Genomic DNA, 267,168 nt, shown 5'->3' with positions numbered 1-267,168 from the left:
AAAATTATGGTGCTGTCTCTGCAAGTTATTTACTTTCACACTTTAAACCTGTGAAGGAAGCAAATGAATTCAGGACAGCACTTGTTGAACATTGTTATGCCCACCTTTGTAGTACCAAAATGCTTATCCCACTTTAGATGTTTATGTTCTACTCCCCTTCTAGCAACATTTGATAACAATGGTCTGCAATTATACACCCCAAACAAAAAGTTGACAGTTGACAGTTTTCTGTGAAATATACAATGGTCATTTCAGGTATCAGGAAGTATTTCCAATTATGAGGCCGCCGCACGTGTGAATATGTGCACATTCATTTAAAATGAGCCTTTGAAAGCATTTCTATTAAGAAAGCATTTTATCACTGACAGCCCCCAGAACATTTTTACACTTTTAATGTCAGCGCCGCCTGTTGCCATGACAACGTCACTGAACATGGGTGACTCATTCAGTTATAGTTCTGCTTTATAGTTGAGATGAACAGGAGCAATCGCAGTTACTAGCTATAATACTGTATATAACACTTCACTTAGTATTACATTTCGGATTAGGTGGCTTGCACTTAGTAGCTTGCATTGCTTTTCAGTTTCGATTTTTTTTTTCTCGTAACACAATTGAAATTTAGCAGTATTGAATAAATAAACTGTATTGGAGTTTAGAATGTGCTTTACCTCTCCAAACAGACTATCAAATAGGTTCAAACGGAGTCTATAATTAACAATAATATACAGTAATTATATATAATTAAATGTTAATAATTAAACAATAATTAATGGAGCAAAAAACAACATTAATGCATTTGCATCTTCAGCCGTCATCTGTACAAATTTGTATCAAATTTGTACAGATGACGGCTGAAGAAACCTTCTCATCGATGGACCACTCCTGTACGACTGAGAGCTTACACAGACGTATTAATGCATTTGAAAATTACATTATCCGCCTTCATATGAACATGCTCAGCGTAAATTTACGTTAATTTTAATGAAGTCCCGGAATTTGAACTGAAAATTTCACACTGGCTTTTTAAAATGTTGCTGCCAGTAAGTGAAGCTTGAATACAAACCCGATGTTTATAGATCTTTAAAAAGCTGTCAGGTACTAAATTAGTTCATAAACGTTTGATGTCGGATGCTTTATTAGACTTCATAAAAAAACTCCTGCATTTGAACTCCTTTTCTCTTGAGTTTCACGGGCCACCGGTGTCGTGGTGAGCTTATGTGAAGAAATGTTTCTTGCTAGAAGGTGGGGTTGCATAATGATGATTGTTTTCCCCAAACCTATATGGACATAGTGCCCTATAAAGCCCATGTTTTTAATTAAAGCTGCTCTCCACGACCTCTTTGTCACATCAGCTGTGATTTAAAGCCTATTACGGTGGCTTATATGTATCAGCGAGGTTTACTCTGCAATAAGGAGGGGTCACGGGCTGGAATTTATGACATCACTCAACCAAAAACGGGCTGCCTGTAAATAGCCCACCTCAACCACCAAGTCAAACAGGCCCGTGCACGGTGATTGTGATGTTGCTTTGCTGTCCAATACATGACGAAAGAAAGCAGTTTGAAAGTTACCTCACCCTAATCCAACTGTTTATGGCTCATAATTTTCCACTGACTGTAAAAAATACTCAGCATTTTAATTCTCTCTAGTGCCCTAAACGGGGTTCTACGTCTATAGCAACAATTCACACCAAGGATTACCGAATTGTGGTGCTGAATGCACCCACCTCAGTCAGGATGTTATAGGCTGATTGACACTGATGTTCTTCAGAGAACTGTTACGCTGCAAAATAACAATTGAATTGTCCAGGACCAAATAGGTAAGAGTAAAGTGTATGTTACAAACCTTTGAGGGTTCTTACCAGGCTAAAAAAAAACATTCCATAAATAACTGCCTCAAAGCCCCTCACCACCTTCAAGGCTCTCTATAGCCCAATTCCCTTCTGTTTCATGTAGTGTGCCTCAAGGCTGTCTGTATTTCCTCCCCTGTTTTACACACATTAAAAAAGAAGAAAAAAAACATCATCTGTCATCTTATGGAAATTCATCTATCAATTTTCTACATCACAACTATATCGTACAAATGCCATCCACTACTTCATTTGTTGCCCAGTAATAAATCACCATGGCCTATAAATCCTTCCTCCAAAAATGGAGCTGCTGTGGCTCCCAGACGTGTCAAAAGTACTCACACTGTGTAGTTAAGTCATACTAAGAATAGAACAAAAGTTTTTTTTTCTCTACTAAAAAAGTAATTTGTAAATACATTTTATATTTTAAAATGCTGGAGCTCTTAAATGGGGCTACATAGTTGTCTGATGGGGCCTTGAAGCCCCCTCTTCCACCATGACTGAGTAGAAGTACAAATCCATCCATCCATCCATTTTCCAGACAGCTTTATCAGCATGTGGTGATGTGGGAAGAAGGAAAAAATGGAGCCCATCCCAGCTGTCTTTGGAAACCAGGTGGGGGACACCCTGAATTGGTTGCCAGCCAATCGCAAGGCACACAAAGACAAACAACCAATCACTCTCACACCAAGGGACAATTTAGAGTGTTCAATCAGCTTGCCATGCATGTTTTTGGAATGTGGGAGGAAACTGGGGGACCCGGACAAAACCCACGCGGGCCCGGGGAGAACATGCAAACTTCACACAGGGAGTTCGGACCGGGTCTAGAATCACAACCTTGGCACTGTGAAGCCGGCGTGTGAACCACTTGATACCGGGCCGCCAAGTACAAATCCCCGGTTAAAAAAAAATAAGTTAAAGTAAAGTCCTAATGTGATTCCTTTATCATTTTTGTTGTTGTACAACACCGTTTTTTAAATAAGATTATACAGAAAATGCACACAAAACACTTTCCCTGGTCAATAAGGCAATGAATAGAGAAACTTTCGCAGTTTTGTTTTGTCTCAGACTAACTGTATTTCCTGCATATTTCAGGTTTGTAGCCAGGGATTTGAAATGAATTGGTGGATTCTCAAATCACTGTGATGTTGAGGGCAAGGAAAATCATGTCTATGAAATATTATGTTGCTAGTCTAACTTTAAATGATAAAACGAACGTTTCCCCAAATACAGTACTGTATTTTTTCATTTTGCTAATGACCACCCAAATGTAAACTGATCCCAATTCAGTCCGATGGCGGAACATTCCGTTTTTCTGCAACTCAGTTAATTCTGATCACACAACATGGGTGGAAGTTCGTAGGCATAAAATAGAAAGTGGTTTAATATTTGCGCCAGAAAGTCACGCTGTTGATGTTTCAGATGAATTCCACGCGTCTGGTTTATATTCACCGTGACCACGTGAGAGTTGCCGTGGTTGTGGTCATAATTAAAAAAAGAAGTACTGTGCCTTTAAAAACAAACTGCTCCTTGTTTCCAGTCCGAACCGTCCGCCGGGTGCGCTCAAACTGACACGTACGACTGTGGCGGGGACTCAGGCCCGGCGGACAAACAAAGCACTTCGTGACAACCGAACGTCTGCTCAAAGTACTCTGTGGGACTTTTAGTGACAGCCAAAGGAGTTGAAAGTTTTTCAATGGGTTGTCCGCGCAAGACCAACAGTGACTGACAGAGTGAGTTCGCGAGCGAGGCGGGCAAACGGCGAGAGGAAAGAGGAGGAGGTGAAAGAGGAGGAGGGGGGCATTGCCCACCGGCTATCTGAGCTGGGATCGACTAGCTGAAAAGAAGACAACGCAGACAGACGGCGGCTTGTTCGCGACAAAGTTGACAGACGCAACGACGTTCGGAGGAGGAGTCTGAACCGAAACTTGGAAATACAAATGTGGATATAACGGAGAAAAGTTTTAACCTGAGTGTACATTCGTTTTCCCCTGTCAAGACCGCAAGCTGACCGACTGTACATTTAAACTTCACTTTGGAGGGCGAACTTTTTCCCCTGGACTTTTTACATTATCTAAACTTTTTGACTTGATTACACAGCATCTCCAAAATGGATAAATACGAGGATTTAGGATTGGAGGCAAGTAAGTTTATTGAAGACTTAAACATGTATGAAGCATCTCGAGATGGTTTATTTCGAACAAAGAAGGATGCAGGGAATAATCCTGATTTTGAGGAGACTAGAAGAGTTTTTGCTTCAAAAATGACAAAAATACACATGCAGAAACAACAAGAGGAAATGGCAAGAAACAACCAGGCCTTAAGGATGAATGGGGGTTTCAACAACGCATATTACATGAAAGACCGACCTCCCATCAACAGCTCCAGGCCGCAAGGTGAAAATGCTGCAAAACCTCCAATACTGTCTGGTCCTGTATCTTCTGGCGGTCATTCTTCACAGTTTGATAGTCAGAAGAATCACACAGCCATTCCGCCTGAGCCTCTCGTCAGCAGGGCATACAGCTTCGGAAACAATTCTGCTAATAAGGAGCGCTCAGACTTACATTTGTACCAGAACACCCCCCCTGCGGCCCCCGTCCCAGGAAATGCTTTTCACAGTGCACCCATGCACACTCCTCATCTGGCTCCATGTGCCTCATCCAGGGAGTCTTACAATCCTCAATCTTTGTCTGAGAGCAGTGTTGCATTCCCACAACAGCGTCAGTCTGCATCTCCAACCATAATTAGTCCTCCACCATTGCAGAACCCGGATGTCCCCTTCCTATCTAACAAGAGTCCAACTTCTTTATCTTTTGCGAAAGAAAAAACAGACCTCATTCCCTCACTGCCTCTCAGTGCCTTCACAGGAGGAGCCAATTTACCTTCCATACACACTGCAGCTCACGATGCACCATCTTCTCCAACTTCATCCTTAAGTCAGAATGGGCCAGTGGTGGCTTCCTCTCAGGTGTCTTCTGATGCACCTCAAACAAAAGTCCAGGTCGCTTCTATCTCCAAAAGCTTCAGCCATAGTCAAGATCAGAGTCAGATACCTAGCTTTGGGAAGGCCATTGGTGCTGAAGCTTCTTCCTTTAAGCCTGTAGAGCCGCCACCGCCACACAGCTCGTCAGCTGCTGAAGTAAAATTAGAGGACTTCACAAATCGTCTGGAAAAGGAGATGAGTTCTCAACCAAAAGCTGACTACTTTGGTAAGATAGCAAAACCAATACTCATCCATCAAATTCATCATTTTCCAAAGATAACATTGCCCACTCAGAAATTTGGAGCATGATCAACCGAAGTTGCTTTCATTTCTTGTTCTCACACACGCACAGACACACACACACACACACACACACACACACACACACACACACACACACACACACACACACACACACACACACACACACACACACACACACACACACACACACACACACACACACACACACACACACACACACACACACACACACACACAATTATCATGCTTGTCATCAATCATGTCATTACAATCATTTCACTTTACTAAACTTTAAGGGTATCCTGGTACTCATCTATCACACTTTAATATTTTTCTCTGCAGATAAAATGCCTTCAGCTATTTAGGCAGACATCAAAGATAACACATTTTCTTTTTATTTTACTTTTTGCAATCCAGAGATTATCCTTTTTTTCAAATCAGTTTTAGAAACGATTGGACCAAGGGTGTCAAACTCATGTTTTGCAGTGGGCCACATTGTAGTCACGGTTTCCTCTTGGGGGGGCGTTATGAATTTGGGGAAGCCATTAGAATTAATGAATAACTAGTTTACAAATTTGAAGTGCAAAATAATGACTGTCATTGTGGTTTACATATGCCAATTTGACATTTTGGTTCGGACCTTAGCAAACATCATGGAATTTCTCAAGTTTGATTTGCCTTCACGGGCTAAATAAAATGATGTGTCGGGCCAGATTTGCCCCCCGGACCTTGACTTTGACACCTGGGGATTAGATGCTCACTTCGCAGATGCAGTCCCCTAAAAATGGAACAAATCGAAAGTTGTTCTATGAATCTAACGGTTTTACTTCCACATCAATAAATAACTTGTGTCTTGAGTGAGGAATGCTTCATCTAGTATTGACTTGGTCGTCACAGTGTAATGTTGCTGCTTTAAAGAAATCACATTATTTATGTAGGCCATGGCACTTACTGTATGGTAGATGACTTAAACTACTGCTCATTGTTCATTGGTGGAGCAATTTAGTTTGCTATCCTGCTAAAACATGCTATGCTTAACTAGCAATGAATAAAACGCCGCCAGCAATACAGCGCAATTCCAATAAATACAAAGCTATCCGATTTCAACTCAGAATTGAATCACGTGTGACTGTAGCCCTTTGTTTCCAGTGTCCATCATTTGCTGCTGTGTCACGCTCTTTGACATCTATCGCAGACATGGGCAAACTACGGCCTTTTTAATCCGGCCTGCCGAACTTGTCCAAATTGTAGTAAAAACAGTGTCTGAATGTCATGACAAAAAGTTAGCGGACACCAGGGCATGCAGCCATGAAGCTGCCTGCCCCATTTTTCACAACTTGAAACACAATAAGACGAGTACAGTGAGACCTCAACTTACGAACACCTTAGTATTACGAACGTCAAATTTATGAAAATTAAACCTTATTAACGCGGGCCAGGAGCATTTGGAGGGAGTGTTTGGGCTGGAAATACTAAACCTAAAGAATTAAAGGACAACCGACGCCTCCGGACAAGTTATGCCCATAATTTGTAGAATCACTTCAAATGACTTCGACTGAGCGTATTTTACAAAGATTCCACAGCATATAGCTATAGTTTACGTTTTAAGACTTGCGCTGAATATTCATGAAGTCTTGTTTTCGAGTTGATGACGATCCCCATGTGACGTCACGTTTGGAACGCCCCTGACCGAGAAAGCGACACACGATGCATTTTGCGGTACTTTGTTTGGTCTGAAAACTTCGTGTTGATCTGTGTTGATGGCAAAATTAGAAGGAAAACACATAAATAACGCGATGGTGAATTGTTGTGTGTTACACCAAGACAACTATTTGATATTCGCTGACACAAATTCCCAGCAGACAAATCAGCCCATTTCCAACAGAGCTTAGGCGCCATCTTCTGCATTTTCTGAGTGCTACATTGCTGTCATTGACGGCTCGAATTGATATGGGAGGACTCCTTTAATCAATTGCAAACATTTATGCTTTCCTCTTCAGAACTATTTGAATCATATTCATAACTGGATGAGTAACAAGAAAGCATCTTCTCCAAATCTGAAGCCATTGTTTTGATTCTCGATAAGGCAAGACAAGACTTCTTGGCGTGACGTCACGAATAAGGGGGTGGGACCATCTGAAACTGGCCATTTCCGGATTCATTTTGAAGTCATTTTTTTTGGTGTCTTTCATTTGATAACAAATATCAGCCTGCGTGTTTTGGGTATGTTAGATGCTATAAAACGTTTTTCTGATGTCAGTAGGAAACAAAAAAAAAAAAAAAATGGTGCCGGTTGTCCTTTAAATGTAGTGTGTACAAACCTCATAGCACAGTAAGAACACTACAACCCAATTTATTAACTGTCTTTCAAATGTGAAAAATATCCCTGATCAGTTAATAAATTTTGTCTCAAGGAATATGCAAGATATGGCGTTTACATACTATTTGGAAATAGATTAAAATAACATACGCCCTGTGATTTAACAAGATTGCATCTGTTGTTAATAAGTTTCAATCAACGGTACAAAGTTAAAGAAATCAACATTTATTGAAAAATGGAATCACATCAACATTCAAAACATATCATTACGCAACGAAATATTCAAGCTCAATGATACCTACTTGTGTTAAATTCTGCAAAATCATAGATGGATTGTCTAGACCGAGCGCTCTACAAACTCTCCACTGACGCCCTCGCCTTCACGCGCAAACAGTACACGTGTACCGTCGCCAAGCACACAGACATAGGCTACCTGCAGTTGAAATTTGCATACTCGACACGGCAGCCAATCAGAAGCCTCCTTTTTTCTTCCGGACATTCGCAAGAGTTATAAGGTCGTGCATTTGCATATCATTTTCCAAAATAGATGCACAGAACCTCAGTCCAGAAGAAAGATTCAAAAGAAGCTAACAACATATGTGATGCTACAAAACGTAAATTTACATTAAACCGTGACTGTAAAGTGTACGTGAGAGTTATGAAAGGGGCTTAGTGGCTTGTAGCGAGGAATGCAAACATTGCATTGTGCACCATGATGACAAATGACTACTGCAGCACAATCTACAGCCATGGACAATTACTGTAAATTAAACTGGGAATGATAATGTGATGCTTCAGTTTTGTAAGACCTTACAAGTCAGAAAGCAACAGGTGTCAATTAAGAGCCATCAATGACCATCACAAATGTAAATAAAGTGACTTTATTATACAGTGCAGTGTATTTCTTTCATTACAATACAATAGTACATTTATTATACATAGGCTAAGGTAGGTTGTGTGTAGTTTTAAGGCTTATTTAGTTGAAAAGTATATTTTATGGAAACCCGGGAACGTATTATTCCCATGGTTTCCTGTGGGAATTTTTGTTGAGATACACACTTCGCCTTACACACTCTGTCCGGGAACCAATTAAGTTCGTAAATTGAGGTCTCATTGTAATAGCAAAAAAAAAGTAGCAAAGTATCGAGTTTATTTTGCTTAATTTACGGTAAATATCCAAGGCTGTAGATTTTGCCCCAGTCATTTGTCATCACGGTGCACAATGCAATGTTTGAGTTGCGTTGTCTGCTACAAGCCACAAAGCACCTTTCACAACTCTCAAGTAGACTTTACAGTCACGGTTTAATGTAAATTTACGTTTTGTGCAAAGTATAAAGGATTTTTTTTAAATCAAGGATGTACCTACCACATTTGTTCCCTTGTTTAATTTACGGTAAATATCCCTTGCTGGAGATTTGGCTCCAGTTGTCGTTTGTATGCAATGCATGCGTTGCATCGTCTGCTACAAGCGACTAAGCGCCTTTCAAAACTCTCAAGTACGTTTACGTTTTGTAGCGTCACAACTATTGTTAGCTCCTTTTGAATCTTTCTTCTGGGGCTGAGGTACTGTGCATCTACTGTGGAAAATGATATGCAAATGCACGACCTTATAACGCTCAGGAAAGTCCGAAGCACGAAGCAGTCTTCTGGTTGACTGCCGTGCCGTGTATTCAAATTTCAACTGCAGGTAGCCTATGTCTGTGTGCTTAGCAACGATACACGTGTACTGTTTGCGCATGAAGGCGAGGGTGTCTGTGGCGAGTTTGTAGAGCGCACGGTCAGGACAATCCAGCCATGATTTTGCAGAGTTTAACACAAGTAGATATTATTGACCTTGAGTATTTCGTTGTGTAATAATGTGTTTTGAATGTTGAAAGTTATTCCATTTTTCAATAAATGTTGATTTCTTTAACTTTGTACCTTTGATTGAAACTTATTAACAACAGATGCAATCTTGTTAAATCACAGGGCGTATGCTATTTAATCTATTTCCATTTCCTCCTCCCAGTATCTGCAAAATAGAATGTAAATGCCATATCTTGCATATTTCTTGTGACATTTCTTAACTGATAAGGGCTATTTTTCACATTTGAAAGACAGTTAATAAATTGGGTTGTAGTGTTCTTACTATGCTCTGAGGTTTTCACACACTACATTTAATGCTTTAGTGTATCTGGCCCAAACACACCCTCCAAATGCCCCTGGCCGGGCCCCTTTTTAGAACCCATTGTGACCCGCAAGTCAAAAAGTTGTCCCACCCCTGATTTATCGTCACCCGCCCTACTTTCCTCGCGATTGAAACACAAACCACATCAGGGTTTACCTAAACCAAATTGTGAGGTGAACTCAAATGCCACGCTAGTTTATTTTTAGACAAGAGTCACACATTTGCGTTGGATTTCTTCGTAGTCCATTACTGGCTGACCAAATTGATTTTTTTGCGTGAGTCCTAATTTCAGTGACAAATTCACTGGCAAGACACTTGGCAGGGTTGTCCATCATCCACGAAGTCGGCCAGATGTGTTTTTTACGATGAAAACCTTTTGCTCATGTGCTCTCTCACTGTTTGCATATTAGGTCATTGTTGAGGTAAAATATCTATTTAGTGACACAACCGTGGGCCCAAATTGATATTATCAAAAGTCAAAGTCAGCTTTAGTGTCAAATATGCTAATATGCATGACATACAGCACAGATGAAATTACTGCCTCTTGGATCCAGCATGCAAGGCACTTATAATGACTTTACAAACTTTACAAACATAATAAACATGAAAACGCCAATTTGCCAGATATCATGCAGGAAATTGTTGGGCACTTTGTTTTCTTCCACTCTTCCATACATTCACTCTTGCTTGCTCGCCTGCAGGAACAGCCTAGTGAGATGTTACGGTTGTACCTCTCAGTACCCGCATGTGCGCATACTGATGTGCAAGAGAAGATGTTTTGGCGTACGTCACTGTCAAAACAAGACGCACAAATGGCTGAGCATGTGAATATGACAAATGTGTGGGAGAGCAATGCTGTTTGCAGCCCACCGGAGGAAATGCTTTTTCAAGTAGTGCATCTATTTTTTCTTCTTCCCACATCACCACACAGAGTCCCACACCCTGCACTAGGACACAGCTCATCTTCTGAGTCATGCTCTGTTGCAACGTCAGTAATGTGTAGGCTGATCATAAAACAAGTTATTTTCCACACATTTTGCAAAAAAATCCATTTATTTTTGAATGGATCGCAAAGGCATTGTGGAAAATCATGTGCTTGTCCTCTCTGGAGTAGAGGAGGATGATATTTCCCAATATTGTAGATGCAAAAATAATACAATAAATCTGAATTACTGAAATAGTCCTGCCCAAGCCAATCCGGTGAGCCGTACACTAACAGAACTGCGGATGGAATTACTGGCAAAATGAGGCCAGAAAAGGAATATCTGGAGAATGAGTGCAGGGCACTTTTGAAATGACTTGCAGCTCTTAAAAGGAAGGCCTTTCGAGCGGTGGCAGTGGTGCAGCTGAACTGACAAAGATACAAACGCAAACATGGGTGGCTGGGTGCTTCTTTGTCGAGAGAGAAATGTGTCTAATAGCAAAATAAGTGGCCTGTCATCCTGTTGTTGCATCTGCCCTTTTCTTTCAACTTTCCCCACACATGACCACAAATTTAGTTGAGTTTTCAGTTGCATGAAACTGGAGGATTGATTTATCCCATCCTGCCTGCTGTTGAGTGGAACGCTTCCCAGAGATTCTTGGCTTCAATCCCGGCAAGATTTTGGAGGGCCTGTGATTGTGATCCCCTCCCAGGCTTCTTCTCACCGTGTCTGATGAATGTAGTCCAAGCCTGGTAATTTTATGATTGTTTTTACTATGCCAGGTTTTCACGTGTTTGTTACTTAGCAGATTTATGCAACTACTGCATATATAGCCAAAATGGAACTGTATAGTGCCACTTAGCAGTTTTTTTGACAACGATACTAGTGCAGCGTGTTCTACCGGAAACAAATTCCTTGTGTGTCCTACATACTTGGCAATAAAGATGATTCTGATTCTGATTCTGATCTTCTTGCCGCAAAACATTGGGATGGCCCAAGGAAGACAGTTCGTCCAACAAATGTACTGTAAACTCTGTTAACAGCCCTGTTACCTTTACTATGTTGGTCAATGTCACTCTATTCACTTTTCTTCAATGTTTTAGATTATAATATGACATATGGAGGTTCACTGCATACAGAGAAGATGATGGCCTGAGCTGAGGGTTGGGAATTTTAAATGCGCGAGGTGGCCACAATTTTTCATCAGGGCTACTGGAGACGACACAGAGCCAAATACTATATGTGACAAAAATGCTATCTCAAATATAGACAGAATATGTCCCGTTAACTCATTTACTGCCATTCCCGAATTTATAAAGGGCTGGTCAGACCTCTGGCAATGTTTTTCCCTTCCACGGGGGGGCAGCATTTGCCTTTTGTACAGCCGTTCCCACTTGCACCTCATATTACTCCAGACCCATATAACATAGGAATTATTATTATTTTTTCTGATGAAAGAAGAGAGTCTAAGGTTTATTACGCTGCATTGGATGATTATGTAGTCCTAAAACTCAATATTCTGTGGGTGCAGGAATTTCAGTGAAAATGACAAAAACCCTGGCACTGGAGTGAATACATTTTTGCATGTCTGGCAGTGAACGAGTTCATGTATTTTATTTGTCTGTAATTTGTCTTTCATTGTATGATTTCAGGATTCTCTATCTCGACCCAACCAGAAATGGTTTGATGCAAAAAAGCAGAATAACCACATTTTGTACCTTTCTTATTCTTGGGTTAATGTTTTGCTCCCCCTCCTCCTTTTGAAGCCCGCCGCCTGTCGTATGAATAATCTCACTGTTTTGGAACACGGGACACTTGCCAAAAGTACATATGTAGTGGTGTAGCCTGAGAGGAGGTCAACAGCATTAAATCTCTACTTTTAATATGTGGTTGTATTTGTGTGGACTTTGGATTTGAAGTTAAGTCTACTTAAAGAAGTCATGACCTTCAATCACTGTCTAAAGGTGTATGGGATTTACTGTAGTGACATCACTGAACCCTCTCACTGTTCGATCTTTGTTCAGTTCAGCCAACATTTTATGATTGAAAACCTTCATCAGCTCACAGTTTGTGGTCAGGAAACTGTATAATCATCATCTAAACAAAATGGCTTACATAAGAACAACATTCCTCTGCGTTCCAATAATATCTCAGTTATCTCAATCTTTTTTCGAGCCCTTGGGGACGAGTGCGCTAAGAAAGACCGCACTGAAATGTAGGATTTCCAAACACAGTATATATTTTATTTTAACATTTATTTGTGCGCTTAAAAACTACTAAATGCGAGTGTGTGTTTTGAGTAGAGGCTCACGTGTCATTTGCGTTGGATGCTGTGGAAACAGAAGTTTCTTTGTGTTTGTGTTTCTGTGTGTGTGTGTGTGTGTGTGTGTGTGTGTGTGTGTGTGTGTGTGTGTGTGTGTGTGTGTGTGTGTGTGTGTGTGTGTGTGTCTGTGTCTGTGTTTCTGTGTGTGTGTCAGATGAGGACCAGGGGAAGGTTGCTGGCCTGCATGGGCTGGCCAGTCACCAGAGAGTTTTTCTATAAAAACACCTACTCAGAAATAACTGCATACCCACCCAGTGCAAGAGACTGACTTTCTTACTGTTGTTACATTGTGTTGATTGTTCACCGAAAGCATTTGTGAACCATGCACCATTGAGTATTTGTCCCATTGTTATTCCATTGTTTCTGCTGTTTTATCACATCATAAGATACATTACAGACTTAACTCATTCACTGCCAGACATGCAAAGAATGTGTCCACTCCAGTGCCAGGGTTTTAATTAATTCCCAAGTTATATGGGTCTGGAGTACTATGAGATGCAAATGGGGGCGGCTGTACAAAAGGCAAATGCTGCACCTTGTGGAAGGGGAAAACCAGCTGTCTAACCAGTGCTTTATTGGCACCTCCCACTCCCCCCAAGAAAAACCAAAACCTGAACAAATTCGGGAATGGCACTCCACGTAATATTTTCAATTCCCGAATAAATTTGAGGATGGCAGTGAATGAGTTAGAGCAGGGGTGTCAAACTCATTTTTCAAGTCAAGAATAATGACTGGTATTGTGGACTTTGGCATTCCACTTGACACGCTAGATTTGCTTTTGCTTGCCGAATAAAATGATGTGGTGGGCCAGATTTAGTCCTTGCCTAAGCTTTGACTTTGACATCTGTGACTTAAAGGACAACCGACGTCTCCGGACAAGTTGTGTCCATAATTTGTGAAATGGCTTCAAATGACTTCTACTGAGTGTATTTTACAAAGATACCACCGCATATAGCTATATTTTACATTTTAAGACTCGCGCTGAATATTCCGGAAGTCTTGTTTTTGAGTTGGTGACGGGTCCTCACCCTACGTCACTGAAGGAACGCCCCTGACCGAAGAAAGGACACATTGTGGCAGTCCTTCCATCACGTCAATGCATTTTGCTGTACTTGTTTGGTCTGAAAACTTTGTGTTGCAAAAGAGGCAGAAGAGGGCGACAAAGCTCCGTGTAAGGAATTAATCAGCCTGTGGTAACGGCCTGATTAATTCCTTACACGGAGCTTTGTCGCCATTTTCTGCCTCTTTTTTAGTGCTACATTTCCCCTTCCCTATTGCCTCAAAATTAATCAAAAGGAATTAATCAGCCTGTGGAAACGGCCTGATTAATTCCTTACACGGAGCTTTGTCGCCATTTTCTGCCTCTTTTTTAGTGCTACATTTCCCTCCCTATTGCCTCAAAATGGCACGGAATAAATTCTTTAATCGATTGCAAACATGTATGCTTTCCTCTTTAGAACTATTTGAATCATATTCATAATTGGATGAGTAACAAGAAAGCATATTCACCGAATCTGAAGCCATTGACTTGATTCTCCAGCAAGGTTTCTTCAGCCGTCATCTGTACTTCTTTGAAGGTGTCGGACGTTTCGTTTCTTATCCAAGAAACTTTGTCTTTGTTCTTGGATAAAAAGCGAAACGTCCAACACCTTCAAAGAAGTATAGATGACGGCTGAAGAAATCTTTTCATCGATGGACCACTCACTCCTGTACGACTGAGAGCTTACACAGACATTCTCCAGCAAGGCAAGACGTCTTGGGGTGATGCCACAAACAACCTTCTGGGTTCTGCGGGACCTTCTGAAATTGGCTACTTCCGGGTTAATTTTTTTTGCAGATTTTGTACAGTTTAAGTCATTTTTATTGGTGTTTTGCATTTGACTAAAAATATCATCCTGTGTGTTTTGGGTATTTTAGATGCTATAAAACGTTTTTCTGATGTCAGTTAGGAAACAAAAAAGTTATGTCCGTTGTCCTTTAAAGTGTAACAAGTCAAGGGTTAAGATGAAAACTAATATATGTGTGTTTTAAAACCAGGAGTAGGAATTGTTCCGAGCAGTAGCTTGTTGGCAGGTTTCAATGTATACTGTAGCTACACACACGCACACACACTCGCGCGCGCGCACGCACACACACACACACACACACACACACACGCACGCACGCACGCACGCACGCACACACACACACACACACACACACACACACACACACACACACACACACACACACACACACACACACACACACACACACACACACACAGATGGAAACAGTCCATGTGTCTGCTTGGCCTGCTGTCAATCATTTTCATCTTCCATTTTTAATATTTTTCATTTTCGTTGCGCGTATGATCCAAGTGCATCTTGCCCTCCCACAGCCCAATCCACCCACCACACAGCCACTGGCAGGGAGTCCTCTGAAAGGAGACAGTCTTAGATATTTATCAATGTTTCATTAACGGACTTCTTGGTCTCTGAGCCAAATCAAATAAGCAAAACGGTATATTTCTTTTTTGGCATGACACAGCATGCTAACTAGCTTCCTGTACTAAATTGAATGGTTCCCCTCTCCCGGAGTCTTTGTTGCTTCTGCCTTTTTTAATACGGATCAGCGATTTTACACTAGTCTTTGCCAAGTGCTTGAATGAACAGTATGTGTAAGTACTAGGAACAGCAAACTTACTGAGCATGCCAGGGTCATTATATAAATTACATTCTGCAGTAATTTGTTGGGACAAACTGTTTCAATGTGTGTTTCTCAGGAGTCTGCGTTAAGTGCAACAAGGCTGTGTTTGGAGCCAACCAGGCGTGTCAGGCAATGGGTAGCCTCTACCATGACAACTGCTTCACCTGCAGTGCCTGCAGTAAGTATACACACACCCACATACACACCCACACACATACACACACACACACACACATATAGCAACACTAAAACCTTGTCCAAAGTGGGGTTGAGAATATTTCATCCATCACATACCTTTCATAGCTTGCTCAGTGTGCAGGGCTACGGAAGTTTGGTACCCCCCGGAAAAAAAAGCATGTCGGCGAGTGAGGAATGCAGGCATTTGGCCCCTCAGGAGGCTGAGCTTCAGGAGTACACTGGGTGCTGTTATTTTAGCTAGACACAACAAGAATACAGTGCTGAACCTGTGTGGTGATTTTGCTTTATATCGTGTAAACAGTACATACGTACCATATACTATATGTGGCCTGAGACTCAAATGAAACTGTCCTTAATATGCCAACTCCAGACTTGATAAAGACCCAGACCGGTTATGTTGATTAATTTATTGTTTCAACGGTGGGAATTTATTGTTGCTTTATTCTAACTGGAAGATTGTTTTGTCAGTTTCCAGCTTATGTTGCATGCGCACATTACATATAGTGTATGGATTGTTAGTTAATTAAGTCATTCATTCAAAGCAGCTTTGTAAGTAAGTGAGTGAGTGAGTGAGTGAGTGAGTGAGTGAGTGAGTGAGTGAGTGAGTGAGTGAGTGAGTGAGTGAGTGAGTGAGTGAGTGAGTGAGTGAAGGCGAGGAAAAAAGTCTGCCGGGGAAAAATCAGGGGAAACAACATACTCTTAAAATGTCTAGTTCATGTTTACATTTATAATAAATAAACACCTTTTGTTAGTCCTTAAAATTTCTATGTGAAAATCAACCATGAATAAATAACATTGTAAAGCTATTTTGTCTTATTCACTTTTACTTGACAGCGATTGATTAATTGTACTGAATCATAACGCATATATAAGTTTTTCCAGGCTCTAGCTTGAAGACATTTTTCTGCACTGGACCTTTTTAACTTTTAATTGCAGATCCCTGCTCTAGTGGGATGGGAAAATCATGCAGAAGCTGGTCACTAAATTGCTTTTATTTCTGAATAGGATTACATAAGAGAATTTCTAAAAGGCCTTAATGAGAAAATGTCCTTGCATTTTGTTCTTTCAATCATCTCATTTACATTTTTATGAACATGCCGCTCAGTATGGTCCTTTTCCAGCACTTAGCCCTACCTTCTGACTTTAATAAAGCTGTTATCCTTTCGCAAAGCTCAGAGCATTCCTGATAGGACTGACTGGGATAAAAATGCAGGAAAGAGAAGGAGAGGAACAACTCTTAATCTTTGTATACAAATGTTTGGAAGAAGAGTATTACATGTATGTATATACCCTCAGACAGTGAAAATGAAAGAAAATTGATTACAAGTGTGGAAAGCGCCTCCTCCATAGAATTGTCCAGCAAGGGAATTGCAAAGACCGTTTGGAAGATCTGGTGTTCAACATTGAAAGATGGCACATTGAAGTTATTTATTGTATTTTTTTACAAAAAAAAATCTATTTAGTTTGCCTGAAATGATCATTTTGTGTCAATGTTTACTCTGAAGCATACTTGGCCACAAATTGTCACGTTTTGCAAGGTGGTGATGGCAGGTGCGGATCCCAAAAAGCAGGCAGGAGGGAGCAGGAGGTTGTGTTTCACAAATTGTATTAAAATTAAGTCAACAGGAACAAAATCTATCACGTCGCTTGAGGCTAAAAGGCAGGACTCGAGTGACGGGGGAAGGTGAGAAGGTTGGATCCGAAATACATGGCGAGACAGGTGTTGAGGAGCAAGAGTCTTTACTGAGACATGCGAGCAAAAAATAACAAACAGGGGATGGCGAGTGATGACAACAAAATAATGGCAGACCTGACGGCAACGTGATGGAGAGGGTAACTTCCAGAATACTCCAATGGAGACGGTAGTGTGCGATCGGCAAATATAGTCAGAAGGTACAATCAAATGAATGACAAACAGCTGTGGGAACCCAGGTGAGTAATGATGGGAGGGGCCGTCTCCAGGGAGAGGTGACAGGAGGGGCGGGGCGCGCCCAGGACGGCAACGAAATGTGACAAAATCTAAGAAGTTATAATCATTTGAACAGAAAAATACAAAGTATCAAAATAAAACCAAGTGTAAAAGTCCGCCAAGGTTAAACAAACACATGCACAGCATACAATGCATACAATTGCATACAAAGCAAAGCATACAACAAACAATGACCCGACCACGAATGGTTGTGCCGGGTGTCCTTTTGAGTGTCACTGATTGAGAACGACCAGCACCTGCGAGGCAGCAGGCAGGGGTGACAGCATGACCCAACCAACCATCGGATTCTGAGGTACAACGGACCGGTCTCATTTCCACTCTGTGCCTGACAGTGCAACGTCCACGTTAGCCCATGCCTCGTCGACTTTGAATTTCGTCACTCGATGAGCCGTAACGTCCACGTCAACGTCCGGCCAACACCTCCTTCCAGGTGGCCGTCCAGGGTGACAATGGGTGTCTGGCAGTGCACCCCACGTCCAGCCACGCTGTCATTGTGCATGTTGAATTGAGTCGCATCCACGACAAGTCGTGCAACGTCCGCGTCAACGTCTGTCCCAGACCCCACTCACCGCTGGATCCCGGAGCTGCTACGGACTGGTCTTGTTTCCCCGGCGTCCGGCAGTTCGCGTCCACGTTAGCCCACGCCGCGTCGAGTTTGAATTGAGTCACTCGACGAGCCGCAACGTCCACGCCAACGTCCGATCGAGACCCGTTCCCATACGGCCGTCCGGGGTGCCACTCTACGCCTGGCAGTACAACGTCCACGTTGCGCCATGCATCGTCACATGATCGTGCGAGAAGGGTCGCACACACGTCCACGACGATCCGTGCCGCGTCTCGTCCACCCCAGGCTGAGTCCCATTCCCATCTGGCCGCCGCCCATCATATGCTGGAGAGGCAACGGTTGCCGTCTCCACCATCGTTTCCTGGCGAGTTGGACCTTTTGGGAGACTGTTGGGACTTCTGGAAGCAGTCCCTTGAAGGGGGGGTACTGTCATGATCTGGTTGGAGACCAACGGGTGGCGCTGTCGTCCCCGCCTGCACCTGCACAGGTGCTGGTCGTCCCGATCAGTGGCGGAATGCCACGTTCGGATTGGCGACCCATGGGTAATGCTGTCAGCCCTGCCTGCTGCCTCGCAGGTGCTGGTCGTTCCCAATCAGTGACACTCAAAAGGACACCTGGCACAACCATTCGTGGTCGGGTCATTGTTTGTTGTATGCTTTGTATGCATTGTATGCTGTGCATGTGTTTGTTTAACCTTGGCTGACTTTTACACTTGGTTTTATTTTGATACTTTGTATTTTTCTGTTCAAATGATTTTAACGTTTTAGATTTTGTTCCTGTTGACTTTATTTTAATACAATTTGTGAAACACAACCTCCTGCTCCCTCCTGCCTGCATTTTGGGATCCACACCCGCCATCACCACCTCGCAAAACCGTGACACAAATAAGAATAGACAAACAAACAAAGAAATCCCATGTCATGTCCGGGGTTGCGTAAATGTTTATATCCCAGTAGCTCTATTCTCTGGAGCTCCATAACAGACAAGTGAGGAAAATCCTGATATAGAAGAGGTCCACATCAGTTTCTTCATCCACAACATAGCTTCAGTTACTTTGTGATGATTCTTTTTGTTGTTGTTTTGTTCTTTAATACAGCATGAAGTAGGACACTTAACATATCAGCACCTTCAGTACTTCAATAATAAGCACAATTTAAAAAAAAAGTGCATACATTCATAACACATCTGATCTTGAATTTTACTGAACGATTTTAAAACAGGCTAGGACAGGGGTGGGCAAACTTTTTGACTCGCGGGCCGCATTGGGTTCTAAAATTTGACAGAGGGGCCGGGCCAGGAGCATTTGGAGGGAGTGTTTGGGCCGGAAATACTAAACCTAAAGCATTAAAGGACAACCGACGCCACCGGACAAGTTATGTCCATAATTTATAATATCACTTCAAATGACTTCGACTGAGCATATTTTACAAAGATTCCACAGCATATAGCTATAGTTTACGTTTTAAGACTTGCGCTGAATATTCATGAAGTCTTGTTTTCGAGTTGATGACGATCCCCATGTGACGTCACGTTTGGACTGCCCCTGACCGAGAAAGCGACACACACTGCATTTTGGGTACTTTGTTTGGTCTGAAAACTTCGTGTTGATGGCAAAATTAGAAGGAAAACACATAAATAACGCCATGGTGAATCGTTGTGTGTTGCACCAAGACAACTATTTGATATTCGCTGACACAAATTCCCAGCTGACAAATCAACCCATTTCCAACGGAGCTTGGGCACAATCTTCTGCATTTTTTGGGTGCTACATTGCTGTCATTGACGGCTCGAATTGATATGGGAGGACTCCTTGAATCAATTGCAGACATTTATGCTTTCCTTTTCAGAACTATTTGAATCATATTCATAACTGGATGAGTAACAAGAAAGCATCTTCTCTGAATCTGAAGCCATTGTTTTGATTCTCGAGCAAGGCAAGACGTCTTGGCGTAACGTCACGAACAAGGGTGTGGGACCTTCTGAAACTGGCCATTTCCGGATTCATTTTGAAGTCATTTTTATTGGTGTTTTTCATTTAACTAAAAATATCAGCCTGCCTGATTTGGGTATTTTAGATGCTATAAAACGTTTTTCTGATGTCAGTGGGAAACAAAAAAAATGGTGCCGGTTGTCCTTCAAATGTAGTGTGTACAAACCTCATAGCACAGTAAGAATACTACAACCCAATTTAGTAACTGTCTTTCAAATGTGAAAAATATCCCTGATTAGTTAATAAATTCGTCTCAAGGAATATGGCGTTTACATACTATTTCGCAGATACTTGGAGGAGGAAATGGAAATAGATTAAAATAACATATGCACTGTGATTTATCAAGATTGAGTCTGTTTTTAATAAGTTTTCATTGAAGGGGCAAAGTTAAAGAAATCAATATTTATTGAAAAATGGAATCACTTTCAACATTCAAAACACATTATTACATAACGAAATATTCAAGCTCAATAATACCTACTTGTGTTATATTCCGCCAAATCATAGATGGTTTGTCCTGACTGCGCGCTCAACAAACTCTCCACTGACGCTCTCGCCTTCATGCGCAAACAGTACACGTGTACCGTCGCCGAGCACACAGACGTAGGCTACCTGCAGTTGAAATTTGCATACTCGGCACGGCAGACAATCAGAAGCCTGCTTCTCTCTTCCGGACTTTCGCAAGCGTTATAAAGTCGTGCAATTGCACGTCATTTTCCAAAATAGATGCACAGAACCTCAGCCCAGAAGAAAGATTCAAAAGAAGCTAACAACATATGTGACGCTACAAAACGTAAATTTACATTAAACCGTGACTGTAAAGTGTACGTGAGACTTATGAAAGGGCTTAGTGGTTCGTAGGAAGCAATGCAAACGTTGCATTGTGCTCCACAATGACAATCGATTACTGCAGCAAAATTTACGGCCATGCACATTTACCATAAATTAAGCACGGTAGCATTTGTAGTAGGTACATTCTTGATTTTAAAAAAACTTTATTTTGTGACAATGTTTTTAATGTGATTTGTTGTTTCATTGTTTTGTAAGTTGTGAAAAATGGGGCAGGCAACTTTTTACTTACCTGCCCTGTTGTCTGCTAACTTTTTGTCATGAGTTTCAGACACTGTTTTTACTATACTTTGGGCACGTTCGGCGGGCCGGATTAAAAAGCCTAACGGGCCGTATGTGGCCCGCGGGCCGTAGTTTGCCCATGTCTGGGCTAGGATGCAATTCTTAAAGGAAAAGTCAAATCACAATTGTTTTGTCTAAGCCACCCTGCTCGTCTTAACATAACGTTCTGTAATATCCTATTTGTCGAATGTGATTGGGGCAGAATGTAAGGGAACTACCATTTTGCCTATTGCCGCTTGCTGTCAATTGAAACTGACATCACAGTGACAGTGAAAGCAGGGCTAGGGAAGTTTGGTTCCTTGAGAGCCATATCTTGCCTGATTTGCAGCTTTCTCTACTCCAATGCACCTCATTCAATTGATCATGATTGTTTCAGGTTTCTACAAAGCTTGCTGATTGTTTGAATCAGGTACATTGCATTAGGTAGGGTCCTAAATTCCCTTCCCCTGGACCAAGGGCTTAGGTAAAGACCACCACAACATCGGTCATGTAACATGTAGTTCATGCACGCTTGGTAGTGAATTATGCGTTCAGGAGCAGCTTGGAAATTTATGTACAAAATTAATTTAATTGTTTTAACAATGGCAGTAAAATGGTGTGTGTATAGGAGGTTCATCAAAACATGTGTCTCATGGTTTCCCATTCAAAAGCATTTGGGGATTTTCTTTATATGTTATTTAGGCAAACCCAAAATATTCTTCAAAAACACACAAACAAAACATTCAATATGTGCTTTCCAAAGAAAAGGGTTCGGAGTGAATGGGGGTGAATATAATTATTTTAATTGTAAAAATAAAGAAAAACAAATATGCATATATTTTAAAAATAGTGATTAGGAACAGAAAAGAAAATCTACAAATCCACAAGTGTCAAACAGCAAGCTTATGGTTCAACCGTACTGTCATAGGGCCCACAGACAGACTTTTAACAAATAAGCACGTCCCTGTTGTCCAGATTGTCCTGGTAAGATGAAGAATAAAGAGTCAGGGGTCTAGCCCAACTCTTATTGGTTGATAAAATGTGCTAAATAAACACCCCCCTCTCCTGTTGCTTCCCCACTTCCACACCTTGCATTGCCAAAAAATGTAAAGAATGTTCCCCCTTCCTGTGGGACCTGCACATGAGTAGCCATCTGAAGGCCACGTGCATGATTTGCTGTTTCTGAGTCAGATTCAGCCTGCAGAAGTGTGGATTTAGATTGGAGAAAAGTACTATACAGACCATATTTCGAGAGACGACATGAAGTACACCGGATCATTTTGGGTTTTTGATCTGTTGAGAGGAATGCAATGCATCCTCTTTCTCCGCGCACCTGTCCAGTAATTTGATTTGGTGATTATCTTCCCGCATATTGGACAAAGATGTGTACCTTGTCTGCCTGCACCTTGCTATGTGCCCCAACTACACTATACTGTATAATACATGATTAAAGACACCAGCACACCATTTGATTTGGCTACCGGAAGTTGGGCTGGATAGACTGAATATTGCAAGGGGTTAGTTGTGTGATCAAATGTACATATGACTTTTTGCAGGTCGAAGACTCAGAGGAAAGGCGTTCTACTATGTTGGTGGAAGGGTTTTTTGTGAAGAAGACTTCCTGGTGAGTTCAATGCACAATTAGCTGCAACTTCACCAAGCGCCAAGCCCAAAAGTATTGTTTTCATAGCAGTTGGTCAATATATTGAGTGCCCTTACAGAAATTGGCATATGTTTACAGGACAGGACTTTTTACTTTTGCAGGACTTGAAATCAAAATATAACCATAACAACATCGAACCTAATCCTACAAGATATCAGCTTCATTTACTATCGGCCATGTAGACTGCTAAATGCTAGGACTCACCTCAAATGATCTTTTTTAAATTGCCAGACTAATATTTCAGTCCCATATTAAAATTACACTTTTGAAGGGTTGTGAGGATGTCAGGAACTTGAGAAGCTGGCCAATCTTACTGGGCCTTAGGGAATGTTGGGAGGGTTTTTATGTATTGTTACTGGTCTAGTAAAACGGCGAAATAAGAGCTATTCCGAGCAGACGTTATACATTAACCACACTCACTATTTTTTCCTCTTTGTCTTGGAAACACTGACTGTCTTGTCTTTTTGTAAAGTACTCAGGTTTCCAGCAGTCAGCCGACAAGTGCAATGCATGTAGTCACCTGATCATGGACATGGTAAGTGTTTGTGGTGTTTCTCATTCTTCATCAAGCCAAAGCACTCATTTTACATGAGAGAAACTTCACGCTCCACCACCAAACAAATCATGTCACCAAACAAAAAGTATGAATGTAGAATTACTCACTCAGTGTGAAATCTGTGCCTGATGGCTATGCATTTCAGTAGTATTTTCGCTCATTGACTGAAATAGCATTTATTTCATATTAAACAAATTAAATGACATTTCAGATTGATTTTCTCTCACGGTAAACTTTTATTTGACACACTGGTTGGAAATCACTGCTTTATATCGCATACATTTACTGGAATGCATTCGTATGGTGCTGAAAATGGTGCAAACAAATAGAAATATTAATCTGCTACATCCTGGACTAATTTTGTTTCTCTACTATTTTTCCCCCTTCCAGATCCTACAGGCTCTAGGGAGGTCGTACCACCCGGGCTGCTTCCGTTGCGTTATCTGTAATGAGAGTCTCGACGGTGTGCCCTTTACCGTGGACACCGAAAATAAGATCTACTGCGTTAAAGACTACCACAGGTGGGTATCACTCTTTCTGCGAACAGGATTGACCTGGCATACATTTTGATGTCTGTGGGGAAAAATCATGCTTTAAGGGACTAAAATGAAGACCCTATCTGACATGCTAAGCAAAAGATAATCTCAAGCATCTGCAGAGAACAGATGACTCGAGTGTTTAATTTACATTCTCCGGTATTTCCAACAAAATGCGTCAACTGTTGTCCTTCAATGAACATATTGCCTGCCTCATGCATTCATGATTTAATAACCACCCTCACTCGTTCCAGAAGCCATGCCTGCTATAATCAGTTGCAAAGCACAACTCCGTGCTCCATTATAATTATAGAAAAAATGACTCTCAGATGTGGTCAATATGACTCAATGCAATTATTCCATGATTCACAGGTGTTTTTTTAAACTTTGAAGCCAGCTAATAATAGGTAGAAATGTTCTTGCACAAAATAAAATGTAGAGACTATCAAATCCGAAGTCATGCTTTGTAGTCATTCTTACCCTAACCGTATATTGTTCAGCTGTACAAATTGTTTCTGAAGCCAGCCAATAGCTGGCTACCACAGTCCTGACCGCTGTTGGAAGGCTGCTTGCAACAACATGTACGCAGCTCAGCAGAGTCTGACAGGCCCTAAGTGCTCTTGCCACGGTCGGAGTGCAGAGTTGACCCATAGTCACACACCAAGATATTGTTTGTTTTAACTCCCCACTTCTCACCATGCGCTCACGTATAAACTTTTATTTTATTTTTAAAATCGGATCATTCTTTCTGGATCATGTTTGTGAGCGAGACATGACATCTGCAGAGCTGGCATCTGCTCAGTCAGACAAAGATTCTCAATCTAATCTGAATGAAGATCCAAAAGCGGCTCCACTTGAAAGGCTGGGAGAGACATCAAGCATGGAATGAAAGCTCTGGAGTTACAGTGGCTATGTTTAGCACTGTTATACAAGTAAAGCAAATCGTCTGTGTAAGCTCTCAGTCGTACAGGAGTGGTCCATCGAATGACTTTACAATCGGGTTGGGACAGATGTAACCCCAGCAGCAGTCTCAGTGGTGAGGACGAGACTGCTGGCGGACGTTTCTCTGCATGAAAGAACCAAACTTAAACCGGATCACATATTCCAATTATTGAAAATCTGCCTTAATACTACATATTTTCAATTTCGGGAGAAATTATATAAACAAATTCATGGTTGTGCTATGGGCTCACCAGTTTCACCCATAGTGGCTAATCTGTAGATGGAAGAGATGGAGAAACAGGCCCTCACATCCTTCCCGGGGACAAAACCTAGACACTGGTTTAGATATGTGGACGATACTTTTGTCATAATTAAAAAACAAGAAACCAATCCTTCACAGATCACCTCAACTCTGTAGACATCAACATTAAATTTACTCGTGAGGACATTAAAGAGAACCAACTAGCCTTCTTGGATTGAAGTAATGTAGTTTATTCAATACACTGTAAGAATGAACATTGTAAAGAGCAGTACATTGGGGAGACTCAACAAATTCTCAAAACAGACTTTATCAACATCGCAGGGATAATACTAGTGGGCCTCAATCGGCAGTAAAAGCTAGCAACCACTCATTTGACGACAATGAGGTTAAAATCCAGCGAAAGAACATAGATGGTTTGAAAGGGGGGTAAAAGAAGCGATTCTCATAAAACAACTAAATCCTTTATTAAACTGGTCTGGTGGGGTGAGGTTCAATTTTGATCGTTCATACAATAGCCTGCTTAAGCAAAACAGGTTAGGCAACATAATAAATCGTAATGCTGATGAGGTGATACCGATGGGAGTTGGGCAAATAGGCCAGTCGTTAGTCAGGAATGTAGGAACAATCAGTCGGGCCACAGGGAGTGGTCCTCTTTTCCCCCCAACCTGAGAGTAGGGACCTATCATAGCTGTGTCCGGCGCTGCCATGCCCGGACATTAGGGATATATAAATAGGGCCAATACGACCAGTCAGACTTTAGTTTGCTGACGAAGCCTCTTGGATAGGAGGCGAAACGTCCGACACCTTCAAAAAGTACAGATGACGGCTGAAGAAACCTTCTCATCAAGTAAAGCAAGTCTATTTAAGGTGTTTTTTCATGACTCCCTTTTCTAGGGTCCTGGCTCCCAAATGTGCCTCCTGTAAACAGCCCATCCTGCCATCTGAGGTAAACATGTCTGACTACAAACGTTTAGCTCAGGGGTCGGGAACCTATGGCTCGCGAGCCATATATGGCTCTTTTGATGATTGCATATGGCTCGCCGATAAAACTAAATACATAGTCGTTTTTTTCGCCGTTCATTTCCCGTTGGGGCTGCAGTTGGTGGAAAGCGCAATTTTGATTGGATGACACTGACCTAGAATGGCCGAAAGCGCCATTTTGATTGGATGATAGTGGCCGTCATGTTGAAACAGGTAAACTCCCCTTTAAATGAGCCCAACTAGTGCACTTCAGCGTGAATGCACCGGAGCATTTGAGGAGAGAAAATGTTCTGATTTAATTTGCAATGAAACAATACCATCGATGAAACAGTCGAATGTCAGTGACATTTTAACAAGCCCCTTGTTAACGTTAGCATCAACATACTTCTGCGAGAAGTAGATTGCAGATAGCAAGTGTGGAAGCTTATGAGCCGTGTGCAGGCAAGCTAGCAGTAACTTCGCCTCTGGCCCGGCAAATTGAATTTCATTCCGATCGTTTGCCTGGATTTTTACCAATCACGAGGAACGGAAAACCATTCATGTTAACGGTGAGTACTATCACAAAGTTATTTTAAATAATACATTCTGATATTTTGTTGAAAAGTGGCCGCGCGTGCGTGTGTGTGTGTGTGCGCGCACGCGAGCGTTTGGATGTGCGCGCGCGCGTGCGTGTGGCTCTCACTGAAAAACATTTCTAAATATTTTACTTTTATGGCTCTCTTAGTCAAAAAGGTTCCCGACCCCTGGTTAGCTTGTGTCCTTTATTGGGGTCGGGTGACTTGTTATAGACCTAAGTCACATGCAGCGACAGCAAATGTTTTCACACTTGAGATTGAAATAGATTAAGTGGATATCCTTGTCACATATGTCGTGGCAAGAATAAAAGAACATATTCAGTATGTTTTGTTTAAATTATTGATATCCAGTAAAATCAGATTCACAATGTGCATTTATCCCCCGACACCCCAAAAAAGATCATATAAGTCTCATGGTCTCAAGAGCAATCAATATCTCACAGTGAATGACTTCAACTTTCTCTATGTATGTGTGTGTGTGCGTGTGCGTGTGCGTGTGTGTGTGTGTGTGTGTGTGTGTGTGCGTGTGCGTGCGTGCGTGCGTATGTATGTATGTAGAAAGTTTTTAAAACGTAATAAGACAAACTAAAGGTGTCATAATAAAGATTCTGGTCCACTCAAGTACAGTTACTTTTTTGTGATTCATTGTTACACTACAAAGTACAATAAACACCAGTTTGAGCTCCAAGGTGATGAAGTTCAGTTGAGGTGTCCTCTGAGTAAATGGGCTTCATTTGTGTCAATGTCTCAGCAGGGCTCTGATGAGACTGTCCGTGTCGTTTCCATGGACAAAGACTATCATGTGGAATGCTATCACTGCGAGGTGGGTAATGACACTCTGCCAAGACTGCAACGTGGATTCTCTGCTCACACAAAAACAAAACAGGCCCTCTAAATCTGTGGTCTCCAATGTTTATTTGTGGATCGAAGCCGTTGAGACAAGTACGTACATGCTCTTCACGGACTAGTGACCATTTTTAATATTGCTTTTAAATGGCCAGTTTTAAAGCACTGATATTGACAACAAAACTAATCATAATGTAATTAAATGTCTTTTTTTTCTTCAACTTATACAGTAAGTGCTACGGCGTTAGCATGATGGCTACTGGCAAATGGGTCTGATCAAAAGAGGGGATGATTGATTGCTGCTTTCTTTCGGTGGCTACCGGCTGGCTATTAACGAATAAACTGCTCATGTTTATGTGGGAGGACTGCAAACCCTTTTTTAATTAATGCTTTACACTAGATGACTTGGATGCTATTTCCAATTATTCAACAAGTTTATTGTATCTTGTTGTTTTTGACTACATATCATGCACAACAGCTCCTGCAGTGCGGTCTGAAAATAACTAAATAAAATAACTAATAATTAAACGAAAATTGCTGGCCACTCTGGAAGTCATGGCTGCCCATGAACTCCGCGTTTAGCTGTACATTATCTCATCTCATCTTCCGTACCGCTTATTCCAATTAGGGTCGCGGGGGTTGCTGGAGCCTATTTCAGCTGTCTTCGGGCACGAGGCGGGGGACACCCCGAATTGGTTGCCAGCCAATCACAGGGCACACAAAGACATACAACAGTCACTCTCACACCTAGGGGCAATTTGGAGTGGTCAATCTGCCTGCCATGCATGTTTTTTGGAGTGTGGGAGGAAACCGGAGGACCCGGAGAAAACCCACACGGGTCCGGGGAGAACATGCAAACTCCACACAGGGAGGCCAGACCGGGACGCGAACCGGCGACCTCTGCACTGTGAAGCCGGTGTGCTAACCACTCGACTACCGGGTTATTTAAATTGTTATTTTTAACTTACTGTTTATTTGTTTTTTGTTTTCATTTATTGAGAGATTTTGCTTATTTCAACTTTCAAATCTATGTAAGAAGGGGGAGCTCATATTGGCTACTATTGTGAACAACATTTGTAGAAGAGATACTGATGCTTCATGGGGATATGTCTCATCATTGAGGACCGCTTGTTCCTTTCAGGACTGTAAGATGGAGCTGAATGATGAAGAGGGTCACCGCTGCTACCCTCTGAATGGCCACCTTCTCTGCCACTCGTGCCACTTGAAGCACATTGAGCCAGGCAGCTCCTCTTCCTTGGCTACCAGCGCCTCCTATTAACGCCACTATGGGTGGAGAGTGACACATGGTGGACATTCTGGGGGAGAACTCTCATCGTGGCGCTTGATCGCAATTCTTGTTGAGGGTTTGTTGGATGTTTCACTTCATGTGTTGATGAAACCTTATGAATCAGCGCTATTATAATGAAGAAAAACAATACGTACTCTGGCACGTTTTTTTGCAAACAAAAAAAGTTTGGTGCTATAGCTACCACGTTTCACACTTCCGCTTTGGCTTCACGCATCTACTCTAACATTTAATACATCCTGATTTTAATACCACTGATCAGTGACGTGCGGTGAGATTCATGGCTGGTGAGGCACTGACGTCATCAATAGTCAGATTTACAAACATATGAACTCTACAGAGTAGTTTATTCACCATTTGATTGGCAACAGTTAACGTATTTTGTTTAAAATTTCATGTCAGCATTCTTTATATATACAAACTGTAGCATAGAAAAAAATAATTTAAAAAAAAACGTTTTTATCGTGTTGCCTTTAGTCCATGCGCCGCTCCTTCTGAAGAAAGGCATCGATAACTTCTTTGTAGAAGCCTTCCTTATCTTTCTTCAGTTTTAAAAGTCTCTCTGTCTCAACGGAGATCACTGCCAGTGAAGAAAGTCGTCCTTGATCAGTCCTGTTCCCACTGTATGTTTTCAGTCTTTTCAGTGCTGAGAATGACAATCTCGTCTACTTCTCCAGCAACAAATGGGGCTGCACCGATCTCCTTTTTAATGTCATTTCTAATGACATCACCAACTGCTTCAATTAAATTGTTCTGTATTCTGTTTCACAGGCTAGAAAATATAGTGGATGTCCCAAAATGACTCGCTAGCCTATCATCTTTGTGAGCGAAAGCATGTAATAGTTCAACATAGTTGCCACGATGAGCAGAGCCCTTACTTTCATCATTTCCACGAAATGCCAGCTGTTGTTTGGCAAGGAAGCAGGTGGCATTGATGAGATCTTTTAAACTCTCCCGGTTCTCCTTTACCTTAGCATTGTGGATGCTGATGTTGAGTCTTCGCTCATTTTTGATGAGGCTCCGTTGTAAAATTTTCAGGTCGCAATATCCCATTTGAGTCCAGACATTGTCACAAGTTGAGAACAGAAGGCAGGAAAAGCAGAAAAGGCGGTTTCTTGCTGGACATCCACACAGCCAGCCTTTTCGTGTGTACCAGTCCGCCTGAAAAGAGCTATTATTGTGTCCCGTTGTCTGAAGCAAACCTTTTAGCTCCGGTGTTGGTCTTCCTTTAATTATTACCTCCTGCTTCGATTGAAAGTCCAGTTTATAAAATTCTTTCAATTTAGATATGTAATCCTCCATTCTGAAAGTGAGGCCAAGCAACACGAAAAAATGACTGCAGGGTAACTGTTTACTGTAGCTTTCTGTCTCTAATTCTATTATTCTGCAGACGTGGAGTAAGAAGTATCTCTGGAATCACAAGCGCCCCCTGCCTGTCATGAGGCGGGAGAACTGTGTCCCTCACCTACGCACAGCGTTTTGATAAAAATAAAACAAAATAAACACTGTAGTAGTGTTTATAATGTACAATGACTCTACATTATATACACCAGCTAAACTGTAGAAATTTAGTTCATATACTAAACGTGTTTGAACGCTTTAATAGCGATATGCAGAAGGACAGCAATGCGGTCTCACTGCAGAGCAAGACAGCACAGTAAGCATAGTGATTGCGCAATCCATGGTGAGGATCAGCCGGCTGGTGCCTCACTGCTCGTCTCTACTTAGTATTTGAACGGTAAATGTGAAAATTCAGCGATTTAGAAAAAAATCCTAAAACGGTGAAGTTAAATGGACAAGAACTTTAAAGTACAAATCACTAAATACATATAACTGTTTAATTTATTTTTTCATTTGATATTTCCATGACAGCTTTTGTAACCGGCCTCAGGCCTAGGGGATACCTGAGTCGGTTCAAACGCTTCACAGGCAGGTAGCACTGTGAACGACGAGGAAAGACGACACGAGACAACCGTGTTAATCAGCTTCACACAACGGCATTTATGACCCTTACTCATCAAAACATCAATTCAGCAATTTCAATATCAGAATACATTCATGTGTAGATCTATACATTCAACATCTATACATTGTATATATCCTCCACATTCGCACATGCTTATGCACGTCTGCCCGCTCGTGTGTGTTGTACTGAGAACTACAATTGACATCCAAAAATCCAAATTCATCAAAGCCACAAAATATTCATCAAAGCCACAAAACAAGGTTTCATATCTAGCATCGCCCAATAAGTCCCCAATTACTTTAACATCTTGAGAATGTCTAACACTTATTATTTTGAATACCTGTGAACGACGAGGAAAGACGACACGAGACAACCGTGTTAATCAGCTTCACACAACGGCATTTATGACAACTGCGCATGCGTGAGCTGAGCCTACTTCGCCTTCCTCTGTTCCATTCACAGGCGGGTAGCGCCCTCTCCTGACTTGGTAGTCTAATCGACTAACATACAATAACAGAGGTCGTTTCTAACCCCTTACACTTTCCATGATGACAGGTGAGGCACTGCCTCCCCTGCCTCCACTGACTGCACGTCACTGCCACTGATGGACACGAAATGTGCCTGTCCACTTCTTTTCATGCTGTTTTAACTGAAAATGTGCAGTTAACGTGAGAGTCTCATAGTCTACCTCACAGGCGAAAGCAAGAGTGTACAAACTCGGTTGTCAAGGGCACTGCCCTGCTTCTTTTCCAGCACCTCCGGGATAAACGTGTGGTTTTTGAATAATTGGGATGGTTCAAATGCCGCTTCAGAGCTTGTTGATGAGCTGATCATCTGAGTCACATGTTTGCAGCCCAGAGAGCTGGAAAATAGGCATGACGGCGGCGCTCCAGGCTTGAAGATGGACATGCCTGGGCTAAAAGTTCAGGGTCAGGTCCTTCTCTTTTCCCTTGCATGTCCCTCCCGAGCTTGTGTGAGTGCGAGCATCAGTGCTTAAAAAAAATCTCACAATTGTCTGGTAACCTGTCCAGGATGGACTGTGACTCACCTCATACCAGCTAGCAAAAATGACTTATCTGTGCAAGTGACAATACATCACGACCAATGCTAAAATACAGCGGTAAAATAGGAATAAGTGTTTATGAAAAACAAGACACGCTTAGGTCATTTACTGTCTACAGTACTTTAAAATTATTCACAGTTCGGACATTTAGTTGCGACTGAGTCGCAGGGTACACATAGATGAGCCACCATCCGTGCTCAAACTCACACCTAGGAACAATTTTGAGTGTTCCATTCACCTGCCATATATGTTTTTCGAATGTACTGTAGGTGGAAACCGGAGTATATTTACTTGACGATTTTATTAAGATGAATTGCACGTAAAATTTAAATAAAACTAGACCTCAATGTTCCAAGCTCAATGAACAACCCTAAATTGCCCATAAGTTTGATTGCGATTGTGAAGGGTTACCCACAAGTGACTGACTGCCAGTCAAAGGTTTCTTTGTCTCAGTCATGTGATTGATTGGTCATGGTGGTCAGTCTGTTTTGTATATCATCCGGGTTAAATATTACCATTGGTTAAGAATATCTTCCCAGCACATCTGTTTGGGGACAGAATGCGTCAAACTGTTGATCTGTAGGGCTAAATGCAGACGTTACTGTCCTTCATATGCAATATTTTATCATGAAACAAACATGCGGTAAAACTACCCTGTAGGTGCAGTGAGGCAGTTTTTGTTTTACTTGTACAAAAGAAAGATGAACTCTGTGTTGTATCATGTAAGCAAAAATGCAGACGATAGCTTCAGCTTAGTAGAATAGTTTGAGTGACATGAACTCTGGAAAGCACTTAGAATCCAGTATGTTTTTTCGCAACTATAAAGGTTGAAATTTCTAATGTAATTTGCAAAAAAGTGTTAATTTTCAATGACATGTTTTTGGGCTGCCTATATGAATTCATCCTGGTGTCCTGTTTTTCATATATTGCACAAAAAAACTTGTTAATATTGGTTGGTTTGCAGTGTAGCAACTGTGAGGTTGCCTGAATTGCCATTTGCTGTTATTTTGGACCTTATTTCATCGATCATTGTAGTGTAAGATAAGAAAGCATTGATTTGTACATTTGTTGAGTGATTATATTTAATAAATTGGGTAAAACAAATGTTTATATATATACAGTAAAGTCTCGTTATATCGATATCGGATATATCGATAGTCCCGGTTATATCGATACTATTTCTATGCACGCACGGAGAAAATTACATGCAAACAGGGTCGGATATATCGATAGTCCCGGTTATATCGATATTTTTTCGGACTCCCTTGAATATCGATATAACGAGACTTTACTGTATATAGTGATGTCACGAGAGGCTGGGTTCTGGAGGGCAAATACATCCCCCTAAGATGGCTTCACCCAGAGAGAGTTTTGGCCCCATCTGGTGGAAGGCAGCAATTCAAACACCACACCTGCGGCTGATCACGGCTTGATTGGCAGGCAAGGCTTTTAAGGCGGAGAGCCTCTGAGTGTGGGCCCCCGGCGAGACAAGCGTTGTTGCTGTGCTCTGTGGAGAAACTGATTGCCGTGTGGAAGTCATTGCCAGTTGGGACAGGACACTGGATTCGGACCTTGCTAAAGGTGGCTAGGCTACATGAGGAGGACATCTATAGGGGTGAGGCCTAGAAACTCATGGAAAAGAACTCCGTCTTCAGTTTCACCTCAGAAGAGACTTTATTATGATTTAAATATTGGAAAAGACACTATTCTTGCCTTTGTTACTTGTGAATTCCCCCCTGAAGCCATTTATTAAAACCTTTGTATTCAAACCTGTCGCCCATTGCACTCCTTGTCCTGTCCCGCTGAGAGCTAGCCTCTCATGACATTACAATATATATAGGCGGCCCGGTAGTCAAGTGGTGAGCACGCCGGCTTCACAGTGCAGAGGTCGCCGGTTCGCGTCCCTCTGTGGAGTTTGCATGTTCTCCTCGGACCCGTGTGGGTTTTCTCTGGGTCCTCCGGTTTCATCCCACACTCCAAAAACATGCATGGCAGGCAGATTGACTACTCCAAATTGTCCCTAGGTGTGAATGTGAGAGTGACTGTTGTTCGTCTTTGTGTGCCCTGCGATTGGCTGGCAACCAATTCTGGGTGTCACCCGCCTCGTGCCCGAAGACAGCTGAGATAGGCTCCAGCACCCCCCCCCCCCCCCCCCCCCCGCGACCCTTAATTAGGAATAAGCGGTACGGAAAATGAGAGGATATACAGTAAAGTCTCGTTATATCGATATTCAAGGGAGTCCGAAAAAATATCGATATAACCGGGACTATCAATATATCCGACCCTGTTTGCATGTCATTTTCTCCGTGCGTGCATAGAAATAGTATCGATATAACCGGGACTATCAATATATCCGATATCGATATAACGAGACTTTACTGTATATATATATATATATATGTCTGGACCCCGCCCTACTTTTCTTGGTTAATTTCGAGTCTGTCATGAGTTCACATTCGCAAAGCTTTGACAACACATAGCAAAAGAGAAATGCTATAATGTGTGTATGGACGGTTTCCTGCGGTTTCCTCCTGGTTTTGCAGCAAAAATGGTGCCCATAATTGTACTGCCTTTTGTACTCCTATTTTACTCGACCTTTTTAACGTCTGTACCTGTATTTCTACTGAAAAACCGTGTCTACCTCTGACTGGACACGCAACCAATCATAGTTAACTTCCGGAATAGAAGAAAACCTAAATTGTGCGTTACCACGCACTCGCGGCCCACCGTCATCGTGGTCAATGACGTCATGTTGTACCGCCCCTTGCGGGGAATGTGTTTCGGAAGGCAAGCTTGCAGGCGTCCTGTGTGTTCACGCGTGCGTTGTGTCAGTTTGGACAGTCCTTGGGGGAAGCTGCATGCACAACGCTGCATGTACACATTCAACATTGAGGGAGGGGTTGACAGGACAGGACAGGACGGGACAAGACAAGGACGGAAGAGGCCTTGCAGGGCTGCGTGCAGGCAGCCATGAATGAGCGTGTGCACACGTTTTGGGAGGTTTTCGAGGAAAACTCTGCTGGTACAGCAGCCTCCTACACGCGGTGTTAGTCTCTTTACCGTCTCACACTTCCTGGGATGGAGTAACGTCGCGCACGCCGCAAGCCCTTTTTTTTAATGTAAGCAAAGGATCGCTGAGCAACTCACATCGCTCCCCATGGTTTTCGAAAGGTGAGCGAATCATGCAAATGTCGCCTGATAAACTGATGGTATCATCGCCCCATTGTTAATCAGCACCGCCCAGTTAATGCTAAACGCAGTGCTGACGTTTCTTGTCGGTTTCGGCAGAGAGATGGATGCCATCGCCAACAGCATGCAGAAGAAGGCTGCGGAGCTGGAGCGGCTGGCAGAGGTGCTCGTCACCGGGGAGCAGCTCAGGTCGGTCGGGCATGCTGTTCAAACTAGTTATTCGTCCTAAAAATGGATCTTAATCATATGCAGGCCTAATTGTGCAACGTAATGGACCTATGTTGGATTTGCCATCGTCAGGACCAAAAAATCCCCCTACTTTCTGCTTCATATTAGAAAACAGATGGCCGCTGCACCTTTTAAACACCTTATAAACTGAAAATAGGTTCGTTAGTTTTTTAATCCACACCATGTCCTTACCTTTGTATTTAAAGCCATTTTCAGCGAGCACTTTTTTGCAGTCACTGAAGACAAGTTTAATTCATACTTGTACATTTTGCAGTCTTTCTGCACTGAAGTACTTATAACTCGAGTTCAATAGACCATGAGGTCTACCTATAATTTTATTCGCATTATTGTATGTGTTATAATGATTGTAACTAATGCTTATTTTGAAAACCACTTAATCCGTTTTTATTCTCAAAATTAATCGCAGAATCAGATTTGTTTATTTAAGCAATGTAAAAGTGGATTTTTTTCAATTTTCTCATTTGGATTAAACACAAAGATAACCAATCTGCTTTCATTGAGGACCCCAGAAGTCTGAGATAATTTACTGTGTGTGTGAAATTGTAAAGATTCTGACCATTTTATGTGAAACAAGACCTGTAAATGATTATTTAATATATTTGTTGCTAAATTGTATAACTGATTAATCGTCAATTTATTTATCTTTAAAATGTTAAGAAATATTCATGTGAGTATAGTACTGGCCTGCAGACGAACCTTTTGCACCGTATTTTGGTAGGGACATCAGTGACTTGTGCTTGAGCCACATGCCTAGTTCACGGCATGCGAATGTGCCATATGGCACATAGTTGACTGCCTCCCGTTTTTCATTGAAAACAAATCAAGGCCTTTAAAACAAAATATTGGCTCCTACCAAAGATATGAGGTTTTCCAGCCCAAAAAATGCTTCTTTGTATTTTGGACTTCACATGCAGTCCCAAGCCTTTCACTGGTCATAAATACACTGATCTTGTTTGCTCTTTGTCTACATACTCTGAGGGTGAACCTACTAACCTCATAATGTCATATCAGGGACTGGCATTGCCTTGTCGTGTTAACATGTTCTGCCCTTTGAACCTCTCAGTGTTAATTAATGACCCTCATCACCGTTGCGTGGTGGTCCACGAATCCAGCTTTAAATATCGTCCCAAAGTGCAACCCATGGCACTGATCCTAGGAATTCCACCTAAGCTGCCGCCTTACCCATTGAATTACAACCTAATGGTTCTCCCAAATTAGTTTATTTACTATGGCACTGCTAACATTCATCGCCACACGAGAATAATGGCCTATGCCAGCACAAAGTTTCCACTGTCCTGTCACTGAGCACCAGTGTGTATCTTTGTATCCTGTGTGTGTCAGTGTCTGTGGCCCAGCTATCCATGTGACTGGGGTCAGTGAGCGGCGGGTTGGCCCCTTGATCATCCACATTCTGCAGTTCCGAAGTAAAAAGTGACCAACTTACGATCCAAAACATTGATGCTTTGTTGCAGTATTGATACGTAGCTTTGCAGCATGTTTCCGAGTACTTAAAGATGCTTAGCAATGATTTTGGGAGGGTTTTGAACAACCGAGAAAGTAATGGAGAAGTAGGACAATGTGGTCTCTGGAAGGTTGTGCAGTTTTGTATGCATATTTAAATGAGGATTTGATTAAAGTGTGTTAAAGGGATTTCTGCGATTAGCACTTCTGCCTTACATTCAAGTAGTATCAGGGTTGAATCTTGGCTTGGGCCCTCCAGACTCCATAGTTCCTTTTTTTAAACTGCTCTGTGAATTTGGTATACTCTCGTTATGCTCACACGGTGTCTCTCTTGGTATGAAATCCAGAGGACCAAGAACAAAACCCTGGGGAACGCCATTGGAGGGAAACAAGAGTCAGACTATGAATGACAATGTTTTTCTCAGTGATATAATATGAATGTAATGGATGACGACATTGCAACATATTTTCCACGGTGGTGTGGTTGTGAGCATGTTGCACACACTCAGTCTCAACTCTGCGATTTTCCTCACACATTATAAAAACATTCACGTTAGGTTTTTGAAGACTCTTAATTATCCATAGGTCTCTATTTTTTAGATCTGCGAGTATCAGAAAACTAGTCCTGCGTGTTAGCTACTTTTCATCCTATTTTACCTGGCATAGACTCCACCTAAGATCATAAAGGATGTTCTATTGAAAATGGATGGAAAGTTTGCGCCCAGTGAACCACAATATACAGTATAGCAGTGCGGTTTCACGGCGCCACAGCAATTCAAAGGCTATGGAGTATATTACATAGTAGCTCGGCATCCAGAACTAAGGGAAATAAATAATTTTGTAGAACTGGGAGGACTTTTCACAATGAAAATGCACAATTTGTCCCTGCCTCAACTGAACCAAACTGTACTGAGAACTGTAAACTGTACTTTTGTGTGTTATCATAGCATGAAAAAGCATGCTGTGTAATGATTGGCACACCCCTTTGTCAACCTCCACTCCCTGCTTTGACTTTCTGTCGTCTAAACTAGCCAAGAACTTGAGCATTAATAGACAAGAAGTTACTCCTTTTTTTTGGTTTCTTGCTGCCAAGGTTTTTATCGTTAACAGAAACATTTTACTTGCCATGTTTTCCTGTATATACGGCGCACCCAAAAGCCTTGATTTTCTTCAGAAGATAACCCTGCGACTTAAACGCCGGTGCACCCTATATGCAAAGTAATATTGAGCCACAACAGGTGTCGCAACTGCTGTCAGCAGCCACTGACTCCATTTCCCCCTGTAGAGGACTTAGTGTGAAATAATGCGCCTTATAATGTGGTGTGCCTTATACATGGAAAACCTATTGAAACAAGTAATTTATTAAAGGTATGTCTTATAGTCCGGTGCACAATGCACACTAACTATAATTAGTGAATACATTTAAAATGTCAGTTGTTTTTGTCTTACACAATGAATTGAATGCACTAGAACTTAGGGGTCCGTTTTTACATGGATGGCTGATGGCTTCCAGATACTGGACATTAGCTACTCAAGTGTGTGGGAGGCCACTATCTGCCATTTGTGACTGCTCTTTTGTGACGTATGTAATTTTTGCAACAGAGCAACACAGGAAGTTTGGAGGTGGGCATATAGTGCACCATCTCCCCATTATATTCGATGTATTCCTGTTTGCGGTGTAATAGCTCTGTCTGGAGAAACACTGGCATAAGAAGCTGTTGGCGTCCTCTTAAAAACCACACTGTCTAAATGTAGCGTTTATGAGCTTCTATGATGGAAATGTGCTCAGTAGTCTTGTGAGACCGCATTTACTATACATTTGATTTCATTTTGAATGTCTTGACCTCACGTCATCTATCCGGATGATTTAGCATTGAATTAAATGGCAAAGGAAAGGTGATGCCACACTGGGTGGAAGTCTCTTGGTGCCAGATTATTTGCTCATCTGAACTCGAGGCTGGCGAGCACGTGTGTTCCTCCCGCTAGGCATACTTGGACTGTAGTTATGAATTCTGCATGATGTTAGCCAGATGCTCACAGACTCACCGTGCAGGCGAATCCTTGGCTGAGACTTTGGTCCGTTATCTGACATTACTTAAGTTCAGCAAATGATGATCAAGACTGGGTGGAACTAGAATGAGCCAAAGAGCTTTACAGGTTTAATATATCCATCTGGTAAAGTTTACTTGTGTGCACAATATCTGGTGGGTGGGCTGCATCAAGTATTCCACAAAAAAGGGTTTCCAAGTATTCCAAAAAAGTACAATTGATCAAATATTCTCAATCAGAGTTCAGCATTTGTGGTTCTTCCAAACATTTCGCTGGATATTGTGCTGAGTCAAGAAGTGTTTTTTTTTTTTTTTTTTTTTTTTTTAATGAAACAAACAAAAACACACAAAACACTCTGGACAAGGATACAATGAAAATGTTAGGGGCCAAACTAAGATTCAGTTTTGATATCAAGTGCAGTGTTGCAAAATATGATTCTGTGGGCAGCAAATGGCCCAGAGGTCGTATGTTTCATTCTAAGCAAAAATGTAGTGGTGAACTAGACTCAGGTCGTTCAATCATTCAATCTTGTCTGGTGGCCAAAGTTCTGACTTACTCAACATGGAAAATAAAAAGGATCTATTTCTTCAACTCTGGCAAAATTATGATATATTTTCTCATTTGCTCAATGTACTTCAAAAGGCTGGACCTGGTGTCATATGGAAGCATGTCCAGTGGCAGCTTTTGTCAATGATTTTCCCTTCTGGGGAAAAAGTATTGTCACTTCATTGACGCTGTACTTCCCCCAATTCATTGGAGCATTAACTGCTGGGCCCATTTGAACATGTAGCATCGCTAATCAAATGAGGCATTTGAAGACTCTCTCGTTTTGCACTTCAGCGAATGATACAGAGTCGAATGACTTCCTTTTATGAGAAAGTAGATGAAACTTGAGCAAGGTTAACAGCTACCAATGGACCTTCCCAAACCATATGAGCCAGGGAGTGTAATTTGAAAACGGTACCACTTTGTTCTTTCTTTTTTCTGGTTGCTCCGGTGTTGCAAATTAATGAAGAAGAATGCGAACTGAGGCCATCTGTCTGGCTGCAGTTTAAGAGTGCCCTTAAAGTGCCCTGTCCCTTTCAGTTTGGAACACTTATACAGAGTGTGTTAAAACCACCAGCCGTATAATACAAAATGACTGCTTAGAAACAACAATCGTTTTACAAAAGCTCATCTTATTTTCCAGGTTGCGGCTCCACGAAGGGAAAGTCATAAAGGATCGACGTCATCACTTGCGAACGTACCCCAACTGCTTTGTGGGCAAAGAACTAATTGATTGGCTGATTGAACATAAGGAGGCCTCGGAGCGTGACACAGCCATCAAGATCATGCAGAAGCTTCTGGACCAAAGCATCATCCACCACGGTGAGGCTATAGTGCTATCAAATTGGGCGTGCCATCATTGTGGGCACATCAGCTGACTTCGTAGTTCGCATGTCTCTTTCATCGTCACTGCGGAGCTTTTACCTGGAATTTCCACAGTGCTCTACCCAAACCTTGTACCAAAAAAAATCTAGATGTCATGTTGTTTCTCTCCTTCTGTCATCTTGTGCTATTTTCTTTCTTTCTTGACATTTTCTGGGAACCGTCGTCCAACCCTCCCCCCACACAGTGATTCTTCATGCTCCTGAGACAATTTGGCTCCAGTTCACTCCCTTGATTCATTCGAACAGAGTGACTTGGTTGGAACCACTTTCCATTGTACTTTTGCAAACAAAACCCCCCCAAAACAGAATAAAACATCTTGCCCGTACAATTTAACTCATTCACTGCCAGACGATGTGTAAAAATGTGTCCCCTCCAGTGCCAGGGTTTTTGTCATTTTCACTCAAATTTCAGGATATTCAGGAATATTGAGTTTTAGAACTACATAAACATTCAATTCAGCGTAAGAAACATTAGACTTTCTTCTTTTATCAGAAGAAAAGAGTATTCCTAAATTATATGGGTCTGGAGTTATTATACATTTAATTTACAGTAATTTAATTACATTTAATTTTACATTTAATATACAATAACAAAATGCTTCCACTCCCGTGCCAGGGTTTTTGTCATTTTCACTCTAATTCCAGGACCCACAGAATATTGAATTTTAGGACTACATAAACATTAAATGTACAAATTTGAAGGTTTCGGACTATCGCCTCCTATCCAAGAGGCTTCGAAGCGTCAGCGAACTAAAGTCTGACTGGTCGTATCGGCCCTATTTATATATATTATATTTTATATATCCCTAATGTCAATGTCAGAATAGGGAATGAAACCAATAATTCTCAAGATACAAAAAGGAGAGGAGTAGCAATACCTTACATTGCAGGAGTTTCTGAAAAATTACAGAGTCCTTTGGCAACACAAAATTCCTACTTATTTCAAACCGATAAACACGTTAAGGCAAAAATTAGTGCATCCAAAAGATAGGCTACCAAATGAAAAACAAAGTAATGTAGTTTATTCCATACATTGTAAGAATGAAAATTGTAAAGAGCAGTACATTGGGGAGACTCAACAAATTCTCAAAAAAAGACTTTATCAACATCGCAGGGATAATATAAGTGGACCTCAATCGGCAGTACATTTGCACCTAAAAGCTAGCAACCACTCATTTGATGACAATGAGGTTAAAATCTTAGCGAAAGAACATAGATAGTTTGAAAGGGGGGTAAAAGAAGCGATTCTTGTAAAACAACAAAATCCTTCATTAAACCGGTCTGGTGGGGTGAGGTTCAATTTGGATCGTTCATACAATAGCCTGCTTAGGCAAAACAGGTTAGGCAACATTCGTAATGCTGATGAGGTGATACTGGTGGGAGTGGGGGAAATGGGCCAGTCGTTAGTCAGGAATGTAGGAACAATCAGTGGGGCCACAGAGAGTGGTCCTCTGCTCCCCCCAACCTGAGAGTAGGGACCTATCACAGCTGTGTCCGGCGCCACCATTGCTGGACATTAGGGATATATAAATAGGGCCGATACGACCAGTCAGACTTTAGTTCGCTGACGAAGCCTCTTGGATAGGAGGCGAAACGTCCAAAACCTTCAAATGTGTACAGATGACGGCTGAAGAAACCTTCTCATCGATGGACCACTCCTGTACGACTGAGAGCTTACACAGACATAAACATTAAATGCAGCGCAAGAAAACTTAGAATATCTTCTTTCATCAAAAAGAAAAAAAGAGTTCGTTCCTATGTTGTATTGATCTCTGGACTTATCTGAGCTTGAAATGGGGCGGCTGTATAAAAGGCAAATGCTGCCCCCTCGTGTAAGGGAAAAACATTGCCAGAGGTCTGACCATCGCTCTATCCCCCTCCTCACCTGCAAGAAAAAACATACCCGAACAAATTCAGGAATGGCGCTCCATGTCATGCTTTTCAATTCTCATTTGTGTTTTTGCAGTGTGCGACGAGCACCGGGAGTTCAAAGACATGAAGTTGTTCTACCGCTTCCGTAAGGATGATGGGACCTTTCCACTAGATAACGAAGCCAAAGTCTTCATGAGAGGGCAGAGGATTTATGATAAGTATGGCTCGAAAACACACGCAAAGTTTTCAATTTTTTTCCACTCTAACACTTGAAACGTGATTTCCCAAAGCGCAATTTTGTTGACACTGTGTTGAGCTCAATTATTTTAAAAGCTTTCCAGGCGCTGATGCAACATGCGCTTATTGAACTTCAATTATGAGTATTTGTCCAAACAGGGCAGGGAAAAAAGACACTCATATAACTGTTTTGATTATCTCCAGCTTTTTGTCCATGACGTTGATTTGTACACGCGATGGTCTGCAGTTCTTTCTCTATTGCTGCCGTTGCATCAACTCCATCGTAAAACACATTCCCGCATGCCACCGGCGCCTCGCCTGTTTCTATATCTGTCATCACACTCGCTCCGCTCTCAGCAAAATCCTTGTTTTCCTGTTTCTAGACAACACGCAAACAAATGCGCGCACTTCAGTTGCATAAGAGTCCAAACACAGACATCTGTCGTCTCCTCCCTCAAAGCTTTATGTAATCAAGCGCGGTGGAGCCCAGGATGCACAAACATTGACAGACGTGCTCCAACCATGGTCGGATTATGTGTGCCATCTTGGTTTTTTAACTTGTAAACCTAATTTGATACCAGGGGCAAAACCGTGGGCGGCTCGGTAGTCAAGTGGTTAGCACGCTGACTTCACAGTGCAGCAGAGGTCGTGAGTTCAAGACCCGGTTCAGCCTCCCTGTGTGGAGTTTGCATGTTCTCTCCGGGCCGGCGTGGATTTTGTCTGGGTACTCCGGTTTCCTCCCACGTTCCAAAAACATGCATGGCAAGCTAATTGAACACTCCAAATTGTCCCTAGGTGTGAGAGTGAATGGTTGTTTGTGTGCCCTGCGATTTCGCTGTCAACCAATTCACGGTGTCCCCCGCCTAGTGCCCGAAGACAGCTGGGATAGGCTCCAGCAACCCGTGCGACCCTAATGAGGATAAAGCGGTACGCAAAATGGATGGATGGATAGAACAAAACCGTGTCGTGGACAAAACAGGCATCGATATTATGCCCTCAGATCCTGCACTGCACTGGGTTATTTACCAAGACTTAATAATACATACTGAATATTTAGGTCACGACTGCTGATTGCTTGCTTGCTTTTACACCCCCTCTCCCCCAATATAAGACTAACCTATTCGAACCATGTACTGTTTGACTTGTATAACCGCCAGTGCCGTTTGTGAAACTGCTTTGCTTCCTCCGTTGAGCGAACACAAAATGTTGACTTAACATATTTAAGCAGGCTGAAAGACGACTGTGTACACAGTCACCTTTCACGGAACATTTCACCAACAATTTCTACACGCATGTTGGGCAGAGAGCCTCTTGTACTCCATCACAGTATGACATTTCAACAATTTGGGTGTTGACTTTCCATAAAGCCTCCTTAAATGTACCATTGAGAATAAACCGAACTGCAAATTGTTTTGACACACGAGCGAGGATAAGTTTTGACACTTTCCTTTAATGAACGCCTCCGAGAGGAGGCAGCAGGTAGAAAGTCCTCCTCATTTCTTTTCACAGAACTCAGACCGATGTACGCAAGTTACTTTAATTTCATCCGTGAGGATTCTGAAAGCAGTGCTTGCCGACCTTATCAAGAGAAAACAAAATCAATTTGACACTTAACAGAGGAATTCGCATCTGGAGCAAGCCTGTATGCTTAGTCATTATCAGTTACTGCCATGTACCTGGACATGATGACCTCCATGCACTCAATGTATCCAATCAAGTCAAGCTGTCAGTAAACCACACAAATAAGAAAATGCGCTGAATTAAACGTCCATCCATCCACTTTCAAATCCACATATCCTGACAACGGTCACCCGCGTACTTCAGCCTATCCCAGCATTCTTTGGCCGGGTTACACCCTGAACTGTTTACTCGCCAATCGTTTACTCGCTGTTTACAAACTGTTTACTCGCCACACATAGCTCACTCACACCTAGCAACAGTCTAGAAGGCCCAATCAACCTGTCATGCATGTCCTTGAAATGTGGGATGTAAATGGAGCACGCAAAGAAAACTCACCATGGGCACGGTGGCTCCTCAAAAGAAACATGACACAGAAAAACAAAACAGTAGAGGATATCCACAAGTTTGTGTTTTGTCAAACTGACGGAGATAATGTCATCATAGATGCACAAGAAATTACCACATATAATACTTTCAATGGATGCCGATACTGCATTTGGGTTTATCCCACAAATGCGGAAAGTGCTAAACTCTATTGCTAATCTACGCTGACATTGGATGAAAAAACCTTCTGGACTGTACATAAATATCTAACAATCAATAGAAAGACATGAAAGCGCTGCAGTAATTGAACCATGTCGGGAATGTGCAGACAGGCATCGAAGAGTTAACTACTATGTCGCTGTCAATACTGAAAAACAGCCCAAACCCACCAAAGCACATTAACAGCTGTTAAATTTCTACATTTTGTTAATCCCGCCACAATGTTGTGGTAGTCCATGTTCATGTAGCTGCAAACTTCAGAAACAATTCCCCTTCCTCTATTCTATGTTTGATTTCACAATAATAGAGAACACAGACGATATGAGAAATATTACTTTTTCCGAGACAAGTCGTCTGGACTTCTGTGATGTTTTGACCCTTAAAAAGAAAGTCAGCTGCGAGATGAAGTAACGTTGACAATTATCAGTTTTCAGCGGCTGAACATTAAGCATGATGTTGACTCACGACCAACAAGTGTGGACATGTCCTGGTTGAAAAGGTGACTCAACTGTGTGTGCCTCCGCGCTTCATTGTTTCACCGAGTAGGTGACAATTGTTGACTGACATGTGAGTTTTTTGTGTCGGTTAGGGACAGGCACAGTCAGCAGTTCTGCCTTGCGCATGTGTTTTTTCTTTTTGCTCATACATAGCCATACAAATGAGACACGCTTCAACGTTTTGTTCGACAATTTGCTTATCTGCTTTTTTTTCTATTGTGGTCCTTGTATAGTGTCAATCTTTTCATCGTTTCAAGAAATGTTTTGAATATTTGGCTTACCGTATGCTACACAACAGCGACAAAATATGAATTAGTTTAGCAGTTTTACACAACCTCAATCATGATATTGTCAAACCCATGGAGACGTTCACCATTACAAACATTCTATTTTTCTATTCAGTTACAGGTTTGCAGATATTTTATGTTCTTTTACTATGATCATTAATGTTATTTTAATTTTATATGTTTATTTTATTTTACCATATTTAACTCATTCACTGCCAGACATGCAAAAATGTGTCCACTCAAGCGCCAGGGTTTTTGTCATTGTCACTCGAATTCTAAGACCCACAGAATAATGAGTTTTAGGACTACATGAAGATTCAACACAGCGTAACAAACCTTAGACCAGGGGTCGGGAACCTATGGCTTGCGAGCCATATATGGCTCTTTTGATGATTGCATATGGCTCGCCGATAAATATTACATGTTATAATACATATTGTCGTTTTTTTCATCGTTCATTTCCCGTTGGGGCTGCAGTTGGCGGAAAGCGCAATTTTGATTGGATGACACTGACCTAGAATGGCCGAAAGCGCCATGTTGATTGGATGATAGTGGCCGTCATGTTGAAACAGGTAAACGCCCCTTTAAATGAGCCCAACTTGTGCACTTCAGCCTGAATGCACCGGAGCATTAGAGGAGAGAAAATGTTCTGATTCTAATTTGCAATGAAACAATACCATCGATGAAACAGTCGAATGTCAGTGACATTTTAACAAGCCCCATGTTAACGTTAGCATCGACATACTTCTGCGAGAAGTAAATTGCAGATAGCAAGTGTGGAAGCTTATGGGCCGTGTGCAGGCGAGCTAGCAGTAACTTCGCCTCTGGACCGGAAAATTGAATTTCATTCCGATCGTTTGCCTAGATTTTTACCAACCACGAGGAACGGAAAACCATTCATGTTAACGGTGAGTACTATCACAAAGTTATTTTAAATAATACATTCTGATATTTTTGTGGCCGCGCGTGTGTGTGCGTGTGCGCGCGCGTGCGTGTGGCTTTCGCTGAAAAACATTTCTAAATGTTTTACTTTTATGGCTCTCTTAGTCAAAAAGGTTCCCGAACCCTGCCTTAGACTGTCTTCTTTCATCAGAAAAAGTTAATTCCTAAATGATATGGGTCTGGAGTTATGTAAGCTTGAAATGAGGGCGGTTGTCCAAAATACAATGCAATACATACACATTGCGTTATATAGCGCTTTAACAACATCTGACGCTTTAACAAAGCCCTAACATGGAAAAAGGGTAATGCTGCCCCCTTCGAAAAAAAATCGGGAATGGCACTTTACGTCATACAGGTATTTTCAATTCCTGAATAAATTCGTGAATGGCAGTGAATGAGTTAATTCTAATTATGTATTTGTAATTAGTTCTATATTTATAATGTATTGGATTGGATTTGCGTTTATTAGTCTTGCAGTGGAGAAATTTACATTTCACAGCAGCAAAGTTGTGAAAGAAATGAAAGTAGAAAAACAAAATACATGAACTGCTGGAAAGGCAGCCACTCTCGCGGCATAAATATTATGTATTCTGCCTCCCACACATATACTACTATTATTCTCGGAATTGATAACAGATTTTCAATCTTAACCGAATAATGGTTTTAATCTGCAGCGCCGAAAGTTATTTAGATTATCAAGTCGGGAATGTGTCTGAGCCGCTCGTTTGGAAGGTGTTGCACGTGGACATTTTCCACAAAAAAATCTATCATACGAAATCAATACTACGTTTTTTCTTATACTATTGAATACTTCTGCATCTCAACATACTCACAAAATCCAACACATTGATTATTACATTTACTCAACCAATAATCGTTACACTATTGGAAATTGGAGGCAATTTTCAAGAATAATTGTCATGTGACTGTCTTGAAGTGTAAATAATTGTTGTTCCAGCTGCTGTACACAGTGGTCATAAGAGTAAATATAAGTACATTTTCTTTTCATGACCGTTCACTAAAAGTTCATTGGTGGTGTCCAGGTTGATGAACACAGAGAACAGCATCATACAGAGCAGGGAGGAGGAAGGCGGGAACTTTGAGCGGACGTTGGTGGCTTCCGAATTCATTGACTGGCTTCTGCAGGAAGGGGAGATGGCCACCAGGGAGGAGGCGGAGCAACTGGGGCGCCGCCTGCTTGAACACGGGATCATCCAGCATGGTGAGCAGGGAGGATGGCGTCACCTGATTGGAAGCCTTTAGTTAAATCAGAGATCATTTATTGTGTATGAGTCTGCCTTTGTAGTCATTTCTTTTACTTTGCTCCACTGGCTGGAACTCGACAAGAAATCCCAAAAGACTTTCACTCAAGCCCCCACATGTCGTTAAATTTGATTTGATGTGAATGTTGTGCATGATTCAATTAGACCTCATTGAGGAGCAGTCACATGGCTGCATTGTTTGTTTTTCACCTTCCACAATTGACATCAAATTCCTATTTGGAACATGACCTTGGAAACAACATCAGTGGACTGCTTTCAGTGTCTTACATGTGAGTAGCTTGCAGAGTGAATGAAGAAAAAGCAGACAAAGAACTCTTTTTGTTGGTGTGTGTCACAAGAATAGAGTTGAGGATCTCCACGGTGTTGGAATGTGCTGTGTTACACTGTGGAGACACACACACACACACACACACACACACACACACACACACACACACACACACACACACACACACACACACACACACACACACACACACACACACACACACACACACACACACACACACACACACACACACAGAAAAACACTGCAGCTTTGTGCGTCATGAGTCTTGGGTGTGAACCACTATGCTTGTCAATGCACCTTCTTATTGGATGTTTCAACTCTTTTCTTAGCTCTGTGTCTTTGTGTTGTCATATTATTTATTTCGTTTTTGTTTGTGTTTTTTTTAAACTTTGTTACTTCCGGGTTGAGTGAACTCTGGCGCGTGTGGCTGCCGCAGCTCACCCGCAGAAATAATATCCTGTGACTGTAAAGTGTCCTTGAGAGTTTTGAAAGGCGCTTAAAAATTAAATGTATTATTATTATTAGCATTTTATCATTCATTCAGAGGTGACTTGACAGGTCATTTGAGGAAAAATGTGCCCAAAGCAGCCCTAATGTGCGTCTAGGTGTATCCCTTTATCAATTAATTATGCACAAGATAGATTAGCATGTTATTTGCTCAGCTCACTTTTTTACATTTGCCGAAGTGTTTTTTTTCTTCTTCTTGAAGTCACGATATACTCAATAGATGAGTCATGAAACACATTTTAAATCAATGAATTAACGTCATTACATTTTAGGTCATTTTCTGTTTGGTCCCAAATCATCTGACTTTAATCAAAACCCGTCGCGGCTGTTTCATAAAGCTCTTTATCTTGTCATCGACTTGCCTAAAATTATGCTCCGGCTTTCTTTGCCCAGTCACAAACAAACATCACTTTGTGGACGGACCGCTCCTCTTCCAGTTCAGAATGAACTTTCGGCGGAGGCGACGGTTAATGGAGCTTCTCCAGGAGCGGGGTCGCTGCATTCCCGAGAGTCACGACAGCCCCTTCTGTCTCCGCAAGCAAAACTCGGACGGAGGCAACACCAGTTTTCTCTCAGGTAGTCTGTACTTGACCACACGCGCACACACACACACACACAGAGTCTGCCACCCAACACCTCGTTCGTTTTTTTCTCTCTTTCTTCTGCTCGACCGTAATTTTCTTTTTCGGTCCCATAATAGCAAAAGTACTCCACTCGATAACAAACCACGTCTGCACTCAACGAAAGCAGATGACAAAATTAGTCCGCCAGCCACCGTGGCGCTGTTCGACCGTGTGATTTGGTCTTCGTCCGCCGAAAACTTGTTCGTCTGCCAAGATGATATGCTTGCAAATTTAATGTTTGTGAGTGGAAAAGTTCGTGAGCTAAAGCGTTCGTAAGCTAATGCATCACTGTATTGCACATTTTTTTTGATAATTATTGACATATCTCAAACACAATTTAGGTACAGGCAAGTGTACGGTGGATGTTATTGTTCTGCTTTTTTCTTCTTCTTCTTCTTCTTCTTCTTCTTCTTCTTCTTATTATTATTATTATTATTTTGTTATATCTCTTTATGTGTGCGGCATCAACAGTGAGTCCAACGAAAGAGATCAAGATGGTAGTCGGAGTCCGCCGCAGTAGCATGAGCAGCAGCTGTGGCAGCAGTGGTTACTACAGCAGCAGTCCCACGCTCAGCAGTAGCCCACCAGTCCTGTGCAACCCCAAGTCCGGTGAGCCCGCCTGCCATTCTATATGCAATCTGCTATCCCAAAAAACAGCAGTGGTCACATTCTTCTGTCTGAGTCTTATGTCACTCAGGCTATTTCAAGTTAGATACATTCCAACTATGAATTGATACAGAAGACATTTTGTTCCAAATCTGCAATGTGAATCATCTGATGAGATAGAAAGCTTTAGCATGTGACCAGAAATGTATGAAGATGTTAGTGTGTGTATGTGTGTGTTTGAAATGTCTTTGATGGTCCCTTGGTAGGCACAAAATCCTTCAGCTACAAGTACACAACAAAAACAGGAAAATGAAACACACACACACACTCACACAAAGTGCACACTGTATATGTGTGTACAATACACCAGAGCCCATGGCACTATTCATGTAATAATAAAATGTTTTGTGGTTGGACAGTTCTGAAGAGACACGTGAGTCCAGAGGAGCTCCAGACACCAGGAGGACCTTTTCTCAAGAAGACATTTACTGTAGGCCAAACACAGACACGCATACCTGCACAAAAGGCTGTTGTAACATAGTGTCACACATTCAAACGCTGTTTTGAAAACACACAATGGTCACGTGTCCTTCAAGATAATGGCGAAGAGACGGCTACTTAATGCAACACACGTCCCTTGTCTATATTGTTTGTTGTCTTTTGGTCATGCATCATAACCACACTGCATGCGCATGATAATGTTCTTAGCACAGTTTGAAGCATCTTGTGATACTGCCATGGCAAACTTTGATTTGGCCTTCCGCAGATCGTCGGCGATGCTGTGGGCTGGGGCTTTGTCGTACGAGGTAACAAACCCTGTCACATCCAAGCGGTGGACCCCGGGGGTCCAGCAGCAGCTGCTGGCATGAAGGTGAGGGCGGTTAGTGCATCACACGCAACGCATACAAAACCTTGAGCTGAAATAAAAACAATCACGTTGACTTTTAATTTGGATGCGTTTAACATTGTCAGTAAAAGAAACAAAAGATGGAATGAATGGACAAAAGTAGTGTAGGAGGAAGACAGGATCGTGCCTCCCATGCTTGCACCACAGCTGGCGCATTGTGGTGTAAGCAGAGTGGCAGCAAGGAATGCTGGGAATGCATTGCACAATGACTGTAATGTGAATTGGCCAGTAAGCGACAGGTTGGCTGCAGACAACAGAAAAGCAGACAAACACATGACTGGGCTGACATTAGAACTCAGTGGCGGGCCATGAATTTCATCGCGAGGCCTTCAGTAGTGCTACGTCTTAATCAATTCAGACTGAAAAAAGTGTGGTGTGATTTACTACAAGTCCACTAGAGGCTACCATTGGCCAGGAAATAACTGACTGACCTTTCTTAATGATGTCCATTTTTTTCTTGAAAAGTCCGTCTTGAAAATGGCTTTAACAGTAAATCACCCACCAAATCCATTTCTTTTCCTCCTTCAGCAACAGTTAGAGCAACAGTTTGGTCGACACATTTGATGCGACACGGCCTCCAGATAGAATTCTGACCCGGAGAACAAATGATGGCTGAAATGTGATTGGTTAAATGGTTTAATGCGAAAACACACGTCTTGAAGCAGCGTAACAGGGGAAAAGTAATGAGTGGAAGCTGAAAGACAATTTGGAAGTTTTTAATAAGAATTAATGGACAAATATAACTAACCAATCATAGTTTTCCAAAACTGTGACGTTGACCAGCGATTTCAAGAAGGCTGAAAAGAAGAAGAAGGACAAATATAATTAACATCAGTCTGCGATTCGGATATTTTTAGGCCAGCTGTGAAGGCTTTGCAAGCCTTGTCGGTCCGGTAAAACTCATATTATGGTGGTGCTGAATGTTTGATGATTAAAGGATGAGCTCCTGTTGATTGTGTCTTCATTAAATAAAATGTATTGTTAATGCAAAATGTCAAGCCAAAGAAATAGTCTGATTTTTTTTTTTTTGCCCCAAAAAAAGAGGAAATGGGAAGAGTTACTAACCACTTTGCTGTAACTATACAGTATTCGTTCGCATTAGATATGTATGGCAAGGTTCACAAGCGTAGATAACGCATATTGTTATCTTAATGTAACATTAACTGCTTTCAACATGGACTGATAGTGTGACCTAAATGCAAACGGCAGTATTTCACACGGAAAAGAAAAGAAGTCAAAGCTTTTCCTGTATCGATGCTGAGTAATTACTCGTGTCATTTTCGAATGTTATCAGTCCAGAATGTGCTTGTCATTTGTTTGAGCAGTTGCCTTGCTCCTTCCTGCGTTCCACTTTCCATGACTCATTTGAGTTAACCTACTCCTTTGAGGGAAGGCCACGTTGCAAGGTGTAGATACAGGCGTCCACGTCAGAGGCACACAGTCACGGTGACCCCCAGGGAGTACACACACTATCGCCTATCACCTGCCCACCAGGCATACTTTCTGTTGTCCAAGTACCCAGAATAACACTCGCGATATGTTACATACGAAACCAAACCACATCCCAACCTATTGTTCTCTTATACGAGCCCCTTTTAAACAGTATTTGTGCAAATGAAGGAGCTATGTATAATTCAAAAAGTTGTACATATATTTCATAGCAGACAATTGTTCCAACCTGTTTTTAAAGCTTCATTTGTGTTTGTGTGCCATTCATAAACTCCCTTGGGGGTCCTTCATTTCCCCTTCCTTCCTCTCCTTCTCTGGCTGAAAAGGTGTGTTTGTTTCCTTGACACTTTTTAGAAGTTGTGTGTGAGTGTTTTTTTGGCTGTTGAATTATTGCAATCAGTCACCTGTTGCATTTGTTTCGATATTTTATCTAAGTTAACAGCTGCAGTAGTTTCACAGTGGCCACGTTAATAATTGTTCAACCTCCAAAGATTTGCATTTCTGAAAATAGCTTTGGTCAATGAACTATTTGCCGAGCAATCAATTCTATATTTGAGCAGAGTAAACGGGCACCTCAGCGAAAGCTTTCTGATTTGTCTTCTTCACCTGTGAAAGAAGAACAATGCATGGCAAAACTCAGCATGTCCTCTCAGCATGTGTCTTTTTTAGCCCTGAACATTTTCGCAGTCCTTCCTTTGAAGGATTTTCTTTTTCTCTTACCCCTACCCCGCCCCCAATACCCCTGCCCATTGGCATCCAGCCAAGAGCAACAAGCCCACGGTAGTGAGAGGAGGCCGCGATTGGGGGGTGTCAGTCAGTTAAGAGAAGCTGTAAAGCTTGTACTGACGAAGCAGGTTGAATAAACAGAGATGAGATGAGAATCTGCTCAGATCAGTGTGTGTGTGTGTGTGTGTGTGTGTGTGAGAGTGTATAGAAAAGTATCTCACTGTCTGTAAGGAAATAATCTGTTTTACATTAAGTTAAAACAAAAAAAAAAAAATCAATATTCACGTCATGTTGCAAGCGGCGTCTTCATCTTACTGACTGCATTGGGAGTTGCCGTGTGGTCACGGGATTTGTTGCAACCTGATTTGTTTATTGTTTCTCAAAACACAATAGAGTGCAATGGAAATGGAACCCCCCCACTCGAGGACATTCCATTGCAGTAACTATGTTCATTATTGTCAAAGTGAAAAATGTCACTGTTGCCTGCATCATAACTTTTATAGTTGTACAGGCAATGTTTTGACAGCAGCCGCTCAACAAATGTAACCAATAGAAAGAAAAAAGAATTGAGATTTTCTAATGAGAATAAATAGCTACACTATATGTAAATATCAAATGAAGCAAAAAACTTCCCCGACTCAAATTTTTTTAGTGACGTGATACAAAATGTATTATTATTATTGAAACCGGGATAGATGGAGGACACTGATTCGCTGTGGCGACCCCTGAAGGGAAAAGCCGAAAGGAAAAGAAGAAGAAGATTATTATTAAAACATGAGAGGCTCGCTGAAGGCAAGTCGGCTTTTTGAGTCGAACTTCCTGCGAAAGAAGACAGCTTTGCCACAGGAAAACAAAAAACAGATGATGAATTTACCATATCAACCTTTGTTGTGTAGGTTACGTCCTGCGAGGTTAATCTCGTCACAGAATCACTCTACGGAACAGGCCTTCCTTGATTTGTAGTTTTTCATTTTTATCTATCTATCTATCTATCTATCTATCTATCTATCTATCTATCTATCTATCTATCTATCTATCTATCTATCTATCTATCTATCTATCTATCTATCTATCTATCTATCTATCTATCTATCTATCTATCTATCGCTCTGTGTCTGTCTGTCAGTCTGTCTCTGTCTCTGTCTGTCTCTGTGTCTGTGTCTCTGTCTCTCTCTGTCTCTGTCTGTGTCTCTGTCTCTGTCTCTCTCTTTCTGTGTCTCTGTCTCTCTCTGTCTCTGTCTGTCTGTCTGTCTCTCTGTCTGTCTGTCTCTGTCTGTCTGTCTCTGCCTCTCTCTGTCTGTCTGTCTGCCTGTCTGTCTCTGCCTGTCTCTGTCTGTCTGTCTGTCTGTCTGTCTGTCTCTCTCTCTCTCTCTCTCTCTCTCTCTCTCTCTCTCTCTCTCTCTCTCTCTCTCTCTCTCTCTCTCTCTCTCTCTCTCTCTCTCTCTCTCTCTCTCTCTCTCTCTCTCTCTCTCTCTCTCTCTCTCTCTCTGTCTCTCTGTCTCTCTGTCTCTACCCACTCACACAACACACTTGAATTTGAAATTTTTGCTGAACTATCAGCTACAATCAAACTTCCTTTTTTTGGTGGAGCTCCTATGATGGTAAGATGATCTTTAATGGGGACAAAAAAAGTCCATCCGTGCACACTTAGACTTCTCACCAATGCTGATTTCACACCTCATACGTGTACAGTGAGGAGAATACCATCGCATTTTGCACACATGAGCAACTTTTACAGTAGATTCTGAGGATCTGATCTCAAAAGTTGTCATTGGTCTTTACATTAGCAACTTAGACTAATGACTAATCCTGTTTTATTTTGCAAAGTCATTTTTTTCCAACTTGACACACCAAATGGTTTTTGTTTGACAAAAAAAAATGTTTCTTTCTCAAATCTATCTGAAAAACCGCCATCAGAAACCGTTTACGAACCCATCTACCCGGAAAGTGCTCGGAAGAAAGTTCGTTCTGTCCGAGATACAGTAACACAGCAAGGAAGCAGGAAACCGCAACTCTAGCCAAATATCCAATGTACCGTATTTTCTGGTGTATAAGGCACATCCAAAAGCCTTCACTTTCTTCAAAAGATGACCCTGCACCTTATTCGCCGGTGCGCCTTAGATGGAAACAGGTCTCGCAACTACTGTCAGCAACCACAGACTTCCCCCAGTAGAAGAAGTGATGCGTAACGCCAGCCACTACTGGTACACCTCATAATGTGGTGTGCCTTATATTTGGAAAACATTTCTGTATTTATAGCTTATACTATTTGGAAAACTTTTTTTCATTCAATGAAGGTGGGCCGTATAGTCCGCTGCGCCTTAAACACGGAAAAAGTTTGAAAATACACCATTCACTGTGGTGTGCCTTATACTCCGGTGCGCCTCATACACCGGAAATATGGTACCTTAATAATCATTTGAAGGCCTGCTTTCCAATTTAGAGCATAATGTTTATGATTCATTTTTACATTTCACAAATGAAGACAAGCAAACACGAATAGAAGTGAGGAGAATAAAATGCTTCTTTTTGGGGACGTCAGCATTCATAGTTGTTCTCCTTTGTCTTTAGGTTTGCCAGTTTGTGGTATCTGTCAATGGCTTGAACGTCCTCGCTCAGGACTACAGAACTGTGAGCAACCTGATCCTGACTGGCCCCAGGACAATCGTCATGGAAGTCATGGAAGAGATGTGACTGTTTGAGTGCGTTGCTGTAAAGAAATGTGCATACGCCAGGTTCAGTGAAAACCACCTAGATGGAGAAATCAGGTGAACCCTTGCACCTGCTGTCCCGTTATTCTACTCTGAATCTTAAAGCACACAAACAAAAAGTCAGGAAAGATGCAGTCTCCTGGAGTCTACTCTTCTACATTTTAATTTAGAGGATGGACACTCCACATCTCACAGTAACAATTTTCAGATGCATGTGTGCGAAGTTACATCTACAAGAGATGAATTACCACCACCTTCAGTGACATTTTCTCTAGATAGTTCCCCAATTAGTCCGTGGCAGCTTTGGAGAACCAACGCTGCCCTCTGTTGCCGTGCACACACATACGTACATCGAGGTACAAAGTTGAATTAACAGGAAATGTGACATAGACGATACCCATGTGAAAGCTAGTTACAGTGTATGTAAGAAATTGAATCAAAGAAACTATGATTTAGTCAAATGCCTTCTTGTCTTTTATTCAGGCTGGTGTTGGATCAGCACGATAACTATAAGCTTAAAAAAAGCCCTGGGCATTATAGCTCACCTAATATTTTTGTTAAGTGCAGTGGTTCATAATGACACTGTAGGAAAATCAATCACTATGGCCTAATAGGACAGTTTGTAAAACACACTGTCGGCGTTGGTCAAAAGGTGACACAGTAAATGTGCAGATGAAATAGAATTCTTAACATTTTTGCAGTACTCACAAATGTAATGCAATATCAAATTATGCAAGACTCCAATAGGTTAGCACCAAAGAAAGTAACTAACTTCGTACTAACTTTTCTAATAAATTTCATATACTTCTAATATAAACATGGCAGTTTATCAATGAAGATGATTGGATGGGTTTTAACCAATTTGTCACGGGCTATATAACAGCCCCGATCAACATTGGTTAGTCAGGGTAAATACACAACTGAATGTCGCCGAAAGAGAATTATTTTTTTTTCCAACACGAAGCACTTAACCTTAGCCTAATTTAGAAATGCATGGTGTTTTTTAAAAGCTGCTACATCATTAATATGTTCAGCGTATGCAGCATAATGACTGTAAAAAAATGGCATTCCTGCATGATTTTTATTTTTTGTGACATAGCATTTGAGCCATTGTATTTCCAATGTAGCTCATTCACCGCCATTCACAAATTTATTCGCAAATATGATATACACCGCCATTCCCGAATTTGTTTGGGTTTGGTTGTTTTCATGCTTGGCTGCCGATGAAGCCCTGGCCTCTGGCAATGTTTTTTTTCCTTTTACACAAGAGGGCAGCGTTTCCTTTTTTCCCATGTTAGCGATTTGTTTCAGTTTCAGCTGTTTTTTTGTATTGTATTTTGTACAGCCGCCCTCATTTCAAGCTCATATAACTCCAGACCCATATAGGAATTAACTCTTTTTTTTCTGATGAAAGAAGAGAGTTTACGATTTCTAGTGCTTTATTGAATGTTTATATAGTCCTAAAACTCAATATTCTGTATATATATATATATGCATTAAAATATCAGTCCTTCTCAGTAGTGAAACTAGACTAGACTAGAGGCCCCCAAAATAGTTTGTGATTAGAGGTGACCTGTGATTTTTGTCAATCTTTGTGACTTCGTCAAGTGTCTTCTCAATTCGAAAGGCAATTGTAGACAACTCATCTAACAAGTACAGTGGGGAAGTATGATATTTCTCAACCACAGATGACTGCTGTTAATGTTTAGTTTGTTTTATTTTTCTTTTCAGAAGTTCACAGTTGTGTTATTTAAACATGGTCTTATGGCTTCTTTTACACATACGCATACTTTTTTTGCGGTTAAGATGCAGTTTTGATGTTTTTCGCACTACCTTTAACATGAAAACCTATTGAGAAAATGAAATGAATATTACCTTACATCTGATCTGTATGGTTTATGGCTGTGTCTGAGTTTTTAACTCATTCACTGCCATACGATGTGCAAAAATGTGTCCACTCCAGTGCCAGGGTGAGTGTCATTTTCACTGAACCCACAGAATATTGAGTTTTAGGACTAAATAAACATTCAATGCAGTGTAAGAAACCTTACACTCTCTTCATAATCAGAAAAAAAAAGTTAATTTTGAGCTTACTTTGTTGTAGAGTTATCTGCATTGAAAATGGGGGCGGCTATACAAGAGACAAATGCTGCCCTCTCGTGGGAGGGAATAACATTCCAAGAGGTCTTACCAAAGTTTCAAACGTACCTCCCCGCAACAAAAAACAACAAAACAACAAATTCGGGAATGGCGCTCCACGTCATGCTTTTTAATTCACGAATAGTAAATGAGTTAAGTGACATTCCCTTGACATTTCTGTCTGTAAAGTCTGACTCAGACTGATAAAAAAAGTTTTAGGCCTTTAAACTTCTTAAAACATCAACCTCTCGGTATAGAGATTGGAATCAGTCTTTTTGACCTTCCTGGGTGGAGTTTGCATGTTTTCTTCAGGTATTCCGAATTCCTCCCATATTCCAAAAACACGCATGAGGGGTTAATTGTAAACTCGAGATTGTGCTTGAGTGTGGTGGACCCCACGATTGGCTGGCAATCAGTTCAGGGTCTACCCCACCTACTCCAGCTTGCCCGCGACCGTCGTAAGGATAAGTGGTTTGGAAAATAGCTGGATTCGTTTTGCTACTCCTTACATGTGTGTTGCATACAAAAAAGGCATTTGATCATGCTGTGGTGGCTGTCGTGCTTTGTTTGAGAGGACAATCAGTGTTTTAACTCACTTGGGTTGATGGCCAAATGCATTTTTTGATGATGTTGACGTATACACATTCCAACTAGTATAAAAGGGACATTTTTGACATATACTTTGCAGTCAGAGTGACATTTAGGCTTTTTAAGTCAATATTAAGCTATATCTGTTTATGAATGAACTGTAGTATCAGTCAATGCAGATATTTTACTGAGAAAATGTTGAGTCTGAAATAAACGCATTTTGTGTGACTGGGAAAGTTGGTCAGACCCCAGTACATTTGGGATTTTGTGTCTAATTTCGCTTCTTTTACCACCTCTTGCACACGTCAAGAGCATTACAACTTTGAAAAGGACACTGGATGAGTTAATACAATATATTGAAACATAAAATGTGCATTTCTCTCATTTTAATGGTTCCAAATGTGGCTGTGTCAAAATTTTATTTTTGAAATGTCAGATTCTCCTATGATTGAAAGTAAAATAGAGTGGCCATCTTTAAATTCTGCAAGCATCCATGACTTTTTATTTATTTTTTTGAAAAAAAAAAAGTCACAATTAAATTGAGACGTTACATTTTCAATCTTCTACGCAAAGAAATTAGCTTAAAGGACAACCGACGTCACTTTTTTGTTTTTTAACTGACACCAGAAAAACGTTTTATAGCCTCTAAAATACCCAAAACACGCAGTATGATATTTTTATTAACATGCCAAATACCAATAAAAATGACTTGAAGTGTCCAAAATCTGCAAAAAATTGAGCTGCGAATTGGGCATTTTCAGAAAGTCCTACCCTCAGTTCGTGACATCACGCCAAGGCGTCTTGCATTGCTAGTGAATCAAAACAATGGCTTCAGATTCGGAGAATATGCTTTCTTGTTACACATCCAGTTATGAATATGATTCAAATAGTTCTGAAGAGGAAAGCATACATGTTTGCAATCAATTAAATAATTTATTTTTTGCCATTTTGAGGCAACATTGGGGGAAAAGCTCTCACCCAAAAAAAAGAGGCACAAAATGGCGACCTCCTGTGGCCACCTCCGTTTCCATAGGCTGATAAATTCCTTATATGGAGCTTGGACGCCCTCTTCTGGTCTCCTGGCGGCTTTTGGGTGCAACACGAGGTCCCCAGACCAAACAGGTACAGCAAAATACATTGACGTGATGGAAGGACCGCTATAATGCGTCTTTTTTCGGTCAAGGTCCTTTAGTGATGTCACGTATGGACTCGGCACAAACTCAAAACAAGACTTCCTGAATATTCAGCACAATTCTTAATACGTAAAATACAGCTATATGCGGTGGAATCTTTGTAAAATACGCTCAGTAGAAGTCATTTGAAGCCATTTTACAAATTATGGACACAACTTGTCCGGAGACGTCGGTTGTCCTTTAAGTCGACACTCGTAAGAAATATTGTGCCAAGTCTGTTCTCTTTGTCTTCTCTGTAATACCATAAAATATCAAAATAGCACAATATTGATTGTGCTATTTTGATGAAAATTGACAATGTTTATTTTATTTGTGAATTAATTATTTGACTTTAATTAACGTTGTTGATATATTACATATGTTGATATATAGACATATGCTACATAATCACGCTGTTCTCGCTGTTGGACGGGATTGAGGGGAAATCTTTCTTCGCACACCAATGACTTTCTTCTTATTTCTTTTTTTCCTCTCCACTTGTTTTTATTTATCTAGCTATCAAGCTGTCTATCTGTCTAGCTATCTGGCTATTTGTCTGGCTATCGAGCTACCTATCTATTTGCTATCTAGCTAGCTACCGAGTTATCTATTTGCTATAATTTTGCTATCTAGCTGGCTATCTATTAGCTATATCTAGCTATTAGCTAGCTTTCTATCTATTTGAGTTACTTCCGGGTTGAGTGAACGCTGCCGCGTGTGGCTGCCGCTGCTCACCCACAGAAAAACGTATCCTGTGACTGTAAAGTGACCTTGAGAGTTTTGAAAGGCACTTATAAATGAAATGTAGTATTATGATGATGATTATTATTATTGATTGGGTAATAGTCAATTTCTTTTCACTTCTCATACCAAATTGATAATGTCCTTCATTACAGTGGTGTTGCTGTCTGCACATCCAGCTCATATTGTCTTGACTTGGTTTAGTTATATATGTGTTATTGCAATATTCAAATAAGGATATGTAACGGAGTTGTGCACTAAGATTATTAAATTATGACGGAAGTGACGCAACGGCGCACAGTATGGCACGAAGTCCCCGCCCTTAGTCCTCAGAACTACTTGGACAAGTCCCATGGTGAGTCCCAATTCTCAGATGGTCTGGATTAACTTGCATTTTCATGACAATATCTTATTGTGTTTCCCCTTTTGTACTTTCTAGTGTATGTAATTAGTTCCCTGATTCCTTTAGAGTCCAGATTTTTTTTTCGTTATTTAATTCAAGTTTTGTCGAGTGGAACCTTAAAGCAGTTGTGCTTTTCTTTTTGCGCAGTTATTAACACGACGAAACCCATGCGACTTCACCTATCCCATTTGCCATACTGTGTCGCAGGTAATGATTGTTTCATTTCGTTTTTATTGTATAGTATCACAGATATACTACATGATAATTTGAGATTCACCATTCCAAATTTTCCCTTACATGTCAGTATTTCACTAATTTGATATCTTCGAACCTTATGAGTCCATATCGATTGTATTAGTGTAGGTTAGATTGTGCTACCTAATCAGATGAGGAATTTACCAAAACAAAAATATGAAACATCAGAATATCAAACTGCACCTAAATGAGGTCGGTAATCACCGTAGCACAAAGCTACCAGCAGGTTGCAGTGTTGTACTGAAAATTATGGGGTGTTTTCATCTCAGAAGATGCCTCTCTGTAGATAGGCCGCCTGGGAGAAGGGTCGGGATAATAAACGTTCAGTAGTCTAGTTCCGTCACTGATGGTGGTTCACCTGCCTGGCTCTTGTGCGGCAGTGCGTGATCGGGTAAATTGTCAACTAGATGTGCCCTGTAATTGGTTGACGACCGGCCAAAGGTTGACCTTGCCTCTCGACCAAAGTCAGCTGAAGAAGGCCCCAAACGGATGCAGACACTCACATATAAATGGCTGGATGAATGGCAGAGCATATGGTTGACTTCTTAAGCAAGAAAGCAAAACAACTGTCAAATTTTGTGAGCAAAACTTTCCCGCAATGACCAAGACCCAGCTCTAGAAGTTGATTGACTGAATGCCTTTGAACTGCAATTACAGTGTTGAGATTGTTTCCTGTCCACTACTTCCTGTGACGTACAGGACAAGTACCGGCACGCACAAATGTCACCTACTCAACACTTCTTTGCCTCTTGTGTGATTGCCACTTCGCTTGAATCACTTCCAGAAATGCAGACGCAGGTGTGAAGTGTTGTTTCCCAGCCCTTAATGACATCCAAGGTGATGGATGTTCTTGCATTGCACCATTGAAAACCTTATTGCAGTCATCCATATTGCTGGCTTGAAATATTGAGCATATTTTCTTCCCTCGGATATCACACAAAGACTTATATAATATCCTGTAAAATCCTAAACCATGATAAACATCAGTGTCAGCCTCCAATTGGGCATTCAAAGTATTTGTCGCAATGGGTTTGCTTTATTTAAAATTCACATTGTGATATTTCTTTGAGGATCAATAAATCCAATTTCATCATTTTCTGTTTTTTTCAATTAATATCCGCATAGGCCCAATTCTCAGATGCTACTGGAAGATTTATCCTCAGGCAACCTGACCACACACAAGGATTTGAGATGCAAACTATTGCCAGTGTTTGAAATAATGTCTGCCCGGAGGCCCGGGGCGTACAATTTTTACGTCGGGCGGACAACTTTCAAAACGTCTCGGACCGGGTGACCGACAACTTCTTCAACAAAAAAAATATTTTTTTTTTTAAATCAAGCATTTGTTTTATTCAATAAAGCAAGAGCTACAAGCAAACCGTTACAAGCCACGAAACTAACGTTCGTTTGGCAATTTGCATACTCGGCACGGCAGCCAATCAGAAGCCTGTTTCATACTATACCGTGACTGTAAAATGTACTTGGGAGTTTTGAAAGGCGCTTCGAAAGAGCAGTCCACGTGGCTTTTAGCAGACAACGCAAACATTGCATCGTGCATCTTGATGACAAACGAGAACTGAAGCAAAATCTTCAGCTCGAGATATTTACCATAAATTAAGCAGGGGTGCATTTGTGGTGGATACTTCCCTAATTTAAAAAAAAAATCATTTATACTTCGCAACAATGTTTTTTTTTGGCGATTAGTCATCTTATTGTGTTTCAAGTTGTGAAAAATGGGATAGGCAACATTATGGCTTGGCAGGCAACTTTTCAGAGATGTCTGCCCTGGTGTGCGCTAACTTTTTGTCATGAGTTTCAGACACTGCTATTGAACAGGCTTAACATTCTCGATTGCCAGTCCAACTATGCTGTGAGCAGGTCAAGTGGGAAGAAAAACGCTTAGAATGTCCAAACCACAGAAAAATCTGTTCAGGTTATCATTTCCTGACACATGAACATCCGTCGTCTTTGGTCATCTGATCACAAAGGCCTAATTGCTGCCATATAATTAATGCGCTTTTGACCCAGGGCGACACTGCCTTTGTTGCCGCTCTGACATCACAGCCAAAGGTGAAATTTTGGCATGCTGTGCCCGGTGCAATTGTACAGAACAGCATCATTTGAATAAACAAGGACAAATCCAGGTTTTAGCGGGTAAGCTAAAAAAGGGCACACTGTGTTTAGGTTTACATTGTGATTTCTGATGATACAATATATAGACGGTGTTTTCCGATCTCCTCATGATGCTCTCGTATCAGGTCATCAAATGATCCAAAATGTAGCCAAATTCATACTGCAGCCGTGGTTCCTTTGCCCTAGTACTGTATTTGAAAATATTAATATGAGATTTTGGTTGAATGATTTTAGATGAAACACCGCTAAGAGGACATAAATAAATCTATTCTATTTGTACATATACAGGCCGTAAGTCATTTGGGCAGCATTTGCCAATGATCATTTTCACATTCTGAGTTGATGTGCTACTGTAAAATGTTTGTATTTGAGAGTAACAGGCCTCTGTAAGCTCTCAGTCGTACAGGAATGGTCCATCGATGAAAAGGTTTCTTCAGCCGTCATCTGTACTTCTTTGAAGGTGTCGGATGTTTCGCTTCCCATCCAGGAAGCTTCGTCAGCAAACTAAAGTCTTACTGGTAGTTTTATATATATATATATATATATATATATATATATATATATATATATATATATATATATATATATATATATATATATCGGGCCAAAACTACCAGTAAGACTTTAGTTTGCTGACGAAGCTTCCTTTCTATATATATATCCCTACTGTCCCGACATAGCGATGCCGGACTCTGCTATGATAGGTCCCTGCTCTCAAATTGGGGGGAGCAGAGGACTAATCCCTGCGGCTCCACTGATAGCTTCTATTGTGCTGACTGACGACTGGCCTGATTGCCCAATTGGCCCTGGTGTCACCTCATCAGCATGACTAATCCTATGTTGCCTAAACAGTCTATTGTACGAACGATCCAAATTGAACCTCACCCCACCATTACGGTTAAGGGAAGGATTTTGCTGTTTTATGAAAATAGCTTCTTTTGCTCCCCTTTGAAACCATCTATTTTCTTTCGCTAAGATTTTAACCTCATTGTCATCAAATGAGTGGAATGTACTGCCGATTGAGGCCCACTAGTATTATCCCTGCGATGTTGATAGTCTTTTTTTGAGAATTGGTTTCGTCTCCCCTATGTATTGCTCTTTACAATTTTCATTTTTACAATGTATTGAATAAACTACATTACTTTGTTTTTCATTTGGCAGCCTATCTTTTGGATGCACTAACTTTTGTCTTAAAGTGTTTATCGGTTTGAAATAAGTAGGAATTTTGTGTTGCCAAAGGACTCTGTAGTTTTTCAGAGTAACAGTTACATCCACAAGACAAAATGACTGGCGGTGATGAGATTTTTTTTGAAATTGTTTATCCAAACAATTATCTGGGCAATCACGTATTCCTGTACATACTTAAAAAAAAGATCCAGCCGTGACTTGTCATGCTTACGTGGTCCTGCTTGTTCCCCCCCCCCCATTTGTCATACACATCCCGCTACACTTGCACAGTCATCACCATTTTGCCGTGTAGATCCAGGATGGAGCAAGTTATGCAACATTGGCGTCATGAAAGAAGCTCGAACACGCATGAGACAAGTTTAACTGTACAGTACTTCTTTTCCTTTCGCCTCTTCCCTTCAAGGGGTCGCCACAGCGAATCAGTGTCCTCCATCTTCAGAGGTTTGATTCGCATGTTTAACTGTACACAAAGATTAATTTTGGGATCATGTTTTCTTCCCCGTTTAAATAGCGTTCAAAACAACTGATGAGGCTATTTAGCCTTTTCAACGTGATCTGCACTCGTTTATAAGAACAGCGGAAGCATATCAGTAAACAGCCTCACTCACAAGAAAGGTTTGTCAAATAAATACAATAGTGTGGAGTGTACAAACAACAAAGAATGCTGTCTTACTTGCCACGGTCGAGTTAGTACATTAGCGAATAAGTAAAAAAAAAAACAATCCTACCGCTATAATGCATGTTCAAAACGGTGTCTCCAAGCGACCCCAGCTGTTCTTTCAGTCATGAAATAAAGCTTTAATTTCTATTATTTAAACAAAAACAATGCTATAATTCCTGGGTTGATAATTTGATCTGAAATATTGCTACAGAGAGTGACTGCCTCAAAAAATGTCTTTGCAGAAACAACAAAATATTTGCTTAAGATTCTGCAAAAATGATGGGAAAAAAATGAGAGAAAAATCGTTTCAAGACACACATTTTGGTTTCAACCAATTTTTGTGGTCCACGTAACCAACTTGTTTGACTGCTCTACCCCAACTCCCCCACCTCTGGTAAACCGCGTTTCCTGTCATATTCCAAAAACATGCAAGGAAGGCTGATTGGTAACTTAAAATTGACGCTTTGTGTGAGCACGAATAGTTGTTCATCTATGTGTGCCCTGTGATTGGCTGGCAATCGGTTCAGGGTGTCCCCCCACCTCCTGCAGCTGGGATAGGCCCTGCGACCCATGTCCTCACAAAGGTTGCAAGCGGTACCGAAAATTGATGGATAAGGCCACACCATGACAATTCACATTGGAAATGACCGTTTAGGCTGGAGATAACAAGGTGACTAATAATTGTGACCAGTCACACTAATCACAAGGCGGTGGCCACTTCAGGCCCTCATATTAACTTGTTGTGCTTGTTATTACCACCACAAATGAGTGTGTGTGTGGCTGAGTGATACATGTGCATTTCTATATATACTCTATGCAGGGTAGTCAAGTGATTAGCGCACAAACTTCGCAGTGCAGAGGTCGTGAGTTCAAGACCCGGTCCGGCCTCCCTGTGTGGAGTTTGTATGTTCTCCCTGGGCCCTTGTGGGTTTTCTCAGGGTCCTGCAATTTCCTCCCACGTTCCAAAAAATAGGCATGGCAGGCTGATTGAACACTCCAAATTGTCCCTACCTAGGTGTGATTGTGGATATTATTACATATTATATATATATATATATATATATATATATATATATATATATATAAAACGAAAAAAAACGCGTCTCACCCACCATGGGTGGTGTCTGTCCCCCATTTTTTTTTTTTTTTTTTTTTTAGCTCGGGTCCAGGAAGCTTGAGGGTTCTGCGCAGTATCCGTGCTGTTCCCAGCACTGCGCTTTTCTGGACCGAGATATTCAATGTTGTTCCCGGGATCTGTTGCAACCACTCGTCGAGTTTGGGGGTCACTGCCCCGAGCGCTCCGACCAACACAGGCACGACTGCCACCTTTACCTTCCAGGCTCTCTCCAGCTCCTCTCTGAGCCCTTGGTATTTCTCGATTTTCTCATGTTCCTTCTTTCTGATGTTTCCGTCACTCGGGACCGCTACATCCACGACAACGGCTTTCTTTTCCCCTTTATCTATGACCACGATATCTGGTTGGTTGGCCATTACCATCTTGTCGGTCTGTATCTGGAAGTCCCACAGGATCTTTGCTCGGTCATTCTCCACCACCTTGGGACCTTGGGAGGTGTTTCCCATTTTGACCTTGGGGTTTCCAGTCCATACTCCGCACAGATGTTTCGGTAGACTATGCCAGCCACCTGGTTATGGCGCTCCATGTAGGCTTTCCCTGCCAGCATCTTACACCCTGCAGTTATGTGTTGGATTGTCTCAGGTGCCTCTTTGCACAACCTACACCTTGGGTCTTGTCTGGTGTGGTATATCCCTGCCTCTATGGCTCTGGTGTTCAGGGCCTGCTCTTGGGCAGCCAGGATGAGTGCCTCTGTGCTGTCCTTTAGGCCAGCCCTCTCTAGCCACTGATAGGACTTCTTGAGATCAGCCACTCAGTTATGGTTCGGTGATACATCCCGTGTAGGGGCTTTTCCTCCCATGATTGTCCCTCTTCCAGCACCTCATCCTGTTTCCCATTGTCTGAGACATTCTCTGAGTACATCATCCGTTGGAGCCTTCTCTTTGATGTATTGTATGAGCTTGGATGTTTCATCCTGGACAGTGGCTCTCACACTCACTAGTCCCCGGCCCCCCCTTCTTACGGCTTGTGTACAGTCTCAGGGTGCTGGACTTGGGATGGAACCCTCCGTGCATGGTGAGGAGTTTTTGGGTCTTAACATCCGTGGTCTGAATCTCTTGGCAGAGCATAGCTGCTTATTGCCCGGGTCTTGTTCCTCCCATTGAGCTGGCTTCTCATATATATATATATATATATATATATATATATATATATATATATATATATATATATATATATATATAATATCTGATTTTGTTTCCCTTTTTGTACTGTCTAGTGCAGGGGTCGGGAACCTTTTTGACTAAGAGAGCCATAAAAGTAAAATATTTAGAAATGTTTTTCAGTGAGAGCCACACGCACGCGAGCGCGCGCGCGCACACGCGGCACGCGCACACACACACACGGTTGGGCGCGCACATACAAACGCGTGCATGCGTGCGCTTACACACACACACCCACGCGCGGCAGTATATTTATGCTAACGTTAACATGGGGCTTGTTAAAATGTCACTGACATTCGCCTGTTTCATCGATGGTATTGTTTCAGTGCAAATTAGAATCCGAACCTTTTCTCTCCTCAAAGGTGAATCCTCCGGTGCATTCAATCTTGTGTACTCGTTGGGCTCATTTAAAGGGCCGTTTACCTGTTTCAAAATGGCGGCCAGTATCATCCAATCAAAATGGCGCTTTCGGCCAACTGCAGCCCCAACAGGAAATGAACGGCGAAAAAAAACGAGAGTGTGTATTGAGTTTTATCGGCGAGCCATATGCAATCATCAAAAGAGCCATATATGGCTCGCGAGCCATAGGTTCCCGACCCCTGGTCTAGTGTTATCTAATTCGTTCCCTGATTCCTTTCAAGTCCAGATTACTTTTTGTCTCATTATTTAATTCAAGTTTTGTCGAACTTTGAAGCACATGTGCTTCATAGTGCTTTTCTGTTGCGCAGTTAATCACAAGACGAAACCCATGCGACTTCACCCATCCCTTTTGCCATACTGTGTTGCAGGTAATAATTGTTTCATTTTGTTTTTATTGTACAATATTTCGTTTCTTGTGTCGTGTTTTATTTGCACGTGAGGGTTCGTGGCGTGTTGGCGTGGACCGTCTCGAATGTGATGCGTTCAGGGACATCATGTAAATAACAATGTACTTGTGTTGTTTTCTCTTTTTCTGTGAATAACCACTATACCAGGGGTCCCCAAACCTTTTCCTATGAGGGCCACATAACGTTTCCCTTCTGTGATGGGGGGCCGGTGTTGGTTTGTAACAGAAAAAGTGTGACGATCGTAGGGGAGCTCAAAAAATGTGTTTTCCAGAAAGCCACACATAACCAAATAACCTTTTCCAGGTTCTTTACAGAAAAAAGTCAGGAAACAAATAATAACATTATTAATGAAATAAATAGTAACTAAATACTGCACTGGAACTCCACATCCAGTTTGGCTGAGTACTGGTAACCTAACAAAAGGAGTGTTTGAAACTTACCAAAATAAACAGGCTTGAAAGTCATACAGATTCAATATCCCCGGTTGCTTTCTAAAGTGTGACTTGGGTTTGAAATAAGCACGCTTGTAAAAATCCCATTGTTTGTTTTTGCAATTGCTCGAAAGTTTTATTTGGTCAAAATGTATAAAAATCATTTATTGTTCTACTAGAATATGAAAACCAGTATTATCTCATTCGGTGCCATTCCCGAATGTATTCGGGAATTGAAAAGTGTGATGCGGAGCGCCATTCCCCAATTTGTTCGGGTTTTGTTTTTTCTTGCAGGGGGTGCCGATAAAGCGCTGGTCAGACCTCTGCCAATGTTTTTCGCTTCCACAAGAGGCAGCAGTTGCCTTTTGTCTGTGTTACAGCTTCAACTGTCGTTAAAACGCTATATAAATCAATATGTATGTATTGTATTGTATTGTATTTTGGACAGCCGCCACCATTTCTAGCTCAGATACATCTATACCCATATAACATAGGAAGGAATTAAGTCTTTATACCTGATGAAAGAAGAGAGTCTAAATTTTCTAACGCTGTATTGAATGTATGTAGTCCTTAAACTCAATATTCTGTGGGTCCTGCAATTTGAGTAAAAATGACAAAAACCCTGGGACAGGTGTGGACAGGAGTGAACGTCTGGCAGTGAATGAGTTAAACAGTCATAATCCCAATCACATGAATTCACATTACACACATCTTAATTTTGAAGTTACTGTTACGTCTGAAAACACATTTATTTAATCCTTCAAATTTGGCAGGGTCATTAAAACACTGTGATCAGATTAACATTTATTTTCACTTAATAGGAACTTTAAGAATGTGATACATGATGAATGCTCAGGGAATACAAATTAGCAGAATGACAATTTATCATTCGGGACAAGTGTAAATGAGAAAATGGTGTGAGAAGAAGCTTAATGCTTCAAAACGTTGCATTGACTTTGAAGAAAAGAACATTTCTCTCAACAGTATTCAAAATCAAAGCAAATGCAATTGTCACACTTTATCATCCATTTTCAGCATTGACACGCAAATGCTGAGTTCATTATACAACAATTCCGATCCTGTCGTGATGTTTTAAGGCATATAGAAGCATTCAGTGTGTATTTGGATTGGCTTCTTATCCAAAGAGCTTCGTCAGCCAACTAAAGCCTCACGGGTAGTTTCGGCCCCCTCTACATATCCCTCGCGTCCAGACGCGGCGGCGCCGGACTCCGCTAAGCTCGGTCCCCTTTCTCATGTCGGGGGGTGGAGGACTACTCCCTGCGGCTCCGCCGATCGCTTCCGTCGTCCTCAGCCTAAGATTCTACCTGCATGAAACACCCCCGAGAGTTGTTCTACAGCAATTCAGGGTTCACACACTTTGCTGAACATCACAGATGGGCCACATGGAGCGGAGCAGAATGACCCGCTGCTCAACTCTACCGACTACGTGCCTAATGATTTTATTCATCGAAGCCTTGGGATGCGAAAGGACAGTGACGTTGAAGAGGTAGACAGAAGGATGGTGCGGAGGTGATAAAGAATAAGAGCATTAAAGGAGACAGTAGTTAATTAACAAGCAATGCTGTTTTTCATCCTCCTATTATAATACCACAAGTTTGACACATGACCCGCTACCTCTTCATTTCATTTAGTTTCTTCCTTTTTTTCGAAACAATTATATGCTGTTTTAATCAATATAGGCATGGGTTGCTCATTGCTCGTCTGGAGTGAACTTATAATGAGCACAGAATTGTGTACGACTTTGATTTTCTCCTTTATTTGTTCTTTAAGTCATTAAATGTACAAAAGGAACTGAACAATAATAAAGTTGAAAAAAAAAGTTTAATGCAGTTATTCACACCACGCCGAGTTGACTACCGGTAACTTATTCTATATATATATGTATATAAAATCATTGCCTCACCCCTCATGGGTGGTGTCTGTCCCCCATTTTTTTTTAGCTCGGGTCCTCTACCAGAGGCCAGGAAGCTTGAGGGTTCTGCGCAGTATCCATGCTGTTCCCAGCACCGCGCTTTTCTGGACCGAGATATCCGATGTTGTTCCCGGGATCTGTTGCAACCACTCGTCGAGTTTGGGGGTCACTGCCCCGAGCGCTCCGACCACCACAGGCACGACTGCCACCTTTACCTTCCAGGCTCTCTCCAGCTCCTCTCTGAGCCCTTGGTATTTCTCGATTTTCTCATGTTCCTTCTTTCTGATGTTTCCATCACTCGGGACCGCTACATCCACGACAACGGCTTTCCTATCCCCTTTATCTATGACCACGATATCTGGTTGGTTGGCCATTACCATCTTGTCAGTCTGTATCTGGAAGTCCCACAGGATCTTTGCTCGGTCATTCTCTACTACCTTGGGAGGTGTTTCCCATTTTGACCATTTTGTATGTTCTTCCTGGGCCCTTGTGGGTTTTCTCAGGGTCCTGCAATTTCCTCCCACGTTCCAAAAAATAGGCATGGCAGGCTGATTGAACACTCCAAATTGTCCCTACCTAGGTGTGATTGTGGATATTATTACATATTATATATATATATATATATATATATATATATATATATATATATATATATATATATATATATATATATATATATATATATATATATACGTATATATATATATAAAAGAAAAAAAAATCCGCGTCTCACCCACCATGGGTGGTGTCTGTCCCCCATTTTTTTTTTTTTTTTTTTTTAGCTCGGGTCCAGGAAGCTTGAGGGTTCTGCGCAGTATCCGTGCTGTTCCCAGCACTGCGCTTTTCTGGACCAAGATATTCAATGTTGTTCCCGGGATCTGTTGCAACCACTCGTCGAGTTTGGGGGTCACTGCCCCGAGCGCTCCGACCAACACAGGCACGACTGCCACCTTTACCTTCCAGGCTCTCTCCCGCTCCTCTCTGAGCCCTTGGTATTTCTCGATTTTCTCATGTTCCTTCTTTCTGATGTTTCCGTCACTCGGGACCGCTACATCCACGACAACGGCTTTCTTTTCCCCTTTATCTATGACCACGATATCTGGTTGGTTGGCCATTACCATCTTGTCGGTCTGTATCTGGAAGTCCCACAGGATCTTTGCTCGGTCATTCTCCACCACCTTGGGACCTTGGGAGGTGTTTCCCATTTTGACCTTGGGGTTTCCAGTCCATACTCCGCACAGATGTTTCGGTAGACTATGCCAGCCACCTGGTTATGGCGCTCCATGTAGGCTTTCCCTGCCAGCATCTTACACCCTGCAGTTATGTGTTGGATTGTCTCAGGTGCCTCTTTGCACAACCTACACCTTGGGTCTTGTCTGGTGTGGTATATCCCTGCCTCTATGGCTCTGGTGTTCAGGGCCTGCTCTTGGGCAGCCAGGATGAGTGCCTCTGTGCTGTCCTTTAGGCCAGCCCTCTCTAGCCACTGATAGGACTTCTTGAGATCAGCCACTCAGTTATGGTTCGGTGATACATCCCGTGTAGGGGCTTTTCCTCCCATGATTGTCCCTCTTCCAGCACCTCATCCTGTTTCCCATTGTCTGAGACATTCTCTGAGTACATCATCCGTTGGAGCCTTCTCTTTGATGTATTGTATGAGCTTGGATGTTTCATCCTGGACAGTGGCTCTCACACTCACTAGTCCCCGGCCCCCCCTTCTTACGGCTTGTGTACAGTCTCAGGGTGCTGGACTTGGGATGGAACCCTCCGTGCATGGTGAGGAGTTTTTGGGTCTTAACATCCGTGGTCTGAATCTCTTGGCAGAGCATAGCTGCTTATTGCCCGGGTCTTGTTCTTCCCATTGAGCTGGCTTCATATATATATATATATATATATATATATATATATATATATATATATATATATATATATATATATATATATATATATATATATAGTTGTATTGTCACTGACAATATCAATTTTATACCTTCAATTTGTATTTAGGTTTGCTTTGTGTATACAAACAACAGCTGAGGACAACTGGGAAAGGATGAGGTTGAGGTGAATAACAAGAAGAAAAATCATCATTATCCACTTTATTTCCATGTTTATGACATCTAAACAGTTGTTTTACATGAAATTGTGTGTGTGTTTGTGTGCGTGTGCGCATGTGTGACTGTGTGTGTGTGTGTGTGTGTGTGTGTGTGTGTGTGTGTGTGTGTGTGTGTGTGTGTGTGTTTGTGCGGTGCCTCAGGGACACACTTGTTGTGCGTGTAGCTATTTGGGCTTTCAAGCCATCCAGAAGGATATTTGACCGGACCAGCCTCAGTTTCCTTTGACTGTCTCCCGCCCGAGGGCGAACCACATAACATGGCAAGCGTTTAAAAAGGAGACATGTTGCATTGGATTGGATATGATGTAGCTTTATTCATCTCGCAGTGGAGAAATTTACATTTCACAGCAGCAAAACTTTTGTTCCAGCTTCAGCTGTTGCCTTTCCAGATTTTCACAGCTGGAAAGGCAGCCACTCTCGCGGCGCCATCTTGAAGTAAAAAACAAACAAAACTAAAACAGACTAAAAAAAAACTAAAAACCAAAACTAAAAAACAAATAACATGACAACACCTTGCACCTTTCATATTCGGCTTTTGCCTGGGAAAAAAAAGAAAGTGTGTGTGTGTGTGTGTGTGTGTGTGTGTGTGTGTGTGTGTGTGTGTGTGTGTGTGTGTGTGTGTGTGTGTGTGTGTGTGTGTGTGTGTGTGTGTGTGTGCGTGCGTGCGTGCGTGTGTTTTGTTGTTTTTCTTAAGTGTCACTGCAAGCTACAATAGAATAAATAGAATTTACCTCTGTCTCTCTCTCTCTCTCTCTCTCTCTCTCTCTCTCTCTCTCTCTCTCTCTCTCTCTCTCTCTCTCTCTCTCTCTCTCTCTCTCTCTCTCTCTCTCTCTCTCTTTCCTTCACCCAACACATTTCCAGTCAGTTTGTCCAGGCAGGACACTTCTTAGGCCTTATGCTAATTATTGGTAACTACAACTTGAGTTTTGTGCAGTGTTGCTTTTGATACCCTGTTCATTTTTGTCACGTTTCGGTTTGCGGCACTGTAGGGCCTCGCCTGCAGCTGCTGCTCAGGTGGTGGTCGTTTTAATCAGTGGCAGGTAAAAATACTCCCGGCACGACCATTCAGTCTCGGGTCATTGTTTGGTTCACACTGTCAGGCTGATATGTCTGCTGGGAACTGCTTTGTGTCAACTAGTATGAAATAGTAGTCTTGCTGCAACACATGCACAACGATTCATCATCGCATTATTTATGTGTTTTCCTTCTAATTTCACAATCAACACGGATCAACACGATGTTTTCAGACCAAACAAAGTACCCAAAATGCATTGTGTGTCGCTTTCTCGGTCAGGTGCATTCCAGACGTGACATCACGTCTGGAATCGTCACCAATTCGAAAACAAGACTTCCTGAATATTCAGCGCAAGTCTTAAAACGTAAAATATAGCTATATGCGGTGGAATCTTTGTAAAATATGCTCAGTCATTTCAAGTGATTTTACAAATTATGGACACAACTTGTCCGATGGTGTCGGTCGTTCTTTAAGTCTCAAAATGGAATTGAATACATATTTCCCCATGGAACTACAGTAATTGTGAATTACTGCTTTACATTAATCCAATTGTCATTATCTGTAAAATTCCAAACATAAGCAACTTCATGGTGACTTCATGGAACAGATTATTATACCTATCATTATTGCATTTAGTTTTTTTAATGAAATAAATGTCACGTTGGGCCGTTTCCAGGGTAAACCCATCGAAAATGCACACTTGCCTCTGGACCTCTTTTGAATTATGGATATGCACAAACGCAAGATATCAGTTCAACTAAGAACGCACTGTCTTTAACGTTTAATGCACTTGTGAATGCCAATCAGAATGTTCTCGCCTTGACCGGTGAAATTGAATGCAGTGACCGAGCTCACCCCCTGAGCGCAGATTCCGGATGTGATCCGGTCCACGGGGGTCGATTTGTGACCTCGGTCGGCTGCAACCTGCAGAACAAGTACGGGTGGTTCTTTTGCGCAGCTGCACTGCGTGGCTCCTCTGTACAACGGCTGTGCGAGGATGTGCTTTATATATACGTGAACGTGTATGTGTTGGGGGGGCAGGGGGTAGTGAGGGTTGGGACAGGAAGGTTTAGCCGTTGGGAGGAATGACTGAATGACGAGGAGAGAAACACCCACCCATCCACTCCCCGACTCCCGACCGAGCGAACGAGTCATATCCGTAGAGAAGGAAAGGTGAGGGAAACGAGGAGAAAAATCCATTCGGGACGCGGCTGCGGTCGTTTCGGATTTCTCTTTTTGGAAGAGCAAAGAGGACGCTTTAAATATATGACTGGAGAGGTATGAAATGCGATTTCATTCAGTGTGCATGTGCGTGACGGTGGGAGCGGCTCAGGTGCGTGTAGTTGCAGGTACCGTAATTTGGATCGGTTTGTCGCAAAAAATTAAAACAAAAGAACTTAAAGTCAGACAAAGTGCAATGTATAATAAATGTTCTCCATATGTATGAGAGAAAACGTGTTCCTATCTCGGGAAGCGCTGGAATCTGATCGGTATAGTGTGAGAAAGGGCTTGAGGCTCGTTTTATAGCTCCACGTGCCACAATCCAATCTTGACACAACTTTGTTACAAGTGGTGTTTTATTCATTGAGCTGCGGGAGAGCGGTGGTCGACGGGTGAGAAAGATTCCTGAGCCCTCCTCTTGCGTGCGTAATAATGAGCATCAGTCAAGAGGTGAGAGGCAGACGAGGTGAGGTGGAACAAAAAGTGCAGAAAAAAGAGGAGAAAAGATGGACAGTGGCACTCACACTGTGTTCCCTATTTGAGGTGTCATTCAAACTTGGGCTGTATTTTTCCTCCATCGTTTGCCCTTTGTTCATTTGTCACTTGTTACCAAAATGTCTTCAAATTGCCCAATTTTCTTCACCACATTTTAGATTCCCATTCTGGTGTAAAACAGAAACTGAAGTTAGGTTGAACTTATTCGCTCCCAGACAATGTGCAAAAATGTGTCCAATACAGTGCCAGGGTTTTTGTCATTTTCACTCAAATTCCAGGACCCACAGAATATTGAGTTTTAGGACTACATAAACATTCAATGCAGCATAAGATACCTTAGTCTCTATTCTTTCACCAGAAAAAAAAGTTAATTCCTAAATTATATTGGTTTTGTCACAATTTGCAAGGTGGTTGTGGTGGACCCGAAAAAAAGCAGGCAGGGGGAGGAGCCGGGTGTCTTTGACAAATTGTATTAAATAAAGTCAGCAGGAACAAAATCTCAAGCAACCATGTCATCAGAACAGAAAGGTCCGAAGTAGCAAACAAAACCATGAGGAACACATGACAAGATGTAACAAACCTGACAGGGTGAAACCAACAATTACCCGACACTGAATGGTCGTGCCGGGAGTCCTTGTAATTGCCACTAATTAAAATGACCATCACCTGTGCAACTGCAGGCAGCGCCCTAAAGTGCCTCCTATTGGTCGCAAACTGAAACATAACCAATCTGAAGTAATATGTGGTGCAAGTGGGAGCGGATGTGCAAAAGGCAAATGCTGCCCCCTCGTGGGAGGGAAAAAACATTGCCAGAGGTCTGACCAGCATTTTATCGGCACCCCCGACAAGAAAAAACAAAACCGAAACAAATTCGGAAATGGCAGCCAGAGTCTCATCTCATCTCATTTTCCGTACCGCTTATTCCTCATTAGGGTCGCGGGGGTTGCTGGAGCCTATCTCAGCTGTCTTCGGGCACAAGGCGGAGGAAACCCTGAATTGGTTGCCAGCCAATCGCAGGGCACACAAAGATATACAACAGTCACTCTCACACTCACACCTAGGGACAATTTGGAGTGGTCAATCTGCCTGCCATGCATGTTTTTGGAGTGTGGGAGGAAACTGGAGGACCCGGAGAAAACCCACGCGGGTCCGGGGAGAACATGCAAACTCCACACAGGGAGGCCGGACCGGGACGCGAACCGGCGACCTTTGCACTGTGAAGTCGGTGTGCTAACCACTCGACTACTGGGCCGCCCTCGGCAGCCAGAGTCATATTTTAAATTTCCGAATAATTTCGGGTATGGCAGTGGCATAACAGTTTAGTAAAAATATAAAAAAAGTAAAAAAAATAAAATCTTGCTTAAATTTACAGAGAAAGTACCTTCAGATGTTGAATTGATTCCCAGAGCCTTGTAAACAGGGCATTCCAAAATTCAGGTTCCAAAATTTCTCGGTTCCTCACCCTAACGTCGACGTCGTACATTAGTGGTTCTTAACCTTTTCAGATGTCGCGAACCCAACCAATTCATATGCACATTCACCGAACTCTTCATTAGTGAAAAATAAACATTAGATTCAAGATGTTCCTTCAGATTTGCGAATGAGAGACAGGAGTTGCTTCACTTGGAATGACAACTTATGCTGATCCAACCCTGAGTCCCATCACGTTCTATGATGCATGTGAATCCATGGTGGAAATTATCTTCTGACCAATTTTTTTTGTTTAGTTTTTTTCTCCATATTTGGGAAACATTATTAAAAAAATCACACCACGTCCAATCACGACGGTCATCAACTACATTTTCCATCGCACTGAATGGACAATCACTGTCATGTGATCATCTGCAGTCACTGATGGCCAAGCTGGCGGGCGTATCATAACTAATTGACATCTTGAGTCAGGGATGTCTGAATCTCCATGGCAGCCGTTCCGTTGAACCTCTGAGACCAATTCACCCAACCCCTGGGGTTGTATCAAAGCCAGGTTACGAGCCATTTCCCTCCATCATTCATTAGGTCGAGTAGTGCATGAATGAAAATTGTGCATGTATGAGTATCATCTTTTATGACGCTACCCTAGTGTTTGTGAAAGTTGAAAGGTCTCTTCTCCATATTCTAAAATCTGGTGGGATGTTTTATGAGTGGCGGGCCGTAAATTTCATCACTAGACCTTCAGTAGTGCTACGTCTGAATCAATCCAGACTGAAAAAATGTGGTGTGATTTACTATGAGTCCACTAGACGGTACCATTAGCCAGGAAATAACTGACCGACCTTAATTAATGATGTCCATTTTTTTCTTGAAATGTCTTTCTTGAAAATGGCTTTAACAGTAAATCTCCCAAAAAATCAATTTCTTCTCCTCCTTCAGCCATTGTGGGTTCACAAAACTGCTAATAAATCAACACAATATATTTGCTTATGCAGCTCGCGACTGATACGGTGTGCTAGCTCTGGCCAGTATGTTCTTGTCACAAGTGGCTTGTAATCAGAGCAGTTTATGCTCTGCAAAAACGTGCAAAAACTCTGACATTGACCAGCGCCTTTAAGAAGGCCAACTCAAAATCTGATTGGTTAGAGCAACAGTTGACCGACACATTTGATGCGACAGGGCCCGCAGAACTGATTGTGAAGGCATTCAGGTCGATTTCTGACTCTGGTAACAAACGATGGCTGAAATGTGATTTGTGAAATGCTTAAATATGGAAACACACATCTGGTAGCAGCACAACAGGGGAAAAGTAATGAAAGGAAGCTGAAAGGCGATTTTGAATGATTTCATAAGAATGCATGGACAAAATATAATTAACATCAGTCTGTGATTCAGATATTTTTAGGCCAGCAGAGAAGGCTTTGCAGGGCTTGACAGTCTGCCACAGCATTTAATAATGCATTTAATAATTTAATGTAAATTTCTCCACTGTGAGACTAATAAAAACGAAAGACTTGTTTTTATTGTTTGTGCATGTATGAGTATCATCTTTTATGACGCTACCCTAGTGTTTGTGAAAACAACACGACTCCAAATCACATTTTGTTCCCGAATGAAATACTTCTGTCATATTGACATCAGACCTAAAATGTGTTGATGAAGGTGAAAGACCATCGACTCTGTGTATGGTATGGTTCTCTTCTGTTCGCTATGAATCCAAATCTCTTCTTCGTCTTCAAAAATCTTCTTCCATTCTTTTCATTGACGCTTCTCCTCTCCTCCCACCAACAAAGTCCTTCACTGTTTCAGCCTCCTCCACGTGGGCGTGAATCTCAATTTCTGTTCTGTGACCATTCTCGACTGCCCAATAACTGCTGTGTAATTCTCTCCGAGTGGACGGTAGATGAGGTTAACTGATTCCAGATCTGCCCCTTGGGGCTGTGTCGTGGCAGGGTGGCTAGGTGGGTCTTCATGACCCCCGGAGCTTCCGGATAGCTGAATGACATTCCTCCAGTTTGTCACGGGGTCCTTTGTCTCAATCGGGATTTAATCTTTCGCTCAAATTCTCTTCATCTTCTTTCAGGTTCATGTCGCTGGTTGTGAGGATGTTTTCTCAGAGGTGTCTTTGGGGTCCATTGGTGTTAGTGGTTGCCATTTCCCAATTTTCCAGTAGAGGACAAGATCTAGGTAAGTTCTCCTAACTACTCTATCTTCTGCACTCACTGCTATGTCACTTTCAAAAACACTCCCCTACTTCTTCTATCCCCTCTAAGTTTTCTTTGCTTTTTGATCTCCATTCACCAACTCCTCTGTTTCCCCTAACTCCTTCTCAGTAAACTTTTTTTCATCACTTCTCCTTCTGTATTCTCTCTGATGGAAAGGCTCGGTACTATAAAATGACATGGCACGTGCGCTGATGCTATCATCTCTATCAGGCTACCATTTCAGCTCAGCGTCACGACACCGCTTGCCACCTGGTTGCAGATGCCGCCACGCTTCAAAGTGGTTTTTAATAAATGTGGTGTAAAAGCTCGCTGCAGGCTGGGGTGATTTGCTACGTGATGTGGCGCACAATTTACACTATATAACACTTCAGTGTGCCTTGCAATCAGCCACACCTCGGCAAACGGCATTAAATCAGGCGGTCTCATCACAAAAGACAAAGCCTCCTTTATTAGTTCATTCCATTTATAAGGCGCACTGTGTATAAGGCACATGGTCAGCGTTTGAAAATAAAGAAGGCTTTTGGGTGCGCCTTATAGTGTGGAAAATATTTCAGTAAGCTACTTTTGTTCTCTTTTACTTTTCAATCTTTTATTTTTAATGTGCACATGTGCATACTGCCCAAAAACCCAAAGAAGAGAGTGAAAATGACTCCAACTAATGCGGTTGCCCGGCATTTTGTTAACATGGTATCCCGCAAAAAAATCACTTTCAACACTGTCATACATATGTCATTGGATTGGATTGGATTTGCCTTTATTAGTCTCACAGTGGAGAAATTTACATTTCACAGCAGCAAAGTGATGAAAGGAATGAAAGTAGAAAAACAAAATACATGAGCTGCTGGAAAGGCAGCCACTCTCGGGGCGCCGTCTTGAAGTCAAAAGAACAAAAAAAAAACTAAATCACAAATAATATGACAGCATAGAGACAATATGACAAAACAAAGACACAGAGAGACATTCATTCGTCAGGACTTGCTGTACCCTCTTTGTGATGACATGAAGCAGTTCTAGATGAAAGATATTATTGTCAGATAGGCCTTTATGCATGACATACAGCACAGATAAAATTCCTGTTCTCTGGGACCCAGCATGCAAGGCACTTATAATGACTTTAACAAACATAAGCACGAAAACTGCAATTTCTCTTCTTATACATTAACCAACTTCATTATGTGAATACAGTGACCTCATGCTACTTTCCCCTAAAAGTTTTGCGCCTTTAGTGTTTCGCGTTTTTTCCTCCAAAATTAGTCACATTTATTCATTTAAAAATACAGTCTTATCGACAGCCATACTACGAAGGCATGTTTCATGGTTATGCATCAGTGGTTTCCCTGCATGCTGAACAAAGTGGTGGACGTGACTCGCATGCTTTGTTACATGTATGTACTGTACTGCACATGTCCACTCAAACAAGGTACATGATTGGTTCCCGGCGTGACTTTAACTGTTCAGAGCACAAGTGGATTTATTTTGTGAAGTGATTAGCTTTTCAACACAGCACGATAATAATAATAATAATAATAATAATAATAATAATAATAATAATAATAATACATTACATTTCATACATATGTCATATGTCAATGTCATACATAAATGAATATAATTTTTAAAGTCGCAATTAAATATAAATTGTCCACAGACATGGAACCCCTTCCTATATACTTCCTCTTTTAGAATTGGCAGTACTTCAACAGATTTGATTCAACTAATTAGCACATCAGAAAGACCTTTGGAGGCCTACAATCATCATAAACTATTGAATTCAGTGTCCTGGAGAATAGACGGCTCTACAACAGGCAGGGTATGGCTCTTGAGGAACGGAAGTTCCTTATGCCTGTCTTCAGCAAATATTCAGCCCGGCAACAGGTTAAATTAGACCTAAGGTTCAACTAAAATGCATGGACAGAAAGACAGAATAGAATTAATTTGTGGTGATTTTATTAATGTATTTTTTAATGTTACATTTACATTGTAAATGAATGCGGCTGATGTGGCGTAGCATCATTATCAACACATGTACAGTTACCTTACGGCAAAAGGGAGCATGATTTATGAATGTAAACATTATTCTGTCAAAGAGGGAGAGGGAGAAGAGAGAGAGAGAGAGAGAGAGGAGTGTGGGGAGAAAGAGAGAGAGTGAGAGGTAATGTGCAATTTAGGAAGTGCAGAAGGTTAAATGCTGTACTTATCTTGATCAAGATTAGGCAAATGAGCCAGTGGGAAATTTCAACATTTTGCTAAATGTGACTGTGACTGTGTGTGTGTGTGTGTGTGTGTGTGTGCGCGTGTGTGTGTTTGTGCGTGTGTGTGCGTGTGTGTGTGTGCATTTGCGTGTGTGTGTGCGTTTGCGTGCGTTTGCATGTGTGTGCGTTTGCGTGTGTGTGTGTGTGTGTGTGTGTAAGGTGAATGAGCGAGACAGGGAGAGAAATATTAATACATAATTAATAATAATAATAATACATTTTATTTAAAGCGCCTTTCAAAACACCCAAGGACACTTTACAATAAAAACAATAAAACAAAGCACATAACAATAAAACCATAAGTAAAATGATACATAATAAAATAGCAGATAGAACTATACATTGAAAGCAATTTTAAACAATGGGGTTTTGAGGTGAGCCTTGAAAATAGGGAGGGAGTCAATATTACGGATGTTGGGTGGAAGAGAATTCCAGAGTTTGGGAGCAGAGCGGCTGAAAGCTCTGCATCCCATCGTGGTGAGACGGGCAGAGGGCACATAGAGGTGAAGGGAGGATGAGGATCTGAGGGACCGAGAGGGAACAGAGATTTGAAGCAGGTCAGAAAGATAGGGAGGGGCAAGGTTATGGATGGCTTTGAATGTAAACAGAAGTATTTTGAATTTGATACAATGTTTAACAGGTAGCCAGTGGAGTTGCTGGAGGACTGGGGTGATGTGGTGAAAGGAGGGGGTTCTAGTGATGATCCGGGCTGAAGAATTTTGGACGAGTTGGAGTTTATGGAGAAATTTCTGATTGATACCGAAGAGAAGTGCGTTGCAATAATCGATGCGGGAGGTGACGAGACTGTGGATAAGGATAGCAGTGGTGTGAGGGGTGAGCGAGGGACGGAGACGGTTAAAATTGTGAACACGTGAATCCACAGGTACTGGATTGCAAGTATGCAGGATTCCACTCTGAAAATTCTTTAGCATTACTTAATTCTGCTGTCAAGTGGGGCATTTTGGATGTTAGCCTTCATTGGGCAGTTAAATTACCCGATTCAACAATAAATAAAGCTTCTCCCAAATGCCAAGATAATATATAAAACATAATAACATAATGTGTGTGGCATTGCACAGAGACACAGACATTTTGCATATTTAAGGAAAAATAGCAATGTAATATCTTGAAGTCATAATGATACACTCTGCCGCCTTTCGTGTTGGTTTTTGGTTATTATATAAAACATTTTAACCGATGAAAAACATCAGACATTTGGTAATTAGTGGTCAATAAATTCTATTGAAGCACACACAGGACACAATGCAGTTTTATGAGGTGAATACAGTAAAGTCTCGTTATATCGATATCGGATATATCGATAGTCCCGGTTATATCGATACTATTTCTATGCACGCACGGAGAAAATTACATGCAAACAGGGTCGGATATATCGATAGTCCCGGTTATATCGATATTTTTTCGGACTCCCTTGAATATCGATATAACGAGACTTTACTGTATTTGTTTTCTATATCTACATGGAAATTTGGAAGAATACGGTACATCAAAAGTTAGAAATAACTAACTACGGGGGTCAGAGTACCAAAGAATGACAATATACTCAGAACAAAACCCAAAACAACTGAAAAGCAACTATATTGGTACAAGTGTGTTAATGTTTTAAAAGGACAGACACAAGGCTCATGACTAACTTAACCCGTTTTTAAATTTTAAGCACAACTTCCTTGATTGATGAATGTCAATGAAACCAAGTTTGTCTGATTGGATTGGATTGGATTTGCCTTTATTAGTCTCGCAGTGGAGAAATTTACATTTCACAGCAGCAAAGTTATGAAAGAAATGAAAGTAGAAAAAGCAAAACACAGGAGCTGCTGGAAAGGCAGCCACTCTCGCGGCGCCGTCTTGAAGTCAAAAGAACAAAAAAAACTAAATAACAAATAACATGACAAAACAAAGACACAGAGAGTCATTCATTCTTAAGCACTTTCTGTACCCTATTTGTTACATAAAACCCTCTATGTTACATAAAGCAGTTCCAGATGAAACAGGAGAGGATCAAAGTGTCTCTTCACCCGTGGATCAGGGACATCATGGTGGAATGTGCACGTCAACTACAAGCTAAATGTTGAAAGCAAACACGCAGCTGTAGCATCCATTGACGAAAAGAGATTGTCTCACATCTCCTGTCCCCCATAAATCAGCTTCAATTCCACCCCGCGACAGTTCCATATCTCTCTTGGCAGTCCATCGAAGTCGAAGATGACATAGCTTCCATTGCTTTGTGGGGTATTGGACAGTGGTTATTGGCGCTGGCGTCGATGCCACTGTAGGTGACTATGAAGCCCGATTCTGGAGCCACAAATCCTGCCACATTCAGGACATGTGAGGCCAGGACCGGGCTGGCGAGACGGTACTGAAGCAGCACAAAGGTGTCTTTGCTCGTGCCGCACGATCCTCCTCTGGGTGCGCTTGTCTTCAGGTTGTGTCACCCCTTCGTGGCATAAGGAGCGCCACAGTGGCCTGTTTGCTGCAGCAGACTCCAGATCGCTGGGCTTGATGTTGCATTTCTTTAGAGTCTGTTTAAGCTGGTCTTTGTATCGCAGCTTAGGACCACTAGGCTTCCTATTCGCTGACAAGAGTTGTCCATAAAGCACCTGTCGAGGCAAGCGGCAGCTAGGCATCCGGATGACATGTCCAACCCACCGGAGTTGCCTCTTTGCCAGTATGGCCTCGATACTGGTGGAGGCAGTGCGTTGAAGGATGTCGGTGTGTGGAACACGATCCTGCCAGGTGATGCCAAGGATTCGTTGGAGGCACCTGATGTGGAATGCATCAAGGTGTCTCACATGGCGTCGATAGATGGTCCAGGCTTCTGCGCCATATAGCAGCGTGGACACACACACTGCTTGGTAGACTGCGACTTTTGTTGGAGTTCTTAAGTGGTTGTTTTCGAACACACGAGTACGCAATCTGCCAAAAGCTTTGGAGGCTTGATGGATGCGGGCCTGGACGTCATCATCAATTAGACAGGAGGGTGTTAGAATGCTGCCGAGGTAGCTGAATTGTTGGACAACCTTGAGGGGTGTGCCACTGAGGGTGAACGCTGGGGTTGGAGAACTCTCTTTTGCCATGACCTCTGTTTTGGTTACATTGATCACGAGACCGAGTGATCGGTAGACGGAGGACATGGTATCAAGGGCATTTTGCATGGCAGCTGGGCTGTGGGCCAGCAGAGCACAATCATCTGCATACTGTAGCTCGTGGATGCCGCTGATCAGGGTCTTGGTCTTGGCCTGTAGGCGTCTGATGTTGAACAGGTTACCATCCAGGCGGAATTGGATTTGTACGCCGCCACCTTCCTGGATGGACTTATGGAAGAGGAGCGTAGCTGCCATCAGGAACAGGTTGAATATAGCAGGGGCCAGTACACAGCCCTGCTTCACCCCGACTTCCACAGGGAACGGGGAAGATTGCTGGCCACCAACAAGTACAGTTGCTTGCATGCCGCTTCAGTAGTACAGAACCGTCTGCAGATTTAACTGGGACAATGTGTTGTCTTCGTGGGCCGTGCAGGGATTTTACAGCATCATAGAAGGCGTGTGTGTTGTTGTTGTCTGCATGCCTCTGGATTTCTTGGGCCTTGCTGAGCCACCACTTGTTCTCCATCATCCTCAGCTGTTTCTGTGTTTCACCACGGATGACCTTGTAGTGAGAGAGGAGAAGTGGAGAATGAGGGTTGGAGAGAAGTGTGGTATGGGCTTTGCGCTTGGCTTCCAGAAGCTCCTGTATGGCAGCTGAGCTGTTATCGAACCAGTCTTGATGACGTTTCTGAGTGAAGCCGATGGTCTCAGAGGCAGCTTGATGAATTGTTGTCCTTAATTTTTTCCACCTGCTTTCAACATCAAGGTCACCGTTACTGGTGTCGTTGTCCAGGCTGGCAAGTCCCTCTGCCAGCTTGTGGCGGTAGCTGGCTGCACATTCTGGGGACTCCAGGGCCCTGGTGTTAAGACGCCTTTGGGGTTGCTGTTTCTTATGAGGAGGTCGAATTCTCAGCTTGAGCCTGGACTTGATCAGTCGATGATCAGTCCAGCATTCAGCCCCACGCATGGCCCGCGTGATGCAGACATCATTTTGGTCTCGTTGCCTTGTGATGATGTAGTCCAGTAAGTGCCAATGTTTGGACCTGGGGTGCATCCATGATGTGATGTATTTCTTTTTCAGCTGAAAGATGGTGTTAGTTACAATCAACTGATGCTCAGAGCACAGAGTGAGGAGTCGGAGGCCATTGCAGTTTATTTTCCCCGTCCCGTGCCTTCCGATTACTTGTTTCCAGAGCCTGGCATCAGTACCTACTCGGGCATTGAAGTCACCCATCAGAACAACTTTATCAGAGGCAGGGATTTTGGATATGGTAGCATCCAGGGACTCGTAGAAGGCATCTTTGGTGTTATCGTCAGCATCCAAGGTGGGAGCATAGGCGCTGATTAAAGTTGCGAAACGACCTTTTACAAGGGGAATACGCCAGGTCATAAGCCGTTCATTGATGCCTTGGGGGGACTCAGGGATGTTACTGAGTAAGCTGCTTTTCACAGCAAAGCCAACTCCATGGAGTCTTCGCTCATTCTCTGGGAGACCCTTCCAGAAGAAGGTGTAACCTTCACCAACTTCTGTGACTGAATCCTCGCCTGAGAACCGAGTCTCACTGAGTGCGCCAATATCGATGTTGTACCTCCTCAGCTCATGTGCGATGAGGGCAGTTCGTCTTCGAGGTCTCTCCATCCCGTCTCGAGCATCGAGGAGGGTGCGAACATTACAGGAAGCCAGGTTCATAGTCATGGGTTTGATTATATTTCGTTTTCGACCGCAGAGGGGGGATGCCTTGGTGGCTGCGGTGGGCCACCCAGGTGTGGTGGAACAAGCAATGTTTAGGTCACCTTTTCTAGACCCTTCCCCTATAAGGGGTGAGCAGTGCGGACCCTGAATAGGGCTGCTCAGACGCGCAGGATGCTGCCAAAGGATAATGTTGCTCCATCCCATCTTCGCAACGACCATCAATCCTGTACCGCCCCTGTGTAGGAATCAAGCTAGAAGCTTCCAGTCACATCCATGACCTGCCCCCGTCACTTTATCCTATCGCCAGTGGACTTATATGATGGAAGCTGAAACCTGCGCTACTAGTGGATTTAGTGTGAGGGACGGGGCGCGCAATTCCTTCCCCCACATACTTGGCCGCACCCACTGTATTCCAGTGGCAAGAGTGAAGACTCGAGACGACCTTCAGGTGAGTGCGGTTGCAAGGGGCTGCCGGTGGTCCGCTCTGTTGGACTCCGCCTACGCCTATCCCCGGGTGCGGATTTGGGATCACTCTTTGTCTGGCCTCTACCCTCCGACGGCTTGGGTGACCCTGCCAGGAGTACAAGACTCCAGCCGACATAGCTCTCGGAGTCATGGAGACGCGCAAAGTGCCTCACCACGATAAGGTGGTGATCCCAGTCCATATACGCATCGGCGCTCTGCGCTGACGCTCCTTCCTTCTTATCTTACTACGCGATTCAAAACTACGTATGTTGGGAGCCACATATCGTCATGGTAAAAATAACTATATCCAAAAACATCGCAATATGCTGACTGAAAGATATTTATAAACATTATACTCTTCATTATTACTGTACTACCATTTATAATGTACTGTGTGGAAATATGAGGACGCGCTTGTAAAAAAAACAACTAAATAGCTCAAAATATATAGAGCCCACGAATCCACTGTTTATTGTAGCAATTGAAACAGAATGACATTTTATACTTCATTGACGACAAAATTGACCAATTACATCAAGCAAAGGAATTAATCTGTAATAAGTGTTAATCTTTGAAATAATGTTGAAAGGAACTTGCTCAAAAACACATTCAAGAGAATAGTATAAGAAAGAACAATCAGAGTTGAAGTGATACATTCAAAATATTCACTCAATATAATAATGAATCAGAATTAACTTGCTAAGTATTTTAATGTAATACAAAATCCCTGATAAATTAAAAGAGAAAATCGACATATAAAAGTGCTTGAGTGTATGTTTATAATCACCATACAAATCAAATGTTTTTTTAAATTAGATTAGATTAGATTTTTTATATTTATATTTATTTTTTTATATTAAAATGTATAGGTATAGGAATAGGAGTTCTGGGCATGTGGTGTGGGCAATAAGTTTGTCGGGCTTGTCGGTGTCTGCCCTTGCTAGGTACCCCCCAAGACCGCAGAGTGTGACTCACTGCCAACAAAGGGAAGGATTCTTGAAAGAAATATACGCAGCGCAAAAATAAATAAATACAATCATGCAAGGTGCCTCCCCAGTGAGGGGCAGAAAGGAGGAGGATCGAGAGCAGGGGTCAGCAACCTACGGCTCTGAAGCTGCGGGTTGCTGATGTTGAAATTACTTGTCTCAAAAAAGTTAGCACTTCTGTTATGTTCTCCTACTGCACACTTCGTGACAGTGTTGCTGTAAAAAATACTGTCAAGATGGAAAAAAATAGAGTGGAGATCTGTAATGCTGATAATGGTGAGTTGTACGAACACATGTGGTCTTAATAGCCTGTTAAGAAAATAATGCTTTTGGCTAAACTCTGGCCTTGTTATTTTGCCTCCAGTCACCACAACTTTTGGGTTTGTGAGCACTTCACGTGTCAACAGGCTGATTTGCAAGAGGGCATGCACGAAAAGCCCAGTGTGTCATGATCTGGTTGGGGACCAACAGGTGGCGCTGTCCTCCCCGCCTGCACCTGCACAGGTGCTGGTCGTCCCGATCAGTGGCGGACTGCCACGTTCGGATTGGCGACCAACGGGTAGCGACGTCAGCCCTGCCTGCAGCCTCGCAGGTGCTGGTCGTTTTAATCAGTGACACTTAAAAGGACTCCCGGCACAACCATCCGGTGTCGGGTCATTGTTTGTTGTATGCTTTGTATGCAATTGTATACATTGTATGCAGTGCATGTGTTTGTTTAACCATGGCGGACTTTTACTTTTGGTCTTCTTTTGATACTTTGTATTTTTTCTGTTCAGATGATTTTGATGTTTTACATTTTGTTCCTGCTGACTTTATTTTAATACAATTTGTCAAACACAACCTCCTGCTCCCTCCTGCCTGCTTTTTGGGATCCGCACCCTCCATCACCACCTTGCAAACCGTGACAGAATGACCCGACCAACCATCGGATGCCGCAAGTACAACGGACCGGTCTCATTTCCACTCTGTTCCTGGCAGTGCAACGTCCACGTTAGCCCACGCCTCGTCGAGTTAGAATTGCGTCACTCGACGAGCCGTAACGTCCACGTCAACGTCCGGCCGAGACCTCCTTCCAGGTGGCCGTCCAGGGTAACACTGGGTGTCTGGCAGTGCACACCCACATCCAGCCACGCTGTCGTCGTGCATGTGGAATTGAGTCGCATCCACGACGAGCCGTGCAACGTCCGCGTCAACGTCAGTCCGAGACCCCACTCACCACTGGATCCCGGAGCGGCTCAAGACTGGTCTCGTTTCCCCGTTGCCGGGCAGTTCACGCCCACGTCGGCGTCCGGCCGAGACCTGGTCCCATACGGCCGTCCGGGATTCCACTCTGCACCTGGCAGTTCGACGTCCGCGTTGAGCCATGCGTCGTCGTGTGAACGTGCGAGAGGGATCGCACTCACGCCCACGACGATCCGTGCTGCACGCACGTCCACGTCAGGTCGAGTCCCGTTGCCATCGGGCCGCCGCCCATCGTATGCTGGAGAGACAGCGGTTGCCGTCTCCACCATTGTTCCCTGGCGAGTGGACCTTTTGGGAGACTGTTGGGACTTCTGGAAGCAGTCCGTTGAAGGGGGGGTACTGTCATGATCTGGTTGGCGACCAACGGGTGGTGCTGTCGGCCCCAACTGCAGCCTCGCAGGTGCTGGTCGTTTTAATCAGTGATACTTAAAAGGACTCCCGGCACGACCATCTGGTGTTGGGTCATTGTTTGTTGTATGCTTTGTATGCAATTGTATACATTGTATGCAGTGCATGTGTTTGTTTAACCTTGGCGGACTTTTACTCTTGGTCTTCTTTTGATACTTTGTATTTTTTCTGTTCAGATGATTTTGATGTTTTACATTTTGTTCCTGCTGACTTTATTTTAATACAATTTGTCAAACACAACCTCCTGCTCCCTCCTGCCTGCTGTCACGCCACTCGAGGCTTGATGACAGGACTCGAGGGGCGACGGAAGGTGGTGCGGATAGGATCCGAAATACACGGTGAGACAGATTTCCAACAAAAGGTCTTTACTGAGACACGCATGAAAAAATAACAAACAGTGAGAAATGGCAAAGGTAGCTACTAACTGGACCGACCTGACCACACGGTAGTAGCAGGGGGGAACTTCCAGGAATACTCCGACAGAGACGGTAGAGTGAGAGTGGCTTTTATAGCCAGAAGGCACAATCACGGGAAGAGCGCACAGGTGCGGGAGCCCGGGTGAGTCAGGAGGGGAGGGGCCGTCTCCAGGGAGCAGCGGAGGAGGTGACAGGAGGGGAGGGGCGCGCTCAGGACGGCGACGACGATGTGACACCTGCTTTTTGGGATCCGCACCCGCCATTACCACCTTGCAAAACGTGACACAGTGACACCAATACTGTGTTATATTTGAACAATGTTTTCTATTTGTGTTTGCTAATTTATTTAATTGTAGTTGTCAATCAACTACAAATGATTCCAAATAAACTATGAAACACATTTGCAATATTCTGTCATTATGAGAATTGGGTTCATATGAGAGTAACAGTTGTTATGATTGGATTGGATTGCCTTTATTAGTCTCGCAGTGGAGAAATTTACATTTTACAGCAGCAAAGTTATGGAAGGAAGAGTAAAGGTGGAAGGAAGGAAGTAAAAGTTGATTTATTTACAAGCGACATCCTTATTAAATGGAAATTGATTTGAAATGAAAGCAGGGCTTTTCTATTCTTCCACCATTTTCTACCGCTTCATTTTGACCTGCCTTTGCTCGCGCCATTTCCTCTCACGCTAGTTTTGACACTGTACTCTCTATTTTTTTCCTTGTCTGCCTCTCTGTCTCCCTCTCTCTCTCTCTCTCTCTCTCTCTCTCTCTCTCTCTCTCTCTCTCTCTCTCTCTCTCTCTCTCTCTCTCTCAGTCTCTCTCCTTCTTGCATCATTTCATTCCAATTTGCAGGACCTATTGCACCGCATGGAGTGATTTTTTTTTTTATTTTAGGCAGAAATAAGCAAGTAGTGAGGGCATAGTTGCAGAATCAGAATCAGAAAACCTTTATTCGTCCCACAATGGGGAAATTTGCAGCACTGTAAATTAGATTCTGATTTTTTTTGCAAATAAGTGACCCCCATCCAGTCCCTTCATGAGGGGCCAGGGAAAAGCCATGAATGTCCCTCGCAGCAACAATACAGGACCGCTGTGACTTTAAAGAGAGGATTTGTGTGTGTGTTCTGTCTGTGGAGAAGATTTGGCAACACAGCTAACAGATATCTGCACAATATCGACGAGAACTCCCATTGTACCGAAGGGTAAAGAAAGGTTGTTTGATTTAAGAAGAGGAGCTGTTATTTTAAATAAAGGAAGTTATATTGAAATTGTATCATTCCATCCATATTTTATTGAGTACCACTCAAGAACAAATCACACTGTGCGACACTTAAATTGTGAAACACTTGACAACATATTGTTTTCATTGTTTTCAGCCACCGATTCATTGTTGTATTCGATATTCCTGTGTTTCTTTTGAAAGACAACACTTGCATACAGAATTTGGGTTTCATAATAATAATAATAATAATAATAATAATAATAATAATAATAATAATAATAATAATAATAATAATAATAAATTTCATATATTATATAAGCGCCTTTCATAACTCTCAAGGACACTTTACAGTCATAGGATATTTTTTTCTGCTGGTGAGTAGCGGCAGCCACACACGCCAGCGTTCACTCAACCCGGAAGTAACAAAGTAAAAAAAAATAAAAAATAACAAATAATGACACAAAGAGAAATAATAATAATAATAATAATATCGATGAGAAGGTTTCTTCAGCCGTCATCTGTACACATTTGAAGGTTTCGGACGTTTCGCCTCCTATCCAAGAGGCTTCGTCAGCGAACTAAAGTCTGACTGGTCGTATCGGCCCTATTTATATACAGGTTAGGCAACATTCGTAATGCTGATGAGGTGATACCGGTGGGAGTGGGGGAAATGGGCCAGTCGTTAGTCAGGAATGTAGGAACAATCAGTGGGGCCACAGGGAGTGGTCCTCTGCTCCCCCCAACCTGAGAGTAGGAACCTATCATAGCTGTGTCCGGCGCCACCATGGCTGGACATTAGGGATATATAAATAGGGCCGACACGACCAGTCAGACTTTAGTTCGCTGACGAAGCCTCTTGGATAGGAGGCAAAACGTCCGAAACCTTCAAATTTGTACAGATGATGGCTGAAGACCTTCTCATCGATGGACCACTCCTGTACGACTGAGAGCTTACACAGACGAAATAATAATAATAATAACAATAATAATAATAATCATCATCATCATCATCATCAAAAATCATAATCATAAACATAATAATCCATGTGTAGCATCACTAGTATCATGGGGTACACTTGATATCAAAATGTTAAAGACTTAAACAGGCCTATAAATAAATTGTATATGGCCTGATTTTAAATAAGTCTTGCACCCACTGAAAAAAAATAAAACACTGACTATTTCTTGAGGGCAAATGGGTCATCAGTTGCTGGACATAAAATCTCTGGTATGCTCCGGTTGTTGTTGATTGGGCAGAACCGGTTTGTTGTTGCGTTCTACGAGTGTGGTCCTCGGTCCCAAGTTGACAACATGACATGAAATATTTGCTATGGATTGACACTTCTTAATTTTGTTTCGACTTGGCCCCCAGAGGCTGCAAATAGAAATACTTTGTGTTGCAGCAGTTTCTGCCTCAACATAATAGCTGTTAAAATTGCTGTGTTGCACATTCAGATTTTGATCATTAAGTATTTGTTTGGAGTTCAGAAATTCAATCATATGACTTAGTGTGTGTGGAATCGTCCTCCTATGTGTGAACAGATTCTATGTGAATACTCATTAACTTCAATTGATTGTGTTGCTTACCTAATTAACATGGTAAAATTTTGAAATTGAAGTGTTTTGTGTGTGTGTGTGTGCGTGTTCGTCTGCATGTGTGTCTCTGCAATGATCAATTAATGCATTTGGGCAGTGAATATGTGCGGTTTTACAGCAGACAATGAGTGTGAGTGACTCTGGTAGCCAATGATTCCGGCTTTCATGAACTCACAGTGAAGCCAGTGAGGTGAAAGCATTAATTCATAAACAAAAGGCATAATGAGGTGGAAGCAACCTGCTTAGAATATAAATAACGCTGATTTAGCCAAAGCCATTCAACGTCTGTCTCCTGGAATCCAGCTTTTCCCGATCTCCAAGCACTCTGGAACAAATGGAGCTGTGGGTGTGCTGACAAGTGGTCCTATCAATGTGGCTCCTTTGTCATTGATGGGGCATTAGGAGAATGAAATGTCAACAAAATAAATATCAGTGAAATTGACCTCATTTGAGTGGAGCAAGAGCTGATGGGAATTTTTGAAAATGTGAATGAGGTTTTTGGCAAGGACTGTCACAAAATGGATATTTAGACACAATTAATGTGCCCTGAAATTGTGGATGGTTAATTTGTGTCACCTCAGTTCAACAAGTCTGTATATTATGTGTGTTTCCTGGTTGGACATTCCGTCAAAATCTCAGGCCCTCTTTGGAATTAACGGGGCAGGGGTGAGGTGAGGTGAAGTGAAATAGAATATAGTTAGTGGCAGTCAGATAAAATAATTACACCAGGTCAGCCTTAATAGTTGCCATTTATTTTTTCTCATTAGAGGTGGCTGGGAGTTCAGACTGCAGTGCAGTCCTTTGACATACACTGTCCCCTTTGAGACCTGATGTAGAAAGATGCGTGCCTTGCCAAATCATGTCCAATCAACTACATCTACCACAGGTGAGCTTCAACAAAGCTGTTGGAACTTCTCAAGAATGATCAGTTGAGCTTCTTGGCAAAAGTTCTTTCACACAGCGTGACATTGTTATTTTGTGATTTGGAAAGGAGTGGAGCAGAGTGGAATCTTACAAGTGACCCCAGCGTGATTTCATCATGACAGTAGTCGACTACGTGATCTAGCTTCCTTGCTGTTTGGGGACCATGTGCAAGTTTTTCAGTTAAAATCCGGGCATAAGGTACTGTTCCTTCCATTCTGTGACAGAAGGAAAATTGAGGAAAACTTTAGGAAGACATAGAGAAGAGTAGGAGAAATAAATTTTAAATCAATTTTAAAAAGCCACAGGACAAAGGCTTTGGAAAGTAAACATTTATGTTTCTGCCTGGAAGAATAGCCCGGATGGTTCTATTCTGGCTCAAACCTCCTGCATGGTATAAGATTACGCTAATTAGCCTCTTGTTAAAATGTGTTTGAGTGGAATTCACAGTGCCTTGCTGTCAGAGAATGTACAACATATTGTGTTTGAATGGATTTCTTTAATTTGAAAAAAACAATGGGGCTCTTTCATTGTATGAACCCAGTCACAAAGGCTTGAAGACCTCAGATTATTTCCTGGTGTAAAAACTGTTGTTGCTGGTTTATTCATCCATGGCTTACTTGCAGGATGGTCTTTAATTTTACTGCCGGACATGATTTCAGAACAAAACACTGTCATGAGCTAGGCCACAAAATGCCCTACTTTGTGAAATATATGGTCAAGCTATATAAAACGTAAATATACATTGGTTTTTTGATCCGCCTTATTCCCACAAGGATCACGAGGCGTGCTGGAGCCTATCACAGCTGTCTTCGGGCAGTAGACAGAGGACACCCTGAGCCGCTTACAAGCCAATCGTCCGTCCGTCCGTCGATCCATGCAGTCATCCATGCATGCAATGTCGACCTTAAATATTCTTCATATTCTGCATTTGGCATATGTGCTGACCTGTGAAGAAGAGTTTAATAAGAGACCCTAGATTTCAGTCAGCATCCACGGCTATATTATATCCATAATCATTAATTGCATTTACGGTCTCTTGAATTGCCTCAATGTACAGACTGTGGAACACGTAGAGCATGATAGCTGTCTCCTTCAATTTTTATATCCGTTAATTATAATTCAGCGCATGTAAGGGTGTGTTCTTTGACATGCAAAGGGAAGGTCTCGTTATTAATCTCCTGCCAACTCCATTCAAACACTATCAAGCACACAGCAAACACTACCAGAGTTCTAATGTTCCCAGTGGCCCTGAATTATTCATCGAGTCATATTGCGGTGGGGTGTAATTATATAGTTTTGCACGATGCTTTTCGACTATTTGATCGATGACGTGATGTGATTACCTGAGGACTGCAGTGAATAATTAGTCGAATTGCTGTACTGCATTGCAACACCATCATCAAATCAAATAACAAACAGGGAGAGAAAAACTTGCAATCCCAATGTTTTCTAAATTTAAAAACAAAAGATGCTAAATTTCATTTGAATAATAATGAAAACAAACTGGCGCCCTTGCATGTCAACCTCACAGTGCAAATGTGCAGGGTTCAATTCTGGCTCCGGCCTCTCGTGTGGAGTTTGCGTACTCTCCTCAGGTCTGCGTGGGTTTTCTGGGTGCTCCGGTTTCCTTTCACCTTCCGCAAAACATACATTGCAAGTTCATTGAACACTCAAAATTGACCCGAGGTGTGAGTGTGAGAGTGACTGGTTGTTCCTGTCTGTATGCCCTGCGATTGGCGGACTACCGGTTCTGGTTGTCCAACGCCTACTGCCCGAACACGGATGGGATATGCTACAGCACCCCAAAAAGAAGTACTGAAATGTCTGCTGGAACCTCTCTCTCACACACATACTCAACTTCTTCCTACTGCCCTTGAACAGTTAATCTATTCTGAACCAAGATATTTATTGATATTTTTCTTTGATTTCAGTTTTCCATGTCATTCACATTGTGTCTAATCAATAAATCAAACAATCAAAAATCCGACAGAAAGTTATTTGACATTAAAATGGCAAATGCATGCCAATTACAGGTTATTCACACTACCGCTGCAAATATCCAAACCCATTTCAGTAACAATACAGTACACTAAGAGTGTTTTTTTTGGGTCACAGACACAACAAAAGTATTGGTTGAGGTACCCATGAGCAATGTGCCCACCTCAAATCAGATTTGGTGCATTGCACTGAAAATGTGTTCACAAAAGAACAAGTGTCATTCTCAAATGTTTACATATTGTTGAATTGAGGAGGCAGGAAATATTTCCTTCCCCTTACTTGTGTCCCTGGTGACTGGCAGCAGTTTAATTAGTATAACTTTGATTAATCGACTCATGACTAATTTCCCATGATGGAAGTGTTGATCGCTATTTGCTCCTTCAGTTCCAGCTCCGAGGAGGCTGCGTTTCAAAGTGCTGAACCCAAACAACTTGCTCGTCTCCTGGAAGGAGCCCAAAGGCGACTTTGATAGCTACTTATTCCTCTACAACAGCATTCCAGGTAGGATGGATTTGTCTTCAAGACAATATCTACATCTATTGTCTATGTTATGAATCTATATCTGTATTTGCATATCTAGGTATATGGTGTGTCTTATCAAAGTTCCTCCGATTGTCCTGCATCTCCGCTAAACTTGAAAAAACAAGTTGGTTCGAACCACATGTGGTCTGTCACCGTGTTGAAACATGAGGCTTTTAGTCAGGTCGCATCCTGAATGAGTTATGATGGAGTCAAGCTCAGAAGCAATATGAGGCTACGCAGAGCTGCGAGAGTCATCATCTGATCCTGCCGATTGTAAATAAGTGAATGGTGTTAATATGTTTGATGTGACCTCGTCAACCCCTGCGTTTTAACTCATTCACTGCCATTACCAAATTCATTCGGGAATTGAAAATATGACGTAGAGCACCATTCCCGAATTTGTTCTTTTTTCCGCTGAGGTGCCGATAAAACATTTGACAGACCTCTGGCAATGTTTTTCCCTTCCACAAGGGGCAGCATATCCCTTTTTTCCATGTTAGCGCTTTGTTCCAGCTTCAGCTGCTGTTAAAGCGCTATATAAACCAATATGTATGTATTGCATTGTATTTTGTACAGCCACCCTCATTTGAAGCTCATATAAGTCAAGACCCATATAATTTAGGAATTAACTCTTTTTTCTGATGAAAGAAGAAAGTCTAAGTTTTTTTTAACGCTGTATTGAATGTTTATGCAGTCCTAAAACTCGATATTCTGTGGGTCCTGGAATTCGAGTGACAATGACAAAAACCCTGGAACTGGACACATTTTGCACGTCTGGCAGTGAACGAGCTAATGATACATACACTGGTGCCCTAATTGGCACGATGTTTCTTGTAATCACACTGTCTCTACTTTCAATGCCATGTATCTTCATCACATAAAGTTCTTGATTGCAATGCCGCAGACCTCGAAACAGTTCCAGATTAATGCCGTGCTGGAACTCTGAGGATAATTCTCTCGGGTGCAGCCATTGTTAAAGTGAATAGCCAGGCCTGAATAAGCAGGTTGTAACATAAAATGCAATTCCCCACAAACAAGCTAGTGAGGGAAGCCATGTCTGACAATTTCATGCTGCGTTTAACGGCGTAGAAGAGAATAAAAATTCGTATTTATTGCTGCTTCCTCTATGGGAGGAGTGGAAGTGCTGCAGTAGTTCTTTGGCACTCAGCACATGCAGTAAAAATGTTGACCCTCCACTGTGTCCTTTCCATACCACACACTCTCAAGATAGTTCAGCACTCCATGCAAAAGCATCCAGTCCCTAGTGATCTGCTTTCTTTTAATGGAATATTTTTTTCAGCAGAAAAACTGTTTGTGAAGATTTAAGTATTAATTTGAAGTGGATGATGTTCACTGAGAACTCTGCAAAGTAATGTGTCGCCAGTGTGGTCCTAATACATTCCTGGGATGACTGTTGTAGAAAATTGGCTATTTATCATTAGTAGCACAGACACAATTGATATTTGTTGGTCTATCATGATGCTAAACCTCAAAAGCATAGCCCGGAAACGGATTAAGAATTAGTAACTGTACTCATACTCAGCAACAGGTGATTAAGTATATTGCAAATGAGAGAATTGAAGTTTCAACTAGATCTACAGTGTGGAGGCATGCAGCAACATAAAAACCATCCAATTAAAACAAACTCTGTATTTAGTTTCCAGACCTTTGGATGCTGAGCACTGCTATTTCTTCACCTTCTCCCTTTTCCTTGCCATTCTCCTCAAGGCGTCATTATCGGACTGCAGAGATAGGCTACTGCAGAAAGCACGCACACACATTATTGCAGGCTTCATTGATTGCAGGGGCCACATTTTAAGTGATGGGATGAAGCAAACAGGCAGTTAGATTTCTTTCGAAGTGCCACATTGTTGCTCACAAATCATGCAACACCAATCATGGAGCAATATTATGACAAAAAACAAGGGCTCATTCATTTGTCTTTCAATGTCATTTTGCATTGTGACTATAACTATTTGTATAGTGAGAATAACTGTCATTATTTCCATGAAGGATCCAAATACTTTCTAAATCAACCCTAAAATGTTCCATATTTTCCATATATAAAGTGCACTGGACTCTAAGGAGGGCACTCCAGTAGTTGAGTGACAGAGGTTGTGAGTTCAAGACTCGGTCCGGCCTCCCTGTGTGGAGATTGCATGTTCTCCCCGGGCCTATGTGGGGTTTCTCCGGGTACTCTGGTTTCCTCCCACATTACAAAAACATGCATGGCAGGCTCATTGAATACTCTAAATCAGGGGTCGGGAACCTTTTTGACTAAGAGAGCCATAAAAGTAAAATATTTAGAAATGTTTTTCAGTGAGAGCCACACACACGCACACACACAAACACGCGCGGCCACGTTCCAACAAAATGTCAGAATGTATTATTTAAAATAACTTTGTGATAGTACTCACCGTTAACATGAATGGTTTTCCGTTCATCATGATTGGTAAAAATCCAGGCAGACGATTGGAATGAAAGTCAACTTGGTGGGTCCAGAGGCGAAGTTACTGCTAGCTAGCCTGCACACGGCTCATTAGCTTCCACACTTGCTATCTGCAATATACTTCTCACAGAAGTATATTGATGGTAACCTTAACATGGGGCTTGTTAAAATACCACTGACACTGTTTCATCGATGTTATTGTTTCATTGCAAGTTAGAATCAGAACATGTTCTCGCGAATCGCGAATTCTCCGGTGCATTCAAGCTGGAGCGTACTCGTCATTTTTTTTACTCGTCAGGCTCATTTAAAGGGGCGTTTACCTGATACGGCCAGTATCAACCAATCAACATTGCGCTTTCCGCCAACTGCAGCTCCAACAGGAAATGAACGGCAAAAAAATCGAGAATATGGATTTAGTTTTATCTGCGAGCCATTTGCAATTATCAAAAGAGCCATATATGGCTCACGAGCCATAGGTTCCCGACCCCTGGTCTAAATTGTCCCTAGGTGTGAATTTGACTGTGACTGGTTGTTTGTCTCCAGTTATATTATTCTGCAGCCAAGGAGGCACAAGAAAAATCTGGAATCACCAGCGCCCCCTGTCATGACAGGAGAACTGTGTGCCTCACCTATGCACACAATTTTGATGAAAATAAAATAAAATAAACACTGTAGTACAGTGTTTATAATGTAAAGTGTTGGAACACTTTAATAGCGATATGCAGAGGGAGAGCAATGCGGTCTCACTACAGAGCAAGCCAGCACAGTTAGCATGATGATTGCGCAATCCATGTTGAAGCTCAGCTGGCTGCAGCCTCGCCGCTCGTTTCTACTTAGTATTTGAACGGTAAATGTGAAAATTCAGCGATTTTGAAAAAATAAATCCAAAACCGGCGAAGTTAAATGGAAACGAACTTTAAAGTAGAAATCACTAAATAAATAACTGTTTAATGTATTTTTTCATTTGACGGCCTCACCTGCCTCCCCTGACTGCACGTTACTGTTTGTCTCTGTGTGCCCTGCGATTGGCTGGCAAGCAATTCAGGGTGTCCCCCGCCGAGTGCCCAAAGATGGCTGGGATAGGCTCCAGCACCCCCCGCGACCCGAATGAGGATAAAACGGTCTTTGGATGGATGGGTGGATGCATGCATGGATGGATGGATGGATGGATGGATGGATGGATGGATGGATGGATGGATGGATGGATTCTAAGCCGTATTGTCAGATTTAAAAAAACATGGAAGGCTTTTAGGTGTGCCTTGTAGTGCGGAAAATACGGTGCATACTTTCTCCAGATGGCTGAATACAACAACAATCTGTATATGGTATAGTTTCCAGAAGTGTAACCATACCCTGTTTTCTTGTACTCTGCTTCTGATAGGTGGCCATCAGAGGGAAATCATCATATCAAAAAGTGACAGCAAAGTATTGATTACGGACTACGACCCATTTAAGGACTATGTCGTCAATGTAATTTCTGTCAGTGGCAGCACTCAGAGCCGTGCGCTGCTTGGCAGATTTAAAGGTGCATTCAGACATTTCACGCTGCCTTATTGCTATTGTGGTCGTTGTCAACGTGGCTATTAACTGGAGTATGACTGCAGAGTTCAACTTTCATATCGACTTGAAGTATTCAGTGATGTACAATAGTTGCAACTGATGCCGTCCTATTAGTGTGAATGACTTGTTTACTGCCTTCCTTGACAACATACTTCATTTTTAGTGTGTGACTGGATACATGAAGGCAAAGCTATAAAAGGGTACAATCTGCAAGGAAAGGTGCTATATGAATTTTATGACAGTGAACCCCAATTTAGTGCTGAGTTTATGTTCCAGGTTCATCCGCTATAAAGAGACCATCATTTTAGCCCTTACACACACACTTTAAAAACATTTAAAGTTATTAATACGCACGTACTTATAACAACAGGTATATTATTGGTGCTATCAAGTGATCAAAAAATGTGTGTGATATATTAATTTGGTCTGTAATTAATTGATCTAATTAATCTATTTTTAGTCTCATCTAAAAATGACTGGGAAAACCCCTATTTTCATTTTAAATTCAATACATGATTGAGGCAGATCAAAAGATAAAAGAAAATGTGGCATTGTAACGTATAGTATTCTATTGGTTTTTCAGTAGACTTGGATAGATGCAGTCCGAGCCATTTACTTTCTGCTGTATTTGAGACTAGTCAAAATCACCCCTTCGGAAAAAATCAAAGCATGAATATGTACTGTATATCTTATACACACACTAACACACACGGCAGAGGCGCGTAAAATTAAAAAAAAAAAAAAAGGAAAAAAAGGGTGCTCACTTAAATATCTGCAAAATAGCCTGTTACGAACAATGAACTGCAAGAGTGAGGATTGAATGAACTGTGACATGCCTTCTCTATTCCATGTACAGCACTTGAGAGGGGCGCGGGTGACGGAGTAGGCAAAACGCAGCCACAGCGAGTGACTGATTCATTCATTCTTCTTGAAAATGTCAACGAGATTTCTGGAGGTAAGATAAATGCTCACACAGGTGCCAGGTTGATCATGTGTCATATCTAAGTTAGTCCTCAGGTGAATAAAACAAAACAGAAGTGTTTGCTCTATTCAGGGCTGGTCATGAATTGATGCAACATTAACAGATGTTTGGCCATTTTGAAACAGCTGTTGATTACAACCCAAAGGCCCCCTAAAATGTGCGCCCTGGGTCTTTCCATAACCAGCTGGATAAGATGAGAAATTTCTTCCTCTATGCTGAGCCTTGGTGCTTCTCAGTGACAGGAAACCCCACCTTTTGAAAGCAGCACACAAACAGAAATCAAATGCTAATCCTGTTTATATTCTGTTGGTAAATCATTCAGAGTTATGTACACACGGCTGAGTGATATATTTATCAAAGGCTATTTGTGGTTTCCTATAAACTTGAACCACATTACACCCACACAAGATTGTTTGGCTACTCATCTAAAAACAACAACAACAACAAAAAGATCTTATTTGAACTGGTTCGTAATACGCTACATGTTTGAACACCTTGTATTTGGAATTCAGTCAAAAGAGAGAAACAGAAAAGGATTATTTCTGCTTGGTCACCACCTGGCTAAATGCTGCTGCATATGTTAATTTTACACACAATTAAAGGCATTCACATATGTCCAAAACCAATTATGTCAACACTGTAGTGCATTTATTCTTTCATGTTTGTATTTCGTAATACCAGAAAACATGTTTTTCCCCTTCAAGTGTATATGTGTGCTCCATTGCGATATAATTGGATTGTTTGGGTTGAAAATTGTGCTTGAGCTTTAAATTGCATGATATAAGCACCTTTCTAATAAAATAGCTTTCACTGTATGTGCACAAAAGTACACACACAGACAAAACAAAACCATATATTATTTCCAAAATTGGGTTTGTGCACTTCTTAACTTCCTGGGAATCTTCTGTAAAGGTGTTTTCTGTGTGCTTTTAAAATGGATTGCTTCAAGAAATAAACAATACTTGTGGCTTTGAGCGCTCTTAACTGCTTCAAATACAACAGAAGCTTTTAAAAACACACTAGAAGACACTTTAGGGAAAAAATACTCCATTCATTCATTCATGCATTCATTTATTCATTCATTCATTCAACAGAACCTAATTTTACGCCTTCAACGTGGTTCTTTTTTCAGCACACATGCACGTTAGCCTGGTTTATTATTCAAATGTCACTTTGCAACAGGAACATTTATTACAAGGCATCATGGGAATGCAACTTCATAGATTTATTCCGGCAATTTCAATTAAGTCAGTTTCTGTTAAATCTCAACAGAGTGCACACCAAGAGTGTGAGAGCAATTCTAATTCAAATTCTGATTATTTTCTCAAGAACTTGCAGTGTATATGCCGCTAACGTTATTAGACCATGTCTGAAGGATGTGATCAATCCTGCTAATATCATTTAGTGTTTTCATGTGGCCTCTTTCAATTTCGGCTGTTTCAACGACACTTGGGAATCACCCTTTTCTTTTCCGTTACGGAATGCGAGCGGATTACTATTACGTGTTTGGTCAATATTTTTTCCATCTAAATTACTTTTTTCCTGTTGATTTATTTTGCTGATAGACATGGTACTTGAAATGATATTTTCACCGATGATTAAAAAAATGTTCAACACAATTAAAAGGTTTGTTTAATTCCATTTGAAAAATTGAAAACAACTCTAAACCCCTGAATAAATCAGAATCAGAATCAGAATCATCTTTATTGCCAAGTATGTAGAACACACAAGGAATTTGTTTCCGGTAGAACACGCTGCACTAGTATCGTCGTAAAAAAAAACTGCTAAGTGGCACTATACAGTTCCATTTTGGCTACTGTTGAAAGAGTTCAAAGAGTTCTAAGAGTTAATGGCTTGGGGGAAGAAGCTGTTTAAATGTCTGCTGCATTTGGTGCGCATGGATCGGTAGCGCCTGCCTGTGGCTGTGTTTTGCCTACTCCGTCACCCGCGCCCCTCTCAAGTGCTGTACATGGAATAGAGAAGGCATGTCACAGTTCATTCAATCCTCACTCTTGCAGTTCATTGTTCGTAACAGGCTATTTTGCAGATATTTAAGTGAGCACCCTTTTTTTCCTATTTTTTTTTATTTTATTTTACGCGACCTGGAACTTGAAGAGCACAGTAGAACACTTCAGTGAAGATTGAAGACTCCACGTGAGAGCTGAATCGTTTTTTTTTTTTGCCTGAAGACGTCTGGTAGAGGATTCGCTGCAGTAGAAGATGTCAGTGGTAAAAGTTTGAGCTGCGAAGTGAAAGGAGCGGTGTCTCAAGCCTAAACAAGGAGCACGTTGAATAAGCAACGTCTCGGCAAGCGAGCCCAAGGACTGCCACTGAACTCTTGGCTGCAAAAAGACCTCGCCATCTTAAAAGACAAGCAGACGTTTCCCGACATGGGCACTGGCAAACAACATTCAGCAAGTTGATTTAATTATCACAAGTCGCAAATACTGACTTTTGCATTTCTATAGTTGCATTGCAAGTGTGTGATATAATTATATAAGTCTTTGTGAATTGATTGCAATTGTTTTATTAAGTATTGAAGTTTGGGTTACAAGGTAAATTGAAAATAGTATATTTACACCTGTATTTTGTGACACTCTACTGTACATTTAAAGTTAAAAGGCTAAGCCTTAAGGTATATTTACACAAAAGGGATAATTTATTTACATTTCAACTACATTTTTGCTACACAGTCAACATGCCACGTGAAGGTAAATAGAGCGGCCATATGCCCAACAAGATAAAGTTAAAGCAACAGTAAATGTAACACCATATTCGAGTAAAGCAGATTCCACACAGCCTAGGAGAAGTGAACGCACTCGCACACGAAATGAAAAGGGACAGGCACTTGTAGACGACAAGTTGAAAGATCTGAAAGCAAATTTTAAAATGACATATGAAAGGTGGAAACACAATATTAATGGGCTAAAAAGGCCATTAAATACAATGACGATTCTGACCTAATGGATACAATGAGCAGAATAAATACAGCTCAAGTTGTGATTGATGCTACTTACCTAAAAACCAGAGACACTCTCCATCCAGAGCATCTAGACTCAGAATTCCGGAGAAGGAATGACACATGCAAAGCACTCACCCAAACTGCCAATAAAAGCAAGTCAGGAAACCGCAAAAACAAGACAAGGAGATCAAAGAACCTTTTCAGGAACCTAAGAAACATCTGAAGGAAGAGAAAGAAGTCAAGCAAACTGCGACAGAACTCAAAGAAATTTCTGACAAAGAAAAGGATGTTAAGAAACCTAAAAAGGGAGTGAAGATAGTCTAAGAATCAGTACAGAAAGAGATAGAAGAGAAAGTAAAGTGGGACAATGTTAAGTTGAGCAAACCTTACAAAGAACAAAGGTCTGTGGAATCACTCAAAGAAGATGCTGAAAAACTGCAGGAGAAACCACAGAGAGAAGAGAAACAAGACAAGAGCCGTCCTCAAGACGTTGACAAAACTCTAAAAATGGAGAGACTCGTCAAGAAACATCCCAGGGAAGTTCAGAAACCGGATTTAAAGGAGCAAGATACCAAGAGACATATCAAACAATTACAAAACAATAGAGTTAAAAAAGTTAAACCTTTGGTCAGTGACACAACATTAGACAACAAAGGCATAAGCACATTTCAGCCACGTTATGTAGAGAGGGCTAGATACAAAACAGATCTATTGCTAGACGCAGGGTAGAGAATGCACTGCAGTCTTTTTTTTTAAATATATATATATATATATATATATATATATATATATATATATATATATATATATATATATATATATACACACACACACATTACGTCTGTGTAAGCTCTCAGTCGTACAGGAGTGGTCCATCGATGAGAAGGTTTCTTCAGCCGTCATCTGTACAAAAGTGAAGGTTTCGGACGTTTCGCCTCCTATCCAAGAGGCTTCGTCAGCGAACTAAAGTCTGACTGGTCGTATCGGCCCTATTTATATATCCCTAATGTCCAGACCTGGTGGCGCCGGAAACAGCTATGATAGGTCCCTACTCTCAGGTTGGGGGGGGGGCGCGGGACCCCCCCTGTGGCCCCACTGATTGTTCCTACATTCCTGACTAACGATTGGCCTAATCCCCCCACTCCCCCCGGTATCACATCATCAGCATAACGACCCTCATCAGCATTGCGAAAGTTGCTAACCTTGCGAAAGTTGCCTAACCTGTTTTGCCTGAGCAGGCTATTGTATGAACGATCCAAATTGAACCTCACACCACCAGACCGGTTTAATGAAGGATTTTGTTGTTTTATAAGAATCGCCTCTTTTACCCCCCTTTCAAACCATCTATGTTCTTTCGCTAAGATCTTCTTAGAAACCTTCTCATCGATACACACACATTGTAAAGGGTTCAAGAATCACTGTGTGATTGGTGGGAGTGTAACCGCAGCTGATGCATTTGTTTATAACTGTTGTCCCGTAGTTGACCAGCAGATGGCTGTGCTTTATTTTCTTGACATTGCGTTGGGTTGTTGTCACTTCCGGTACAGGTTTTGCTTTCCACACTTCGTTATTTAAGTTTCATTTTACTGAGAAGACGGCGAGGATCGACATGCTTTATCGCTGTACTGTTTAGCAAGGAAAAGACAAAAGGACAAAGACCAAAAACTTCTGTTTCGGACAGAAAGCGGGCAGTGTTCTACGGTAGTGGTGGTGGTGTTGTTAGTGATTCAGCATGCAAGTGAAATCACATTAAAGAATTAACAATCAGTACAAAGAACCGCAGTCCTCTGTTTGGAATCAAAGCACAGGCTGGTCGTGCCAATCCAGAGGCTCTGTACCTCATACCCGTGTGATGCCATAAGTCAACAAGGACAGCCCACAATATCATTAGGAACTGCGGATGGATCTCACCCAATTCTCGCATCCACCGAGGAGCTTTTTAACCACCTCTGTGACCTCAAGCTCAGCAAGAGGAGAACGATCATCAACTTCCCTCGACTCTCGATCTGCATTAAAAGCCATCTCCCGAATTGAAGGTTTTAAATGAAGCTGCCATAGGGGGGAAACATATATTACATTTAATTTAATTTTTCACAGTGATAGGAAGTAACACAATCACCTGATTTAAAATATTTTTTCTAACTTGCCAAAATTAACTGTCTTTATTTTTAAATGACAGAATTATTATAATAGACAGAGACATATCGAGAAGAAAAACTTCGGAATCTAATAATTTTTCCTCATCCTTTTCTTCTTTTGGTAGCTAGATTAGAAATTCGAGCTTCCTCCGAGCTGCTTTATCACAACCATTCACTGCAGCAGGGGTGACCTTCATTAGTGTTGTTCCTCACATCTCTCGGGGGTTTTAATAGTATGCCGCTGTGCGTCAGTAGAGTCAATGAATGCGTTGCGTGTCTTTGAGCTTTTATGCACCGTGGTGATGATAATGTCACGCTCTGGATGAGTGAAAGGTGCTCTTTCATGCTCCACTGTGACTTGTGAAAGTTTCTATGCATGCTAGTGTTTGCACTTACATTTCTACATTTCAATTAATGCTGGGTGGGTTGTGTATTATTTGTCCTGTGTTTGTTATGACGTATCAATAAGTCCCTGGGGTGGGCTATTAACAAAATATTTCAACATTGATAGACAGCATGCTGGGGTAGCGTGGTGAAGTAGTGGTTGCGCAGTACTGTCCCAGTAGTGTCCAATGTGGCATTTGCATTTTCAACATTTAAAAAATACGTAACAGGCTTGTTAGACAGTGGTGTAACATCACGGCCCCATATATGCCCCAGTGCATTTTTTTGTGCACAGACTCCAGCCAAAACAAAAGTGCATGCATGCTCAGATGTGCGAGTAGAGCTTGGAACCTCAGTCACAGCCACTTATGAGAGACGTGATGTCATCACCGCAACAAGTGTACACTTCCACTTGGGGACGAAGTCTCTTTTGGTTGCCCAGAGAAACGGCACTATATGGTAATTTCCACTTCACTCGTGGGCCAAATTGGCAAGTTATATGGGTTTTAAAAAGGTAGACATAAAAAGCCGAAAGGAAAAGAAGATAATGATACTAGGCGGCACAGTGGTCGATTGGTAAGCGCATTGGCCTCACAGTGTAAAGGTGAAGGCTTCGATTCAGACTCCAAACTACCTGTGTCGATTTTTTTCTGGTTTCTTCCCGACATTCCCAAAACATGCATGGCAGGATCACTGTTCAAATTGTCCGTGTGTGTGTGTGTGTGTGTGTGTGTGTGTGTGTGTGTGTGTGTGTGTGTGTGTGTGTGTGTGTGTGTGTGTGTGTGTGTGTGTGTGTGTGTGTGTGTGTGTGTGTGTGTGTGTGTGTGTGTGTGTGTGTGTGTGTGTGTGTGTGTGTGTGTATAGACTTTATGTTTGAAGCCTGAACTGTGGCAAAAGGTCAAAAGCTTCAGGGGGATTAAATACTTTTACAAGCTTACATTTACTGCCAGGCAGGAGATCGAGAGGAAGACCGAAGAGGAGGTTTATGGATGTGGTCAAAGAGGACATGAAGGTAGCTGGTGTGAGAGAAAAGGATGCACAAAACCGGGATAGATGGAGGACATTGATTCGCTGTGGCGACCCCTGAGGGGAAAAGCCGAAAGGAAAAGAAGAAAGAAGAAGACAAGCTTACATTTATATGCTTGTTTGGCCTTTCAAAGCAAGAAAAAACTCATTCGTGAGACTGGTTTTAGGAAGTGATTTATTTTCAGCGGAAGTTGGCCCTCACTGTTGTTTCCTGAAACATGATTGCTGATAGATGATTATTGGGAATGATGTGTGATATTGGATCAGGCAGTAATGCTCAAATGTGTGTGTCACAGATGTTGTTAACTGGCCGAGCGTCCACTAGTAAAACAGATTTTAATCTCCAGTTCAGCCCAAAATGTAAATCATAACTGATCTTTGAAATTGATTTCTGTTTCCTCTGAAATGATTACCATTTATTACAAATTTGACTCCAAAATCAGAAAAATTGATTTTTCTTTAGTCTCAGCTTCAATTTTGTTTCTTGCACTGAGAGTTGCTATCATCAAGGCTGCAAATGATGACATACCATATGACACAAAACTACGTACATGTCTTCATTCTTGGGGGAAAAGTATAGAATAGTCTACTTTAATTCATTCACTGCCATTCCCAAATTTATTCTGGCATTTCCTTATGTCACGCAGCCCCCCACTTACACCTCATATTACTCCGAACTCATATAACTTGGAAATTAACTCATTTTTTCCTGAGTCTTAGGTTTCTTACGCTGCATTGAATGTTGATGTAGACCTAAAACTCAAGATTCTGTGCGTCCTGGAATTTTAGTGAAAATGACAAAAACGTTGGCACTGGAGTGACCTCAGTTTTGCACGTCTGGCAGTGAATGAGTTAATTAGCTCTTGGTTGGACAAGTTTGAGAATAGACTCTCAAACTCCCTTTGCTCCAGTGCATTTTTTACACACACACACACACACACACACACACACACACACACACACACACACACACACACACACACACACACACACACACACACACACACACACACACACACACACACACACACACACACACACACACACACACACACACACACACACACAAACATGGACAAGGGCGCACACTTGCAATAAACCCAAGGGAGCAATGTAGTTTAAGTCTAACCGGAGGCCAATGAGATTCTCTTGATATTGAATGATCTGATAGTGAGAGTCATCTTCGAGCATCACCCTTAAAAGTCACCAGTTATTTGCTATTTAGTTTTTTTTTGTTCTTTTGCTTTTCAGTACGTTTTGCTTTTCTACTTTCATTTCTTTCATAACTTTGCTGCTGTGAAATGTAAATTTCGCCACTGCAAGACTAATAAAGGCAAATCCAAATCCAAATCCAAATCCACCTCACCGAAACCCATGTGTCAGAAATCCTTTTATTAGAGACACTATTTCAGGGCTTTGGTTTTGTAATTACATACCTCTATTAAGAAGGTTGCTTGGCATTCTACGGAAGGCCTTTTAATTTAGAACTTGTAATTCCTCCTTTAGCAGGTGTGCCTGCTTACCGAGGCACAGATAACACTGCCGCTGCATCTGTTGTTCCTTTTCTCTATTCATCTGCTGCGGGTTTATTTTTATTATGATTTGTTATGATTCATTCAGGGCGGCCTGGTGGTCTAGTGGGTAACGCGTCAACCTCACAGTGCAGACCTAGCGGGTATAATTCCAGCTCTGACTTCCCCATGTGGAGTTTGCATGTTCTCTCCAGGCATGGGTGGCTTTTCTCTGGGTACTTTGGGTTCCTGCCACATTACAAAAACATGCATGGCAGACTGAATAAACATTCCAAAATGTCCTTAAGTCGGAGTCTAACTGTGGATGGTTGTTCGTCTGTTTGTGGCCTGCAATTAGCTGGGAACATGTTCATGGTGTCCCCTGCCTACCGACCAAATACGGCTGGGACAGGCTCCAGTTGCCCCGCCACTCTCGTGAGGATAAAGCTGATTGGAGGGAGGATTCCGTCCTGCCAATGTCCTCATTCCTTTTGGTCAACCTCTGTCATATCGATCTGCCCTCTGTTTGGGTGGTCCTAAACTAGTGGCGAACCCATCTATTTCATTGCTAGGCCTTCAGTAGTGCTACATCTGAATCAATCCAAGTGTGGTATGATTTACTACAAGTCCACTAGAGGGTGCCATTAGCCAGGAAATAACTGACCGACCTTCTTCTGCCCTGACCAAATGGTTGGTGTGTAGACAGCGAGCTTAACAATCTTCCAATTAAAAAACACGAAGATGAGAATCCACCATTTAGTATTTTTATGGAAGTCTTTCTTGTAAAACTGCATACAAACAGAAAAAGAATACAAATGTTGTACAGCATCCAATTATGCGTATAAAATAACATTAATGAAACAAGCCTATTCTCTAGCACAGGGGTCGGGAACCTTTTTGACTAAGAGAGCCATAAAAGTAAAATATTTAGAAATGTTTTTCAGCGAGAGCCACACGCACACATGCGCACACACGGCTACTTTTCAACAAAATATCAGAATGTATTATTTAAATATAACTTTGTGATAGTACATGACGGCCACTATCATCCAATCAAGATGGCGCTTTCGCCCATTCTAGGTCTAAGTATTGGAAGAGACACTATTCAAACCTTTGTTGCTTGTGAATCCCCCCTGAAACCTTTGATTAAAACCTTTGTTTGTATCCAAACCTGTCGTCCATTGCACTTCTTGTCCTGTCCCGCTGAGAGCCAGCCTCTCATGATATCACAATACATACAAACATACATACATACGCGCGCACGCACGCACGCACACACACATACATAGAGAAAGTTAAAGTCATTCACTGTGAGATATTGATTGCTCTTGAGACCCTGAGACTTATATGATCTTTTTTGGGGAGTCGGGGGATAAATGCACATTGTGAATCTGATTTTACTGGATATCAATAATTTAAACAAAACATACTGAATATGTTCTTTTATTCTTGCCACGACATATGTGACAAGGATATCCACTTAATCTATTTCAATCTCAAGTGTGAAAACATTTGCTGTCGCTGCATGTGACTTAGGTCTTTAACAAGTCACCCGACCCCAATAAAGGACACAAGCTAACCAGGGGTCGGGAACCTTTTTGACTAAGAGAGCCATAAAAGTAAAATATTTAGAAATGTTTTTCAGTGAGAGCCACACGCACGCGCGCGCGCACATACAAACGCTCGCGTGCGCGCACGCGCGGCCACTTTTCAACAAAATATCAGAATGTATTATTAAAAATAACTTTGTGATAGTACTCACCGTGAACATGAATGGTTTTCCGTTCCTCGTGATTGGTAAAAATCCAGGCAAACGATCGGAATGAAATTCAATTTGCCGGTCCAGAGGCGAAGTTACTGCTAGCTAGCCTGCACAAGGCTCATAAGCTTCCACACTTGCTATCTGCAATCTACTTCTCGCAGAAGTATGTTGATGCTAACGTTAACAAGGGGCTTGTTAAAATGTCACTGACATTCGACTGTTTCATCAATGGTATTGTTTCATTGCAAATTAGAATCAGAACATTTTCTCTCCTCTAATGCTCCGGTGCATTCACGCTGAAGTGCACTAGTTGGGCTCATTTAAAGGGGCGTTTACCTGTTTCAACATGACGGCTACTATCATCCAATCAAAATGGCGCTTTCGGCCATTCTAGGTCAGTGTCATCCAATCAAAATTGCGCTTTCCGCCAACTGCAGCCCCAACGGGAAATGAACGACGAAAAAAACGACAATATGTATTATAATATGTAATATTTATCGGCGAGCCATATGCAATCATCAAAAGAGCCATATATGGCTCGCGAGCCATATGTTCCCGACCCCTGCTCTAGCATTATAGATAACTTGCACAACAAACAATAAAATGTATAATAGTGTAAATGTACTTACAGATTGTGCCTGAACAAGTCGATAGAAAGAGGATGGACATGCATGTAATCACAACTCTCCACAGTTCGATTTCAAAATGGCTACTCCACGTTTTTTTGAGTGGTTTTAACTATTCCACCACTAGGGGGCACTGTACTGTATTGTAATGTAATTACTGGGGGCAATGATCTCCAATTTTTCTTGAAAAGTCCGTCTTGAAAATGACTAACAGTAAATCACCAACCAAATCCATTTCTTCAGCCATTGTGGGTTGACAAAACTTAAATACAAAAACGCACGTCTGGAAGCAGCGCAACGAGAAAAGTAATGACAGGAAGCTGAAAGACCATTTGGAATTATTTAATAAGAATTCATGGGCAAAACGTACATAATTAACATCAGTCAGTGATTCAGATTTTTAGGCCAGCACAGAAGGCTTTGCATGCCTTGACGGTCCGCCACTGTCCTGAACCCATACCTGGGGTGCCGAGAGATGCCTTGTGTCGTTAATTCATCCAGGTGCACATTTTCTGGGTTTTAGTTGATTTTGAACGGCATCTGCCCACTGCCACAGGTGGCAGTGGGCAGCAACGACACTGTAAACAGTAGGGCACAAAGAAAAAAAAAATGCGCCACAGGAGCCACGCAGGCATACTAACTTTCAATGAGGCAGTAAATGAAAGAGAGACACACCACACGATGACATCTAAGTGTCTAAAGTTTATCTTCTTGTGGTATTCTGCAAACGTAGTTTAATCTTGTCTTGCGCACAGTTGGGCAGTGTTCCATCATGTGGCACAGTGCTAGTAATATTCTTATGCATATATGGCAATGTCTTCTTCCACTTGATCGCTTACACTTCCGCCTCCATTGTTTTAATCAATTTATTGTTTGTGCGTTTTCCCCCTGCATGTTATGGCAAGGAGCTTTGATGCTCAAACAGTATAAGAGTTTATATCCAGGCATATGTCACAATTCTGCTGAATTATTATGGCAGGCGGCAGCCCATTGAAATCACCAACGATTGCAACATTAATTTGAATCATCTGTATAGGTTGCCAGTTCAGAACAGGGTCGAGTGATGATGAAGATGATGATGATGACAGCTCAGGCATGGGCAAACTACGGCCCGCGGGCCACATACGGCCCGTTAGGCTTTTTAATCCGGCCCGCCGAACTTGCCCAAATTATAGTTCAAACACTGTCTAAAACTCATGACAAAAAGTTAGCGAACAACAGGGCAGATAACTGAAAAGTTGCCTGTCCCATTTTTCACAACTTGAAGCACAAAGCCACAACTAATCACATTAAAAAAACATTGTAACAAAGTATAAAGTTTTTTTTTTAAATCAAGAATGCACCTACTACAAATGCTACCTTGCTTAATTTACGGTAAATGTGCAAGGCTGTAGATTTTGCTGCAGTAGTCTATTGTCATTGCGGTTCACAATACAACATTTGCATTGCTTCCTACGAGCCACTAAGCCCCTTTCATAAGTCTCACGTACACTTTACAGTCACGGTTTAATGTAAATTTACGTTTTTTTTTAGCGTCACATATGTTGTTAGCTTCTTTTGAATCTTTCTTCTGGTCTGAGGTTCTGTGCATCTATTTTGGAAAATGACATGCAATTGCACGACTTTATAACGCTTGCGAAAGTCCGGAAGAAAGAAGCAGGCTTCTGATTGGCTGCCGTGCCGAGTATGCAAATTTCAACTGCAGGTAGGTCGGCGACGGTACACGTGTTTTGTTTGTGCGTGTAGGCGAGGGCGTCAGTGAGGAGTTTGTTGAGCGCTCGGTCAGGACAAACCATCGATGATTTGGCGGAATTTAACACAAGTAGGTATTATTGAGCTTGAAATTTCGTTGTGTCATAATATGTTTTGAATTTTGAAAGTGATTCATTTTTCAATCAATGTTGATTTCTTTAACTTTGCCCCTTCGATGGAAACTTATTAAAAACAGACGTAATCTTGATAAATCACAGTGCATGTTATTTTAATCTATTTCCATTTCCTCCTCCAAGTATCTGCGAAATAGTATGTAAACGCCATATTCCTTGAGACAAATTTATTAACTGATCAGGGATATTTTTCACATTTGAAAGACAGTTAATAAATTGGGTTGTAGTGTTCTTACTGTGCTATGAGGTTTGCACACACTACATTTAAAGGACAACCGGCACCATTTTTTGTTTGTTTCCCACTGACATCAGAAAAACGTTTTATAGCATCTAAAATACCCAAATCATGTAGGCTGATATTTTTAGTTAAATGAAAAACACCAATAAAAATGACTTCAAAATGAATCCGGAAATGGCCAGTTTCAGAAGGTCCCACCCCCTTGTTCGTGACGTCACGCCAAGATGTCTTGCCTTGCTCGAGAATCAAAACAATGGCTTCAGATTCGGAGAAGATGCTTTCTTGTTACTCATCCAGTTATGAATATGATTCAAATAGTTCTGAAGAGGAAAGAATAAATGTTTGCAATTGATTCAAGGAGTCCTCCCATATTAATTCGAGCCGTCAATGACAGCAATGTAGCACCCAGAAAATGCAGAAGATTGCGCCCAAGCTCCGTTGGAAATGGGCTGATTTGTCAGCTGGGAATTTGTGTCAGCGAATATCAAATAGTTGTCTTGGTGCAACACGCAACGATTCACCATGGCGTTATTTATGTGTTTTCCTTCTAATTTCGCCATCAACACGGATCAACACGAAGTTTTCAGACCAAACAAAGTACCCAAAATGCATTGTATGTCGCTTTCTTGGTCAGGGGCGGTCCAAACGTGACGTCACATGGGGATCGTCATCAACTCGAAAACAAGACTTCATGAATATTCAGCGCAAGTCTTAAAACGTAAACTATAGCTATATGCTGTGGAATCTTTGTAAAATACGCTCAGTCGAAGTCATTTGAAGTGATTTTATAAATTATGGACATAACTTGTTCAGAGTATTTCCGGCCCAAACACTCCCTCCAAATGCTCCTGGCCCGGCCCCTCTGTCAAATTTTAGAACCCAATGCGGCCCGCGAGTCAAAAAGTTTGCCCACCCCTGTGACAGCTAGTGAGACAGTCTAAACATGGCATGAGGAAAAGCAATAAGGAAATCAGTGAGGAGAATTGAAAAATAATGAGTATAAACTTGAATTCAAAGCCAAAGGAAGCAAAAGGACTCAGGTCTCAGTGCCCTCTGCAATTCACACACTTTTTTCTCCATTTATCTCCCTTCACTAACGGCTCTATCCACCTTGCCAATGTGTCTTTATATTTTGCATTAGGCTCTGGCCCATAGCTGAATCATTTCTATTCAAAGCTCTGTTTGCCTCGCATATGCTGAGTGTCGATTCACAGTCTCGGGAGCGGATCGACCATCGCTCACTTTGGTTTGCATCCTCGTGAGAGAGCAAGAGTGCAATTGCCAGATTTTTGTCCATGTCCTCAATTAAGTAAGAGGGGTCGCTGTTGGGTTCAGCTAATTGTATGACACTGCACTTGGGTGCCTCTTCAGGTGGTATATGGGTCACTCTTGGCAAGGACTGCTACAATGAAGAAGTCAATTACAATGATTTGTGTCCACTTAGGTGACTTTACACCTCATCATGAAAATACTGAAAATGATGTGGGTCCTGGAGTGTGATGCATAATTGGCAACTGTGAGTGGCAACCAGCTCAGGGTGTGCCCTGTCCAGGCACCTCCATGCTGCCAAAGAGAAAAGGGAATGGCTCTAGCATGACCGTGAGGATAAGCGGTTTGGATAACGGACAAAATAGATGTGAAAAACAATAGGCATAGCACATTAAATTTTCTGGAGGCGTGAACGTAACGTGAACGTGACTGTGAATCGTTATATGCGTCCTACCATTGGTTGGTGACCAGTTTAGGGTGACTGAGCTGAAGTCATGAGCATGTGTGTTATAGAAAATTGATGATGTGAAAACAAGAATATCAGATGTATTGTTGTATTGTGTCGGATTTGATTGGATTAGCCTTTATTAGTCTTGCAGTGGGGAAATCTACATTTCACAGCAGAAAAGTGATGAAAATAAGAGAAAAGGAAAGGAAGAAGTAGGAAAAAATACAGGACCTGCTGTAAAGGCTGCCACTCTCGCGGCGCCATCTTGCAGTCAAAACAATAACAAAAAACTAAATAATAAATAATGTGACACAACACAAAAGACACAGAAGGTCATTCAATTTTAACTAATTTCTGCACCCTTGTTGTATGAAGCAGTTCGCGATGAGAGAGGAGAGGATTAAAGCGTCCTTTTCACCAGTGGATCAGGGACGTCATGGTGAAATGTGCGTGTCAGCTACAAGCTGCATATTGAAAGCAAACACAAAGTTGTAGTATCCATTGACGAAGAGACTGTCTCACAACTCCTGTTCCACATAAATCCGCTTCAATACCAAGCCACAACAGTTTCACATATGCATCGGCACTCGGCGCTGACGCTCCTTTCTTCCTTTCTTCACATCGTGGGCTCCTCAAGCCATGCATCCATCCAGTCTGCAGACAGTCCAACAGCAACCGCTCAGCCTTGATGAATGTCATGGTCAAAATTGCTGAAAAACAATGCCAATGCAATGCCAATGCATTGCAACTGCATTTGCAAAGCAAACTGCTTGTTTATTTCTGTACTGTATAAGGAATTACCAATAAACATAGCAGCTGAATAGCGTAGTTGCACAGAGCTGACACACAGTTGCCACACAAACTGTTGTTTAGAAGCAACTGTATGTTTTGACCAGTAACATCTTGAATGGAAATGTCATGCTTGGACACATTTGACCAGCTTAAATGATGTGTCCGAAGGTGTTTCACTGACCTGGCTTGAAAATGTTTGTAAGTGCGTGAGCTTGAGCACAGCAGGGCTGGTTATTAATGGTTTCTTTCTTGTGATTGCTATTTGTACTGAAATGCTCATTGAAAAAAAAATCTCAAAAGTCAATAATGCAGCAAACAATAATGCAGTTTGGTCTCGTAAATTGGTGCGTTATTGTATGGAAACATTTTGAAGAATTGATTAATGTACCAAAGTGGGAATACAAATGGTGCTTTGGCGTGATATCAACTGGCCCAATGTGAGCCAGGCATCCACTGTTTTTTCAACATACCCTTATTTCCTATTCCGATCCATGATTTAAGGCCTTGATATTTTTTGACGACCAGCAATAGAATGGTGACCCATCCAAAATGGACCTCGCTCCAGCTCACCTGGAACCTTGTGAGTTCTATACAACTAGGAGTACATAGTAGAAACTAATAGCATATCTGGCAAGAAATAATAGAGTTGGGTGCTTTGCAAACTAGTGTCTCCCACTTGTGGAGTCAATTATTAAACCATATTTAATGGATCCAGGAAGAGTCACCCAGACATTTTTTTTCAATATGTGCATAAGGCTAAAAATAAATAAATAATAAAGCCCGATATGATAAGAGTGGCCCAATAGTGAAATAGAAGCCTACTCAGCTTCATCAGTAAATATGTGAGCAACCAAGCACAGAGATTAGGTTAAGACAAACAGAATAGAGAGAGCAGGAAAAGCAAACGGACAAAGGTAGAGGACAGCCAGGTTTAGGGAAAGCCTATTGGTGTATTGAGCCAAAACATGAGACATCTGCTGTGTCAGAGCATCTTTGCAGGAGGCTGAAACACGACAACGCAGTCCATAAAAGTGTCACGGTGTGCGAGGTGGTGATGGTCGTGGATCCAATAATAAGCAGGCAGAAGGGAGCAACATGATGTATTTGACAAATTGTATTAAAATAAAGTCAGCAGGAACAAATTCTAAAACATCAAAGTCATCTGAAAAGTACAAAGTATCAAAGAAAACAATGAGTAAAAATTTGCCAAGATGAAACAAACCTGACACGGTGCAGCAAACACATACACAGTACAATGACCCGACACCCAATGGTCGTGCCGGGAGTCCTTTTAACTGCCACTGATCAAGACGACCAGCACCTGTGCAACTGAGGGCGGGGCCGACAGCACTACGCCAACCAGAACGTGACAGTCTGCCACTAATCAGAACGATCAACAACTGTGCAGGTGGAGGCAGGGCCGACAGTGCCACTCGTTGGTCACTACCCAGATCGTGACAGTACACCCCCCCCCCCCCCTTCAAGGGACTGCTTCCAGAAGTCCCAACAGTATCCCAAAAGGTCCAACTTGCCAAGGAACAATGGTGGAGACGGCAACCGTTGCCTCTCCAGCATATGATGGGCGGCGGCCTGATGGGAACGGGACTCGGCCTGATGTGGACACGGCACGGCTCGTCGTGGACATGAGTGCGACCCTTCTCACACAATCACCTCCATCTATCCCGGTTTTGTGCATCCTCTTCTCTCTCACCAGCTACTTTCATGTCCTCTGTGACCACATCCATAAACCTCCTATTCAGTCTTCCTCTCGGTCTGCATCCTGGCAGTTCAAGGCTCAGCATCCTTCACCCGATATAGTTACTCTCTCTCCTCTGGACATGTCCAAACCATCTCAGTCTGGCCTCTCTGACTTTCTCTCCAAAGACTCTAATATGAGTTGTCCCTCTAATGTACTCATTCCTGATCCTATCCAACCTGGTCACTGGTCAGGATGTGTTAAATGTACCCGTTTTAAAAGATGAATAAATTTGACTACTTTGAAGAGTTGGGTGAGTTTTATCTCACCTTTGCATTTTTAACTTTCAATTGCAATTTTTATTGTTCATGGGAATTAGGGACTCAGTTAGTCACGTACAACTGAAATATTACTGCGCTTTGCACTTGTAATTCACTCTTCCCCCTCCAGGTAGAAAGTGAATGTCACATTTGAAACAGTTTGTGAAATAGGAAAAATCACAGTTAGATCTAATGAGATCTAAGTTTTCGTCTGCCATTTGTCAGATGGGATAAGCTGTGACTGTGAGCGTGATTTCTTGTTTGTCTATCTGTGCCTTGCGAGTGGCTGGAAACCAGTTCAAGGTGTCCCCGGCCTACTGACCGAAGACAGCCGCAACCCTTGTGAAGTGGATGAAAAAAATTGATGGATGGAGGGTCGTATGTGACTCCACCATTCAAAGATAAAAAAAAGTGCCAGGATTTACGTTTCCCATCCCATTTTCTATATATTATGCCTCTGTCCCTGGATGTGTGCTAGCAGCGATCTGGTCACCTCTTGGCACTGTTACAGTTTTAGTAACAATTTCAGCTCTCCTGTTTGATAATCCGATTGTCTGGAAGCCACTTTTCCCCGACCAGTCGGCTTTGTGTTTGACCCCTTAAACTGTCAGTTTAGCGTGTATTTGTGAGCCGATGATGCTCATCTATTTGAGGACTTGCATGAAAATATGATCAGTTACTGCAGTGGCTTTGTTAATCACAAGCTTAAATGCAAATGGGGTTCAAATATAGTTCACCGAACAACATTGTTGAGTGCCGGATAAATTAAAGACAGTTTAGCACCGAATGCTCTGAGTCTTCTTTACATGGCTGAACGTGAAGGAGGTGAGTCCAGATGTTTTCTTAAAAGCCACTGGACTGATTCACTTTCATTATCATTCGTTTCAGCAAATTTGACCAATTCTGTGCATCACACTTTTCAGCAAGACTTTATTGGAGGTGCTTTTTTTGTCTCGGGATGTTCTTCTGTTCACAAGGGTATGTTTGGGTAACTTCAAAGAGAAAGAACTTTAATTTTCACCAAAACTAAAAGTACCCCATCCGTGCATTCATTCATACCTTAGCAAAACTTGACTTTGTAGATGGCAAAAAACATGCCAGAACTCGTTATAGCAAATAGCACTTGTTACCTTCTCCTTGGGTCTCATTTCTTCTTTTTCCAGTCATGTTCCATAAATGAGCTCTCAGGGTGTGTAATTTCAATTGAAAAGAGTGAAGGTGTTAGATACGAGGAGAGATGAAGGGGATTTGGTAGTGGGGGGAAAAAAAGAACTAAGGCAGATGGGACTTGGGGGAGAAGAGGCACCTTTGACCAGCCGGATGTTGCTTGCAAGGCAGGCGGTGTGTTGCGATAAAATGTATCAGCACGAATCACAGTAGCAACCGACCAATCTCTCTGACAACAACAACGTTCGCATGCATGTTTATGCACAGGCCCATAGCAAGGCTTTGAGTTGCTGTCCCCATTCTATGTGTATTATTTGTCTGCATGGGTAAGTCAATAGCCCCATGATTGCAGAAGCAATGTATATCGGATATGTGATTTTGGATCATTGTTCAAAACATTGGGCATGTTTAATATGACAAATTGTCAGATCATTACGGTTCATAATGCTCCTCAGATTATACGGGATGTGCAATTTTTCTTGCATGCGTTACAAACGAACCCTCGTTAATTGCCCAATGCCAATGTAAAACATGAAATACATTGACAAAAAAATATACCATACTTGCTTTTTCAAGATCCATTCAAATATTGACTGGGTATTCTTTAGCAAATTGAAATTGGTGGTCCCAGCTAGGCAGCAGCCAAAGGCGGGAACCCTGGCGGTCCGACCCTCAACTGCAGAAGCAAGCTCTTGGGACGTGGACACCTCTCTTACAGGGAAGGAGCCCGAGCTGGTGCACGAGGTCGAAAATTTCCGACTAGACAAAGTTGGGCTTGTCTCCACACACAGCCTGGGTTCCGGTACCAGCCCTCTCAAGAGGGGTTGGACTCTCTTTCACTCTGGAGTTGCCCACGGTGAGAGGCGTAGAGCAGGTGTCGGCATGCCGCCCCCGGCTCGCCGCCTGTACGTTGGGATTCATCACGGTAGACGAAATGGTTGCTTCCCTCCGCCTTCAGGTGGGGGGACGGGTTCTGACTTTGTCTGTGCATATGCACCAAACAACAGTTCAGTGTACCAATCCTTTTTGGAGACCTTAGGGGATGTGCTGGGGAGCACTCCCCTTGGGGACTCCCTTGTTCTGCTGGGCGATTTCAATGATCATGTGGGCAATGACAGTGAGACCAGGAGGGGCGTGATTGGGAGAAACAACCCCCCCACCCCGATCAGAACAGGAGTGGTGTTTTGTTATTGGACTTCTGTGCTCGACACGGATTGTCTATAACAAACACTTTATTCAAACATAAGGGTATCCATATGTGCACGTGGCACCAGGACACCCATGGTCACAGTTCGATGATTGACTTTACAGTTGTATCATCGGATTTGCGGCCTCATGTTTTGGACACTCGAGTGAAGAGAGGGGCGGAGCTGTCTACTGATCACAACCTGGTGGTGAGTAGGCTCCGTTGGTGGGGGAAGATGCTAGTCTGACCTGGCAGAACCAAACGTGTTTTGAGGGTTTGTTGGGAACGTTTGGCGGAATCCCCTGTCAGAAGGAGTTTCAACTCCCACCTCCGGCAGAACTTTACACATGTCCCGGGGGAGGTGGGGGACATTGAGTCCGAATGGACCATGTTCCGTACCTCCCTTGCTGAGGTGGCAAATCGGAGTTGTGGCCGTAAGGTGGTTGGTGCCTGACATGGCGGCAATCCCCGTACTTGCTGGTGGACACCAGTAGTAAGGGATGCCTTAAAGCTGAAGGAGGAGTCCTACCGGGCCTATATGGCCTGTGGGACCCTGAGACAGCTGGCAGGTATCGAATAGCCAAGCGGAATGCAGCCTCGGTGGTCGCCGTGGCAAAAACACGGGCATGGGTAGAGTTCGGTGAGGCCATGGAAATTCCGGTCCACCATCCGGCCTCTCAGGAGGGGAAAGCAGTGCACCACTAACACTGTGTAGAGTGAGGATGGGGCGCTGCTGACCTCGACTCAAGACGTTGTGAACCGGTGGGCAGAGTACTTCGAAGACCTCCTCAACTCCACCAACACACCTTCCTTGGAGGAAGCAGTGTCTGGGGACTCCGAGGTGGGCTCTCCTATCTCTGGAGCTGAAGTCACCGAGGTGGTTAAAAAGCTCCTCTGTGGCAAGGCCCCGGGGGTGGATGAGATCCGACCGGCTCTCATCCAGGCTCTGGATGTTGTGGGGCTGTCTTGGCTGACACGTCTCTGCAACATTGCGTGGTCATCGGGGAGAGTGCCTCTGGATTGGCAGACCGGGGTGGTGGTCCCCCTTTTTAAAAAGGGGGACCGGAGGGCGTGTTCCAAATACAGAGGGATCAGACTCCTCAGCCTCCCTGGAAAGGTCTATTCAGGGGTTATAGAGGGGCAGGTCCGTCGGAAAGTCGAGCCTCAGATTGAGGAGGAGCAGTGTGGTTTTCGTCCCGGCCGCGGAACAGTGGACCAGCTCTACACCCTTAGCAGGGTCCTCGAGGGTGCATGGGAATTCGCCCAACCAGTCTACATGTGCTTTGTGGACTTGGAGAAAGCGTTTGATACGTGTCCCGTGTTCTGTGGAGGGTGTTTCGGGAGTTTGGGGTACAGGAGCGGCTGATACGGGCCGTTCGGTCCCTATACAACCGATGTCAGAGTCTGGTTCGCATTGCCGGCAATAAGTCGGAATCGTTTCCAGTGAGGGTTGGGCTCTGCCAAGGCTACCCTTTGTTACCGATTCTATTCATAACCTTTATGGACAGAATTTCTAGGTGCAGCCGAAGCGTTGAAGCTTTCCGTTTTGGTGGCCTCAGTATAGCATCTCTGCTTTTTGCTGATGATGTGATACTGTTGGGGCCTTCAACTGGGATGAGAATCAGCACCTCCAAAGCTGAGACAATGGTTCTCAGTTGGAAAATGGTGGAGTCCTCTCTCCGGGTAGGGGAGGAGAGTTTGCCTCAAGTGGAGGAGTTTAAGTATCTGGGAGTCTTGTTCACGAATGAGAGTGTGAGGGAGCGAGAGGTCGACAGGTCGACGAGCTATGGTTCGTGTGCAAGCGGCCGAAATGAGCTTTCTCTGTAGGGTGTCTGGGCTCTCCCTTCGAAATAAGGTGAGTAGTTCGGTCATCCGGGAGGATCTCAAAGTCGAGCCGCTTCTCCTCCACATAGAGAGGAGCCAGATGAAGTGGCTCGGGCATCTGATTAGGATGCCCCCAGGTGATGTGTTCCGAGCATGCCCCACTGGCAGGAGACCCTGGGGATGACCCAGAACACGCTGGAGAGACTATATCTCCCAGCTGGCCTGGGAACGCCTCAGGATCCGCCAGGACGAGCTAGAACAGGGGTGGGCAAACTTTTTGACTCGCGGGCCGCAATGGGTTCTAAAATTTGACAGAGGGGCCGGGCCAGGAGCATTTGGAGGGAGTGTTTGGGCCGGAAATACTAAACCTAAAGCATTAAAGGACAACCGACGCCTCCGGACAAGTTATGTCCATAATTTGGAAAATCACTTCAAATGACTTCGACTGAGTGTATTTTAATAAGATTTCACCGCATATAGCTATAGTTTACGTTTTAAGACTCGCGCTGAATATTCATGAAGTCTTGTTTTCGAGTTGATGACGATCCCCATGTGACGTCACGTTTGGAACGCCCCTGACCGAGAAAGCGACACACAATGCATTTTGCGGTAATTTGTTTGGTCTGAAAACTTCGTGTTGATCCGTGTTGATGGCAAAATTAGAAGGAAAACACATAAATAATGCGATGATGAATCGTTGTGTGTTGCACCAACACTACTATTTGATACTAGTTGACACAAATTCTCAGCAGACAAATCGGCCCATTTCCAACGGAGCTTGGGCGCCATCTTCTGCATTTTCTGGGTGCTACATTGCTGTCATTGATGGCTCGAATTGAAATGGGAGGACTCCTTTAATCAATTGCAAATATTTATGCTTTCCTCTTCAGAACTATTTGAATCATATTCATAACTGGATGAGTAACAAGAAAGCATCTTCTCCAAATCTGAAGCCATTGTTTTGATTCTCGAGTAAGGCAAGACATCTTGGCTTGACGTCACGAACAAGGGACTGGGACCTTCTGAAACTGGCCATTTCCGGATTCATTTTGAAGTCATTTTTATTGGTGTTTTTCATTTGACTAAAAATATCAGCCTGCGTGTTTTGGGTATTTTAGATGATATAAAACGTTTTTCTGATCTCAGTAAGAAACAAAAAACACATGGTGCCGGTTGTCCTTTAAATGTAGTGCGTACAGAGCACAGCACAGTAAGAACACTACAACCCAATTTATTAACTGTCTTTCAAATGTGAAAAATATCCCTGATCAATTAATACATTTGTCTCAAGGAATATGCAAGATATTGCATTTACAGACTATTTCGCAGATACTGGGAGGAGGAAATGGAAATAGATTAAAATAACATATGCACTGTGATTTATCAAGATTGCGTCTATTTTTAACAAGTTTCAATCGAAGGAGCAAAGTTAAGAAATCAACATTTATTGAAAATTTGAATCACTTTCAACATTCAAAACATATTACACAACGAAATATTCAAGCTCAATAATACCTACTTGTGTTAAATTCCGCAAAATCATGGATGGTTTGTCCTCACCGCGCGCTCTACAAACTCGCCACGGACGCCCTCGCCTTCACGCGCAAACAGTACACGTGTACCGTCGCCAAGCACACTGACATAGGCTACCTGCAGTTTAAATTTGCATACTCGGCACGGCAGCCAATCAGAAGTCTGCTTCTTTCTTCCGGACTTTCGCAAGCGTTACAAGGTTGTGCATTTGCATATCATTTTTCAAAATAGATGCACAGAACCTCAGCCCAGAAGAAAGATTCAAAAGAAGCCAACAACATGTGTGACGCTAAAAAACGTAAATTTATATCAAACCGTCACTGTAAAGTGTCCGTGAGAGTTATGAAAGGGGCTTAGTGGCACGTAGCAAGCAAGCAAGCAAGCAAGCAAGCAATGCAAACATTGCATTGTGCACCATGGTGACAAATGACTACTGCAGCGCAATCTGCAGTCTTGGACATTTACCGTAAATTAAGCAAAGTAACATTAGTGGTAGATACAGCCTTAATTAATAGAAAAAAAAATAATACTTTGTGCCGTTTGTTTTTTATTGCTTATTGCGATTGCTGGTCTTATCGTGTTTCAAGTTGTGAAAAGCGGGGCAGTCAACTTTTCAGAGTTGTCTGCCCTTTTGTCTGCTACCTTTTTGTCACGAGTTTCAGACACTGCCATATGTGGCCCGCGGGCCGTAGTTTGCCAATGCCTGAGCTAGAAGAAGTGGCTGGGGAGAGGGAAGTCTTGGCTTCCCTACTGAAACTGCTGCCCCCGCGACCCGACCCCGGATAAGCGGCAGAAGATGGATGGATGGACGGATGGATGGATGGATGGATGGATGGATGAAATTGTTGGTTTTGTCTTGATGAAGGGTTCAGATATTTTCATGCCCTTTTCTCGTACTAGGTTAATGGAAATCACACTGCTCAAATCTTTTTCCATTTTTTCATGAATATGGTCGCACCGTCCTTCAAGCATAGCAAAACAAGAAGTTTTTCTATTTCCACAAAAGTCCAAAGTTAATTACCCAGGGCGATGTTCCCTTTTGGATGCGTGCGATCAGTTGTGCACTGCTCTCACCTTGTAAGTGCGCATGGTGACTGACACTGGCACGCATCATGAAGACCGATTACATTTCTACAGTCATTCCCCCATTTCCAGGCTGGATGGGACACCACACAGTACCTTCTTACTTCACTGTTCCATGGTGCACACTCAGCTGTTTGAAACATACACTGACACCCATACATGCTATACACTCACACTCACCTCTCTGCAGGTGACATATTGACGGACCAGTCAGGAAATGTAGTAGTTCATGGAATTGCTCACTGACATCAACATGATTAGGAAACCGGTATTTAATAAATAATAACCAGCCAACGATGAAAAGGTTTCTTCAGCCGTCATCTGTACTCCTTTGAAGGTGTCGGACGTTTCGCTTCTTATCCAAGAAACTTCGTCAGCAAACTAAAGTCTTACTGGTAGTTTAGGCCCTATATATACAGTAAAGTCTCGTTATATCGATATTCAAGGGAGTCCGAAAAAATATCGATATAACCAGGACTATCGATATATCCGACCCTGTTTGCATGTAATTTTCCCCGTGCGTGCATAGAAATAGTATCGATATAACCGGGACTATCGATATAACGAGACTTTACTGTATATATATATATATATATATATATATATATATATATATATATATATATATATATATATATATATATATATTGGTCTGACTAACGACTGGCCTGAATGCCCCACTTCCACTGGTATCATCAGTATTCCTAATCCTATTTTGCCTAAATAGGCTGTTCGTCTGTGTAAGCTCTCAGTCGTACAGGAGTGGTCCATCGATGAGAAGGTTTCTTCAGCCATCATCTGTACATATTTGAAGGTTTCGGACGTTTCGCCTCCTATCCAAGAGGCTTCGTCAGCGAACTAAAGTCTGACTTGTCGTTTCGGCCCTATTTATATATCCCTAATGTCCAGCCATGGCGGCGCCGGACACAGCTATGATAGGTCCCTACTCTCAGTTTGGGGGGAGCAGAGGACCACTCCCTGTGGCCCCACTGATTGTTCCTGCATTCCTGACTAACGACTGGCCCATTTCCCCCACTCCCACCGGTATCACCTCATCAGCATTATATCAGAATGTTGCCTAAGCAGGCTGTTGTACGAACGATCCAAATTGAACCTCACCCCACCAAACCGGTTTTATGAAGGATTACGTTGTTTTATGAAAATTGCTTCTTTTACTCCCCTTTCAAACCATCTATGTTGTTTCGCGAAGATTTAACCAATACCAGCAAGCGTTGAAGGTAGAGAAAAGGAGTCAAAACATATCAGGACAGCACTCACAAACTGTGGGTAACCTCAATGTTCATTTAACAAATTTAACGAAACCAGCTAGATCCTCTTCAGTTTGCCTACCGGGCAAACAGGTCTGTGGAGGATGCAGTCAACATCGGACTGCACCACATCCTCGACCACCTTGACAACACAGAAACCTACGCAAGGATCCTGTTTGTGGACTACAGCTCTGCGTTCAATACAATCATCCCAGAACTACTCATCCCCAAACTTCTCCAGCTTGGTGTGTCCCCCACGATCTGCCAGTGGACCCTCAGCTTCCTGACAGGACGGACACAACAGGTCAGACTGGGAAATATATCATCCACAACACGAACCACGAGCACTGGAGCCCCACAGGGATGCGTCCTCTCTCCATTGCTCTTCTCTCTCTACACGAACGACTGCACCTCAACGCACCCAGCTGTCAAATTCATAAAGTTCGCAGACGACACCACGGTCATCGGTCTCATCATAGACGGCGACGAGTCTGCGTACCGACAACAAGTGGAGCAGCTGGAGCTCTGGTGCAGCCGTCACAACCTGGAGCTGAACACGCTCAAGACAGTTGAGATGATCGTGGAAACATCCATCACCAGAGCTACCCCTCACACTATCCAACTGCCTGGTGTCAACCGTTGAGACCTTCAAATTCCTGGGAATCACAGTCTCCCAGGACATGAAGTGGGAGGTCAACACCAACTCTATCCTGAAAAAGGCCCAACAGAGAATGTACTTCCTGAGGCTGCTAAAGAAGCATGGCCTGCCACAGGAGGTGCTGCAACATTTCTACACGGCTGTCATCGAATCCATCCTGTGTTCTTCCATCACCGTTTGGTTCGGGGCCGCCACAAAAATGGACAAAATCCGACTTCAACGGACAGTTAGGACGGCGGAAAAAATAATTGGCACCGCCCTACCCACTCTCGAGGACTTGCACACTGCAAGAATCCAAACTAGGGCGCAGAAAATCCTACTGGACCCTCCGCACCCTGCCCACCACCTTTTCCAGCTACTCCCCTCAGGCAGGCGCTACCGATCCATGCGCACCAAATCCAGCAGACATTTAAACAGCTTCTTCCCCCAAGCCATTAACTCTTTGAACTCTTGAACTCTTTCAACAGTAGCCAAAATGGAACTGTATATTGCCACTTAGCAGTTTTTTTGACGACGATACTAGTGCAGCGTGTTCTACCGGAAACAAATTCCTTGTGTGTTCTACATACTTGGCAATAAAGATGATTCTGATTCTGATTCTGGTTAGAAAGAAAGAATAGAGAATGAAACCAAAAATTCTGTAGCAGTACTTTACATTGTAGGAGTTTCTGAAAAACTACAGAGTCCTTTGGCAATAAAGATGATTCTGATTCTGATTCTGGTTAGAAAGAAAGAATAGAGAATGAAACCAAAAATTCTGAAGACACAAAAAGGAGAGGAGTAGCAGTACTTTACATTGTAGGAGTTTCTGAAAAACTACAGAGTCCTTTGGCAACACAAAATTCCTACTTATTTCAAACCGATAAACACTTTAAGGCAGAAATTAGTGCATCCAAAAGATAGGCTGCCAAATGAAAAACAAAGTAATGTTGTTTATTCAATACATTGTAAGAATGAAAATTGTAAAGAGCAGTACATTGGGGAGATCATAGCTACTGAATCGGCTATTAAAAATAACAAACTTTCCTATGCAGAGGCAGATCATCTGCACATTAAAATATCAGCCCTTAGAAGTGCCAAACCACCTCCGTCCAACATAACATTAGAAGAGAGAAAGGCGTTAACTACTCTAATAAAATATAAAAATATTACTGTTTTGCCAGCAGACAATGGTAGGTCTGTGTAAGCTCTCAGTCGTACAGGAATGGTCCATCGATGAAAAGGTTTCTTCAGCCGTCATCTGTACTTATTTAAAAAGAAGTACAGATGACAGACAAGGGTAGGTGTACAGAGCTTCTCAACACATCGGATTATGAAGACAAAATAAATAGGTTAATCAGTGATTCTTCCACTTATGAGCAACTAAAAAGGGACCCTTCCAATAGATACAAGAAAGAACTGATAGACTGTCTCCAAAAGTTAGAGAAAGGTAAACATATAGACAAACGGATGTATTTTAGATTATACCCGGGAGAGGCCATGCCATGTATCTATAGCCTGCCAAAAATACATAAAGAAGGGTTCCCCCTCAGACCTATTGTTTGTAGCATGGACTCCTCTACATACAATGTAGGCTAAATATTTAAAGACTATCGTAGCTCCGTTGGTTGGTAACACAGAATATCACATAGAGAACACCACGGGGTTTGTAGAGAGGATCAAAGACCTCAGATTGGAACGTGAGGAAACATTGGCATCTTACGATGTGACTTCTCTCTTTACATCTGTCCCAACCCCAGCAGCAGTCTCAGTGGTGAGGATGAGACTACTGGCGGACATTTCTCTGCATGAAAGAACCAAACTTAAACCGGACCACCTCTGCCAATTATTGGAAATCTGCCTTAACACTACGTACTTTCAATTTAGGGAAAAATTCTACAAATTCATGGTTGTGCTATGGGCTCACCAGTTTCACCCATAGTGGCTAATCTGTAGATGGAAGAGATGGAGAAACAGGCCCTCACATCCTTCCCGGGGACAAAACCTAGACAATGGTTTAGATATGTGGACGATACTTTTGTCATAATTAAAAAACAAGAAATTCAATCCTTCACAGATCACCTCAACTCGGTAGACTTCAACATTAAATTTACTCGTGAGGACATTAAAGAGAACCAACTAGCCTTTTTGGATTGTAAAGTAATTATAAAAGAGGACAGAGCCCTAAAAACAGAAGTCTTTAGGAAGGCTCTGCACACTGACCAATACTTACTTTTCGATTCTAACCACCCTTTACAACACAAACTAGGAGTTATCAGAACCCTCCAGCATAGGGCTGAACTAATACCAAAAAGCGTTGAAAGTAGAGAAAAGGAGTCAAAACATATCAGGAGAGCACTCCCAAACTGTGGGTACCCTCAGTGGTCATTTAACAAATGTCAGAAATAAAGAATAGAGAATGAAACCAAAAATTCTGAAGACACAAAAAGGAGAGGAGTAGGAGTCCCTTACATTGCAGGTGTTTCTTAAAAACTACAAAGAGTCCTTTGGCAACACAAAATTCCTACTTATTTCAAACCGATAAACACTTTAAGGCAGAAATTAGTGCATCCAAAAGATAGGCTGCCAAATGAAAAACAAAGTAATGTAGTTTATTCAATACATTGTAAGAATGAAAATTGTAAAGAGCAGTACATTGGGGAGACTAAACAAATTCTCAAAAAATACTTTATCAACATCTCAGGGATAATACTAGTGGGCCTCAATCGGCAGTACATATGCACCTAAAAGCTAGCAACCACTCATTTGACGACAATGAGGTTAAAATCTTAGCGACAGAACATAGATGGTTTGAAAGGGGAGTAAAAGAAGCAATTTTCATAAAACAACTTAATCCTTCATTAAACCGGTTTGGAGGTTCCATTTGGATCATTCGTACAACAGCCTACTTAGGCAAAATAGGATTAGGAATACTGATGAGGTGATACCGGTGGAAGTGGGGCATTCAGGCCAGTCGTTAGTCAGAACAATAGGAACAATCAGTGGAGTGGCAGGGAGTAGTCCTCTGCTCCCCCCAACCTGAGAGCAGGGATGAAAAGGTTTCTTCAGCCGTCATCTGTACTTTTTTGAAGGTGTCGGACGTTTTGCTTCTTACCCAAGATGCTTCTACCTATGCTTCTATCTATCTTCTTCGTCTTGGATAAGAAGCGAAACGTCCGACACCTTCAAAAAAGTACAGATGACGGCTGAAGAAACCTTTTCATCGATGGAACACTCCTGTACGACTAAGAGCTTACACAGACGTACTGAGAGCAGGGACCTATCATAGCAGAGTCCAGCACTGCCATGTCTGGACAGTAGAGATATATATATAGGGCCTAAACTACCAGTAATACTTTAGTTTGCTGACGAAGTTTCTTGGATAAGAAGTGAAACATCTGACACCTTCAAAGAAGTACAGATGACGGCTGAAGAAACCTTTTCATCGATGTACCACTCCTGTACGACTGAGAGCTTACACAGACGTATTAACCAACCAAATATGAAAAAAAAGTCTCTTACAATCTGAAAAAACATGGTACGTAGAAGACTAACTCATGCGCAATGGAAGACCCCATTAAATGTATTTTTATTTTTTTTTGTAGGTGAGAAAACTGATTTTCACATTAAGCTATCACACATGACATTAAAGTCAACTTTTTTTGCGGCCAAATGGGCTATTGACATAAACCTTGCTTTTGTGAGAAGGTGTCCCCCACTTTTACCCGTCCGTCTTAGGCCTTAGGACTGTAGTAAGAACAGTGTAAACCGACAACATGCAATATTTAAATTGGCTTTTCAGACAGACATTGGGAGAACTTTGCAGTCTTGGTGAGGGTCTTTGCTTTAAATGATTTCATTTGTGGGTCTCTTGTCTTTGCAGCAGACCAGTTTTTGTGCCACACTGACTCCATCGCAGATATCGTCATCCTGGTCGATGGCTCTTGGAGTATCGGTCGTCTCAACTTCCGGCTTGTCCGCATGTTCCTGGAAAACCTGATCAATGCCTTTGATATTGGCATTGATAAAACAAGGATAGGTACGTCTAGCATCACCTTTCTATGATGAAGGGAATATAAGATTTTGAACATTGTCCAAATGTCTTCATTACCAGCTATGAAACGTGACATGTGATCGTAGGTTTGGCACAGTATAGCGGTGATCCCAGAATAGAGTGGCACCTCAATGCTTTCACGACAAAAGAAGTTGTTATCGATGCTGTCAAGAATCTTCCCTACAAAGGAGGAAACACCCTCACAGGTACTGTTTTATGGTTGGCATCTTTATTGTGGCAATTACCAAAATAAAAATACAATTTATCCTCTCTACGGTGGGTCTCGAATGCTTTCCATTTGTACTTTACAAAAGCCATATATCTACAACCTTTTATACTTGCACCCTTGCTCTCTTTTTATGTATGTTCCTCATCTATCCTTTGTCTCTTTTCCTTTGTCCCTCCCCAGGGCTTGCACTGTCCTATATCTTGGAGAATTGTTTTAAGCCTGAATCCGGTGCCCGTGTTGGTGTACCAAAGATCGGGATCCTCATTACCGATGGAAAGTCTCAGGATGATGTTATACCGCCGGCCGAAAGCCTGCAAAAAGCTGGGGTTGAGCTGTTTGCAATTGGTGAGATTGGGTGCACCCTGAGATAACAGTAGCTGTGAGTTATCATGCTGTAGGCTCAATCAAAGTGCCTACAGTTTGAATAGACCAATACCACTGTGTGCTTTCTCTCTTCTTTTGCAGGTGTAAAGAATGCTGATGAGAACGAGCTGCGCTCTATCGCCTCAGAGCCAGATGACTCTCATGTATATAATGTTGCTGACTTCAACGTTATGAGCTCCATTGTTGAAGGACTGACGAGAACGGTGTGTGAGCGAGTCAAGCAGCAAGAAAAGGATATTAAGGAACGTAAGTGGACAATGACACGTAAGTAAATTGCAGGCTGGAATTACTGGAAGGGTTGACATGGACCGTTGAGTAATTGGGCCATTTGCACCCAATAACAATAAAAATGCATGACAATAAATTAGAATTTCAAAAAACTGTAGAAAAGTTAATTAATGTTATTTATTTCATTCCAGAAGAGAAACTTGTACATTAATTACCATGTGTGCTTTAATGAAATACTCACCTGGCCAATTTTCCCAAGTAAAAAAAAATATGTCTGTGTGTCTACAGAAAAATACATTTCGTACAACATTCTACCCGATTAAGATGCCTCTGTAGGTTATCTAGGGTATTTCTTTGAAATTGTATCACTTTATTGGCCTAAACTTACATTAACAAACAGTTAATATACTGGTATAGTTCACAAAAAAATATTTGACCCTCAAAGCCCAATTATGTACCATTAGCTAAGGCCTCAAACATATCGGTCTCCACATAGACAAAAAAACATGAATCCAATCGACTTGCATATGTCTTAGAGTGAGTCCATTCTTAGCAAACAACTTCAGCAGCCGAACATCGTAGAAGAATCAAAATGACATATTTTTCCTTTAAGGACAATCGACGTCTCTGCACAAGTTGTGTCCATAATTTGTAAAATCACTTCAAATGACTTCTACTGAGTGTATTTTACAAAGATTCCACGGCACATATTCTACATTTTAAGACTCACGCTGAATATTCAGGAAGTCTAGTTTTCGAGTTGATGACGATGCCTGACGTGACGTCACGTCCGGAACGCCCCTGACCGAGAATGCGACACAATGCATTTTGAGTACTTTGTTTGGTCTGAAAACTTCGTGTTGATCCGTGTTGATGGCGAAATTAGACAGAAAAAACATAAATAACGCAATGGTGAATCGTTTTGTGTTGCACCAAGACTACTATTTGATACTAGTTGACACAAATTCCCAGCAGACAAATCAGCCAGCTTGGGCACCATCTTGTGCATTTTCTGGGACACTACATTGGAGTCCTGACGGCTCGAATTGAAACGGGAGGACTTCTTTAATCAATTGCAAAAGTTTATGCTTTCCTCTTCAGAACTGTTTGAATCATATTCATAACTGGATGAGTACCAAGAAAGCATCTTCTCCGAATCTGAAGCCATTGTTTTGATTTTAGAGCAAGGCAGGACGTCCTGGCGCGACGTCACGAACAAGGGGGCGGGACCTTCTGAAACTCCGCATCTCCGGGGTCATTTTGAAATAGTTTTGGGACACTTAAACTCATTTTTATTGTTTTGTGTTTTGTGTTTTAGGTATTTTAGATGCTATAAAACGTTTTTTCTGATGTCAGTGAGGAAACAAAAAAATGGTGTCGGTTGTCCTTTAAGACATGAGAAAATAATTCTCACATCTCTTGGTAAAATGAAGGATATAGATCGATCTCAATGTGTCAGATTTGCACCTTTGTTTGCCCTTTCAGAACAGTCGCCAGAGAGAATTGGATCACCGTCAGGCCTGCTGACAACAGAGGTCACCGCTAAGACCTTCCGGGTTACATGGCGCCACTCCCCTGGAAAAGTAGAGAAATACAGAGTGGTTTATTCCACTGTTCATGGAGGACAACCACAGGAGGTGAACAACATATTTTTTTTTTCAAAGTCATGAAATTTCTTCATCAGAAAAAAAGTATCTGGTATTTATTCTTGAAGTCCGGCCTTAAGTTTTCCGAATCTTAAATATCCATCTTACTACAACATGGTGGACAAATCTGAACAGTTCGAGGGCTTCAACACTGCTTATCCTGAATAGGGCCGTGGGGGTGGGCAGGAACTTAAGAGCCCTGGCCTCAACTCTCTCAAACAACTTAAACAAGAACAGGCAATCCAAAATCTCCAAATATACGTACGTTTTCTCAAATTGGTGTAAACTTAAAATAAAATATAAGAAATATTTATTAATTAATAAATAAATAATAGTTTGTCTAGCTCCTTTGGACAGAGAAACTGTTGGATGGATGGATGGATGGATGGATTTGCCTTTATTAGTTTCACAGTGGAGAAATGTACATTTCACAGCAAAGTGATGAAAGGAATAAAAGTAGAAAAACAAAATACATGGGCTGGTGGAAAGGCAGCCACACGCGCGGCGCCAAGTGGTTACATTCTAATCTATGCTCTGATTTCCAAACCATCGGTTCTTAATCCTCAAGTAAGAGGATGTTAGCAGAATGACCCCAATTGAAGAACCCATTTCTAGTTGCCTTTTAGTTCAACAGTCCTAAAAACATTTCCAAAACAAGCATCCCAATGAAGAAACAGTTTCCTTATTTCCCTCTTTCCTATTCATCTTCACATCACTCCGTTCTACTGTTAAATGTCCATTCCACATATGCTCCTTAATCTCTTATTTTTCTCTTACCACCCTTTCCTCGCACCTCAGGCTATTGTCGACGGCCGCGACACCTCCGTGGTGTTGCGGCATCTCAACTCACAGACCGAATACCAGCTGTCTGTGTTTGCTGTGAATGAAGACGAGGACAGCGAACCACTGAGAGGATATGAAACAACCCGTAAGTGTTGATGCACACGTCACATCCAAACAAGATTAGCCCTGCAAGAAATTACCTAACATCTCAGTGGCCAAGCCACTCAAAACACTTACCCCCCCATTTAATTCAAGAGAATAATAGCATCAGTAAAGGATTCTCTTCAAAAAAGGCCTCTTTCCTCCTTACCTCTCCAAGCTCATCCACCTCTACACACCTTCACGACGCCTCAGGTCTGCTGACCAGACATTATTAGATGTGCCAAAAACTAATCGGAGGCTCAGAGGGGCGAGCTTTTTCCGTTGCTGGTCCCACTCTCTGGAATGACCTGAACATTCGGCAAGCACCCTCGCTGCCCATCTTTGAAACCCGTCTAAAACTCACTTTGATGACACTCCTTTCATATGTCTGTTTTTGTTGTTCTTTTGTGGGTCATGAAAAGTGATACATTTTTCTATGAATGCAAAAAGAAGTTTTTTCGTTGCAACTCAGTCCTACCAAAGGTTATTTTTTTGACAGTGTTCTCGTTCTGACTGTTTTTCACTGTGTGTGGTCGTGTGCATATGCAGTGGCTCTTCCCACAGTGACCGGCCTCCAGCTGTTTGACGTAACTCACAACAGCATAAAAGCAAGATGGGACAATGTCAAAGGAGCATCAGGCTACATGCTGCTTTATGCACCGCTTAAAGATGGAGACTTAGCTGACCAGGAGGTAATAACACCTTTTTATGCCCCAATAATGATAACCCATTACCTGTTAACGTGCTAAGTTGTCCACTGTAGTGACTGCTGTCACTAAAAGTTTTCAAACAAATGTGAAGCAATTATACCGTTTCTTGTTTTTGTTTGTTGCTAAATTACATTGTTGACCACAAATTAAACATTGTTCTATTTATGTTTTAAGTTTGCGTGTGTGTGCGTGCACGTGTGTGTGCGTGCACGTGTGTGTGTGTGTGTGTGCGTGTGTGTGTGTGTGCGCGCGCGCGCGTGTGTGTGTGTGTATGTGCGTGTGCGTGCGCGCGCGTGTGTGTGTGTGTGTGTGTGTGTGTGTGTGTGTGTGTGTGTGTGTGTGTGTGCGTGTGTGTGTGTGTGTGTGTTTAATCTTCAGGTCAAAGTGTCAAATGCAGTGAACCAGCTGGAGCTTGATGGTCTGATCCCGTATACTGAGTATACAGTCACTGTTTATGCCATGTTTGAAGAAGAACCTAGCGACCCAATTACACACCAGGAAACTACTTGTAAGTGTTACTTATTCACAATATGTACATTTGGCTTGTACTGTATTCTGCATCAGACAACATCTTGGAAGTATTGCAGCACGAAATGGCAACTACACCGTGTAGTCACGATATTTTTTGGGCTTGTTTTATTTGTGTTAATTTCAACTTGCAGTAACACAGAACTCTGCATCATACTGAAAGTAAAGATATAACTAGAGGTTACCTTTGACAAAGTGCCATTCTATTCATGAATCTGTTCTCTGCGATGCTTAACCTCATGATGGTCAAAGGCATTCCTGGAGCCCATGCTAGCTGTCCTCAAGCAGTAGTCACAGTACATCAGTGCGGTTCTGTTCCACTCCAAATTACAATAAGAGATTTTGGGCTTTCGTACTGCTAATTTACTGCGATTTCCTTCCACATTCCAAAAACATGCATGGAGGTTCATGAAAGACTCAAAATGATCCCGAAGTGTGAATGGTTGTTTGTTTGTGTTTTCCCTGAGATTGGCTGGTAAACAATTCAGTGTGTCATAATCAGCCTGAAGACGGTTGGAATTGGCTCCAGAATGCCCTCAACCTTAACAATGATAAACCGAATTTGGACAAAAAAATGGAATTGGGGAGTCACAATTCAAGTCCCATAGCAGACAAAAATGTAAACATGATATGTTGTTTGTTACTCCCTTGGTTCCCTTGAGTAAGGCATCGTTCAGCCCTCATTTCAGTTTTTTTTCCTTGCATGTGTCACATCCTGATTGCCGTCAGGGGCAAGCCCCTCCCCTCCCTGCTCTCCGGGCTCACTCACCTGATTCCAATCACATTGATTGTGCCTTCTGGCTATATAAACCACCCGGTTCCGCTCGGTTTTTGCTGGTGTATTCATTCATCCCATGACCCTGTCACCCAACAGTACGCAGGTTGGTCTCGCTCGGCTGTCGTGCCTCTCTGTTCGGTTGCCTTACCTTCTGTTTTTCCCCTTTTTGAACTATACTGTTTGAAATATACTGTCTCCATCAAGTATTTGGGATGCAGCTCCCTTCTTTTTCCATTCGTCGAGATCTGTCGCCACTCGTCGTGCGGAAGTGACATAATACACTGGCCAACTATGGATCCCGCCGATGGAGACAAGTTCATATCCGCCATAGCCCATTAGGTGGAGCGTTCGAGCCAGCTGGCACAAGCTGTCGCGGAGATCCGCCATACCGTGTCCTTGCTGGCTCAACGCCTAGAGGGGGTTGAGACACGCCTCGCTACCCTGAGCACCCCGCTCCCTACCGCACCCCTCACGCTAGGCAGGCGAACCCGGGCGCTGTGCTCAATTCTTGATGCAGTGCTCGCTGGTTTTCGAGCGACAACCCTCCGCTTACGTTAGCGATGAGGCTAAGGTTGCTTTCATTACCAGCCTGCTCACGGGCCAGGCCGAGTCCTGGGTGTTGGCCGTCCCGGACTCCCAGCCCGAACTATGTAAATCCTACCCGGACTTCGTGGCTGAGCTTCGCCAAGTGTTCCACCACCCGATCACAGAGTGCGAGGCTGACTGACTCCTCCTAGACTGCACACAAGGAACGCGTTCGGCTGCTGAGTATTCCATCGCCTTCCGCATCCTGGCTGCCCGGAGCAGCTACAATGATCGAGCGCTGAGAAGAGTGTTTCGTCGCGGACTGAGCGCCGCTCTCAAGGACGAGTTGACCACCCGCGATGCTGGCACCACCCTCAGCGAGATGATCGATGTCGTCATCTGCTTGGACCATCGTCTCCGGGAGAGGCACCGGGACCAGCGAACCCGAAAGCAAGCAGTGGACGACCACACCCGGCGGCAACGAGCAGGCTCGACGTAAGGAGGCGCCCCCCGAGCCGATGCAGATGGGGAGCGGGAGCGATCGCGCCAACCGTGGGGGACGTCGCACCCAAGGCCCTCCGCCAAAGACCCCCAGAACCTGTAAGTCCCCATCTAATCGGCGACCGCGGCACCCGTCGAAAGCGTCAAGGACGGAGCCCGTCACGAGATTGGAGTTGGACGGCGAATTGATTGGCCCGTCCAATTCCCAGGCGATACGGGTGTTAGTGGATCCGGGGGCGGACGGGTGCTTTATCGACCCCCAACTGGCATCGTCGTTGGGTTGCGGCATCGAGGAACTTAAAGTCCCCAAGGAGATTCTTGACCTGGACTGCCGACTTTTAGCCAGGGTTACTCGAGTCTCTGCACCACTCAAACTCCGGCTGTCGGGCAAACACGTCGAGCATCGCCGTTTTCTGCTCATGCCCTTCCGCAACGTACCACTCGTGCTGGGCCTCCCCTGGCTCCGCACCCATGACCTTTCCATCTCGTGGGAGGGCCCCACCATACATGGGTGGAGCCCCTACTGTTACGCTAACTGTCTGCGGTCGGCTGTGGCAGGGCGTGACCCCTCTCGTGGCGGCTCGCCCAAAGACATCTGCCTCGAGGGCGTGCCGCGTTGTTACCACGACCTGCGGGAGGCATTCAGCAAGGATAGCGCGCAATCCCTGCCACCCCACTGACCGTATGACTGTACCATAGAACTGCAGCCAGGAGCTCCACTACCGGACTCACGACTATACCACATTTCACACCCGGAGCAAGAAGCCCTGCGCACATACATTGACACTTCCCTCGCGGCGGGACTCATCCGACCCTCACGTTCTCCACTCATCGCGGGGTTCTTCCATATTGAAAAGAATGACAAGTCCCTGCATCCGTGAGGTGATAACCGGGGTCTGAACGACGTCACCATTCGCAACAAATACCCGCTCCCCCTCATGGATTCGGCCTTTGCGCCCCTCCAATCGGCCACCATATTCACTAAGCTGGATTTGCGTAGTGCATAACATCTGGTTCGCATCAGAGAGGGGGACGAGTGGAAGACTGCATTCAAAACGCCCTTGGGGCATTTTGAATACATGGTGATGCAGTTTGGACTTACCAACGCTCCCTCCGTATTTCGAAGCCTTATCAATGATGTGTTTAAGGATTTCCTGAACGTTTTTGTCTTTGTTTATCAGTACTGTTGGGTTATTTTTTTATCGTTCGCCCTTGGTTCATTGCTTCGTCGGGTGTTGATGGAGATCGATGGTTAAATCATCAGGGAGCCAGGACTTGAACAGAAAGTTGATTTAATTTGGAGAGCACGGGCATTGTGGTGCGGACGGAGGAGCGAGCATGGAGAGAGAGAGAGACGAACGGGCTGCAGGAGTATTTATTTGCGAATTGTTGCTTTACACATCATCTGCACAAAAAGCATAATGAAAAAAGTTCAGTCATCAAATTTTGCAACTCCATTTTTTCCTTTTGAAATTAATTTCTCTGCTCAGAAACTAATAAAGGTGCATCCGATCAAATTCAATTTATCGTTTTTATGAATCAAATCATCTGATCTTTGATTTCAGGGGATGACAATTGTGAGGTCAAAACCAGTGTAATGATCACGTCACAATCATTATCTTAATAAATCTATAACTTTCCTTCTATGAAATGTCCAACAATATCAACTGGTGAATCTCTGTAAGGACTTAATCACCAGCAAATTTAGTTACATTTAACTTGCCAATTCCATCCAATTCAAGATAAATGTTCCTGTTATTCAGCCCAATTTACTGACCATTTTATTTACTTTTTCCAATTGAACCGTCGTTTACGAGCCAGCACAGTGGGGCCTCAGAATTTTCTCTGGGTCTTTTGAACCCCTCTTTGAAGCTCTGTGCTGACAAAAACCCTTGATAAGAGGCATCGTAAATAACTCTGGCTTGTTTCAAATGGCTTGAACAAGCTGTGTACAGAACAAGGTTCATAAAGGCACTCTTTGATTCTGTCATTTTATACAATTTCCATTTCATTTCGCATTTGCCCAAATCAGGATTTCAAAATGATTTGTCTTTCATGGAAAAGGGCATGTAGCTTCAAAAGAGTGAATTAATCATAATCATTTATTATTGAATCTAGCAACATCTATCTTGCTGATTTCAGTTCAATTTGAGATAAACATCCTTATTTCCGCAATTGAACCGTGATAGAGGAAAAACTTCAGCAAAAACATACATGATTGTTATCCTAAGGAATGCAATGGTCTCACTGCTTAAACACCATCCCCCAGTTTTTGAGACACAGCAGGCCAGATCCCAGCAGTCATAAATAACTCCAAAACGCAAATGGCCAATGTTCAAATCGCTCTTGAGAACAATGTGGCACAATTTCAACGCTAATAATTTTACAAATTCACTGTAGTTCGGCTTATGTCTATTCATTTGTCCGCTGTCTTAATTTATTTGCTCACTCAGTCTAATTAATTATTTAATTCAGTTTTTTTGTTTCAAGTAGACGGCATTCGTCAATAAGCTATGGAAAAAGAAACAGTGTTATGTCATTCATGAGGACGTCGAGCGGAGACGAAAGTCTCCTCGCTGCATGGTTGGACAGGTCTCCCGATGAGACAGGACAGCCCACTCCATGGCACCCGGTCGAGTTCTCTTGTGATGACAAGGCCGCCTCGGTTCTGTGGAGAAGAGAGGCCTCGCGGCAGAATCAAATTCGGCAGGAAGAATGTCTTTTATACACATGTTTGTGAATGTTAACGCAGCCCTTTATTTATTTTATTTTCCTTTATTAACTTATTCGTGAATGAATCAATTTGCCGATCTCAGAATGTGGCTGTGAATTCACCCCCTACCCCTCTCTTACGGGTAGAGAAAAGGATGGGGAGGTGGTCTGTCCGCATTCAGCCACCCCCTCCTTTTTTTTCTTAGCGAAGTTTAGACAACGCGCGTACATACACAACAATACATAAAAACACACAATGCATGCACAAAAAGACGAAAGACAAAACACGAAAAGGGAAGACAAGAACACACACACAAGAACTGCTTCCCCTAACGCCCCCCTCCTCCAGCCGACCACCCTCTGCCCCCTGGACAATGAAAATCCCTGGGAAACCCCGTAGCAATGGCGAGCATTGTTGACCATGTGCTAGTGTCGGTGAATGAATTGAAATTACGGTAATCCACAATATCCCGTCAACAAGCAGGCCTCGCCGAGGGAACGGTCCCTCGTCGCTCTTGTGGATACAAGCAGACGACCACCAAAAGCTAAGAGCTTCTGTCTCTTGTAGACAACCATTATAGCTGCAGCTATTTAAAACAAAAAACGTCCGGAGTGAAATCGCTCAATTCCCCAATTTCACTCACGGCCCTCGCGCACAGTGAATTCCAAAAATTCACCCCTTGTGAATATTATAATTAGAATTATTCTGGTCTTACAGTACGGCAGCCAGGGCGCGGTAAACCAGACATCTCGATAAATATTAGGATCGATTTGTTGCGTATATATTTCCGTTAATACACCTCCAGGCCCGACTCAAATGGGGACCCGCCTTGGCCCGATCATCAGAAATAGAACCCATAGTTTGAACATGGGCTATAATCGGACAATATATTCCAATAGAGTCGCGTTAGTAGCCTCGATACGTGGGTTACGCGCAAAGAAATCCTTCTGGCCACAAAGGATTCCACATTCGTTCACCCAACATAGCAGCATGCTAGCGGCACTCACCCGTGAAAACTCAACCGTGTGGTCAGGTCAGAATGAAGAGGCGCTTCCACCACGCACCCCTCAACCGCTTCGGACCCAACCGGCGCGGGTTTCTTGGCACCAGAATGTTGGGTTATTTTTTTATCGTTCGCCCTTGGTTCATTGCTTCGACGGGTGTTGATGGAGATCGATGTTAAATCATCAGGCAGCCAGGACTTGAACAGAAAGTTGATTTAATTTGGAGAGCACGGGCATTGTGGTGCGGACGGAGGAGCGAGCATGGAGAGAGAGAGAGACGAACGGGCTGCAGGAGTATTTATGCGGCGCATAGTAATGACACGACAGGATGTGACGTAATAAAATGCGACATCGTGTAAAGGAAGGCAGGATATGACATACGAGGAAGTTCAAAATGTAAACAAAGATTACAGAGCGATGTTTAGAGATGTTTGTATGGCGAATTACCCTAACAGTACGACATACTAATTTTCTCTAAATCTGCAGAAGAACACCGGCAGCATGTCCCACTGGTCCTGGCGCGGCTCCTGCAAAACCGGCTCTATGTGAAAGCAGAGAAGTGCGAGTTCCACCTCCGCTCTCTGTCTTTCCTAGGGTTTAAGGTGGAGCATGGGCAACTTCGGGCCGATCCCGCCAAGACCAAAGCGGTGGTAGAATGTCCAACCCCCAAGACGCGCAAACAACTCCAGCGATTCTTGGGGTTTGCCAACTTATACCGCCGCTTCATTTGCGGTTATAGTCAGAAGGCACTTCCCCTAACCAGTCTCACTTCCACCAAGGTTCCCTTTAGGAGGACACCCGACGTGGAGGGGGCGATTAACCGCCTCAGACGCGCCTTCACAAACCCCCCTGTATTACGCCACCCCGACCCAGACCACGCATTCGCGGTAGAAGTCGACGCATCTGAGTCCGGGGTGGCGGCGGTATTATCCCAACGCTCCCCGGCTGACCAGAAGCTCCACCCATGTGCCTTCTCCCACTGTCTCAGCCCTGCGGAAGCCAACTACAATGTGGGGAACCGGGAACTGCTGGCAATCATCCTGGCCCTGCAGGAGTGGAGACACTGGCTCGAAGGGGCCAAACACCCCTTCACTGTCTTCACCGATCATAAGAACCTGGCCGCCATTTGGTCTGCCAAGAGACTTAATTCGCGCCAGGCCCGGTGGGCACTGTTCCTGACCCGCTTCAATTTCACCCTCACCTACAGCCCCGGTTCGCAGAACACCAAACCGGATGGCAGAGAAGGATGGGGTCCTTGCCAGCATACTGTCGGCGCAAAACATCCTGGGCGCCCTTAGGTGGGAGGTGGAGAAGAGAGTTCAGGAGGCTCAAGGTGGTAACCCGGTTCTCAAGGGTTGCCCGGTGGATCGCCTATTCATCCCCCCCACACTACGTGCTGAGGTGCTGCAATGGGGACACGCCTCCAGGGTCGCCGGTCACCCTAGGGTCAACAGGACGATCCACCTCATCGCCCAGCGGTTCTGGTGGCCGGACTACAGGAAGGACATCGCGGACTACCTGAAGGCATGTCCCGCCTGCGCCTGTGGAAAGGTCTCCCATCAACCCCCGGCGGGACTTCTCCAACCACTATTAGTCCCCTCCCGACCCTGGTCCCATATCTCCCTGGACTTCGTCACGGGCCTCCCCCTTTCCCGTGGCAAGACGGTCGTCCTCACTGTGGCGGACCGCTTCTCCAAGTCGGCCCACTTCATTCCGTTAACCAGGTTGCCGTCGGCCATCGAGACGGCCCAGCTCCTGGTTAACCATGTCGTCCGTCTCCACGGGATTCTGGCGGACATCGTGTCGGACCGGGGACCGCAGTTCGTGTCCAAGGTATGGAAACGTTTCTGTCGGTCCATAGGGGCATCAGCGAACTTGTCATCTGGCTACCACGCCCAATCCAACGGCCAGACGGAGCACAAGAACCAGGATCTGGAAGCAGCTCTACGGTCCGTGTGGCTCCACCGTCCAGCGTCATGGGCCCTCCACTTGCCGTGGGTGGAGTACGCGCACAACACCCTGTTCTCCTCAGCCGCAGGTCGGTCTCCGTTCATGTCTGCCTGTGGTTATCAGCCGCCGCTGTTCCCCACCCAAGAGGGCCAGGTGGAGGTCCCGTCTATCCAACACCACCTCAGATGGGCCCATCGAGTGTGGAAGGAGACCAGAGCCGCCCTGTCGCGCACGGCGTCCCGGAACCAACACATCGCGAATCGTCGTCGGCGCCAGGTCGGGAAGGAGGTGTGGCTGTCCCAATTTGGCCCGGGACATTGGCCAAATTGGTTCCGCGGTTCGCGGGCCCCTTCCCCATCGAGGCTGTCCTCAGCCCGGTCTCGGTCAGGCTCCGGCTGCCACCCACGATGAAGGTCCACCCGGTCTTCCACGTGTCCCTCCTCAAGCCGGTGGAAACCAGCTCCCTAGCTCTGGCACACGCCCCCCGCCCCTTCCCCGGATGTTGGATGGCGATCCAGTCTACACTGTGCGGGAGATATTAGACTCACGGCGCATGGGCAGGAGCTGGCAATACCTGGTCGATTGGGAGGGCTACGGACCGGAGGAACGTCAGTGGGTCCCCCGCTCCTGGATCCTCGACCCATCACTCACCGAGCGTTCCACTCGGCTCACCTCTCCAAACCGCGTGGGCCGCCAGGGGGCGTCCGTTGAGGGGTGGGGGCACTGTCACATCCTGATTGGCGTCAGGTGCGCGCCCCTCCCCTCCCTGCTCTCCAGGCTCACTCACCTGATTCCAATTCCACTGATTGTGTCTTCTGGCTATAAAAGCCGCCCGGTTCCGTTCGGTTTTCGCCGGTGTATTCATTCATCCCATGACCCTGTCAGCCAACAGTACGCAGGTCGTGCCTCTCTGTTCGTTTGTCTTACCTTCTGTTTTTCCCTGCGTGTCTCAGTAAAAACGCTTTTTGAACTATACTGTTTCCATCGAGTATTTTGGATCCAGCTCCCTTCTTTTTTCGTCCATTGAGAGCTGTCGCCACTCCTCGTGCGGACGTGACAGCATGCTTGGAAAATTGGATTTGGGATCTGAATGTGTCACTGCACATTCAGATTATGAAGTATGTATTACAATCAGTATATTGAAATAGATAAGGGTGGCCCATTGGTCCAGTAGTTAGCATATTGACCTCACAGTGCAGAGGTACCGCATTCAATTCCAGCTCTGGCTTTAGTGCATGTACATGTTCTCTCCAGGCCTGTTTGTTTTTCTTTTCCGGGAACTGTGGTTTCCTCCCACATTCCAACAACATGGATGGCAGACATATTGAACACTGTAAAATTTAGAGCAGTGGTTCTTAATCTTGTTGGAGGCACCGAACTCCACCAGTTTTATATGCTCATTCATCGAACCCTTCTTTCAATGACTGTGCCCACCAACTGCAGTAGACTGAGGGGTGGACCTCTGCGGCGGAGGAACCACCGAACCCCTGAGACTGAATCACCGAACCCATTTTTAGAACCACTGATTTCAAGTGTTCAATTTAGTGTCTAAATTGTCCCGAGGTGTGAGTGTGAGCACGGATGGTTGCTCCTCTCTATGTACCCTGTGATTGGCTGGAGACCGGTTCAGGGAGCCCGCACCCACTGCCCAAAGAAAGCTGGGATAGGCTCCAGGACCCCCGCGACCCTAGTGAGGTTAAGCTTATCGGAAAATAGAACAATGGTTGAATGAAATAAGTTCATACATTTTTTCATTTAAAAAAATTAATTAACTATAAATAATACATTTCTCTCTCTCTCTCTCTCTCTCTCTCTCTCTCTCTCTCTCTCTCTCTCTCTCTCTCTCTCTCTCTCTCTCTCTCTCTCACTCTCACTCACTCACTCACTCACTCACTCACACACTCTCTCTCTCTCTCTCTCTCCTCACTCTCTCTCTCTCTCCTCGCGCTCTCTCCATCTGTCTTTGGTCAGTACCACTCAGAGCGCCCAGTAACCTCCAGTTCTCTGACGTCACGCACAACTCTGCACATATCAGCTGGGACCCCGCTGCTAAAGGAGTAACCGGTTATCGTATCACGTGGGTCAATTCAAATGGGCGGGTCACTGAAGAGGTGCGTGTGTCAAATATGAACATTGTGTGATAGCTAAGTGAGACCAAACATTATTTTTTTACACGTACGATTGTTCGTACAATACCTATGCAAATAGTGTTAATTAAATTCTATTTGTCGTTCAATTACATTTATCAAATCATTTATCACATCCCTTACTGTCCTCAACAAAATTACACAACCAGGACCGATATTTGTTTAATTAAATTGTGTGTCTTCCAGGTGGAAGTTGGGCCAATAAATTCTTATGACCTCAATGGACTGAAATCTTTGATGGAGTATTCTGTGGCTCTCTTTGCTCTGTATGATGAAGGCCAATCAGAGCCGCTCACTGATGGATTCACAACTAGTAAGTCAATTTTGTTTGAGCAATGAAGCAAAATGTTTCAGCTTAATATTTTAATGAAGTCATGTCAAATTACATGCTGGTATCTGGATTTTTTTTTAAATCAAGCATTTTTTGGAATTGTCCTTTGGTTTGGGCATAGTTCAGATGTCTTCTGCATGGCCTGATGCCCAATTCAAATTAACTATTTAATCCGCTCTGTGTATTTACTTTTTTTATTTACAAAGTACGATATCACATGGCATGCACCCGAAATAAACAACTTCAAGTTGACACCGTGTTGACAGAAGTAAATACAGTGATACCTCAGCTTACGAACTACATTGGTTCCCAGAAAGTGTGTGTAAGGCATAAAGTGTGTCTTCCAAACATTAATTTCCCATAGGAAACCATTAAAAATGATAATAATCCATTTCCAGGTCCCCATAAGACATAATGTTCTACTAAATAAGCCTTAAAACTACACAAAATATACCGTATTTTATGTAGAATAAATGTGCTATTGTATTGTAATTAAAGGAATAAACTACTGTATATTAAAGTTGTTTTATTTAGCTTTGTTATGGCCGTTGATTTAGTTGCCTCTTGATGATATCCGAGTGAAGTTGCTGTGCTTTCGTGGCGATAATACCCTCACTCACACTGTCCCCTGCTAGCTGCTTTTTGTTTATCCAAATCAACAGAAGTTTTTCAACCTCTTATATTGCCTCAGACTGTTGCTTAGACAACACAGAAATACCCTTAGCCACAGGTAGCAATGGTCTACTTAGCATACTGGTACTGGGACGCAAAGTCACACAAACGCACACCTCGCTTGTCTTTTTCGATGATCTCCTTCTTCTGCTCAACCGTAATTTGCTTTTGTGTCCTCTTTGGCTTAACACTAGCCTGTGGTGGGGTCTTTTTCGGTCCCAAAAAAGAAAAAGCATCCACTCCATAAGGGTTTCAGCTAGGATGAAAGGAAAAATGTATAAAACAGTGGTCAGACCAGCCATGATGTTTGGACTGGAGACAGTGCCACTGAAGAGAAGACAGGAAGCAGAGCTGGAGGTAGCAGAGCTGAAGATGTTGAGGTTTTCTTTGTGAGTGACCAGGTTGGACAGGATCAGGAATGAGTACATTAGAGGGACAACTCATATTAGAGGTTTTGCAGAGAAAGTCAGAGAGGCCAGACTGAGATGGTTTGGACATGTCCAGAGGAGAGAGAGTGACTATATCGGGAGAAGGATGCTGAGACCGAGCGGAAGACCGAAGAGGAGGTTTATGGATGTGGTCAAAGAGGACATGAAGGTAGCTGGTGTGAGAGAAGAGGATACACAAAACCAGGATAGATGGAGGACATTGATTCGCTGTGGCGACCCCTGAGGGGAAAAGCCGAAAGGAAAAGAAGAAGAAGAAGCTGGTGTCTATAATGTAGAGTACTGTACCACAGTGTTTATTTTATTTTACTTTTATCAAAACTGCGTGCATATGTGAGGCACACAGTTCTCCTGCCTCATGACAGATTCTTCTTGCGCCTCCTCGGCTGCAGAATAATAAAATTAGTGAGAGCAAGCTACATTAAACAGTTAGCAAGTTAAGTGCAACCATCCAGTCATTTTCTCCTGTTGCTTGGCTTTATTTTCAGAATGGAGGGTTACATATCTAAATTGAAAGAAATAGAGAGACTTTTAAAACTGAAGGAAGGCTTCTACAAAGACCTTATTGATGCCTTTCTTCAGAACGAACGGCGCATGGACTTCATTTATAAGTAAAGGTAACACGATAATCACGTTTTTACATTTTTTTACTATGCTACAGAAAAGAATGCTGACATGACATTTTAAACAAAACATGTTAACTGTTGCCAATCAAATGGCGAATAAGCTACTCTGTGGAGTTCATCTGTTTGTAAATCTGACTGTGTTGACGTCAGTGCCTCACCAGCCATGAACCTCACCGCACGTCACTGATGTCACGTTAATGCTTCATTTTTCCAAGTGGGATTGAATTAAAGTGTAGTATGATAATTTTATTCGAAACAAATTCACTGATTGGTGTCAGTAGTCTGCCTTGTAAGCACACTACCACCTGCCCATGTCGGATCACAATTCATGAGAAAAAAAAATCAGACATGATACATGTGGGAAGAGTTGCAATATGCACAATAAGCAGGGTTGATAACCACAATTTGACTCAGTGGACATAAAACATACACACAAGTATTTGGTCATTCCACTGTTGGTCTTCTTACAGTTGTTGCCTTCACGGCTTCTATACCTTGAAAATATCTCCATTTTTGAATGATTGAATGGTGAGTAAAATATGAATATAAAAAACTTTAATAGGTATTCTGCTGTCCGTGCTGCATGAAAAGTAGATAAATGTCTTAAATTATTACCGGTAAATGTGTCGACCAATACCAATTTGCATGCAAGTAAATTGGATTGGATTGGATATGCCTTAATTAGTCTCACAGTGGAGAAATTTACATTTCACAGCAGCAAAGCGATGAAAGGAATGAAAGTAGAAAAACAAAATACATGAGCTGCTGGAAAGGCAGCCACTCTCGCGGCGCCGTCTTGAAGTCAAAATAACAAAAAAAAAACTAAATAACAAATAATATAACAGCATAGAGACAATATGACAAAACAAAGACACAGAGAGACATTCATTCTTCAGGACTTGCTGTACCCTCTTTGTGATGACATGAAGCAGCTCTAGATGAAAGAGGAGAGGATCAAAGCGTCTTTCCACCAGTGGATCAGGGACATCATGGTGGAATGTGCACGTCGACTACAAGCTAAATGTTGAAAGCAAACACGCAGCTATAGCATCCATTGACGAAAAGAGATTGTCTCACATCTCCTGTTCAAATGAATGCTCCTGTAACTTTGTCTTCTAAATTGATTGTTTTTCATTCCACAAAAAGAGCACTACCAATGGCAATTTATTCTTAGTTTCCATGAATGGGCGTATCACGACCATTCAAAGGTGAGCCATTTTTCTCACAGTGCCAAACACTGTTGAATTTTATTGCCCTTACTGCTCCCGCTGCTACATTGGCAGTATGCCCACCTCATTTACACCTCAGCATAATAGCCCCGGCCCATTAAAAGGTCATTTCCCTATCCCTGACTATTCAATCATACTAAGGGTTATTGATTGGTCAGAATATCCCTTTAAGCAACAAATGCTTGGTGCTGAGTCAGTGGGGGGAAAACCTTTGGCAAGAAACCACTGGACAAGGTGACCATTTTTCCTTTCCGCGTGGTTAAATGAAGCGAATGCCTCACAGGTTTTTAAGACGCTGCTCTCCCTAAAATTCTAAGCTAAAATTCAGCTAATGTTTTTTTTCTATTTTATTGAGCGCACATTGTCATCTGGGTCCTGTGTGAACTTCAGAGGATCCCAGCAGATTTTGACTATTTAGCTCATATACTGAAAAATAATAACACATCTATTATATGTTGTACCTGTATTGGCAAATTAATCAAATTCATGCGGGAAGTCACTACTTATTTTACCTGCTATAATACTTACCACCATTAATTTTACTTCTACAATTCACCTACTCATGCATACCACCATCAATCCAATTTCTAAACCGCTCATCCTCATGAGGGTTGTGTGGAGTCTGGAGTCTATCCCAGCTGTCTTTTGACAATATTCATTGAAGTTGCATCTCTCTGGGCGTTCTGGGGGCTGAAGGGATGCCACACACTGGTGTACAGTCTTACAGGTGCAAGGTGCTCTCCAATAGCCCACGTCAAATGCACAATGGACTACATTATCCGTAAAGGGAGATCTTGCAGTTTACTGGCCAAATTCATGTGGAGACTCCAATGAGTCTACGGTATTTCTGTTTTTGCAATATTAAGCGTTGTGTACTTTGGCATATTGTGCCTCACACCACTTTAATTTTATGCATATGAGCGATGCTTTCCTGGTTTGCCAGGAAAAGGTTCATTCCATCCCACAAAGGCGCACATGTGACAGGTTGTAAATTATCTTATTTCCTATTTTGGTTACATTCGCGTAGTTCTATTGGTTTACAAATGATATATATCGAAAATGTTTATTTAAACATGGAAGGCCTGCTTCGGTTAGTGTTTCGTGTCGGACCGATTTAGATCGTTGGACCGGAAATTGTTGTGCGCATACGTTTGCATTAGATCGGGGCATTCGAAGTTAACCACTGTTGAGTCAAGACGTATCACATTGCTTGTCTTGTGGTTTTTTTCTGGATCCCACAACACCGTATCTCCCTTACTATAGTGGAGAGCGCAACATTTTGGAGGCACCGCTGGGATATTTGCGTTCGAGTGTTGTCTACTCGCCGTGGGTAGAAGCTCGCGCCGAATATCCCCAATCAACCCAGTCGGAGTGGCGTCGCCGTTTACTGTTTTTTTTCTACATGTGCTCTGGTTGCATCTCTGTGCGTACAGCCACCACTAGAGGGCACTGGAAGACTTTGAAGTGAATCCGGCCAGTTGAACTGTGTCTACCCTCTCGAAAATGGCGTTAGAGGACATCAGTTGGACATCAAAGGCAAGTTATTTGGACTGAATTTTCAACAGTTGTCAGAGTTATGTGCTGAAATCCAAATATCTGGACTGGAAAGAGAGCAACTTACAGGAAAGACTCGAGGCCAACTAATTAATATTGTGTCAACCTACATTGAAAGAGCTGAATTAGAGCTAGAAGATGGAGGAATGTCAGATTTGCTACGTGTAAAGTACTTGATTGAAAGTATAAAAGATTTTGAACTAGGAATAGCCAAACCAAGTGAAAAAGGTCGGGATGCAGTGCGAAAGAGAAGCATAGTGCCCCCAGACACTGCCCCCTGGCGCAAAGATTTCAAAATATCTGGACAAATAGGTGAACTCGGACAAAAAGATAAACTCACATTTCCTAATTTGGTCAGACAGATAGAAAGTGGGCTCAGTAAAGGCTACCAGGGGGATGAGATCATCGATGCAGTGGTTCGTGCCATAACACCAGGTCTGCAGTTGAGAAGTTACCTCGAAGGGAAAGAAAATCTCACCCTACCTTCTTTACGAAGGATTCTCCGATCTCACTATCAAGAGAGAGGAGCCACTGAATTGTACAAGCAGCTCTCATCGGAAGTGCAGACTAATAAAGAGTCCCCACAGAAATTTCTACTGCGTGCAATGGATCTTCGTCAAAGGATTCTTTTTGCATCTCAAGAGGCCGAATCAGGGGTGAAGTATGATCCCACGTTGGTCCACAGTTTATTCCTGCACACAGTTCTGACGGGGTTACAGAGTGACAATGGAAAGAGTGACATGCAACCTTTCCTCCTGCTAACCACCACATCAGATGAAGTACTGTTAGAAAAATTAAACATGGCATGTGCAAATGAAAAAGAGCGACAGGAAAAAAAGAAAAATGCTGCTGCACGGGTGACAACGCTGAACACTGTCCAGTTAGATGACACACCAGTCCCGATTGGGAAGAAGACAGTCTTAAAGCAGAATACTGTTACTGTGCCGAATGAACTCCTTTCAGAGATCAAAGAGATGAGGTCAGAGATGATGCTGTTAAAAGAGCTGCGTGCAGAAGTGTCCCAGATCAAAGACACTATTCAGAAACCAACAGCCACTTCTCAGCCCACCAGCGGAGGACCTGAACGCCTGCCTGACCACTACCCTGAACAGGTCGCCTTCACTCCACCTTCACAATATCAGGTAGATCCACCAGCCAGGCACTACTACACCCAGCACTCCCCATCAGCTCTTCAGCAGTACCACCCAGCACCAGGCCCCAGGCTGATGAGGGGGGCAGCCCAGTTCCAGCAGCGGTTCACCCCTCAGCAATACTACATGCCCCGTCGCCCTCAGCCCAGGTGTTATTCTTGTATTCAGACAGGTGAAGAATATTGTCAGCACTGTTTTAAATGTGAAAGTAGTGAACATTTCAGAGCAGGTTGCAAAGCACAGAACTCAGCTAGGAACCATGCTTTAAACTAGAAAGGGTTACCCCAGTGGGACATGGTGTGACCACAGAGACAGATAGGTCCCAGTGTTACAGTGGTGCTATGAAAATGGAATGTAAGCCCCACACATGTGGCCCCGTTCAGAAGAGACATAAGCAGTCATTTGTCGAGCGTACAGATAAGAAACAGTGTGGCAAATTACCTTCGGTCAGGGAGTTAGTGGGAAAGAAATGTCTTATTCAGTGCTTTTTGGGTAACAAAAGGGTTAAAGCACTCTGGGACTCGGGGTCCCAGGTGTGTGCTGTAGATGAGTTATGGAAACAAACAAACTTACCTGACGTGTCATTGAAAAATGTGAATGAGCTTATTGACCCTGATAACACTCTCAATATTGTGGCAGCTAATGGAACGGATATGCCTTATGTAGGATGGCTTGAGATACCATTTAAACTTGGTGCTAATGATCCAGGGCTACTTGTACCAGTATTAATACTAAAAGGTCACCAGCAACAGTGTCCTATCATAGGGTTTAATGTCATTGAGCGTCTTGTGTTAGATAGCCTCTCTAATGAGTCACAAACAGGGGATACAGAAAAGCTCTTGAAATCGGTTAGACTAGCTTTTCCAGACCTTAAGCGCAATAAAGCTGCCACTTTCATAAAAGCAGTTAGTCTGGGATAAGCACATGAGTACTGTGTAAAAACAACAAATGAGAGATTCTCTATAGCCAGGCATAGCTCACTTATTATTCCATGCAAAGTACAGGCTAAGCCCTTTAAGGAAGATGTTACATTGGTTTTTGAGCCAAGTGAAAACCCACAGTGGCCAGATGGCCTCGAGCTTTGTGACTCGTTGGTCTCAGTAAAGGCAGGTTCCATCCCTAGGATAGTTGTTAGTGTCCAGAACCCTACTAATCATGATATTAGGTTTCCAGTAAAGGCTATTATTGGTACAGTGCAGTCAGTAGGGTCTGTCTACCCAGCTAACATATTTAAAAGGGACCTTCCTTCAGCGGTTGTCAATGAGGTCCATGTCCAGAATACCACCATCGCTCTCAGTGAGCAGTGGGACCCCCCAATTGACCTTTCTCATTTGGACGAAGATAAAAGAAAGACCGTTCAGCAGATGTTGAGAGAGGAATCGGCATCATTTTCAAAATCGGACGACTACATAGGGTGTGTGGAAAACCTACAAATGGACATTTTGTTGAAAGACACTGAGCCCGTTTCAAAGACATATATGTCTGTCCCAAAGCCAATGTACAGAGAGGTGAAAGACTATTTACTGGACTTGATAGTGCAGGGGTGGGTGGAAAAGTCCACTTCCTCCTACTCATCCCCTGTCGTATGTGTCAGGAAAAAAGATGGTACACTGCGCTTATGTATTGATTACAGAGAGCTGAACCGGAAAACACACCCTGACCGGCACCCCATCCCACGGGTAGAGGACGTGGTGGGTAGCCTTGGGGGTAACACCATCTTCTCGCTGCTGGACCAAGGCAAAGCATACCACCAGGGGTTCATATCCAAAGGGAGCCGACACCTGACCACCTTTGTGACCCCTTGGGGCCTTTATGAATGGATTCGAATCCCGTTTGGACTCATGGATGCACCAGCAGCGTTCCAGCGGTGTATGGAACAATGTCTGGAGGGGTTACGGGACGAAATATGTGTCCCCTATCTTGATGACATTCTTGTTTTCAGCGGGACATTTGACAACCACGTTGAGGACGTCAGACGAGTGTTGCGACGTCTCAGGGAAAATGGAATAAAACTCAAAGCCCGAAAGTGTGACCTCTTCAAGCCGGAAGTGAGGTACCTCGGCAGGATTGTCTCTGCTGAGGGGAGCCGAATGGACCCGGCAGATACAGCAGCAGTGCATGCCCTGAAAAACAAGCAGCCAGGCACTGTCGGTGAGCTTCGAGCCATTTTGGGACTATTAAGCTATTATAGGCAATACATCAAAGATTTCTCTTGTATCGCTAGTGCCTTGTATGCTTTGCTTAAAGCCCCTCTGAATGTTGAAACTCAGCAGCATCAAAGAAAAAAATGGAAAGTGAGACATAACAGTGTGTCTTCCAACACACGTATTGAGTGGAGTGATGAGCATCAGTCAGTGTTAGAGCAGCTAATAGACTGTTTAGTTCAACCACCAGTTTTAGGTTTTCCTGACTTCGCGCATCCTTTCATTTTGCATACAGATGCCTCTAACCGGGGTTTAGGTGCTGTGTTGCACCAAAGACAAAATGGCAAACTTCGCGTGATAGCCTATGGCTCTCGGACATTAACTGCAGCTGAGAAGAATTATAACTTACACTCGGGCAAGTTGGAATTTTTGGCGCTTAAGTGGGCGATCACAGACAAGTTTTGTGATTATCTGTACTATGCACCATTCTTCACTGTGTATAGTGACAATAATCCACTCACTTATGTACTGTCGACTGCTAAGTTAAATGCAACTGGGTGCAGGTGGGTCGCAGAACTTTCTGATTTTAATTTTACTGTTAAATATCGTCCCGGTAAGGAAAATGTTGATGCAGACAGTTTATCTAGGATGCCCCTTGATATGGTAACATATATGGAGGGATGTACAAAAGAAATGTCATATGATGCTGTGAGTGCTGCCGTACAAGCGGTTGACCAACAGAACGAGTCTAGTGCAGCTTGGTCTATGGGAATCTCAGCTACGTGTGCCGAGGTGTCACTAAACACACCGATAGCCCCATTGACTGTTGGACAGATCAAGCTAGATCAAGAGACTGACCCCATTATAGGACATATTATTAGATACAAACTGGCGGAGACGAAACCGCTAGGTACTGAACTAAGAAAGCATTGTCCTCAAGTTGTTTGTCTTGTGAGGGAATGGGACAAGCTACACTTTAATGACAGAGGTGTTTTGTACAGAAAAACGGCAAACAGAACCCAACTACTGCTTCCTGAAAAACACAAGGTGACAGTGTTAAAAGAGCTGCATGATGAAATGGGCCACCATGGTGTAGAAAGGACTCTTTCCCTTGTAAGGGATCGTTTTTACTGGCCCTTTATGCAAAAAGAAATAGAGGACTATGTACTGAGAGAGTGTGTGTGCCTAAAACACAAAAAGCCCAACCGTAAGACCAGAGCCCCTCTCACTAATATTGTGACTACTCAGCCTTTTGAACTTGTCTCCGTTGACTTTTTGCATCTTGACAAATGTAAGGGTGGTTATGAATACATGCTTGTGCTAGTAGACCATTTTACACGTTTCGCTCAAGTTTATGCTACAACGTCCAAATCTGGCAAAACAGCGGCAAACAAAATCTTTAATGACTATGCTTTAAAGTTTGGGTTCCCCCTTCGAATTCACCATGATCAGGGTGGTGAATTTGAAAATCAAGTTTTTGCTCAACTGAAGGAATATTGTGGGGTTGCGGGTTCAAGGACAACCCCCTACCATCCACAGGGAAATGGACAGGTTGAACGATTTAATCGAACACTGATCCAGATGTTAAAGACACTGACAGAGAAACAAAAGTGTAACTGGAAAGACTCACTAAACAAACTCGTTTATGCTTACAACTGTACCAAAAGTGAGGTGACAGGGTTTTCACCTTTTTACTTACTTTATGGACGTTCACCACGTTTGCCAGTTGATATGTTGTTTAGTTTGAATCCAGACTCTAACCAGGGTGACAACAACCAGAAGGACTATGTGAAGAAGTGGAAACAGGGCATGGAGGAAGCGTATGTGATCTGATCGTGTTCTGGTTCGAAACTTAACCCCACGCGGAGGTTCAGGCAAACTGAGAAACCACTGGGAGGATATTGTTCATACAGTGGTTCGTCAAGTCAGCCAAGACATTCCAGTTTATGAGCTGAAACCTGAGAGGGGGAAGGGCAGATCTAGGATACTCCACCGCAATCTCTTGCTGCCATGTGATCATTTGCCATTAGAGACTTCACTACAGTCCCAGTCCAAGGAAAAGTCCACTCGGCAACGACCGAACAAGATGCCGGAAATGGATCCGAAAGAGGATGATGAGGAGGATGAGTATTATCCAGTGTTGCATCGCCAGAGCACCCGACCAGACTCACCAGAACCGCGGGACGTGAGCTTTGTGGAGACAACCCACCATGATGACAATCAACTGGGGAATGAACTGCCGGGGACAGAGCCGGGAGCTGCGGAAGTTGACCAATCTCAGGAGGGCAACATTGGTCCGGAAAATGATCCACCTGTGACAGTGTGTCCCCCTTTTCCCCAGCCACCCCCCAGTAATCCTGATATTGGGGGAAATCAACGGCCACGACGAGAACACAAGAGACCCAAGGTATTCACGTATGATCGCCTTGGTTCGCCATCTTGTTACAATGTAGGGACAGTACCATATCATGGTGAACAGACAATGCCTTGGATGTATGGCGCACACCCCTATTATGCCACGAAATACTACAGAAATGGTTAATCGACACTTCTGTTTAATAGAACAGTGAGATGGAAACAAGAAGACCCCGATGAGCCCTGTATAAGTAAAACGGAATGTATGAAAAGAGTTCCAGTCTGTGAATTGTTGACTGTTATAATGTAAACAGAATGTATGAAAAGAGTTCCAGTCTGTAAACTGTTCATTACTATAGTTCATATTTGGATGCAGTTCATAATACCGTGCGTCATTGTTTTGGGCACATCGTCCAGCGCATTTATGTATTTACAAGTACATATGTTGGGGACAACATCTATTTTGAGGGGGAGTATGTGACAGGTGGTAAATTATCTTATTTCCTATTTTGGTTACATTCGCGTAGTTCTATTGGTTTACAAATGATATATATCGAAAATGTTTATTTAAACATGGAAGGCCTGCTTCGGTTAGTGTTTCGTGTCGGACCGATTTAGATCGTTGGACCGGAAATTGTTGTGCGCATACGTTTGCATTAGATCGGGGCATTCGAAGTAAACCACTGTTAAGTCAAGACGTATCACATTGCTTGTCTTGTGGTTTTTTTCTGGATCCCACAACACCGTATCTCCCTTACTATAGTGGAGAGCGCAACACACAAACATGCCCAATTTGACCTGTGCACAGTCTAGCAAAATATCAAAAGACAGAATCTTCCACCTGTGCGCACAATTAGACGGCGCTTTGCACAGGACTTACTCTGGGAACACAAATAGGGCCCTCGGTTTCAAATGGTCTTTGTAAAAAAACTAAACTTGGGCTTCATTTTACAGCTCCACTTCCAGGTCCCCTATATATCCGTTCCAGCGATGTCAGTGCAGATGGCTTTCAGGTTAGCTGGGATCACTCAGCAGATGACATCACCGTCTATAAACTCTCGTGGGCATCACTCATAGGTGGCGACACAAAAGAGGTTGGTACAGTAACAGTAATTATCACGTGCTACATGGTTGAGACTATATTGGAGCAGTTGATGGTGTCGTTGAAGGATTTACACTTAAAACAATGAAGGCATGAAACATGAAAACATTAAAATTTGAGACACTCTTCTCATTAATCTAAAAAATATGTGAGTAAAATTTTAATTTAGAGACAAACATTGTTATCCTTCTAGATGCTACGATTGTTCATAAACCTCATTAACAATCAATAGCACGACAGAAAAATGAGACAGCTAGCCTCCATCTAGTCATCACAGATCTAGGGGAAAAAGTTGAGCCAGCAAAGATGCAATCTAAACGTAGTAACACTGTTTACATATTACCGGTAATTTGTGTAGAACAATTCATAAACTAAACTAAATAGATTGAAGAGTGTGTCATTTTATCAAAAAAATGCCAACCGTCCTGGGATGAGATATAACATTTGGACATAATAAAAATATCATTAATCCTTTCCTTTTCCTTTCGGCTTTTCCCCTCAGGGGTCGCCACAGCAAATCAGTGTCCTCCATCCATCCCGGTTTTGTGCATCCTCTTCTCTCACACCAGCTACCTTCATATCCTCTTTGACCACATCCATAAACCTCCTCTTCGGTCTTCCTCTCGGTCTCCTGCCTGGCAGTTCAAGGCTCAGCATCCTTCTCCCGATATAGTCACTCTCTCTCCTCTGGACATGTCCAAATCATCTCAGTCTGGCCTCTCTGACTTTCTCTGCAAAGCCTCTAACATGAGTTGTCCCTCGAATGTACTCATTCCTGATCCTATCCAACCTGGTCACTCCCAAAGAAAACCTCAACATCTTCAGCTCTGCTACCTCCAGCTCTGCTTCCTGTCTTTTCTTCAGTGGCACCGTCTCCAGTCCAAACATCATGGCTGGTCTGACCACGGTTTATACACTTTTCCTTTCATCCTAGCTGAAACCCTTCTATCACACATCACACCTGACATTTTTCTCCAGCCGCTCCAGCCTGCCTGGACATGCTTCTTCACCTCTTTTCCACACTCTCCATTGCTCTGGACAGTTGACCCCAAGTACCTAAAATCCTCCACCTTCTTTATGTCTTCCCCTTGTAGCATCACGCTTGCACTTGGATCCCTCTCATTCACACACATATATTCCGTCTTGCTGCGACTGATCTTCATTCCTCTCCTTTCCAGGGCATATCTCCACATCTCTAGTTTCTCCGCCACCTGTTCCCTGTTCTCGCTACAGATCACAATGTCATCTGCAAACATTATGGTCCAAGGAGATTCTTGTCTAACATCGTCTGTCAGCCTGTCCATCACCATAGCAAACAAGAAGGGGCTCAGAGCTGACCCCTGGTGGAGTTCCACCTCCACCTTGAATTCCTCAGTCACCGACAGCACACCTCACAACTGTCTTACAGTCATGATACATGTCTTGCACCGCTCTGACATACTTTTCCGTCACTCCAGACTTCCTCATGCAATTCCACAGCTCTTCTCTGGGCACCCTGTCATATGCTTTCTCCAGATCTACAAAGACACAATGCAATTCCTTCTGACATTCTCTGTACTTCTCTATCAGCATTCTTAAAACAAACACTGCATCTGTCGTACTCTTTTTTTGGCATGAAGCCATACTGCTGCTCACAAATGTTCACTTCTGCTCTTAGTCTAGCTTCAACTACTCTTTCCCAGAGTTTCATTGTATGGCTCATCAACTTTATTCCTCTGTAATTAGTACAACTCTGCACATCTCCTCTGTTCTTAAAAATGGGCACAAGCACACTTCGTCTCCATTCTTCAGGCATCTGTTCACCATCTAAGATCTTGTTGAATAACCCAGTCAGAAACACCACCGCCACCTCTCCAAGACACTTCCATACCTCGATTGGTAAATCATCAGGCCCGAGTGCCTTTCCCCCCTTCATCCTCTTCAGCGCCCTCCTCACTTCATCCTTGCTAATGCTTGCTACGTCTTGGTCCACAGCAGTCACGTCTTCTACTCTTTGTTCCTTCTCATTTTCCTCATTCATCAATTCTTCAAAGTACTCTTTCCATCTTGCCATCACACTACTGGCACCTGTTAATACATTACCATCTCTATCCTTAATTACCCGAACCTGCTGCAGGACCTTACCATCTTTGTCTCTCTGTCTCGCCAGCCTGTAAAGATCAGTGTCACCTTCCTTCCTGTCCAGCCGAGCATACAAGTCATCATAGGCCTCTTGTTTGGCCTTTGCCACCTTTACTTTAACCGTGCGCTGCATGTCCTTGTACTGCTGTCTACTCTCGTCCGTCCTCTCATTGTCCCACTTCTTCTTTGCTAACCTCCTTCTCTGTATACACTCCTGTACCTCCCCATTCCACCACCAAGTCTCCTTATCTACCTTTCTTCCACTCGATACACCAAGTACTTTCCGACCCGTGTCTCTGATTATGTTCGCTGTAGTTTACCAGTCATCTGGAAGGACCTCTTGCCCACCCAGTGCTTGTCTTACCTCCTTCCTAAATGTCATGCAACACTCTTCCTTTTTCAACATCCACCATTTTGTCCTCACTTCAGCCTTTGGTTTCTTCATCTTCCTCACTGCCAGCGTCATCCTACACACCACCAACCTATGCTGTCTGGCTATACTCTCACCAACCACTACTTTGCAGTCACTGATTTCCTTTAGATGGTGCCGTTGACACAAAATGTAGTCTACCTGTGTACTTCAGCCTCCACTCTTATAGGTCGCCCTATGTTCCTGTCTCTTCTGAAAGAAAGTATTCAGAATAGCCATTTCCATTCTCTTAGCAAAGTCAACCACCATCTGTCCTTCAGCATTCCTCATCTGGATTCCAAACCTGCCCATCACCTCCTCATCATCTTTGTTTCCTGCACCAACATGTCCATTGAAGTCTCCACCAATTACAACCCTCTCACTTCTCGGGATGTTCTGTATGACTTCATCAAAGTCCAACCAAAATTTCTCCTTCTCCGCCAGCTCGCATCCTACTTGTGGGGCATACCCACAAACAACATTGAACATCACACCTTCAATTTCTAGCTTCAGACTCATCATTCTATCTGATACTCTTTTTACTTCTAAGACATTCCTAACAAACTCCTCTTTTATGATAACCCCAACTCCATTTCTCTTTCTGTCTTCACCATGATAGAACAACTTAAACCCTGACCCTAAGCTTCTAGCCCTGCTCCCTTTCCACCTGGTCTCCTGGACACACAGTATGTCTACTTTCCTTCTCTGCATCATATCAACCAGCCCTCTACCTTCACCTGTCATTGTTCCTACATTCAAAGTTCCTACTCTTAGTTGTATACTCTTGGCGTTCCATTCCATTTGAAAATATCATTAATAATAATCACAAAAACTGTGATGTCATTTTCCATCAACAGCAACTGGCAAAATGGCTGCCCCTTGAGGTGGCTCAAAATGAATGGCTTTTGCTGCTTAACTCATATTCTAGAAACATAATCAGAATGCCGTGTTTAGCCTTGTGGAGGTGTATAGAACATATTACTGTCAACACAATTTTGGGCTTTACTTCCCCTTTAAAAATGCTCCATATTTTCCTCTGTACTTTTTATTCATTTACGTTATTATTTTAGATTTTATTGGCCTGACAAGACGAAATAGTGACCTTGGACTCGGAAGTCTGGCATTTATACAGAAAATAAATACTTCTGGCAGATTCCTGGTTTATTGCCACAAATGTATGACATCTTGACTCACTGCGAGTCCCCACTATCTTTAACTACTACTGTATGTGAAGTATGGATAAGAAATGTGGAAAACACATCCCGAGTGAGATGTCTTTGAGTTGTCAAACTCATGTTGGGGTTCTTATGCAAGTACACACTTGAATTTTTAGTGAGAAATCAATATTAAATGTGTGTTTGCTTTTTAGGTGGTTCTTAGTGGAAGCGATAACCGATACAATTTGACAGATCTGAGTCCTTCCACTGCGTACGAAGTTATGGTGATGGCAGTCTTCAAAGACCAGTCGGAGAGCGATGCTGTGTCTGTCACAGAGACCACACGTAAGACATGTTTCAGGACCACCAGAAATTCCTGTTATTGACGAAAGAACTTGACCTTAAATCATCGAATCAATATAGTTGAATTTCTGGAATTGCTTACCCTCACCGCACTTTGCTCAGAGGGCATCATCAAAAAAAGGAGTTTAACTGCAAATATCACTAATTGCAACAACTTGTTTGTCCTTGTTTATCTCAAGGGTGGGAAATCTATTTTCCCCATCAATGATGTGTATGTATCTATCTAATTACCTGAGCTATTGATATAGGGTGTAGCTGAGTTTCGCTCTAATTATGTGATTGATGCTCTCTGTATTTCCCCAGTGGCCAAGACCACTACTATTGCCTCAACAACCTCTGGTAAGAAGAATGTAAATAACTGCAGAAAGACTGAAAATGTCCATGTTGAAATGTTGCAAATATTATGCTCAATACCAGCACTAATTTCACATCTGTCACTTTCCAAATACAGTGATACCTCGGTTTAAGAACTTAATTGGTTCCCAGACAGAGTGTGTAAGGTGAAAACTGTGTATCCCAAACATTAATTTCCCATAGGAAACCATTATAATGAGAATAATCAGTTCCCAGGCCCCCATAAAACATAATTTTCTACTTTCTAATTTTCTAATCCTTAAAACTACACAAAATATACCTCATTCTATATATAATAAATGTGCTAATGTATTGTAATTAAAGAAATAAACAGTACTATACAATAAAGTTGTTTATTTACCTTTATGATGGTCATAACTTGATGGAATGGAGTGGGCGGTTTCATCGGCATTAAACACTAGATGAGGAACGTAGCCTTCTTCCATCATCTTGAGGAATGATTCCTTGTAAGCTTTGGCAGCTTTGGCAGCATTGTTGTCACGTCCGCTGGAGGAGTGGTGACAGGACTCGATGGACGAAGAAAAAATAGGAAGGGGTTGGATCCGAAATACACGATGGAGACAATAAGTTCAAGAAAGGTTTTTACTGAGACATGCAGGGAAAAACAGAAGGTAAGGCAACTGAATAGACGATTCCCCACATCATAGTTGGCTTCCGCAGGGCTGAGCCGGCGGGAGAAGAAGGCGCATGGGTGGAGCTTCTGGTCGACCGGGGAGCGCTGGGATAATACCGACTCCGATGCGTCGACCTCTACAGCGAACGTGTGGTGTGGGTCGGGGTGGCGTAAGACAGGAGGATTGGTGAAGGCGTGTCCGAGGCGGTTGAACGCCCCCTACGCATCGGGTGTCCACCTATAGGGGACCTTGGTGGAGGTGAGATTGGTTAGTGGGAGTGTCTTCTGACTATGACCGTGGATGAAGCGGCGGTAGAAGTTGTCAAACCCCAAAAATCGCTGGAGTTGTTTGCACGACTTAGTCTACCACCGCTTTGGCCTTGGCGGGATCGGCCCGAACTTGCCCCTGCTCCACGACAAACCCCATAAAAGAAAAGAGAGCGGACGTGGAACTCGCACTTCTCTGCCTTCGTAGAGCCGGTTTTGCAGGAGCCGCGCCAGGACCTGTCGGACATGCTGCTGGTATTCTTCTGCGGATTTAGAAAATATAAGGATGTCGTCCAAATACACGAAGACAAACACGTTGAGGAAATCTCTGAGCACATCATTGATGAGGTTTTGAAATACGGCGGGAGCGTTGGTGAGTCTGAACGGCATCACCAGGTATTCAAAATGCCCCAGGGGCGTTTTGAATGCAGTCTTCCACTCGCCCCCCTCTCTGATACGAACCAGATGGTATGCACTACGCAAATCCAGCTTAGTGAATATGGGGGCCGATTGGAGGGGTGCGAAGGCCGAATCCATTAGGGGGAGAGGGGTTTTGTTGCGAATGGTGATGTCGTTCAGACCCCGATAATCAACACACAGACGCAGGGACTTGTCTTTTGTTTCAATAAAGAAGAACCCTGCGCCGAGCGGAGAACGCGAGGGTCGGATGAGTCCCGCCGCGAGGGAAGAGTGAACGTATGTGCGCCGGGCTTCTTGTTCCGGGTGTGAAATATGGTAAAGTCTGGAGTCCGGTAGTGGACCCCCTGCAGTTCTAGGCTGCAGTTCTATGGTGCAGTCATACGGTCGGTGGGGTGGCAAGGATTGCACGCTGTCCTTACTGAATGCCTCCCGCAGATCGTGATAACAACGCGGCATGCCCTCGAGGCAGATCTCTTTGGGCGAGCCGCCACGGGAGGGGTCCCGCCCTGCCGTAGCAGACCGTAGACAGTTAGCGTAGCAGTAGGGGCTCCAACCCTGCATGGTGGGGCCCTCCCACGATATGGAGGAGTCATGGGTGCTGAGCCAAGGGAGGCCCAACACGAGTGGCACGTTGCGGGAGGGCATGAGCAGAAACCGGCGGTATTCGACATGGTTACCCGACAGCCGGAGTTTGAGAGGTGCGGTGATGCGAGTAATCCTGGCTAACTGTAGGCCGTCAAGGTCAAGAATCTCCTTAGGGATTTTGAGTTTCTCGATGCCTCAGCCCGATGTCACTGCCCGTTGGGGGTCGATGAAGCACCCATCCGCCCCCGAATCCACTAGCGCACGTATCGCCTGGGAGTTGGACGGGCCAATTAATTCGCCGTCCAACTCCAGCCACATAACGGGCGTCGTGCTTGCCGCCTCCAATGGTCGCCAATTAGATGGGGACTTACAGGTGCTGGAGGTCTTCGGCGAAGGGCCTTGAGTGCGACGAACCCCGGGGTTGGCGCGATCGCTCCCGCTCCCCATCTGCATAGGCTCTGGGGACCCCTCCTGGCGTCACGACCACTCGTTGCCGCCGGGTGTGGTCGTCCGCTGCTTCCTTCCGGATTGGCTGGGCCGCTGGGCGGCTTGCTCCCGCTGCCTCACCCGGAGGCGATGGTCCAGGCAGATGACTAAATCGATCATCTCGCTGAGGGTGGTGCCAGCGTCGCGGGTGGTCAACTCCTTTTTGAGAGCGGCGCTCAGTCCGCGACGGAACACCTCTCTCAGCGCTCGATCGTTGTACCCACTCCAGGCAGCCAGGATACGGAAGGCGATGGAGTATTCAGCGGCCGAACGCGTTCCTTGCACGTAGTCATGGAGGAGTCCCTCCACCTCGCACTCTTTGACCGGGAACACTTGGCGCAGCTCAGCCACAAAGTCTGGGTAGGAGAAGCATAGTTCGGGCTGGGACTCCCGGACGGCCAACACCCAGGACTCGGCCTGGCCCGTGAGCAGGCTGGTTATGAAGGCTACCTTGGCCTCATCGCCAACGTAGGCGGAGGGTTGTTGCTCAAAAACCAGCGAGCACTGCATCAGGAATTGAGCACAGCGCCCGGGTTCGCCTGCGTAGCGTGAAGGGTGCGGTAGGGCAAGCTCGCGACTAATCACGCGGGGTGAGGAAGGGGCCGTCAGGGTAGCGAGGTGTGTCTCAACCTCCTGTAGGCGTTGAGCCAGCGATGACACGGTGTGGCGGACCTCCGCGATCGCGCCAGCTGGCTCGAAAAGCTCCGCCTGATAGGCTAAGGCGGATATGAACTTGTCACCACCGGCGAGATCAATTGTTGGCTGGTGTATTATGTCACGTCCGCTCGAGGAGTGGTGACAGGACTCGATAGACGAAGAAAAAAGAAAAAATAGGAAGGGGTTGGATCTGAAATACACGATTGAGACAATAAGTTCAAGAAAGGTTTTTACTGAGACACGCAGGGCAAAACAGAATGTAAGGCAACCGAATAGACGAACAGGACCAACCTGCGTACTGCTGGGTTACAGGGTAACAAGAGAGAATACACCGGCGAGGACCGAGCGGGAACGGGTGGCTTTTATAACCAGAAGGCACAATCAAGAAAATGGGAATCAGGTGAGTGAGCCCGGAGAGCAGGGTGGAGAGTGGCGCACACCTGCCGCCAAGGAGGATGTGACAATTGTGTTCTGTTTAACTCGTTTGATCGCTTTTTGCATCAAGTGTACAGATGGCTTGTGCGGGTTATTTGTGGAGCCTGATTGATGGGATGTTTTAACCTTGCAGTCTACACTCTGCCTTTGAACCATCAATAAAGTTGAAACGAGTCCAAATTTCACTGTTTTCTATCCATTTTCTCACTATCTCTCTGTCGTCTGCCTATCTATTTTAATTTGCAACTCTGTGTTTCTGTAACCCCCCCCTCACTGCTGCGTTCTTGACCAATCATGTGCGGCTTAAACTGAAGACTGCTGGCAGGGAACAGAGGACAAAAAAGTCGGCTGCCATTTCCTTGTTAGGAGAACGGGCTCGTTCGCGAACACCACATCACTCATTGTGGCAGCTCCATGTGTATCCCGATAAATAGTTCGTATGCCAAATTAGATAAAATTCTCGTGAATTTAACGTTCGTAAGCCAAAAAGTTCATTAGCCAAGGCGTTCGTAAACCGAGGTATCACTGTATTCACAGAGTCACTTGAGTCATTTTTTTCTCCACATATTCAATATGCATTTATTATACTGTACTGCCACCACACAACCATCATGCATATATGATGTATATGACAAAACAAACCCAACAATAACAACAACAACAAACTTAACCTGAGGGGAAATATTGCTACATTTGTTTCTGTAAGTACCCGTAAGTAACCATGCAGCATTTCATCTCAGTGAGAAATCTATATTCAAATAGTCCCTACTTTTATTGAGCACCCATCTGAGGTTTAATTATTGTTCAAGGCAGAATTTATTTACAGCATCTCACGTCCTCTGATTGTTGAATGATTCTCTCGTTGCGTCTGGTCTTTCACAAATCTAGTGAGATCCAGTGGGAAATTTTGAAAAGTTTAGACGCTCACTCGCTCGCTGTCTGCGGTGATGTGATCAAATCAAATCTGCGACACAGTCAAGCAAGTGATGGTTGTGTTCCTAAATTGGATTCACCCTGCAACCGTCGTTCCAACTAATTATTTCAGGGGTGACTCAGGGGCAATCTGGATTGTATTTGTGCATGTGGAAACGGCTGCAGCTAATTGAGTTGAAGCCATTCCTGTCGTCAAAGCTTTAAAAAATCAAAACATACCTTAATATATTGAAAGGCTTGCTTGGAATTTCAAAAAGTGGGCAGCCCCTTGTCAAGGCTTTCATTTAACAGTTGCTGGATGGAAATAGCTTTCCAGATTTCAGCATTTGAAGTCTGTTCAAGCTTGACTTGTGTGCGCAACGATTCTAGAGGTGGACCATTGGCAGAAACCAACGTAACAGGTAATTTGCTGGTTTGCAGAAAACTCTCCCATTAGAACAGTCATTTTGTCAACCTGACATTTCCAAATCTGTCCAATCCTCTGCTCAAAGCAGTCCACTTAAACCCACTGCCAGTTTTCAGTGACATTTGGATGGCTCAGTGCCAAGGTTGAATACCTCATGTCTGCGGCTGTTGTACAGCCCCCCGCCAGACGGTGAGAAACCTTCATCTGAGTGATGAGACCACGCAGAGTCTTAAGGCATCATGGGAGCTGGATGACCCCAATGTGGAGATCTTCAGGCTGTCCTACGCCATCATTGGGGCCAGTCACAGAGAGGAGATGGTAAGTTTGTTAAAGGGGAAGTCAGCTCAAATCATTTTTAGACAGTGACGTGTTCTATGCGCCCCCCACAATACTGCAATACTGTCTGAGTAATATGTCATTTGTAGAATATGAATTAATCACAACAAAATCCACCCGTTTTTATCCAGCTCAGGCAGCTGCCATTTAGTCTTGTAACACTTGCTGTTAACTGAAAATGGCATCCCAATGCCGAAGGAGTCCGCTGCAACGGTCCGATTTCAAATTGATTTCAAATTTAGTTGTGGAGGGTGGCTTGATATTTGTGTTTCCCAATTATTATAAAATACCATTAACCTAAATCCCACGCTTCACAGAAGTGTCAATCCTAAATTGCTAATCATATCATACAATAATAATAAACGGGGCATAACTGATGTGGATACTTGTAGGTGAAGCCAATTCTGTTATTTTGCAAAATAACATTGTAATAACGAATCAGCTGGCTGCTTCCTAAAAAATATATACATATTCTGAATAAGAAAACATTTTTGATCATTTACTGCTTTCAAAAATAGACATGAATAACACACTGAATATTTCACTCTTTTGGAATATTTTGTCATTTCATATTTTTTTAACTTCACAATAGAAAACTGCCTAAAATTGTCAATTTCAATTTTTTATGTATGGGGGCAAGGAGGGTGATTTTCAAAATTGTTATAATATGTGATAAGTTGTAAAGAAAAAACATAAAACAGACATTTTTTAGCAGATTTTTTTTTGTGGTTATTCATGATAAATCAATCAGGCCTTACAGATAATTTAAGCAAATTAATTTTCAGAAGTATATCACTTCCTTCAGTACTCTGATATCATTTTCAATTGACAGCAATTGGCAGCACAAGCCAAAATGACAGCATCCTGAGATTCATACAAAAAGTTGGATTTTTCATCTAAAATCATATTTCACTCTGTTATTTTGTAGAATGTTGTGTTTATTCTACGAAGGGCACATAAAACCAATTTCTTTCGAAACATTTTTTTCTTTAGGCTGTGTCAGCGCTTGCCAAGTGGAACCTTTGAATGTTGTTGAAAAGTGCAAATTCATGCTCTCTAAATTCAAGTGGATTTTTGTTCGAATAATTTAGGTAAAAATAAATTTTAAAAAATGAATACAAATATGAATGAAAAAGTTCACCCTTCTTTCATATTCTGTTCACATCATATCGTTTATCATACATTGCAAATTCTTGTTAGAACTGGCTAAGGAGTTGTACACATAGTTGTAGCACATTTTCCGGAAGAGACAACAAGGCCACCTTTTCACACGCTGTGAAGTGGTTGATTCTGGTAATAACTTACTCCCATCAGAAAACCCATTACACCATCGGTACTGGTCCACTCAGCCTCTTCAATCCCAGATTGACGATGTACACATTCCATCTCAACCGGGGATTCACTTACCTCTCCTCCATCTGTTCCTCCAATGCAACTTTACCTACTTCTTCTCTCATCACCACCCTTTACTCTCATCCCCGGAACCATTTTTCTCCTCCTCGTTTTAATTTCCCGCTGTGGCGTCAGAGCAGTGCAAGATGGAGAGGCCAGACCAAGCCAGAGGACATTCCATTATCTTTTCAGCAGCCATTTACTTCCATGGCTTCAGAGATGGGTCACGGTGGAGAGATGAACAAAAGAAACAAGCAGGGCTAGCTGAAGAAACATTTGCTCTCAAAAAGTGGGACAAGACCTTAAATCTGAACCCTGCCTTTCGCATTACTGTTCTTTTGTCTTTTGCATATTTTGCCTTGATGACATGGATTCCCCCACAGTTTGACATTTTCCATCAATCCACTGTTTTCTTGAGACTGGTTCACATGGTAGTCTGCCCTTGTTTTTATCTTGAGGTGAATCCACAGCAGAACATTGATGAAGGATTGGTATACCTGACAGCAGCAGCATGTTCTTACCAACATGGTCTAGCAGTTAGTGATTGCGCACAGATGTTTTCATCACAGGGAATTTGGATGTCCTATGGAGGTTTTTATTAATTAAAAGTTATTAATTACTAAAGTTATAATTCTAAGTTCTTTTTCATGCATGTTTCGCATCGGAGATCCCTGTAGAAAAGAATTGACGATTAAGATGAGAAAGTCAGTACATGTCACGATCTGGTTGGCGACGATCGGGTGGCGCTGTCAGCCCCGCCTGCACCTCCACAGGTGTTGGTCATTACAATCAATGGCAGACTATCACGTTCTGGTTGGCAACCAATGGATGGCGCTGTCGGCTCCGCCGGCAGCTGCACAGGTCGTTCCAATCAGTGGCAGTTAAAAGGACTCCCAGCATGACCATTCCGTGCCGGGTCATTGTATGTGTTTGCTTCACCCTGTCAGGTTTATTTCATTTTGGCAGATTTTTACTCATGGTTTTCTTTGATACTTTGTACTTTTCTGTTCAGATGACTTTGATGTTTTAGATTTTGTTCCTGCTGACTTTATTTTAATGCAATTTGTCAAATACAACCTGCTGCTCCCTCCTGCCTGCTTATTTTGTCATCCAAAACCACCACCACCTCACAAACCGTGACAGTACATGAGAAATGTGGAGATTTGTGGCTGGTATTTCTACTTGGAATTGGCATTTGATTTTGCTTGGAAAACCCCACCCCACCTCACCATTGTACTAGAAACTTTGAGGTTGCTCCAAGCTCGAGTTCAGATTGAATTGATGGAAAGGTTTCTTCAGTCGTCATCTGTACTCCTTTGAAGTTGTCGGACGTTTCGCTCCTCATCCGAAGAGCTTCGTCAGCCAACTATAGTTGTGCTGGTAGCTCTGGCCAGAGGTGCTCTGATAAGTCCCTGCTGTAAGGTTGGGGGAGCAGTAGACTACTCCCTGAAGCTAATCAGATTCATTTTATTTCTCCTCCACATAGTGAGGAGCCAGATGACATGGTTAAGGCATTTGATTAGGATGCCTCCTGGACGCCTCCCTGGTGAGGTGTTCCGGCCGGGCATGTCCCACTGGCAGGAGACCCCGTGGAAGACCCAGGACAAGCTGGAGAGACTGTCACCGAGCTGGCCTGGGAATGCCTCATGATCCACTAGGGAGAGCTGGAAGAAGTGGATAGGGAAAGGGATGTCTGAGCTTCCTACTAAAGCTGTGGCCCTCTCAACAGAGAATGAATGGATTGATGAAAGTTTTTGTTTATAGCTCACGACACAGGACACAATTGTTGTCATCCACTTTTCATCTTGACTGATTTTACCGAAACAAAGCCCTTTTTGATACAAACTCTCTCTACTTATGTGGGCTTGTAACCGGCAAAGAGTTGGACCAAAAGGTTCATTTCCAGTCCACCGTGCTGTTTGTTAAACGGCACATCAAATTTCTGTGACTAATGGCAAGCTTGTAACGTGACAGAACTCTCCAGAACCATAAAGCTAATCTTGAGTTGATTTTTTTTCTTTTAACTGTCACTCACGGTTGGAAAGGGTCATCTTCACTCAATATTAGTCTTAAGTCATCTCCACAAGATATTCTTGGTTGGCCCTTTGTCATTGCTGTAACTTTGGTCTACCAATTTTATTCGGTGCGAACAAGCACATTCAAATACTGAAAGAGAACCAACTTCAACACCAAGATCCAACTTTAATTGCTATGTCTCATTCTTGGCCTCATGTGACTTTTTGAATGAGCTGGAGTGAGCAGAAATGCTGAACGGTTGTGCTTTGCATCCCTTAAGTAAACATAGAATTCACCCAACGAGCATTTCTCTTCCTCATACAATTCATCTGTTTTATCCAGACTATACATACAGTGTGTGTAATGTTTGAGCTTTGCCACTTTTATTGTCCTTTATTTGTGAAATGTCAGCCTGGATTGGCACATTACATTCACTGTGTGAGCATCCATTAGTTGTTTTTGTTTCTTTGTGCCTGTGTATTCAGGTGTTAGTTCCTGCCAGTCAGAAAAGTATGTTGCTGGAATCCTTACTTCCTGACACTCAGTACAAAGTGACTGTCATGCCAATGTACACCGATGGGGACGATGGTGTCAGTGTGTCCACACAGGGGATGACATGTGAGTCACGCACAGATGCACGCACACACTTGCCCGCAGTCCAAATGAGCATGGTTCATAATTACGATAGTTCTTTTAATTACGGGGCACTGATAAATTCCTTATTGAATGCCGCATCCATTCTCAGAAGAAATATCGACTGTCCTCTAGTTAACAAGCGGAGAAGGCATGTTGTATAAGAAACATCATTTTGTATGAATACGCGAAGCTGGCCTTATTGCAAATGAAAACATCTGTGTCGACCAGCTCTTGTACCAAAGCAAGACAAGATAATCTATTTTGTGTGGAGATAAAACTGTCTTTTCACATAAATTATTCAGTAAATAAACATATTAAACCAAGCTAGGAATCCAGCAAAAAAAAAAATTTGCCATATCTTTTGCAGCATTTGCAATTTAAAACATGTATCCAGTGTTTCATTGAGCTATAAGAATGAAACAGCTGTGCCTTATATTAATATTGTTGCCTTATAAATGAGCAACATAAATTATTGATTTTGTTAAACCACACCCGCTCAACCAGAACCTCACAACATTTTTGCTCATGGAAATATAAAATTGTTCTAGATTTGTGCAAAATAGAAAATCGTTTTTTTTCTTTTTGCTTTTCCAATTTTTTTCTTTTAACATTGATTACTAAATGTTTTTATTTGTAGCACAGCAAAAATATTCCAATTCTCAAGTGAATTAAATTCTTTCAGAGGTCTTTGAAGTGAAACTGTGAATTTTCAGTTGACATTAGACCAGGGGTCGGGAACCTATGGCTCGCGAGCCATATATGGCTCTTTTGATGATTGCATATGGCTCGCCGATAAAACTAAAATGTGTATTTACTTTTTCGTTTCGTCGTTTTTTTTCGCCGTTCATTTCCCGTTGGCGCTGCAGTTGGCGGAAAGCGCAATTTTGATTGGATGACACTGACCTAGAATGGCCGAAAGCGCCATGTTGATTGGATGATAGTGGCCGTCATGTTGAAACAGCTAAACGCCCCTTTAAATGAGCCCAACGAGTGCACTTCAGCATGAATGCACCGGTGTGTGTGCGGCGGGCGTCTGCGGAAGTCTTCAAGCCGGCTTTTCGATCACCGAATGCGGGCGTGCACGGGGGAATCTCGGCCTGTTCCTTTTGAAATATTTTCAAAGTGTTTGAGCTCCAGCAAGACGGCGAGGAGAGAAAATGTTCTGATTCTAATTTGCAATGAAACAATACCATCGATGAAACAGTCGAATGTCAGTGACATTTTAACAAGCCCCATGTTAACGTTAGCATCGACATACTTCTGCGAGAAGTCGATTGCAGATAGCAAGTGTGGAAGCTTATGAGCCGTGTGCAGGCTAACTCGCAGTAACTTCGCCTCTGGACCGGCAAATTGAATTTCATTCCGATCGTTTTCCTGGAATTTTACCAAACACGAGGAACAGAAAACCATTCATGTTAACGGTGAGTACTATCACAAAGTTATTTTAAATAATGCATTCTGATATTTTGTTGAAAAGTGTGCGCGCGCACGCGAGCGTTTGTATGTGCGCGCGCGAGCGTTTGTATGTGCGCGCGTACGCGAGCGTTTGTTTGTGCGCGGGCGCGTGCGTGTGGCTCTCGCTGAAAAACATTTCTAAATATTTTACTTTTATGGCTCTCTTAGTCAAAAAGGTTCCCGATCCCTGCATTAGACTGTTTCATTCTGTATTATGGATTCATTATTTTGTCAAATGCAGTTGTTTATTTGTTTCGGTCCAGTGCCTCTCTTGTCTCCTGAAAACCTTTGTGCATCAGAAGAGTGGTACAATCACTTCAGGGTCACCTGGGATCCTCCACAGACAACGACTGTGGGTTACAAGATCCTTTACCAGCCAGTCAATGGTAGGAAAATACAGCGAATAGGCAAACCTAAAGCAAACATAAGGGGCTTTTGACTCATATGCACCCATGATAATGTATTTAATAGTGTGTGTGTGTGTGTGTGTGTGTGTGTGTGTGTGTGTGTGTGTGTGTGTGTGTGTGTGTGTGTGTGTGTGTGTGTGTGTGTGTGTGTGTGTGTGTGTGTGTGTGTGTGTGTGTGTGTGTGTGTGTGCGCGTGTATTTCTTTGTCATTCGCAGTACCAGGGAGCGCTTTGGAGATCACCGTGCGTGATGACGTTAACTCTGTTGTCCTCCAGAATTTGCAGAGTGGCACGTCATACAGCGTACAAGTGACAGCCTCCTACCCTTCAGGACAAAGTGAACCATCCCTAGTGAGCACTAAGACATGTGAGCTTGCACCCAGATTTATTTAACAATGCATTTTATACATGATCATTTTCACATCTAAAAACAAAATCACCCTTGGGAATATGGAGAACAACTGTGGGGGCTGCATGATATTGAAATGGAATCCATCTTGCGGTTAGTTTGATGGGCCAGAAGGTTAATGATGGCAGTGTGGTTAAAATGAGATCTCGAATTGAATTCCTAAGCTCTAATGGGACATTGCTGTCAGGTTAAGTCTTCCTTGCAGATTTGTGGCAAGGACGGCGTAGTGTGACTGAGTGAGAACAGAGAGGAAGCAATAACAGCCAAGGTAGAAGTACAACATGCATATTAAAGGCTCACATTTCCATTGAGACTCCAGCGAAAACGGAGCGCCCAAACCATATTTTTATATTTATATCCACGTCAGACGGCCAGAAAAATCATTCATTCTCTGAACTGCTTATCTTCAAGAACAATCTTTGAATATATTGATTTGGTTTCGGCGGCCGGACAAGGCTAACCTGACTTTGCTCCTTTAAACATAAATTTAAAGCACCGGCCCCCAACCTATTTTGCCCCACGGATCGGCTTAATGTCAGACAATATTTTTCAGGAATCGGCATTTAAGGTGTGTCGGATAAATACAACAAATATAAAATGAGATGAACATGAATCACGACACGAGGAATGTCTTATCTGGCCGCAACACGACCTGGTGGCTATGGTAATGCTTCAAAGTGCATTCAAAATAAGAAACAAAGTGCATGAAATATCCGACTCACCATCACCATGGACTTGGTGTGGGAATCTCGTTGAGATAAATCTGTATTTGAAGCAGATATTGTTTATTAAATGTTGCTTTTTTTCTTAAAAGTTGTAGGATCCTTTTCTGTCTGTCTCCCGGATTTCATTTAAGCAGTAACATATACCAGGACCAAAAAGTGTGCCTTGACCAGTATCTGCACACGGATGTAGAAGAGAATTGGCTAACTTTTCAAAAAACTATATATTTTACAGTCCCAAATAAATAAAACGGAGATAATGTGAGTTATTAATCCTTTCTGTGTGACCCGATACCAAATTACCCACGGACCTCTACAGGTCCACGGCCCGGGGGTTAGGGACCTCTTATTTAGAGGAAGAGGAAGTTTACAAGAAAACAAATGTATAATTGTCGTTACACTTCCAGAATACATTTTCTCACCACAGTGAGCAACAATAGGTATGTCTGTGTAAGCTCTCAGTCGTACAGGAGTGGTCCATCGATGAGAAGGTTTCTTCAGCCGTCATCTGTACTTTTTGAAGGTGTCGGACGTTTCGCCTCCTATCCAAGAGGCTTCGTCAGCGAACTAAAGTCTGACTGGTCGTATCAGCCCTATTTATATATCCCTAATCTGCTGTGACTATGATAGGTCACTCTCAGGTTGGGGGGAGCAGAGGACCACTCCCTGTGGCCCCACTGATTGTTCCTGCATTCCTGACTAACGACTGGCCTATTTGCCCCACTCCCACCGGTATCACCTCATCAGCATTACGAATGTTGCCTAACCTGTTTTGCCTAAGCAGGCTATTGTATGAACGATCCAAATTGAACCTCACCCCACCAGACCGGTTTAATGAAGGATTTAGTTGTTTTATGAGAATCGCTTCTTTTACCACCCCTTTCAAACCATCTATGTTCTTTCGCTAAGATTTTAACCTCATTGTCGTCAAATGAGTGGTTGCTAGCTTTTAGGTGCAAATGTACTGCCGATGGGGGTACATTTCATCATACATGACGACAGTGGATGAGTTGGGAGGTTGATCCAACATGGTCAGGAACTGTCAGATGCTCAGGGCATTGTAAAACTGAGCGCTGTAATGGTGAAGATGTCATGGGTTCTTCTGTACAACTCTCGATGATTATTTTGCACTGAATGAGGGATAGCTTTGTAGAAGTGCTGGTTGATTGTCTGGGCCTGTGACAAGAACTAGAAAACAAAAACAACTTCTGAGATCAAAATCACTTCAAACATTGACTGTCTTCTTTTCTTCTGCCTTGCATTTCCACTGACGGATCTGCCATTTGGTGCAAGATCCATGACTCACCAATGATGGTGATGATCCCTAGAAAGATTGCTTTCATGGGTCTCATCATCATCACTAAATCATTGTTTGTGGGTCTGACACAAGCAGAGGATATGTATAGAAAAGCATGTAGGGTGGTGGGGTGGGGCGTTCAATTACAGGGAATTGAAAATGATGCATTAAATCTTTATTATCCATGACGTGATTTAAAGTTGCTGCTTGTGGTGATTCACGGTAGCATCCCTTTCATCGTAGCAAACACACACATCTTGCACCAATAACTCAAACATACGAGCAAGTGGAAAAACAATTATTGGTGCCTTGGGTACCACTAGAGGGGAATGAAAATGCCTCCCCATAATTAAGTTTTATGTTGTTTGCATTGAGATGCATCTGCTTAGCATACAGTGGATTTAGCGACATACATCCAAACTACGTGCAATATGCCCTCCATCTGTAGCTATTGCTTCTGAGCAATGGCTACACAAATGTTCTCCTTGATAACTTTTGCCTGATTTCCTTTTGCGTTTGTATCACCTTTTGTACTAGGCCATGACCTAGATTTGCTTTTTCTGGTCTATTTAATGCTGTCTTAATATTCCATTCCCAACAGAGCGAGAGATATTTTATTTCGTTTTTATTTTTACATAATTGATCTCAAAGGGCAAGGACTTGTTCGACTCTGAGAAGAGTGAGTGACTAATTGCAAAACAGTGAAAAGGAATACACTCCTTTGACTGCGGTTTATACAAAAGATCACTCACGTGGCAACGTTCTTTTTTGTGTTAGCTCAAATTCAAGTGTCTAAAATTCATGGCATCTGCCTTGCAGATAATGTGTGTGTGTTTTTTCTTGCATATTAAAAGGAAAACCTGCCATATGCTTAATGTGCTAAATAGCAACTCAGTGATATTGAAGCCAAGTTGATTTTCCCCTGTCAGCAAATTGTGTTAACAAGGGTATAAGTTGCGACAAGAAATAAAAGTGAGGCGGGAAGGCGACCCTGGGAGATTTCCTCGCTTATACAGTTGTGCTATTTAAGTTGAATATGAACGTTTGCATCTTGCTGCATCGATGAGAAGGTTTCTTCAGCCGTCATCTGTACAAAAGTGAAGGTTTCGGACGTTTCGCCTCCTATCCAAGAGGCTTCGTCAGCGAACTAAAGTCTGACTGGTCGTATCGGCCCCATTTATATATCCCTAATGTCCAGACCTGGTGGCGCCGGACACAGCTATGATAGGTCCCTACTCTCAGGTTGGGGGGGGGGGCGCGGGACCCCCCCCCTTGTGGCCCCACTGATTGTTCCTACATTCCTGACTAACGATTGGCCTATTACACCCACTCCCCCCGGTATCACCTCATCAGCATAACGACCCTCATCAGCATTGCGAAAGTTGCCTAACCTGTTTTGCCTGAGCAGGCTATTGTATGAACGATCCAAATTGAACCTCACACCACCAGACCGGTTTAATGAAGGATTTTGTTGTTTTATAAGAATCGCCTCTTTCACCCCCCTTTCAAACCATCTATGTTCTTTCGCTAAGATTTTAACCTCATTGTCGTCAAATGAGTGGTTGCTAGCTTTTAGGTGCAAATGTACTGCCGATTGAGGCCCACTAGTATTATCCCTGCGATGTTGATAAAGTCTTTTTTTGAGAATTTGTTGAGTCTCCCCAATGTACTGCTCTTTACAATTTTCATTCTTACAATGTATGGAATAAACTACATTACTTTGTTTTTCATTTGGTAGCCTATCTTTTGGATGCACTAATTTTTGCCTTAACGTGTTTATCGGTTTGAAATAAGTAGGAATTTTATGTTGCCAAAGGACTCTTTGTAATTTTTCAGAAACTCCTGCAATGTACGGTACTGCTACTCCTCTCCTTTTAGAATCTTGAGAATTATTGGTTTCGTTCGCTATTCTTTCTTTCTGACATTTGTTGAATGACCACTGAGGGTACCCACAGTTAGTGAGTGCTCTCCTGATATGTTTTGACTCCTTTTCTCTACCTTCAGTGCTAGTTGGTATTAGTTTAGCCCTATGCTGGAGAGTTCTGATAACTCCTAGTTTATGTTGTAAAGGGTGGTTAGAGTCAAAAAGTAAGTATTGGTCAGTGTGCGTAGCCTTCCTAAAGACTTCTGTTTTTAGCGCTCTGTCCTCTTTTATAATTACTTTACAATCCAAGAAGGCTAGTTGGTTCTCTTGAATGTCCTCACGAGTAAATTTAATGTTGAAGTCTACAGAGTTGAGATGATCTGTGAAGGATTGAATTTCTTGTTTCTTAATTATGACAAAAGTATCGTCCACATATCTAAACCAGTGTCTAGGTTTTGTCCCTGGGAAGGATGTGAGGGCCTGTTTCTCCATCTCTTCCATGTAAAGATTAGCCACTATGGGTGAAACTGGTGAGCCCATAGCACAACCATGGATTTGTTTATAAAATTTTTCCCGAAATTGAAAATACGTAGTATTAAGGCAGATTTCTAATAATTGGCAGATGTGATCCGGTTTCAGTTTGGTTCTTTCATGCAGAGAAACATCCGCCAGCAGCCTCGTCCTCACCACTGAGACTGCTGCTGGGGTTGGGACAGATGTAAAGAGAGAAGTCACATCGTATGATGCCAAAGTTTCCTCAGGTTCCAATATGAGGTCTTTGATCCTCTCTACAAACCCTGTGGTGTTCTCTACGTGGTATTCTGTGTTACCAACCAACGGAGCTAAAATAGTTTTTAAATATTTGGCTACATTGTATGTAGAGGAGTCAATGCTACAAACAATGGGTCGGAGGGGGAACCCTTCTTTATGTATTTTTGGCAGGCCATAGATACATGGCGTGGCCTCTCCCGGGTATAATCTAAAAGAGATGGAGAAACAGGCCCTCACATCCTTCCCAGGGACAAAACCTAGACACTGGTTTAGATATGTGGACGATACTTTTGTCATAATTAAGAAACAAGAAATTCAATCCTTCACAGATCATCTCAACTCTGTAGACTTCAACATTAAATTTACTCGTGAGGACATTCAAGAGAACCAACTAGCCTTCTTGGATTGTAAAGTAATTATAAAAGAGGACAGAGCGCTAAAAACAGAAGTCTTTAGGAAGGCTACGCACACTGACCAATACTTACTTTTTGACTCTAACCACCCTTTACAACATAAACTAGGAGTTATCAGAACCCTCCAGCATAGGGCTAAACTAATACCAACTAGCACTGAAGGTAGAGAAAGGGAGTCAAAACATATCAGGAGAGCACTCACTAACTGTGGGTACCCTCAGTGGTCATTCAACAAATGTCAGAAAGAAAGAATAGCGAACGAAACCAATAATTCTCAAGATTCTAAAAGGAGAGGAGTAGCAGTACCGTACATTGCAGGAGTTTCTGAAAAATTACAAAGAGTCCTTTGGCAACATAAAATTCCTACTTATTTCAAACCGATAAACACGTTAAGGCAAAAATTAGTGCATCCAAAAGATAGGCTACCAAATGAAAAACAAAGTAATGTAGTTTATTCCATACATTGTAAGAATGAAAATTGTAAAGAGCAGTACATTGGGGAGACTCAACAAATTCTCAAAAAAAGACTTTATCAACATCGCAGGGATAATACTAGTGGGCCTCAATCGGCAGTACATTTGCACCTAAAAGCTAGCAACCACTCATTTGACGACAATGAGGTTAAAATCTTAGCGAAAGAACATAGATGGTTTGAAAGGGGGGTGAAAGAGGCGATTCTTATAAAACAACAAAATCCTTCATTAAACCGGTCTGGTGGTGTGAGGTTCAATTTGGATCGTTCATACAATAGCCTGCTCAGGCAAAACAGGTTAGGCAACTTTCGCAATGCTGATGAGGGTCGTTATGCTGATGAGGTGATACCGGGGGAGTGGGTGTAATAGGCCAATCGTTAGTCAGGAATGTAGGAACAATCAGTGGGGCCACAAGGGGGGGGGTCCCGCGCCCCCCCCCCCAACCTGAGAGTAGGGACCTATCATAGCTGTGTCCGGCGCCACCAGGTCTGGACATTAGGGATATATAAATGGGGCCGATACGACCAGTCAGACTTTAGTTCGCTGACGAAGCCTCTTGGATAGGAGGCGAAACGTCCGAAACCTTCACTTTTGTACAGATGACGGCTGAAGAAACCTTCTCATCGATGGACCACTCCTGTACGACTGAGAGCTTACACAGACATCTTGCTGCATCCTTCCTCATTTCGAGAAAATTACATTATATTTGTTTTTAATGATAACTGAATTTATTTCTGCAACTGTACATCGCCACCACTGGCCTTAACCACATTTCCCTAATTAAAAAATCAGAACAACCTTCACATGTCTCATTTTTACTTTTTACAGTAGACTTACTCATTAGCCTAATTCAAAGTTACCATCCTCCACTCGAGTGTCACTTTCTCTTTGTTTGCTTGCACCACTTGATTCACTTTATCTCTGCCAACATTCAGATGATCGACCATGATAACATTTCACCCATAAAAATATTCCAAATAGATTTGTTTGACTTCAGTCACACATCAAATTAAAGGTGAATGGTTTTGCAGATAAAGTGATGCGTGCACATCGATTCGTCGCATAATCAATTAGGATTGTGTGTCACATTGTTCCCAGTGGTCCTCGGTGTCTCCGACTTGGCAGTCTACCAGGTGCGGCAAAACAGCATGTGTGTGCAATGGCAGCCTCATCTGCATGCCGCCTATTACAGAATCTCCATCCAGTCAACACTCAGTAAGTCGGTCTGCACTCAAAAAAAAATACATTGTTTATGTAAGTGTTATTTATGTGTAAATCATGGGCTTTATGTATGTATGTATGTATGTATGTATGTATGTATGTATGTATGTATGTATGTATGTATGTATGTATGTATGTATGTATGTATGTGTGTGTGTGTGCGTCTGTGTGTGTGTGTGTGTGTGTGTGCGTGCGTGTGCATGCATGTGTATGTCTATTGACAGCTTCAACACACCATTTACATATAATTATACAACAGATGGTTCGACGTTGCTGTTACGATATAAACGGTGCCGCTAAAGGATTACTCGTATTTAATGTTTCCTTTATGTACTGTATTAAGTACAGTTCAGTATAATCAGAAAGAAGTCAAGCAAATGCTTGAACACCTCCTGTTTATCTGTAACAGTGGCGGATCGTCAAGGCCTGCAAAGCTTTCTCTGCTGGGCTAAAAATATCGGAATCATTGGCTAATGTTAATTATATATTGTCCTTGAATTCTTGCCATACATGTGTAATGTGTCGACTCCAATTCCAGGGTTTTTGTCATTGTCACTTGAATTCCATGACCCACATAATATTGAGTTTTAGGACTACATAAACATTCAATACAGTGTTAGAAACATTAGACTCTCTTCTTTGGTCAGAACAAAAGAGTTAATTCCTAAATTATTTGGAGTTATATGAGTTTGAAATGAGGGCGGCTGTACATATTTGTTTACTGTATATAGCGCTTTAACAACAGCTGAAGCTGGAACAAAGTGCTAACCAAGGAGAAATACATTGCCAGAGGCCATGGCCAGTGCTTTATCGGCACCCAAGCATTAAAAAAAATAAACCCAAACAAATGGCGCTCATATTTTCAATTCCGGAAATAAATTCGTGAGTGGCAGTGAATGAGTTCAATAATTCAAAATTGTCTTTCCGCTTCCTTTCATGACTTTTCCCCTGTTCTCCTGCTTCCAGACGTGTGTTTTCATATTTAAGCATTTAACCAATCACATTTCAGCCATCATTTGTTACCAGGGTCAGAAATCTACCTGGACGCCTTCACAATAAATTCTGTGGGCCCTGTCACATCAAATGCGTCGGTCAAACTGTTGCTCTAACCCAGGGGTCGGGAACCTATGGCTCGCGAGCCATATATGGCTCTTTTGATGATTGCATATGGCTCGCCGATAAATATTACATATTATAATACATATTGTCGTTTTTTTCGTCATTCATTTCCCGTTGGGGCTGCAGTTGGCGGAAAGCGCAATTTTGATTGGATGACACTGACCTAGAATGGCCGAAAGCGCCATATTGATTGGATGATAGTGGCCGTCATGTTGAAACAGGTAAACGCCCCTTTAAATGAGCCCAACTTGTGCACTTCAGCCTGAATGCACCGGAGCATTAGAGGAGAGAAAATGTTCTGATTCTAATTTGCAATGAAACAATATCATCGATGAAACAGTCGAATGTCAGTGACATTTTAACAAGCCCCATGTTAACGTTAGCATCGATATACTTCTGTGAGAAGTAGATTGCAGATAGCAAGTGTGGAAGCTTATGAGCCGTGTGCAGGCTAGCTAGCAGTAACTTCGCCTCTGGACCGGCAAATTGAATTTCATTCCGATCGTTTTCCTGGATTTTTACCAAACACGAGGAACGGAAAACCATCCATGTTAACGGTGTGTACTATCACAAAGTTATTTTAAATAATAAATTCTGATATTTTGTTGAAAAGTGGCCGCGTGTGTGTGTGTGTGTGTGCGCGCGCACGCGAGCGTTTGTATGTGCGTGTGGCTCTCGCTGAAAAACATTTCTAAATATTTTACTTTTATGGCTCTCTTAGTCAAAAAGGTTCCCGACCCCTGCTCTAACCAATCAGATTTCGAGTTGGCAACCCATCTTGAAAGCGCCGGTCAACTATGATTGGCTAGTGACTAGCCAATCACACTTGCTACCCTCTAGTAGACTTGTAGAAAATCACACCACACGTTTTTCTGTCTGGATTTTAACGTAGCACTACCGAAGGCCTAGCGAAATCCACGGCCCGCCACTGATCCGTAAAAGTGTTCAAAGATTAAAACAACTCTTAATCCATGTGGGAGTGCTTCGAGATGAATCAGTCTGGTTGCCAATCAAAATTCTCATTCAGCATATCTGAATAAGAGACCCTGTGACTGATGGACTTTGTGAAGTCTGAAAATTGGGAATAGAGATGCAAATAAATCAATACTGCGCTGACATTGTTTGTTTCGTTCTCTTTACTCAAACAGTGTATTTGTTCAAATGTCATGTGCGCCGGCAAGATATGCGAGGATCGCGATCTATAATAACCTGAACAAAACATGCATTTTAAAGGTCCAATTCTCTAGTGTGTGCGTGTGCGTGTGCGTGTGCGTGTGTGTGTGTGTGTGTGTGTGTGTGTGTGTGTGTGTGTGTGTGTGTGTGTGTGTGTGCGTGTGCGTGTGCGTGCGTGCGTGTGTGTGTGTGTGTGTGTGTGTGGTTAGCATGGATTGTAATCAAATAAGGCGTTTGCAGCAAAGCTCTTGTGTTTATTTGGTCTACGGAGATGTGTCCGCCCTTCTTTTTTTGTATCATGATAGTTGAATGCCTTCTTTTTGACACAATAAATTTCAATGGGTGAGTGCGGAAAAGGTTTATCCAGCTTCACCTAAGCAGCTTAACCCGTGTGAGATTTTATTTTTAGAATTTGAAGAAAACTCTCAAAAGACGTTTGAATAGTTATTGAAGTTTCTTTTAATCATTATGGACTTGTTTTTGTTGTTTCATTGCAGACAGTCAGTGGCAGGAAGTGAGTTTAGGAGGCGGGGCTTCTCGACATTGCTTCTACGACCTTTTTCCAAGCAGTCAATATGAGATCACCATTCACGTGCAGAACCAGGGAATGGAAGGACCTCCCATCTCCATCACTGACATGACACGTACGTTGAACACGGAATTGGGACAGAGATGAAATGAAAGATACAATTTGGGAGCATGTCAGTGTTTTGCATTACACTGCTCAAAAATATTTACATTTTATTTCAATGCAAGTGAACAACGCGTGGTAATAAAATAAATCATAAAAAAAATAAAGAATAAGAAATTACAGCACCATTTCTCAAAAACAATTAATTAATTAAAGGCATCATCAAAAATATATTAAGCCATCATCAAAAATATATTTAACGATACTTAAAATGTCTTGCTTTCAATTTCCCTAAATTACATTTTAAGATCCTGCGCCACTCCCTTTTCAAACCAAAGGTACATAGATGGCTTTCGGCAGCAGTCTCTGCGACCTTCATAGATACTTATTTTAATATCTGAGTCTCAGTGAGGACTCTGTGACTGTGTTGCAGTCTATTGGCCAGGTGATGAGCTCAGTTGAATCACGCAGCTCGAGGGACCTCAAGGGCTCTGCGCACTGTCAGTTTTAAGATCGATAACACTCACAAACTTGCACCCGAAAACACACAGATTCCTCACCCGCTGTTTTTCCACACCTATCTAAGGAGCTTTGAGTGGGCATAAGTTAAAACTGAATAAAAACAGCGTACTTGTGGGGACACCATTAACAGTATAAAAAAATCATCTTTTGTTTGAATTAACATGCTCCGAACGTGTGGCTATTGTACATCCTGACTATGTTGTGCAAGCAATTCCTTTCAAATTTAGGACAGCACAGGAATTCCTGAGGCCAAAACCAATTCTTGCGCAAGGAGATGTGAAGTTGCTCTGCTACCCTATAATTCTTTATTCATAATAGTCATCTCTCTGAAGACGCCGATCAAGTTCATGACTTACAATAATTATCACCATTGATTCAACAAGGTGGGAAATAGATTAATCTCATTATTCCCAAAAATATTTCTACAAATCTCTGAAGGGTTTTCCAAATGAACTACTTTGAGGAAATCACAATGTCCCATCGTTAGTGGGTTTATTTTTAGAACAGACGTCACGGTTACTTGTGCCGATCTTTGACGCCTGCCTTGAGAGGCTGCAAAATTGCTTGTGGAATAGATGACATGTTGCAAAAATGTTCACACCAGTGTAAAAAAATCAATTCTCCCTCTCATCATCTCACATTGTCCCTGCTTCTCACGGGCGCTGCGTGATTCTTTCTAATTTGGTCTTGAATGATGCAAAACTAGCCATCACAATTCATGTTCGGTTTGATAGATCACACTGCAAGTATATATATATATATATATATATATATATATATATATATATATATATATATATATATATATATATATATATATATATATATATATATATATATATATTGTGATGTCACGAGAGGCTGTGTCCTGGAGGGCAAATACATCCCCCTAAGATGGCTCCACCCAGAGAGAATCTTGGCCCCACCTGGTGGAAGGCAGCAATTAAACCCAAACACCTGCAGCTGATCAGGGCTTGATTGGAAAGCAGGGCTCTTAAGGCAGAGAGCCTCTGAGTGTGCAGCTTGGGGAAAGACAAGCTTGATTGCTGCGTGGAACTCATTGCCAGTTGGGACCACACGACTGGACACTGGATTTGAACCTAGCTAAGGTGGCTAGGCTACATGACGAGGACGTCAAGAGGGGTGAGGCCTAGAGACTCTTGTAAAGAACTCCGTCTTCAGTTTTACATCAGAAGAGACTTTATTTGGATTTAAGTAGCAGAAGAGACTTTATTTGGATTTAAGTACCAGAAGAGACTTTGTTTTGCTAAGTATTGGAAGAGACACTATTCAAACCTTTGTTGCTTGTGAATTCCCCCTGGAACCCTTCATTAAAACCTTTTGTTTGTATCCAAACCTGTCGTCCCTTGCACTTCCTGTCCCTTCCCGCTGAGAGCCAGCCTCTCATGTTCTCACAATATATATATATACGATTTGGGATTTGGGTATATATATATATATATATATATATATATATATATATATATATATATATATATATATATATATATATATATATATATATATATATATTCCCAAATCGTGACTTGCTTGCCCAAAAATACACACACACACACACAAACAAGTGAGTTTTGAGACGGGTTTTGAAGTTGGGCAGTGAGATAGGGTGCCGAATGTTCAGATGGAAGTCATTCCAGAGAGAGGGACCAGCCACGGAAAATTCTCAATACCCTCTGAGCTTCCCTTTAGTTTATGGTGCTTCTCAAAATGCTTCAATGGAGAAAACAACTTTGAACACAACAAAGTGAGCAGCAGCTTGGTTCCAGATTAACGAGATTAATGTGATGGAGTGGCCAGACCAATCCAATCCCTTGGACCTTAATCCAATCGAGATATTGTTCTTGAGGGCCAAACCAAGAAAATACACCGGAATTCAAGTAGAATGTAGTCCAATTGGACAGCACTGGGATCCCAGTTGACAGACACCACAAGAATGTCTACTCCATGCAAGGTAATTCACCTCTCACAAAAAGAGCCGATACAACAGAATACAGTATAATTTCACAGGAATAATAACATAGAAATACATTTTTAAAATGAGGGAGTAAAAGACGGGTTTGTGTGTCTTGTGTGATTTAGATTTTTCACTGATGTTCTTTTCTTATTTTTTCTTTCTATTTTACTTATATTTATACATATTTTCTCGCTTTTTGACCACATCTGCTCCCACATCCCACTTTATCGTTTTGGCATAGACATTTCCCAAGACCTCCGGTTGTTTTTTTTCCTTTGAAAAACAGCCTGCAGTCAGATTCACAATGGATTGATGAAAATACTTTTACTGGCCCTAGGTTGTGGGGGAACAGATGGTAGAAATAGTGACTTTATAGTTTTTTGATGCAGTTATACATGTTGAGAGACAAAAAGACAACAGCATTGCACTCATATCTATAGCTTTTAAATACACACCCATAAAAGGTAATCTAAATACTCCACAATAGGTGTTATAAAGAAGTTTTGAAAACTTCAGATTCACAGATTGATTGCACTGTTATTTACAGTGAGACCTCAATTTACAAACACCTTATCTTACAAACTTTTTGTCTTAAAGAACGTCAAATTTATGAAAATTAAACCTTATAATAAGCACTATTTTCATAATACACACCCACCACGGCTGGCGGAGTGATCTTCGGCGGAAGCACACGACCGAACATCGTTCCAGCCGACGCTACTTTCCACACCCCCTCTCATTGAATACACACATCGATCGCCTACTTGGAGCTTTTTGCTGATAATTTTACTATGATGGGACCGAAAAAAAAACCACCACAGGCTCGTGTTCAGCCCAAGAAGACACAAAATAAAATCACTGTCGCTGAGAAGAAGGAGTAATTGAAAAACACGAACGAGGTGTGCGTTTGTGTGATTTAGTGGCGGAGCACGGCTATGCTAAGTCAACCATTGCTCCCATTCTCCGGAACAGAGAAGCCATCAAAGGTGCGTCTGTTGCAAAAGGTGTTTCCGTCCTCTCAAAGCGACGATCTCGGGCAATCAAAGAAGTTCAAAAACTTCTGTTAATTTGGATTCACGAAAATCAGCTATCCGGCAACAGCGTGAGTAAAGCTATTTTATGCGAGAAAGCACGACTAATTCACGCCGATATCGCCATGCGCCAACCTGAAAGTTCGGCGCTTATTGAGGATTTTAAAGCTAGTAACGGATGGTTCGAGGACATCTGAGGGCGAGGAGGAGAAGGCAATGTTGGCAAAGTGCAGGCTTTTACTGAACAGTTCCATCCAGAAAAGACTGGCTATGACAATCATCAACATGATGAACGATAATGTGATGCCTCAGCTTCGTAAGACCTTACAAGTCAGAAAGCAACAGGTGTCAATTAAGAGGTATTTAATCAGCAAAAATGATGACGAGTCTCCAAAGAAAAAAGCAGAGAAGCCACACCAGAGGTTAAGTTACCAACAGTCCTTATGGAAGGTGTCCTTCCATAAGCCATCAATGACCATCAAAAAGGTAAATAAAACTTTATTTTACAGCACAGTTTATTTCTTTAATTACAGTCCTCATGTAATGTCCCTCTCTTTGTGACTTTATGATACAATGCAGTGTATTTCTTTCATTACAATACAATATCACATTTATTATACACAGAATAAGGTATGTTGTGTGTAGTTTTAAGGCTTATTTAGTTAAAAACTATATTTTATGGAAACCCGGGAACGGATTATTCCCATTTTAATGGTTTCCTATGGGATTTTTTTTTAGATACACACTTTTCGCCTTACACACTCTGTCTGGGAACCAATTAAGTTCGTAAGTTGAGGTCTCACTGTATTTTGTCTTGTATGTGAACTTGTACAAGTGACGTGTGTGTGTGTGTGTGTGTGTGTGTGTGTGTGTGTGTGTGTGTGTGTGTGTGTGTGTGTGTGTGTGTGTGTGTGTGTGCGTGTGTGTGTGTGTGTGTCCAGTGCCAGCGCCAACTCCGCTGCCAACTGAACCACCTACCACAGAGCCCCCTCCCACCATCCCACCTGCCAAAGAAGGTGAGGAAAAAAACATTAGTTGAACACAAGCACACGTGCAGTGTGCACTGTGCTAAAACAATGTTCTGCTACTGTGTCCGACCCAAATCGTGACTTGCTTGCCCGAAAATTAGGACATGCCAACTTTTTCCGCATGTGCCATCTATGAAATTGTACCCATCGTCGCTAAGAAGATAGTTTAAGAGCTGATGGATTTCATTACACATGTGAATTATGTCTTATAAATATTGTTTGTCATATTAAGGCAAACTCCTCAAAATAAATGTTATGTAAAAAAGTAGGAAGGAACAACTTTCTTATGGGAGGATGTCAGCGCTAAAATTATTTCTGCAGAAAATAAAAAAAAAGAATGAGCCAACATGCAAGTCCGTCCAAAGTGAAAATAAACACCCACCGTCTTAATGTTGGATACCATTCCAGGTGCTTGGTCTTTTATGTGAAAAAAGTCCTTGAGCAGGTAATGCAATGTTCAAGACACATGGTCAAATTTTCAAAATGCAGTAAGTCATTAAAATGCAGCTAGAAGTAGACTAATTGCCAAAAAGACATTTTAACTACATTTCTGTCTAGTTGATGTCTAACCTTTTTCCAAAAATATATAAATTACATTATGTGTGTAAATGAAAAAACAATACAGTATCTATCTATCTATCTATCTATCTATCTATCTATCTATCTATCTATCTATCTATCTATCTATCTATCTATCTATCTATCTATCTATCTATCTATCTATCTCTCTGTCTGTCTGTCTGTCTGTCTGTCTGTGTATGTATATCCATATATATCCATATACAGTAAAGTCTCGTTATATCGATATCGGATATATCGATAGTCCCGGTTATATCGATACTATTTCTATGCACGCACGGAGAAAATTACATGCAAACAGGGTCGGATATATCGATAGTCCCGGTTATATCGATATTTTTTCGGACTCCCTTGAATATCGATATAACGAGACTTTACTGTATATGTATATAGATGGATGGGTAGATAGATAGATAGATAGATAGATAGATAGACAACAAGCAAGATTGAAAGATGAAGACAAAAGGAAGAGTGTTTCACAGTATACAACCATCGCTCCCATGCCAAACATTCACAGGTTGGCTTCTACCGTGTCTGATACTGTAAGCTCAATGATAGCCTGACCCACTACGCAAACTGCAGACATGGTTCGACATGCCTGCTGAGCCTTCAGTTGTAATTCAAGTCTACATTTCTGACCTTTTTCACAGTGATGCCTTGAGTCTGGGGGATGAGGTGGAGTGGGATAGGGGGGGCAAAAAACACATTCCATATACTGTGTTTGTATTTGGGGAAAATACAGGCTGCAAAAACACAACTACAGTCTGAGTAATTACAAATGCAGTGCAAATCAAATCAAGTGAGTCAGGTGAGAGCAATGGAAAACAAAAACAATTACAGAAATAACTTAGAAAAAAGGCCGCCCGGTAGTTGGGTGGTCAGCACGCCGGCTTCACAGTGCACAGGTCGCTGGTTCGCATCCTGCCTCCCTGTGTGGAGTTTGCATGTTCTCCCCGAGACCGTGTGGGTTTTCTCCGGGTCCTCCGGTTTCCTCCCACATTCCAAAAACATGCATGGCAGGCAGATTGAACACTCCAAATTGTCCCTAGGTGTGAGTGTGAGTGCAAGTGGTTGTTTGTCTCTGAGTGCCCTGCGATTGGCTGGCAACCAATTCAGGGTGTCCTCCGCCTCGTGCCCGAAGAGAGCTGGGATTGGCTCGAGCACCCCGTGACCTTAATGAGGAATAAGCGGTACGGAAAATGGATGGATGGATGGAACTTAGAAAACAAAGAGCACATTCTGAAGACAATAAAAGTGACTTTTTGTCGAGACGTCACAGTTCAAGCATGTAAAACTTGGGAATTGACCTTTATGTTGACATTTGTGTCAAGCATATTGGACTTCTGACATTCTGCCAAAATAAAAAATAGAATTTGTTTCCTTACAAATGCAGTACAATTGATCATGATTTTGTTTGATTATAGTTCCAAATAATTTGACCTATCTCAAGCAATCTCCGCAACCCTTGTAAAGCGGATCAGCGGATGGATGGATTTATGGATGGATGGATATTTTGACCTTCATTGTTGGACCTGATTGTTGAGCAATAAAAAAAATCGAAAGAATTTATTTCCCAAATTGTGTAGGAAGGCTCTGCACGTGCGCTGTTTCACTCCAACCATTTGTCAACTCAGAGTGAGGTTCAAATGTGCCGTTCGGATATTCAGAGTGCCCTGAAGAAGGGAGTGTTGGGACTCTGTGTGTCAGACAGTACAGATGGAAATACAGTATTTCAAGCATGAGCTGCTATTACTTTAGAACCTAGTGTGTATTCTGAAATTAATTGGACACTGCCGCTGCGGACACTCACTCTCTGAGTGGTAACAGAGAATCCGAGTGAATTTCTGAATGCACCCCGGTGGTAGAAAGAAGGTGGCAATTATCAAAAAGAAAGGTAACTTGGAACTAGGGTTTTGGGTGACAGTTTGAGCTCAATTATTATTTTATAGATGTTGGAGCAGAGCAGGGAATCCAGAAACTATCCAATGCATCTTTTTTTTTACTATTTAGGTTGGGGAGTTCTGGCAACATATCATCACTGTCCTGTGAAAATCATGTCCATTTTTGTAAACTATTTGCATTATCAGTTACTTGTGAGTGTAATGTTCTTGTCTCCCAATATATTTGTGTGTCATGTATGTTTCTGCTTTATGTGCTTGTCTATGAAGTATGCAAGGAAGCCAAGGCGGACCTGGCATTCCTGGTCGATGGCTCCTGGTCAATTGGAGATGACAACTTCATGAAGATCACAAATTTCTTGTATAATGCCATTGGATCCCTTGATCAAATTGGCCCAGATGGCACCCAGGTGAGCTACGTGACCATGCAGTCACCAACAGAAGATCAAAAAATACATCAGAAGAATCCTCATATTTGTTATTTTGGATTTTGCCTTATGATCTAAATACCAGTCCAACCACAATTTTCACCTTCACAACTATGATTAGTTCTTATCCATGATCTTATAGTAGTCTGTGGTGAAAACCATGTTCAATAAATTTGTAAGATTATGCAGAGAATGTTTTAGATATAAACAGATGCATGCAATGCGAAGAAGACGTATGCTGTGAAGTCATGTATGCCATATATAATGGGCATGGCCAACCCTTCATAACGTAAATACTTGGTGGGCTGGGTTAAGGAATGTTGCAGGCCAGACAGTAGGTTGCCCTGGGCCGTACTTAGCAGAGCTATTTATTTTCACTCATGAGATCCCGCCGCCCAAAGTACGTGTTAAGGTTGGCAAACGTACAGCCATATTCTTTAAAAAATGTATTGACTGATAGTGAACTTTGCGTAAATAGAAGCGCGCTCATTTTTCTTGGGAGCTTCCAATTGTGAGATGAATAAAGGCTTGCTCTATTGTCAGGTGGTTTTCACATCCGGTCCTCATTGTCCAAAGCGTTTTCTTTCTCATGAACTGCTCAGATTGCCCACATTTTAAAAACAAGCAGCATTAAGTCTTAAAATGACCAAATTAAAAATTTTGGTGCCACACACAAGGATTCACCATCGCGTTATTTATGTGTTTTCCTTCTAATTTTGCCATCAACACAAAGTTTACAGACCAAACAAAGTATTGCAAAATGCATTGAGGTGATGCAAGGTATGTTCTTTCTCGCTGAAGGGCGTTCCTTCAGTGATGTAGGGTGAGGACTCGTCACCAACTCAAAAACAAGCCTTGCGGAATAGAACGTAAAATATAGCTACTTTATGCGGTGGAATCTTTATAAAATACGCTCAGTAGAAGTCATTTGAAGCCATTTTACAAATTATGGACAGAACTTGTCCGGAGACGTCGGTTGTCCTTTAAATATCTGTCACAAACAAGCAGAGCAAGTTGTAAACGGTACTTATTTCGAAATCGAGTCGGTAACTCAGATTTCTGATATGAAATTGACAGAACAGCGTAAATTCACCAAATTGGAAGAACGAGGGACATTTACCGTGAATGAACAGTGCACCCCAAGAGAGCCTGTTTGTGTTGTTTGCGAAAAGCATCGAAGCACCTCTGCTTATTTGCTGCCACTTTGTCCCTGAGAAGTTTACTTTCTGGCACGTTCATTCCAAATGCATTACTAAATATCAAGTGGTTCCAGCACCATTGCCTCAAGGCTAGAGGACTACTGGAAAACACAGTTATCTTGATCCTTAGCATAAAATCGACCGGGAGGAATACTTGGAATCACGTTGCACGACTGAATGCGACAATCACCCCAAGTGTTTCTCTTCGAACAGGTTCATCAATAATGCCAAGTTGTTGACCCCCACATAAATGTCTCCGGTGCTCAGCTGCTTCATTTGTCACTCTGTGGAGGGCTTGCGGAACCTTTTCCTTTCATTCCTGCAGTACACTATGTGCCGTTAAGCACTTTGCTACCCTCATCGCGCCCTATTACATGCAAACAGAGTCGGATATATCGATAGTCCCGGTTATATCGATATTTTTTCGGACTCCCTTGAATATCGATATAACGAGACTTTACTGTATTTCAATTTATGTTTTATATAGTTCCGTGTGTTAAGTCCATCAGCTTAGTTAAACAATATTTTTTTTAATAACACTCACTTCTTACGTAAACACAATGAGCACACTTTGTCAAGTTTCAAAAGCACAGAAGGAAATGAAATGATATCACTTTGTTGGGTCAGCATTGGCAGTTTTAAATAAATGAAGCTATTCTGAGTGATAACGACTATTTTATGAGACAAATCACATGCCCTTAGTTTCCGAGTGGTTGCCAAATCAGCAATTTTGACATGATTGCCCTCTTTTAGTCAAATAGGTAGATAAAAAAACATTGTTTTGTTAAAATGTTGACAAAAAGAGGTGTTGCAGGAAAAAAAGTGAGGAAGTAGTAAAAAAATTAAAAATCATAATTTGAGAGTTGCAAAAAATGTTTGCACTACAGTCCAGGTCTACAGCTTAGTTAGAGCAAATAACAGTGAGGGCACCAGGAACTCGCATTCACGGCAATAATCCAATTTCATTTGCAAACATTTTTTTAACTGAGTTTATAATGTGATTATTTTATGGATTGTAGTTGGTCTTCTTCTGACAAGAGTCCATTTCTGTGTCCAGGTGGCCATTTGTCAGTTCAGTGATGATGCTCGGACAGAGGTCCAGTTGAGTTCCCATGCTAACAAGGAAGCATTATTGGAAGCGATTCAGAGGATCAGATACAAAGGAGGCAATACAAAGACAGGTCTGTACATCTTATAAGAAGCTTGGTGTTCATTCACAGGGGGACATTTCAGCTAAGACAAGAGACTTTGTGCTTTCGAACAACAGTCTGTGTCCCCGACCCGAGGTCTACCGACAGCCGTTGTGGAGTTTTAATCGGTACCACGGGATGCTGAGCAGCAGATGGACTTGCCCCAATGCGTAGTATTAGGTGAAATAGTCATTTCCAAGGGCAAGAACCAACCGTCCCTCCCAACTTGCAAGCTAACATTACTTTGTTCAGGGTAAAAAGGAAAAAAAAATATCTATCTATCTATCTATCTATCTATCTATCTGTCTGTCTGTCTGTCTGTCTGTCTGTCTGTCTGTCTGTCTGTCTGTCTGTCTGTCTGTCTGTCTGTATATATATATATATATGTATATATCAGTGACGTGCGGTGAGGTTCATGGTTGGTGAGGCACTGACGTCATCACAGTCAGATTTACAAACATGAACTTAACATCTAGAAGCTCCACGAGGTATTCAAAACCAGTGGTTTTGTTTGCTTTTGTTGTGTTTTGTTTGCAGTGTTGTTTGTTTGTTTGTTTCTATTACTTTGTTTGTTCGCATGCCATTTGAATTAAAAAAAAAACTCTACAGAGTAGCTTATTCACCATTTCATTGGCAACAGTTAACGTGTTTTGTTGAAAATGTCATGTCAGCATTCTTTATATAAACTGTAGAAAACATAGAAAAAAAGAATTAAAATATGTTATTATCGTGTTACCTTTACTTATAAATGAAGTCCATGCGCCGCTCCTTCTGAAGAAAGGCATCTATACCTTCTTTGTAGAAGCCCTCCTTATCTTTCTTCAGTTTTAAAAGCCTCTCTCATCTCATCTCATTTTCCGTACCGCTTATTCCTCATTAGGGTCGCGGGGGATGCTGGAGCCTATCTCAGCTGTCTTCGGGCACGAGGCGGGGGACACCCTGAATTGGTTGCCAGCCAATCGCAGGGCACACAAAGACATACAACAGTCACTCTCACACTCACACCTAGGGACAATTTGGAGTGGTCAATCTGCCTGCCATGCATGTTTTTGGAGTGTGGGAGAAAACCGGAGGACCCGGAGAAAACCCACGCGGGTCCGGGGAGAACATGCAAACTCCACACAGGGAGGCCGGACCGGGACGTGAACCGGCGACCTCTGCACTGTGAAGCCGGTGTGCTAACCACTCGACTACCGGGCCGCCCTCTCTATTCCTTTCAATTTAGATATGTAATCCTTCATTCTGAAAATAAGGCCAAGCAATACGAAAAAATGACTGGATGGTTGCACTTAACTTGCTCACTGTTTACTGTAGCTTGCTCTCACTAATTCTACTATTCTGCAGCCGAGGAGGCACAAGAAGAATCTCTATAATCGCCAGCGCCCCCTATCATGAGGCAGGAGAACTGTGTGCCTCACCTATGCACACGGTTTTGATAAAAATAAAATAAACACGGTAGTACAATATTTATAATGTACAGTGACTGTACACCAGCTTATATACACCAGCTAAACTGTAGAAATTTAGTTCATATACTAAAAGTGTTTGAACACTTTAACAGCAATATGCAGAGGGACAGCAATGCGGTCTCATTGCAGAGCAAGCCAGCACAGTTAGCATAGTCATTGCGCAATCCATGGTAAGGCTCATCCGGATGCTGCCTCACCGCTTGTCTCTACTTAGTATTTGAACGGTAAATGTGAAAATTCAGCGATTTTGAAAAAAATCCAAAAATGGTGAAGTTAAATGGAAAAGAACTTTAAAGTACAAATCACTAAATAAATATAACTGTTTAACTGTTGTTTTTTCATTTGATATTTCCATGATGACAGGTGAGGCACAGCCTCACCTGCCTCCCCTGACTGCACATCACTGGTATATATGTATAAACGGACATCTATTGCTACACTCTAATCAAAACACCAGAAGAGCGTTAATGGGCCTCTTTAACACATTGTGTTGTCAACTAGTTGAAATTCAACAACAAACTAGTTGAAATTCAACAACAAAATGTTTCCTCCTTTTGCATTTTTTACATTTTTTCTTGGGTTAAAAGGCTCACACGCCATACCCGGGAGATTGACTCCCAGGGTCTGAATACTGAACAATTTAGGAAAATATTAATATTCATGTGAGAATGTCCAGCTGTCCCAATGAGCACAAGGTGAATGTCGGTAACGCTGATGCCTTAATGAGACTTCACAGGAATGTCGGCTTTTGAAAGCATTTTAAGTCCGGGTTTGGATCAGTGACTTCAGAGAAACGTGTCCTTATGCTTTTCTGTTTGCTTTAGTGCTTTCATCTTTTCTGTACCCTTGTGCTTTCCATCGCGATCTCATTCCGTGTCCAGTTTTTATACCCTCTCGTACAACACCCTGCTGTACACTCCTCCGTGCCTCCATTCATGTTGTTTCCTCGCTGATTTTTATTCCCATCACCTTTTGTATTTGCGGTTCTGTGATTTTTAACTCCTGTCACAAGATGACCATAAATCACGAAAATTTGTTATTCTTTTGTTGTTCCCCTTATCAAAAGTACTAAAATAACATAACTTAAATGGTGAGATAATAACTTAAATTGAATAAAACACTGGTTCTCTAAATTTTGACACCAAGTACCACGTGAGGATCTCCAAATACCTCAAAAATGGCCAACATGTACAGTAGGTAGGTAGTGTTCGTCAAAGACGTGGATATTGCACTTAAATGTCTTTGAGTCAATTTGCTCCGCACTTAAAAAAAATCACAAAGGGCTTGTCAGGTAAACAGCAAAAACCTTGAGAGGGGACTCAGAGATTAAGGGATCCCCCTTCCAGGATAACCAGGTTGCATAGAACAACATGGATGCAAAGTCGGCAATTTTTACCAAATAGAATGTATGGAGTTGTACAATGTTACGTGAGAGTTCTAACTTCATGAAATGAAGTGCTGCAGGAAAGACACCTTCCCGCTCAGTTGATGTGGAACCCTCCACAGCAACACCCCCGGCGAGGTTGTCACTTCAGATCTTGTCCTTGTCAGTGGAGAATCCTGACAGCACCAGCCTCATTTCAATCAAGGCCACCTAACCCCCTCTCCAAGCATGAAAACGGGCCAAATTTCAGATGTCAGTATACACCCGCAAGTGGCAATTTGGATGCAAGGGTCGGTTGACTTCAATGCTCGAGTGTTAAAATAAGTTTACTGAGTTAGTCACTCTAATTTCCACAGGTAGTGTACGGTGCCACTTTGAGAGATGTTACACTTGGATTGCATTGGATTTACCTTTATTAGCCTCGCAGTGCAGAAATTCTTGATGTCAGTCGTTGATCTTTTTGAATAAATAAAACTGTAACAACATTAATGGGATGGATTTCGGTGGTCCCCTCAATTAATTTCCCAAAGCCCGGACACTACCTGGCTGATTCTTTGATGAAGAATCGGATCTATTGTTTTTTTATGGTTTATACAGTAAAAATTTAAAAGGTAAAGAACAATATACATTTGCTTTCCTCAAATGTGGGTTCCTTCTTTGTCCATGTTACACTCTTTCACTCATAAAAAAATTGCCGAGTATGTCTATTCTTGGTTAGAAATTGGCAAGCAAACAAACAATCGTAAGCTCCTTGGCAGAGGTAAAAATGTCCTTCTGTATGAGAGAATAAAGCTTTGAGAGGTGGTGAGGCTTTGCCGGCGAAAACAGGAAGAGATTATTTTCAGTATTTTTATCTTTCGCATCCCCGCTGATGGTGAGACTACCGCTTTCATAAAAGAAGCCCAATCTACACCAACAGGGTTGAGTAAACACGCACAGAGTAATTGATCGCTGGTTATTTGAGATGCCGAACCACAATTGCTTGGCATTGTTAGATATTGAAAACATCTGACTGATAATAACTTCCCGTTTCCTTCTTTTTGTTCTTCTTTATTTTTCTTGACCAACTCTTCACATTTACCAAGGTTCCATCTCCGAGTTCTTGGGCCTCCCGTCCCCTCTCTTTGTATCACTTCATGCCTGACTACCTGCTATAATTCCATTCTGGCCCTGTGTGATCCCTGGACGGTGTCGAAACATGTATCACTGGCAGAGATCTGACAACTCTACTCTTTATGGACCAACCATACTATCATTTGTCATTTTTTTTGACGGATCTCAGAAAAAAGGGTAATGTGATCCAAAATGTCTGTGTAGATACACCAGTCATCCAAGTCATGGTAAGCTGCAAAAGCTGAATCAGAATCAGAATCAGAATCAGAATACCTTTATTCGTCCCGCAATGGGGAAATTTGCAGTCCACAGCAGCAATTGAAGAGGGATGGGGTTGGGGTGGGAGTGAAAGGATAGAAAACAAGATATTCTAAGCATAACAAAATAAAAATGTCAACTGTATACTGTGCAAATGTAGATGTGCAAAAACCGTTCTATAAACAAGACTGTACATAGTGCAGAATCAAGAGATGCATTTAGATATATTGCAACAACCCATATTTACAAGTGTCCAGTTTTTTTTTTTTTTTTTTTTTTCACATGTGATCATTGGGAATTGTGAAGCCTGACAGCAGTCGGTAGGAACGAGCGGCGGTACCTCTCCTTCTTGCAGCGCGGGTGTAATAGTCTCTGGCTAAAGGAGCTACCCAGAGCTGTCAGGATGGGCAGGAGGGGGTGGGAGGGGCTGTCCGTCATAGCTTTTAGTTTAGCTAGCGTCCGTCTGTTGCCCACCTCCTCAAGAGAGTCCAGCGAGCAGCCCACGACAGAACTGGCCCGCTTGACAAAGCGCTCCAGTCTTTTTCTGTCCCGGGTGGTGATGCTGCCTGACCAGCAGACAATGCCATAGTGGATGGCTGATGCCACCACAGAGTCATAGAAAGTCTTTAGGAGTGACCCCTGAACTCCAAAAGACCTCAGTTTCCTGAGGAGGAAGAGGCGACTCTGTCCCTTTTTGATTAGGGCATCCGTGTTTGTTGTCCAGTCCAGTTTATTGTTGAGAGTAACACCCAGGTACTTGTAGGAGGTCACCCTCTCAATGTCCGAACCCTGGATGTTCAATGGTGCAGGTGACGATTGTTTCCTGCAGAAATCCACCACCAGCTCCTTGGTTTTGCCAGTGTTGATCTGGAGGTGATTCTGCTGGCACCAGTCCACAAAGTCCTTTGTCAGTCCCCTGTACTCCCTATCGTCTCCCTCTGTAATGAGGCCGACAATAGCTGAGTCGTCAGAGAACTTCTGAAGGTGGCAGGTTGGGGTGTTGTAGTTGAAGTCCGAGGTGTAGAGGGTGAAGAGGAATGGAGCCAGGACTGTTCCCTGCGGCGCTCCGGTGCTGCAGAGAAGCCTGTCCGACTCACAGTTCTTTACCCGCACGTACTGTGGCCTGTTTGTGAGGTAGTCTGTAATCCAGGATGTGAGGTGATGGTCGACTCCGGCATGCTGCAGCTTGTCCCCCAGTAGACTGGGCTGGATGGTGTTGAAGGCACTGGAGAAATCGAAGAATGTGATCCTCACCGTGCTCCCAGCATTCTCCAGGTGCAGCAACGCCGTATGGAGGAGGTAGATGATGGCATCCTCCACACCGATGCTGGGCTGGTAGGCAAACTGCAGCGGGTCCAGCGATGAGCTTGCCAGCGGTCGCAGGTGGGCGAGGACGAGTCTCTCCAGCGTCTTCATCAGGTGAGACGTCAGCGCCACCGGTCTGTAGCTGTTGAGCTCTTTGGGGTTGGCAATCTTGGGCACTGGGACCAGGCATGACGTTTTCCACAGTTGTGGAACTCTGCCCAGCTTCAGGCTCAGGTTGAACAAGTGCTGGACAATGTCACACAGCTGGTCGGAGCAGGTCTTGAGGAGTCGGGAACTGATGTCATCCGGACCTGCTGCCTTCCTCACCTTCATCCTCCTCAGTTGGTTCCTCACCTGCGCAGTTGTGACAGACAGGCAGGAACCAGGAGGCAGAGTGGCGGCTGAGGGTGTGGCAACGGTTGGGAGGGCAGATGTTGGTTGTGGAAAGCTGGTCGTGAGAGGGGGCAGGGAGGGTAAGGCCACAGTGAGAGTTGGTGCAGGTGCAGCTACAGGTGAAGTTGACGGTGGGCCGGGGGCGGCTGGCGTCTTGTCAAACCGATTGAAAAAGCGGTTGAGTTCATCTGCCCAGTCCTTGTCTTTTTCGTTCAATGTCACTGGGCTTTTGTGGCCTGAGATGTTTTTCAGGCCCTTCCAGACACCAGCGACATTGCTGGCTTGAAGCTGCTCCTCCATTTTCATCCTGTAGGCCTTCTTCCCCTCTCTGATCTTCCTCCTCAGTTGGATCTGCACGGCCTTCAGTTCCTCTCTGTTGCCCGACACAAAAGCCCTTTTCTTCTCCTTCAGGAGGACTTTTATGTCGGGATTAATCCATGGTTTGTTGTTGGCAAAACACCGCACAGTCCTGGTGGGTACGGTGTTTTGTTCACAAAAGTTAATGTAGTCTGTGATGGTGTTGGTGAGTGAGTCAATGTCCTCCCCATGAATCTCAGTAAAGAGCTCCCACCTGGTTGAATCAAAACAGTCCCGCAGAGCTTCTTCAGCTTCTGTGGACCATCTTTTGATCGTGCGGGTCACAGCTGGTTGCCTCTGGACAAGGGGTTTGTACACAGGCTGGAGATAAACCATATTGTGGTCTGCTCTTCCGAGAGGGGGGAGGGGGGAGGGTTTGTATGCATCCTTGGCGTTTGAATAAAATAGGTCCAATATGTTATTGTCTCTGGTGGAACACCCTATTCTTGATCGTTGAAGACATTCAAGAAATGCATCTTCTTTTAAAACTGCCTGGAGATGAAGGGTTGATGTTCTACATTGTGCAATTTGTTTATGTGTCTCCAATGAGGAGGTCATTGTACAGCTGTCAATACTATGCTGCACGGCAAGCAAAACTTTGCTCATAGGGAACAAAGGCACTTTTTACTCTAGGTCAGGGGTGGGCAAACTTTTTGACTCGCGGGCCGCATTGGGTTCTAAAATTTGACAGAGGGGCCGGGCCAAGAGCATTTGGAGGGAGTGTTTGGGCCGGAAATACTCGGAACAAATTATGTCCATAATTTATAAAATTACTTCAAATGATTTTGACTGAGCGTATTTTATTCTAACCACTCGACTACCGGGCCGCCCATCACAGACTGATGTTAATTATATTTTGTCCATTGTCTCTTTCTGTCTTCACCATGATAGAACACCTTAAACCCCGACCCTAAGCTTCTAGCCTTGCTCCCTTTCCACCTGGTCTCCTGGACACACAGTATGTCTACCTTCCTTCTCTGCATCATGTCAACCAGCACTCGACCGTTACCTGTCATTGTTCCTACATTCAAAGTTCCTACTCTTAGTTCTATACTCTGGGCGTTCCATTTCTTTCTTTTCCTCCGGGCACACCTCCCTCCTCTCCTTCTTCGACCAACAGTAGTCAATTTTCCACTGGCACCCTGAAGGTCAACAGTACCAATGGCGGCCGTTGTTAACCCGGGCCTCGACCGATCCGGTATTGGATTCAGAGGTTTGATTCGCATATTTGTTTTGGCAACATTTTTTACGTCGGATGCACTTCCTGACACAACCCTCTGTATTTATCCGGGCTTGGGACTGGCACAATAAGACACTGGCTTGTACCCCCTTGTGGCTACATCATATTTTGTCCATGAAATCTTATCACATAATTTCAAATTGTCTTTCAGCTTCCTTCCAATACTTTTTCCCTGTTGCGCTGCTTCCAGATGTGTGTTTTCGTATTTAAGTATTTAACCAAACATATTTCTGTCAAAATTTGTTACCAGGCTCAGAAATATACCTGGACGCCATCACAATCAGTTCTCCCGGCCCTGTTACATCAAATGTATCAATCAAACTGTTGCTCTAACCCAGGGGTCGCGAACCTTTTTGACTAAAAGAGCCATAAAAGTAAAATATTTAGAAATGTTTTTCAGCGAGAGCCACACGCACGCGCGCACGCACATACAAACGCTCGCGTACGCGCGCTTACATACAAACGCTCGCGTTCTGATATTTTTCAACAAAATATCAGAATGCATTATTTAAAATGACTTTGTGATAGTACTCACCGTTAACATGAATGGTTTTCCGTTCCTCGTGATTGGTAAAATTCCAGGAAAACGATCGGAATGAAATTCAATTTGCCGGTCCAGAGGCGAAGTTACTGCTAGTTAGCCTGCACACTGCTCATAAGCTTCCATACTTGCTATCTGCAATCGACTTCTCGCAGAAGTATGTCGATGCTAACGTTAACATGGGGCTTGTTAAAATGTCACTGACATTCAACTGTTTCATCGATGGTATTGTTTCATTGCAAATTAGAATCAGAACATTTTCTCTCCTCGCCGTCTTGCCGGAGGTCAAACACTTTGAAAATATTTCAAAAGGAACAGGCCGAGATTCCCCCGTGCACGCCCGCATTCGGTGATCGAAAAGCCGGCTTGAAGACTTCCGCAGACGCCCGCCGCACACACACCGGTGCATTCACGCTGAAATGCACTCGTTGGGCTCATTTAAAGGGGCGTTTACCTGTTTCTACATGACGGCCACTATCATCCAATCAACATAGCGCTTTCGGCCATTTTAGGTCAGTGTCATCCAATCAAAATTGCGCTTTCTGCAAACTGCAGCGGCAACGGGAAATGAACGGCGAAAAAAAACGACGAAACGAAAAAGTAAATACATATTTTAGTTTTATCGTCGAGCCGTATGCAATCATCAAAAGAGCCATATATGGCTCGCGAGCCATAGATTCCCGACCCCTGCTCTAACCAATCAGATTTCTAGTCAGCAACCCAAAATTGGTACCGACGCCTTTTTGAAGGCGCTGGTCAATGTAACACTTTTCACAAACTATGATTGGCTAGTCACAAGCTGCTAGTGACAAGAGCATACTGGCCAGAGCTAGCACACTGTATCGGCAGCAAATATATTGTATTGATTTAATAGCAGTTTTGTCAACCCACAATGGCTGAAGGAGGAGAAGAAATGGATTTGGTTGTTAAAGCCATTTTCAAGACGGTCTTTTCAAGAAAAAATGGATATCATTAAGAAAGGTCAGTCAGTTATTTTCTGGCTAATGGTACCCTCTAATGGACTTGTAGTAAATTACGCCACACTCTTTTCAGTCTGGATTGATTCAGACATAGCACTACTGAAGGCCTTGGGAGGAAATCCACAGCCCACCATTGAAATCACGTCATTTCGGTGAGTGGATCAAGTACCTTACTCTTGTGATAGAAGGCCCACTTTGGATGCCCATGGCGAGCTTCAGCATCGCTAACCTGCATCTGTCTCCTTCTAATTGGTGTAGTTAACTACTCTTCTATATCTTTGAGTATTAGACAACCCCCTAACATGTTCAAGTTTCTCTTGAGAGGTACTAGTTTGTGAGTAGTTTTCTGTATCTATTGAGTTTTTTAGCATGGCCTTAATGTGGTTGGCCATTATTTTCAACCATCATACACGTGGTAGAATACAAGGTACAAGGTAGAATGGGTGCTGGGGGAAAAAAGCACTTTCAACAAAGTAATTTCATCTTTGTTACATGTTCACCATTTGGATTCAATATGCGCTCATTTTGCGCGTCTGTAGTGTATGACGATATGACAGCTGGAAGCTTTTAATTAGTCTCAATGTTCTTGCTTATATTAGCCAGGATAGTGCTTGTGATGTAAATGCAGAGAAAAGGCACAATCTGCAAGGAAGGATCATCGCTTGGAAGGAGTGCTTCCACTCTACACTCACACAGCTGTCAAGGTGACTTTGGAAACTTTGGCACTGGTGATACGAATGTGGCCGATGTTTTCCATCCTCCAAATTGCACTGAGGAGGGAAGTTTAGAAGCATGAATTCTCAGAATCAATACATTTTCACATAACAACCACTTGCAAGTACAGTACCCGTGCAAAACTTATGTGTGACTAATACCGTTGCAGCAAGGAATCGAATATACAGTATTTCACAAATAGGCCTGACGTGTAGAAAGGGTATGCCATATTACTTTGGCAATTAAAATAATTGGCTGTTTTGGCTCTTTGATTGGCTCTAGCATCATTTAGAGGATTAATGAATGGATGAAATCTTGCATTCCTCGTAAACTGATGTTTTAAACTTGTGACATCCAAATGTTCAACTTCAAGCCTTTTCATGCAACAATACAACCTCACCCAATTATAAAGCTTTACATTTGGATGAGAACATTTATGTGAGTGGAACCTAAATATTGTAATTTTTGGGGGTATCATAATAGTGATTGCAAATCTTTAACATGTGTTCATTTATATGTTTGAGTGGGGGGATACATAATTAAAATATCTTTCATGTTTTATGATTATGTTCCTTCTCGAGAGAGATGTGAAACTGTACTGTTTTTGGTGTCAAAATGCACCATCCTTCTGCATTCAATATCTGAAGGCAACAAAACATCTGGTGCGGGTTAGCTTATAAATGAAATGTATTATTAGTATTAGTATTAGTATTAGTATTAGTATTAGTATAAAGTGGAGCGGACGTTGATGTCATTTCACTTAGCTATAAGTCTACGCGACAAACCTGGGAGTTCTAGTGTGAACAAACGGTGCCCTTGTAGGGTTAATAGCTGCATTATTACATCAGAAGAAAGAAAATGTAAAGAGCAGATTTTGGTGCTCTCTGGACCTAAATGTATATATCTGCAAATTTTAGCAAAACCATTTCTTCTGCTCCTTGTGAAAGTTATACTACATATACTTCAAAGTCTTGATGAATAAACATAACCACGAAAATGCAAAGAATCATAAAAACATTAACAATTGAGAGAAATTTTCAAAACATCGTCACTCCGCTGTACCTCAAAGGGACATGCCTTTTGATATTTGACCAGAAAAATGTTGCACCCTTGCGTTCGTATAGTACGTCAAGGGCTACATTAAAGCTACTGTTAAATGACAAGTTGGTGTTTTGGATGTCATAACTGCGGGGTTGAAGAGTTGACTCCATTCAGGCCCTGCCGCCATTAATGATCCTGACAAGAAGAAGGAGAAAGCAAAATGTGAATTGACTGGAGCACTTCTAAGAATGAATAATGGTGATCGTCCACAAACGAGCCTCACAAACGCTAAATGCTAATCTCAATGAGTATGTAAGACGGTCCAACATGTTGTGTGGTGATAATGAACTGATCAATCAGCCACATATGGACAGTTTCATGATCTGATTGTCTTTATATTAAGGACACTAGTTTGACAAAGAATGACAATAATCATGAGGCCTTATGTGTTACGGATGTATTCACTATGGCTCTTTTCAAAAGTTAGTCAGGCCAAGAGTTTTAAATATTTATAGGCTGAAATCCCACATGATGGAAAAAATGTCTTTAAGCATCAACTCATGAATAAAGTTTTTATGTTTTGTCTTATGGGAGGGTCTCTCAACTATCAAAGTTGCCTGTATGCATTTTATTGACTGATTAAATCCATTAAAGTTGGCTGTGACTCAACTTTTAAAAGTTCCTTGACTTTTAAGCTTTATGGCTTTTTTTGTCATCTGGTTAATCTTATCTGGACACAGGAGCTCATTTAAATTCACGTATTGTAAATGCTCATAGACACTGTGCCCTGAGCTTAGCTGCCAGCAGAGTTTGGTGTATCTCTCGTTGACATGCACACATTTTTTTTAACCTTCATACCATATTTTATTTGAGTGGACAGAATGAAGAAAGTGTTCTTTTATTCATTTATTCATTTATTCATTTATTTTAATTTGTGACTATATTTAACTCATTCACTGCCAGACAATGTGCAGAGAAGGTTAGAAGGAACTGCATTGTGTCTTTGTAGATCTGGACAAAGCGTATAAAGGTGCCCAGAGAAGAGCTGTGGTATTGCATTAGGAAGTCTGGAGTGACAGAAAAGTATGTCAGAGCGGTGCAAGACATGTATCATGACTCTAAGACAGTTGTGAGGTGTGCTGTTGGTGTGATGGAGGAATTCAAGGTGGAGGTGGGACTCCACCAGGGGTCAGCTCTGAGACCATTATTATTCGCTATGGTGATGGACAGGCTGACAAACGATGTTAGACAAGAAGGTGGAGGATTTTAAGTACTTGGTGTCAACTGTCCAGAGCAATGGAGAGTGTGGAAAATAGGTGAAGAAGTGTGTCCAGGCAGGCTGGAACACCTGGAGAAAAATGTCAGGTGCGATGTGTGACAGAAGGGTTTCAACGAGGAGGAAAGGAAAAGTGGATAAAACGGTGGTGAGACCAGCCATGATGTTTAGGACTGGAGTCAGTGCCACTGAAGAAAAGACAGGAAGCAGAGCTGGAGGTAGAAGAGCTGAAGATGTTGAGGTTTTCTTTGGGAGTGACCAGGTTGGATAGGATCAGGAAAGAGTACATTCGAGGGACATCTCAAAATAGAGGCTTTGGAGAGAAAGTCAGAGAGGCCAGACTGAGGTGGTTTGGACATGTCCAGAGGAGAGAGAGTGACTATATCGGGAGAAGGATGCTGAGCCTTGAACTGCCAGGCAGGAGACTGAGAGGAGGACCAAAGCAGAGGTTTATGGCTGTTGTCAAAGAGGACATGAAGGTAGCTGGTGTGAGAGAAGAGGATGCACAAAACGAGGTTAGATGGAGGTCACTGATTCGCTGTGGCGACCTCTGAGGGGAAAAGCCGAAACGAAAAGAAGACTGCCAGACAATGTGCAAAAAAGGTTTCTTCTCCAATGACAGGGTTTTTGTCGTTTTACCTCAAATTGCAGGACCCACAGAATATTGAGTTTGAGGACTACATAAACATTAAATGCAGCATCAAAGTCAGCTTTATTGTCAAATATGCGAAAATGCATGACATACAGCACAGATGAAATTACTGTCCTTTCGGACCCAGCGTGCAAGGCACTTATAATAACTTAACAAACATAATAAACATGAAAATAAGAAACCTTAGACTCTCTTCTTTCATCAGAAAAAAAACTGTTAATTCCCAAGTTATATGGGTATGGAGTAATATGAGGTGTAAATGGGGTTGACTGTACAACAGGCAAATGCTGCCCCCTCGTGGGAGGTAGAAATATTGTCAGAGGTCTGACCAGCGCTTTATCATCATTCGGGAATGGCAGTGAATGAGTTAAAACGCTTGGGCGACCAAAGAAAGGAAAAACATTTTAATTAATTGTAGAACCACTCAAGTTATTTACTATTGTAGTATACTGTATAATTATTCACACCTGCTGACGGCCAAAATGGTCGCACACGATCGAGTCATGCAAGGCGGCAAATGAAGATGCATGAAAATGTGTCAATAGACATTTTTGCTATTGTTATGATGATTCTCCATTCAGATTGCTTTCTTTCATCAGGTCGAGCCATTAAGCATGTGAAAGAGTCCATTTTCACCTCTGATGCGGGAGCCAGGAGGGGTGTACCCAAAGTCCTGGTTGTCATCACTGATGGCCGTTCGCAGGATGACGTCAATAAAGTATCCAAGGAGATGCAAATGGACGGTTTGTAATTTGTTCCATATACAAAAAAATAAATCACCAGATAATAACCAGCCATTTGTGTCGGCCTTACATTGCAGGCTGATTGAACTCTCAAAATTGCCCCTATGTGTGTGTGAATGTGAATGTGGATGGTTGTTTTTCTTTATGTGCCCTGCGATTGGCTGGCAACCACTTCAGGGTGTCCCCTTGCCAACTGCCCAAAGACAGCTGGGATAGGCTCCAGCACACCCCGCGCCCCCTGTGAGAGAGAATAAAGCAGATCAGAAAATGAATACCTGGATAACCAGGGATGGGAGTACAATAACATTGCCATGTTTTTCACGTAATAACCAACTCTCTCTCTCTCTCTCTCTCTCTCTCTCTCTCTCTCTCTCTCTCTCTCTCTCTCTCTCTCTCTCTCTCTCTCTCTCTCTCTCACTACTATATATATATATATATATATATATATATATATATATATATATATATATATATATATATATATATATATATATATATATAAAGAATGGTCTCGGGGGCCCCGCTAGCCGAGTGGTTAGCACACCGGTTTCACAGTGCAGAGGTCGCCGGTTCGCGTCCCGGTCCGGCCTCCCTATGTGGAGTTTGCATGTTCTCCCCGGACCCGCGTGGGTTTTCTCCGGGTCCTCCGGTTTCCTCCCACACTCCAAAAACATGCATGGCAGGCAGATTGACCACTCTAAATTGTCCCTAGGTGTGAGAGTGACTGTTGTATGTCTTTGTGTGCCCTGCGATTGGCTGGCAACCAATTCAGGGTGTCCCCCGCCTCGTGCCCGAAGACAGCTGAGATAGGCTCCAGCAACCCCCGCGACCCTAATAAGCGGTACGGAAAATGAGATGAGATGAGATATAATGGGCTTTTTTAGCAGAAGAAAACTAACAAGTGATGCTGAATACTCATAAATTTTATCCTATGCCTAAATGTAAAGGTGTTTACTTGTTTCTCTTCCATTTTGATGGGGGAGGCTTGTGGATGTGTTTTGTGTCGTTCCAACACCTCATAATCCAATTGATGCAGACACTTGTTGCTATGTGCATAGTTTATTGACATTTAATTCATGTTTCATTTTTTACTATGCACAAGCAAAATCTTCAATGGTGAGAAAACCCTTTACATCATATTTGTTGAACGTCAATATCATTTGATTCCATCCCTCAGGATACATCATTTTTGCAGTTGGCTTTGCGGATGCAGATTATGGGGAACTAGTCAACATTGCCAGCCAACCTAGTGACAGACATGTTTTCTTCGTGGATGATTTGGATGCTGTGAAGAAAATCGAAGAACAGCTCATTACTTTTGTCTGCGAGGCAGCTACTGCCAGTGAGTAACCCCATATTGACAACATGATGCACGCAAGTATAAGGATCTAACTACTTCACTTATAACATCCAGCTTGTCCATCCATTCTGATGAGTGGAAACAGCATGGCAGGTAAGGAGGGAAATTGACAGGGAATGCAACCTAATATGGCCATAACAACCGGCAGGACGGCACGACGAGGACTTGTCTCTTGCAGGGTTTCGAATGATGGAGAAATTTGGTTTGGTGGAGAAGGAATACAGCACCATATCTGGAGTGTCTCTGGAGCCAGGCTCATTCAACAGCTTCCCATGTTATAGGCTACACCGTGATGCTCTGGTGTCACAGCCCACCAAGTGAGTGAGGATGGGTCAGCTCAAGGGAAAGAAATTTGCGTACGTTGTAACGAGGTTCGACTTTATACACTTAAAAATAAAGCACTTGTAATGCAGTGAGAATCTTCAATTGTCTGCTGTAAATGTTATTTCGTTTGTGGTGGTGTTGGTCAGTAGGCTTTAAATTTAGCCTCTTTAACTAGGAGCATTCAGTTTTTCAAACGTGACATTGACACTAGTGCTGAAAAGTAGAATCTGATATCATTTGAACATCGAGTGCTCAGAGGCAGCTTTTCCCCTCCCCTAAATCTTTGATTCTCTGATGAAAAAAGATGGCACTCTGAGACAGTTCGAGGGAGCCAAACACGCCATAAAAGCTCTCAGCCAAGCAGCAAAGAGACTTGAAAAGGACACTTAGTGAGAACATGCCTTCAGGCCACAGTTAACTTATTTGTGTGTGTGTGTGTGTGTGTATGTGTGCGTGTATGTGCGTGTGGGTGTGTGTTTGTGTGTGGGTGTGTCATTGCCCATTTCTGTATGTTTGTACCAGATATCTTCATCCTGAAGGTTTACCATCTGAATACACCATCTCCATGATGATCCGCCTGCTCCCCGAGACTCCACGAGAGCCGTTTGCGTTGTGGGAAATCCTTGATCAGGACACGAAGCCATTGGTGGGACTCATCTTGGACAGTGCGTTCATTTTAACTTGTGTTGCTTCTTTAGCTTGTCGTCACAATCTGCGGATTTGTGGTGTCTCCTCCGCTTTCAGCACCTCAAGATAAATCTTTCATGATGCTATGTTTTAAAATTATATTATATATATAATAATAATAATAATAATAATAATAATAATAATAATAATAATAATAATAATAATTCATTTTATTTCAAGCGCCTTTCAAAGCTCTCAAAGACACTTTACAGTCAACAAGCATAGATACAATAATAAATAAAATACAATTATAAATAGAATACAATAAATACAAAACAATTATTGGATTGGATTGGATTGGATTGGATTGGATTTGCCTTTATTAGTCTCGCAGTGGAGAAATTTACATTTCACAGCAGCAAAGTTATGAAAGAAATGAAAGTAGAAAAGCAAAACACAGGAGCTGCTGGAAAGGCAGCCACTCTCGCGGCGCCGTCTTGAAGTCAAAAGAACAAAAAAAAAAAAAAACCTAAATAACAAATAACATGACAACACAAAGACACAGAGAGACATTCATTTTTAAGCACTTTCTGTACCCTCTTTGTTACATAAAGAAGTTCCAGATGAAAGAGGAGAGGATCAAAGCGTCTCTTCATCAGTGGATCAGGGACATCATGGTCCCTGATCCACTGATGATGAAATTATAAATAAAAACAAGAGATAGAGCTACACAGAAAATGCAATTTTAAATAGGTGGGTTTTGAGATGGGATTTGAAGGTGGGAAGATAATCGATGTTACGAATGTTGAGAGGAAGTGAGTTCCAGTGTTTGGGGGCAGAGTAGCTGAAAGCACTGTCCCCCATCGTGCTGAGACGGGCAGGGTGGGGCACACAGAGGTGGAGGGAGGAAGAGGATTTGAAGGAACGAGAGGGAATAGAAATTTGAAGAATGTCAGATAGGTATGGGGGGGCAAGGTTATGAATAGCTTTAAATGTATAAAGAAGAATTTTAAAGTTGATTCTACATTTGACCGGGAGCCAGTGGAGCTCTTGGAGGACGGGGGTGATGTGGTGAAAGGATGAGGTTGGTGATGATCCGCGCTGAATAATTCTGGACTAGTTGAAGTTTGTGGAGAATTTCTGAGGGACACCAAGGAGAAGTGAATTGCAATAGTCAATCCGGGAGGTGACAAGACGATTCATATTGCGTAGGTAGAAGTACGCAAATCGGGTTAAGTTATTTGTATGGGAGTGGAAAGATAGTGTGCTGTCAAGGATGACACCTCGGCTTTTCACCTGATGGGGGGAGGGGGGAGAAACGGTCGAATTGTCAATAATGAGAGAGAAACTGTTTGCTTTGCTTAAGGTGGATTTGGTATTTATGATGAGAACATAGTTGTGAAGCATCTTTTCATTTGACAAAGACAATTCAGACTTGGGGTTACATTTAGATTCTTTTATGACAAGAGGCATGGTCTGTAAATCGTACCTACCCCAAAACAGGCCTTTCTGGGTGTTGGGCTTCCTTTCAATCAGGACTTCAGGGGACGTGCAGCAAATTCCCAAAAGCGAATACAAATGTATTTCGATATTTGCTGAGGTATGTTAAGAAAAAGAAAAAAGAATTCTTAGTGCAGACAATGAGTCATGGGGAGAATAGAGAACTCACTTTGTTAATGAGGTTGGTTGTAAACGTTATTTACAGACCTTGTTTTTCAGCCAGTAATAGCAGTGTACATATAGTGCAGTTACTGTATTTTGGGGTCAGACCAAGTGAGATACCTTCAACTAGCGAGGAGGATGGCGGTGCGTGTTCAAAGCCAATTTTGGTGTGACTGGACCACATCAAACATCACGCTATATACAGGACGTTTGCCCTTTCTAAAAGTTATCCAATGCTATCATTTAGAGTTTTCTTGCAAACCGGCGGTCATCTGTCCAAGGAAACCAAGGCTGCTCGGTGTCCCCGCGAGGCTGCGGCGTGTACGCGGCAAATGGTTAACAAGACCCCTCAGTAACATTTGATCAAATATAATCATTTTAGATAAAAGTAGAAAAGACAACTACTGTATTGGTTTTCAGTCTATTGCGGTGCAATTTTACACCAGTTTCAATTTCTACACTATTCTCCCACCATTTAAACCTTGCCGCAAACTTGTGGAGTTTAGTTGTTCCACTATAAATGCCACAATATGGCATCAAAATATTTTTTCTCTATTAGGCATGGCTATGGCCTTACTAAATTAAGTGTTCATGTCAACATTAGTAACATTTTTTAGGCAAACAATATTTATGGTAGCTCAACAAAAAAGTCTACGCAAATCCCGATCATACTGATACAGTATGTGGGGTACATATTGTTCATTGAAAAGCTCTCTGCTGGTGGTAAGCAAAACTGAGCAGGTTGTTTTTGCAACAAAAAAAAATACTGTATTCAAGAGCATGCACCTCTAAGATTACTGTCTACCTTATATGATCTGCAAGATATGTCATCATACTCATCTCTGCTAATTTCCCACAGACTCGAGAAAGAGTTTGACATTCTTCACCTACGACTACAAAGGAGAGTTTCAAAGTGCCACCTTTGAAGGAACTCAAATAAAAAATATATTCCATGGAAGTTTTCACAAGGTTAGAGTTTCTACTTAAAGTGAGATATCTGAGGTGTACTTTATTCTTATGAGTGTCCATTAAAAAGGAAACGCTTTTGTATCATTCATAAAAGCTTTTTGATATTTTGAGGCGTCTCATCATGAGGTCAAGTAGTCATTTTAACAAATCCTGGGTATTTTTTTTAGCATCCATTCAAATCTGCTGTGGTGAGTGACATTTAGAGATGAAAAAAGTAGGAACAAATCTAACAATCTTGCTTAATTTATTTAATGCCAGACATGTACAAAAATATGTCCACTCCACTGCCAGTTTTTGTCATTGTCACTCGAATTCCCGGACCCAAAGAATATTGAGTTTTAGGACTACATAAACATTCAATACAGCGTAAGAAACCAGAGTCTGTTTTTTCATAAAAAAACAGTTAATTACTGAGGTATATTGGTCTGCAGTAATATAAGGTGTAAATGGGGTTAGCTGTACAAAAGGCATTTTATTTCCTAAATTCTATGGGTCTGGAGTTATATGAGCTTGAAATGATGGTGGCTGTCTAAAATGCAATGCAATATATACATATTGCTTTATATAGCGCTTTAACAACAGCTTAAGCTGGAACAAAGCGCTAACTTGGAATAAAGGGAAATGGTGCCCCCTTGTGGACGGGCAAAACATTGCCAGAACTCTTGCCAGTGTTTTATCGGTAACCAAGCAAGAAAAAACAAAACCTAAACTAAAATTTCAATTCCCGAATAAATATGGGAATGGCAGTGAATTAGTTAAGAAATGGTTAGGGTGTGTTGTTATTTTTATTTAAAGACCAAAGATATAACCAGCGAAAAGTGAATTGTACTTTTACTAACAGTTTTCTCAACCAAAACCGTGATGAAAATTGAGAGGATGGAGTTGCTAAATCACAAAATAAATTATTTAGGACATTTTACTGTTGGAGCAGTTCAAGGATCCCACTCGATCCCACGTTTTCAAAGAGCTGCGGCAGAACCCCACACGAAGAACCACAATGAGATTTCTATTGTGCAATAATATATGCAAAGCCACATATGCAGTATGCATGCTAAATGCAATATGTATCATGAAAAGGGGGTGCAATTATTATTATATTTGCCTTTGGTGATCTTCATTTCACAGTAAATAACAATCATGATATTTAGATATATTTTAGTTTGCGTGAGATTTAGCTGACCACATCAAACAATTGCTGGGAGGCTTATGTAGCAGAAGAGCCTAAATCTAAAATAGTGTAAAATGAGCATGTGAAATGAGATTTTGTGTGTATATGTGTGTATGTGTGTGTATATAATATTTATAGGGTATCAGAGATATATGATATAGAATTGTGATCGATAAATCTGCCTTAGTTTGTGTTATTTCAGTCTTCTGTAGTTCAAGCTATATAGTGTGACGACGCTCGAGTGCAAGGAGGCAGAACTCGAGCGACGGACTCTTGGCGATAGGGGAGGACCCGAAATACACGGCGTGACAGGCTTGGATGGATCAAGAGTCTTTACTGGAACATGCATCAAATGATAACAAACAGGGAAGAGTGGAGGAAGATAACTAAATGACAGCAGACCTGGCAACACGGAAGTGGAAACGGCAATGACCAAAAATACTCCGACGGAGACGGTAGTGAGCGGCAGACAGATATAGTCAGGAGGCACAATCAGTGAATGACAATCAGCTGTGGGAACCCAGGTGAATGATGATTGGAGGGGCCGTCTCCCAAGATTGGCGGAGGAGGTGACAGGAGGGGCGGGGCGCGCCCCGGATGGCAACGAGATGTGACAGTGCCCCCCCCCCTCAAGGGACGCCTCTCGGCGGCCCACCAGGTTTGGATGGGTGAGCCGCATGGAACGCCCGGGTGAGGGATGGGTCGAGGATCCAGGAACGTGGGACCCATTGACGTTCCTCAGGTCCATAGCCCTCCCAGTCGACCAGGTACTGCACTCCTCTGCCCCTGCGCCTGGAGTCCAGTATCTCCCGCACGGTGTAGACTGGTCCGTCGTCCAATATCCGGGGGGGAGGTGGGGGGGCGGGCGTGGGGGCTAAGGGGCTGGTCTCCACTGGCTTGAGGAGGGAAACATGAAACACGGGGTGGATCCGCATGGTGGGTGGGAGCCGGAGCCTCACCGAGACCGGGCTGAGGATGGCCTCGATGGGGAAGGGACCCGTGAAGCGTGGGCCCAGCTTGGCCGAGGACCCTGCCAGCCGAAGGTCCTTCGTGGATAGCCAGACCTCCTGCCCGACCTGGTAGCTGGGTGCTTGCCGCCGATGGCGGTCTGCCACCCGCCGGTTCCGGGATGCGGTGCGTGACAGGGCGTCCCTGGTCTCCTTCCAGACTCTGTGGGCCCGTCTGAGGTGATGATCGATAGACGGGACCTCCACCTGGCCTTCCTGTGTGGGAAACAAGGGCGGCTGATAGCCACAGGCGGACATGAATGGGGACCGACCTGTGGCTGCGGAGACCAGGGAGTTGTGGGCGTACTCCACCCAGGGTAGGTGCAGGGCCCACGACGCCGGGTTGTGGAGGCACACGCACCGGAGGGCCGCCTCCAGGTCCTGGTTCTTCCTCTCCGTCTGTCCGTTGGTCTGGGGGTGGTAACCAGACGACAGGCTCGCCGATGCCCCTAGGGACCGACAGAAACGCTTCCATACCTTGGACACGAACTGCGGTCCCCGGTCCGACACGATGTTCGGCGGAATCCCGTGGAGACGGACGACATGGTTAACCAGGAGTTGAGCCGTCTCGGTGGCGGACGGCAACCTGGTTAACGGAACGAAGTGGGCCGACTTGGAGAATCGGTCCACTACGGTGAGGATGACCGTCTTGCCACGGGACGGGGGAACGCCTGTCACGAAGTCGACGGAGATGTGGGACCAGGGTCTGGACGGAACCGGTAGGGGCTGGAGGAGTCCGGCCGGGGGCTGGTGGGAGGCCTTTCCACGGGCGCAGGTCGGGCAGGCCTTCACGAAGAGGGTGATGTCCCTCCTAAACCCCGGCCACCAGAACCGTTGGGCGATGAGTTGGATCGTCCTGTTGACCCCCGGGTGGCAGGCTATCTTAGATGTGTGCCCCCAGATAAGCACCTCAGTGCGTAGAGGGGGGGGGGGGCGAACAGGCGATCCTTGGGACAGCCCCTGGGGATGGTGGTAGTTCCCTGGGCTTGCTGGACTTTTCTCTCAACCTCCCACCTCAGGGCGCCCAGGATGCGCTGGGCCGGCAGGATGTTGGCGGTGGTCTCCTCCCTTTCTGCCGGCTCATGGATATGGGATAGGGCATCGGGCTTGGTGTTCTGTGACCCTGGGCAGTAGGTGAGAGAAAAGTCAAAACGGGTGAGGAAGAGTGACCATCGGGCCTGCCGTGAGTTAAGTCTCTTGGCCGACCGGATGGCCGCCAGGTTTTTGTGATCCGTGTAGACGGTGAAGGGGTGTTTAGCTCCCTCAAGCCAGTGTCTCCATTCCTGCAGGGCCAGGACGACCGCCAGCAGTTCCCGATTGCCGACGTCATAATTGGCTTCGGCGGGGCTGAGCCGGCGGGAGAAGAAGGTGCATGGGCGTAGCTTCTGGTCGGTGGGAGAGCGCTGGGAAAGGACGGCCCCTACTCTGGACTCGGATGCGTCAACCTCGACCGTGAACGGGAGCTCCGGGTCGGGATGACGCAGAACAGGGGGGTTGGTGAAGGCACGACAGAGGCGGTTGAAAGCCCCCTCAGCATCGGGAGTCCACCTGAAAGGGAGCTTGGTGGACGTGAGGTTAGTGAGGGGGAGTGCCTTCTGACTATACCCGCGAATGAAGCGGCGGTAGAAGTTGGCAAACCCCAAAAACCGCTGAAGCTGCTTGCGCGTCTTTGGGATCGGCCATTCTACCACCGCTTTGGTTTTGGCGGGGTCGGCCCTGAGCTGCCCCTGCTCCACAACAAACCCCAGGAACGACAGAGAGCGGACATGGAAGTCACACTTCTCTGCCTTCACATAGAGCCGGTTTTGCAGGAGCCGCGCCAGGACCCGTCGGACGTGTTGCCGGTGTTCTTCTGCAGAGCGAGAAAAAATAAGAATGTCATCTAGGTAAACAAAAACAAAAACATTGAGGAAGTCCCTGAGCACATCATTTATCAAATTCTGGAATACGGCAGGCGCGTTCGTGAGCCCGAACGGCATCACCAGGTATTCAAAGTGCCCTAAAGGTGTCTTGAAGGCTGTTTTCCATTCATCCCCCTCACGGATTCGGACCAAATGGTAGGCGCTGCGAAGGTCTAATTTTGAAAAAATGGTGGCGGACTGAAGGGGCGCGAAGGCCGAATCCATGAGGGGGAGAGGGTATTTGTTGCGGATGGTGATGTCGTTCAGGCCCCGGTAGTCAACGCATGGGCGCAGGGATCCGTCCTTTTTGTCGATAAAGAAAAACCCTGCGCCCAGCGGGGAACGCGACGGGCGAATGAGTCCCGCCGCTAGAGAGGAGTCTATGTAAGTGCTCAGGGCTTCCCGTTCCGGTTGTGAAATGTGGTAAAGTCTGGAGTCCGGTAATGGAGCCCCTGGCTGCAAGTCAATAGCACAGTCATACGGTCGGTGGGGCGGCAGGGATTGGGCGTTGTCTTTGCTGAACACCTCCCGCAGGTCGTGGTAGCAATGTGGCACGCCTTTGAGGCAGATGGCCTCGGGCGGGCCACCGCGGGAGGGGTTACGCCCTGCCGTAGCCGACCGCAGGCAGTTTGCGTAGCAGTAGGGGCTCCAGCCCTGAATGGTGGGGCCCTCCCAAGAAATGGATGGGTCATGGGCCTTGAGCCAGGGGAGACCCAAGACCAATGGCGCGTTCCGGGAGGGCATAACAAAAAATTGGCGGTGCTCCACATGGTTGCCTGCCACTCGGAGCTTAAGTGGGGCCGTGAGGTGGGTGACCCGGGCTAATAATCGGCCATCCAGGTCGACGATCTCCTTAGGGGGAAGGAGATCTATAAGTTTGCAGCCCAAAAGGTCGGCCAAGTGGGGGTCGATGATGCACCCGTCGGCCCCCGAGTCCACTAGTGCCCGCACTCTTTGGGAGCTGGAGGGGCCAAATAGTTCACTTTCCAGCTCCAACCGTGTGACTCGTGTTGTGGACTTAGCCCCCAACGGACGCCGTTTCGGCGGGGACTTACATTGGCCGTGGGTCCTAGGCTGGGGGCCTCGGGTGCGACGAACCCTCGGGTTGGCGCGGTCGTCTCCCCCCCCTATCACCATAGGTTCAAGGAGTCCCTCCTGGGGCTGCGCGCGGTCGCTGCCGGGTGTGGTCGACCGAGGTCGTCGCGGGTAGCCAACTCGTCCTTTAGGTCGGAATTCAAGCCGCGACGAAACACCCCCCTCAACGCTCGGTCGCCGTAGCCGCTGCCAGCGGCCTGGATCCGGAAAGCGACGGAGTATTCTACGGCCGAACGGGCCCCTTGGACGCAGTCGAGGATTCTCCCTTCCGCCTCGACCTCCGTCACTGGATGGTGAAACACCCGGCGTATCTCGGCTACGAAGTCCGGATACGAGGCGCACAGCTCCGGTCGGGACTCTCGTACCGCCAGCACCCATGTTTCGGCTTCACCCGCGAGCAGGCTGGTGATGAAGGCTACCTTAGCCTCATCGCTAACGTAGGCGTCAGGATGTTGTTCAAACACGAGCGCACACTGCATGAGGAATTGAGCGCAGCGCTCGGTTTCGCCTGCGTAGCGTGAGGGTTGGGGTAGCGGGGGAGTGCGCCTGCCCACAGGCGGGGGGGAAGGAACAGTGAGGGTGGCGATGCATGTTTCCATCTCCTTGAGGCGTTGAGCCAGCGAGGAAGTGGCGTAGCGCATTTCCTCAATCGCCTGGGCCAGCTGGCTCGAACGCTCCGCCTCTTGCACAAGGGCGGCAAAATACCTGTCATCGCCGACGGGGTCCATGGGTGGTCGGAGTATTGTGTGACGACGCTCGAGTGCAAGGAGGCAGAACTCGAGCGACGGACTCTTGGCGATAGGGTAGGACCCGAAATACACGGCGTGACAGGCTTGGATGGATCAAGAGTCTTTACTGGAACATGCATCAAATGATAACAAACAGGGAAGAGTGGAGGAAGATAACTAAATGACAGCAGACCTGGCAACACGGAAGTGGAAACGGCAATGACCAAAAATACTCCGACGGAGACGGTAGTGAGCGGCAGACAGATATAGTCAGGAGGCACAATCAGTGAATGACAATCAGCTGTGGGAACCCAGGTGAATGATGATTGGAGGGGCCGTCTCCCAAGATTGGCGGAGGAGGTGACAGGAGGGGCGGGGCGCGGAGCACACAGCAAATTAATGAATAACTCGTTTTTAAATCTGAAGTCAAGAATAATGACTTTTTTTGTGGTTGACATCCAAAAATATGAAATTTTGGCTCAGATTTTAGCAATCATCATGGAATTTAACAAGTTTGATTTGCTTTCGCGGGCCGAAAAAAATGATGTGGCGGGCCGGATTTTGCCCGCGGGCCTTGACTTTGACACCTGTGCCCTATAGCCTTCATTTTCAACCATCAAAGGTCTAAGACAGGAATGTTTCCAATCATTTAACTTATCGTTTTGACATCACAGCATTGTGCATGAAGGTGAAAAATGCCCAAGGCACATTGAGTTACTGCGCACTAAAAATATATTTTTTTTCAGAGACCCTTTTAGTGTGGAATTTATTTTGTGTTATTTCACATTTTATGGGGTTTTTGTTATTCTAATATTCTGCAGACAGAACTGACTTTGCTCCATATGTTTGATGCTACTGTACTACATTTGTGTAGCACGTGCACTCCTGTCAATATTCTTGAGAGGCTCTCCACCGAGTCAAAGTTTGATTCCTCCTGTGGATCTGTTAGGTTCGAATTTGAAACACATCATGATCTACAACCCAAAAAATGCAGGTATGGACAAATTAAATTATCAAAAACACACAAACACAGTACAAACAGTAATCGCTTGTCACAAGGATCCACCAAAAGCTATTACCAAAAAGGTAAAGTAACACAGCGAATATAAACAAAATGGCAAGAGTCAAATTTACAGTTAAAGCAAGATTCAAAAGCCAATGCTTACAAAACACCTACAAACGAGAGGCCTATAAAACATAATAATCAATACTACTACAGAGAGTAGGCAATTTAGCAGTTCCTTCAATATTGGGAAATGTTTTGATTGGGAACAATTCAGCAACAGGTGTGCCTGCTGGAAGGAAACACCCTTCCCTCCAGCTGCAGATGGAACAAAAACAAACAGGAAACTGCACAGCCTGCTTCACTGTGAGGTCCACACCCAAAGTCCTTTACAATAAATAGAGCATTCAGGGATACAAATGAGTGTAATACATTCAAATCTATATTGAAAATCAGTATTCACAATCAAATCCAGATCAGAATAAACTTGTTTACGTTTTTCCCTGATTACATTTCTTTTTTTCAGTCCTTGCTGTTTGTTTTGCAGTGTTTGTGCTCTTTCAAGATAACAATCACATGATAAATCAGTGTTCTGGATTCTTGCTCCCACAGTCCGACAGAGTTAATAAAATTCCCCCATTTCCTCTCAAAATCATACGTGCAATATGACTGATAATGCATCACTCTCAGTAGAAGAACCAAAAGCAATTTGTCTCATGTCTGGAAAATGATAAGCCAGACCAAAATAAACGAGTTGCTTTATAAACACCAACTGATGCTGTTGATGTTTGAGACTGTGAATAATCACAAATACGCATGGTTGTATTTGTTTTGTTTTGGTTTATTTGATGTTTTATTCTAATTTGCTCTTCTATCCAGCGAGGTACAACATAATTGTTGATTCATATTTAGTCCTTTCATTTCAACCTGCAGTGACGTGGTTCATCCCTTGAGGATCGACATGACTCACAAGCCTTGGCGATCACAAATGTGAACAAAAACTAAAAAGATTGTGCTGCACCTTGTAATTTATTGTTTAATTTTATTAGTTTGTAATGTTATGTTCAGTAGTTTTGAGAAACGCTCAAATGTCTTTCACACTTGCCTCTGTTTAGCTCCATGTAACCATCAGCAAGACAGCGGTGAAGGTGGTATTGGACTGCGCCGTTGTGGGAGAAAAAGCCATCACCGCAGCCGGGAACATCACCACGGATGGCACGGAGGTCCTGGGTCGCATGGTGCAGTCTCGAGACGGACGGGACAACTCTGCTTCGGTCAGTTTGGAGTCCTGGATGATCTTTCGCTATATTAACATCAATCGTGAACATGATATAGCATTGAGACCATTGAGGCAGCTGCAAAAGTTTCAAGAAAATTTCAGACCCCCTCCAGATAAGGAGATGTTCACCCATCCACATCAAGAATGAAAATGAATAGTGCTTGTGCCAAGCCCCTACTGGCTGATTGAACCATATGGTATTCCCATCCAAAAAACAAGCTGCCGTGCAAATTTGATTCTATTTTCACTCGCCCAGGAAGGTAGCTGCAGAACAACACTAATCAATTAATGTCATGTTCCTTCCCCTTGCATTGACAAATCAACCAAACCTTTCAGTATACGCGAGTGCAGCCCTGAATGACACACCGGTTATCAGAAATAGGTATGCAATTCAAGATTTAGTTGGTTGGTTCATTTCAGACTTGATCTACAAGCAGACCTTCAGGAGATTAATATTTTTATATACAATTAAAAGGTACATATTCTTTACTGTTCACTGTCACATTTTTGACAGTGTAAGAAGAACATTTTGAAAAGGGCATAGTTTATAAAAAATACAATTAAACAAATAAAAAGCACAGAAATACTTTTAAATATTAAAAAAAAAAACTTTATTCAGTAATGCTGCAATGATGTTGGTGTGCATGTAGAAAAGGAGACCTACAAGTCTATTATCAGCCATGTACGACACATCTAATGCCACAGGAGAAGGATATGTGGATTTTTTATTCCATCCAAAACTTAACACTAACCCTAAAATGCTCACATCACATCACACGTCTCTATGGTTGTAAAAGCCTAACCACACATGGTGTTTAACATTACGTGGGTGTCTTTGCAGTTTCAGCTCCAGATGTTTGATATCATCTGCAGTACGTCATGGGCAAGCAGGGATAAGTGTTGTGAACTGCCATCTTTGGTGAGAACACACATACACACACACACACACACACACACACACACACACGCACACGCACACACTCTTGTCATCCGTGAATGTGCAGTAATTTGGAGGATATCACAGCCTGAGATAAACAGAGCCATAATTGTGCTTGTGATCAAACCGAGTGATGATAAAACCAGAACGACCAAACAAAGATGATATCCAAATGTCTTGGGATCCTTTTGAATGGGGATGTCCACTGGCAAAGCGCTACTGCCATTTCACCATGCCTAATTTCGTTTGCAAAACCAATTACAGGCGATGGGCACCAAGAGGATGATGTTTCCATTTCCATTATGTTCTCATGTACACACACGAGAGCGAGGTATACATTGCAAAATCCCCAACAGAATGAGGGCTTGGAGTAAATTATAATCCATTACTTTGCATTACATACATATAATGTCAATTTTATCGATGTCGTAAAATCACTGTCTCAAGAGCAATCAAAAATTACCAGTGCACGTTTTTCCCATATTTGCATCGATTCTCTTTCATCCAGGCCCATGATAACCAGGAACATTTGAATTGAGACAATTGAACAGTTCCTTTGATTTTTTTTTTTTTTTTTTGTGGAAAAAAAACAATTAACTCATTTATTGCCATTCGTGAATTTATTTTGGAATTGAAAAGCAAGACGTAGAGCGCCATTCCCGAGTTTGTTCGAATTTAGTTTTTTTCTTGCAGGGGGGGATGCCGATAAAGCGCTGGTTAAACATCTGGCAATGTTTTTCCCTCCCACGAGCATTTGCCTTTTGTACACCCGCCCCCATTTCAAGCTCAGATAACTCCAGACCCATATAGGAATATAGGAATTCACAGGCTTGAGGGGGGAGACGTGGAAGACCGGGTGGATCTTCATCGTGGGTGGGAGCAGGAGCCTCACCGAGACCGGGCTGAGGATGGCCTCGATGGGGAAGGGACCAGAGAACCGTGGACCCAGTTTGGCCGATGTCCTGGCCAACCGGAGGTCCCTCGTGGACAGCCATACCTCGTGCCCGACCTGGTAAATTGGTGCCTGGCGGTGACGACGATCCGCAATATGTTGGTTCCGGGTCTCCGTGCGCGACAGGCCGGCTTTGGTCCCCTCGATGGGCCTGTCTCAGGTGGTGTTCGATGGACGGGACTTCCACCTGGCCCTCCTGTGTGGGGAACAGAGGCAGCTGATACCCACAGGTGGACATGAAAGGAGACCGATCTGTGACTGTGGAGACCAGTGTGTTGTGTGCGTACTCCACCCATGGCAAGTGGAGAGCCCACGACGCAGGACGGTGGAGGCACACACACCGCAGAGCTGCTTCCAGGTCCTGGTACTTGCACTCCGTCTGGCCGTTGTCTGGGGATGGTAGCCAGACGACAGGCTCGCCGACGCCCCTAGGGACCGACAGAAACCTTGTACACGAACTCCGGTCCCCGGTCAGACACGATGTCCGCCGGGATCCCGTGGAGACGGACGACATGGTTAACCAGGAGTTGTGCCGTCTCGATGGCGGACGGCAACCTGGTCAACGGGATGAAGTGGGCCGACTTAGAGAAGCGGTCCACAACAGTGAGGATGACCGTCTTGCCATGGGAAGGGGGGACGCCTGTGATGAAGTCAACAGAGATATGGGACCATGGTCGGGAGGGAATCGGTAGCGGCTGGAGAAGTCCCGCCGGGGGTTGGTGGGAGACCTTCCCATGAGCACAGGCGGGGCATGCCTTCACGAATTCCGTGACGTCCTTCCTGTACTCCGGCCACCAGAACCGCTGGGCGATGAGCTGGATCGTCCTGTTGACCACCGGGTGACAGGCAACCCTGGAGGTGTGTCCCCAGAGTAGCACTTCGGTGCGTAGAGCGGGGGGGACGAACAGTCGATCCACCGGGCAACCCGTGGGGATAGGTTTACCCCCCAGGGCCTCCTGAACTTTCCTCTCAACCTCCCACCGCAGGGCGCCCAGGATGTGTTGTGCCGGCAGGATGTTGCCGATGACCTCCTCCTTCTCTGCCGGCTCGTGGATGCGAGATAGGTTCTTGTGGTCCATGAACAGTGAAGGGGTGTTTGGCCCCCTCAAGCCAGTGTCTCCATTCCTGCAGCGCCAGGATGACCGCCAGCAGTTCCCGGTTCCCCACGTCGTAGTTGGCTTCTGTGGGGCTGAGCCGGCGGGACAAGAAGGCGCATGGGTGGAGCTTCTGGTCGACCGGGGAGCGCTGGGATAGGACCACCCCCACCCGGGACTCTGATGCGTCGACCTCGACCGCGAACATGAGGTCCGGGTCGGGGTGACCCGGAGGGTTGGAGAAGGCGTGACAGAGGCGGTTAAACGCCCCCTCTGCGTCGGGTGTCCACCTGAAGGGGACCTTGGTGGATGTGAGATTAGTAAGGGGGAGTACTTTCTGACTATAACCGCGGATAAAGCGGCGGTAGAAGTTGGCAAACGCCAAAAATCGGTGTTGTTTGCACGTCTTCGGGGTTGGCCACTCTACCACCGCTCTCTTGGTCTTAGCGGGATCGGCCCGGAGTTGCCCTTGCTCCACGACGAACCCCAGAAAAGACAGAGAGCGGACGTGAAACTCGCACTTCTCTGCCTTCACGTAGAGCCGGTTTTGCAGGAGACGCACCAGGACCCGTCGGACATGCTGCCGGTGTTCTTCTGTGGATTTAGAGAAAATGAGGATGTCGTCTAAATACACAAACACAAAAACATTGAGAAAGTCCCTGAGCGTTGGCGGGAGCGTTGGTGAGTCCGAAGGACATCACCAGGTATTCAAAATGTCCCAAGGGTGTTTTGAATGCGGTCTTCTACTCGTCCCCCTCTCTGATGCAAACCAGGTCGTATGCGCTACGCAAATCCAACTTAGTGAAGATGGTAGCCGATTGGAGAGGCGCGAAGGCCGAATCCATGAGGGGGAGAGGGTATTTGTTGCGAATGGTGATGTCGTTCAGACCGCGATAGTCGACACACAGGCGCAGGGATCTATCTTTCTTTTCGATAAAGAAGAACCCTGCGCCGAGCGGGGAACGCGAGGGTCGGATAAGTCCCGCCGCAAGGGAAGAGTCAATGTATGTGATCAGGGCTTCTTGTTCCGGGTGTGAGATATGATAGAGTCTGAAATCCGGTAGTGGGGTCGGAGGGATTGCGCGTTGTCCTTACTGAACGCCTCCCGCAGATCATGGTAATAATGCGGCACGCCCTCGAGACAGATCTCTTTGGGCGCGCCGCCGCGGGAGGGTTCTCGCCCTGCCGTAGCGGACCGTAGGCAATTGGCATAGCAGTAGGGGCTCCAACCCTGTATGGTGGGACCCTCCCATGAGATGCAAGGGTCATGGGTGCTGAGCCAAGGGAGGCCTAGCACGAGTGGCACGTTGCGGGACGGCATAAGAAGGAATTGTCGGTGTTCAACATGGTTACCCTAAAACCGGAGTTTAAGCGGTGCGGTGATACGGGTAACCTTTGCTAGCAATCGACCGTCGCGGTCAAGAATCTCCTTGGGAGTCTTGAGGTTCTCTATGTCGCAGCCCAATGTTTCAACCAGTTGGGGATCGATGAAGCACCCGTTGGCCCCCGAATCCACTAGCGCCCGTATCGTCTGGGAGTTGGACGGTCCAATTAATTCGCCGTCCAACTCTAACCGCGTAATGGGCGCCGTGCTCGCCACCTCCAGTGGTCGCCGCGGTCGCCGTTTAGATGGGGACTTACAGGTGCTGGAGGTCTTCGGCTGGGGGCCTTGAGTGCGACGAACCCCGGGGTTGGCTCGATTGCTCCCACTTCCCATCTGCATGGGTTCGGGGGACCCCTCCAGACGCCGTGACCCCTCGTTGCCGCCGGGTGTGGTCGTCCGCAACTTGCTTCCGGGTTCGTTGGGCCGCTGGTTCCCTTGCCCCCGCTGCCTCTCCCGAAGGCGATGGTCCAGGCTGATGACGATGTCGATCATCTCGTTGAGGGTGGTGCCAGTGTCGCGGGTGGCCAATTCCTCTTTGAGAGCGACGCTCAATCCGCGTCGAAACACTCCCCTCAGTGCTCGATCCTTGTAGCCACTGCCGGCAGCCAGGATGCGGTAGGCGATCGAGTATTCCGCGGCCGAACGGGTACCTTGCACGCAGTCGTGTAGAAGTGCCTCTGCCTCAACCTTTGTGACCAGGTGGTGGAAAACTTGGCGCAGCTCGGCCACAAAGTCCGGATAAGAGAAGCAAAGTTCAGGTCGGGACTCTCGAACGGCCAGCACCCAGGTCTCTGCCTGACCCGTGAGCAAGCTGGTGATGAAGGCTACCTTAGCCTCATCGCTAACGCCTGCTGGCTCGAACGCTCCGCCTGATGGCCTAAGGCAGATACGAATTTGGCTCCACCGGCGAGATCCATAGGTGGCCGGTGTATTATGTCACGTCCATTCGAGGAGTGGTGACAGGACTCGAGGGACGAAGAAAGGTAGTAAGGGTTGGATCCGAAATACACGGTGGAGACGGTAAATTCGAGAAGAGTCTTTACTGAGACATAAAGCAAAACAGGAAATAAGGCAATGGAGGAGAACAGTGTAACAGACCTGCCTGCGGCTGGGTGACAGGGAACTGCGGAGAATACACCGGCGCGGACCGAACGGAATGGGTGGCTTTTATAGCCAGAAGGCACAATTAAGGATATGAGAACCAGGTGAGAGAGTACGGAGAGCAGGGAGGAGGAGGAGGAGAGTAAACTGTACTGTAAAATAGTCGTTTTATTTACCTTTGTGATGGTCATTGATGGCTTGATGGAATGGCGTTGGAGGTCGGAGGTCAGAGGGAATTGGTGTTTGGAAAGAGAGGCACATTACATGAGGACTGTAATTAAAGAAATAAACTGTACTGTAAAATAAAGTTTTATTTACCTTTATGATGGTCGTTGATGGCTGATGGAAGGAGAGTCACCTTCCATAAGGACTGTTGGTAACTCAACCTCTGGTGTGGCTTCTCTTTGTGTCATGATCTGGTTGGCGACCAACGGGGGGGGCGCTGTCGGCCCCGCCTGCACCTGCACAGGTGCTGGTCGTTTCCAATCAGTGACACTCAAAAGGACCCCCGGCACGACCATTCTGTGTCGGGTAATTGTTGAATGTCATTGTTGTTTGATGCACTGTTGTATGATGTTGAACGCATTGTATGCTGTTGTATGCAATTGTATGCATTGTGTGCGGTGCATGTGGTTGTTTAACCTTGGCGGACTTTTAATCTTGGTTTTCTTTTGATACTTTGTATTTTTTACGTTCAGATGATTTTGATGTTTTAGATTTTGTTCCTGCTGACCTTATTTTAATACAATTTGTCAAACACAACCTCCTGCTCCCTCCTGCCTGCTTTTTGGGATCCGCACCCGCCATCACCACCTTGCAAACCGTGACAGAATTACCCGACCAACCATCGGATCCCGCAGGTACAACGGACCCATCTCATTTCCACCCTGTGGCTGGCAATGCTACGTCCACGTTGGCCCACGCCTCGTCGAGTTTGAATTGCGTCACTCGACGAGCCGTAACGTCCACGACAACGTCCGGCCGAGACCTCCTTCCAGGTGGCCGTCCAGGGTGACACCGGGTGTCTGGCAATGCACGCCCACATCCAGCCACGCTGTCGTCGTGCATGTTGAATTGAGTCGCATCCACGACGAGCCGTGCAACGTCCGCGTCAACGTCAGTCCAAGACCCCATTCACCGCTGGATCCCGGAGCGGCTCAGGACTGGTCTCGTTTCCCCGGTGCCGGGCAGTTCACGCCCACGTCAGCGTGCGGCCGAGACCTGTTCCCATACGGCCGTCCGGGGTGCCTCTCTGCGCCTGGCAGTGCAACGTCCACGGCGCGCCATGCGTCGTCACGTTAAGGTGCGAGAGGGATCGCACTCACGCCCACGACGAGCCGTGCCGCGTCTTTGTCCCGTTCCCCTCAGGCCGCCGCCCATCATATGCTGGAGAGGCAACGGTTGCCGTCTCCACCATTGTTTCCGGGCGAGTTGGAACTTTCGGGAGACTGTTGGGACTTCTGGAAGCAGTCCCTTGAAGGGGGTGCTGTAATGATCTGGTTGGCGACCAACGAGGGGCGCTGTTGGCCACGCCTGCACCTGCACAGGTGCTGGTCGTTTCCAATGAGTGACACTCACAAGGACCCCCGGCACGACCATTCAGTGTCGGGTAATTGTTGAATGTCATTGTTGTATGATGTTGAACGCATTGTATGCTGTTGTGTGCAATTGTATGCATTGTGTGCGGTGCATGTGTTTGTTTAACCTTGGCGGACTTTTAATCTTGGTTTACTTTTGATACTTTGTATTTTGTCCGTTCAGATGATTTTGATGTTTTAGATTTTGTTCCTGCTGACCTTATTTTAATACAATTTGTCAAACACAACCTCCTGCTCCCTCGTGCCTGCTTTTTGGGATCCGCACCCGCCATCACCACCTTGATTAAAAACCTCTTGATTGACACCTGTTGCTTTCTGACTTGTAAGATCTTACGAAGCTGAGGCATCACATTATCGTTCATCATATTGATGAGTCTCATAGCCACCATCTTTTCTGGATGGAACTGTTCGATAAAAGCCTGCACATCATTCCACTTTGCCAACATTGCCTTGATGAGCTCACTTGATGCTGCAGCCATCTCCTCCTCCTCAGATGTTCTCGAACCATCCGTTGCTGGCTTTAAAATCCTCAATAAGCGCTTCCAGGTTGCCACATGGCGATATCGGCATGAATTAGCGTGCTTTCTCGCATATAATTGCTTTACTCACGCTGTCGCCGGATAACTGCTTTTCGTTAATCCAAATTAACAGTTTTTAAACTTCTTCGATTGCCCGAGATCGTTGCTTTGACAGCACGGAAACACCTTTTGCAACAGACGCACCTTTGATGGCTAAATCACACAAACGCACACCTCGTTCGTGTTTTTCAATTATCTCCTTCTTCTCCTCGACGGTGATTTAGTTTTGTGTCTTCTTCGGCTGAACACAAGCCTGCGGTGCGGCCTTTTTTGGTCCCATAATAGCAAAATTATCTGCAAATAGCTCATCTGAGGCGATCGACGTGTGAATTCAGAGAGAGGTGCGCCGGCTGGAGCGCTGTACGGTCGTGTGCTTCCACCGAAGATCCGAAGATCACTCCGCCAGATCCGAAGATCACTCCGCCAGCCGTGGTGGGTGTGTATCGCGAAAAGTAGTGCGGATTTCAAGGTTTAATTTTCATAAATTTGACGTTCGTAAACCGAAAAGTTCGTAAGGTAAGGTGTTCGTAAACCGAGGCACCACTGTATTCTGTGGGTCTTGCAATTTGACTGAAAATGACAAAAACCCTGGCACTGTTGTGGACACATTTTTGTACATCGTCTGGCAGTGAATTAGTTAAAAAAATGGACATTATTATATATACAGTAAAGTCTCGTTATATCGATATCGGATATATCGATAGTCCCGGTTATATCGATACTATTTCTATGCACGCACGGAGAAAATTACATGCAAACAGGGTCGGATATATCGATAGTCCCGGTTATATCGATATTTTTTCGGACTCCCTTGAATATCGATATAACGAGACTTTACTGTAATATATAAAATAGGGAAAAAAATCCTGAAATGGGCATTCAATACTGATAAGCATCATGTTCTTGTTTTTATATACAGTGATACCTCGGCTTACGAACTCTTTAGCTATGAACATTTTGCCTTACGAACATTAAATTCGCGAGAATATAATCTTGGTGTACGAACTACAGTATTTTTCGGGAAACACACGGAGCTCCACAATGAGTGATGTGTCGTTCGCGAACGAGCCGGTTCTTGGACATCCTAACAAGGAGCTGAAAATGGCAGCTGGCTTTTTCCCCCTCTATTCCCCGCCCCCAGTCTTCGGATAAAGCTGCACGTGATTGGTCAGGGTCCATGATAGAGAAGGGAGGAGACACACGCAGCAGGACACACGCAGCAGTGAGCGGGGGGTGAGGGGTTAAAGAAACGCACGCACGCACACACACAAACACACGAAAGGGAGACGACAGAGCTTGAAACTAAAAACTAAAGTGAAAATAAACAAAAGACTAAAGTGAAAAGGTGAGTAAATGGATAGAAAACAGTGAAATTTGGACTTGTTTCAACTTTATTGATAGTTCAAAGGCAGAGTGTAAACTGCAAGGTTAAAATATCCCATCAATAAGACTTCATAAATAACCCGCAAAAACCATCTGTATAATTTGAAGACAACCTACAAGCAAGGGAATCAGCATTTATTATTAATAATACAGTAAAGTCTCGTTATATCGATATCGGTTATATCGATAGTACCGCTTATTACGATACTATTTTCATTTCCCTTGCACATTTCTAGTCTGTTTATGTATAATTAGTACCCTTTCGTACGATACCCGGTTATTACGATAATTCGGTTATTACGGTGCTCCTTTTCATCCCCCGCCGGCCATTTTTGTTGTTTATATCGATATATCCGTCGCGCCATTGGTCAACTTGGTCACGTGTCTTGTTACGTGAGCCGCCATCGGTCGCGCCATTGGTCGACTTCGTCACATGAGCCGCCATCGGTCGCGCTATTGGTCGACTTGGCCGTGTGACTTTGTCACGTGACACGCCATCGGTCTCGCCATTGGTCAACTTGGTCACGTGTCTTGGTTACGTGTCACGCCATCAGTCGCGCCATTGGTCGACTTGGTCAGGTGACTTAGTTACGTGCCCAGCACCCGTGTAGCAGAGCCATTTTCATTTTCAGACGCTAGCTCGTGTGTAGTAGACGAAATTGAAGTGTTTGTGTTAAAAGGTAAAAATGGGAAGCAGAAGAAGATTGATGACTTTTTTAAATTGTATACATAATACAGTAAGATGTAAGCGTTGCAGTTTCCCTGTTGTGTTATGTACATGCCGACTGTACTGTATATGAATGCAATCGTTTTTTGCAACAATGTTTCTTGTTTTGTCTGCTGAAACGCGATGATTTTGAAAATTATTAACATTCCATACTGTGTATTAAAGGACAGCCGATGTCACTTTTTATTCAAATGCAAATAAAAATGACTTCACGCCAAGACGTCTTGCATTGCTTGTGAATCCAAACAATGGCTTCAGATTCGGATAATATGCTTTCTTGTTACACATCCAGTTATGAATATGTTTCAAATACACTGTAGTTCTGAAGATTAAAGCATACATGTTTACAACCATTAAAGAATTATATGTGCCATTTTGAGGCAACATTGGGGGAACATCTCTCACCCAAAAAAAAAGGGAGCTAATGGCCAGCTCCGTTTCTTATATGGCGCTTGGCTGCCCTCTTTTGTTGGCTTTTGTTTAATGCAGTTCGGCGCAGGTTCGGATATATCGATAGTCCCGGTTATTTTGATATTTTTTCGGACTCCCTTGAATATCGATATAACGAGACTTTACTGTAATAATAATAATAATAATAATAATAATAATAATAATAATAATACATTTGATTTCAAGCGCCTTTCAAAACACCCAAGGACACTTTACAATAAAAACAAAGCACTGTCGCACCATAGATACAATTAATGAGGTTTCTAGTGTGTCTGCCTCCATCTGTTGATGTTGCAATATCACAACTTCTAAGATGTACAACCCAGAGCTCCTTGAGACACTTTATGCAAAAAGCTATCCATTCCATCAAGCCATCAACGACCATCACAAAGGTAAATAAAACGACTGTATTATATAGTACAATTTATTTAATTACAATACCATAGCACATTTATTATACATAAAGTAAGGTATAATGTGTGTTGTTTTAAGGCTTATTTAGTTGAACATTATGTTTTATGGGGACCTAGGAATCGATTATTCTCATTTTAATGGTTTCCTATGGGGAATTGATGTTTGGAATACACACTTTTCACCTTACACACACTTTCTGGTAACCAATTAAGTTCGTAAGCCAAGGTGTCACTGAAAATATTTTTATTTTAATTTTATCATGAATTATTGATTAAAATGAAGAATTAAGTGTGCTTCACACATCACTTTAATCTGTTTTTTGGTGCCTTCATGTTGAAGCGAGTAGAAGAGGAGTGCCCCTCACTGCCTCACGCCTGCACCTGTTCTCAAGACAGCAAGGGACCCCCTGGACCTACCGGACCTCGTGTGAGTCCCTGTTGTTTTTCTGCTTCAAACTTAAAATTGACTCCAAATGTCTTGTTAGTCAGTTTGTATTTGTTCATTCTATTTTCTTTTGTCCTTAATGTATTGGTATACTTTCCAATTCAATTCAATTTTCAATTCTTTGTGAGTATAATCAAAAAGTTAGGAGTGGAAAGTTTGTTTGACGGACCTCGTTCCCGAAGAAATCTCTTTTTAAGGCCTTGTTTTCTGAACATTGAGGAAGGTAATTTAATTTCAATTCACAAATTAAGATCACCTTTGAGAAACGTTTCCAGGACCCGCGATGGAGTACGTGTTTTTTCAAAGAGAGGAGAGACCACACTTTCCAACAAACTTCTTGTGATGATCCTCATTTTTCAATTAGTCCGGCGCTGTCTCCCCACTCTGTCTTTCAATTCAGCAGATGGCCTGTGTTTTTTGCTCTTCGTTTACGACTCTCTAAACTCTCAATCATTTTGTCCGTCTCCACCATCGCCACCGCCGAGTTTGAGAGTAATTAAACTGATTCCATTTACCACAGAAGTTTATGATCCACCACACTTTTCGCCCCCGTGCAACCAAGTCAGGTCCACATTCTCATTTGAGAAATCCACATGTCCATTCACCAGCGTCATTCTAATTTTCTTTAATTATGTTTCACTTACGAAGCTTGTGTTGCAACCCGACTGCAATTCAGCAACACATAGCCAATATATATGTAAATGCTCAATTTCTAATGTTTTGTTATCCCTAAACCAACAACCGCGCAGCATGCGACTGTCATACTGTCTTTGTGGCCTTCCTATTGTTTCTTTTATGTCCTCGTTGACTCTATCTTTTGCTTTCTCTCTATGCCTCCTTTTCACAATGTTTGTTTGGCCCCGCAGCTTTGAATAGTGTACCTCAATCACATTGTAACTGGGAATGTGGCCGTCAGTGAGATGCATATGCAACAGCATACCAGTCACGACTCACTCTGCTTAAACGTGTATTTACCACATAGCATACCTTCTTTCAACACATTGCATTGGTCATTTGAAAATGAGGTATGTTTATTGAGATGGTTACAATGTTGGAGTTTGGAAGTGCAAACTAAGTCTGTGAGTAACAAGAGTGCACTACGGCACTTTAATGATCCCATTAGATTTATTTCATATTAGTCAACCAAAAATATCAGTGGGTCAATGCGACCAGCTGTACTATCAAAAATTAAACCATATTTAAATTAGGGTCTGATATTCCATTTACAGTCTATTTTAGTCAAATTAACTGATTCAGATTCCATTTTTGAAACTAAAGATTTCAATGAAAACGTTGAAAAACCGATTATGCAATCAAGCTTCCATTTTTGAATGCATATGTCCAAAGATTATTATATATATATTATATTTTATATATTATTCATAGATCTGACAACAGCATAGAACAAATTCTTAGTCTTTGGCAAAATCAATTTGTGAATCCAACACGTACGGCAGTGTCTGAAACTCATGACAAAAAGTTACCGGACACCAGGGCAGACAATTCTGAAAAGTTGCCTGCCTAGCCATAAAGTTACCTGCCCCATTTTTCACAACTTGAAACACAATAAGACAATTAATTGCAAAAAAAACATTGTTGCAAAGGATTGATAATCAGAATATATAACAGAACAACACTTTAAAGCACAACCGACGTCACTTTTTTGTTTTTTAACTGACACCAGAAAAACTTTTTATAACATCTAAAATACCCAAAACACGCGGTATGATATTTTTAGTCAAATGCAAAACACCAATAAAAATGACTTAAAGTGTCCAAAATCTGCAAAAAATTGAGCTGCGAATTGGGCATTTTTCAGAAAGTCCCGCCCCCAGTTCGTGACGTCACACCAAGACATTGCTAGTGAATCAAAACAATGGCTTCAGATTCAGAGAATATGCGTTCTTGTTCCACATCCAGTGATGAATATGATTCAAATAGTTCTGAAGAGGAAAGCATACATGTTTTCAATCGATTAAAGAATTTATTGGTGCCATTTTGAGGCAACATTGGGAGAAAATCTCTCACCCAAAAAAGAGGCACAAAATGGCGACCTCCTGTGGACAACTCCGTTTCCACAGGCTGATAAATTCCTTATATGGTGCTTGGACGCCCTCTTCTGGCCTTCTGGCGGCTTTTGGGTGCAACACGAGATCCCCAGACCAAACAAGTCCAGCAAAATACATTGACGTGATGGAAGGACCGCTACAATGCGTCTTTTTTTATGGTAAAGGGTGGTCCTTTAGTGACGTCACGTACGAACTCGTCACCTACTCAAAAACAAGACTTCCTGAATATTCAGCGCGAGTCTTAAAACGTAAAATATAGCTATATGCGGTGGAATCTTTGTAAAATACGCTCAGTAGAAGTCATTTGAAGCCATTTTAAAAATTATGGACACAACTTGTCCGGAAACGTCAGTTGTCCTTTAGAATAAAGTAATTGATGTACCTCCCTTGCTTAATTTATCGTAAATATCCCTTGCTGATGATTTTGCTCCAGTTGTCGTTTGTCCATATACTGTTCGTCATGTTGCACAATTCAATGTTTGCGTTGCGTGGTCTGCTACAAGCCACGTGAACTCCTCTTTCCACGATGCTTTTAATGTACGTTTACGATTTGTAGCGTCATAAATTTTGTTAGCTCCTTTTGAATCTTTCTTCTGGGGCTGAGGTTTTGACTTGATTCCTAACCACTTATCTTGTGTTCTCTGTGCGTCTACTTCGGAAAATGAGATGCAAATGTACCCGGAATCACAAAGTTATTCGATGCAGGCTTCTGATTGGCTGCCGAGTATGCAATTGCCAAACGAACCGAAATTCCGAAATTTCCAAACCGAATGAAGATTTCGAAATCGGAATAAAGCAAACGTCTGATTTGAACAAAAAATATACGTATATATATATATATATATATATATATATATATATATATATATATATATATATATATATATATATATATATATATATATATATTTTTTTTTTTTTCTTGAAAAAGTTGTCGGCCACGCGGGCGGAGACGTTCTGCTGTTGTGCACCCGACGTAGAAGTTGCACACCCTGGACATCCGGGTAGATGTTATTTCAGACACTGCGTCCGAAATTTATGATTATTACCATTTTTTATTTTATTTTTAAAAATCGCCCTATTTGGATGTTAGTCGGCTATCGGGTGGGAAGGGGTGTGGTGGTTGTATGGGGTCACACACGGACACGATCTGGGTGGAAGGCGAACCCCAAATACCCTCTTCACAGTGGTGATGTGTGATTGCTCAAGACATTTTTATATCTTCAGTCCACATAAAATTGCACAATGCATGCTGTCATGCAGGGACTCAAACAAAGCAGCCAAGTTAATTTGGTTTGGAAAGTCTTAAAAATTGACCTATGCTAACCTTACTTGTCGTACTGTATTTAGATTTTTCTTATTCAAGACCCATGAATGTCATGATTTGCAAGGTCGTGGGTGGGGGTGGACCCCAAAAATGCAGACAGGAGCGAGGAGCGTGGTGTATTTAACAAATTGCGTTAATTAAGTAAGAAGGAGCAAAATCTCAAACAACAGTCATCAGAACAAAAAGGTCCAAAGTAGCAAACAAAGCTAGGACTAAAACAATGAAAACAAACCTGACAGGGTGAAACAAACAATGACCCGACACCGAATGGTCGTGCCAGGAGTCCTTTTAACTGCCACTGATTGAATTGACCCACAAGTGTGCAGCTGCAGGCAGGGCCCTACAGTGCCGAACGTTACAGTGAACAAACCAAAAAATAACAATAATTTTGTTATCCAAAGTCTTTTCAAGTCAATCAATATTTTACTGTTTTTTTTCAGTCAATTGACATGATTAGTCTGTCTGAGAATTCGAAGAAATATGAATCTACACTTGGAAGTAGTTTTTAATACAGAAAGTAATATATTTTAAGTAGAATATTTTATAGCTTCAGGGGCATGTTGGAACTACAGTATGCCAAAAGTTTGCTGGACTGAGACTTTTCCTTGTGGATACTGTCACGATCTGGTTGGTGAGCAACGGGTGGCGCTGTCGGCCCCGCCTGCACCTGCACAGGTGCTGGTCCTCCCGATCAGTGACAGACTGCCACGTTCTGATTGGCGACCAACAGGTAGTGCTGTCGGCCCTGCCTGCAGCCGCGCAGGTGTTGGTCGTTCCAATCAGTGGCAGTCAAAAGGACTCCCGGCATGACCATCCGGTCTCGGGTCAGTGCAGTGTGCAGTGCATTCATTGCATTGTATGCTGTCCATGTGTTTTCTGCACGCTGTCAAGTTTGTTTCATCTTGGCAGACTTTTACTCTTGTTTTTCTGAAATACTTTATATTTTTCTGTTCAGATGTTTTTGATGTTTTAGATTTTTTTTCTGTTGACTTTATTTTAATACAATTTCTCAAATACAACCTGCTGCTCCCTCCTGCCTGCTTTTTTGGGGTCCACAACCGCCATCACCATCTTGCAAACCGTGACAGATAAGACTCAATACTAGGGGCTTAAAAGTATCATTTACGATATTTGAAACCGGATCATTGTAGGAATTGTGTTTTACATTTACACTTTTGAATCTTTTGGGGATTTTACCTCATCTAGAAATGACTTGGTGCAGATGTCTGTTGCACAAATTAAATGCGGCCTTTCTTCAGGGAATCATGATCCTATATGCTATGCTGTGGTGTGTTTCAGGGTGGTCCAGGGATACGAGGAACACGAGGAGACAGGGGGGAACCTGGAGTGACCGTGAGTAAAAGTGTGTTGGTTGCCGTCATTTTAGTGTGTGCATATATCACAAAAAAGACACTATCTGAGTAACCCCACGTCTTACGATGAATCAAATTCAATAGGCTGAATGTTGACAAATACAATTTGTAATGCAAAACATTCCAATAACATTTTCAAATAAATATATTTTAGAAATGATGTCGCAAAAAAACGATTTGATTTCACTTGCATTAAACTGGCATCGAAGCAAAGGGTCATAGCGAGTGTGCTGTGATGATCTGTCTTCACCCTGACAAAAATAAGAAGTAAAACACAAACCTTAATGACTTATGACCAGTTAAGCAACAATTTGTTGAATCGACATCATACGAAGCATCATTAAGGCACGCAATTTCTAATCTCCTTCTCCTTGACTAGTAGCTTATTAAATGTGCTAAAAAATGAAGGAAGTGGCTCAGTGACTTTTTAATGAGTCGAAGACAATACGTGGAGGTCCAATGCTGGAAGGGGATGACAAAGCCGTCCCATAAGCAACAACTAAGTGAGGATCAATAAAAACACCCACAACATCTCTCAGCAGTGTTGTCACGTACTTGCTGACGATACATTCTACATGTGTTTGGTCCAAACCTGCTCCCCAAGGATAGAGCAGCTACCATCTATTGCCTGTTGATGTGGTCAAAAGAAGGATTCGAAGTGCTCAGAGAGTGTTTGATCATATTCCCTTTTTTGTTCTTGAAGCACGGCAATAATTGTCACTTTAAAAAAGACGGAAAGCAGTTGGCTAACTTGAACTTGAAACTGAATGTAGTTTAACTGTTATGAAGAAAAGGAGATTGTGTGCATTTGTTTTACAATTAAAAACTGTTTCTCAGTTTATCAAAATTACAGTAATTTCCGGACTCTAAACCACAACTTTTTTCACAAGCTGTAAACCCTGCAGGTTATGCAACGATGCGGCCGATTTATGCATTTTTTCTAACGGCCGCCAATGGCGCTTGAGGACTAAAGGTAAGAGTGAGACGGGGCGAATATATGAGGAGGAAGACGTAAGGTGAACGTAACCAGCAGCAAGAAATTATTTACCAAAACTGGTTGTATGCCAAGAGCAATTTTTGCACAAGTCTGCCAGTGGATCCTGATAGCGTGGAGCTGTGTGAAAAAAAATCAACCATCACCAACGGGCTTCGACAAGCCGGTCTGCTGCGTGACGGAGAGGAGAGCACAAGCTTGGGAGTGACTTTACCTCAGGATGAAAGTGACACTTATAGTGACAACGAAAGAGAGAATGAGAGCGTGTGTGGCGAGGAATATATATATAATATATACGCTATTCCAATCCAACACACAGGGGGAACACTTCCAAGGTTTCAGTTTACAGGAGGAAGATGAGATCTTAGGGTCCATCCATCCATTTTCCATACCGCTTATTCCTCATTAGGGTCGCGGGGGGTGCTGGAGCCTATCAGCTGTTTTCGGGGACGAGGCGGGGGACACCCTGAATTGGTTGCCAATTGCAGCCAATCGCAGGGCACACAAAGACATACAACAGTCACTCTCACACTTACACCTAGGGACAAGTTGGAGTGGTCAATCTGTGTGGGAGGAAACCGGAGGACCCGGAGAAAACCCACGCGGGTCCGGGGACAACATGCAAACTCCACACAGGGAGGCTGGACCGGGACGCGAACCGGCGACCTCTGCACTGTGAAGCCGCAGTGCTAACCACTCGACTACCGGGCCGCCGGTCTTAGGGTCATTATTCAAATTGCCCAAACAGAGGATGGCTCTCAGCGACTTGCTATGTTTTTTTAACCAGCACTGTTAGTGAGTTTTAACATATTTCTTCTGTCTCATTGACTTCGTAGTTTTTCTGGACCCAGACCTGTTCGCGAGTGCTAACGCGTTGCTGCTGTATTACTGCCGTGTCTCATTTTTACCGGAATGTTTTTTTTAACCGGCCCTGTTAAAGGATAACCGACGCCTCATGACAATTTGTGTCCATAATTTGTAAAGTCACTTCAAATGACTTCTACTGAGCGCATTTTACAAAGATTACACCACATAAAGCTATATATTACGTTTTAAGACTCGCGCTGAATATTCAGGAAGTCTTGTTTTTGAGTTGATGACGATCCCCTAGGTGACGTCACGGAGGGAATGCCCGTGACCGAGAAAGCGACATACAATGCATTTTGGGTGCTTTGGTCTGAAAACATCGTGTTGATCCATGTTGATTGCGAAATTAGAAGGAAAACTACATAAATAACGCGATGGTGAATCGTTTTGTGTCGCAGCCAATTGCGGTCACACGCATGAAGAATGTGTAAGTTGACACAAATTCCCAGCGGACAAATCAGCCATTTCCGACAGAGCTTGTGCGCCATCTTGTGCTTTTTTGGGTGCTACATTGGAGTTCAGATGGCTCGAATTGATATGGAAGGACTTCTTTAATCGATTGCAAACATTTATGCTTTCCTCTTCAGAACTATTTGAATCATATTCATAACTGGATGACAAACAAGAAAGCATCTTCTCCGAATCTGAACTCTCTGAAGCCATTGTTTTGATTCTGGAGCAAGGCAGTGTGTGACCAATAGTGATGTCACAAACAAGGGGGCGGGACTTTCTGAATCTGCCCAGTTCCGACCTCATTTTGTGGCAGTTTTGGGACACTTTAGATGCTATAAAACTTTTTTTCGGATGTCAGTTAGGAAACAAAAAAATGGTGTTGGTTATCCTTTCAGACTGTGTTACTACCGTAATGCTTACCGTGTTGCTGCCGCGTTATAGGCACTGTTTTGAAAGAAAAGTGTCAGAGATATGACAGACAGACACCGTGGACAGAGATTCAGAACCAGAAAGATTGTCCCCACTGCCGGCAGGAGACGCAGTCATCAGATGACATACGTCTGAATTGTGCGCCCCTCTGCCAAGCTATTGAGAGTATATGCAAATTACAGTGATATATTAGTAAAACACAGTTTTCTTGATTATAATGCCACGCCTCTGGGCGTTCTGAGCACCAACAGCTGCAAGCAGTAAAACATAAGACATTTTAATTGGTTGTCTTTTCCAAGAACTGATAAATTTGTAATCTGGCGCTTGTGCAGGATGTTTAAGCCGTAAATAACTTTGGTGGAAAAGGAGTATCTCAAGCCCTAAATTCTGTGCAAGGCCGGACCTTCTAGAATCTTGATGGAGACGACAGTTCACCTTGCCGTGTCTGTTTCACTCAGATTTAAAGTGGCCATCTGCGCTTTGACTGTAGGCCCATTGTTTAGTTGGTCAGCAAAGCACGGCACTTTTAAACATGATAAATTATTATTCTCCATCAAAAAGTGAAGATATATTATTAAAATTTTGAAAACGTTTTCTGTGGACCGTCTTTATAAATATGCCGCTTACGGACAGGTGCGGTTTATGTATGTATAAAATGTTTTCTCCTTTAAAAATGTACTGGGTGAGGCTTATAATCAGGTACGCTCTGTAGTCCGGAAATCGCGGTACCACAAATGTCAAGAATTATAGACAGATTCAACTTTTTTTTCAATGTTGTAGTTGGCTCAAAGCTGAATGTGTCATGCACGGCAGTAATAGCTGGTTCGTTCTTCGTGAGAAAGACAACGGTTTTTCTGGATTCTATTCTGCCTCACTCAGCAGAAAGTGTTATTTGGCTTCTTGTTTCTACGAGTGGAAGCAGAACCCAGGGTGTGAAAAAAACAACCATCTTCACGCAATTGATAGACAATAAATAACACATCACCATAAAATGAATCCTCACCCATTTCTACACAGAGCAATCAAGTAAAGGCCATATTTCATGCGCAACAAGAATCTGAATGGAATCAATCAAACATGCATTGTAGCTCTTCTAACCTTGTGGACACATACTATTTAGCCTAAACCCCACACCCTATAAAACAAGTAGATTGCATTGTAATTGATTGCATTTTCACTCTGGCTGTCAGTGCTTACCTTTTATTCACAGTAACGTTCTCTGTAGTAAGCTGCATCTTCCTTAACTGTTTGTCTGACCTTTAGTGGTTTCATCAAAGTGATAAAGTACCACATATTCTCTATGGATTCTCAAAAGCCTATAGGGGCTCACCATGTAACCTCGCAGGAAGCCTCTACATTAAATTGCCGAATGTGCGTGTGTGATGTGTCAATTGTCATTTTTCAACTGACTTGTATAGTCAGCGATAGACTTTTCTGTCACACACAGCATAGCAGTAACATTTACAGCCACGTGATGGCAAAAATGGCATATTACTGATCTAAAGCGCCCCATAGGTGTCTCATGTGCCTTAATGAACTTCAGCAGCTCTTCTATAGGATTATCCACTGTCGTCTCCGCACATAAAGACACTCAAAAATGGTCTAATAGAAAGACAGACAGACAGTGTGTTAACTAACGAGCATGGAAGTTACCACACCAATGACACTGTTACAATAGGTCCTATTTTGTGTATGCAGTATTTGCATTATGGTGCAGTGTAACTAAGCATCCGCCTATGAAAGGACTTTTGCTGTTCCGTGCCCCATCCCCACCGTGGCAATTTAGTGTGACATGAGAAACAGGTTTTAGGTATGGTTCTTCCGACTGTTTGTGCTCAGATAAGCACGGCGGCCTTTCAGTAAATCAATAACAAAATATTGCTATTGGACTGAGTGAAAAAGTCATGAACGTAAGATGGCCCACCCAAGAATCTTTCTTAATACTGTATTTCCAAGAATGCACCCGAGGCAGAATAAAAGACATAACACACATATAATGTGTGTTATGTGTGAATTTCAGGGTACGACTGGCGCATTCATATGCCGCACACATACTCGCGTTCAAGATCAAAATTGCTTCATAGCATTCTAACCACTGCGAGCCTCCGCCAAGGTGTTTGAAGAGGTCGACTGTTCCGTCTGCTTTATCCCTCTACCAGAACATTCCCATGGACTGGAATTGTGGTGATATGAATGACTAATCAGATTTTATTTTTCTTTAACTTGCCGTTCTCTTTATCCATTCAACAATTCTTTATCCAGCCATCATCTGATCCGCTTATCATCACAATCGCAGGACACACAAAGAGATACAACCATCCATTCTTACACTCACATCTATGGCCAATTGAGAGCCTTCAGTTAACCATGCGTGATTTTCGAATGTGGAAAGAAACCACAGAATTTAGAAAAAGCCACCACAGGAATGGGGAGAACATACAAACCGGATTACAATCTGCACTGTGAGGCTGACATGCTAACCAGTCTACCAATGAGGTGCCCCTCAGCTAACACACAAACAAACAAACAAACAATAAATAAATAAATAAATAAATAAATAAATCGGCAGATGTGTCAATAAATAAATCCAAGATTCCCCAAATGTGCTTCATATTTCAGCTACTGGGTAAAAATGACAGTAATGATGTAATAGCAAACACTCTTTTATTCTCTCTGCAGGGTCTTCAGGGACCTGTAGGAGAAACTGGCTCTGGTGGACCACCGGGACCACCGGGTCCTCAGGGACCGAGTGGCCTCTCTATTCAAGGGCCTCAAGTAAGAATTGCTTGATGTACTTTCCGTACAGTACTTACCTGAATTGATATGCATATTAGATACATTTATGTGTTTAAAATTGTTCGATTGATTATTATTAATGAGAAATGATACGATGAAAAAAAAAATCCAACTGGGCTGAAAGATCATTTCTGTGTTTTAAAGCATCCGCCAGCATCAACTGTCGAAAGAGATCCTGCCAAACATTTGTAGACATGAGACCAAAACTCACTTGTGTTAAGGGATAACTTTTTGAAAAAAACTGATATCGGTTTCTTTGGTCCCACATCTGCGGTATGACCGCTATCAATCAAACGACTGACATGTGGAACATTGTTTGTATTGCAGGGGGCTGCTGGGGAGAAGGGAGAGACGGGAGAGATTGGCCCAGTCGGCCCAATGGTAAAGTTGCTCTGCATCTTTCTAAAACATTGTTGGCTCCGGTCTGATAAAGATGTCTGCGATTTGCCATGCCGACAGCCACTGCTGCGCCCCATTTCATCTGACTTGCGCTCTTCTGGTTTCACAAGCCTGTGCTCGTTTGCATAATTACCAACACAGGGTCCAACCAAGATTTGCTTTACAGCATGCAGAATCACCTTAAGGAAAACCAAGCCCTAAATCTTATGAATGTAGGAAAAACAGTGTTTCATCATCATCATCATCATCATCATCATCATCACCATACACAATCGTGTATTTCATTCCTCACTTCATTTTGATCATGAACAAATCAACTGAAACCCAGTCTATAAATTTTCCTGTGTATTCATGTGTGTGTGCATGCATGATGAATATAAATGAGCATCCAATAAATTATTAGTGAAGTCACCGCAGCCTGCAGACAGACGTCAACCAGCCTTTTTGCCATAAAAATCCAAGATTTAATGGCTTCACCGCTTTAAAAAAAGCGTTCATATATCGGGAGTTTGTACAGTACATGATGTGCTGTGATAATTCCCTTCAATAAATTCCTTTTTATCCATCGTGTAGGACTGGATGAAATCGACTTTACCATTGAAACTCCCAGATGAGCAGGACTGATTCACACATACAGTAATTATTCAAGTCCTAAAGTTAGATTTATCTATTACTGTCTTGCCAGAGCAAATTAAATATTAATCTGGAATGGGTTCTGTGAGCACTGCGAGTCCCACATAAGCGATGCTTATCAACTTTGTTTGACATAAGATTCAGTTTAGAAAGAACATTTATGGAAAGTGGGTTCCCTAGCTGACACTTACCCAACGCTATACTAAAAAAGTGCTGAGTTTGAATCTCAGCTTTGAGGACATATGGCTTCCTGTTGATAACGGCTTCATCTCAAGCAACCAACATGCTGAACAATGTCGTCATTTTATGACACTGCTTTTACGAAAGCTCTAACAGAACCCAAGTTTGTATGTAAGTCAGAAAACGTCCCTATCTTTCACCAACCTGTATTATTGTAGTAGTAAAGCCTGAATTACTGTAAATGTTGAATGAAAAAACACTTCCAAGCTATAAAGGGCCTTCATCCTTTTATTGCAACCTATTTTACCAATGTTAAATGTTACTGTACCTCGGAATTGTATGATAAAAGATTAGCAATGTATACTAATATCAATATTTATAATCATACATTTCTTTTTAAGCGCCGTTCAAAGCTCTCAAAGACACTTAACAGTCACAGACAAGCATATGTACTATAATAAATAAAATACAATCACAAATAGAATACAATGAATAAAATACAATTATAAATGGACACAAGAGAAAGAGCTACACAGCAAATGCGATTTTAAATGGGTGGGGTTTGAGATGGGATTTGAAGGTGGGAAGAGAATCGATGTTACAAATGTTGGGAGGAAGTGAGTTCCAGAGTTTGGGGGCAGAGCAGCTGAAAGCTCTGTCCACACACAAAGTGTTGTTGTTTGTGTTGTGTTTAGGGTGTTCCTGGAAACCAGGGTTCCCCGGGTAGGGATGGTCCCCCTGGAGCCAGGGTAAGACGTGTTATTAGTACAGGACAGAAAAAATTTTTAATCATTTCACACTTTCACATAAGTGAATTTGATATCAATAGTTAGCCTGGTTATTTGAAACTACTGTATCAATGTTCTTCATCGCACTAAGCAATTCCTCATCCCTGCTATGTATGAGGTCCATGTCCTAACGGGAGTTATGAATCTCTATTTCTTGACAGTGGAAGTGATGAATCTCTATTTCTAGATACTGATGTGTTTACCAGAAGTGTAATTAAATGTTTGCTAACAACACAGCTCGGCCAAGATTGTGCCTCATCACAATATAATGTCATGTCACATCAGAGAAGAACATACATTATCTCGTCACCATCGATAGCATTTATATGAAACAGTAAGACCCAAGATCATCTATATCATCGCGCAGTCAAAATACCTCCATGAGATTTTGTGCTTGCCGTGTCAGTTTTAGCTTCGCTTAGCTATTTAGGATGGTTTATAGTTCATTTGTCAGTTTGTAGGCTATGATTACGATCTTAAGAGTGGTGAACATGATCGATGTAATCATCGGGCAGGCACAAACTTTTCCTCGCTTCCTTGTTGCTCCTTTTGGGCGGTGATTGTAGCTGGCTGTGTTGCATTGCTCATAATCCCACTGCGACAATATTGTCCGACATTATTTTATTTCACAACTGACAATAGGACAATGAGGACACTAAGAATTACAACACCATAAGGCATAGGGAAAAAAATACACAAGGTCCACCACAAATAAACAAGATGCACACTGGCATGTCATTTGAAAGGCTGAAGCTCATGATGGAATCGAAAGTTGAGCACATCACAAATTGGTTTCAATGAAAACTCAAAATCTAATTGGTTAAAGCACCAGTTTGATCGACACATTTCATGCGACAGGGCCAGCAGAACTGATTATGAAGGCGTCCAGTCAGATTTCTGATCCTGCTAACAAATAATGGTTGAAGTGTAATTGGTTAAATGCTTAAATACGAAAAACACACATCTGGAAGCAGCAGGACAATTTGGAATTACAGTGATACCTCATTTTACGAACGCTTTAGCTCACGAACTTTTCGACTCACAAATGTTACATTCGCGAGCATATAGTCTTGGCTAACAATCTTGGACAGAGAGACAAAGACGGTAAGGACCTGCAGCAGGTTCGGGTGATTAAGGATAGAGATGGCAATGTATTAACAGGTGCCAGTAGTGTGATGGCAAGATGGAAAGAGTACTTTGAAGAATTGATGAATGAGGAAAATGAAAGGAACAAAGAGGAGAAGATGTGACTGTTGTCGACCAAGACGTAGCAAGCATTAGCAAGGATGAAGTGAGGAGGGCGCTGAAGAGGATGAAGGGGGGAAAGGCACTCGGGCCTGATGATTTATCAATCGAGGTATGGAAGTGTCTTGGAGAGGTGGCGGTGGTGTTCCTGGCTGGGTTATTCAACAAGATCTTAGATGGTGAACAGATGCCTGAAGAATGGAGACAAAGTGTACTCATGCCCATTTTTAAGAACAAAGGAGATGTGCAGAGTTGTACTAACTACAGAGGAATAAAGTTGATGAGCCATACAATGAAACTCTGCCGAAGAGTAATTGAAGCTAGACTAAGAGCAGAAGTGAACATTTGTGAGCAGCAGTATGGCTTCATGCCAAAAAAAGAGTACGACAGATGCAGTGTTTGCTTTAAGAATGCTGATAGAGAAGTACAGAGAAGGTCAGAAGGAATTGCATTGTGTCTTTGTAGGTCTGGATAAAGCGTATGACAGGGTGCCCAGAGAAGAGCTGTGACATTGCATGAGGAAGTCTGGAGTGACGGAAAAGTATGTCAGAGCGGTGCAAGACATGTATCATGACTGTAGGACAGTTGTGAGGTGCGCTGTCGGTATGACTGAGGAATTCAAGGTGGAGGTGGGACTCCGCCAGGGGTCAGCTCTGACCCCCTTCTTGTTTGCTATGGTGATGGACAGGCTGACAGACGATGTTGGACAAGAATCTCCTTGGACCATGATGTTTGCAGATGACATTGTGATCTGTAGCGAGAGCAGGGAACAGGTGGCGGAGAAACTAGAGATGTGGAGATATGCCCTGGAAAGGAGAGGAATGAAGATCAGTCGCAGCAAGACGGAATATATGTGTGTGAATGAGAGGGATCCAAGTGCAAGAGTGATGCTACAGGGAGAAGAGATAAAGAAGGTGGAGGATTTTAAGTACTTGGGGTCAACTGTCCAGAGCAATGGAGAGTGTGGAAAAGAGGTGAAGAAGCATGTCCAGGCAGGCTGGAGCGGCTGGAGAAAAATGTCAGGTGTGATGTGCGATAGAAGGGTTTCAGCTAGGATGAAAGGAAAAGTGTATAAAACAGTGGTCAGACCAGCCATGATGTTTGGACTGGAGACAGTGCCACTGAAGAAAAGACAGGAAGCAGAACTGGAGGTAGCAGAGCTGAAGATGTTGAGGTTTTCTTTGAGAGTGACCAGGTTGGATAGGATCAGGAATGAGTACATTAGAGGGACCACTCATATTAGAGGCGTTGGAGAGAAAGTCAGAGAGGCCAGACTGAGATGGTTTGGACATGTCATGAGGAGAGAGAGCGACTATATTGGGAAAAGGATGCTGAGCCTTGAACTGAAGGAGACCGAGAGGAAGACCGAAGAGGAGGTTTATGGATGTGGTCAAAGAGGACATGAAGGTAGCTGGTGTGAGGGAAGAGGATGCACAAAACCGGGATAGATGGAGGACATTGATTCGCTGTGGCGACCCCTGAGGGGAAAAGCCGAAAGGAAAAGAAGAAGATAGTCTTGGCTAACAAACTAGTTTTCGGCGGACGAACCAACCCACACAGCACCACGGTGGCTGGCGGACTAGTTTTCCACCCCCCCTCCTTTCTTTGAGTGCAGACGTGGTTTGTTATCAAGTGGAGTACTTTTGTTATTATGGGACCACAAAAGACCCCACCACAGGCTGGTGTTAAGCCGAAGAGGACACAAAAGAAAATTATGGTCGAGCAGAAGAAGCGGATCATCAAAAACATGAATGAGGTGTGCGTTTGTGTGACTTAGCGTGCCAGTACCAGTATGCTAAGTCGACCATTGCTATGTGTGGCTGGGTGTTTCTGTGTTGCCTAAGCTACGGTCAATAGACCGGTCAATAGGCAATAGAATAGACCGGTCAATAGGCAATAGAAGAGGTTGAAAAACTTCTGCTTAGTTGGATTAATGAAAAGCAGCTAGCAGGGGACAGTGTCAATGACTGTATGTATTATCGCGGAGAAACCAAGGCAAATTCACTCGGATATCATCAAGAGGGAACTACATCAACGACCATCACAAAGGTCAATAAAAAAACTTTATTATAAAGTACAGTTTATTTCTTTAATTACAATACAATAGCACATTTATTATACATAAAATAAGGTATATTTTGTGTAGTTTTAAGGCGTATTTAGTAGAGAATTATGTTTTATGGGGACCTGGGACTGATTATTCTCATTTCTAATGGTTTCTTATGGAAAATAAATGTTTGGTAGACAAACCTTTCGCCTTACACACACTTTCTGGGAACCAATTAAGTTTGTGAGCCGAGGTATCACTGTATTTAATCAGAATTAATGGACAAAATACAATTAACATCAATCGATGCTTCAGTTATTTTTAGGCCAGAAGAGAAGGCTTTACAGGCCCTGACGGTCCGCCACTGCTTTGTATTGATACACAAATTGGATTTTTCTTATTGCATATGAACACATTTTGAGGGGAATCGTGAGATGTGAGCTGAGCTTCTCCAGTGTGCCTTTAGTAGTCTGATTGCGACGACGGTTGACTCCTGGGTGCCTCTCACTCTTCCATGATTTGTGACTGTGTGAAGAATGTGAAGCGTTGAATATCCCCTTGATGCAGTAGTTGTCTATTAAAAAGAAACACATCAAAGAATGTTTCCAGTCATCTTTGTCTCACCAAATAGGCTTCTACATCATAAGCAAGCCAAAACACGCAACAAGCAGAACTTAGAGGCGAGTTCATTCGAATACCTGGGGGCTTGTATCTTCAGCTGTGTTCAATATTTGAGCAGTTGCATTGCTTTGCGTTGGCTGCACTTCACACAGGCGGAAAAAGAGCTCTGTAAGGCGAGCGTCCGTGATGAAAAGGCACCGGGTACCGTTCGGAAAGCAAAGCGATCAATTTTTTTCCCCCCAATTGGATGATAATTCCAGTTTGCCGAGGTTTCTAAGGTAAATAGCACTGAAATTGTGCAGCAATTTACCTGAAAGAAAAAAAATAGTACATCTGCAACTCAAAAGTGAAGGTCGGTGAAAATATCAACAAATGCTGTGTTGCTTTCAGATCAATCTTGAAATTCACAGTAAATTTGAAGCTCACATATAAATGTGTATTTTCTCTGCATTGAGCACAGGGCCTACCAGGTAATAATGGACCTCAGGGTCGACAGGGGCCGCCGGGCCCTCTTGTAAGTTTACGCTTCCTTATAATCACCCATAAAATACATTCTTGCCTGGTACATTTAATAAACAAACACCACTTTCCATTTTTCAGGGAGCCCCAGGTGCACCTGGAGCTCCAGGACCGATTGGATCAGCAGGTCCTCAAGGCGAGCAAGGACTTTCTGTAAGTTTTATTTTCATGAATCACATTTAAATTGAATAAAAATAAAGTCAAAGTCAGCTTTATTGTCAAATATGCTAATATGCATGACATACAGCACAGATGAAATTACTGTCCTCTCGGACCCAGCATGCAAGGCACTTATAATGACTTAACAAACATAATAAACATGAAAACGCCAATTTGCCGGGAGAGGGGAGCCGCTGCGTGTTCACGCGCCGCCATCTTGGGAAAAACAAAAATAACAAATATGACAACACAAAGACAAAGAGTCGTTCATTCTTCAGGACTTGCTGTACCCTCTCTGTGATGACATGAAGCGGTTCAAGATGAAAGAGGAGAGGATCAAATCATCCATTTCAGCAGTGGATCAGGGACGTCATAGTGGAATTTGCACGTCTACTACAAGCTAAATGTTGAAAGCAAGTATAAGTGATTACAATTCATGTGACCATGAATCTCGAGTCATTTATACACGTTTTTGCTTCTTATAAAAAAAAAAAAGTTAAGCAGTTTCAAAGCATTTAAGCTTCCTGCATTTGACTCAGGAGATTTTCCAAGGGTATAGCCTCAGTCCACAAACAATTGCCCACAAACTTCATTTAACTTCTTTTCATGGACCTCCTCTGAATGATGATTTTACATTTCCACTGTGCCGTTTCAACGACGTTTTGATTTGTGGAAATTCCTGTGATACATTGCTGTTAATTCGAAAAAGTGTGATTGACAAATATGAACTCATTCACTGCCATTCCCTAATTTATTTGGGAATTGAAAAGCATGCCGTGGAGCGCCATTCCCAAATTTTTTGGGGTTTTATTTTTTCTTATGGGGGGTGCGTTGAAGCTTCGGTCAGACCTCTGGCAATTTTTTCCCTTCCACAAAGGTGCAGCATTTGCCTTTTGTATAGCCGCCCCAACTTCCATTGCAGATAACTCTAGGTCCAAATACGCTCGGCATAAACCTTTTTCTGATGAAAGAAGAGAGTCTAAGATTTCTTACGCTGCATTGAATGTTTATGTAGTCCTGAAACTCAATATTCTGTGAGTCCTGCAATTTGAGTGAAACTGACAAAAACCCTAGTACTGGAGTGGACACATATTTGCACATCGTCTGTCAGTGAATGAGTTAAGCAGTCACCCAAAAAATGTACGATTATGCAAAAGTATTTCTGATGGCAAAAAATTAAAAACAAAATAAATAATGCAGTTGAATAGACATGACAAATGTGTCACATAACCTCTGCTAAAAATGCTTGAATAAAATAAAACGAGGAGCAGTTAAATAAAAACGGCGATTGGAGAAATGTAAAAGTAATGAGATGGGTGTGCAATTAATTTGGCAAAACATACCACTTGAAAAACTAGAACCGATTTCGACACCCAAATGAACATCCTAACCTCAACTTTGTCTTGATTATTTTCACTGTATTTTGGAAAAACAAATCTTGATTCAATAAATTATTTCATGTTTAGTCAGTGTGCATCGTTATAATTAGGAAATACAAATTACAGAAGACAACCATAACAATTGAAACAGTTGTTTTTTAACATTTTGAAAACACAAGCATTCATTTTGTGCAGCAACCACAAACTTATTAGTCGTTCCTTTGCAGGGCACACATAGACAAACAACCATTCACGCTCACAATCACAACTCGGGACGATTTGGAGTGTTCGATCAGCCTACCATGCTTATTTTTGGAATGTGGGAGGAAGCCACAGTAGCCTGAGAAAGCCCACGCAGGAACGGGGATTATATGTAAACTCGCAAACTGCAAAATATGAGACTGATGTGGTGAATTCAAATCCAAAATTCGAACTTAAAGGACAAACGACGTCACTTTTTTGTTTCTTAACTGACATCAGAAAAACGTTTTATAGCATCTAAAATACCCAAAACACGCAGTATGATATTTTTATTCAAATGCAAAACACCAATAAAAATAACTTGTCCAAAATCTGCAAAAAAAAAGCTGCGAATTGGGCATTTTCAGAAAGTCCCGCCCCCAGTGAGTGACGTCAAGCCAAGACGTCTTGCATTGCTGGAGAATCAAAACAATGGCTTCAGATTCGGAGAATATGCTTTCTGGTTACACATCCAGTTATGAATATGATTCAAATAGTTCTGAAGAGGAAAGCATACATGTTTTCAATCGATTAAATAATTTATTCCGTGTCATTTTGAGGCAAACGGGCTTTGTTGCAGCTTCAGCTGTTGTTAAAGCCAAACCAATATGTATGTATTGCATTGTATTTTGGACAGCCACCCTCATTTCAAGCTCATATAACTCTAATTTAAGAATTACCTTTTTTTTCTGATGAAAGACTATGTAAGGTTTCTTCTACTGCATTGAATGTTTATGTAGTGCTGAAACTTAATATTCTGTGAGTCCTGGAATTTCAGTGACAATGACAAAAACCCGGGCACTGGAGTGGACACATTTTCGCACGCAAAAAAATAAACATTTCATTGGAATTCAGGCACCATTATGGTTATCACGTCGGCCACACAGTGCAAAAAGTGTAGGGTTCAATTACAAGCCCTGACCTTCCTGTGTGAAGTTGATATATTCTCCCCGTGCCTGTGTGGGTTTTCTCTTGTTACTCCGGTTTCATCTCACATTCCAAGAATAAGCATGGTAGGTAAATTGATAACTTTCCATTGCCTATGGGTGCAAATGTTTGCTTGTCTATTTATGCCCTGTGATTGACTAGCAACCAATTAGGGTGTATAGCCTGCCTATGCCTCAAAGTCAGGTGTGATAGGCTCAAACAAGCCCATGACTCTCGGAATTCCAGGGTTATTCTCAATTGAATTCTGAATTTCGTACAGGATACAGCTCTACGGAACATCGTATATTTCACTAGCTCTTCTCCTGTATCTTATGTGGACCCGTTGACTGCGTTCCACTTCAAAATTCATATTGCAATTTAATAAAGCAATTTGCATCACTGATCAGCCTATCCTCGTCAATATAATTGTGTACATCACAGAAAGCACAAATCAATCATTTTATCCAAATGCTGCAATATGCTTACTTGATTATTCAATCTCAGGCAGGTAATATTTATCTTTAATTTGCCTCAGGATTACAATGTGCTTCACGCTGATATCCTTTTGTAGCCGGGGTGTGCTTGGCAGCCTTTCTGTGTGTATGGCGTGGCCAGATATTTTTATGTTTACAGTGTTGCCAGAAAGCCTCCAAAGGCACAATTTTGTGTACACTTTTATGTGCAAACAAAGAACCTGCATGGATGGGTTATATTATTTGGGTGGGCGGTGGGTGGTATATTTTCTCAAACTAGAGCGTAAATACAACAAAACTTCAAGGCACTGTTTCTGGTGGTCAGTGTATAGTTGTGAGGAGGAGTAAGACGGCAAATGATACTTGGAATATTGTGAGACGTGCCTTCAGGTCCAAATCACATCTTTATTCTCCACATGTGCTTTTATTTTGTAGGGTCCTGCTGGTATCAAAGGAGATAAAGGAGAAAGAGTAAGTCTCCCAATGCCAGTCAATCAATGAACGAATCCACTTTTATATATTGGAAGTATTACTTGCTCAGACTCACCAATGATGTCTTGACTCACCTCTCATGAAAACATTTTTTTTCTTCTCACACTGCCTGCTATTCATTGAGTGGAAATTGGATCAAGTCAGTGTCCGTGACTCAGATTTGCAGGCAAGAAGTGAGCGTGTTTTTAACAGAGCGATCAGAGAGAGGCACACAGTTTCCTACCCTGAATCAAACCTTCACCCGCCCAATTTCATCTACTTTTACTATCATTTGTGTCCTACTGCGTTTCATTTACTGGGAGAGAGAAGCGCCTCCCCCCTCTCCACTATCATCTATCTGGATTGCAATTTTGCACCTGATGGGCATCTTCCCAATGATGGAACTCACTTCACAGTGATGGGGTGGTGTGTGAGATTATTTAATGGGGACAAGTTAAAACATTTATTGGAAATTGTCACATGAAATATTTAGCCAGCACCTCCCACATAGGTAGCTGGTCTCTAAGAAGTGTAGAAGACTGCATTTCACACATTTTCTGGAGGCTTTGTACCTCCCCTGCAGACATTTTCAGGATATTCATAAATATTGAATACCTTTTAGCCACAATAGAGAGGACCAGGTCGCTCTAAATGGAGTATTGGGACACACCTAAGTGAAGTAATCAAAGATTTGGATTATAGCCATTATTTACCTGCTATCTTAATTCTTCGTCAAATCAAAACATTCAGGACAATTCTATCAGAGAATGGAGAAGGTCTTGATGTTCTAACATTATCTTATTATGAAATGCATATCGGATTGTTCAGTGGTCCGCGGACCGGTACTGGGTCACGTACCATTTGATACGGGGTCTTTGACAGAGAGAGGCACACCGGCAACCTGTAAGCATATTTGCTCACTCAGACGTGGCAGAAATGTATGCAAATCTAGCTGACCAGAATATCCTTCATAACATTGGTTTGCAAGATGAAATAAATAGAATTAGCAAATAAATGAAGCAGTCAGCCGAAAGTAATCGTAACAAATTGACCAAACGTACAGAAAAACGCGCAGCTGATGGTAAGCCATGTCTTCTGAGGTTGACGTTATTTTGACAAGAGATGTTCCCTCGCAGCATCTTCCCAACAATGCTGAGGAGGAAGCTGTTGTGCGTGTTCTGTCATCAAAAAAACAATACGATACAATAAAAACTTAATTTAACAAGTAGTACCCGAGTGATCAAGTAGAAAGCATGAAAAGGCGAGCAGTTTTCACAGGCTGCCCGCATAAACATGAGCAGTTTAGTCGCTAATCAGTAGCTGGCAACCACTGAATGAAAGCAACAATTAACCGTGTCACTTTTTGATGAGTCACATTTGCAAGTAGTAATGATGCTCACATCTTTTGTAAGATAAGGCCATTTCTCAGTAATTCACTGTATCACCAGTGTTTGAAATAGTGTCTGCCCGGTGGCCCGGGGCGTACAACTTTTACGTCTGGCGTACAACTTTCATAACGTCTCGGCCCATTTGGCCGACAACTTCTTCAAGAAAAAAAGTGATATTTTTTCAAATCAAACGTTTGTTTTATTCTATAAACCAAAAGCCACAAACAAAATGCTACGAGCCATGTGCACTCCACTTACTCAGCGGCTTTTTGTGGTACAGTAGAGCAGGGGTGTCAAAGTCATTTTTTTGCAGCGGGCCGCATTGTAGTTATGGTTTCCTCTCGAGGGCCGTTATGAATTTGGGGAACCCATTAGAATGTTTAAATACCTTCAAATATTACATATAGAGCACACAGCAAATTAATGAATAACTCGTTTTCAAATCTGAAGTCAAGAATAATGACTTTTATTGTGGTTGACCTCCAAAAATATGACATTTTGGCTCAGATTTTAGCAATCATCATGGAATTTAACAAGTTTGATTTGCTTTCGCAGGCCGAAAAAAATGATGTGGCGGGCCGGATTTGGCCCGCGGGCCTTGACTTTGACACCTGTGCAGTAGAGTAACTATCTGAAATTAATGATAATAAAATGCATATTTATATTTTTTATGTATTCTATCCTAAAGTGCATGGGTTTTCTCCGAAAAAAAAATGCTTGGCAGGCTGATTGAACACTGGAAATTATCCCTAGGTGTGAGTGTGAGCATGAATTGTTGTTTGTTTGTGTGTGGCCTATAATTGGCTGACAACCGATTCAGTGTGTCCCCCTGCTTACTGCCCGAAGACGGGTGGCATAGGCTCCACCACCTCAGTGACCCTTATGAAGACAAAGCAGATCGAAAAATGAATGGATTGATGAATGTACCAATCTTTGTTGTAAGTGGCTAGTTAAAAGAGATGGAAAAAATGGCCGCCAGTCAAACAAACATCATGCACTTGTCTCATCTGGTCCATGAAAAAAACAAATGTTGGGGACCACTGACATTGATCCCTCATACACATATTATGATACAAATGTCCCAATATTGACGGAGATTAAAATAAATAAAGATGCATTATAAATGTAAATAATTTGAAGACATAATGTGTGTAAAATTTGTATCTATATATTGTATAAATGTGTTTTTCTCCTGTCAGGGTGGCATGCCGTCTCAAGCAGCAGTACGTGCTATTGCAAGACAAGTGTGTGAGCAACTCATCCAGAGTGAGTAATCAGCAAAATAAACCCCGCAGGCTGTTTGTTTGCTATACTTTTTCACATATAATATAATTTTATGCAATATAAATTGAAGCAAAGAATTAATGACAAATCCATTTACTGTGAGAGGTACAGTGGAGCCCTACGCTTTTTCGAGGATCAAGACCAAGCAGGCCTGGGAATAGCCAAGTCTTCAAAAATTCTTGAATAAGGAAGGATTTATGAGCATTTGAGATCCTGTAATCACGTAAATGATCCTTGGGTGCATTTTTTTTCACAGCCATGCTGACAAAATAGCACCTGACAGCACGCAAGTGATTTATAATGGAGAGCAGTGATTGTAATAAGCGTTTATCATTCAATATTACAACCTAGTGAATTCCCATTTTACTTTGATGGAAAGGAAATCATGCGACACATTTGCAAGCTTGACAGATTGGACAATACAAATTCCTTTCAAACGGCTGGAGTACTTTTTACAATTATCATGACAACAGGTGGGAAGAATTACTATGGTGAGTCCATGAGGGCCAAGTGTGCGAGACTTGCCTGGCTTAATTTTTGAAAAAAGCTGTGCTACTGGGAAGATCAACCAAGTTTCCTCTGTGCTTGCCGGCGACCTCTGAGCCAATGAGGCGGCGGCTCCGTGGCAGGCTGTTCGGATATTATCACGGGACATGTCGCCTTAGCGATTGAGCAGGTGCACCGGATGGGAAACCTGACTCAGTGCCTGGCCTCCCCGATGGTCGAGAGCGACCCGTGGCCCGAGGAACCGTCCGCCCCAACGCCTTGTTTGTATTGATAGCCAGTAGAATGCGTTCCCCATTGTTTGTCTCCTCTTGTCGTGGTACCCTAATATACACCATCGGTCTACTATTGTCCAATTGTGGCATTTGCACTAGTTTCTACACTGTCAGAATGTTTTTTTTTTACTTGGAGCAGAGTGCATTGTGGGATGCATGGCATCAACATCTGATGTTCTTTCAGCATTTTATACTTCTGCAGCAACCAAAAACCCTCATCATCATCATCATCATCATCATCATCATCATCATCATCATCATCATCATCATCATCATCATCATCATCATCATCATCCTCCTTATCATCTTGACTTCCTGTTTGCAGGCCACTTGTCACGCTACAACTCCATCCTAAACCAGATCCCAGTTCAGTCAACTGCGTCAGTACGTACGGTGTCTGGACCCCCTGGTGAGCCTGGCAGAAGAGGCCCCCCAGGACCTCAGGGAGAGCAAGGACCATCCGGCAGGCCCGGTTTCCCTGGTTCTATGGGGCAGAGTGGTCGGCCAGGAGAGCGAGGTAAGGGATGAAGTGATTTGAGTGACATGCAGACCAAATAGAAATAGCTCTCGTTTAGAAAGAATGACACTTGTCAAGAAGGAGACAGACAGAAATGGGATGTCATGTTCCAAAATAAAACATCCTCTCGCCAAATTGGTTTCAGCCCATTGTCGGTCCTCAGGCTTTCTCCTGTTTGCTGTCTTATTCTAACGTCATTCATTATTCAATAACCATTGATTGGAATGGTTCTGGGAAATGATTGTATTTCACTTCATTGGTCGATAAATGACATTTTTAGCATATAAATAGTGCACTTTTGTTCATGTAGTTGCAAATAATGTTACAAGGACACAAAATCAAATGCTTTGCATTCCAGTGCAGGGAGTGCAATTAACCTAATCTTAATTTGTTGCTGTTCGTAAGATAGAATTATTGCTTTGTATTTCAGATTCCACACTGAATCACAAGTATGTGGTTGACTAAGACAAGAGTGTCATTATTGCAGCATATTTGCTTTTGGTGTGGGTTGCCATGAAATGTTATCAATGCAAAACCTGACCTTGTGGTATATAGTAGAAATGAAAAATGTGATATCCCATGATGCCGCCCACAGGTCTTGCAGGGGAGAAGGGTGAGAGAGGGAGTCCAGGTGTTGGTTCTCAAGGACCGAGGGGACCTCCAGGACCACCAGGTGTGATCAAATATACCAGGCATTTTGAGTGTAATGGATTTGTCTTGTCTCTGTTCCCTTTGCCGTCCAAAAATGTTTGCTCTATCAAGCTGAATTTTAGTATTTTTGATAAAGTGATTAGAATCCAATCCATTTTATAATGGGTACAAATGTATGATTTCAATGTTCAAAAATGGCATGTCACTTGTGTCTTGATATGTACAATCTATTTATATTGACAAAAAAAAGCTAATCTTATCAATTCAGGTTGTCATTTTTTGTGCCAACGCAGGAATATATTTTGTTCTTGTCGATAGAGGTCTGATGAAAGTTAACCTTTTGGCCATTCAGATTATCCATCTTCACACATTGATTTCATGGGTGACAAAGGCCTCGACAGAGGTCTGCATTCTATTTTCCGATCAGAATAGTCTGAACACTGGCCAATTATTCCCCAGGCATGTCGAATACCAAACGCTTCTGGAGCTCCTTTTGTTTCTTTGTACAAAACCATACAATGTGTGTTTCGGTAGAACAGTTTAAGGAGCTGAGACTGTTTGTCCTCTGATTGTATCTAGAGACAGCTTGAGGGAGCGTGTTGCGCTTATACAAAGGACAAAACCTTTATTTCCTTGTAAGCATTGGGATTTGTTCTCCTCAGTCTGGAGATGGCCTCGTGTGTGTCTACCACATTCTTGTGATACCTTATAAACAAACTACAATCATAAGCATGTTGTTAAATCACACAGTTATGTCTGTTGTCAACCAAACCAGCGCAGCCATGGCAGAATTGTTTGATACATTCACCGTACTAAATCTCATTAAATTGTGAAAGTGTCGTCTGCACTGTCTGTAATAAGAAAGAAGAGTTCAGACCGTGAGATCAAAGGAAACCTTTTCTGTGCTTATTGTAGGAAGCGGATGGTACGTATGCTGTGCATACAACGGATAGAACCTAAACACCTGAAGATGACCAATGGGATGTTTTTTAACAACATCCATTTGTTGTTATTTACATCATTAATTTGTGAATATCATGATATGGTCTTTGTAGGAGCGCTCCTTTGAATGACATCATTCACTCTGGATATGAAATTTTATTGGATTGAAATGGATTGGATTGGATTCACCAGTATGTGTCTCAGCAGCAAAGTTATGAAAGAGTAAAGGAAAGGAAGAAGTAGAAAAACAAAATACAGAAGCTGCTGTAAAGGCAGCCATTCTCGCGGCGCCATCTTGACGTCAAACAACAACAAAACAAAACAACAAAGTCATTCAATCGTAAGCATGTTCTGCATCCTCTCTGTTGTATGAAGCAGTTCTAGATGAAAGAGGAGAGGATGAAAGTGTCCTTTTCACGAGTGGATCAGGGGTGTCATGGAAAATGTGCACTTCTGCTACAAGCTAAATGTTAAAAGCAAACACGAAGCTGTAGCATCCATTGATGAAAAGCAATTATCTCGCATCTTCTGGCCCACATAAATCCGCTTCAATTCCAAGCCCGACACTTCCACATACGCATCACCGATCTGCGTTGATGCTCCTTTCTTCTCATCGCGTAACTAACTCTCTGCAACTGCTGTGAATCTCTTCTCAGGTTTACCAGGTGAGGGGCGCACAGGTAGTCAGGGGCCCCACGGTCGCCCTGGGAACCCGGGGTCACCAGGTAGGCCGGGCAATCCAGGTACACCTGGACCAGCTGGACCACCGGGTTACTGTGACCAAAACTCTTGTTTGGGGTACAATGTTGGAGGTAAGCACACTGGCACACCAGGAAAGAATTTACAAAAAGAATGAGCATTGCGATAACGCAAGAGTTTTAAAACTAATAATGATTTAAAAAAAGCTCAACTGGTAACATATTATTTGCTGCACTGTTTCTTGAAATAGAAGAACAAATATTACAGTACACAGCCTCACACCCATTTTCGCTCCTTTTTGAACAACGGACATGCGTTTTTGAGCAATCTCGTTCCATCAGGAAAAAAAATCTCGCACTTTTTTGACTTTTGTAACCAAAGTGTCATTTTTAAACTCACCGTCGTCGACAAAAAGTATGCTGATTGAAATGGCTTCCAATGATGACAAGTCACATTTTGCCTCCATCAACAGATGATACTCTATTTGTGCACAATCAGCCGAATGTTCTTTTCATCTGGTCTTCTTTATACTTACGGACTTTATACTACGGACTCATGACTGAACATAACTCTCCTCAAACATATTCAAGCTCCAGGGCGTGTGTTGCAGACACCAGCATGGTGTCAGGCATTCACATTTGGCCTTCTGGTAACCTTATGAGACGTGGGATTGGCTGCCCTCACTCTGTTCTTTTATGCCAGACGCTTTGATTGCAAATCTGTTGGAGCAAAGTGCTGATTCTTACGGTGTCATCGTGGGATGCCCAATCTCTGTCATGGTCCCAGGGGTCACACCAAACAAGGCTTCAACATGGCCCATCACACGAGCCCAGTCAAATTTTTCTGGTGCTGCCCAATCAAGCGCTAGAACGGTTACCAGAAGTACAGAATGGCAGTGAAAGGCAACCGCAAAATCAGCCAGTTGGAATCAACAGAAAAGATTTGGCAGATTGTTCATACGAGCAGTCCACATATTCAGCGGCTGCTGTTCATTTCACAAAAGAATGTTTGGTCCAGATTTGGCACAATTTAATTTGAGAATAATCAGGCTTTCCATTTATTGTTTTGAAATACAGTGATACTTCGCCTTTAGCTAACGCACTTTTTGCCTTAAGAACGTTAAATTCGCGAGAATATAATCTTGGCATACGGACAATTTTTCAGGAAACACATGGAGCGTCACAATGAGTGATGTGTCGTTCGCGAACAAGCTGGTTCATGGACCTCCTAACAAGGAGCTGAAAATGGCGCCGTTTTTTTTCCTCTATTCCCCCGCACCCAGTCGTCGGTTAAAGTGATTGGTCAAGATCTGTGGTAGAGGCGGGAGGAGACACACGCAGCAGTAAGTGGGGAGGGATACAGAAACACACACACACACACACAAAAGGGAGATGACCGAGCTTGAAACAAAAAAACAAAAGTGAAAAGGTGAGAACATGGATAGAAAACATGGACTCGTTTCAACTTTATTGATAGTCCAAAGGCAGAGTGTAGACTGCAAGGTTAAAATATCCCATCAATCAGGCTCAACAAATAACCCGCACAACCCATCTGTCTAATTCGAAGAGAACCTGCAAGCAGGGGAACTAGCTATTAATGAAGTTTCTGGTGTATCTACTTGCACATGTTGCTTTTGCAACATCACAACTTCTGAGATGTACAACACAGAGCTCCTTGAACAATACAATATATATTGATTTATATACGTCTGTGTAAGCTCTCAGTCGTACAGGAGTGGTCCATCGATGAGAAGGTTTCTTCAGCCGTCATCTGTACAAAAGTGAAGGTTTCGGACGTTTCGCCTCCTATCCAAGAGGCTTCGTCAGCGAACTAAAGTCTGACTGGTCGTATCGGCCCTATTTATATATCCCTAATGTCCAGACATGGTGGCGCCGGACCCAGCTATGATAGGTCCCTACTCTCAGGTTGGGGGGGCATAGGACCCCTCCCTGTGGCCCCACCGATTGTTCCTACATTCCTGACTAACGACTGGCCTATTACCCCCACTCCCACCGGTATCACCTCATCAGCATAACGACGCTCATCAGCATTACGAAAGTTGCCTAACCTGTTTTGCCTGAGCAGGCTATTGTATGAACGATCCAAATTGAACCTCACCCCACCAGACCGGTTTAATGAAGGATTTTGTTGTTTTATAAGAATCGCTTCTTTTACCCCCCTTTCAAACCATCTATGTTCTTTCGCTAAGATTTTAACCTCATTGTCGTCAAATGAGTGGTTGCTAGCTTTTAGGTGCAAATGTACTGCAGATTGAGGTCCACTTATATTATCCCTGCGATGTTGATAAAGTCTTTTTTTGAGAATTTGTTGAGTCTCCCCAATGTACTGCTCTTTACAAGTTTCATTCTTACAATGTATGGAATAAACTACATTACTTTGTTTTTCATTTGGTAGCCTATCTTTTGGATGCACTAATTTTTGCCTTAACGTGTTTATCGGTTTGAAATAAGTAGGAATTTTATGTTGCCAAAGGACTCTTTGTAATTTTGCAGAAACTCCTGCAATGTACGGTACTGCTACTCCTCTCCTTTTTGTATCTTGAGAATTATTGGTTTCATTCCCTATTCTTTCTTTCTGACATTTGTTGAATGACCACTGAGGGTACCCACAGTTAGTGAGTGCTCTCCTGATATGTTTTGACTCCCTTTCTCTACCTTCAGTGCTAGTTGGTATTAGTTTAGCCCTATGCTTGAGGGTTCTGATAACTCCTAGTTTGTGTTGTAAAGGGTGGTTAGAGTCAAAAAGTAAGTATTGGTCAGTGTGCGTAGCCTTCCTGAAGACTTCTGTTTTTAGCGCTCTGTCCTCTTTTATAATTACTTTACAATCCAAGAAGGCTAGTTGGTTCTCTTGAATGTCCTCACGAGTAAATTTAATGTTGAAGTCTACAGAGTTGAGGTGATCTGTGAAGGATTGAATTTCTTGTTTCTTAATTATGACAAAAGTATCGTCCACATATCTAAGCCAGTGTCTAGGTTTTGTCCCTGGGAAGTATGTGAGGGCCTGTTTCTCCATCTCTTCCATGTAAAGATTAGCCACTATGGGTGAAACTGGTGAGCCCATAGCACAACCATGAATTTGTTTATAAATTTTTTCCCGAAATTGAAAATACGTAGTATTAAGGCAGATTTCTATTAATTGGCAGATGTGATCCGGTTTAAGTTTGGTTCTTTCATGCAGAGAAACATCCGACAGCAGCCTCGTCCTCACCACTGAGACTGCTGCTGGGGTTGGGACAGATGTAAAGAGAGAAGTCACATCGTATGATGCCAAAGTTTCCTCAGGTTCCAATATGAGGTCTTTGATCCTCTCTACAAACCCTGTGGTGTTCTCTACGTGATATTCTGTGTTACCAACCAACTGAGCTAAAATAGTTTTTAAATATTTGGCTACATTGTATGTAGAGGAGTCAATGCTACAAACAATGGGTCTGAGGGGGAACCCTTCTTTATGTATTTTTGGCAGGCCATAGATACATGGCGTGGCCTCTCCCGGGTATAATCTAAAATACATCTGTTTGTCTATATGTTTTCCTTTCTCTAACTTTTGGAGACAGTCAATCATTTCTTTCTTGTATCTATTGGAAGGGTCCCTTTTTAGTTGCTCATATGTGTTAGAATCACTGATTAACCTATTTAAAACGTCCGAAACCTTCAAATTTGTACAGATGACGGCTGAAGAAACCTTCTCATCGATTGATTTATATAGCGTTTTAACAACGTTGAAGTTGTAACAAAGCGCTTAACATGGACAACTATCATATACAGGAAATAAGGCAGTCACAAAGATAGTAGAGAGCACCAGGGAGTAAAACTAAGATCAAGTCTGAATCATGCTGAGTCAAATGCCAAACAGTATAAATGAGTTTTGAGGCGGGTTTTAAAGATGGGCAGCAAGGGGGCTTGCCGAATGTTCAGTGGCAGGTCATTCCAGAGAGTGGGACCAGCAACGGAAAAGGCCTCCGGTTAGTTTTTGGCACATCAAATAATGTCTGGTCAGCAGACCTGAGGTGTCAGGAAGGTGTGTAGGGTTGGATGAGCTCGGAGAGGTAAGGGGCAGCGAGCCATTTAAAGATTTGAAGACAAATACGATCTTGAAAAGAACTGTACAGTGTATAGGGAGCCAGTGCAGTGATGCCAGAGTTGGAGTTATGTGCTCCCTCTTACGGGTACCAGTCAAGAGGCGAACAGCAACATTATAATACTATTTACGTAAGTTTTACTTTCGAATTGAACTACTGAATTAGTTGTTTGAAATTCAGAGGCACCTGTAACTGTTTTTTCATCTGATATCATTTCATCTCAGCCACCGTCAAGAGTTGAACCAAAAGCTATTTTCACAACGAAAAATGTCCTACTGTTTTAATATTTCTAAGGATAATATTTTTGAATGAATTACGTTTATTTATTCAGCCAGACAAGACAAATGTTCTACTTTTAATAATTCATACAGCCATATCAACCTCTTATTTGAATCCAATTTGAGAAGGACGAGGCAGCTGCTCCATTTTGTAATGGAGAAAACTATATTTAATTATATTAAAGGCGACAATGTCAGCGGGCGGCAGCAGCGCCTTCTCACTTTGTTATTGTTCTCATAAAACACTCAGACAATTCACACTAATCTGACTTTTAGAATTGTTGCGCTGACAAGTTTATGTATTCGCCAACTGTCTGAGTGCGTGGTTTGGTAAACAAATCCCAACGCGGATAAAAGGCAGATTTGAATATTGATAGTGATGAAGCGGCTGCATGTCTGTTGGGCCCGCCTGGCAGCAAAGCTATCACACCTCTAACAGCTTTTGACAGCCGTGTCGTCTTGATCGGCTTTCCAAAGTTATTCGCTTGCTTCATTTTCATCATAAAATTCTTGAATGTTGTTGGTCTGAATCGTTTGTGCGTCAATTGTGACATCCCGGCAAAATTGCCATTTTTTTTTTGCTTATGTCATATCTAGTGATTTTCTCTATATTTCTACGTATCTTCAACTAACAACCTTGAGGATTGTGTTCAATCATATGAGATGTGAAACAATTTCACGTGTGCTTGCGCAGAGTTGTCAAAACTCATTTTTGTCTCGTTACGGATTCCCGCAGAGGGCCGTTATAACTTTGAAACGATACAAATGTTTCATTTTAGATCATTATAAACAGCATAGATAACAATTGATGGCGAATGAGTTTTACATCAAGGAAAGTCGTTTAACTACTGTTCAAGAATATTTTGTAGTTGAACCATTGGCGCTGATAAGCTTTTGCGATGCACATAAAATGAAGGCCCTGCGCTCAGCCACCTGTGTTGTGAGTTTGACACGTGGATTTGCATTTAGCTTTATACTGCAGATGTAAGTTACTGTATTTTCCGGTGTATAAGACGCACCCAAAAGAATTGATTTTCTTCAAAAGATGACCATGTGCCTTAACCGCGAGTGCGCCTTGAATGTGAAGTAATATTGAACCACAACAGGTCTCGCAACTACTGTCGGCAGCCACTGACTCCATTTTGCCCCTGTAGAAGATTTAGTGCGCAGTCCATGGTGGAATATATAAAACGTAGCCCCCGCCTCTACTGTAGCGCCATATAATGTGGTGTGCCTTATATTTGGGAAATCATTCTATATTTATATGTTATTTTTGGATAACTTTTTTCATTCATTGAATGTGCGCCTTATACTCCGGTGCGCCTTACACACTGGAAAATACGTAATCTAACTTTTTTTTCATATAATGATCCTGTTTCATACATCATAAATGTGCAATACATGGCTCCTTTCTAATCAAATATTGATTGGATATGTAAATAAAACAAAGTAAATCACAATGTGAAAAATTAGTCACTCACTTTTTCAGGGACAATGTTGACTACAGTGAATATCTTACCAGGTTCTCTGATTGCAAGTGATCATTTTTCATGCATGATATTTCGTTCCTGATGCATTGAACACAAATCGTTTCCACCGTCAGAACTTGAGAACTCTGCAAGTTTGAACCATCTGCTATCTTGTGGTGCCTTTTTGACACGAGATAACATTTTCCTTCTTCATTTTGCTCCTCTTCCTCCTCCACCACTCAAGTTCAACGAGACTATGGGAACGAATACTGAGGAGCGTTCTCCGGCTGTCCTCCTGTCCTTCCTGTGCGTGCTGTTGATTCAAAGACTTTTTCAAGAACATCCATCCCCTTTGTGATGGAGAGTTGCAAGCATTTAAAACCTCCTTCCTGCAGGAGTCTGTGTTTGTTTTGTTGACAGAATCGCGTCATACTTGTACATTGGGATTTTCTAAAAACCAAACAAAAGAAAAAAAGGATGGGGTTAAAAAAAAATCTAATTTGGCCTTGATTTGCTATTCCGGCAGCATATTTTGACAATCTCTGAGGCAACCCTGGATTATAGTTTCCACAAAAGAGACCATAATGCTGCTATTATGTGCACACAATGATTCAGTAGAACAGCCTCTTCAAATCTCTTTAACGCTAATCTGGTCTTTCAAGCCCACTGGCAAAAGACGACTTCTTTCTTGCATGTTGGCTGCTTTACACAGTTTGAAAAGATGGTGCAGCACCCTTGAAATCAGGCCAGGTGTTGTCAATATTTCAACCTCTGCAAGATTTTCACATTTTTTTTCAAAGCTTCTTTTCTTAAGGTCCTGGCGTGGCAGCAGTATTTATTTATTTTTATCCACTCACACCTCAATCCAAGGCAAGACGGACAATGCAATCCCCCCCCCCCGCCCCCCTCCAAAAAAGGCAAGAGCAGAACAATTGATTCGCAAAGATACCTTTTGTATTACACAAATGAGATCAACAAAACTGCTATTGGGGTTGCCGTTGCTGTTTATTGGCCTAAAAGACCTTCGGGCAGCCTTAACTTTACTACTTACACTCCCTTTGGGGTTTTTTTCCCCCTGCAAATGTGTGCCAAAACTGATCACCAATATTCCCCTCACCCTCCCACAGTCCAAACTAAACACTACAACATGTCTGCAGAAGCTTACAACAATGACCAAGAAGCCCAAAATGACAGGGAAGGTGAGGAAGAGGATGATGAAGAGGATCCATATTATCATAATTATCCCTATCACCATGGTTACCCTTCTGACCTCTCGGAAGATGTGAAGCTGCGGTCACCTGGCATGCTCAGGAGGTTGACCCGCAACGTCTTTAACATGGAGGACGATGACAAGGAGGACACACTCAACCCAAGTGTTTGGGTTCTAAACACACACACAGACACACACACATTGTCACTCCCAAAGGTTCGCTCCACCTGTTGAAACAATGTAAATATCACCTCTGTGGACTCTAGTATGATCTTGCAAAGTGCCTGATCTGTGTTTGTTTGTTATCATCAAGGTGAGAGAACTTATGGAAAACAGTTTGAGCATTTATTCAATGTCCCAAAGTCCTTGCATGAATACATTCTTTATCCTCACCAGTAAGAGAGTTCAGCCCAATGGTAGAACGACTCGTCTTTCCGACAACAATATTGCACTACCGTATGACATTTCTGTACATTATTATGATCACGGCATGTTACAAATGAAACAGAATTGCACGAATTGACAGGCTTGCCACTCGTGCTAGAGTACACGTGAACCAGACGATGTTAATGACTTAAATTTGGTTATTTGATTCATCGTATGAGCAGAACATTTGTCAATTCTTGCAGTTTTGTCTCACGAATAACATGTAGTTGTCATACCTGTCAACCTTGGCTCATAGTTGCCCTTATAATTGATTACAATTCCAGTATAAAAGTTGTAGTACGGCGTACATTAAATGCAAACAGGTAGCTTACCACGCATGTGCACGTTATGCTTTTATCAATCCAACCGTATGCAGCGATAAAAAAAAAATAACTAAAATGATCGAGGATTCCTTCTGCTGGATTGCCGTGACAATGGCATGATCGGCGGCAGCATTGTCATTGGCTACCAGCATTTGAGACCAACTGGATTTGAGCCAAAATGGTGTTTGTAAAATCGGTTCACGATTTTTTTCCCATATAAAAGTTGTAGTACGCCGTACATTAAATGCAAACAGGTAGCTTACCGCGCATGTGCACGTTATGCCTTTATCGATCCAACCGTATGCAGCGATAAAAAAATAACTACAATGATCGAGGATTCCTTTTGCTGGATTGCCGTGACAATAGCATGATCGGCGGCAGCATTGTCATTGGCTACCAGCATTTGAGACCAACTGGATTTGAGCCAAAATGGTCTTTCTAAAATCGGTTCACGATTTGTTTCCCATATAAAAGTTGTAGTACGCTGTACATTATTACAAATGATTAAAAAACAAACATATATAATACGGGGAAAACATATGTTAATAGATATGAGTTATCCTTCCATAAAAGGTCTATCAAGGATTTTGAATAAATGTCCAATCGCTTGCAGGAAACAGTTTGAATATTTTTCCGTTGTTTTTGTCCTCACTGAAGCAATTTAGCATGCAGACTGAAACAATCTTTCAAAACGATGATATCTTATGACTAAGAGACGCCACTGCCATTTTTATTTTTCTTACAAAAAATGGATATAATTTCAATGTACTCAATTTGTATTTCGTCAAGTGGTTGCAGGAAATGAAATCTTCTGGATCCAGGTACGTATTTTAAAGTAGTGTGGTCTGCAGTAGATCAAAAATGTATCTGGATCCTGAGGATTTTATTTCATGCAGCCACATAGCAAAATAAAATTGAGTCAAAACCGTGCTCAATTGCTGTGAGCTGAATTGTTTTACGAGTCTGGACAGGGCTGCGTTTGAAACTTAAACGGGTTGAAGAATAAATGCTCAAAATTGCTTTCGATAACTACTTCTCGCATTTTAAAAAATGGATGATGAGCTGTTACCACTTATACATGCAGCTTTTTGCGTGGATTAAGCATCGCCTGCTGATTTGTTTCATCTTTTTGGCCGTGTTCACACTTGGTTCGGTTGAAAAACTATTCTAACCCTGTTGCAATTGTTTAGTGTCTGGGGTTCGTGCGTGTCCAAGGTCTTTTTGTAAATGAACTTCAGTACAGTGTGGTTCACTTTTGCTCAAATATCAATTTACCCGAAAGAGCGTGATAATGGCAGCAAATAATATGGACAAAAATAAATAAATAATAAACAATAAAATAAATACATAAAAAGCTCAACATTGCATATCTGAAAGCCCTGATCAACTGTCAACAAAATTTATGTGCAGATTTTGTGTCATTTGAATGAATTTTATGGACTCCAAGCCAACTCCTTCCTCCTTTTAGGCGCTGACTATAGAAGAAAAAAAAACTCAATGCCAATATATGTCCTCACTCATTCCCACCTAAACTTCTGAAAATACAAAAATAATCGGCCCAATATTTTGGCTTTTATGGATGTTTTCCTGTCCATAGAAAGGGCTTCACATCACTTGACGCATGAAAAATGTGATCAGTCTTCACCAAAGCATTTGTGGACATGTCTACTTATACCTTCCAACAGACTGGTGAAAATATTACAATTGGTCAAACCAATACTGTATTTGGGATTTTATGGATGTTAAACTCCTTCCTCTCAAAAGCCGCTTACTGCTTTATAGAAGCTTGATGTCACTTCATGAGGAAAAAGCTTCACGTCCATAAAATCCAAGATAGTAGTGCGATCCATCAAATAATTCCAGAGATTGAAAGGGTGGAGGGGTTCTGAGGACAGATGTCGGCATTCGGTTTTTTTCGACACGATGTGACCCAGTCCCAGTTTGATCGTAGGTGTATGTTGGGCAAGCACACACCTTAAAACGCTATGTCAAATACATTTTGCAATTGTATCTGTGACATCTCAAACAGTAAAGAAAAATCATCCCAGCACAGACAGACCGCAGGCCTCCTGTACTAGACAAGCGTGAACCCCGCCTTAATGTCAAAGTGATTTCTCTGTATAGTGTTGCGTTGTTTACGTCTCTTTGCCCGAATGCATCCAAACCCTCCCTGGTTATCTGAACACTGTGGAAGGCATACTTATGCTTCAGATTTTATCGTTGCTATTCACTGTAACTTAAACATGTGCAGCATTTTAGTATAACAAATGGTACCCATCAAGTGAGCTATTGAGTTGTCTTTTTGAGGTCAGAGCTGTCTCTCACACATACACACACAAAAAAACCTGTCCACATTTTAAATACATTATTTTCAAATAATTGTGAGGGAGAGCCACCCAGATGTATTTCCTTTCACAATTGACCTTGAAGGACAACCGACGTCTCCGGACAAGTTGTGTCCATAATTTGTAAAATGGCTTCAAATGACTTCTACTGAGCGTATTTTACAAAGAATCCATGGCATATAGCTATATTTTACGTTGTAAGACTCGTGCTGAATATTCAGGAAGTCTTGTTTTTGAGTTGGTGACGAGTCCGTACGTGACATCACTGAAGGAACGCCCCTGACCGAAAAAAAGGACACATTGAGCAGACACATTGCAAGCAGCGTCAATGCTTGTTTGGTCTGAAAACCTCGTGTTGCGCCAGAAGAGGGCGTCCGAGCTCCATATAAGGAATTTATCAACCTGTGGAAACGCAACAAACTGTCATGTCTACAAGAGGTCGCCATTTTCTGCCTCTTTTCTGGGACGCTACATTGCAGTCCAGATGCCTCAAAATGACACGGAATAAATTCTTTTTGCAGATTTTGGACGCTGTCATTTTTATTGGTGTTTTGCATTTGAATAAAAATATCATACTGTGCGTTTTGGGTATTTTAGATGCTATAAATCGGGTTTTCTGATGTCAGGAAACAAAAAAGTGACGTCGGTTGTCCTTTAATGTGATGGAACTTTACATAAAACAGTTTTAAATATCCTAATTGTGGCTTTCCAAAGTTGTATTATTTTCTTAACTCATTCAAGAATTTATTCGGGAATTGAAAATATGAAGTAGAGCGCCATTCACGAATATGTTCGGGGTTTTTCATGCTTGGGTGCAGATAAAGTGCCGACCAGGGCCTGTGGCATTTTTTTTTTTTTTCTTTTCACAAGCGGGCAGCATTTCCCTTTTTCCATGTTAGCGCTTTGGTTCAGCTTCAGCTGTTTTAA

The 267,168-nt window shown here is 42.9% G+C and overlaps 3 protein-coding genes across 5 annotated transcripts; all 3 read left to right on the top strand.

Annotated features, from left to right (window-relative positions):
* The first annotated feature begins 3,400 nt into the window (after positions 1-3,400).
* On the top strand, positions 3,401-33,840 carry limd1a (LIM domains containing 1a). Of its 2 annotated transcripts, none has more exons than XM_088997858.1 (8): positions 3,401-5,058; positions 15,594-15,695; positions 22,927-22,994; positions 23,506-23,568; positions 23,980-24,110; positions 26,224-26,275; positions 27,640-27,708; positions 28,873-33,840. In XM_088997858.1, the coding sequence occupies exons 1-8, from the start codon at positions 3,960-3,962 to the stop codon at positions 29,008-29,010; spliced, it is 1,722 nt and encodes a 573-aa protein (XP_088853984.1). In that variant the 5' UTR covers positions 3,401-3,959; the 3' UTR covers positions 29,011-33,840. The 2 variants fall into 2 exon arrangements, with proteins under 2 accessions (XP_088853984.1, XP_088853983.1); XM_088997857.1 differs by having other exon boundaries at positions 27,637-27,708.
* A 777-nt stretch (positions 33,841-34,617) lies between these two features.
* Positions 34,618-58,812, top strand: deptor (DEP domain containing MTOR interacting protein). 2 transcript variants are annotated; one of them, XM_088997855.1, is made up of 10 exons: positions 34,618-35,237; positions 35,355-35,444; positions 40,204-40,382; positions 42,411-42,534; positions 47,546-47,724; positions 48,975-49,160; positions 49,676-49,813; positions 50,230-50,300; positions 50,577-50,681; positions 55,464-58,812. In XM_088997855.1, the coding sequence occupies exons 1-10, from the start codon at positions 35,224-35,226 to the stop codon at positions 55,584-55,586; spliced, it is 1,209 nt and encodes a 402-aa protein (XP_088853981.1). In that variant the 5' UTR covers positions 34,618-35,223; the 3' UTR covers positions 55,587-58,812. The 2 variants fall into 2 exon arrangements, with proteins under 2 accessions (XP_088853981.1, XP_088853982.1); XM_088997856.1 differs by having other exon boundaries at positions 34,638-35,237; positions 48,975-49,157.
* A 15,829-nt stretch (positions 58,813-74,641) lies between these two features.
* Positions 74,642-263,216, top strand: col14a1a (collagen, type XIV, alpha 1a). Its single transcript, XM_088999600.1, has 48 exons — positions 74,642-74,775; positions 78,728-78,831; positions 95,565-95,681; positions 99,533-99,676; positions 100,568-100,666; positions 130,333-130,488; positions 130,590-130,709; positions 130,913-131,077; positions 131,198-131,362; positions 132,830-132,981; positions 133,789-133,918; positions 134,464-134,606; positions 135,003-135,132; positions 144,595-144,734; positions 144,957-145,083; positions 156,233-156,372; positions 160,280-160,412; positions 160,734-160,769; positions 165,783-165,925; positions 169,837-169,969; positions 171,706-171,828; positions 172,066-172,215; positions 178,896-179,012; positions 181,808-181,954; positions 186,411-186,485; positions 189,245-189,384; positions 191,659-191,782; positions 205,114-205,257; positions 206,435-206,599; positions 206,672-206,710; positions 206,796-206,934; positions 207,464-207,606; positions 210,090-210,199; positions 218,217-218,375; positions 219,222-219,299; positions 229,338-229,424; positions 234,138-234,191; positions 239,634-239,729; positions 240,078-240,131; positions 241,658-241,711; positions 246,124-246,177; positions 246,264-246,335; positions 249,796-249,831; positions 252,419-252,485; positions 253,608-253,799; positions 254,395-254,472; positions 256,049-256,204; positions 262,182-263,216. The coding sequence occupies exons 2-48, from the start codon at positions 78,732-78,734 to the stop codon at positions 262,208-262,210; spliced, it is 5,355 nt and encodes a 1,784-aa protein (XP_088855726.1). The 5' UTR covers positions 74,642-74,775; positions 78,728-78,731; the 3' UTR covers positions 262,211-263,216.
* Positions 263,217-267,168: the final 3,952 nt, after the last annotated feature.

Source organism: Hippocampus bargibanti, linkage group LG06 (assembly GCF_051943395.1).
Source record: "Hippocampus bargibanti isolate YZ-2025 linkage group LG06, ASM5194339v1, whole genome shotgun sequence".
NCBI lineage: Eukaryota > Metazoa > Chordata > Actinopteri > Syngnathiformes > Syngnathidae > Hippocampus > Hippocampus bargibanti.
Note: the sequence above shows the minus strand (reverse complement) of the source record. Positions and strands in the feature narration are given on the sequence as shown.

What these genes read in the sequence shown, in the direction of transcription:
- limd1a (XM_088997857.1), top strand. Translation starts at nt 3,960, where the DNA reads ATGGATAAATACGAGGATTTAGGATTGGAGGCAAGTAAGTTTATTGAA. An exon ending in CTTCACCTGCAGTGCCTGCA is followed by an intron (nt 15,696 to 22,926) that starts GTAAGTATACAC and finishes GACTTTTTGCAG; the next exon opens with GTCGAAGACTCAGAGGAAAG. An exon ending in TGGAATGCTATCACTGCGAG is followed by an intron (nt 27,709 to 28,872) that starts GTGGGTAATGAC and finishes TGTTCCTTTCAG; the next exon opens with GACTGTAAGATGGAGCTGAA.
- col14a1a (XM_088999600.1), top strand. Translation starts at nt 78,732, where the DNA reads ATGTCGCTGGTTGTGAGGATGTTTTCTCAGAGGTGTCTTTGGGGTCCA. An exon ending in TACACACCAGGAAACTACTT is followed by an intron (nt 135,133 to 144,594) that starts GTAAGTGTTACT and finishes GTCTTTGGTCAG; the next exon opens with TACCACTCAGAGCGCCCAGT. An exon ending in CCTTTACCAGCCAGTCAATG is followed by an intron (nt 171,829 to 172,065) that starts GTAGGAAAATAC and finishes TGTCATTCGCAG; the next exon opens with TACCAGGGAGCGCTTTGGAG.
- deptor (XM_088997855.1), top strand. An exon ending in CCAAAGCATCATCCACCACG is followed by an intron (nt 40,383 to 42,410) that starts GTGAGGCTATAG and finishes GTGTTTTTGCAG; the next exon opens with TGTGCGACGAGCACCGGGAG. An exon ending in TTCTCAAGAAGACATTTACT is followed by an intron (nt 50,301 to 50,576) that starts GTAGGCCAAACA and finishes GGCCTTCCGCAG; the next exon opens with ATCGTCGGCGATGCTGTGGG.